This window comes from Bufo gargarizans, chromosome 1, assembly GCF_014858855.1.
Source record: "Bufo gargarizans isolate SCDJY-AF-19 chromosome 1, ASM1485885v1, whole genome shotgun sequence".
Taxonomy (NCBI): domain Eukaryota; kingdom Metazoa; phylum Chordata; class Amphibia; order Anura; family Bufonidae; genus Bufo; species Bufo gargarizans.
This window is the reverse complement of record NC_058080.1, coordinates 326839928-327128285: the sequence shown is the minus strand read 5'-3', so window position 1 is coordinate 327128285 and position 288358 is coordinate 326839928. Positions and strand designations below refer to the sequence as shown.

At 43.9% G+C, this 288358-nt stretch overlaps 1 protein-coding gene across 4 annotated transcripts; it reads left to right on the top strand.

The window, feature by feature from the left end:
• The first annotated feature begins 74274 nt into the window (after positions 1-74274).
• Positions 74275-280046, top strand: MLLT1 (MLLT1 super elongation complex subunit). 4 transcript variants are annotated; one of them, XM_044306040.1, is made up of 13 exons: positions 74275-74504; positions 148679-148735; positions 170084-170264; positions 196787-196869; positions 196957-197100; positions 198946-199089; positions 199205-199753; positions 228240-228327; positions 236966-237074; positions 253904-254003; positions 259455-259526; positions 259618-259689; positions 277856-280046. In XM_044306040.1, exons 1-13 carry the CDS (start codon positions 74493-74495, stop codon positions 277982-277984), a joined length of 1740 nt encoding a protein of 579 aa, XP_044161975.1. In that variant the 5' UTR covers positions 74275-74492; the 3' UTR covers positions 277985-280046. The 4 variants fall into 4 exon arrangements, with proteins under 4 accessions (XP_044161975.1, XP_044161984.1, XP_044161993.1 ...); XM_044306049.1 differs by having other exon boundaries at positions 74276-74504; positions 198961-199089; XM_044306058.1 differs by lacking the exon at positions 148679-148735 and having other exon boundaries at positions 74276-74504.
• Positions 280047-288358: the final 8312 nt, after the last annotated feature.

Genomic DNA, 288358 nt, shown 5'->3' with positions numbered 1-288358 from the left:
ACACATTAGCAATTACATGCTGCAGTGTCTCCGCAACGACCACCAAGTTGCCCACATTCTAACTTATGCTGATTACTGGGTGGCCACACTGCTGGATCCCCGTTATAAGGACAATGTACCATCCTTAATTCTGTCACTGGAGCATAATCGTAAGATGCGCGAGTACAAGCGCACGCTGGTAGACTCGGTGCTGGTGGCATTCCCACCTGACAGCGGGGGCACAGTGGAAGCACAAGGCGAAGGCAGAGGACGAAGACGAGGTCGCCAACGCAACTGGAGCACCTCCAGCACTTCAGAAGGCAGGGTTAGCATTGCCGAAATGTGGAAAAGCTTTGTCAGCACGCTACAAAAACCAGCACCACCAGCTGATATGGAACGTCTTAGCAGGAGGCAGCATTTCACCAACATGTTGGAGCAGTATGTGTGCACACGCCTACACGTACTGACTGATGGGTCTGCCCCCTTCAACTTCTGGGTTTCCAAATTAGGCACATGGCCTAAGCTTGCCCTTTGCGTCTTGGAGCTGCTGGCCTGCCCTGCAGCCAGTGTATTGTCTGAACGTTTGTTTAGCACGGCAGGGGGGGGTCATCACAGACAAGCGCAGCCGCCTATCCACAGCCAATGTGGACAAGCTCACGTTCATTAAAATGAACCAGGCATAGACCCTACAGGACTTGTCCGTACCTTGTGCAGAATAGACATGTATACCGGCACTAACTAACCATTGCTATACTGCAGCGCAATTGCTCATTCTTGTATTTTGGATATTTCACACTCTTTTTGGAGTGTACCCTAATAAAAAAATTAAAAAAAATTAAAACCAAAAACCTGTGTTGGCTACCTCGTCCTCCTCCACCACCGCTTCCAACTACACTGCTACGTCCACCGCCTCCTCAAACTTCTACTCCATATGGAGCTCCACCTCATGAATCAAATTATTATTATTTTTTATTTGTACGTATTTTATTTTATTTTATGCAATTTTACTACTTTCGGGTGAAAGTTCACTACTATTTTTGGGTGAAATTCACCAATTTTTGTGTGTGATGTACCACTGCTATACCTAGTAGACAGGGGATACAAAAAATTATAATAATTTGTCAGTTACATTTTCAGTTGAAATTCACCAATTTTTGGGTGTTGACAGATTAATAAATTTCAATAATTTTTATTTTACATTTTAGGGTGACAATTTTTTTCTCATAGACCCCTTCTCTACCAACTAGACAAGTTAATACATTTCTGTAATTTTTCTGTTACATTCTTGGGTTGAGATTATACAATTTTAGACGTGAATAAACCCCTGCTCTGCATAGGTAACAGGGAATAAAATTTCTGAAATGCTTCTGTAATTGATGCCCGCCACCTCCTTTGATTCAATGCTTAAACTTTAACAAGTTGTACCACATTTGTGCTTCAATAATTTGTCCCACATTTCCGCTTTACTCTTTTGGCCCACATTTGGGCTTCTGCAATTTGTCCCACATTTGCGCCTCAATAGCTTTTCCCACATTTCTGCTCGATCCCCCAAATTTTTTATAAACTTATCTCCCTTAAATTTGGTCTCTCTTTTTCTCACGCTCCCTCTCCGGCGTGGAACCCTGATTCGCCGATAACCGTGATCAACATGGTAGGCTCAGAAAAGAACATTGAAAGTTGATAGAGAAGCTATCGAAATGGATGGTGGATGTCACTGGGGCACCTCTACATACAGTTGCAAGAAAAAGTATGTGAATCCTTTGGAATGATATGGATTTCTGCACAAATTGATCATAAAATGTGGTCTGATCTTCATCTAAGTCACAACAATAGACAATCATAGTCTGCTTAAACTAATAACACACACAAATAAATAAATGTTGCCATGTTTTTATTGAACACACCATGCAAATATTCACAGTGCAGGTGGAAAAAGTATGTGAACCCCTAGACTAATGACCTCTCCAAGAGCTAATTGGAGTGAGGTGTCAGCCAACTGGAGTCCAATCAATGAAATGAGATTGGAGGTGTTGGTTACAGCTGCCCTTCCCTATAAAAAACACACACCAGTTCTGGGTTTGCTTTTCACAAGAAGCATTGCCTGATGTGTATGATGCCTCGCACAAAAGAGCTCTCAGAAGACCTACGATTAAGAATTGTTGACTTGCATAAAGCTGGAAAGGGTTATAAAAGTATCTCCAAAAGCCTTGCTTTTCATCAGTCCAAGGTAAGACAAATTGTCTATAAATGGAGAAAGTTCAGCACTGCTGCTACTCTCCCTATGAGTGGCTGTCCTGTAAAGATGACTGCAAGAGCACAGCGCAGACTGCTCAATGAGGTGAAGAAGAATCCTAGAGTGTCAGCTAAAGACTTACAAAAGTCTCTGGCATATGCTACCATCCCTGTTAGCGAATCTACGATACGTAAAACGCTAAACAAGAATGGATTTCATGAGAGGATACCACAGAGGAAGTCACTGCTGTCCAAAAAAAACATTGCCGCACGTTTACAGTTTGCACAAAAGCACCTGGATGTTCCACAGCAGTACTGGCAAAATATTCTGTGAACAGATGAAACCAAAGTTGAGTTGTTTGGAAGAAAGAGGCACAGCACACCAACATCGAAACCTCACTCCAACTGTGAAATATGGTGGTGGGGGCATCATGGTTTGGGGCTGCTTTGCTGCGTCAGGGCCTGGACGGAATGCTATCAACGAAGGAAAAATGAATTCCCAAGTTTATCACAACATTTTGCAGGAGAACTTAAGGCCATCTGTCCACCAACTGAAGCTCAACAGAAGATAGGTGTTGCAACAGGACAGCAACCCAAAGCATAGAAGTAAATCAACAACAGAATGGCTTAAACAGAAGAAAATACGCCTTCTGGAGTGGCCCAGTCAGAGTCCTGACCTCAACCCGATTGAGATGCTGTGGCATGATCTCAAGAAAGCAATTCACACCAGACATCCCAAGAATATTGCTGAACTGAAACAGTTCTGTAAAGAGGAATGGTCAAGAATTGCTCCTGACCGTTGTGCATGTCTGATCTGCAACTACAGGAAACATTTGGTGGAAGTTATTGCTGCCAAAGTATGTTGAACCAGTTATTAAATCCAAGGGTTCACATACTTTTTCCACCTGCACTGTGAATGTTTACATGGTGTGTTCAATAGAAAACATAGTAACATTTAATTCTTTGTGTGTTATTAGTTTAAGCAGACTGTGATTGTCTATTGTTGTGACTTAGATGAAGATCAGATCACATTTTATGACCAATTTGTGCAGAAATCTATATAATTCCAAAGGGTTCACATACTTTTTCTTGCAACTGTAGGTGACAGGAACATAAATAAATAAAAAATCGCCAATTACATTGTCAGGTGACATTTTTAAAATTTTGCCAGATAGAAACCCCTGCTCTGCATAGTTGACAGGGGATAAAATGTAATACATTTTTCATTAATTAATGCGCACCACATTCTTTCATTCAATGCTTAAACTTTAAAAAGTTGTCCCACTTTTACGCTTTAATAATTTGTCCCATAATTCCGCTCTATAATTTTTAATTTGATAAAATGAATCCTCCCTTGGATGTGGCCTCTCTTTCTCACGCTCTCTCTCCGGCGTGGAACCCTGATTCCCCGCCAACCGTGATCACCATGGTAGGTGCATAAAAGAACATCGAAAGTTGATAGAGCAGATATCAAATTGGACATCACGGGGACGTGCAACGTGGTGGGGCTGTAAGTGTGCACACGCCTACACGAACTGACTGACAGGGGTCAGCCCCTGCAACTTCTGGGTCTCCAAATTGGGCACATGGCCTGAGCTTGCCCTTTACCCCTTGGAAGTTCTGGCCTGCCCTGCAGGGGGTTATCACAGGTTATATTTCCCAATGTTTTGGGGTACCCTGATTTAAAAAAATAAAATAAATTTAAAAGCAAAAAGCAGTGTAGGCTACCTCCTCCTTCACCACCGCTTCCACCTCCACCTCCACATCCACCGACTCCTCAACCTCCTACTCCATATGGACCTCTTACTGGGAACAGGTAAAGAGTGGGGGGGTGCCTGTTCCCCACGGCCAGACCAGGTTTTTGGTGGAGCTGGGCCTTTAAAGAACCCAGCCTGCTGATGATGGGGGTGGGGTGTGTCTTGCTGTGCTGGAGATTTCCACAGACAGAGTCAGTGCTGGTGGAGGAGAGTCTGGGCGCAGCACACATTGAAGGATAGCCTGGGACCTGTGGTGCTACGAGCCGAAGGCTTGAGGGAGACAAAGGCAGGTAGCTTACAAGCCTGCAGAACTGCTGTGGTCTGTCCAAACCAAGGTGACTCAAACCTGCTGTTTATTTTCTATGGAAGGACTTTTGTTTTATGCACTATGTGAATATGCCCCTGTGTGGTCTGCACATTGCCTGTTATGCCTTTGGTGTGAATAAAGTCACGGTGTATCACAAAGACTGTCTGTGATTGCCTCAATACTGCCGCCGCTACCGTAGCCTACCACGAGCACATCCCCACAAAACATATAAGCCATATTAGCTCCCACCAAAATTACCTATAATTCTATGTTCTTAGTTGTAGGACTTGAACATGAATTTGAGTTATCTTACATCAGGTTCTCAACTTCCAAGTGTCTTTTATCACTCTCAAGTAGAACAACTAACTTCTGTATAGGACGCTCCAACTTGAGTGAAGTAGTGAGACGGTTTCCTTTTTTTGTCCAGTTTTGAGTCTCCAATTTGTAACAACACTCTTCTTACTAGTTTTATTTTCATCTTCTTTGACTAACACTGTCACCAACTTGGACATTTCTTCTGGGTGTTTGCCATTTACTTCTTAGCATAAGATTGGCTAAGTACTGTTTTATCCATATATTCCAGAACTGTTCTGATAGATAGTAAACTCTTCGCCATCTACTTTTGGCATATAAATCCTCTTTGGTGAGCTTGCCAGGCGGTGGCTGTATGTAATCAGACTTAAGGTGAAGTAGATGGTTGGGAGTTAAAGGGTCCAAACTTGGATCGTTGATGTTATGAACTGTAAGTGGACGACTATTAACAATAGACATTACTTCAAAAGACAGAAACATGCAATGCGACAATAAACTGCAATATAGAGTACAAAATTGCATAATAATAACAAGTGCTACACTATAAGTGCGAGATACTTGGCAAATCGTTTTGAACAAAATTATTGGAGCCCGTCTGCCGAACGTCAAGGCGATCTGTTAGACGGGTTCCTACGCTAAATTCTACCTGTTAGGTGCCATGACGGCTACCATACACTTCAGGGAGTGTAGGTTCCACATTCCTACATTGAATTCTACCTGTTAGGTGCCATGACGGCTACCATACACTTCAGGGAGTGTAGGTTACACAGCAGGCCCACTCCACAACACCACCGGCACCAAACGGCTACCAAGGACTGCGGTGAGAGTCCACAAACTATCTCACTCCTGGTGCCATGGCTTCAGTGAGTGAGGAGTAGCAGGCCTGACTATGTACTAACACTAATTAAAATCAGCCTATAAGGCAGATAGGGTGGTCAGGAGTGCATGACTGAGGAGGCAGCCACACCTCCAGTACAAACTGCAAAGAAAAACCAAAAAAGGGGATCAGTCAGCACATACCAAACCGCAGGAGCACATTGCTATGGCAAGGAACAACATTGAAAGACAGAAACATGCAATGCGACAATAAACTGCAATATAGAGTACAAAATTGCATAATAATAACAAGTGCTACACTATAGGTGTGAGATACTTGGCAAATCGTTTTGTACAAAATTATTTTAATATATTGTACTCTATATTGCAGTTTATTGTCGCATTGCATGTTTCTGTCTTTCAATGTTGTTCCTTGCCATAGCAATGTGCTCCTGCGGTTTGGTATGTGCTGACTGACCCCCTTTTTTTTTTTTTTTTCTTTCTTTAATAGACATTACTTTATAGCATAGGGTCCTAAGTGAAGCATCATCTATTCTTCCAGCGTTCCTTTTCAACATTGAATTTAACAAATTTCTGACAGTTCTGATTTGTCTTTCCCAAACTCCTCCTGTATTCACATGAAAATCACCCTGTTTCCCTAACAAATACTCAGTTACTTTTTCTTTATCGATCTCCTTTTAGAGCTTTTTACAATTCATTCTTTGCTCCGACAAAATTAGATCCTTGGTCAGATCTAAGCTCTTTGACAGTACCTCTAATGGCTATGAAACATCTCAAGGCGTTGATGAATGCGTCAGTTGACATATCCTCTAACATTACCAGGAGAATTGCTCTGGAGCTCAGACATGTAATTAATAAGTCCATATCTTTTGTACTCCTTGCTGTTCTGTTTGGTGATGAATGGGCCAAAACAATCCATTCCGCTATAAAGAAATGGCGGTGATTGGTTTACAAGATCTGCAGGTAAATCTGCCATTCTTTGTTCTTCGGTAGGTCTACGTGCCTTTCTGCAGACTACTTTGCTATAACTTTGCTTCCTTTCACTATCCTATAACCACCTTCTCTCAAACACCTTTGCGTAAAGCTTCTTCCTTGATGCAAGGATTTGTTGTGGTAGTAATCAATAATCAATCTTGTGAAGGTAGAGTTTTAGGGTAGAATTGCTGGATGCTTCACTATGCTAGGTAACAATGCATTTTCCTGTCTCCCTCCCACCTTCAGTATACCATCCTGCAGAACAAGATTAAGCTTGTATAATGGGTGGTTGTTTGGAAGCCTTTTAGGTTCTTGATTAAGTCTCAACTCTTCACTGTAAAATCTCTGTTGAATGAGTCTTATGACTTGTTTATTTAGCTTTCATTCTTTCTTCTATATTCAAAAATTCCTTCTTTCTGATTCCCTTTGCCAAACATTGAATTCGAGCTACTACATTTATGACCATATTCCATTTGAACATCTGGCTAGTCTTTCAAGTATGTTATCTTGACACTTGGCAGCAGTGCTCAATGTTTGTACAACTTTTACTTCTGGATCACCCATAGACAATTCTGTGTAACCTTTACTAGGTGTGATTTCCTTTTCCCAAAGGAACTCTGGGCCTGTGAACTAATTAAAATATATTATGTTATATGTTATTATATGTTATATTCAGGCCTCTTGACGCAAGATCTGCTGGTTTATTCTTTGTGTCATTGTAAAGCCAATGTTCCGGATTTGTTATTTCTTTAATTTTCTCAACTCTGTTGGCGACAAAGATATGGAATCTTCACGCTTCTTTGTTTATGTATCCTAGGACAACTTGTGAGTCTGTTCAAAAATATTATTCATCTAGTTTTAATTCCAATTCTTCTCTCAAACTTGCTTACTGATGCTGAAACTACGGCTGCTGTCAGTTCAAGTCTTGGCATTGTCTGAATAGTGGTAGGTGCAACTCTGGCCTTTCCCATAACCATGGAACAGTGTATATTTTCTTCTCCTATCACTCTGATGTAGGAGCACTGACCATAACCATAACTACTGGCATCTGAAAAGTGATGAAGTTCTATTTTCTTGTACTTTCCAAAATCATGAGGTACAAAACATCTGGGTATCTGACGCTCTCTAGTTTTGCAGGACTCTTATCCAACTCTCCTACTTGGCCTCAAATTTTCAGGTATGGGCTCACCCCATCCCAACTTCTGTCTGCATTATTCTTGTAGTATTTCTTTTGCTCTGAGGATTACTGGGGCCAAGAATCCCAATGGATCAAATATAGAAGCCACTGCGGAAAGAATGGTATGTCTAGTTGCAACTTTCTCTTCAATAGATACTTCAAAGAAGAACTTGTCATACTCTACATTCCATCCCAATCCAAGTACATTCTAGACTGGAAGATCATCATAATTGAGATCTACATTCTTCATTGATGATGCACGTTCAGAGTCACTGATGGATTCCAGTACTTCTTTGTTGTTTGAGATGAATTTTTGAAGGCGCAAGTTTCCTCTTGCGTATAACTCTTGGATTTCTTTCACTAGTTTGAGTGCAGATTCTGTGGACTCATGAGACCATCATCTACATAAGTTTTTCTTGCGAAAATTTGCTGCTGATGGGCAATCCTTTTCATTCTGATTGGTCAGGTACTTCATACCATAATTGCCGCAACCTGGAGATGATGCTGCTCCAAACAAGTGTACTTTAATTCGGTATTCTGCTGGCCTTGTATCTGTTTCTTCGTCATCCCACCATAGAAACCTCATGAAGTCTCTATCTTCATATGAAACTTCTTTTCAACATCACACATGACTGCTACAGGATACTTTCTGAATCTACAGAGTACTCCAGGCAGAGTGTTTGTAAGGTCTGGTCCTTTTAGTAGATGATCATTCAATACAACACCATCATACTTTGCTGAGCAATCAAATACTACTCTAATCGTATCTGGATTCTTTGAGTGGTAAACACCTTCATGTGGGATGTACCACACTTCGCCTTCTTTAGGTTGGTTATTAACTTTCTCTGCATGACCTTCTTTGAGGATGTCTTCCATGAATTTCAAATAATCATTCTTGAGTTTGGGATCTTTTCCCATAGTTTTCCTCAAACTTTTTAATCTTGCTAGCAAGATTTCTGTTATATGGCAGACGAGGTTGTTCTCTAAAAGGTAAGATGACCTTGTTGATTTTGCTAAATACTTCTATAGTGTGTACGAACTTTATGTATTCATGGGATACACTCTTTTATTTAGAACTTATATCTGCAAAGTTGGATTCAAGGATCTTGATTACTTTCGCTGGACTTAGTTGGTAACTCTTGGACAGATATTCGATGACACAATCCTGTCACCTGTCTCGATCCTGCGATCTGCTGTTTTCCTCCAACAACACCCCATCCTAGATCAGTTTGAACAGCGTAGGGTTCACCCTTTCCTCCTGTGATTAACTTTCGTGGTACCAAAGATTCCAGACAATCGTAGCCTATCAACAGTCCAACACCAAACTTCAGCGGGGACATTTCCTGTGATATCACAGGTTCTCCGATTTATTGGCTGTTTCACAGGTAGTTATCCGATCTCAATCTCGAGGTATATCATCCTTTGTATAAGCTGGAGGTAGATCTATGTGAAGTTTGAATGAAGTCCTTTCATTCTCAGTCCTTTGATCCTTTGACTGTTCACTAATGTGTGTCTCTCCCTGTCATTGTGGTGAGTTTGAGCTTCACTGGTTCTGTAGCAACTTGTCAGTTCTTGATCAATGAAGGTGACATCACTCTGGGCATCCAGATGGTTTTAAGCCAGGGCCTTGGATACCTACTCTTAACAATGGACACAGACATCTATGTGTATCAAAGACATGTGTCTAGAAACACTTCCAGACATTCAGTCTGCTCTAACCAGAAGACTGACCTACTTAATCACAATACACAAGATAACACTCTTGGCCATTGTCTTAGTAAATCTTGGTAAAGCCACAGTGTCTACGTGTAAGCTATGTGACCAAGCCCCTGTTTTGTGAGTGTGTTATCTTTTACTGTATATTGATTAGTTGCTGTAGTTTGTTCCTGCATAATAGGCCGAGCTGTGGCCCTCACTAAAGTTAGTTCTTCTTCACCCTCAATCTAGAGTAACTATACAGCTATCACACTAGCTCTTGTAAGAGCTTCTTCACTTGGATCACTACTGGATGCTGAGAAGACTCCTTAATGATCGGGAAAGGGACACCCTCCAGCGGTAAAAACCTCTCTATGCTCCGGGGTAACCGCAACATTGGTGGCAGCAACGGGATGGTCCTATCTTCCCAGAGGAGGTACTACATCCATGGAGAATCAGTATGAGAAACTGAAACGGCTAACGTTGAAGGATTTGCTGAATTCGTCGAATTGGACCAAAACAACAGCATTGCTAACTCCAAACGACCGAACGGAGAATAGGACGAGATCCAGAGAATCGTACAAATGAGGCTGACACTATATGGGCCGAATCCACCTGTGAAACTGGTAACCCAGCTTCTCAATAAAGCGATAGAGGAGGCAAGGGAGAAAAGAGCTTATTACCTACAGGTACTGACCACACAAAGACCAGAGAGCCCATCGGTACTACAGATTGTGACCCCCAGCGAGCCGAAAAAGGTACAATTTGCAGCATTTAAAGCATACAGAGAGATAGATGGAAATTTGGCCGACTTTGAAAGGCAATGTGGGCTACATTAGGTGCCACCCGAGGAATGGGTTACAATTTTGTAGTGCAAACTGTTGGGAAAGACCAATGAAGCTTCTCGTGCCATCCCAACTGAGGATGTTACAAATTATGCCATGGTAAAGGAAGCGCTGCTGTTCCAGTATGCTGTAACTCCCGAAGCAAAGCATACTGGCGACTGTTTAGGGAGTCCAAACGGAAAGGAGGAGATTCCTACTCAGAGTGGGCCTGTACGCTACACAGGGCGCATCCCATTGGGTACAGGGATGTCAAGCTACTACAGGAGAAGGAGTTTTGAAGATGTCCCTGCTCGAACATTTCATAGGAGCATTACAACAGAGTCTGAAGGAATTGGTTGAGGATCGATGGCCACTCGCCTTACAGGACGCAGCGCACCTGGCAGTGCTGTACGTCCTCATCCCGAGCCGACCATTACAAAACCACCTCCTAGGGCAGAGTTCCATGCTCCAGTCCCTCCAGCCCCGGCCCGCTACTCCAGACCCCCCAGGTTCCAGCAGAACCAGTCCCAAGTACGGTGCCATGGATGCCAACAGATGGGACACATCAGGAGCAACTGCCCCCTGGAACCCCCTAGGTCCAATTGGGGCGACCCTCCAACAAGCCCCATACCTACACCACTGTTTGGACGCTGACGCCGAGGCGGAGGAATACTTAGGGGTCCTATACGAGGCCGACACCATCCAAGCTGCATCTTGCGACACTTGGTCCACAACAATGATCGCATCAGGAAGACTGTCGCTGTCCGAGTAGCAAGAGGAGCTATTTCTCATATCCCCACTGCCTGGGTTCATCTAAACTGGGGAGCTGGATCTGGTACTGTACAAGTGGGAATAATGGACAACCTCCCAGCCGAAGTATTGCTGGGCAACCACCTTGGGCCCCTCATCTCAGCCTATGCTCCTACCGCAGCCGCTAATCCAGTCACTGCCCGTGCTCAAACCTGCACAGCGGAGAACAGCCGACCGGTCTGGGAGACCCAGGTAAGACATACTGACTCCTTGACTAAGACATTAGCCATGCCGACCCTAGCCTGGGATACCCCAGAAAAAATTGGTAGGGAGACTAGGGCTGACCCATCCCTCCAGAAGTATTGCCTTAGGGCGGAGACAGGTCAGCCAGGTTCAGAAGGGGAAAAATATGTATGGGAACAAGACATCCGTCATCCTGGGGCCGCCCCTTCGCAGAGGCTCCAGTTGGTAGTTCCAAGGAAGTAGTGATGGGGGCTTCTCCAAATAGGGCAGGACATTTGGGAATGACTCTCACCTCTCACAGAGTTACCCAGCACTTCTTTTGGCCGGGTGTCTCCACAGATGTGCGACATTATTGCCAGACCTGCAAGGTTTGCCAGCGGGTTGGGAAAAGGGGAGGATCACCCCAAGGCGAAGCTGCTATCCATGCCCATCATAGAAGAGCCCTTCAGCTGGATATCAGTCGACCTGATAGGGCCTCTCAAACGGCCTAGTCCATCCAAAACTATTTATCCTTACCGTGGTGGACTATGCCTCCCGCTATCCCGAAGCTGTTGCCTTATCCAATATTCAGGCAGACACCATTGCCAATGCCTTGGTTGGGATATTCGCTAGGGTTGGTTTTCCTAGGGAGATCCTCTCCAACCAAGGGAGCCAGTTCACAGCTGAACTGACTCACCAATTGTGGAAAGTCTGCCACATCAAGTCCCTACTGAGCTCTCCATACCACCCCCAGACCAACAGCCTCTGTGAGTGTTTCAACGGTACCCTCAAGCAAATGTTGAAAGCGTTTACAGACTAATGCTGTGACTGGGAACGGTTCATGCCTCACCTCCTGTTTGCATACAGAGAGGTGCTGCAGGAATCCACGGGGTTCTCTCCTTTTGAGCTACTGTACAGGCGAAGGGTGCAAGGCCCCCTGTACCTCATTAGGAAGCACTGGGAGGGAACCACCGAACAAGAGGGAGCCCTCATCGTGTAATATGTGGTGCAGCTCCGGGACCGCATGGAACAGCTGGCACGGTTGGTTACGGTATGGTAGGATTGTGGTGCTCGCCAACGAACGTTCCAAGTAGGACAAAAAGTTCTAGAGTTGAAACCGACCAAACATGATAAGCAGCCTGGCAGAGCCCTTACACAGTGGTAGACCAACTCTGCGATACCACATATGTAATCGCCAGTGACAAAGATGAGAGGGTACGTAAAGCCTTCCACATTAATATGCTCAAAGCATATCAAGAAAGACCTGAGGACATAGCTTCCGTCTGCGCCCCAGCCACTGACGATCCAGACAGCTTACCATTACCTTACCGTTACCTGACCTCTTGAGTAGACAGCCCCAGACCAATCCCCTTAGTCAGATAAAGCTAGGGGACCGACTGACGGCCACAAAACCGTCACAGATGCCTACCCCATGTCCCGAGTGGATGAGTTATTGGATCAGATTGCCAGGAGACGATATCTGACCACCATTGACCTCTGTAAGGGGTACTGGCAGATTCCCCTGGCCGAGGAGGATATCCCCAAGTGGGCCTTTGTCACCCCGTTTGGCTAGTACCAATTTAGGGTCATGCTATTTGGTATGAAAAACGCCCCAGCCACGTTCCAACGCTTGATGGATTACAGGATTTCATTTGTGTGTACCTGGATGACATTGCGATCTATAGCGAGTGCTGTGAGGAACACTTGAGGCATGTGGGGGCAGTGCTGGATCAGATTCGGGTGGCTGGCCTGACTGAAACCAGACAAATGTCATATAGGCATGGTGGAGGTCCAGTATTTGGGCCACCAGGTCGGGTGTGGCTGGCAGTGGCCAGAGCCCACCAAGATGAAAGCTGTCGCTAACTGGCCCACACCCCGGCCAAAGACCCAGGTCCTGGCCTTCCTGGGAACAGCAGGGTATTAGAGACTACAGCACCCTAGCTAAGCCCCTGACTGACCTCCCAAAAAATAACCTTCCTAGACATCTCCTGTGGTCTCCCGCCTGTGAAACTGCTTTTCAAGCCTTGAAAGATGCTCCTTTACATGCTCCTGTGCTGGCTGCCCCAGTCACTAACAAAGGTTTTATCGTCCACACAGACTCTTCCATGTTCGGACTGGGGGCAGTTCTAAGCCAAGTGGGAGAGAATGTAGGAGAGCACCCATTCGCTTACATCAGCCGCAAACTATTGCCACGGGAAGTGAGCTATGCTGCAGTTGAAAAGGAGTGTTTGGCTTTGGTGTGGGCACTGAAGAAACTCACCCCCTACTTCAATGGGCAAGAATTCATGTTAGTCACGGACCACAACCCCTTGGTTTCGTTAAACAGGGTGGCCGGAGACAGCGGACGATTATTGAGATGGAGCCTAGCACTACAGCCGTATAACTTTAACATCCAGTACCACCCCAGGAAGCAGAACGGTAACGCTGATAGGCGTTAATCTGTCATTCAGGCAGCCTCCAGTTGACCAGAAAAGGATTAAACTGGGTCTGCTGGAGTGTTCTACAAAGAGGGAGCCATGTAACAGATCTCCCTGTTTTAAAGATTGGTTTTTAGCCAGGGCCTTAAGTACCTACTCTTAACAATGGACACAGACATCTATGTGTATCAAGGACATATGTGTAGACATACTTACAGACATTCAGTCTGCTCTAACCACAAGACTGACCTACTTAATTACAATATACAAGATAACACTCTTGGCCATTGTTTTGGTAAAGACACAGGGCCAGATTTGTCACAAGTCAAAATAATGGAGTGAAAAAGTCACAAATTTATGCGCAATCACTAAAACTGCACAAACATTTGCGACTTTTATTGGCTCTGTGCTATGCTCGCCAGTTCTCTGAAAGTGGTTGTGTTTTCTTATGTAAATGAATCTCTAGGCAGATTTACTATTGCAACAATTGAAAAAAGTCACAAACATTTGCGCAAAATATTACGCAATTTTACTCCAGTGAGGACCATGCTTATGAGACTTTTCAATAGAACATGCAACATTTTTGTAAAGGCTCGCAAATTTTGTAAAGCCGCTTACTGAAGGATAAACTGCTCCCAGTAGCAGACACATCTCTAGAACAACTGTTAAGAGGAGACTGTGTGAATTAGGCCTTCATGGTATAATATCTGCTAGGAAACCACTGCAAGGGAAGGCAACAAGCAGAAGAGACTTGTTTGGGCTAAAGAACACAAGGAATGGACATTAGACCAGTGGAAATCTGTGCTTTGGTCTGATGAGTCCAAATTTGAGATCTTTTGTTCCAACCACAGTGTCTTTGTGCGACGCAGAAAAGGTGAACGAATGGACTCTACATGCTTGGTTCCCACCGTGAAGCATGGATGAGGAGGTGTAATGGTGTGGGGGTGCTTTGCTGGTGACACTGTTGGGGATTTATTCAAAATTGAAGGCATACTTAACCAGCATGGCTACCACAGCATCTTGCAGTGGCATGCTATTCCATCCTTTATTTTTCTGGACCATCATTTATTTTTCAACAGGACAATGACCCCAAACACACCTCCAGGCTGTGTAAGGGCTATTTGACCATGAAGGAGAGTGATGGGGTGCTGCACCAGATGACCTGGCCTCCACAGTCACCGGTCCTGAACCCAATCGAGATGGTTTGGGGTGAGCTGGACTGCAGAGTGAAAGCAAAAGGGCCAACAAGTGCTAAGCATCTCTGTTAACTCCTTCAAGACTGTTGGAAGACCATTTCAGGTGACTACCTCTTGAAGCTCATCAAGAGAATGCCAAGAGTGTGCAAAGCAGTAATCAAAGCAAAAGGTGGCTACTTTGAAGAACCTAGAATATGACATATTTTAAGTTGTTTCACACTTTTTTGTTATGTATATAATTCCACATGTGTTAATTCATAGTTGTGATGCCTTCAGTGTGAATCTACAATTTTCATAGTCATGAAAATTAAGAAAACTCTTTGAATGAGAAGGTGTGTCCAAACATTCGGTCTGTACTGTATGTAAAAGTGATGTAAGTGTAATGATAAATCTAGCCCACAGTGTCTACTTGTAAGCTATGTGACCAAGCCCCTGTTTTGTGAGTGTTATCTTTTACTGTATATTGATTGGTTGCTGTAGTTTGTGTTCCGCATAATAGGCCAAGCTGTGACCATCAATAAAGTTAGTTCTTCTTCACCCTCAATCTAGAATATTGTCTCTTATTGGGGGGAACAACTATACAGCTATCACACTAGCTCTTGTAAGAGCTTCTTCACTTGGATCACTACTGAATGCTGAGAAGACTGTCGAAACCCCTCTACGCTCCGGGGTAACCTAAACTGCTTTCTCCTTCCCTAACTCTGCAAGAGAATACCAATACTTTATTTTCTTCCTCAGTATCTTTAGGTATTGAGGCTTTATCTTTCTTTGGACGTTCTTAATCTAGTGGTGTAGGATGGCGTCCTTTGTAAACGCTCCATGTGGCCTTTTTCTAACATTCCTTAGTAACATGGCCTTTTCTTAGGCATCCGAAACACAGTTGGTTATCCAGTACAAACCTTTTCTTTTCAATTTGGGGACTTCTCCTTCAATTGTTGGCACTTGTGTATGGAGTGGTTCTCTCCACAGAACATACATTTGAAGGTAGTCTGAAGATTTGTCGGTTCTGTCTCTCTCTACTGATCCTAGTAGTGACTTTGGACTTGCTCTTGTAGGTATCTCGACCTTTGGTTGCAAAACTAGTTGTTCTTGCGCATCTTATCTCTCACAGGCCTTTCTTCTAAGGATTTTAAGACCTAAGATGCTGTTATTGGATTACATGCTATTAGTGCTTCCTTATTGATGAACTCGGAGAACTCTTTAAAACTTGGGAAGTCCTTACCTAGATCTAACTGTTCAGTCACATAGCGATTCCATCTAGAAGCCACTTTTTCAGGTAGCTTAGCATCCTGTGGGATGGCATTGCTGCATGCTTGCAGGAAGTCACCAAACTCCAAAAGTATGAAGTGTTCTTTAGGACCTATTTTAGACCAGTTATTCGGTTTCTCTCTAAAGGCTCTTTGTACTAAGAAAGGATGACCATATCTTGCATTACATTTTTCCCAAGCTTGCTTGTAGACTTCTTCGTATTTTCTATAGAAGTTACCTTCAAGAACTTCCTTGGCTTCTCCACCAACATATCTTTGAAGGTAGAATAACTTTGTCAACTGGACTGAAGGAATGATGCTCAATGATCATCTCAAAACTTGCCTTCCACTCTATAAACTTCAGTACATCTCCTGAAAATACAGTAGATTCTGGAACGGGAAGTCTACCTAAGACTGTTCTGTGGTCTTTCTGGAACAATGGTTGTAACATTGTCCTGAGCATTGCTGTGGCATCTAGGAATAGAATCATCCGGTTCTATTTTCTCACTTAGTTCTGAATAAGGTGAGTCCTTTTCTTCTTCTTCTTCTTCTTCCAGTAGAGATAGAGGGTAAATCCACACACCTTTTTCTTAACACTGGACTAGGCCTCTCTTTGTCTTTCTGGGCAGGGATGGAAGGATAATGACTTATTTCCTCACTAAGTGCTGGAGATTTCCTTCCATTATCCTGGGAGTATGTAGGAAAGTAGGAGTCTGCTTCTTCACTTAGTAACGATTTGAACCTATGACTGCTCTGATTCATATCCTCGTTGTGTACTGAGTCTGGCTTCTATGATCTTAACTTCTTTTTGCCTTTCCAGACTTTTCAATTCAGATTCCATCTGACGGCGTTGTGCATCCTTTTCAGTTTCTTTTTCAGCTATCAGTTGGCGCTGTGCCTCTATGGCAGCTTCCATTTCAATTTCTGCTCTCTTGACAGCAAGTTATTCAGCAATTCCTTTGTTTTGGCTGAAGTATTTGAGGACTCTGATATATGTGTGGCACTTCTGCTAGCGAAGGCAGTCACACTTTAGATTGTGGTACCGCCTAAGGATTTAGCATAGTCTCTCATAAAAAGCTTGTTCATTCTACTTTTTGCTTTAACTTCATCAAAATTAGCAGCAGATGAACGTGCTCTCATGAGCTTTACTAAATCTTTAGTAACTGCAGTACGTGTCCATGTTCCTTACAATATCCTGGGAAGGTGTTCTAAACAACCGCAGGTTGACATATGCTGCCAAAAGCTATGATTTAGATTCTTCTACTGTCTCTACCATATCACTCAAGTTCACTTTTATACTTTCTTGCTTTAACTTTTTACGAATGTCTTTAACCACTTAACCCCGCTAGCTGAAACCCCCTTAATGACCAGGCCACTTTTTACACTTCTGCACTACACTCCTTTCACCATTTATTGCTCGGTCATGCAACTTACCACCCAAATGAATTTTACCTCCTTTTCTTCTCACTAATAGAGCTTTCATTTGGTGGTATTTCATTGCTGCTGACATTTTTACTTTTTCTGTTATTAATCCAAATTTAACGTTTTTTTTGCAAAAAAATGAAATTTTTCACTTTTCAGCTGTAAAATTTTGCAAAAAAAACGACATCCATATATAAATTTTTCGCTAAATTTATTGTTCTATATGTCTTTGATAAAAAAAAATGTTTGGGCCCAAAAAAAATGGTTTGGGTAAAAGTTATAGCGTTTACAAACTATGGTACAAAAATGTGAATTTCCGCTTTTTGAAGCAGCTCTGACTTTCTGAGCACCTGTCATGTTTCCTGAGGTTCTACAATGCCCGGACAGTAGAAAACCCCCACAAATGACCCCATTTCGGAAAGAAGACACCCTAAGGTATTCGCTGATGGGCATAGTGAGTTCATAGAACTTTAAATTTTTTGTCACAAGTTAGCGGAAAATGATGATTTTTTTTTTTTTTTTTTCTTACAAAGTCTCATATTCCACTAACTTGTGACAAAAAATAAAAACTTCCATGAACTCACTATGCCCATCACAAAATACCTTTGGGTGTCTTCTTTCCAAAATGGGGTCACTTGTAGCATAGTTATACTGCCCTGGCAATTTAGGGGCCCATATGTGTGAGAAGTAGTTTGCAATCAAAATGTGTAAAAAATGGCTTGCGAAATCCGAAAGGTGCTCTTTGGAATGTGTGCCCCTTTGCCCACCTAGGCTGCAATAAAGTGTCACACATCTGGTACCGCCGTACTCAGGAGAAGTTGGGGAATGTGTTTTGGGGTGTCATTTTACATATACCCATGCTGGGTGAGAGAAATATCTTGGCAAAAGACTTTTCCCATTTTTATTTTTTTTATACAAAGTTGGCCTTTGACCTAGATATTTATCTCACCCAGCATGGGTATATGTAAAATGACACCCCAAAACACATTCCCCAACTTCTCCTGAGTACGGCGATACCACATGTGTGACACTTTTTTTCAGCCTAGGTGGGCAAAGGGGCACACATTCCAAAGAGTACCTTTAGGATTTCACCGGCCATTTTTTACAGATTTTGATTTCAAACTACTTCTCGCACATATGGGCCCCTAAATTGCCAGGGCAGTATAACTACGCCACAAGTGACCCCATTTTGGAAAGCAGACACCCCAAGGTATTCCGTGAGGGGCATGGCGAGTTCCTAGAATTTTTTATTTTTTGTCACAAGTTAGCGGAAAATGATTTTTTTTTTTTCCTTACAAAGTCTCATATTCCACTAACTTGCGACAAAAAATAAAAAATTCTAGGAACTCGCCATGCCCCTCACGGAATACCTTGGGGTGTCTTCTTTCCAAAATGGGGTCACTTCTGGCGCAGTTATACTGCCCTGGCAATTTAGGGGCCCATATGTGCGAGAAGTAGTTTGCAATCAAAATGCGTAAAAAATGGCCTGCGAAATCCGAAAGGTGCTCTTTGGAATGTGTGCCCCTTTGCCCACCTAGGCTGAAAAAAAGTGTCACACATCTGGTATCGCCGTACTCAGAAGAAGTTGGGGGATGTGTTTTGGTGTGTCATTTTACATATACCCATGCTGGGTGAGATAAATATGTAAAATGACACCCCAAAACACATTCCCCAACTTCTCCTGAGTACGGCGATACCACATGTGTGACACTTTTTTGCAGCCTAGATGCGCAAAGGTGCGCAAATTCCTTTTAGGAGGGCATTTTTAGACATTTGGATCCCAGACTTCTTCTCACGCTTTAGAGCCCCTAAAAAGCCAGGCAGTATAAAGACCCCATTTTAGAAAGAAGACACCCCAAGGTATTCAATGAGGGGCCTGGCGAGTTCATAGAAACTTTTTTTTTTTTTGCATAAGTTAGCGGAAATTGATTATTTTTTTGTTTTTTCTCACAAAGTCTCACTTTCCGCTAACTTGGGACATAAATTTACCGTATTTTTCGCCCTATAAGACGCACTTCCCCCCCCCCAAAATTGGGGGGAGAAAGGCAGTGCGTCTTATGTGGCGAATACTTGAGTTTGTATACCGCCGACCGCATGCTGCGCAGCGCGGTGGCGGGTGTATTAGTAGGCATGGATGAGGGAGGAGGGGCCGGCATCCAGCTCTGTAACTACAGCGGGCCCGGTGCAGTCACTGTATTCTGCTACACCGGGCCCGCTCACTGTAGGAGTCCTAACTGCAGGCAATGCTAACAGTAGTCTTTTATGCAGCCTGTACTTACGATACTAACTTTCCGGCAGGCAGCGGGCAGGAGGCTGAACTGGCGGGCGGGCGCTTACAACGTAACTCACTATGTCACGCGCCGGCTCTGCCCACTTTATGAATGAAGAAGGGAGAGACGGCGCATGACATAGTGAGTTACGTTGTAAGCGCCCGCCTGCCAGTTCAGCCTCCTGCCCGCTGCCTGCCGGAAAGTTAGTATCGTAAGTACAGGCTGCATAAAAGACTACTGTTAGCATTGCCTGCAGTTAGGACTCCTACAGTGAGCGGGCCCGGTGTAGCAGAATACAGTGACTGCACCGGGCCCGCTGTAGTTACAGAGCTGGATGCCGGCCCCTCATCCCTATTGGGGGTCATTCTATGGATGGCACTGTTATGGGGGTCTGTGGATGACACATAGCGTAAAATGCTATTTATGTGTCATCAACAGATCCCCCATAACAGTGCCATCCACAGTCCCCAATAACAGTGCCATCCACAGTCCCCAATAACAGTGCCATCCACAGTCCCCAATAACAGTGCCATCCACAGTCCCCAATAACAGTGCCATCCACAGTCCCCAATAACAGTGCCATCCACAGTCCCCAATAACAGTGCCATCCACAGTGCCCCCCATAACCGTGCCATCCACAGATCCCCATAACCGTGCCATCCACAGATCCCCATAACCGTGCCATCCACGGACCCCTATAACTGTGCCATCCACAGACCCCCATAACAATGCCATCCACCAACCCCCCCATAACAGTGCCATCCCCAGATCCCACATAACACCATTAGGCACACCTTTTGGTTCAAATTTTTTCATTTTATTTTTTCCTCCTTAAAAACCTAGGTGCGTCTTATGGGCCGGTGCGTCTTATAGGGCGAAAAATACAGTAAATCTTTCATGGACTCAATATGCCCCTCAACGAATACCTTGGTGTGTCTTCTTTCCAAAATGGGGTAAGTTGTGGGGTGTTTGTACTGCCCTGGCATTTGAGGGTCTCCGCAATCATTACATGTATGGCCAGCATTAGGAGTTTCTGCCATTCTCCTTATATTGAGCATACAGGATAATGAGATATTTTTTTTTTTCCGTTCAGCCTCTGGGCTGAAAGAAAAAAAATGAACGGCACAGATTTCTTCATTCGCATCGATCAATGTGGATGAATAAATCATTTCCGGGATTTTTATAATTATTTTTTTTTATATATACAAAGTGTTTGCCAAAGCATAGGAACACCGCCTTCTCCTCAGCTCATATGCCTTGGCAAACGTATCTTTTACTGCAGAGGAGAAATCCCGTCTTGCAGCGCCGCATACACCGACTTGCGTGTAATCTGACAGCAGCGCAATGCTTCTGTCAGAATGCACATCAGTGTCAGTGCTGCAGCTAGTCGATTGGTTGGTCCACCTGGAAGTTAAAAAAAAAAAAAAAAAAAAGGAAAAACCAGGCCGCAACGCAATAATTTTATTAACTTTGGAACAGAACATATAAACTTTAACTTTTTGAACTGAACATTAACCTTTTTGCTTACTGGTGTTTTTTTTTTTTTTTTTACCTTACCTTTATAGAACAAACCTCTCCTTCCCCATGGGTCAATGTGCAAAGCGCAAATCACCCAAAGATGTGGCGAAGTGCGTTATGCACTTTGTCCCAGGTGAAAGGAGACGTTTGCAGCAGCTCTGTGTGAATGGGCCCTAATAGCCCTGTGTGCCTGTCCTGGTGAGATGTGATCCCTATGCTAGGTGTACCTGTGTGTGGTACTTCCGGAAACACTCCCCTAAGCAGGGTGGTCAGGGCAGTCAGGACAGAAATAGCGGGTGTCACGCCTTATTCCACTCCTGCTACAGACACAACATCTTTTTCGGGGTGATGGTTGGGTTGAGGTACCGGCAACGACATTGGGGAAATGTGGCTCGTGTAGACGGCTAACTACACTGGTGGATGGGGCCACGGAACCTCCTGGGTACAGGAGGTTCTCGATGATCTCTTCCTGAAATTTGAGGAAGGATCGTGTTCTCCCAGCCTTACTGTAGAGAACAAAACTATTATACAGAGCCAATTAAATCAAATATACAGACACCTTCTTATACCAGCGTCTGGTTCTGCGGGAAACTAAATACAGAGACAACATCTGGTCATTGAAGTCCACCCCTCCCATGTGAAGGTTATAGTCGTGGACTGAGAGTGGCTTTTCAATGACACTGGTTGCTCGCTCAATTTGTATTGTCGTGTCTGCGTGAATGGAGGAGAGCATGTAAACGCCACGCTTGTCTCTCCATTTCACCGCGAGCAGTTCTTCGTTACACAAGGCGGGTGGCAACGAGCCGTTGGGGGAAGCCCACGCGACTAGTTCGCGCGGTGCCACAGGCGCCAATCTGTTCTAGAAGCAAATGCCTAAAAAGGGCCACACTTGTGTAGAAATTGTCCACATAAAGATGGTACCCCTTGCTGAATAAGGGTGACACCAAGTCCCAGACTGTCTTCCCACTGCTCCCCAGGTAGTCAGGGCAACCGACCGGCTCCAGGGTCTGATCTTTTCCTTCATAGACACGAAATTTGTGGGTATAGCCTGTGGCCCCTTCACAGAGCTTATACAATTTGACCCCATACCAGGCGCGCTTGCTTGGGATGTATTGTTTGAAGCCAAGGCGCCCGGTAAAATGTATTAGGGACTCGTCTACGCAGATGTTTTGCTCTGGGGTATACAAATCTGCAAATTTCTGGTTGAAATGGTTTATAAGGGGCCGAATTTTGTGGAGCCGGTCAAAAGCTGGGTGGCCTCTGGGACGGGAGGTGGTGTTGTCGCTAAAGTGCAGGAAACGCAGGATGGCCTCAAATCGTGCCCTCGACATAGCAGCAGAGAACATGGGCATGTGATTAATTGGGTTCGCGGACCAATATGACCGCAATTCATGCTTTTTAGTTAGACCCATGTTGAGGAGAAGGCCCAGAAAAAATATTATTTCGGAAACTTGGACTGGTTTCCACCGGAAAGGCTGGGCATAATAGCTTCCCGGGTTAGCGGTTATAAATTGTGTGGCATACCGGTTTGTTTCGGCCACGACTATGTCTAAGAGCTCCGCAGTCAAGAACAGCTCAAAAAATCCCAGGGCCAAACCGATCTGAGCTGTCTCAACCCGAACTCCAGACTGGGCGGTGAAAGGGGGAACTACAGGTGCGGCTGAAGTTGGGGACTGCCAATCAGGGTTTGCCAGCACCTCAGGGATTCTAGGGGGTCTACGGGCCACCGTACCAGCTTCAACTGCCCTTCTGGTGCTCGCCACTTCACCAGGTTGTACGGCAGTGCTGGTACTAGGTCCAGGGAGGGCTGCGCCGCTGGTGTATGCCTCACCACGTAATCCGACAGCGCCAGCCCCACTCTGCTGCCCTTGAAGCGGATCCTGCGCAACCTGTGGTCTAGCGACACGGGGCCGGGTACGCCTGGTGCTATCAGGGACCTCAGCCTCCTCGTCCGAACTTTGGGTCAGAGTGCCACTGCTTTCTACAGGTTCATATTCTGACCCGCTAGATTAGTCAGATGAGGGTTCCCATTCCTCATCCGACTGGGTCAGAAGCCTGTAGGCCTCTTCAGAAGAATACCCCCTGTTTGACATTTGGGCAACTAAAATTAGGGGTATTCCCTGAGACTACCCAAGAAAAAAAGCAAGCCTGTCTCACAAATGGGAGGCTAGCGAAGTACCGGAGGCCGATGTGGTTGATAAAAATATCAAAACTGATTTTTTTTTTTATCGCCGCAGCGCGTGTAAAGTGAATGTGCAGTGATCAAAAAAATAAAAAATGTTGTCACTGCGGAGGGGCGGCTGTGGGCGACCGATCAGGCCTGATCGGGCAAACACTGCGTTTTGGGTGGAGGGCGAACTAAAGTGACACTAATACTATTATAGATCTGACCGTGATCAGTTTTGATCCCTTCCAGATACTATAAAAGTACAAATGCTGATTAGCGATATGCTAATCAGCGAATCAGTGACTGCGGTGGGATGGGTGCTAACTGATCCCTAAACTACCTAACCAAGGGGCCTAAACTATCCCTAAAACCTAACAGTCAATACCACTGATCACTTTTTTCCTTTCATTAGTGATTGACAGGGGCGATCAAAGGGGTGATCAAAGGGTTAATTGGGGTGCAGGGGGTGATCTGGGGCTAAAGTGTGGTGTTGGTGCTGCTCACTGTGAAGCCTGCTCCTCTGATGGATCCAACCGACCAAAAGGATCAGCAGAGGAGCAGGGCAGCCATATAACACATCATATTTACTAATATGATGTATTATCTGGCACTTGATTGGCTTTTTTAAAAATCATCAGCTTGCCAGCCGCGATCATTGGCTGGTAAGCTAATGACGTGACCCCCCTTGACGAAATGCCGGCCCACATTGTGCATGCGCGGGCCGGCTAAGCGCGTCATCTTGCGCCTCGCGAGATGACGCGTATATGCGTCAGTCTGCGCAGCGTTGCCGCCTCCGGACCGCGAATCTGCGTTAGGCGGTCCGGAGGTGGTTAATGTACAATTTCCACTTATCATACATTCTGGCAAACTTTTTTCCTTTCAGCGCTGCTTCTTACTCCAAATTTTCCAGCATCTTTGGGGTCAGTTTTCTGACACGTGATGGACGTCTTACTTCATCTGCTTGGGCTATATTTGTTTAAGGCAAGACTAATGCTGCATCAGACTCTTCTACCTCAGACAGGTTCCCTTGCTCTTCAACTTCTACTCTATATCTATCTTTGCATCCTCTAACAGAGGCATGGTAATACTAGTCTCAGACATTTTACTTTCAATGCTATCACAATCAATACAAATAATAAGATGCCTTTCACTTTAAATGCAATACTGACAAATGCAGTAATAAATTACTTTCACTTTAACCGCTTGCCGTCACACTAACGCCGAAAGGCGTGAGTGTGATGGCTCTCTCGGGTCACACTAACGCCGAAAGGCGTCATCTCGTGAGACCCGAAATTTCCTGTGAACGCGCGCGCATGCATGCGCGTTTACAGCAGCGCGCTGCTCGGGAGTTATACTACAGCCTGCCAGCGATGATCATTCGCTGGCAGGCTGTAGATGTTAAAATAATCGCATCAGAAAGGTATATCAGACGCTCTTTTGTTAACAGCGTCTGATATACCTGCTACCTGGTCCTTTGGTGGTTCCTTTTGCTTGGATCGACCACCAGAGAACACAGGGAGATCTGTAAGTAGCACCACACTACACTACACCCCCCCGTCACTTATTAACCCCTGATCCCCCTATATAGACTCCCTTATCACCCCTCTGTCATTGATCACCCCCCTGTAAGGCTCCATTCAGACGTCCGTATGATCCGCAAAACGCGGACACCAGCAATGTGCTTTCCGCATTTTGCGGATCCGCACATTGACAGAACTATATAGAAAATGCCTTTTCTTGTCCGCAATTGCAGACAAGAATAGGACATGTTCTATATTTTTGCAGAACGGAAGTGCAGATCCGCAATTCCGGATCCGCGCGGGACAAAGTCTGCCCCCGTAGAAATGAATGGGTCCGCAAAGGGGCCCAAATTCCAATAAGTACCTTTTAGGAGGGCATTTTAGACATTTGGATTCCAGACTTCTTCTCACGCTTTAGGGCCCCTAAAATGCCAAGGCAGTATAAATACCCCACAAGTGACCCCATTTTAGAAAGAAGACACCGCAAGGTATTCCGTGAGGGGCATGATTAGTTCATGTAAAATGTTATTTTTTGTCACAAGCAAGTTAGTGGACTATGAGACTTTGTAAGGAAAAAAAAAATTTAAAAATCTTTTTCCGATAACTTGTGCCAAAAAAAAAAAACTTATATGAACTCTCCATTCCCCTCACTGAATACCTTGAGGTGTCTTCTTTCCAAAATGGGGTCACTTGTGGGGTTTTTATACTGCCCTGGCATTTTAGGGGCCCTAAAGCGTGAGAAGTAGTTTGGAATCCAAATGCGTAAAAATACCCTGTGAAATCCTAAAAGTACTCATTGGAATTTGGGCCCCTTTGCGCACCTAGCCTGCAAAAAAGTGTCACACATGTGGTATCGCCGTACTCAGAAGAAGTAGGGCAATGTGCTTTGGGGTGTATTTTTACATATACCCATACTGTGGGTGAGAAATATCTCTGTAAATGACAGCTTTAAAAAAAAAAATTATACAAAGTTGTCAATTTACAGAGATATTTCTCTCACCCAGCATGGGTATATGTAAAAATACACCCCAAAACACATTGCCCTACTTCTTCTGAGTACGGCGATACCACATGTGTGACACTTTTTTGCAGCCTATTCACTGAGGGGCATAGTGAGTCCGTGGGAGATAATTATATTTTTTTTTGCCAGAAGTTAGCAGAAATGGAAACTTAATATATATTTTTTTCTTAGAAAGTGTCATTTTCCACTAACTTCTGAAAAAAAAAATCGTACATGAACTCACCATGCCCCTCCGCAAATACTTTGGGGTGTCTTTCTAAAATGGGGTCATTTGGGGGGCATTTATACTATCCTGGCATTCTAGCCCTCAAGAAACATGACAGGTGCTCAGAAAGTCAGAGCTGCTTCATAATGCAGAAATTCACATTTTTGTACCATAGTTTGTAAACACTATAAATTTTGCGCAAACCAATAAATATACACTTATTATATGTAGCACAATAAATTCTGACACAAACTTGTATAGAAATGTAAAAACACAAAATGCAATCGCACACTGCAGCCAGCACTCTGCCCTGCCTTTATGCTGGATGTTGAATAAGGCATTGGTGTACATTTTGGCCAAAGCGTAATAAGCCACTCACCACGTCAAGGTCGCCTTCATGAGTGGTCCCTAACACTAGTTCCTACCTTTTATGGGCCATGACAGCCACATAAAGTCCAGGGAGCGCAGGTACAGCATGCACGTCAAGCACACTCTGCTTTTAACCCCGTCCGGTGCCATTACAGCTTTCATCGGATCCAGGGATGCAAGTACTCACATGCATGCTGAGCCCACTTTATACTTCTCCTGGAGCCTAATGGCTACTGGTAGGTGCTGTATAAGCAGACTCAGTTTTATACTGACTTTAAAACCAGCCTCCAGGGGGCAGATTAACTGGACAGGTGTGCTTGACTGCTTGGAGATCGCCACGCCTCCAATACGTACTACAAAGAGAAAAATATGGAAAATTTCAGCCCGCACAACCCCTAGCAGGTGCAGATTGCTGTGGCGAAATAGAGATATAAATGTAAAAACACAAAATGCAATCGCACACTGCAGCCAGCACTCTGCCCTGCCTTTATGCTGGATGCTAAATGATAAATATACACTTATTATATGTAGCACAATAAATTCTGACACAAACTTGTATAGAAATGTAATTATATGTGAACAATTTTACCAGAAAAAGTTAAAAATACACATTTTTTGGAGAAAATTGCAGTCTATTTTGATTAATATCAGAAAAACTAAAAATGTCAGCAGCAATCAAATACTACCAAAAGAAAGCTGTATTTGTGAGAAGAAAAGGAGGTAAAATTCATTTGGGTGCCAAGTTTCATGACTGAGCAATAAACCGTTAAAGTTGTGAAGTGCCGATTTGTAAGAAAGGGCCTGGTCACGAGTCTAGGGGGGTATAAACCTGTGGTCCTTAAGTGGTTAAATACTTTAGAGTTCATATACTACAAACTGTCCTTTGTTTTTTACTTTCAAGTCTCTTATTTCTGAACACAAAAAAAGTCTGTTTATGCCAAAGCCTATCTGCAATTATAAGTAATAAAAGGAAAGCTCTGATCTTATTCTGAAGAGCAGGAAGAAATGTCAGTCTTAAAGGAGACGTGTCCTTTCTTGATATGATGCGATGCTCTGTGCAGACTTGCGATGCGCTGGCTTGGATACGCTGCTATCAGGCTTTGGTCCTAGTGGTGGGTAACTAGCTGGCTGCAGTACATGGTCTCTCTCCTGGATCCCGGACAGTTTTGGTCTGTATTTATCTTTATTGCATTCATCTTCCCTATGTCATTTTGTGAGCTGAGGCACTACGCACTTTATATTTATTGACTTTGGGCTGTGATTGATTACCTTTCTTCACAGCTTGGGAGTTTTTATTGCAAGTTATATGTACTATAATGTGACAGACCTGTGGATATCATCCTGTGTGATTTAATGCTGCTTATGTATATGGATTTCTATGTTTTATACAAGTGTATGTCCAATAAAAGATTTTGTATTTCTATATTGCATGCTGTTCTGAGTCTAGCTTTGGGTTAATACTTGCAGTTAGTTTGGACAGCAACAATACCGGGCGTTTATTCGCTTTGCAATTTGGGTGTATAAAGTACATTTGCGGCTTACGTTGCATTACTGTCAGTCAAATTAAACCATTAAATACCACTGTTTACATTTTTGGGCTTCTAATTCCCATTTTTGGGTGTAAAGCACATACATTCAGCAAATCCATCTGTTCCATTGTAGGGGTGACATATCCACCATTTTTTATGTAAAAAAATAACTTGTGCTTCATCTGTGAGAGTGAAATATAATCTCAGTTAAATCCATCTGTTTCATTTAGGGTTAAAAACGCACCCTTTTGACCTGTGCTGCATTTCTGGTATTTAAAGAAATACAGTTAAATCCATCTTTTTCACTGTGTGAGAAACTTTATTTTGGCAATAAAGTACCTTTGCTGCCTGCACTGCATAGCAGACCGGGCAATACGTTTAAAAAACTCATCTGTACCATTGTTGGGTGACATTAACTCATTTTGTCCGTCAAAAAAAACCCGCTCTGCATTGGAACTTAATTTGGTAAAACATCTGTTACTTCGGTGCGTGACCACAAAAAATGAGGAGAGTGTCAACCAAGGGACGTGGCCCTGGTCGTAGTGCTGCTGGTGTTGGTGTAGCTCCTGTTGCAGGGAGAAGACGTGCTCGATCTGTGCCAGCTACATGCCCAAGTAAAACACCTTCCTCAGGTTTGAGTAGGCAAAAGAACCTTCAGCATTATTTGGTAGGCCTGAAAGAGGCTCTACGAATGGTGAGGCCAGAACAAGTACAGGCGATAGTAGATTGGGTGGCTGAGAGTGCCTCCAGTTCCTTCACATTGTCTCCCACCCAGTTCCCTGCTGAAAGATCAGAGTTGGCACCTGCAGCCCATGGCCATCAGTCTTTCAAGTGACCCCCTTGCAAATCAGCCAAGCAGTCTCAGCCCAGAGTCATGCAGCAGTCTCTTCTGCTTTTTGATGACTCTGCTGGCAGGGTTTCCCAGGGCCATCCACATAGACGTGCCCCAGAAGTGGAAGAGATTGAGTGCACTGATGCTTAACCACTTATCTTTCAAGATGAGTACATGGGAGGACCATCGCACCACGTCTCGATGATGACGAAACACAGGTGCCAACTGCTGCTGTTTTCTGCAGTCTGTAGACCGACAAGGAGGGCAGGGGTGAAGACTGGGTGGAAGGTGATGTAGAGGAAAACGAGGTCCTCAACCCCACATGGAATCAAGGTCATGCGAGTGACCTGTGTAGTTCGGAGGAAGAGGCGGTGGTCGCCACCAGCACAGCAAAAGAGAGAGCAGGGTGCCAAAGCGGTGCCCACCGCAGCAAGGGACTGAGCACACCAAGGTCAGCTCCAAGGAGTTGCCTGGCGTGGCAGTTCTTCAGACAATGTGCTGATGACAAGACAGGAGTGGTTTGCATGCTGTGCAATCAGAGCCTAAAGTGAGGCACAAAAGTTCTAAACCTGAGAACAAACTGCATTACCAGGCATCTAAGTGCAAAGCACGAGCCGCAGTGGAGTAGACACCACAAAAACCAAGAAAGGTCTCTGGCTAATCCTGCTTCCTCTTCTGCTGCGGTGTAGGCCTCTTCATCCCGCTCTGGAGTGACAGTGGAACCTGCCACCCAGCAAACAGAGGATGTGGCAGCAACGCCCAGCTTTGTCACCAAGCATCTCCACAGTGTCCCAGCATTCAGCTGTCTATCTCCCAAACACTGGAGCAAGTACCCCCTACCAACCCTAGCCCCGAATGCCAGCATTTCAAAACTCCCGGCCTTTGAAATGCTGTCATTCCGTCTGGTGGACACGGACAGTTTAAAAAATCTGATGGCAGTGGCTGTCCCACAGTACGTTGTGCCCAGCCGCCACTACTTTTCCAGACGAGCCATTCCTTCCCTGCACAACCAAGTGGGGGACAAAATCAGGTGTGCACTGCGCAATGCTATCTGTGGCAAGATCAACATAACTACGGATACGTGGACCAGTAAGCACGGTCAGGGATGTTATATCTCCCTAACAGCACACTGGGTAAATGCAGTGGTAGCTGGGCCTGAGGCGGATAGCAGTTTCATGCATGTTCTTCCACCACCGAGGATTGCAGGGCGTTTCTCTTTGCCTCCTGTTGCTTCCTCCTCCTACTACGCTTCCTCATCCTCTACTGCCTCATCCGGTCACCATAACACCTTCACCACCAACTTCAGCACAGCCTGGGGTAAACAACAGCAGGCAGTTTTAAAACGTACAAACCCCACACCGTGCAGGAGCTGTGGACGGGCCTTGAACAACAGACTGATGAGTGGTTGGTGCCAGTGAGCGCTTTCAGCATTTTCACCCTGCTGCTGCTCGCCTGTGAGCGCTGTAACTTCGGCCTTCCTGCTCACCGCCTCATATGCGACGTTCCTACAAGGTGAAACTCCACCCTGCACATGCTGGCCAGACTATGCAAACATCAGCAGGCAATAGTGGAGTTTCAGCTGCAGCACGCACGGGTGAGTCGCTCGGCAGAGCGGGATTACTTCACCAACAATGAGTTGGCCTCCAATGCGAGACCTGTGTGCCTTGTTGCACTGTTTCAAGTACTCCACCAACATGTCCAGTGCAGATGACACCGTTCTCAGCATTACTATCCCACTTCTATGTCTACTTGAAAAAACGTTTTGGGCGATGACGGAAGAGGGTGTGGCACAGGAGGAGGAGGAGGAAGAGGGAACAAGGGTTTCAGACCAGTCATTCACAAGTGGCTCCAAGGGTGGGTCCCTGCACCAACATACGCCAGGTACACAATTATCTAGCCAGGGCACAGTTCTGGAGGATGATGAGATGGAGGATGAGGAGGAGGAGGAGGAACTTTGTTCACAGCAGGGTGGCAGCCAAAACAGCTCATGGGCATCACTGGGGAGATACAGAAGACACAGACAATGCACCTTTCACAGAGGACAGCTTGTCATTTCCTCTGGGCAGCCTGGCACACATGAGCAATTACATGCTGCAGTGTCTCCGCAACGACAGCTGAGTTGGCCACATTCTAACTTTTGCTGATTACTAGGTGGCCACATTGCTGGATCCCCGTTACAAGGACAACGTACCGTCCTTAATTCCGTCACTGGAGCTTGATCGGAAGATGCGCGAGTACAAGCGCACGCTGGTAGACGCGCCGCTGATGCATTCCTACCTGACAGCGGAGGCATAGTGGAAGCACAAGGCGAAGGCAGAGGAGGAGGAAGAAGTCGCCAACACAGCTGGGGCACCGCTAGCACCTCAGAAGGCAGGGTTAGCCTGGCCGAAATGTGGAAAAGCTTTGTTGGCACACCACAACAACCAGCACCACCAGCATTTTAGCAACATGGTGGAGCAGTATGTGTGCACATGCCTACACGAACTGACTGATGGGTCTGCCCCCTTCAACTTCTGGGTCTCCAAATTGGGCACATGGCCTGAGCTTGCCCTTTATGCTTTGGATGTGCTGGCCTGTGTGCAGCCAGTGTATTGTCTGAATGTCTGTTTATCACGGCAGGTGGTGTTATCACAGAGAAGCGCAGCCACCTGTCCACAGCCAATGTGGACAAGCTCATATTCGTTTAAAATGAACCAGGCATGGATCCCACAGGACTTGTCCGTACCTTGTGCAGAATAGACATGTATACCGGCCTCACCCAGCTATTGTTGTACTCCTGCGCACTTTCTCTTTGCTTTATTTTTTTATATTTCACAATGTTTTGGGGTGTACCCTAATTTAAACAAAAATGGACCTCCACCTCCATATGGACCTCGACCTCCTAGATCAAGATTATTATTATTTTTTTTTTTATGTATTTTATGTTATTTTAAGTCATTTCACTAATTTGTCTGATACATTGTTGGGTGGCATACCCAAATTTTGGGCTGTGATATACCCCTGCTCTACATAGTGGACAGGGAAATACATTTCACTAATTCGTCTGTTACATTGTCGGGTGACAAATGCTCATCTTTTGTGCTAGAAACTACATTGGCGGCCTACACTGCATTTAGGACAGTACGAATGGTGAGGCCAAAATAAGTACAGTCAATAGTAGATTGGGTGTGTGAGGCAGTGACAGTAGTCATCTATGAGGGGAGATATGTGTCACCCAGAATGTTGCAGGAAGCATTCTAAAGTGTCCAGCCTTTGTGAAGTAAAAGCCCTAGTTTAGGTGTCCACTAAGTTAGCTGGTAGACACAGAAAATAGTTAGAATAGCTGGGTGTCACGGCTGTTTAAGGGTAACAAGAGCATACACAGTAAAAAGAGCTACTGACCGGACCCAAACTAGGGAAGAGAAAGGGTGACCCCTGTCAGACCCTCAACACTCTCCCTATGCTGCTAAAGCACATGCCCGGATCCATGTGGTGGAACGAGGCATGCCCGCGTGCCTAAGACTGATGAGCCCTGTAACCCCTACAATAGTGGAAGGGGCACGGCCACCAATGCCCTGCTCAGAATATGGAGGGAACCGTGGCCACCTCAGATCCAGTCAGAAAATCACCAGGTACACAACAATGTCTGCACACTTAGCTGATGGAGCTGCAGCCGCAGAGAAGACGGATCCAAGGGCCGCTGGCAATATCCAGAGTGCTTGCAGCAACAGAACACAGGTCCAGAGAACTAATAGCTTAAGAAGTGAAGATACTCAAGGCAGAGCTACAACTGAAAAGAGAAATATAATCCACGCCCTGCAATAGGAGGAGGGGTGATTTAAAGGCAGGGAAATCAAACGCAGGAGGAACAGCTGAGAGTAAAGACCTCATCACAGGGGCGGAGAGACAGAACAGTGAGAACACCTCCAAACTCTAAGTGACATCATCACAGGGGTGGAGACACAGAGCTGTGAGAACGTCTCAAAGCTCTGGTAGTGACCGTACCCCCCCCCCCCTTCTACGGGTGGACTCCGGACACCCAGGACCCACCTTCCCAGGATTAGCCCTATGAAATGCCCTGATAAGGCGAGTGGCTTTAATGTCCGACATCGGAACCCACATCCTCTCCTCAGGACCATAACCCTTCCAATGAACGAGGTACTGAAGAGAACCGCGGACAATGCGAGAGTCCACAATTCTGGAAACCTCAAATTCCAGATTGCCATCAACCAAAATCGGAGGAGGAGGCAAAGAGGAGGGTACCATGGGCTGGACATATGGTTTTAAGAGAGATCTGTGAAATACATTATGTATCTTCTAAACCCGTGGAAGATCAAGGCGGAAGGCAACAGGATTGATGACTGACAAAATTTTATAAGGCCCAATAAACTTGGGACCCAATTTCCAGGAGGGAACCTTCAGTTTAATATTTCTTGTAGACAACCACACCAGATCACCCACATTCAGGTCCGGACCAGGCACACGTCTCTTATCAGCCACACGCTTATACTTCTCACTCATCTTTCTGAGATTACTCTGAATCTTTTGCCAAATGGTAGACAAAGACGAGGAAAATCTCTCCTCCTCAGGTAAACCAGAAAGAGCCCCTCCCGAGAATGTCCCAAACTGCGGATGGAACCCATATGCACCAAAAAATGGTGACTTATCAGAAGATTCCTGACGACGGTTGTTCAAAGCAAACTCAGCAAGAGGGAGAAATGAACACCAATCCTCCTGGTTCTCTGCCACAAAACAGCGCAAATATGTCTCCAGATTCTGATTGAGGCGCTCAGTCTGACCATTCGACTGCGGGTGAAAAGCAGAAGAGAAGGACAGCCGAACCCCCAGGCGAGAACAGAAAGCCTTCCAGAACCTGGACACAAACTGCGTGCCTCTATCGGAAACAATCTCAGAGGGAATGCCGTGCAATTTAACAATATGATCGACAAAAGCTTGCCCCAACGTTTTAGCATTGGGTAAACCAGGGAAAGGAACGAAATGAGCCATCTTGCTAAAACGGTCCACGACCACCAGGATCACCGACTTCCCCGAGGAACGAGGAAGATCCGTGATAAAGTCCATGGACAGGTGTGTCCAAGGACGGGAAGGTATGGGTAACGGGAGAAGGGAACCTGAAGGTCGTGAACGAGGGACCTTAGCGCGAGCGCACGTCTCACAAGCCGCCACAAAGCCCCCCACAGACTTACGAAGAGCCGGCCACCAAAATCTCCGAGCAATGAGATCTACCGTGGCTCTACTCCCGGGGTGACCAGCAAGACCGTACCATGATGTTCCTTAAAGAGTTTGTGACGTAGCTCAGGAGGCACAAACAACTTCCCGGAGGGACAACGGGCAGGTGCCTCAGACTGGGCAGCCTGGACCTCGGCCTCCAAATCGGAATATAGAGCAGAAACAACTACCCCCTCCGCCAAAATGGGACCCGGGTCCTCGGAGTTTCCTCCTCCCGGAAAACAGCGAGAGAGAGCATCAGCCTTCACATTCTTGATCCCAGGGCGGAAAGTAACAACAAAATTGAATCTGGAGAAGAACAGAGACCATCTGGCCTGTCTCGGATTCATACGCCTGGCCGACTCCAAGTACGCCAGATTCTTATGGTCGGTAAAAACGGTGATAGGGTGCCTGGCCCCCTCCAACCAATGGCGCCATTCCTCGAAAGCCAACTTGATGGCCAACAACTCCCTATCTCCCACATCATAGTTTCTCTCTGCCGGGGAGAGTTTTCTAGAGAAAAAGGCACAAGGTCGCCATTTGGCAGGAGAGGGGCCCTGGGACAAAACTGCACCCACACCCACCTCGGAAGCATCCACCTCAACAATAAAAGGTAAGGAAACATCGGGATGCACCAAGATGGGAGCAGACGCAAAACTCTCTTTAATCTTAGAAAAGGCTGCAAGCGCCTCCTCCGACCAAGAGGAAAAATCCGTCCCCTTTTTTGTCATGTCAGTAAGGGGTTTGACAATAGAGGAATAATTCAAAATGAACTTTCTGTAGTAGTTAGCAAAACCCAGAAAGCGTATCAATGCCTTCTGATTTTCAGGAAGCTCCCACTCCAGCACAGCACGGACCTTCTCTGGATCCATGCGAAAACCAGAAGCAGAGAGGAGAAAACCCAGAAATTGAATCTCCGATACCATAAAAAGACATTTCGCCAGCTTGGCATACAGTTTATTTTCCCGCAGTATCTGCAGGACCTGAAAAGATGATCCTGATGGGTCTGAACATCAGGGGAAAAAATCAAAATATCATCAAGATACACCAATACAAATTTCCCTATTAAATGATAGAAAATACTATTAACAAAATGCTGAAAGACGGCCGGAGCATTCATCAGGCCGAAAGGCATAACGAGATTCTCGAAATGCCCGTTAGGGGCATTAAAGGCCGTTTTCCATTCATCCCCCTCTCTGACCCTGACCAGGTTGTACGCGCCTCTCAGATCCAATTTGGAAAACACCTTGGCCCCAACAATTTGGTTGAAGAGGTCCGGGATCAGAGGAAGGGGATAGGGATCGCGAATCGTGATACGGTTCAGCTCCCTAAAATCTAAGCAAGGTCTCAGAGAGCCATCTTTTTTTTTAACAAAAAAAAAAACCCGCGGCAACAGGCGCCTTTGAGGGACGAATATGCCCCTTCTCGAGACTCTCGGAGATATAGGTTCGCATTGCGAGTCTTTCCGGTTGTGAGAGATTGTAGAGGCGTGCCTTTGGCAGCTTGGCGCCGGGAATGAGGTTAATGGGACAGTCAAACTCCCGGTGAGGAGGTAGCTCCCGAACACCGCTCTCGGAAAACACATCCTAAAAATCTGAGAGAAATGATGGCAGAGTTTTAGTAGACACCTCTGCAAGAGTGGCTGTGAGACAATTCTCTCTACAAAAGTCACTCCACTCATTTATTTGCCTTCCTTGCCAATCAATAGTGGGGTTATGTCTAGTGAGCCAGGGTAGCCCCAAAACTAGAGGAGAAGGCAATCCGTTAAGGACAAAACAAGATATCTCCTCCACATGAGTGTCACCTACAGCTAGCCGGATATTGTGAACAATGCCTTTCAGAGATCTCTGCGAGAGTGGGGCAGAGTCAATAGCAAAAACAGGTATATCCTTTTCTAATGTACAAACCTGAAAACCATGCAAGGCTACAAATTGAGTGTCAATAAGATTGACGGCCGCTCCACTATCGACAAAAATCTCACAAGGAATGACTTTGCTCTCTAGCGCCACCCTGGCAGACAGGAGAAAACGGGAACTGCAGGTCAGAGGAAAAGCATCAATTCCCACATCAACTTTGCCCAAAGTAGCAGATGAAGCAGAACTTGATGATCTACCTCTTGAGGTTTTTCTCTTATTATCGCTCTTAGTACAGTTCAGGAATCTCCTAGACGGACAAACATTTGCCAAATGACCTATGCCCCCACAACAAAAACACACCATATTCTGGGGACCAAATCCTCTTTTATCAGGGGCAAGTTGGCCTAGCTGCATGGGCTCCTCCTCAGAGGGGAGCGAGACAGGATGAGACCCCTGCATATTGAATGAGTCCGCACCATTGCCCCTAGACTGACAATGGCTGGACGGAGAGGTCTTGTTTCTTTCCCTTAGACGCCTGTCAAGGCGTACCGCTAATGACATGGCAGACTCTAAGGACGTTGGTCTCTCATGGAAAGCAAAGACATCTTTCAAACCCTCTGAGAGACCATGACAGAACTGACCTCGGAGTGCAGCATCATTCCAGCCTGAATCAGCTGCCCATCTCCGAAATTCAGAACAATAAAGCTCCGCAGACAGTTTGTTCTGGCATAGAACACGTAAGTTCGATTCTGCCAGAGCAACACGATCCGGGTCATCATATATCTGCCCCAGGGCCACAAAAAATCTTTCCACGGATCGAAGGGAAGGATCCCCTGATGGCAGCGAAAAAGCCCAAGTCTGAGCATTACCCCTGAGCAGGGAGATGACAATCCTCACCCTCTGTTCCTCATTACCAGAGGAGTGGGGACACAAACAAAAATGGAGTTTACATGCCTCTCTGAAGCGAACAAAATTCTCACTGCCCCCGGAGAACGTTTCCGGAAGTGAGACCTTTGGCTCGCAACAGACTCCATGAGCCGGAGCAGAGCCCAATGCTAGTAGCTAAGTCACAGATTGACGGAGATCCGCTACTTCCAAAGAAAGACCCTGCATGCGGTCAACCAGGTCAGAAAGCGGATCCATGTCAACAAGGACGGTTTTGGTGGATTATAATGTCACGGCTGTTTAAGGGTAACAAGAGCATACACAGTAAAAAGAGCTACTGACCGGACCCAAACTAGGGAAGAGAAAGGGTGACCCCTGTCAGACCCTCAACACTCTCCCTATGCTGCTAAAGCACATGCCCGGATCCATGTGGTGGAACGAGGCATGCCCGCGTGCCTAAGACTGATGAGCCCTGTAACCCCTACAATAGTGGAAGGGGCACGGCCACCGATGCCCTGCTCAGAATATGGAGGGAACCGTGGCCACCTCAGATCCAGTCAGAAAATCACCAGGTACACAACAATGTCTGCACACTTAGCTGATGGAGCTGCAGCCGCAGAGAAGACGGATCCAAGTGCGAATGTGCGGGACAGCCGGAGTTTAAGAGGCAGCTGCGGCAGGCGGCGGTGCAGGAGCACAGAGGTGTGATTAGGGTGTGCCCAGGCACACCCGGAACACCCTGTGCGCACGCCTATGGTGCCATGAGAGTTGGTTCTAAAGGTATTCACGTGGAACTTGGGTGGCACCCCTTCCCCTGAATAGCCCATGTAAACTGGGAAAAGGACAGAGAAGGAGGAATGTTACCAGCTGTGGAAAAGTAAAGTTAGGAGGCGTATGAGCTTGATTGCTGGTCTGGACCGGGAGTCAGAGACGGCTTTAATGAAGAGGTACTGAGGCGAGTGGCCTAAAACACAGCTTTATTACCATCCTGTTTGTTTTAATGGAAGGAGGAATAGAGGAAAATTGGAAAAAAATTAAAGAAAATAATGAAAAAAAATCAGAAGTTTTGGTATCAAATGTATTTTTATGTTTTAGGAGGGATAACGAATTATATGAATTAGCAGAGTTAACAAATTATTTATGTATATGAATAATTGTTTGGACGTATTGTTGTTTTCCGGATCTGTATGTTGACCCTCCTTCTTTGACGGTTTATTTAGAGATACCGTGAGGTTGTCAAGGGAAGGTGGGTGGAGGAGGGGGGTAATGTGTAGGCTGTAGGGAAAGTCCAGAGATGGCCAGACTGGGGGCTGGCAAAAAGGTCAGGGCACATGCAGAGCTTAATACCTCAATTTCCCCCAAAAAATAAAAAAGAGGATGAGCCCTTTGGACAAGAGGGTGAGTCTATTATAAAGGGAAATTCTGGATTGAAAACATCTGAAGTGAGTTTCCAGTCTGGGGAGAGTGCCAATAAACAGTTGAGAGTGACGGAGGAAAATGCCTCAACAAAGGAGGAGCAGGTCCCCAGCCTGCAAGATATATTCCAAGAAATAAAAATATATAGTTTGGCAATACAGGATCTCTCTCTCCAGACTGGAAATATTAGGGAGTCTCTGTGGCTCTTCAGGGTGGATGTCCAAAAATATAAAGAAAGGTTGATAGAATTTGAGAAAAGAGCATCTGACTCTGAGGACCTTCTGCAGACAATGGTTGAAGAAAAAAATTCCTTAAAAGCGGAAAATAGGGAATTAAAAAATAGACTACTGGAGTTGGAAAATTGGACTAGAAGGTCTAATCTGAGACGTCTTGGAATCCCTGAGGGCGCGGAGGGGCAGGACCTCTGCGCTTTTATACAATCATGGCTCACAGAACAACTGGGCCAGGACATCTCAGATTATAAAAACTTTGTGGAACGGGCTTATAGGATACCGTCGAAACCTGTACCTAGAATGAGACCGAGACCTATACTTCTTAGTTTGTTATCGATTAGGGATAAGGAGGAGATATTGCGCAGGTGAAGGATAAAAGGGAAACTAGAATATTTGGGCACAATAGTAATGCTATTTTCGGATTATGCAAAAGAGACGATAAAGGAAAGAAGTTGTTTTATTGAGGTGAAAAAAATCTTGCGTTCGAATAATGTGAAATATTTGATGATGTTCCCGGCTTAACTGAGGATTGAATGGGAAAGCAAAAACTGGGTTTTTGATAAAGCAGATGCGGTACAACTATGGATTACAGAAAATATAAGGAGTTGAGGGGTATTTGGGCTGGGGGTTGGCGGGGAGGGGGAAATGCTAAGAGAGAGAACCAGGACTGAAGTTAACCTGGCTCATTTAGAAGGGAACGGGGGCGGGTAAGGTAGTTATTTTGCTGTTCTGCTGTTGAGTGTTTTTTTTTTCCCTGCCTTCTCTCCTCCCTTCCTCTCGGGAGTTCCAGCTATATCAGAAGATCGGGTAGACAAATAAATAGGTCTTTATGAGAATTATTTCTTGGAATATTAAGGGTTTGAGCAGGGGAGTAAAGAGGGTGGCGGTTTTTGATGCAATACATAGATCTCTACCTGCTATAATCTGTCTACAAGAGACACATTTGACAAGCGAAACGATGAACGGGTTGTTTAGACTTTTCACTCAGTTTACTCATCATATGCTAGAGGCGTGAGTATTTTAATACATCGTGATATTAATATTAAAATAGGGAAAACCGTTAAAGATGAGGAGGGCCGATATGTTCTGATTGATTGTTTGTTGGAAGGAAGACCGTGGATAATAGCCAATGTATATATACCGCCACCTTTTAAAATAGATGTCCTATTAAAAATTCATGATTTTGTGCTTAAGGTAGGGGATAAACCACTTTTAGTTATGGGTGATTTTAATAATATTATGGATAGCAAAATAGATAGATGCAGGGTTGGTAATGCTCAAAACCTTTGCACGGGATCCAAACTAAAAAATATCACAGAGGAAATGGGTTGGATTGATATTTGGAGGGAAATGCACCCTAAACTAAAAAAAAATCATGTTTTTCACAGATGCATAGGAGTTTATCATGGATTGATTTAGTTTTTACAAATAATAAAGGTGCGTTGGATATTGAAGGGGTTAAATATGAACAGCGTGGGATTTCGGACCATAATCCAATTATAATAAATATAAAAACACAAAAAAAAATATAAGGAGGATGCACATAAACATAGGGTGGATAAATATAATGGGGATACACGATAAGATTTTAAAAGAGATAGTGGAGTTTTTTTTAGATGAATGATGATTCAGCAGCAATTAATACAATATGGGAGGCTGCGAAGGCCTATATAAGAGGGATTTTTATAAAGTACACGGCAATATATAAGAATGGGATAAGGAAAAAAATTATTTACTTGCAACAAGAGGCGGAAAAATATGAGAAAAAATATATTGAAAATCCTATAGAAAGAAACTATGAGGATTGGACAGAGAAAGTTTCCTAACTGGAAGATGAGCGACTTTTAATGGCGGAGCAACAGAAAGAAGATTACTTGAGGGACAACTATATTTATGCTCATATACCGGGTAAAAAGTTAGCAGCCTTAGTAGCGACTCATACAAAAAAGAAAAACTATATACATTGTTTATTAGATAAATTAGGAAATAAAATCACTGAACAAGCGGTGAAAATAGAATTGCTCCAAGAATGCTTTAAAGATATATATAATAGTAAGATAAAAAGGTATTTTGCGCAAACCCAACAGTTTCTGGAGACAATAACTATCTCTATGTTAACAGCAGATCAAAATGAGAATCTGGACGCCCCCTTGAACGCCTTGGAAGTAGATAAAATACTATCGAGTATCACGAAAAATAAATCTCCAGGAATAGACGGTATTCCATTTGAAGTCTATGCTCAATATAAATAAATATTAATCCGGAAAACAACATTGCTTACCGGTAATTGTTTTTCTCGATACCCATGACGGTACCCCATGCGACCAGGGACCTCCCATCCGGGACAGGAAACCTGAGAAGATAAAAGGTTCACACCCCCACCAAGCACCAGTGATAGTAATAAACAGTACTCCGGAGGTGAATACACGTAAGAAAGAGAGAGAGAGAGAGATCCAATACGGTACATTATATCTCTTTAATACTCAAGAGAGAAACTCTCAGAAACCTATAAGGAAGTAGCGGGCTACTCCGCATATAACCTAATAAAGGGTAACTAAAGCCTATTAGTTTGTTTGTTTTTTTTTCTTTTTTTTAGGGAAGGGAAAATTTTGGGGGTGCCGTCATGGGTATCGAGAAAAACAATTACCGGTAAGCAATGTTGTTTTCCCCTCACCCATGACGGCACCCCATGCGAGATAGACTATTAATGAGAAACTAGGGGGGACAACCGCCTGAAGCACCTTCCTACCAAAGGCGGAATCCGTGTGAAGTTGGAGCCTGTAATGCTTTAAAAAAGTATGCTGAGAGCTCCAAGTTGCTGCTCTACAAATTTGGGCCAGGGAGGCAGCCTTCTCGGCCCAGGACGTAGCTACCGCTCGGGTGGAGTGGGCTCCAAACCCTGAAGGGGGCGAGAGACCCTGCGCTAAATAGGCTTCGGAAATGGCCCTTTTAACCCATCTAGCAATAACTGCCGTGGACACTTTCCGCCCCTTATTCCTACCCCAAAACTGAATAAGGAGGTTTTTTTCCAACCTCCAAGCCGAGGTAGACTCCAAATAAGCAAGCAGACATCTTTTGACGTCCAGGCAATGATACTCCCTTTCTAAACTATTAGAGGGATTAGGGCAAAAGGATGGAAGGACAACATTCTGACTTCTATGGAAGTCCGAAACCACCTTTGGCTGGAAGGACGGGAGAGGCCTAATAATAACTTTGTCGTCCAAGACCTGGGTATAAGGAGGAAAGGCCGAGAAAGCTTGCATCTCTGAGATCCTCCTAGCTGAAGTAATGGCCAGTAAAAAGGACATCTTAAAGGAGAGCATGTCTATGGGTATGTCTGACAAGGGCTCAAAAGGTTTCTGTGACAGGGCCGTCAAGACCGTGTTTAGGTCCCAAGGAGGGGACAAGGGTCTTATTGAAGGGCGGATCCTGGAGGCTGCTGACAGAAACCTTTTAACCCAAGGGTGCAGGGCCAGCTGGGAATCGAAGAAGTAACTCAAGGCTGCCACATGTACTCTTAGGGTGGAAGCCCTAAGCCCCTTATCCAAGCCAGCTTGTAAAAAGTCTAGGACCCTAGAGACATTTGGAGGAGAGAAGGGGTCAGGATTGATCCCTAAAAAGGAGGAAAAGACTTCCCAGATTTTATTATATTTTCTGGCTGTGGTGGCTTTCCTACTTCCCAAAATGGTGGATACTACAGATTGGGACAGACCCCAACCTAACCAAATCTCCCTCTCAGCCTCCATGCTACCAGATGCAAAATTTCTGGATTGGGATGCAGGATCGGGCCTTGATATAATAGATCCTCCCGAGGGGGGCAGAATCCAAGGGGGGGCTATTGCTAGGTCTAGGAGGCAGGAGTACCAGGACCTTTTCGGCCACACTGGGGCCACTAGGGTAATTGTCGCTTTCTCCCTCTGGACTTTTTTCAGGACCTGCGGAATTAGGGAAAAAGGAGGGAAGGCGTAACCCTCCTCCTGAGACCAGTTCTGTGCTAATCCGTCTAAAGCTGTTGGATCGTCCAGACGATTTATGGAGAAGAACCTTTCCACTTTCCTGTTCTTTCTGGAGGCAAATAGGTCGACCGTGGGGAGGCCGAATTTCTGCGTTAACTGGGAGAAGACCTCTGGGTTTAGGCACCAGTCTCCCTGTTTTAGCTGGGTGCGACTCAGAAAATCGGCTACTATGTTCTCTTTCCCCTTTATGTGGACTGCCGACAGGGATAGATGTTTCTGTTCCGCTAACTGAAAGATCTGGTGACAGAGTGTTGCCAGAGAAGGTACCCTTGTTCCGCCTTGATGGTTGATGTATGCCACTGTTGTCAAGTTGTCCGAGTATAGAATTATGTTCCTGAAGGATATGTCCGGAGCTATCGCTTTTAAGGCCATTTCTACTGCTTTTAGTTCTTTGAAGTTCGAGGTGGCTTTCCTGGTATTCAAATCCCACCTCCCTTGCCAACCTTTGTTCTCCGAGTGGGCCCCCCAACCCCACGGGCTGGCGTCCGTTGTTATTACTATCGGATCCTGAAAGGACCATGGTACTCCTGCTGAGAGATTCTCTGTCACAGTCCACCAAAGAAGAGACACTCTCGCCTCTGCGGATAAGTGGAAAATCCGGTCCAACGACTGCTTGCAGCCGTCCCATTGGCGCAGGATGCATGATTGTAGCTTCTTTGTGTGGGCCTGCGCATATAGGACCGCTGGAAAGGTTGCTGTCAGGTGGCCCAGCACCGCCATTGCCCTCCTGAACGAGCAGAGGTAGGATCTGAAAAGATCCCAAACATGCTCCCTGATGGAGAATATCTTGGCGGACGGGAGGAAGGACTTCTACTCGGGAGTCTAAAAGGATGCCTAAAAATACACAATTCTGAGATGGTGTTGGACAAGACGTTTCCCAATTTATTTTCCAGCCCAAGCTCTTTAACAGGGCGCAGGAAACTTCGATGTTTTGAATCAAGCCTTCCTTGGTCTGGGAAATAAACAGGAAGTCGTCTAAATATGGCAGCAACGGAACCCCTGACAACCTTAGAAAGGAGGCTACTTCCGCAATCACTTTTGTGAAGATTCTGGGGGCTTGAGAAACCCCAAAAGGCAGGGCTCTGTATTGCAGGTGCAGACATTCCTCCTGAACCCAGACTGCTGTCCTCAAATATTTTTGGGAGGGCACATGAATTGGCACGTGGTAGTACGCGTCCTCTAAGTCCAGAGTCGCCATCCAACAATCCTTTGATAGGAGATCTATGGCCGACCTTATGGACTCCATGCGAAATTTCTTGTAGCTGAGGAATCTGTTTAATTTCTTCAGGTTTAGGATAACCCGGAAGGAGCCATTGGGTTTTTTCACTAAAAAAAGAGGGGAGTAAAAACCCCTGCCCCTCTCTGCCTGTGGAACCGGGACAACCACCCCTTTTCGCAGAAGCAGCAGGACCTCTGACTCTAAGGTCTGTCTCTTGACTAGATCCTTGGGGTAATCTGTCAGTATGAACGAATCCCGGGGACGGGTCAGAAGCTCCAGCCGGAACCCCTCTCCTATACCTCCCAGGATTCAGCCGTTCTTGGTTATGTTTTTCCAGTGTAATGACCGGTGTCACGCACAGGGAGGAAAACAGGGAAAGCCCTGCCTAAGGGAGAGGGAAAGGTGGTGACCCCTAACTCACCTTGCGGCTGGCACCTGACTGCCCTGACGTTCCTAGACGGGTTCCTCATCCGTGCGGCGATCACGTGCCTAAACCCTGGCTTTCCCTGAAATGAGCCCTAGATAGTGAACGGGCCGGTGGGATCGCTAGTCCTCACCACTGCACTAAGAGGGAAACACCAGGGAGAGGACAGACAAACACAGACAAACACAAACACCCAGGTGGACGACAACAACTGTCCACAAAGGTCCAACAGGGATCCGGAGGGTAGCGTTCTGAATCAACAGTCAGAGAAAGCAGCAACACAGCTCCAGTGGGTCAGGATAGATGTCCAGGCAGGAAGCTCTATCTCTGGCAACCAGAGAAGTGTGAGAGAGGAATATAAGGAGGTTTGGGAGTGCTGGACAAGGAACAGCTGAGGAGAAGGAGCTACGGATCCCTGAGTGAGCCAAAAGGGTTTGCAAAGCAAACCCAGAAAGCTACCATAAGGAAAACAGCCCTATCTTAAATAGAGCGTGCAGCCAACCGCTGCGACTTCCTGACCCCGGGTATAACGGAGTCAGGCGTGGTTCTCGATACCATCGTGACAATGTACCACCAACACCACCACCTCCGTCACCAAGCATCTCAACCATGTCACACGGCAGCGTTTAGCTCTCCACCTCACAAACATTTGAGAGAAAGCGTAAATTCCCACCTAGCCACCCTCGATCCCTGGCCCTGAACGCTAGCATTTCTAAACTACTGGCCTATGAAATGCTGTCATTTAGGCTGGTGGACACAGACAGCTTCAAACAGCTCATGTCGCTTGCTGTCCCACAGTATGTTGTTCCCAGCCGCCACTACTTCTCCAAGAGAGCCGTGCCTTCCCTGCACAACCAAGTATCCGATAAAATCAAGTGTGCACTGCGCAACGCCATCTGTGGCAAAGTCCACCTAACCACAGATACGTGGACCAGTAAGCACGGCCAGGGACGCTATATCTCCCTAACTGCACACTGGGTAAATGTAGTGGCGGCTGGGCCCCAGGCGGAGAGCTGTTTGGCGCACGTCCTTCCGCCACCAAGGATCGCAGGGCAACATTCTTTGCCTCCTGTTGCCACCTCCTCCTACTCAGCTTTCTCCTCCTCTTCTTCCACCTGCTCATCCAGTCAGCCACACACCTTCACCACCAACTTCAGCACAGCCCGGGGTAAACGTCAGCAGGCCATTCTGAAACTCATATGTTTGGGGGACAGGCCCCACACCGCACAGGAGTTGTGGCGGGGTATAGAACAACAGTCCGACGAGTGGTTGCTGCTGGTGAGCCTCAAGCCTGGCCTGGTGGTGTACGATAATGGGCGTAATCTCATTGCAGCTCTGGGAATAGCCGGTTTGACGCACATCCCTTGCCTGGCGCATGTGCTGAATTTGGTGGTGCAGAAGTTCATTCACAACTACCCCGACATGTCAGAGCTGCTGCATAAAGTGCGGGCCGTCTGTTCGCACTTCCGGCGTTCACATCCTGCCGCTGCTCGCCTGTCTGCGCTACAGCGTAACTTCGGCCTTCCCGCTCACCGCCTGATATGCGACGTGCCCACCAGGTGGAACTCGACCTTGCACATGCTGGACAGACTGTGCGAGCAGCAGCAGGCCATAGTGGAGTTTCAGCTGCAGCACGCACGGGTCAGTCGCACTGCGGAACAGCAGCACTTCACCACCAATGACTACGCCTCCATACGAGACCTGTGTGCCCTGTTGCACTGTTTTGAGTACTCCACCAACATGGCCAGTGGCGATGACGCCGTTATCAGCGTTACAATACCACTTCTATGTCTCCTTGAGAAAACACTTAGGGCGATGATGAAAGAGGAGGTGGCCCAGGAGGAGGAGGAGGAAGAGGGGTCATTTTTAGCACTTTCAGGCCAGTCTCTTCGAAGTGACTCAAAGGGAGGTTTTTTGCAACAACAGAGGCAAGGTACAAATGTGGCCAGCCAGGGCCCACTACTGGAGGACGAGGAGGACGAGGATGAAGCATGGTCACAGCGGGGTGGCACCCAACGCAGCTCGGGCCCATCACTGGTGCGTGGCTGGGGGAAACGCAGGACGATGACGATTTGCCTCCCACAGAGGACAGCTTGTCCTTACCTCTGGGCAGCCTGGCACACATGAGCGACTGCATGCTGCAGTGCCTGCGCAACGACAGCAGAGTTGCCCACATTTTAACGTGTACGGACTACTGGGTTGCCACCCTGCTGGATCCACAGTACAAAGACAATGTGCCCACCTTACTTCCTGCACTGGAGCGTGATAGGAAGATGCGCAAGTACAAGCGCACGTTGGTAGACGCGCTACTGAGAGCATTCCCAAATGTCACAGGGGAACAAGTGGAAGCCCAAGGCCAAGGCAGAGGTGGAGCAAGAGGTCACCAAGGCAGCTGGGTCACGGCCAGCTCCTCTGAGCGCAGGGTTAGCATGGTAGAGATGTGGAAAAGTTTTGTCAACACGCCACAGCTAACTGCACCACCACCTGATACGCAACGTGTTAGCAGGAGGCAACATTTCACTAACATGGTGGAACAGTACATGTGCACACCCCTCCACGTACTGACTGATGGTTCGGCCCCATTCAACTTCTGGGTCTCTAAATTGTCCACGTGGCCAGAGCTAGCCTTTTATGCCTTGGAGGTGCTGGCCTGCCCGGCGGCCAGCGTTTTGTCTGAACGTGTATTCAGCACGGCAGGGGGCGTCATTACAGACAAACGCAGCTGCCTGTCTACAGCCAATGTGGACAAGCTGACGTTCATAAAAATGAACCAGGCATGGATCCCACAGGACCTGTCCATCCCTTGTGCAGATTAGACATTAACTACCTCCCCTTAACCATATATTATTGTACTCCAGGGCACTTCCTCATTCAATCCTATTTTTATTTTCATTTTACCATTATATTGCGAGGCAACCCAAAGCTGAATGAACCTCTCCTCTGTCTGGGTGCCGGGGCCTAAATATATGACAATGGACTGTTCCAATGTTGGGTGACGTGAAGCATGATTCTCTGCTATGACATGCAGACTGATTCTCTGCTGACATGAAGCCAGATTCTCTGTTACGGGACCTCTCTCCTCTGCCTGGGTGCCAGGACCTAAATTTATGACAATGGACTGTTACAGTGGTGGGTGACGTGAAGCATGATTCTCTGCTATGATATGAAGACTGATTCTCTGCTGACATGAAGCCAGATTCTGTGTTATGGGACCTCTCTTCTCTGCCTGGGTGCCAAGGCCTAAATTTATGACAATGGACTGTTACAGTGGTGGGTAACGTGAAGCCTGATTCTCTGCTATGACATGAAGACTGATTCTCTGGTGACATGAAGCCAGATTCTTTGTTACGGGACCTCTCTCCTCTGCCTGGGTGCCGGGGCCTAAATATCTGAGAATGGACTGTTCCAGTGGTGGGTGACGTGAAGCCAGATTCTCTGCTATGGGACCTCTCTCCAATTGATATTGGTTAATTTTTATTTATTTATTTTTATTTTAATTAATTTCCCTATCCACATTTGTTTGCAGGGGATTTACCTACATGTTGCTGCCTTTTGCAGCCCTCTAGCCCTTTCCTGGGCTGTTTTACAGCCTTTTTAGTGCCGAAAAGTTCGGGTCCCCATTGACTTCAATGGGGTTCGGGATGAAGTTCGGATCGGGTTCGGATCCCGAACCCGAAAATTTCCGGGAAGTTCGGCTGAACTTCTCGAACCCGAACATCCAGGTGTTCGCTCAACTCTAGTCACCACCTAATAAATCCCTAAACCGAGCCCTGACTACTACCAGTATGAACAGACTTTGATGGTAGGAGTGTTCATACTCAGGAACCTAGAGCTCTCTCTGACGATAAAGGGCCCTGGAAATAGTGTCAGGACAAAATATAATCTGTTCCTTCCCAGCTGAAGTAACAGGAGACTCCATTATGCCTATTACCAAAAGATAGTGGAATACAACAAACAAGAAATAGGGAAAAGACACTTAACTCCCAAGTACACGAGCAAGCAGGAACTCAGAGGAGAACCAAACACCAGCCAGTCTCTTAGATCTTCTGACCCCTGTCACGGGAGAGAAGGTGACGGAATGCATACGGTTGTATTATTCTAACAGGAGTGTGTCACGTACGGTGTACAGGAAACAAGACAAAGCAACATGCATATATGACTGAGTGGATCCAAAGCTAAGGAACCAAAAGGGAGACCCCTGCACAAGACCTGAGACTTTCCCTGGCTGCTCAGCCTATGCAAAGATCCCAGAGGTGGATGGTTGCATATCCACGTACCTCGACTATATAACCCCTGAACACCTTACAATAGTGAGGGGACACGACCACCGGCTCCCTACACCAGACACGGAGGGAGTCAGGGTCACCTGGGATCCAGCAAACAGAAAATAACAGATAAATGTACAGCACTTAACTTTGTAGCAGACTGGGAAACAGGATCAGCATTCACACACACTCCAGGAAGAAGTATAAGCCGCCCAGTAAAGCATTATGGGGAGGAATTTAAAGGGAAGCAATCAGTCCAACTACATGACAGCTGAGAGAGGCTAACGAGATGAGGAACTGAATACCACAACAAAGAAAACTCAAGGAGGAGGTTCTGAAAGGCCTCTGTCAGAGCTTCTCAGCTGTCTGGTTGTGACAGTACCCCTCCCTCTACGAGTGGACTCCGGACACTCAGAACCCACCTTCTCAGGATGGGACCTATGGAAAGCCCTGATGAGACGAGAGGCCTTAATGTCCGTCACTGGGACCCACATCCTCTCCTCAGGACCATAACCCTCCCAATGAACAAGGTACTGAAGAGAACCGCGGACAAGACGAGAATCCACAATCCTAGAGACCTGAAATTCAAGATTCCCATCAACCATAATCTGAGGAGGAGGCAAAGGCGAGGGTACAATGGGTTGAACATAAGGTTTCAATAAGGACTTATGAAAAACATTATGGATCTTCCAAGTCTGAGGAAGATCAAGACGGTAGGCAACAGGATTGATGACAGACAGGATTTTGTAAGGCCCAATAAACCTAGGACCCAACTTCCAGGAGGGAACCTTCAATTTGATATTCTTGGTAGACAACCACACCAGATCACCAACATTCAGGTCCGGACCAAGCACACGTCTCTTATATGCCACACGCTTATATCTCTCACTCATGCTCTTTAGATTATCCTGAATCTTTTGCCAAATAGATGACAAAGACGAGGAGAATCTGTCCTCATCAGGTAAACCAGAAGACCCCTCTCCCGAGAAAGTCCCAAACTGCGGATGAAACCCATATGCACCAAAAAATGGTGACTTATCAGAGGACTCCTGACGACGGTTATTTAAAGCAAACTCAGCAAGGGACAAAAAAGAACACCAATCCTCTTGATTCTCCGCCACAAAACAGGGCAGATATGTCTCCAGATTCTGATTGACGCGCTCTGTCTGGCCATTCGACTGCGGGTGGAAAGCAGAAGAGAATGACAACCGAACCCCCAAGCGAGAACAGAAAGCCTTCCAGAATCTGGAAACAAACTGCATGCCCCTATCAGAGACTATGTCTGAAGGAATACCATGCAATTTGACAATGTGATCAATAAATGCCTGCGCCAGCGTCTTAGCATTGGGCAAACCAGGAAAAGGGATGAAATGCACCATTTTGCTAAAACGGTCCACCACCACCAGAATCACAGTCTTCCCCGAGGAACGAGGCAGTTCCATTATGAAGTCCATGGACAGATGTGTCCAAGGACGGGAAGGAATGGGTAAGGGAAGGAGAGGACCTGATGGCCGTGAATGAGGGACTTTGGCACGAGCGCACGTCTCGCAGGCTGCCACAAAACCCTCAACCGACTTACGAAGCGCAGGCCACCAGAATCTCCGAGCGATGAGATCCAGTGTGGCTCTTGCCCCGGGGTGCCCAGCAAGGACCGTATCGTGGTGTTCCTTAAAAATCTTGTGTCTTAAAGCGAGAGGCACAAACAACCTCCCAGGAGGACAAAGATCAGGAGCCTCTGACTGGGCTGCCTGCACCTCTGTCTCCAATTCAGAAAAAAGAGCAGAAACCACCACACCTTCAGCCAAAATGGGACCCGGGTCTTCAAAATTCCCGCCTCCCGGAAAACAACGTGACAGGGCATCTGCCTTCACATTCTTAACTCCAGGGCGGAACGTGACAACAAAATTAAATCTTGAAAAGAAAAAAGACCATCTGGCCTGTCTCGGGTTCAGACGCTTGGCTGACTCCAAGTAGGCCAGATTTTTATGGTCAGTATACACGGTAATAGGGTGTCTGGCTCCCTCCAGCCAATGGCGCCATTCCTCAAAAGCCAACTTGATGGCCAACAATTTCCTATCTCCCACATCGTAATTTCTCTCTGCGGAGGAGAGTTTTTTCGAGAAAAAGGCACACGGTCGCCATTTGGCAGGAGAGGAACCCTGAGACAAGACCGCACCCACGCCCACCTCAGAAGCATCAACCTCAACTATGAAGGGTAAAGAAATATCAGGTTGCACCAAGATGGAAGCGGAAGCAAAACTCTCCTTGATATTAGAAAAAGCCTTACGCGCCTCTACCGACCAAGAAGAAAATTCTACCCCCTTTCTGGTCATATCAGTGAGTGGTTTAACAATAGAGCAATAATTCAAAATAAACTTCCTGTAATAATTGGCAAAGCCCAAAAAACGCATCAGCGCCTTCTGTTTCTCAGGAAGCTCCCAATCAAGTACAGCGAGGACCTTCTCGGGGTCCATGTGAAAACCAGAAGCGGAGAGAAGAAACCCCAGAAATTGAATTTCTGGAACCGCAAACACACATTTTTCCAGTTTCGCATATAATTTATTCTCCCGCAGAATGAGCAAGACGTAAATGTTCCTTATGAGTCTTGAAATCAGGAGAAAAAATGTAAATGTCATCCAAATACACTAATACAAATTTTCCCATCAAATGATAAAAAATGCTGTTCACGAAATGCTGAAAAACGGCTGGGGCATTCATCAAACCAAAAGGCATAACCAAATTTTCAAAATGGCCCTCAGGGGTATTGAAGGCCGTCTTCTATTCGTCTCCTTCTCTGACCAGGTTGTATGCCCCTCTTAGATCTAATTTGGAAAAGACTTTAGCCCCAACAACCTGGTTAAACAGGTCCGGGATCAGAGGAAGCGGATAAGGGTCACGAATAGTGATACTGTTCAGCTCCCTGAAATCCAGACAAGGTCTTAAAGAACCATCTTTTTTCTTAAAGAAAAAACCAGCGGCCACAGGTGACTTCGAGGGTCGTATGTGTCCTTTTCTCAGACTCTCAGAGATATAAGCACGCATAGCGATCCTTTCATGTTGGGAAAGATTGTATAAACGAGATTTAGGCAGCTTGGCGCCTGGGATGAGATTAATAGGGCAATCATACTCCCTGCGCGGGGGCAAATCCTGAACTCCACTCTCAGAGAAGACATCCGAAAATTCAGAAAGAAAAGATGGTACAGTCTTAGTAGCAACTTCAGAAACAGATGTCGTGAGGCAATTCTCTCTGCAAAAGTCACTCCAACCATTTATTTGCCTCGCTTGCAAATCAATGGTGGGATTATGTTTAGTGAGCCAGGGTAGCCCCAACACTAGAGGAGTAGGCAAACCGCTAAGGACGAAACATGACACATCCTCAACATGAGCATCACTCACAATTAAACGGATATTGTGATTTATGCCCTTTAATGATTTCTGAGAAAGTGGAGCGGAATCAATAGCAAAAACAGGAATATCCTGGAAACCATGAGTTATTGCAAATTGACTATCAATGAGATTGACCGCTGCTCCACTATCCACAAAAATCTCACAAAAAATGCTCTTGCTCTCTAGCGCCACCCTAGCAGGCAGGACAAAACGGGAACTACAAGCAAACGGAAAACCTTCAATTTCCGCCTCAAACCTGCCAATAGTAACAGACGGAACATTTTTAAAAGATTTTTTCCTTTTTGTTTCTTTATTACTCTCAGAGAACTGCCTGAATCTCCTAGAGGGACAAAAATTGGCCAAATGATTTATACCTCCACAACAAAAACAAACCTTTCCATGCGGGCTGAATCTTCTATTGTCAGAAGCAATCAACCCCAGCTGCATGGGCTCCTGCTCAGAAGGGGCTGACAGCGACTGAGACCCCTGCGCACAGAATGCGACCGCTGCACTGTCCTGGGACTGAGTATGACAGGAAGGAAAGATCTCTCCTCTCTCTCTAAGACGCCTGTCAATACGAATGGCCTGAGACATAGCAGAGTCCAAGGAAATAGGCCTTTCATGAAAGACAAATGCATCTTTCAATCCCTCTGAAAGACCATGGCAAAATTGACTTCGGAGTGCAGCATCATTCCAACCAGTATCAGCTGCCCATCTCCGAAATTCTGAGCAGTATATCTCTGCGGATTGTTTACCCTGGCATAATAGACGTAGTCTAGACTCAGCCAGAGCAATACGATCCGGATCATCCTATATCTGACCCAGGGCTAAAAAGAATTCATCCACTGAACAGAGGGGCCTTGCCCCTTCCGGTAGCTAAAAGGCCCAGGACTGAGCGTTACCCCTGAGCAGCGATATAATGATCCCCACCCTCCGTTCCTCATCATCAGAGGAATGGGGAAGAAGGCGAAAATGGAGTTTGCAAGCCTCTCTAAAACGCACAAAATTCTCACTACCCCTGGAAAACGTATCAGGGAGCGAGATCTTAGGCTCAGAACAAACTCCATGAACGCCAGCTGAACCGTTCACTTGAAGCTGAGAAAAAGTCCTGCGGAGATCAGCTACCTCCAATGAAAGACCCTGAAGGCGTTCAGCCAAAAGTGAAACCGGATCCATGCTTAAGACGGTTTTGGTGGCTTATAATGTCACGGACGGTGTACAGGAAACAAGACAAAGCAACATGCATATATGACTCAATGGATCCAAAGCTAAGGAACCAAAAGGAAGACCCCTGCACAAGACCTAGCACTTTCCCTGGCTGCTCAGCCTATGCAAAGATCCCAAAGGTGGATGGTTGCATATCCACGTACCTCGACTATATAACCCCTGAACACCCTACAATAGTGAGGGGACACGACCACCGGCTCCCTACACCAGACACGGAGGGAGTCAGGGTCACCTGGGATCCAGCAAACAGAAAATAACAGATAAATGTGCAGCACTTAACTTTGTAGCAGACTGGGAAACAGGATCAGCATGCACACACACTCCAGGAAGAAGTATAAGCCGCCCAGTAAAGCATTATGGGGAGGAATTTAAAGGGAAGCAATCAGTCCAACTACATGACAGCTGAGAGAGGCTAACGAGATGAGGAACTGAATACCACAACAAAGAAAACTCAAGGAGGAGGTTCTGAAAGGCCTCTGTCAGAGCTTCTCAGCTGTCTGGTTGTGACACTTCTACAAGATCATTAATAAATATATTGAAGAGAATAGGGCCCAATACTGACCCCTGAGGTACTCCACTAGTGACAGTGACCCAATCTGAGTATGTACCGTTAATAACCACCCTCTGTTTTCTATCATTGAGCCAGTTACTTACCAACTTACAGACGTTTTCTCCCAGTCCGAGCATTCTCATTTTATATACTAACCTTTTATTTGGTACAGTGTCAAATGCTTTGGAGAAGTCCAGATACACGACATCCATTGATTCGCCGCTGTCAAGTCTAGAACTTACCTCCTCATAGAAACTGATTAAATTAGTTTGGCATGACCAATTCCTCAGGAAGCCATGCTGATATGGCGTTATTTGCTTATTTCCATTGAGATGCTCTAACATAGCATCCCTCAGAAAACCTTCAAACAGTTTACCCACAACAGATGTTAAACTTACCGGCCTATAGTTTCCAGGCTTTGATTTTGGACCCTTTTTGAATATTGGCACCACATTTGCCATGCGCAAATCCTGTGGGACATTCCATGTCAGTATAGAATCTGCAAATATCAGAAATAAGGGTCTGGCTATGACATTACTTAATTCCCTTAGGATACGGGGGTGTATGCCATCCGGTCCTGGCGATTTGTCTATTTTAATCTTTTCAAGTCGCTGTTGCACTTCTTCCTGGGTCAGACAGGACACTTTTAATGGGGAATTTATTTCAACATTCAGCATTTCATCTGACAGTTTATTTTCCTCAGTGAATAAATTGGAGAAAAAAATATTTAACAGCTTTGCTTTCTCCTCGTCGCTCTCTGCAACTCCCCCCTCATTACTCTTTAAAGGGTCGACACCTTCAGATTTATACTTTTTAACATTTATATAATTGAAGAACATTTTAGGGTTAGTTTTACTCTCTTTGGCAATTAATCTCTCGGTCTCTAGTTTGGCCGCTTTTATTTGTTTTTTACATGTTCTATTTTTTTCCTTATAGTTTTTCAGTGCTTCCGTACTACCCTCCTGTTTTAGTGTTTTATATGCTTTCTTTTTGTCATTTATTGCTTTCTTTACAGTTCTGTTTATCCACATTGGTTTCTTTTTGTTCTTTAACCTTTTATTTTCATATGGTATGTACCTCTCACAATGAGAATTTAGGATGCTTTTAACCACTTCAGCCCCGCTAGGTGAAACCCCCTTCATGACCAGGCCACTTTTTACACTTCGGCACTACACTCCTTTCACCGTTTATCGCTCGGTCATGCAACTTACCACCCAAATGAATTTTACCTCCTTTTCTTCTCACTAATAGAGCTTTCATTTGGTGGTATTTTATTGCTGCTGACATTTTTACTTTTTTTGTTATTAATCAAAATGTAACGATTTTTTTGCAAAAAAATGAAATTTTTCACTTTCAGCTGTGAAATTTTGCAAAAAAAACGACATCCATATATAAATTTTTCGCTAAATTTATAGTTCTACATGTCTTTGATAAAAAAAAAATGTTTGGGCAAAAAAAAAATGGTTTGGGTAAAAGTTATAGCATTTACAAACTATGGTACAAAAATGTGAATTTCCGCTTTTTGAAACGGCTCTGATTTTCTGAGCACCTGTCATGTTTCCTGAGGTTCTACAATGCCCAAACAGTAGAAGAACCCCACAAATGACCCCATTTCGGAAAGTAGACACCCTAAGGTATTCGCTGATGGGCATAGTGAGTTCATAGAACTTTTTATTTTTTGTCACAAGTTAGCGGAAAATGATGATTATTTTTATTTTATTTTTTTTCCTTACAAAGTCTCATATTCCACTAACTTGCGACAAAAAATAAAAAATTCTAGGAACTCACCATGCCCCTCACAGAATACCTTGGGGTGTCTTCTTTCCAAAATGGGGTCACTTGTGGGGTAGTTATACTGCCCTGGCAATTTAGGGGCCCAAATGTGTGAGAAGAACTTTGCAATCAAAATGTGTAAGAAATGACCGGTGAAATCCGAAAGGTGCACTTTGGAATATGCGCCCCTTTGCCCACCTTGGCAGCAAAAAAGTGTCACACATGTGGTATCGCCGTACTCAGGAGAAGTTGGGGAATGTGTTTTGGGGTGTCATTTCACATATAACCATGCTGGGTGAGAGAAATATCTTGGCAAAAGACAACTTTTCCCATTTTTTTATACAAAGTTGGCATTTGACCAAGATATTTTTCTCACCCAGCATGGGTATATGTAAAATGACACCCCAAAACACATTCCCCAACTTCTCCTGAGTACGGCGATACCAGATGTGTCACACTTTTTTGCTGCCAAGGTGGGCAAAGGGGCACATATTCCAAAGTGCACCTTTCAGATTTTGCAGGGCATTTTTTACACATTTTGATTGCAAGGTACTTCTCACACATTTGGGCCCCTAAATTGCCAGGGCAGTATAACTACGCCACAAGTGACCCCATTTTGGAAAGAAGACACCCTAAGGTATTCCGTGAGGGGCACTGCGAGTTCCTAGAATTTTTTATTTTTTGTCACAAGTTAGCGGAAAATGATGATTTTTTTTTTTTTCTCTTTTTTCCTTACAAAGTCTCATATTCCACTAACTTGCGACAAAAAAAAAAAAATTCTAGGAACTCGCCATGCCCCTCACGGAATACCTTGGGGTGTCTTCTTTCCAAAATGGGGTCACTTGTGGCGTAGTTATACTGCCCTGGCAATTTAGGGGCCCATATGTGTGAGAAGTACTTTGCAATCAAAATCTGTAAAAAATGACCGGTGAAATATGAAAGGTGCACTTTGGAATATGCGCCCCTTTGCCCACCTTGGCATCAAAAAAGTGTGACACATCTGGTATCGCCGTACTCAGGAGAAGTTGGGGAATGTGTTTTGGGGTGTCATTTTACATATACCCATGCTGGGTGAGAAAAATATCTTGGTCAAATGCCAACTTTGTATAAAAAAATGGGAAAAGTTGTCTTTTGCCAAGATATTTCTCTCACCCAGCATGGGTATATGTAAAATGACACCCCAAAACACATTCCCCAACTTCTCCTGAGTACGGCGATACCAGATGTGTCACACTTTTCGCTGCCAAGGTGGGCAAAGGGGCACATATTCCAAAGTGCACCTTTCGGATTTTGCAGGCCATTTTTTACACATTTTGATTGCAAAGTACTTCTCACACATATGGGCCCCTAAATTGCCAGGGCAGTATAACTACGCCACAAGTGACCCCATTTTGGAAAGAAGACACCCCAAGGTATTCCGTGAGGGGCACTGCGAGTTCCTAGAATTTATTTTTTTTTGTCACAAGTTAGCGGAAAATGATGATGTTTTTTTTTGGGGGGTTTTTTTCTGACAAAGTCTCATATTCCACTAACTTGCGACAAAAAATAAAAAATTCTAGGAACTCGCCGTGCCCCTCACAGAATACCTTGGGGTGTCTTCTTTCCAAAATGGGGTCACTTGTGGGGTAGTTATACTGCCCTGGCAATTTAGGGGCCCAAATGTGTGAGAAGAACTTTGCAATCAAAATGTGTAAAAAATGGCCTGCAAAATCCGAAAGGTGCACTTTGGAATATGTGCCCCTTTGCCCACCTTGGCATCAAAAAAGTGTCACTTATCTGGTATCGCCGTACTCAGGAGAAGTTGGGGAATGTGTTTTGGGGTGCCATTTTACATATACCCATGCTGGGTGAGAGAAATATGTTGGCAAACGACAACTTTTCCCATTTTTTTATACAAAGTTGGCATTTGACCAAGATATTTTTCTCACCCAGCATAGGTATATGTAAAATGACACCCCAAAACACATTCCCCAACTTCTTCTGAGTACGGCAATACCAGATGTGTCACACTTTTTTGCAGCCTAGATGCGCAAAGGTGCCCAAATTCCTTTTAGGAGGGCATTTTTAGACATTTGGATCCCAGACTTCTTCTCACACTTTAGGGCCCCTAAAAAGCCAGGGCAGTATAAATACCCCACATGTGACCCCACTTTGGAAAGAAGACACCCCAAGGTATCCAATGAGGGGCCTGGCAAGTTCATAGAAATTTTTTTTTTTTCGCATAAGTTAGCGGAAATTGATTTTTTTTTGTTTTTTCTCACAAAGTCTCACTTTCCGCTAACTTAGGACAAAAATTTCAATCTTTCATGGACTCAATATGCCCCTCAGCAAATACCTTGGGGTGTCTTCTTTCCAAAATGGGGTCAGTTGTGGGGTGTTTGTACTGCCCTGGCATTTGAGGGTCTCCGCAATCATTACATGTATGGCCAGCATTAGGAGTTTCTGCTATTCTCCTTATATTGAGCATACAGGTAATGAGATTTTTTTTTCCGTTCAGCCTCTGGGCTGAAAGAAAAAAATGAACGGCACAGATTTCTTCATTCGCATCGATCAATGTGGATGAAAAAATCTCTGCCAAAAAAAAAAAATGGAGGGGAAAGGCGTCTGCCAGGACATAGGAGCTCCGCCCTACATCCATACCCACTTAGCTCGTATGCCCTGGCAAACCAGATTTCTCCATTCGCATCAATCGATGTGGATGAATAAATCATTGCCGGGATTTTTTTTTTTATATATATATATATATATACAAAATGCTTGCCAAAGCATAGGAACGCCGCCTCCTCCTCAGCTCGTATGCTTCGGCAAACGTATCTGTCACTGCAGAGGAGAAAATCCCGTCTTGCAGCGCCGCATACACCGACTTGCGTGTAATCTGACAGCAGCGCAATGCTTCTGTCAGAATGCACATCGGTGCTGCAGCTAGTAGATCGGTTGGTCCACCTGGAAGGTAAAAAGACAAAAAAAAAAAAAAAAAAGAAAAAACCAGGCCACAACGCAATAATTTTATTAACTTTGGAACAGAACATGTAACTTTAACTTTTGGAACTAAACATTAACCTGTTTGCTTACCTGTTTTTTTTTTTTTTGTTTTTTTTTTTGTTTTTTTACCTTTATAGAACAAACCTCTCCTTCCCCATGGGTCAATGTGCAAAGCGCAAATCGCCCAAAGATGTGGCGAAGTGCGTTATGCACTTTGTCCCATGTGAAAGGAGACGTTTGCAGCAGCTGTGAGTGAATGGGCCCTAATAGCCCTGTGTGCCTATCCTGGTGAGATGATCCCTATGCTAATAGTGTACCTGTGAGTGGTACTTCCGGAAACACTCTCCAAAGCATAGGGCAGGGTGGTCGGGACAGTCAGGACAGAAATAGCGGGTGTCACGCCTTATTCCACTCCTGCTACAGACACGACATTTTTTTCGGGGTGGCGGTCGGTTTGAGGTACCAGCAACGACACTGGGGAAGTGTCGCTCGTGTAGACGGCTAACTACACTGGTGGATGGGGCCACGGAACCTCCTGGATACAGGAGGTTCGCGATGATCTCTTCCTGAAATTTGAGGAAGGATCCAGTTCTCCCAGCCTTACTGTAGAGAACAAAACTATTGTACAGAGCCAATTGAATTAAATATACAGACACCTTCTTATACCAGCGTCTGGTGCGTCGGGAAACTAAATACGGAGCCAACATCTGGTCATTGAAGTCGACCCCTCCCATGTGGAGGTTATAGTCGTGGACTGAGAGGGGCTTTTCAATGACACGGGTTGCTCGCTCAATTTGGATTGTCGTGTCTGCGTGAATGGAGGAGAGCATGTAAACGTCACGCTTGTCTCTCCATTTCACCGCGAGCAGTTCTTCGTTACACAGTGCGGCCCTCTGCCCCCTTGCAAGACGGGTGGTAACGAGCCGTTGGGGGAAGCCCGCGCGACTAGTTCGCGCGGTACCACAGGCGCCAATCCGTTCTAGAAACAAATGCCTAAAGAGGGCCACACTTGTGTAAAAATTGTCCACATAAAGATGGTACCCCTTGCCGAATAAGGGTGACACCAAGTCCCAAACTGTCTTCCCACTGCTCCCCAGGTAGTCAGGGCAACCGACCGGCTCCAGGGTCTGATCTTTTCCCTCATAGACCCGAAATTTGTGGGTATAGCCTGTGGCCCTTTCACAGAGCTTATACAATTTGACCCCATACCGGGCGCGCTTGCTTGGGATGTATTGTTTGAAGCCAAGGCGCCCGGTAAAATGTATTAGGGACTCGTCTATGCAGATGTTTTGCTCTGGGGTATAAATATCTGCAAATTTCTGGTTGAAATGGTCTATGAGGGGCCGAATTTTGTGGAGCCGGTCAAAAGCAGGGTGGCCTCTGGGACGAGAGGTGCTGTTGTCACTAAAGTGCAGGAAACACAGGATGGTCTCAAATCGTGTCCTGGACATAGCAGCAGAGAACATGGGCATGTGATGAATCGGGTTCGTGGACCAATATGACCGCAATTCATGTTTTTTTGTCAGGCCCATGTTGAGGAGGAGGCCCAGAAAAGTTTTAATTTCGGAAACTTGGACTGGTTTCCACCGGAAAGACTGGGCATAAGAGCTTCCCGGGTTAGCGGTTATAAATTGTGTGGCATATCTGTTTGTTTCGGCCACAACTAAGTCTAAAAGCTCCGCAGTCAAGAACAGCTCAAAAAATCCCAGGGCCGAACCGATCTGAGCCGTCTCAACCCGAACTCCAGACTGGGCAGTGAAAGGGAAAACTACGGGTGCGGCGGAAGTTGGGGACTGCCAATCAGGGTTTGCCAGCACCTCTGGGATTCTAGGGGCTCTACGGGCACGTCTTTGCGGTGGCTGCGACGGGGTCACTACTGCACGTGCCACCGTACCAGCTTCAACTGCCCTTCTGGTGCTCGCTACTTCACCAGGTTGTACGGCAGTGCTGGTACTAGGTCCAGGAAGGGCTGGGCTGCTGGTGTATGCCTCACCACGTAATCCGACAGCACCAGCCCCACTCTGCTGCTCTTGAAGCGGATCCTGCGCAACCTGCGGTCTAGCGACACGGGGCCGGGTACGCCTGGTGCTATCAGGGACCTCAACCTCCTCGTCCGAACTTTGGGTCAGAGAGCCACTGCTTTCTACAGGTTCGTATTCTGACCCGCTGGATTCATCAGATGAGGGTTCCCACTCCTCATCCGACTGGGTCAGAAGCCTGTAGGCCTCTTCAGAAGAATACCCCCTGTTAGACATGTGGGCAACTAAATTTCGGGGTATTCCCTGAGACTACCCAAGAAAAAAAAAAGCAAGCCTGTCTTACAAAGGGGAGCCTAGCGAAGTACCGGAGGCCGCTGCGGTTGATAAAAAATATCAAAACTGATTTTTTTATCGCCGCAGTGCGTGTAAAGTGAATGTGCAGTGATCAAAAAAAAAAAAATTTTTTGTCACTGCGGTGGGGCGGGCGTGGGCAAACGCACGTGTGGGCGACCGATCAGGCCTGATCGGGCAAACACTGCGTTTTGGGTGGAGGGCGAACTAAAGTGACACTAGTACTATTATAGATCTGACCGTGATCAGTTTTGATCACTTTCAGATACTATAAAAGTACAAATGCTGATTAGCGATACGCTAATCAGCGAATAACGGACTGCGGTGCGGTGGGCTGGGCGCTAACTGATCGCTAACTACCTAACCAAGGGACCTAAACTATACCTAAAACCTAACGGTCAATAACAGTGAAAAAAAAAAAAGTGACAGTTTGCACTGATCACTTTTTTTCCTTTTCACTAGTGATTGACAGGGTGATCAAAGGGTTAATTGGATGCTGGGAGGTGATCTGGGGGCTAAGTGTACTGTAGTGGGTACTCACAGTAATGATGTGCTCCTCTGCTCCTCTCCTGGAACCAACCGACCAAAAGAAGGAGCAGAGGAGCACAGCAGCCATATAACCCCATCATATTTACTAATATGATGGGTTATGTGGCTGCTGATTGGATTTTTTGAAAATCATCAACCTGCCAGCCAATGATCGTGGCCGGCAGGTTGATGACGAAGTTCTTCTTTGAATTTTGCCGGCCCGCGATGCGCATGCGCGGGCCGGCATACCCGGAAATCTCGCGTCTCGCGAGAGGACGCACCGGCGCGTCCACCCAGAACAGCACGACCGCCGCGAAGACGCAATCCTGCGTACGGCGGTCGTGAGGTGGTTAAAGATATCCAATTTTGTGGCTGTATTTTTATTTGTGAGGACTTTATCCCATTTAGTTAGGCCGATGGCCTCTCTTAGTTGGCTAAATTTAGCTTTTTTGAAGCTTGGTATTTTTGTTCCTCCCTGTAGAAATGCTCTTTTGAATGATAATTGGAAGGTTATTACTTTATGGTCACTATTTCCCAGGTGTCCCCCAACCTGCACGTCTGTTGTTCTGTCAGGTCTATTGGTTAATACTAAGTCCAGTATGGCTGTCCCTCTAGTCGGGTCCTGAACCAGTTGGGAGAGGTAATTGTCTTTGGTTATTGCCAAGAACCTGTTTCCTTTATGAGATATACAAGTTTCAGTTTGTTGAAGTCCCCCATAATTACCACCTCATTATGATTTGCCGCCTTGTCTATCTCACTTAGTAGTAGATTTTCTGTGGACTCTGGTATATTAGGTGGTTTATAGTAAACTCCTATTAGTAATTTATTATTGTTTTTAGCTCCATGTATTGCTACCTACAGTGACTCCACATGTTCATGTCCCTCACTTATATCTTCACGGAGTGTGGGCTTTAGACAGGACTGTACATAAAATGCAGACCCCTCCCCCTCTCCGGTTTTGACGATCCTTTCTAAACAGACTGTAACCCTGTACATTAACTGCCCAGTCATAGCTATCATCCAGCCATGTCTCAGTTATTCCCACTATGTCATAGTCCTCCTCACACATCCCTAATTCCAGTTCACCAGTTTTATTAGTCAGGCTTCTGGCATTAGTATACATACATTTGAGAGGTTTATGTATATTTTTTACCCTACACCTTTCCTTCTGAACTGTTCTAGTCCCTCCTTCCATTCCTCCCCCCAGTCCCACTACCTTGCCCCCGGTCTCTATCTGCACTATCTTCCCCTCCTATAATGTAATTCCCCCCCCCCAGTCCCTAGTTTAAACACTCATCCAACCTTCTAGCCATCTTTCTCCCCAGCACAGCTGCCCCTTCCCCATTGAGGTGCAGCCTGTCCCTACGATAGAGCCTGTAGCTGACAGAGAAGTCGGCCCAGTTCTCCAGGAACCCAAACCCCTCCTTCCTACACCAGTTCTTGAGCCACTTGTTAATCTCGCTAATCTCCCGCTGCCTTTCTTGTATGGCCCGTGGTACAGGTAGTATTTTGGAAAATACTACCTTTGAGGTCCTTGCCCTAAGCTTTTGACCTAAATCCCTGAAATCATTTTTAAGGACTCTCCACCTACCCCTAACTTTGTCATTGGTTCCGATATGGACCATGACCGCTGGATCTTCTCCAGCCCCTCCCAGTAATCTGTCAAGCCGATTCGCGATGTGTCAAACTCTAGCACCAGGAAGACAGCACACTGTTCGGCGATCACGTTCTTTGTGACAGATTTCCCTATCTGTTTCCCTAATAATTGAGTCTCCCACTACCAGCATCTGTCTGGCCTGCCCTGCTCTCCTGGTCCCCTGCTTACCAGAGCTGACATTCCCCTGACTGGCAGAGGAAGTGTCCGGCTGCGGCGGTGCCGTCCCTGGACTGACATCCCCCTCATCTGCCAAACGTGCAAACTTGTTGGGGTGTGTCAGATCAGGGCTAGCCTCCCTGGCACTCTTCCCTCTACCCCGCTTTCTGTTACCCAGCTAGCTACCTCACTTTCCCGTCTGTTTCCTCCTCTCTGTCACCCTCCCCCTCATCTACCCCAAAGAGTGCTTGCTCGGTGAGAAGCAAACTCTTTTGCAAATTGTCAATGCCTCTCAGTGTTGCAACTTGCCCGTCTAGAGACTCGATTTGCGATTCCAAACTGGATTTTTGCTCACATCTTGAACAAAGATATACACCCTTGAACGGCAGTTCCAGGACTGCATACATCATGCAAGATGTGCACTGGACTGCGTTGTCAATTGTGCAACACATACTAAATGGGGATTACACCACAAAAGCGAAAAATACAATATAATGTAGTACTAAGAAACTGGCTAATTGCAGTCCCCCACTGAAGTCCCTGAATCTAAAGTCACTTAATCTTAAGTCACACACTTACGCAACCACACTTAATCAACCACGCGTCGCGGTCAAACTCGCGTTATATATCTCCTTATATAAATATAAATGCATCTCACTACACCAGCCTGGTTTGTTTTGCCTCTGGATTCCAAAAAGTTTTTTTCTGCAGAATTTTCTCTGTGCTGAACTTTTGATTTGCAACGCCTATATGAAGATATACCCACTATACGAGACTAGAATTGTCCATTATAGATACTCTACCCAAGCGTATTTCCAATTATTTGAGATACCAGTTTCTACTATATATTTACAAGAATTTCTTTAGGGCTCTATTACATTAACCTCCATAGCTCCATTATGGACAGACTCTATATATTTTGGTTTATTTGACTTTTTCCTGTTAATTTGTTACTTACAGTCAGGTCCATAAATATTGGGACATTGACACAATTCTAACATTTTTGGCTCTATGCACCACCACAATGGATTTGAAAGTCTTCTTTTGATTGTTAACTTTGACACACATACACCTACCTCCTGGAGAGTGTTCTTGATCTGGCCAACTGTTGTGAAGGGTGATTTCTTCACCAGGGAGAGAATTCTTTGGTCATCCACCACAGTTGTTTTCCGTGGTCTTCCGGTGTTGCTGAGCCCACCGATGTGTTTCTTCTTTTTGAGAATGTTCCAAACAGTTGTTTTGGCCACGCCTAATGTTTTTGCTATCTCTCTGATAGGTTTGTTTTTTCAGCCTAATGATGGCTTGATTCACTCACAGTGACAGCTCTTTGGAACTCATCCAAATGCAAATAGCACACTTCAAATGAACTCTGGACCCTTCATCTGCTCATTGTAATTGGGATAATGAGGGAATAACACACACCTGGCCATGGAACATCTGAGAAGCAAATTGTCCCATTACTTTTGGTCCCTTAACAAGTGGGAGGCACATATGCAAACTGTTGTAATTCCTACACCGTTCACCTGATTTGGATGTAAATGCCCTTAAATTAATGCTGACAGTCTGCAGTTAAAGCACATCTAGTTTGTTTCATTTCAAATCCATTGTGGTGGTGTATAGAGACAAAAATTTTAGAATTATGTCGCTGTCCCAATATTTATAGACCTGACTGTATATGTATTGTTTTGAAAATGATCCAAGTGGGACCGAAACGTCACATGTACACATGAAAGTTGCCTTGGATTTGAAAACCAAATAAAAATAAGCACAATACTTCAAACAAATCTCAAGAAGTGCCTACATTTATTTTCTCTACTAAATTCTACAGGGTTGGGACCCCATGACTAGAGCACCCGAATAATAGGACACAGGTGCCACATCCTTCTAAGAGTGTAAATCCAGCCTAAGAAAAGTCACATAATCTGTTTTATAGTCAAGATGGCTTATAATCATAAAAGTTTTGCCATAGGTAGTGGATGAAAAAGTGTTAGTATTATGCGCAATTAGGCAGAAGAGACACCTTGTTGCACCACATTTAAACCTGCCTGGATTCTGAGTCTTGGGGGGGGGGGTTCTTTTTTATATGCAAATTTATGTTGTTTTAAACGGCTTAGAACTAACAAATTTTTAATAGTAGGGGCCGTCTTGAAAGTGATACCTGGTTGTCTAGGTAGTATTTTCCACAGGATACGTTAGTAGGATTTGCCTATGTTTTTTCTTAATGGCAAGTATACTCTGGTGTGAACTGGTAAAGATAAAATTACCATATTTTTCGCCCTATAAGATGCACTTTGTCAGTGCGTCTTATGAGGCAAGCACTAATACTAATTAGTGCGGGAAGCAGTGAATGCAGTGCTCCCTGGGCTCTGTACTCACCGCTTCCTGGTGCTCTGTGACCTCACGCTTTGTGTGTTGTGTCACATCACAGCGTGCGGCAGGAAGAAGAAGAGAGCTGGATCCTAGGAGCAGCATCCAGAGCAGGAGAGGTGCATTGATTTCTATTTTATTGACGTATAGGGGTCTGATCTGAGGTATGGGGGTTATTTATATTTGGGTCTAATCTGAGGTCTTATTAGGGCTTATTGACGTTGGGGGTCTGATTGGAGCTCTGAGCTGATGTCTGATTAACATTGGGGGTCTGATTGCTAGTCTGAGCTCTAATTACATTTTTTGCTTCTTCTCCTCCTCTAAAACCTAGGTGCGTCTTATAGAGCGAAAATTTGATTTACAGGTATATTTCCTGAAGCTCTTTTAGTACAGGACACTAGGCATTCTTGCGTTCCAGTACATCGTTAACTAACTCCTTGGGGTGGACTTTTTCATGGAATCTCCCTTCTAGTTCCTTGAATTAAGGTAAAAAAGTAGAGTTTTCCGTACAGTTCTTAAGGATATGTTTTAACTGGCTGTATCAGATGTTATTTAACCATTTCTTATAATGGTTATTGGTATAGTGAATATAGCTATTGCTAGCAATAGCTGTTTTAAAATAAATTGATGCAATAAAATGTGTCATTGTGTGAGATGTTAACGTCTAAAATAAGCAATTTGTGTTTCATTAAAATCCAACGATAGAGAGATACCCCAATCATCAGGGAGAAAAAAAAGCTCACTGTGAGAAATAGACAACATTTCTTATAACTTTTATTATCTGTGTATGTTTTATACCTCTCGTGTGATCCTATATATTTTCCATTCTGTGATTGTACATGCTGTTCCGTCTGGGCCTGCAGGTGGAATACACACTGCCCTTGGAGGAAATCAGTTTATCGCCTGAATGTAAAAATATAAAAAAAATGGCCCTTTGCAAGTGGCAATGAAGATGGTTCTTGGAAAGGTACACACTCAGACAGCATGGAACCTCACCCAGCAGGGGTCCAGAGGATGAAAAAAATACCTCATAAGCAATAACTCATTTCTGATACAACTTGCGTATTAATAATTGTGATCATTGCATTCTGCGTGATGTGGGCATCGTAGGGGGTCTAAACATCCCATCCCTGACAGTCAGCATTCCCACATAACCAGTATCTCACCTTCTGGGACAACCACATCGGTCATGTGTGGTATCAAAATGGTTAGCCAGATAAAATATATATATTATTAAAACATCTCAGGTCCCGAATATCCATTAATGTGGACGGGAAGCCATGTTTTATTAATATTTCATGTCTACCAGCTGAGTAAGAGAGGTGAAGCATGCACAGGTAATGAGGGCCATTCCAGAAGGCTGGGACAGAATAGGAGGAAGACTCCTCTCAGCAATACCCTCTGCCGAATGGGGATAGACATTAACTATTGGGAACATTTCTTTGACACAATTTGGGTATCCGATCAACATTGGGTTGTGTTCAACTTTCCTCCTGTCCCCAGAAAACCCAGAATGGACTCTGACCGCACAATTCGTTGAGTAAGAACCTTCCTGCTTTTTATCCTTATTTTTATACGGTTTTGTGCACATTTATGTATGTCTTATTTCCTGTAACTTTTTGTAACTAAATAGTGTAGCCTTTTAGTACATTAAGGGTACTTTCACACTTGTGGCAGAGTGATCCAGCAAGCAGATCTGGCAAAACATATGCCAACTGATGGCATTTGTAAGACTGATCGGCATCCTGATCAGTCTTAAAAATGCCTGATCAGGACTTCCGCTTCCGGCGCTGCCATGTGAAGTAGCAGAGCTCGGAGCTCCCTCTTACCGCCGACTCTGCTGATCATTTTGTGCCGTGGGGAGACGTTTAAAACCCCTGAGGGAAGTGAGGTGGACATTGCTTACCAACTCCTGGATGTCGATGGACCGCTATCTCCTGCGGAGCGGTCAGAAATACGCAGGTGCGCACCAGGCAGCCTCTCAGGATGTGGCAAAGATGGCGGACAGCCAGCCACTGCTGTTTTAAGAGGAGAGCCCTCAGAACTCCCAGGGCGCTGTGACTCTACTGTGAAGCCCTGACCCTCTAGATTACAAAAATCTGGCCACAGAAGTGGCGCATTATGCCGGACATCCAAAAGACATTGGAGACTACTATAATGGCCTCTTTTAACTCTCTGAGAGAGGAGGTCAGCCAGACCAGCCTTCAAGTGGGAAACTTGGAAAGAGAGCTGCGCTCTCTCCAGCAACAAGTTGGGGACTCTAACTCAGTTATTCAATCGCAGCAGCATGCTCTGGATTACTTGCGCTCCAAGGTTGATGACCTAGAGAACAGGTCCCGCTGCAATAACCTGAGGGTGGTGGGATTACCTGAATCCATCAAAGGAAGCTCCTGGATTTATGTGAACGAGAACTGCCAGAAGCCCTTGGTTTAAATTTTTTCTGCAGGGTGGAACGCACCCACAGGGTACTACTGCAACGTCTCCTCGCAATGGGGATGGAAGACCGCGCCAAGTTATATTTAAGCTCTTGGACTTTAATGATAAGGTGGCTATGTTTCGCAGCTTCCGCAGGAGGCAGCACCCGATCACCCTTAGAGGCTACAGAATTCTGCTATTTGAGGACTTTTCAACAGATGTTGCGAAAAAACGTAAGGCTTTCAGCCCTATTTGCACCAAGCTTTATCATCAGAACATTCGCTTTCAACTTCTGTTTCCAGCGGTGCTGAAGATTCACTGTGCCCAGGGAAGTACAGTTACTTTTCGATCCCCTTTTGAGGCGGAAAAGGACATCAGCGGGATTCTTGAGTCGGAGCTACGGGACGCTGCCCTTTCTCCTCAGCAGCCTTCACCGAGGATCCATGGATCGTCAGCAGAGAGGCCATTTGCAAAACGGCTCGCTGCTCCAGAAGCAAAAGATGAAGCGGCCAGGACTTAAGTAGGAGGGAACCTGGGGACTACTGCATTAATCTTCGGGATGTGGTGGTAGCATTCTAGCTCGAGTGTGCCTTTTTTCTCATGATGTTTACAGGAGATATATTCTTGTTTATAGTCAGGAATTTTTTTCTAGTCTACATGGGATGGTTAATTTAGCCTCACTAGTTATTACTATTAGGCCTCATGCAAATGACATTGTTTGGGTCCGCATTGGCGGCTTGGATGCGGAAATATAACATGTCCTATTCTTGTCCGCGCTTTGCGGACAAGAATAGGCATTTATATTGCTGTCGCCCGTTCCGTTCCGCAAATTGCGGAAGGCAACACAGGCGGCTTCCGTTTTTTGTGGATCCGTTGTTCGCGGGCCGCAAAAAAAAGAACGGTCGTGTGCATGAGGCCTTAGGCAGTGTATTAAGGAGTTCCGCCATGGCAGAAAAAAGAGAAGTCAACACCCAGATTTAGGGAAGGCATAAGTCATCTAGCCTTAGTGCCTGGCGGGTATCACCTGCAGTATTTACAGGCACTGTTTATGTCAGTTACTTTGTGTATTGTGTCCCCCCGCTTCCTTTCCTACTCACCAGCTGCTCTCTCTGCCCGAGGATCCGTGGTCACTGGAGCTATTATGAAGATCATTTCCTGGAATGTCTAGGGACTGCGCTCACCGCAGAAACATTCCAAAATTTTGCGACAATTGAAACACCTGCAGCCTGACATAGTTCTTCTTCAGGAGACTCATCTTGATGAAAAGGATTTCTTTTGATTAAAGAAGATTTGGGTAGGCTCTGTTTATGGATCCTCGGCCAGAGAGCGCAGGGCAGGAGTGCTTACACTGCTCCACAAGCACTTTTCAGGAACAGTGATCTTGGAATCTCATGATAGTGAGGACAGATGGCATAGGCTGCAGGTTGAATTTGAAGCAACCTCATATAGTATTCACAATGTCTATGCCCCAAATGATAACAACACACTTTTTTATGCTCTTCTAGAGAACAGACTGCACACGGATGGGACTCCTAATAGGATTGTGGGTGGGCGACTTCAACTCAGTTGCCTCTGTTCTGGAAGACCGGAAAAGAGCTGAAGGGGCTAAGGGTTCGCTGAGACTCTCTGACAGGGTCTTACAACCTTTTATGGCCTCCACAGGCCTACATGATACCTGGCGTTCCCTACACCCTGATAATAGGGAATCTACGCACTTTTCCCATGCACACAATGCTTGGTCTCGAATAGATTATCTTTTTGTGTCTTCACATATGTCTTCTAGGGTAGTCTCCTCCGAGATCCATGAGCTACTCATCTCTAATCACTCACCTATTTTGGTGGCTGGAGTACCAGGGGGATAATCCTCGGGGTGCATCAGATGTTTCGATTCACTGGGAAACTGCCAAAGTGGTCTTGAGAGGTCGGATAATCAGTTATGTGAGTAATTTGCGCAAAGTGGTTGCCCAGCAATATCAGGAAGCTAGCACTGCCCTACGAATAGCGTACACTAATTTTCTTCAGGCGGCAATAGACCCAGCATAAGGATATATGGCTGGCAGCTAGAAGTAATTTTGAATTGTTAGTCGTTAGTCAATAGGCGGGAGGACATGTATCGCTCAGAGTACCAGACTGATCTTTTCTGATTTGGGAACAAGTCAGGCAAAATGTTAGTGAATTTGGCCAGGGGTAGAAGGGTTCTCACAGTCATTACGTCATTAAGGGATGAGGGTGGAGTTTCGCATACGAACCCTAAACTAATGAACAAACTGCTAGGAAAGTATTATGAGCGACTCTATCGGGACACTCCAGGGGAGGGTAAATGTTTTTTATCCACGATCAAGCTCCCATCTTTGACGGCGGAACAGCAGGGGATTCTAAGCGCGGAAATATCGGCTGAGGAGATTCTGCACGCTATAAGTTCTTTGCATAATGGGAAAGCGCCAGGCCCTGATGGGTTTTCAGGAGAGTTTTATAAATTATAAGGTGTTATAAGACCATCTCGCCCCCACCCTAGTTGAATACATTAATCACCTCTTACGTACGGGTAATTTTCCTGCAATGTGGCTTACATTAAATTGATACTGAAGCCTAATAAGGATCCGCAGGACCCGGATTACTATCGCCCGATCTCACTCATCAATCAGGATCTTACGATTTTGACCAAGATCTTGGCTGATAGACTGAGCATCCTTATAGGTCCCTCACAAGTAGGCTTTATAAAGGGTAATTCGGGGCAGGCAAATATTAGAAAGGTACTAGCAGCCTTGGATTGAGTTCGGCGCCACCCCCCCAGCCGGACACAGCCCCCATTTTGTTAGCTCTAGATGCGGAAAAAGCTTTTGACTCGCTTTGATGGGACTGGCTGGGGGCGGTGCTGGACAGATTCAGGTTTTTTGGAGATATTTGCACCTTCTTACAGGGGCTTTATGCAAGCCCAGCTGCACGAATCCATACGGGAGGGTTTTTATCCCACATTTTTCCCCTTCAGAGAGGAACCAGACAGGGGTGCCCGCTCTCCCCTCTCCTTCTTGACTTGGCTTTTGAGCCCCTAGCCAGATTCCTAGAGGACTCTGAGCTTTATTCGGAAATCACAGTAGGTAAAAAGGTCAAACTGGCTCTATAAGCCGATTACTTACTGCTCTTTATGTCTAACCCTCAGCAGCATTTGGGCCCTTTGATGGATCTCCTGCACCATTTTGGGTCTTTCTCTGGTTACAAAATAAATTCCTCTAAGAGTGAGGTCCTAGAGTTACACACCACAAATCCCCCTCATCTTTGGATTTCACATGGTTTTTCCCCCACATCCGTAAAACAACATATTACCTATCTGAGGTTGAAGATAGGTAGGCTCCCTGGTTCATAATATCAGTTAAACTACCCACCCATATTGGGAAAATAATATCTGAACGGAAAATATTTGATTCTCTTCCCTTATGCTTTGGAAACCAGAGGGAGGGGTGAAATTCCCGAACATTAGAGGGTACAATCTCTCCTGCCTTTTGAAGCACATTTCTGATTGGGTACACCACACAGACCATTTTTCTAATAGAGAGCTGGAGCAAAATCTAGTGGCCCCATGGAATTTAGTTGCATGCCTCCACTCAAATCTGGCCTCGCTTCCCAGGGACGTCGAAACCTCAATTTTGATAAGAGACACGATGGCAGCCAGGAAGCTGATAAGGAAAACGTTTTGGCCTGTCCCATTCGATCTCTAAGTTAATGCCACTGTGGGAACACCCAAAGTTCCCTCAGGGGAACCAGACAGGACTTTCTGCGCTATGAGTATCCAGAGGGGTTGATAGGGTGGAACATCTGATGCACCTAGAGGAGAAACGATGGTTGACTCCTTTGGAATTCAAGGAAAAGTATGCCTTGCCAGATTCCCATTTCTTATTGATCATGCAGACTTTGGGTTTTTGTAAGCACAGATTGCGAAACTTATCGCGGAGGGAGGCAGTTACAAATTCCTTTGATAATATTCTCAATTACTCTCCTCAAACAGTGTCGCTCTCAAGGTTATACAAGGCACTTTTCAAAATTTTACGAAAGCTAAGTCTTCCACTCTGTTTTGGAAATGGGAACGCATTACAGTGGATGATAAGATCGGGGAAAAAATCTTAGAGGGATGGGGCAAGGTCCGCCAGTGTGTGATAAGCGAAACATGGCGAGAAACATACATTAAAATGATGCACTACTCAATTTATCGAGCCTCTCCCCGATTCCCAGATCGCATCACTCATTGTCCTAGCTGTAACATGCCGGCAACTGACTTTTGTGTGTTGTCCTATATCAAGGAACATTGGTCCTCGGACTTACCAATGGAGCCTCAGGCTTTAGTGTTTCATTACATACGCCTCGAAAAGGACCAGTCCGGCCACCCTACCAAGATCCCGATTATCCTACATTCTATATTGTTGATAGCCAAGCGAGTTCTACTGCAACGATGGCTTGTAAATACCATGCCAGACATTGGTGTGGTGATCTCTGAATTGAAGGTTTTGAAAGGGTGGAGGCAGAAAGACCCAATGAGTGTTCAGCCTCAAAAATTTTCAGCAAATGGCGGACCTTTATCATTGCTCATCTTAACCCCATAGACACCACTGAGTTAGTCAAACCCTTTCAGTACACATCCTGGTATCTCAAATCCTCTTTACAAGGTACTTTGGGTTCTCTAGCAGTGTAGCCCTGCCCAACCTACCCCACTACCCCTTTTTCCTCTTTCCTTCCCCTCCCTCCTATGTTTTTGATAATTGTTCTAATAAAAGTGCAGCCTGACAAGATTTATGAGACTCACGGTCAATTAAATACTGTACCGATTTATTTGCACTTGACTTATTGTCATAGGAGGCTCATTTTTATATGTCTCGTTTTATCTGGACATTGTATTGTCACCTTATTGATTTGCTTTCAATAAAAAGAATAAAAAAATAAAATTTAAAAAAAAGATGCCTGATCAGTCAGAAAAATGCATCGAAATGACGGATTCGTCTTTCCGGTATCATCCGGCAAAACTGATCCGGCATTTATGTTTTTCACCTTTTTTTCGGTCTGCGCATAATACATTCCTATGGATAAAAATGCCGGATTTGGCATTCCGGCAAGTCTTCAGTTTTTTGGGCCGGAGATAAAACCATAGCATGCTGCGGTTTTATCTTTTGCCTGATCAGTCAAAAAGACTGAACTGAAGACATCCTGATGCATCCTGAAAGGATTACTCTCCATTCAGAATGCATGGGGATATCACTGATCAGTTCTTTTCCGGCATTGAGCACTTTTGACGGAACTCAGTGCCGGATAAGAAAAACGCTAATGATGGCCGCTAGCACATCCGCAATATCCATTCCCCATAGCTCTGTGTGCTTTTATTGTGGAAAAAAAAATGATTTGATACATATGCAAATTAACCTGAGGCGAGTCCTGTCCCTGACTCATCTCAGGGACAGAATTCATCTCAGGTTAATTTGCATATGTATCAAATGTTGTTGTTTTTTTACACAATAAAAGCACACAGAGCTATGGGGACTGGATATTGCGGATGTGCTAGCGGCGATCTAGCGACCCATGCCCTCAGCTCTAAGTCTATACACAAAATCCCGGTGACAGGTTCCCTTTAAGTCTTTGAGATAGCTTGGTACAGTAGCGACATACTTTTGGAGATGTAAGTCGAGGAAATTAACCAGATTGTTGGTAGCTGAATTGGTATTGGATACAATTGGTCCCCCGGCGGGAAGGGTTCCTTGCGTCCTAATGTACTTTGGGTAAATGGTAAAAGTAGGGTTTGGCAGGGAATGGTATAATGAGATATTGTTTTTCTACTTTATTGATGATGCCATCAGTAAGTGCCCTTCTCAAAAGCTGTTCTAGATTATAATATTCTATACCCTGAACAACGATCCCCCCACCCTTGTCTGCAAGCCGAATTACAATATTAGTATTTTTACACAGTTTGTCGAGAACTCTTTTCTTCCCATAAAACCGTCTGTGTTTAAACACCATCTGTCCCCAATAAGGGAGAATTTTTGGAAGCTTTTTAATCTAAAAAGGCATGAGACGTGTGATGGTTAGGTGTGTTTCTGAACACACTGCTTGTTAACAAGGACAAGTGCGTTTAATATGTTCTGCTATTATTGCGCCAAAGATATATCATTTATCTATATACCTATATCTATCCTCTATATATAATCTATCTATATATACTATGGCAGCAGCAGCAATTTTAGGCTTTCAACATAAGAGCTGTTAAACAAAAATCGTCCATGAGCCTTCACAGCCGCAATCTACAAGTAAGCACATAGCGGACATACAGAACTAGCATGACAGCCGACACAAAGGCGCCTCACAACTCCACTGTGATATAAGGAACTCACAGGTAAGAAATTACTTCGCGAAAAATGGTGGGCGGAGCGAAAGAGACTGGAATGTAGGGGGAGAACCCTGCAGTCACTATGGAAACCACAGAGTAGCTACTGATTAGTTAGCCCTGATGTCAATCTCGCCACGCCGCCTATCCAGTGGCTTTGTGTTCTCCTTCTTTCTCCACCGTCCTTCCTGACAGGAAGCTCCGCCTGCTGTACCCTTCGGATTGGTCAGATTCGAGGTGGTACATTCCGGTATCCCGGCTGTGGGACCTGCAGGCGGAGTGTTCCATTGAAAGGAGAAGGGTGCTCGGGCCTAAGCCTGGTTTGCAGAGCTTTGCTGGATCTGAGCCTTTCTTTTCACGTTGTGCCAAGCAAGAACAAGTGGTGGTAAGGCGGAGGATGAGGCCGTAGGAACCTTGAAGACTGTGGGAGGAAGAAAGACGACCTGCACGTAGAGACATGGACAGTCAGGTACTGAAAGGTGAAAGTAGGCACTGACCACTGCTTCCCCAGAATGCATGTGTACAGGAACAAAAAGCATGGTGCTTTCGCCTAATTTGTATGTGCTGTGTTATAAAGACTAGAACCAAGAGCAACTTCAGCACAGGGTTCATGGGGACCATAGAGCTTTACTGGATTTCGCACAATGCAGAGAGAACAGTGGCAGGGCACAGTGTATGGCAAGCAGCAGTTAGCTGAGGGGACAACAGGACTGTCTGTACTAAGGCCACCTGCACACCTTGTGTAATACAGTACCAGTAAAGCGGATCAGGTTAGACAAACCCACTTCTCTCTGCTGTGCATATAATGTCCACTATATTTGCACCCTTTGGCAAAACCACATCACATTTGCAAGTAAAACATACGGTTTTTGAGGGGAAACGCACAGAAAGCCCCACAGAAATCTGTGTGGAACTTCTGCTAGTAAACCTATGGGTACCTGCACATGTGCGTGTAACCATGCAAATTTCTGTGCCAAAACCGCGTTAAGCTGCATGTGTTATTTACGGATTTGATGTTTCGCCACAGTTCTCACCCTTCCATTGAAAAGGAGGTACTGCATATGTAATGGATATAATGTGGATTTCTACATCCTCACAAAAAAAAAAAAAGTACATACTGGTACTGTGCTTCATGCTGCGTTTCTTTTTTCTGCATGAGAATCTGCACAGAAAAAAACAATGTGTAATCTGAAACGTGTGCAGCCTTGTGATGACCACATTTTCCAGACCTACTATGGGTGATCTGGGATGCTGTGATTTCCAGCCCTGCTGCGGGTGTGCTGTCCCATACTGACTACAGGACAGTAGAGCCATGGTTGGGCCGGAGCTAACGGCATCATGGATCATGAGCTGTTGTTACTCCGGGCAGGCTGGCCATCACACGGACTGCACACGGTAATTTGAAAGCAGCCTAGGGGAGGATATGGCACGTACTGAGTAGGGTTGCACCAGATATACCACGTATGTTACTGGTTATGTGGTGGTGATAGCTTTACAGGTCCTATATCATCCAGGAGCATTCTTGCTGCAGGAGACATTTCCTGTGTATTGCCTCATGGAGACACTGCTGCATGGAGACACTGCTGCATGCAGCTCGCATAAAAGTCTGTGTAAGGAAAAAGGTAAATCCATCTTCCCTCAGCCGCAGTCAGAGCCAGACCCAGGTGCTACCATCTTGATTGAATTCTGAGCAACTCCTCCCCTCCCTGCTCAACCTGTTCCTTTTTATTTACTCGCATAAGGTGTAAAAAGGGGCTGGCCCAAGACAAGGATACAGGAAGTGATGACATGTCAAAGGACAGGGAGGGGCAATCAATGTGGCTGGAATGCATCCCTGTATAAGGAAGGATGACCACTGGTCCCGATTCAGCCAAAGTACCCTCTGCTAGAGCGCTCTTTGTCATCTGTCTCCCTGTGTCGGATTTAGCCAATCTATAAAAACACACACACACACATCCTCAAATAAAATGTCTGCATAATAAAATTTCCACAACAGGGCTCATTCATACCGGGATTTCCATTTTGTTTCGATACTGGCCTGCGCTTCTGCGCAGTCCAGTATCACAGAACATGAGTGCGCTGCTGTCGGCGCACTCATGTTCCCTCAGAAGCACAGGGGAGAAGGAAGCAGTCCTCCCTTCCCCTGTGCTGCTGCCACCAATGAGGAGAGAGGGGCGGAGGAGGGGTGGGCACACTGCGCCACCAATGATAGGACAACCTTTTTTTTATGGGTTCGGACTTAGTTAAGTTACCAGACTACATAGAGCGGCTCCCAGGGATCTCCCTGCACCTACTATTATTCCTGGGCGCCGCTCCGTTCGCCCGCTGTGCCCCCATTACAGTCTCCTGCTCCGTATGCTAATTCTCTCGGAACGCCCAGGAGAGAAGCCGATGTCTCCTCCCCATCGCTCCGATAGTGGTAATTAGCATACGGAGCAGGAGACTGTAACTGGGGCGAACGGAGCGGCGCCCAGGAATAATAGTAGGTGCAGGGAGATCCCTGGACGCCGCTCTATGTAGCCTGGTAACTTGACTAAGTCTGAACCCAGGAAAGGTAGTCTTTAACTTTCAATACAGGAGGCAGGTGCCGGCAGTATAATCACATTGCCGACACCCTGCCTCTGACAGGGAGCTGCGATCAGAGGCGGTCAACCGGTCAGGTGCGGTACATGAGGGGTTAACTGCCTCTGATATGCTGCCAGTACCTGCCTCCTGTATTCAGGGTTAATTATCATTGGTGGCGCAGCGCCCCCCACCTCAACCCGTCCAGTATAAAAATCATTGGCGCCAGTGGCCACAGAATCCGCTCACCTCCTCCTCATTGGTGGTGCAGTGGCAGCTTCTGATCGGAGCCCCAGCAGTGTAATCCTGGGGCTCCGATCGGTTACCATGGCATCCAGGACGCTACTGAAGCCCTGCCTGCCATAGTCGACTCCCTGCTGCTGTGTGAACAGGGCAGCAGGGAGACTGTAACGTCCTATTCACCCTAATAGAGCTCTATCAGGGTGAATAGGACAAGGGATGAAAAAATCCCAGGTTCTAGTCCCCAAGTTATTAAATAAAGTAAAAAAAAAAACCACCAAAATATTAAGTATCAATTACATATAAAATATATAAACAATAAATAAATAAACATATCACATATCGCCTCGTCCGAAAAGTCAAAACTATTAAAATAGAAAAAAAATCTATGCGGTGAACGCCGAAATAAAAAATAAAAACTATAATTATTATTTTTTTTTAAATGCGGAATGCACGTGCCTTTTTTGGTTTATTTTTTTTCGCGTGGTATCGAATGTATGGAGTATCGCAATAATTTTTTATGGTATCGAATAAAAAAACTCGGTATCGCAACAACTCTAATTGGCACATCCTTCTCCATCATAGAAATTCTTATTCTTGTTCGCAAATACGGACAAGAATAGGGCGTTATATCTTTTTTTGGGGGGGACCACCGAACAGAAGTACAGACAGTACACAGTGTGCTGTCTGCATCTTTTGCAGCCCCATTGAAATGAATGGGTCCGCATCTGATCTGCAAAATTACGAAAAATCTGATTGTGTCAATGGGCCCTTAATGTGATGCACATAGGGGGAGATTTAGGCCTCTTTCACACTTGCGTTGTCCGGATCTGGCGTGTACTCCACTTGCCGGAATTACACGCCGGATCCGGAAGTACGCAAGTGTGCTGAAGGCATTTGAAGACGGATCCGTCTTCAAAATGCTTTCAGTGTTACTATGGCAGCCAGGACGCTATTAAAGTCCTGGTTGCCATAGTAGTAGTGGGGAGCGGGGGAGCGGTACACTTACAGTCCGCGCGGCTCCCAGGGCGCTTCAGAGTGCCCCATGCGATCACGTCATCCATGTGCGTGGGGCGCCCTGACGTCAATCTGGAGTGCCCCGGGAGCCGCACGGACGGTAAGTATGCTGCTCCCCGCTCCCCACTGCACTTTACCATGGCTGCCAGGACTTTAGCCTCTTGGCAGCCATGGTAACCATTCAGAAAAAGCTAAACGTCGGATCCGGCAATGCGCCAAAACGACGTTTATCTTAAGGCCGGATCAATGCCTTTCAATGGGCATTAATTCCGGATCCGGCCTTGCGGCAAGTCTTCAGGATTTTTGGCCAGAGCAAAAAGCGCAGCATGCTGCGGTATTTTCTCCGGCCCAAAAACGTTCCGTTCCGGAACTGAAGACATCCTGAACGGATTTCATTACATTCAGAATGCATTAGGATAAAACTGATCAGGATTCTTCCGGCATAGACAGAACTCTATGCCGGAAGAAAAGAACGCAAGTGTGAAAGAGCCCTTATCAAACTGGTGTAAAGTAGAACAGGCTTAGTTGATCATAGCAACCAATTAGGTTCCACCTTTCGTTTTTCACAACTCCTTTGGAAAAAGAAAGGTGGAATCTGATTGGTTTCTATGGTCAATTGAGCCAATTCTACTTTTACCCACTACACCAGTTTGACAACTCTCCCCTATAGTGTTATTTCTTTAGTACCTCCATGTACCGCACATTAATATTAAGTGACCCCATCATGTACCTCCTCACACTGTGGGCAACATGAGGTTAATGTGAGGTCCTTGATGGGGTTATTTATTAATTTCAGCCACATGGTGGTCCAAATTATTAACACCCTATGCATCACATTAATAGTAACAACATCATGCGCCTCCTCACATAATGGGCAACATAGGGTTATTTACTATTAATATGAGGCACAGGGCGGTCCAGATAGATAAAACTATGCCTCACAGTAAGGGCTCACACACACAACCATATGTATTTTGCGTTTCACAAAATATAAGGATGACATCCGCGTGCATTCCGTATTTTACAGAACAGCTGGCCTCTAATAGAACAGTCCTATCCTTGTCCATAATGCGGACAATAATAGGACATGTTCTATATTTTTTATTTTTTTTCAAAAACGGAAATATGGAAATGGAATGCACATGGAGTAACCTTATTTTTTTTATTTTTTTTTATTTTTTTTGTGGACCCGTTGAAATGAATGTTTCCGCATACCGTTCGCAAAAAAAAAAATAATGGAACGGACACGGAAAGAAAATATGTTCGTGTGCATGAGCCCTAATAGTAAGTAGCACATGTGCCTGAGTGGCTGGCACTTTTGGGGTCATAACCTGCAGCGCAAAAGTGCTAGAAAGAGATTCAGACTGCGTGTGCTGATAGTTCTAGTCCCAGGCTGGGATCACGTGCTGATTAACCACTACAGGACCGCCGCACGCAGGATTGTGTCCTGGCGGCGGCCCTGTTATTCCTCCTGGACGCGTCGAAGCGTCCTCTCGCGAGACGCGAGATTTCCTGTGAACGCGTGCACACAGGTGCACGCGTTCACAGGATCGGCAGGTAAACGAGTGCATCTACAGCCTGCCAGCGGCAATCATTCGCTGGCAGGCTGTAGATGCGTTTTTTTTTTTTTTTTCCCCTAAAAGGAGATGTGCTACTTTACAGAACTGCCTAAGCACCACTACACTACACCCCCCCCCCCCAATCACTTATTAACCCCTGATCACCCCATATTGACTCCGTCATTGATCACCCCCCTGTAAGGCTTCATTCAGACGTCCGTATGTGTTTTACGGATCCGCAAAACACGGACACCGGCAATGTGCTTTCCGCATTTTGCTGATCCGCACATTGCCAGATCTATATAGAAAATGCCTTTTCTTGTCCGCAATTGCGGACAAGAATAGGAAATGTTCTATAGGCTCTACAAAAAACGCAGTGTTCGCTCGATCAGGCCTGATCTTGTGCGCACACTTGCGTTCAGTCCGCCCCACCGCAGTGAACGAAATTTATTTATTTTTTTTGATCACTGCAAAAAGACTGTAAAATCGCTGTGGTGCTATAAAAAGATCACTTTTGAGGGCCATGGTGAGTTCATAGAAGATATTTTTTTTTTGGGGCACAAGTTAGCGGAATTTTATTTATTTATTTATTTATTTATTTATTTATTTTTTTCTTACAAAGTCTCATATTCCAGTAACTTGTGACAAAAAATAAAGTCTCACATGAACTCGCCATACCCCTCACGGAATCCAAATGCGTAAACATTTTTTGACATTTATATTCCAGACTTATTCTCACGCTTTAGGGCCCCTAAAATGCCAGGGCAGTATAAATACCCCACAAATGACCCCATTTCAGAAAGAAGACACCCCAAGGTATTCGCTAAGGGGCATAGTCCATGAAAGATTGAATTTGTTGTCACAAGTTAGCGGAAAGGGAGACTTTGTGAGAAAAAAAAAACAAAAAACAATTTCCGCTAACTTGTGCAAAAAAAAAAACTTCTATGAACTCGCCATGCCCCTCACGGAATACCTTGGGGTGTCTTCTTTCCACAATGGTGTCACATGTGGGGTATTTATACTGTCCTGGCATTTTAGGGGCCCTAAAGCGTGAGAAGAAGTCTGGAATCCAGATGCCTAAAAATGCCCTCCTAAAAGGAAATTGGGCCCTTTGCGCATCTTGGCTGCAATAAAGTGTCACACATGTGGTATCGCCGTACTCAGGAGAAGTAGGGCAATGTCTTTTGGGGTGTCTTTTTACCTATAACCATGCTGGGTGAGAGAAATATCTCTCTATAATGACAACTTTGTATAAAAAAAAAAAAATGAGAAAAGTTGACTTTTAGAGAGATATTTCTCTCACCCAGCATGGGTATAGGTAAAAATACACCCCAAAACACATTGCCCTACCTCTTCTGAGTACGGCAATACCACATGTGACACTTTTTTGCAGCCAAGATGCGCATAGGAGCCCAATTTCCAATGAGTACTTTCAGGCTTTCACAGGGCATTTTTACGAATTTGGATTCCAAACTACTTCTCGCGCTTTAGGGCCCCTAAGATGCCAGGGCAGTATAAATACCCCACAAATAACCCCATTTCGGAAAGAAGACACCCCAAGGTATTCCGTGAGGGTTATGGTTAGTTCATGTAAAATTTTTATTTTTTGTCACAAGTTAGTGGAATATGAGGGTGTGTTTTTTTTTTTTTTTTTTTTTTTTAATACAGTTTATAAGTCTCATATTCCACTAACTTGTGACAAAAAATAAAAACTTCCATGATCTCACTATGCCCATCAGCGAATACATTAGGGTGTCTACTTTCCGAAATGGGGTCATTTTTGGGGTGTTTCTACTGTCTGGGTATTGTAGAACGTCGGAAAACATGACAGGTGCTCAGAAAGTCAGAGCTGCTTCAAAATGCGGAAATTCACATTTTTGCACCATAGTTTGTAAACGCTATAACTTTTACCCAAACCAATAAAAATACACTTATTGCATATTTTTTTTTTTTTTTTTTTATCAGACATGTAGAACAATAAATTTAGAGAGAAATTTATATAGAAATGTAGTTTTAATTGAAAAATTTTGCAACCGAAAGTGAAAAATTACGTTTTTTTGCAAGAATTTCGATTTAATATAAAAAAATTTAAAAAAGTCAGCAGCAATGAAATACCACCAAATTAAAGCTCTATTAGTGAGAAGAAAGTGTTTAGTGTAGTGCAGAATTGTTAAAAGTGGTCTGATCATTAAGGGGGTTTAAGCTAGGGGAGCTGAGCTGGTTAAAGGGGTTATCCGAGATGCTGCACTATCCCATGTGGCCTGCACTTATTTATCGCTTATCCACTATTAGATCGTCTGGAGTCTTTCTGCTGGGACTCCCACTGATCATACCCCCGACAACCCCCCCTGAAATGAACAGAGCGTGCAGTTGGGTATGAGCATTTCTGTGGGAGATTTGGAGATAGCCAAGCACTGTACTCAGCAGGACTTCCATAAAAACAAAGGGAGTGGCCACACACATGTACGACCGGCCGCTCCATTTATTTCTGGGGGGCTCCCATTCTTGTGATCAATGGGGTTCCCAGCGGTAGGAGCAAGAACAGTATACACAGCACAGGTCAAACAGTAGTAATCTGTGGGACACAGTACATAACCAGTCCAAGAACAGTGACAGTAAGAAAAGTAGCAGGAATCTGACAGTATACAAAGTGACAGACACGGGAATGCATTGGAGATTAAGGCCCCCTGCACACGAAGTTGTGCTGCGGCCCGCAAAATGCGGGCCGCAATGAGCGAACACAGTCCGTGGGGCAGCCACAGCGGATTGCGGACCCATTCACTTGAATGGGTCCGCGATCCGGCCGTTCCGCAAAAAGATAGAACATGTTCTATCTTTTTGCGGAACGGAAGTAAGGGACAAAACCCCACGGAAGCACTCCGTAGTGCTTCCATAGGGTTCCGTTCTGTGCTTCCGTTCTGCACCATTCCGCATCTCCGGATTTGCGGACCCGTTCAAGTGAATGTGTCCGCATCCGTGATGCGGAATGCCCACGGAACGGCACCCGTGTATTGCTGATCTGCAAATGCGGTCCGCAATACGGCAACGGGGTGCACACGTTCGTGTGCAGGGGGCCTTAGGCAGACCACAGTAGTGATAAAGCCGTACAACAGCGCTGTATCCAAATAGCGAAGATGCCAAGGATGTATCTAAAATAGTTTGTTTTTAGAACAGAAAAAGTTGAATACGAGGTATTTGTATGGACAGAGTGCTTCTTAGTGCTGCTGCATCGATTCGAATAAACCACCTCGTCCATGGGCACTGCAGGAGTGTTAGTTGTAATGAGCGCCACTTCATTTTTTTTAAAACAAAAAAAAAAGTTCTATATTGGTCTACTTTCACACTGGTGTTTTGCCTCTCCGTTTGGGAGATCCGTTCAGGGCTCACAAGCGCCGGTTTTGCCCTAATGCATTCTGAATGGAAAAGGATCCGCTCAGAACGCATCAGTTTGTCTCCGTTTAATCTCCATTCTGCTCTGGAGGCTGACATCATAAGGCTACTTTCACACTAGCGTTTGTCGGTCCGCTCGTGAGCTCCGTTTGAAGGAGCTCACGAGCGGACCCGAACGCAGCCGTCCAGCCCTGATGCAGTCTGAATGGAGCGGATCCGCTCAGACTGCATCAGTCTGGCGGCGTTCAGCCTCCGCTCCGCACGGACAGGCGGACAGCTGAACGCTGCTTGCAGCGTTCGGGTGTCCGCCTGGCCGTGCGGAGGCGTGCGGATCCGTGCGGATCCGTCCAGACTTACAATGTAAGTCAATGGGGACGGATCCGTTTGAAGATGCCACAATATGGCTCAATCTTCAGGCGGATCCGTCCCCCATTGACTTTACATTGAAAGTCTGGACGGATTCGTACGTGGCTATTTTCACACTTAGCTTTTATATGCTAAAAATAATGCAGACGGATCCGTTCTGAACGGAGCCTTCGTCTGCATTATTATGATCGGATCCGTTCAGAACGGATCCGATCGAACGCTAGTGTGAAAGTAGCCTTACGCTGCCTCTGACACAATAGACTTTCAATGGTGTTAAAGACGGATCAGTCTTGGCTATGTTTAAAGGTAATACAAATGGATCCGTTCTGAACGGATGCAGACGGTTGTATTATCTGAACAGATCCGTCCATGATGGATCCTCACAGAACGCGAGTGTGAAAGTAGCCTAAGGCCTCGTTCACACTTCAGTGTTTGGTCAGTGATTTCCATCAGTGATTTGTGAGCCAAAACCAGAAGAGAAGCCTCAACAGACATAACGTATAAGGGAAAGATCTGCTCCTGTTCTGTGTTTAGAGCCGGACCTGGTTTTGGGTCACGAATCACTGATGGAAATCACTGACCGAACACTGACGTGTGAATGAGGCATAACCCTTTCAAGAATCATTTTTCACCTTCCTGACCCGGCCTAATTTTGCAGATCTGACATTTCACTTTGAAATGCTTTTACTTATTTGAGCAATTTTGGTAAATTGTCCACAAAATAAAAAATTACAGAAAATTTGGAAACATTTGCTATTTTCTAAATTAGAATTTTTCAGATTTTAAGGATAGTGATTTATAGTTATTAACCCATTGAATACTGACATTTTTGAGTTTTTAATTTTTTCTTCCCTGTCTTCACAGGGCCATAACCCTTCCCTTTTTTTTTTTTCCCCGTTCACATAGCTGTATGGGGACTTGTTTTTTGCAGGACAAGTTATACTTTCTAACTGCACCATTTAATATTACATACAATGTAGTTTTTGTGTATTTAATACTGAAAAAAAAAAAATACAAAAACAATACTAAAATAATTATTTTTTTTACATCACCATATTCTGATCCTCATAACTTTTTTTTATGTCTACCAAGATTTTTATTAAACATTTTTGGGGGTAAGTGAAGCAATGAAAAAATGGCCAATTGACCGTCTTGATTTGTATATATATATTTTTTCCATTATATCATTCGCAGTATTATGGGATAAATATTTTTCTGTGAAGTTTTTTGACGCAACGATGCCCATGATGTTTATATATTTTTTAAAAAATTTTTTAAAGCCCCTGTAGGAGGCTACGATATGCATTAGTTAGATTTCTTTTAGCTTAAAGGGGTTCTGCACTTTGTTTTAACTGATGATCTATCCTCTGGATAGATCATCAGCTAATCGGACCCCCGCCGATTAGCTGTTTGAGAAGGCAGCGGTGCTCCAGCAATGTCACGGCCTTCTCACTGTTTACCGCCAGCCCACCGACGTCATGACTAGTTTCAACTAGCGTGGGCGGGGCTAAGCTCCATTCAAGTGAACAGAGCTTAGTCCCGCCCACACTAGTTGATACTAGTCGTGACTGATCAGAAGCTGATGATCTATCCAGAGGAAAGATTATCAGTTAAAACAAAGTGCAGAACCCCTTTAAAGGAGTATCGCCAAAAATGTTTTCTGACAGTTAAAACCAGATAGTAACGCACAACTTTTTTTTTTTTTTTTTTTTTTTTTACTAGCTGTATGCAGATTTATTAATTCTGTTTCCTGAACATGAGTGAGGGTGGCCATCTTGCCTGAGATGTTCTTAACAGCATATAGAAAGGGGGGGGCTTCAAATGGGACATGGTGTGAAAAAAAAAAAAAAAAAACAGTCCAGAAAAATCTGCCTTCCAAAATCCGTATGGCATTCCTTTCCTTCTGCGCCCTGCCGTATGCACGTACAGCAGTTTGCGACCACATATGGGGTGTTTCTGTAAACTACTGAATCGGGGCCATGAATATTGAGGTTTGTTCGGCTGTTTACCCTTGTTTTGTTACCGGGAAAAAAAATATTAAAATGGAAAATCTGCCAAAAAAGTGAAATTTTGAAATTGTGTCTCTATTTACCATTAATTCTTGTGGAACACCTAAAGGGTTAACAACGTTTCTAAAATCAGTTTTGAATACCTTGAGTGGTGTAGTTTCTAGAATGGGGTCATTTTTGGATGGTTTCTATTATGTAAGCCTCACAAAGTGACTTCAGACCTGAACTGGTCCTTTTTAACCCCGCTAGCTGAAACCCCCTTCATGACCAGGCCACTTTTTACACTTCTGCACTACACTACTTTCACCGTTTATTGCTCGGTCATGCAACTTACCACCAAAATTAATTTTACCTCCTTTTCTTCTCACTAATAGAGCTTTCATTTGGTGGTATTTCATTGCTGCTGACATTTTTACTTTTTTTGTTATTAATCGAAATGTAACGTTTTTTTTGGAAAAAAATGACATTTTTCACTTTCAGCTGTAAAATTATGCAAAAAAAAAACAACATCCATATATACATTTTTCGCTAAATTTATTGTTCTAAGTGTCTGATAAAAAAAAAATGGTTTGGTTAAAAGTTATAGTGTTTACAAACTACGGCGAGTTCCTAGAATTTTTTTATTTTTTGTCGCAAGTTAGCGGAAAATGATGTGTGTTTGTAAGGGAAAAAAAAACCAAAACAAAAAAACCCATCATTTTCCGCTAACTTGCGACAAAAAATAAAAAAATTCTAGGAACTCGCCGTGCCACTCACGGAATACCTTGGGGTGTCTTCTTTCCAAAATGGGGTCACTTGTGGCGTAGTTATACTGCCCTGGCAATTTAGGGGCCCAAATGTGTGAGAAGTACTTTGCAATCAAAATGTGTAAAAAATGGCCTGCTAAATCAGAAAGGTGCACTTTGGAATATGTGCCCCTTTGCCCACCTTGGCTGCAAAAAAGTGTGACACATCTGGTATCGCTGTACTCAGGAGAAGTTGGGGAATGTGTTTTGGGGTGTCATTTTACATATACCCATGCTGGGTGAGAGAAATATCTTGGTCAAATGCCAACTTTGTATAAAAAAAAATAAATTGGAAAAGTTGTCTTTTGCCAAGATATTTCTCTCACCCAGCATGGGTATATGTAAAATGACACCCCAAAACACATTCCCCAGCTTCTCCTGAGTACGGCGATACCACATGTGTGACACTTTTTTTGCAGCCTAGATGCGCAAAGGTGCCCAAATCCCTTTTAGGAGGGCATTTTTTAGACATTTGGATCCCAGACTTCTTCTCACGATTTAGGGCCCCTAAAAAGCCAGGGCAGTATAAATACCCCACTTTGGAAAGAAGACACCCCAAGGTATTCAATGAGGGGCCTGGCGAGTTCATAGAATTTTTTTTTTTTTTGGCATAAGTTGGCGGAAATTTTTTTTTTTTTCCCTCACAAAGTCTCACTTTCCGCCAACTTAGGACAAAAATTTAAATCTTTCATGGACTCAATATGCCCCTCAGCGAATACCTTGGGATGTCTTCTTTCCAAAATGGGGTCAGTTGTGGGGTGTTTGTACTGCCCTGGCATTTGAGGGTCTCCGCAATCATTACATGTATGGCCAGCATTAGGAGTTTCTGCTATTTTCCTTATATTGAGCATACGGGTAATGAGATGTTTTTTTCCGTTCAGCCTCTGGGCTGAATGAAGAAATCTGTGCCGTTCATTTTTTTTTCTTTCGCATCGATCAATGTGGATGAAGAAATCTCTGCCAAAAAAAAATAAAAGAGGGGAAAGGCGTCTGCCAGGACATAGGAGCTCCGCCCAACATCCATACCCACTTAGCTCGTATGCCCTGGCAAACCAGATTTCTCCATTCACATCAATCGATGTGGATGAATAAATCATTGCCGGGATTTTTATTTATTTTTATTTTTTTTTATATATACAAAGTGTTTGCCAAAGCATAGGAACGCCGCCTCCTCCTCAGCTCGTATGCCTTGGTAAACGTATCTTTTACTGCAGAGTAGAAATCTCGTCTTGCAGCGCCGCATACACAGACTTGCGTGTAATCTGACAGCAGCGCAATGCTTCTGTCAGAACGCACATCAGTGCTGCAGCTGGTCGATCGGTTGGTCCACCTGGAAGGTTAAAAAAAAAAAAACAGGCCGCAACGCAATAATTTTATTTAACTTTGGAACAGAATATATAAACTTTAACTTTTTGAACTAAACATTTAACCTTTTTGCTTACTGGTGTGTGTGTGTTGTGTGTTTTTACCTTTTATAGAACAAACCTCTCCTTCCCCATGGGTCAATGTGCAAAGCACAAATCGCCCAAAGATGTGGCGAAGTGCGTTAGAGGTTTGCAGCAGCTGTATGTGAATGGGCCCTAATAGCCCTGTGTGCCTGTCCTGGTGAGATGTGATCCCTATGCTAGGTGTACCTGTGTGTGGTACTTCCCGGAAACACTCTCCAAAGCATAGGGCAGGGTGGTCAGGACAGAAATAGCGGGTGTCACGCCTTATTCCACTCCTGCTACAGACGTGACATCTTTTTCGGGGTGACGGTTGGGTTGAGGTACCAGGAACGACATTGGGGAAATGCCGCTCGTGTAGACGGCTAACTACACTGGTGGATGGGGCCACGGAACCTCCTGGGTACAGGAGGCTCTCGAAGATCTCTTCCTGAAATTTGAGGAAGGATCCAGTTCTCCCAGCCTTACTGTAGAGAACAAAACTATTATACAGAGCCAATTGAATTAGGTATACAGACACCTTCTTATACCAGCATCTGGTTCTGCGGGAAACTAAATACGGAGACAACATCTGGTCATTGAAGTCCACCCCTCCCATGTGAAGGTTATAGTCGTGGACTGAGAGGGGCTTTTCAATGACACGGGTTGCTCGCTCAATTTGTATTGTCGTGTCTGCGTGAATGGAGGAGAGCATGTAAACCTCACGCTTGTCTCTCCATTTCACCGCCAGCAGTTCTTCGTTACACAATGCGGCCCTCTGCCCCCTTGCAAGACTGGTGGTAACGAGCCGTTGGGGGAAGCCCGCGCGACTAGTTCGCGCGGTGCCACAGGCGCCAATCCGTTCTAGAAACAAATGCCTAAAGAGGGCCACACTTGTGTAGAAATTGTCCACATAAAGATGGTACCCCTTGCCGAATAAGGGTGACACCAAGTCCCAGACTGTCTTCCCACTGCTCCCCAGGTAGTCAGGGCAACCGACCGGCTCCAGGGTCTGATCTTTTCCCTCATAGATCCGAAATTTGTGGGTATAGCCTGTGGCCCTTTCACAGAGCTTATACAATTTGACCCCATACCGGGCGCGCTTGCTTGGGATGTATTGTTGGAAGCCAAGGCGCCCGGTAAAATGTATCAGGGACTCGTCTACGCAGATGTTTTGCTCTGGGGTATACAAATTTGCAAATTTCAGGTTGAAATGGTCTATGAGGGGCCGAATTTTGTGGAGCCGGTCAAAAGCAGGGTGGCCTCTGGGACGGGAGGCGGTGTTGTCGCTAAAGTGCAGGAAACGCATGATGGCCTCAAAACGTGCCCTTGACATAGCAGAGAACATGGGCATGTGATGAATTGGGTTCGTGGACCAATTTGACCGCAATTCATGCTTTTTAGTTAGACCCATGTTGAGGAGGAGGCCCAGAAAAGTTTTAATTTCGGAAACTTGGACTGGTTTCCACCGGAAAGGCTGGGCATAATAGCTTCCCGGGTTGGTGGTTATAAATTGTATGGCATACCTGTTTGTTTCGGCCACAACTATGTCCAAGAGCTCCACAGTCAAGAACAGCTCAAAAAATCCCAGGGCCGAACCGATCTGAGCTGTCTCAACCCGAACTCCAGACTGGGCGGTGAAAGGGGGAACTACAGGTGCGGCTGAAGTTGGTGACTGCCAATCAGGGTTTGCCAGCACCTCTGGGATTCTAGGGGCTCTACGGGCCCGTCTTTGCGGTGGCTGCGACGGGGTCACTACTGCTCGTGCCACCGTACCAGCTTCAACTGCCCTTCTGGTGCTCGCCACGTCACCAGGTTGTACAGCAGTGCTGGTACTAGGTCCAGGGAGGGCTGCGCTGCTGGTGTATGCCTCACCACGTAATCCGACAGCACCAGCCCCACTCTGCTGCCCTTAAAGCGGATCCTGCGCAACCTGTGGTCTAGCGACATGGAGCCGGGTACGCCTGGTGCTATCAGGGACCTCAGCCTCCTCGTCCGAACTTTGGGTCAGAGAGCCGCTGCTTTCTACAGGTTCGTATTCTGACCCGCTAGATTCATCAGATGAGGGTTCCCATTCCTCATCCGACTGGGTCAGAAGCCTGTAGGCCTCTTCAGAAGAATACCCCCTGTTTGACGTTTGGGCAACTAAATTTAGGGGTATTCCCTGAGACTACCCAAGAAAAAAAAGTAAGCCCGTCTTACAAAGGGGAGGCTAGCGAAGTACCGGAGGCCGCTGCGGTTGATAAAAAAAGATCAAAACTGTTTTTTTTTTTTTTATCGCCGCAGCGCGTGTAAAGTGAATGTGCAGTGATCAAAACAAAAAAAAATTTTGTCACTACGGTTGGGCGGGTGTGGGCGACCGATCAGGCCTGATCGGGCAAACACTGCGTTTTGGGTGGAGGGCGAACTAAAGTGACACTAATACTATTATAGATCTGACCGTGATCAGTTTTGATCACTTCCAGATACTATAAAATTACAAATGCTGATTAGCGATACGCTAATCGGCGAATAAGGGACTGCGGTGCGGTGGGCTGGGCGCTAACTGATCCCTAAACTACCTAACCAAGGGGCCTAAACTATACCTAAAACATAAAAAATCAATACCAGTGAAAAAAAAAAAGTGACAGTTTGCACTGATCACTTTTTTCCTTTCACTAGTGATTGACAGGGGCGAACAAAGGGGTGATCAAAGGGTTAATTGGGGTGCAGGGGGTGATCTGGGGCTAAAGTGTGGTGTTGGTTGGTGCTACTCACTGTGAAGCCTGCTCCTCTGCTGGATCCAACCGACGAAAAGGACCAGCAGAGGAGCAGGGCAGCCATATAACAGATCATATTTACTAATATGATCTGTTATCTGGCACTTGATTGTGTTGTGTGTTTTTTTTTTTTTTTTTTTTTTATCAGCTTGCCAGCCGCGATCATTGGCTGGCAAGCTGATGACTCGACCTCCCCTTGACGAAATGCCGGCCCGAACTGCGCATGCGCGGGCGGGCAAAGCGCGTCATCTCGCGTATATGCGTGACTCTGCGCAGCGCTGCCGCCTCCGGACCGCACATCTGCGTTAGGCGGTCCGGAGGTGGTTAAAAAGTTGTTTTTTTTGACATTTTTCGGAGAAATTTTCAAGATTTACTTCTAAACTTCTAACATAGAAACATAGACTGTGTCGGCAGATAAGAACCATTTGGCCCATGTAGTCTGCCCAAGCCATGTAATGTCCCCCAAAAATAAAATGTCATTCCCAAAATGAGCCTAACATGAAGTACATATTTATTTATTTTTTATAAATAAAAATGAATTGTAAATTTTTATTTATTTTTTTACTCCATTTTACCAGTGTAATTAAGTACAATATGTGACGAAAAAACGATCTCAGAATGGCCTGTATACATCAAAGTGTTTTAAAGTTATCACCACAAAGTGACACTGGTCAGACTTGCAAAAAATTGCCTGGTCCTGAAGGTGAAAATGAGCCCGGTCCTTAAAGGGGTATTATCAACACACCGTTTCATACTTACCTGTTCCCGGAACGCTGTCCACTTCCTGGTTTCGGCAGGGGGCAGGCTCCATCTTAATTGATTTACTATACTATACTGGCCAGAAAGAAATTACCATAGCGCATGCGCCGCCTCGGCGTGCGCTTTCGGGACTGCGGGAGCGGCAGGCCAGGAGAAGCGCTAGCGTGGCCACCACGATTCCTGAGAAGAGTGGTGGCTGTAACCATGGGAGACGGAAGACAACAGTCAGGTAAGTATTTGTTTATTTTCTTCTAAGGGGTGGGAATTGGTTAATTAAATATATTTAGAAAAATGATCACTGTTAAATCATTAACAGATTTAACAGTGATAATTAAGATAATAATACCCCTTTTATGGAGTTAGAGGTTCTGGAAGGTTTTCTTTAACAATTGGGTAACAACCGTACTGTCTTTTAGCTTTACTTTAACTGGCTCAGATTCACGGGCAAAAACAGTTTCTCCTGTAAATCCGACAGCCGGTACATAACAAGGGGTTACCTGATGAGGCTGCAAGAAACTCTGGTCTACTACTGTTTTGGCTGCCCCCGTGTCAACCAGGAATGGTAATGCCTTTTTGTTGCCTATGGATACAGGCACATGACGTTGAGGGCCCTTTTCTTCAGTTTTTGCGAGCAGTGCTGGCACGAGGTTGCCTATTTCCTAGCAGGGACTAGTGGAGGTCTGTTGATCTCCGCTGTCAGGATCCTTGGGCACTTCCCTTTGCTGATGTGGAGCGTGGCAATCTCGTTTCATGTGGCCAGGTTTCCCACAGTTAACACATCTGAAATCTCTACGGGATGTTTGTTGCTGTCTCTGGCCCTGATTGACATATTTGGGTTATTATAAAAAGGAAGGCACTCTTTTATATCTGTTGTTTTTGCTAGATTTAAAATTAAAAAAATAAATAAATTATTATAATTAAAAGATATTATAAAAATTAAAATGGAAAAAGCTGAAATTAACAGGTAGTTTCTCTCTATCCTTGTTCTTAATCTGCAAGAATCTGTGGATCAAGGATGTAGAGCGTATAATTACTATTGCATATACAAACAGAGTATCCTGCTGGGTACATGAAACGTATGCTATGTACATAGAAATGAAGATATGAACATGATACTATAAGATCAAAATGTTCCGCTAATTGTAAATTGCTTCGCAGGAGAAATTTATTGCTAAATACATCCAATCTTTGCGGAAATATAAAAACAATTTATGCAGAGTATAGAATTACACACTGAATACTGTGCGCTGATATAGAGGAGTATAAAAATTTGCGTTGAATTCATATAACTGCCCGTTGAATATGTCGGCATAGAAAAGTTCAATCTTTGCTGGATATAGAAGTGCATGCTGAATACATATGGCTGTCTGCTGAATACATGAAGTGTAGAGGGGAGTTTATATCCACCTATGTTCTAATGGTTAGATGTTATCAGCCAGCTGTATTACAATTGATATAGACTGTTACAGATATTCTTTATGTTGCATAAGTAGCGTTCAGCAGTATCATCTGGTATGATTCATATAGGAAATTCTGTATTCCGCCTGTATGGGATTAATGGCCGCAACACACTGTTGCATATACAGTGTTCCTTTCACTTTTTAGTAAGACAGTTCTCAGCAATATGACGTAGAGGAGGTCGCACAAGAGACGTACACGAACAATACCTCTAACGACTATAGAAGATAACACTGTAATTAATCTTGGCAACATTCCACTTTCACAAGCACAGATTCATCTCCTAAATAAAGGGTTGAAATTTTAACCAACCCAAAAAGTTGATACATTTTCCACCTATATTGGTATAGAGAAATTTATGAAGAAAATAATGCCTAAATAAATACTATATGAAGAACCCAATATTTTCAGGAAATATCAATCAATACGAATGAGCACACAGACCTTAAAGAAAAATCCAAGCAATACCCTAAACAAGAAATAGGACCAGAAATAGCTACATTCCGACTAATCTGATATAAGAAAATTAAAGAGTAAAAACAATATTTGAGAATTTAACAAGACAAGAGAGAGAGAAGCCATCAAACAGCTACAAGCTCAGAATAAGGCTGAATGCACACAGCCGTGTTCTGCGGCCGGGAGCGGTCCGTGGTAACACTGCCTGGATTTCTGTTGAGAGCAGGAGCGCACGGCGTCATTGGTTGCTATGAAGCGCACAGCGTCATAGCAGCCAATGACGCCATGCGCTCCTGCTCTCAACAGGAATCCAGGCCATGTTACCGCAGAACACGGCCGTGTGCATTCGGCCTTACAGGAGGGTGCTATCGTGGTATTGAATTCTGATCAGTATGGCGGTGAATGTAAACGCCAATTGTCTGATCTAGACGCATACAAATTATTAAAAGGCGACCCAACCCTTCAATACCAACATGAGTTGAAGTTATTGTGATAGGGGACTTGACGAGGGAATCCTCCTCAAACATGAATACAAATATATAATTGGAACACCAAAACGACTGCCCGTTTTTTTTATTGCATCCCCAAAATTCATAAAAACTATACTGAACCACCAGGGAGACCCATAATCTCTGGTATTGTCTCAATATCAACATCAAATCTGTCACAATAGATAGATTATTGAAACCTACAGTGAAACAGATTTTGTCCTGCATAAGATACTACAGACATCATATCCACTCTGGAAAAAATTAGAGGTCCAAGATCATTGGATACTCAGAACTATGGACGTAAATTCACTTTATACAATCATTGATCGTAATCAAGGGATTCAGTCGCTGAACAGACAATTACAAATCAATAGCACTCTAAAACGGGGACAGATATGTTTAACCCCATTAAGGCCTAAGCCCTAGTTCACCTTAAGGACTTGCCCATTTTTTGCAAATCTGACCAGTGTCACTTTAAGTGCTCATAACTTTAAAACACTTTGACTTATCCAGGCCATTCTGAGATTGTTTTTTTTTGTCACATATTGTATTCCATGACACTGGTAAAATAAAGTCAATTTTTTTTTTAATTTTTTTGCATAAACAAATACCTAATTTGTCAAAAATTTGGAAAAATTAGCAAATTTTAAAGTTTCAGTTTCTCTACTTCTTTAATACATAGTAATACCCCCCCAAAATTGTGATGACTTTACATTCCCCATATGTCTACTTCATGTTTGAATTATTTTGGGAATATTTTATTTTTTGGGGATGTTACAAGTAGGGATCGACCGATATTAATATTTTTTTTAATTTTTATTTTTTTTAGGCCCGATACAGATAATTTGTGAACTTTCAGGCCGATAGCCGATAATTTATACCGATATTCTGGGAATTTTCATTTTTGAAAAAAAATTAAACTCCTACACAAATCTGCTGAAAATTAATGTTTATTGTTAATGTGTAGTGTGTGTGTGTGTGTGTGTGTGTTTTGGTGTTTTATTATTTTTTAACTTTTTTGTTTTTCTAACTTTTAGCCCCCTTAGGGACTAGAACCCTTGTCCTATTCACCCTGATAGATCTCTATCAGGGTGAATAGGAGCTCTCACTGTCCCTGCTGCTCTGTGCTTTGTGCACACAGCAGCATGGAACTTATCATGGCAGCCAGGGCTTCAATAGCGTCCTGGCTGCCATGGTAACCGATCGGAGCCCCAGGCTTACACTGCTGGGGCTCCTATCGGAGGAGCAGGGGAGAGGGGATCCGCTACACCACCAATGATTAATACAGGGGGGCGCACAGCGCCACCAATGTTTTTAATGTGGGGGTGGGGGGCGCACTGCGCCACCAATGATTAATATACTGGGGGGCTTGGGGGGTGGGCGCACTGCGCCACCAATGAAGTTAAATCTCTCATTTATTCATATACAGGAGGCGGGAGCTGCAGAATGACATAGCCGGCTCCCGACCTCTATGAGCGGTAGCTGCGATCCGCGGCACCTGAGGGGTTAACAGAGGATCGCAGCTATAGCTCATAGAGGTCAGGAGCCGGCTATGTCATTTTGCAGCTCCCGCCTCCTGTTCAATTTGAATGAATGAGAGTGCTCTTCATTGGTGGCACAGTGGCCACAGCCCCTCCCCTTCTCTTGTCCCCTGTCCTCCCATTGGCTGCAGCAGCAGCACAGGGGGAGGGAGACACTGCTCCTTCTCCCCTGTGCTGCTGCTGAGGGAACACGGAGAGCGCTGTCAGCAGCGCGATCTGTGTTCCCAGTATGTTATCGGTATATCGGCAAAATAAATGCCGATACCGATAACAGTCAAAATCCTCAATATCGGCCGATAATATCGGTAAAACCGATAATCGGTCGATCCCTAGTTACAAGGCTTAGAAGTTTAGAAGCAAGTCTTGAAATTTTTCAGAAATTTACAAAAACCCAAATTTTAGGGACCACTACAGGTCTGAAGTCACTTTGCGAGGCTTACATAATAGAAACCGCCCAAAAATGACCCCATTCTATAAACTACACCCCTCAAGGTATTCAAAACTGATTTTGCAAACTTTGTTAATCCTTTAGGTGTTGCACAAGAGTTATTGGCAAATGGGAATGAAATTTGAGAATTACATTTTTTTTTTTTTTTTTTTTTGCCTAATTTTCAATTTTAACCCATTATTTACACTAACAAAGCAAGGGTTAACAGCCAAACAAGACTGTATCTTTATTGCCCTGACTCTGCCGTTTACAGAAATACTTCATATGTGGTCGTAAACTGCTGTACGGGCACACGGCAGGGCGCAGAAGGAAAGGAATGCCATACGGTTTTTGGAAGGCAGATTTTGCTGGACTGTTTTTTTTTTTTTTTGACGCCATGTCCCATTTGAAGCCCCCCTGATGCACCCCTAGAGTAGAAACTCCCAAAAAGTGACCCCATTTTAGAAACTACGGGATAGGGTGGCAGTTTTGTTGGTACTAGTTTAGGGTACATATAATTTTCGGTTGCTCTATATTACACTTTTTGTGCGGCAAGGTAACAAGAAATACCTTTCTTTTTTTTTTTTTTTTTTTTTTTTTTTTTTTTTTTTACAACATTCATCTGACAGGTTAGATCATGTGGTAATTTTATAGAGCAGGTTGTCACGGACGCGGTGATACCTAATATGTATACAATTTTTATTTTATTTATGTAAGTTTTATACAATGACTTCATTTTTAAAACCCAAAATATGTTTGTGTCTCCATAGACTAAGAGACATAGTTTTTTTCAGTTTTTGGGCGATTTATCTTAAGTAGGGTCTCATTTTTTGCGGGATGAGATGACGGTTTGATTGGGGTGCATATGACTTTTTGATCGCTTGCTATTAAACTTTTTGTGACGTAAGATGACAAAAAATTGCTTTTTTTTTACACCATTTTTATTTTTTTACGGTGGTCATCTGAGGGGTTAGGTCATGTGATATTTTTATAGAGCCGGTCAAAACTGACGCGGCGATACCTAATATTTTTATTTATGTAAGTTTTACACAGTGATTTCATTTTTGAAACAAAAAAAATATCATGTTTTAGTGTTTCCATAGTCTAATGGCCATAGTTTTTTCAGTTTTGCGGCAATTATCTTGGGTAAGGTATGATTTTTTTTTTTGTGGGATGAGATGACGGTTTGATTGGTACTATTTTGGCGTACATGCGACTTTTTTTTTTATCACTTTTATTGCCATTTTTGGGAAGTAAGGTGGGCAAAATTTCAATTTTCTTATATTTTTATCACTGTGCGAGGAAAGTAACATGACCGTTTTATAGATCAGGTCGTTATGGACGCGGCGATACCTAATATGTGTAGTGTATTTAATTTTTTTAATTTTTATTCAGTGATTAAATGTTGTTGTTTTTTTTCATAACTTTTTTATTTTTTTTTTATAACCTAGACCCACTTGGTTCTTGAAGATCCAGTGGGTCTGATGTCTGTACTCTATAATAGGGTACTGTATTTTTCCCCAGTCGTCTCCATGACACCACATGCTGAGATCGACTCCCTCCTGATTGGACAGGAAAAACACAGAGAGGTTAAAACCCCCACCCCCTCCTCACATCACCAGTGTTTTTCCTGTCCCATCAGGATAGGAAGCAGAGAGGTGCATGGAGCACGTCTGGGCTCACCTGGATTCTTTCAGATGGCCACAATAGATTTAAGCGACGCCTACTATCACGTCCCAATTCACAGGGCGTCAAGGAAATTCCTAAGGTTCGCGATAGAACTGGAGGGAAATATTCAGCATTTCCAGTTCAAGTGTCTCCCCTTTGGGATCTCGTCTGCCCCAAGGGTTTTCACCAAAATAATGGCGGAAGCCTTGACAACCCTGAGAGAAAAGGCAATTTGTGTGGTCCCCTATCTAGACGACCTACTGGTAGCGGCAGACAACATAGAGACCCTGGAAACCCATCTCAGGTTAGTCCTGGATCATCTCCAGAACCTAGGTTGGCTCATCAATTGGGGGAAATTGGATTTAATCCCGTCCAGACGGAAGGTTTTTTTGGGCATAACTTTAGACACAGTTTCCCAAAGATCCTTTCTTCCACCCCAAAAGATAGTAAAAATTCAAGAAGGAGAAGTTCTGTTCAATAAGACAGGCCATGAAGGTGTTAGGGAGTCTTTCAGCCTGCATCCCAGCAGTAGCCTGGGCACAGTTCCATCTAAGGCCGCTCCAGAAGTTCATTTTAGACAAATGGAACAGATCACAATTAACTCTAGAGTGGAAAATATTTCTAGATGCGGAGACCAAAAAATCACTAAATTGGTGGCTCAGCAAATTCAACCTAGAGAAGGGGATCTTTTGGGCACAAGATCTCCCCCTAGTCATTACGACAGATGCCAGCCTCCACGGTTGGGGAGCGGTCGTCCAGGGAAACTCCTACCAGGGAACATGGGGGAATTATGTGAAACAACAATCCTCGAATTTCAAGGAGCTGAGGGCAGTGTGGGAAGCACTGAAGCGCACAAGTCAGTTGGCGGAAGGTCGTCACGTATTAGTCTACTCGGACAACGCTACAGCCGTGGCCTTCATCCAACACCAGGGAGGCACCACCTACTACAGAGCCTGGCAAACAAAATCTTTTCCTGGGCAGAAGACAATATACAATCTCTTTCAGCGGTTCACCTGAAGGGAGTTTTAAACATTCAGGCCGATTACCTAAGCCGGCACAGTCTAGACCCAGGGGAATGGATGTTAGCACCAGAAACCTTCCACCTGATCACAAAGAAATGGGGCAAGCCGTTGATAGACCTGTTTGCATCCAGGAGAAATCGTCAACTAAACCAATTCTTTTCCCTCAACCCCAGGGATCATCCTCGGGCAGTAGACGCCTTCAACCAGAGCTGGACAACAAAATTCGTCTACGCCTTCCCCCCCCATTTCCGCTTATCCCCAGAGTACTACAGAAGTTCCTAAAAGAAAAATGTACACTAATCCTGATTACCCCCTTCTGGCTCAAGAGAAGCTGGTTCTCTCTTGAAAGCCCTCAGCATGGAAGCTCCTCTCCCTCTACCTCGGAGGCCGGACCTTCTAAGTCAGGGGCCCATCACTCACCCAGACCTAAAAATACTAAAATTAACAGCCTGGATTCTGAGGAATCCAACTTATTAATGTTTGGTTTATCCAAAAAAGTAGTGAACACCTTACTCCTTAGCAGGAAACAGAGTACCAATGACAAGTATCTAAAAATATGGAAGAAATTTGCTGATTGGTCTGGAACCGCCTTCAACCAGTACAGAGCCAACATCTCGCTAATCCTCGATTTTTCTTCAGGAAGGGGTAGATTTAGGTCTATCCCCAATACCCTTAGGGTCCAGGTATCGGCTCTAGGAGCACTCTATAATACCAAGCTAACAGAGCATCCCTGGATATCCAGATTCCTTAAGGCAGCAGATAGGATCAGACCTACAATTAGAAACATGGTGGCACCATGGAACCTCAATACAGTACTAGGGGGCCTAACCTCCGACCCGTTCGAACCTCTGGACTCTACCCACATCAAATGGCTTACCATTAAAAGTATTTTCTTGGTGGCAATAACCTCAGCCAGGAGGGTCTGTGAGCTACAGGCTTGTCCATCCAAGAACCGTTCCTTGCAGTATTCGAGGACAAATTAGTTTTCAAACTAGATCCGACTTTCCTCCCCAAGGTAGTTTCGACATTCCATAGGTCTCAGGACATAGTTCTTCCCTCATTCTGTGACGACCCGAAAAATGATCAGGAAATCACTTACCATACACTAGATGTTTGGAGAGCGGTCTTAAAGTACCTGGAAGCCACCTGTCTTTGGAGAATAGACAAAAATTTGTTTGTCCAATTTTCAGGTCCTAACAAGCGGCGAAAAGTTCAATCTCCAGATGGATTAAGATGGCCATCTCTGAAGCATACAAAGCTCAGGGGAAAGATGTCCCTGCTTCCCTAAAGACTCATTCTACGAGAGGCATGGCCGCCTCCTGGGCGGAAAAAGCTTCAGCCTCCTTACAACAGATTTGCAGAGCAGCAACCTGGAAGAGAGTTCATACCTTCGCTAAGCACTACAGGCTAGACTTAGCCGCTAATAATGACCTAAGATTCGGACGTAAGGTCCTGTCGGCAGCCCCCCCCCCCCCCCTAATGGTATCTTTGATATTATCTCAGCATGTGGTGTCATGGAGACGACTAGGGAAATGAGTATTACACTCACCGGTAATCCGGTTTCCTGGAAGTCTCCATGACACCACATACATCCCACCTTTTTTGTTTTTTCTGCTATTAGCTATTATCCTTTCATCCTGGGGTTCTTCGTTAAAATACACTGGTGATGTGAGGAGGGGGTGGGGGTTTTAACCTCTCTGTGTTTTTCCTGTCCAATCAGGAGGGAGTCGATCTCAGCATGTGGTGTCATGGAGACTTCCAGGAAACCGGATTACCGGTGAATGTAATACTCATTACTTTACACTTTGTCTGAACAGATCTATGCCTTTAGCATGAGGACGGGGCTGAAGGGGGGGCTCTCTCCCTCTCCATCGGGGGGATGCAAAGGTACCGCAGCCCCCCGATGGGAGAGGGAGGGATCTCCCTGACCCTAACAATTAACCTTTTCCAATCAGCGGTCCGTACGCTGACACCCTGGTATGATTATTCAAGGGGAGGCGGGCGGGGGATCGCGATCCCACACTGCCCGCAAACCCCCCCCCGCACCACCCGCCGGCATTAAATCGTGCAGGGAGGGCTGCAAAATAGACATTTTTGGGCATTTTAAAGTTTCTGATCCCCCGCGGTCAGGGATGGAAGACACAGATATAAAAATAAGAACTCAGATATAAAAAGATGCTTAAGTACACCATAGCATGCAGTGTATATATGAATATCCGTGGTACCAATAGATATTTTACACTCAAATATTACACTTAAAGAGGACCTTTCACTACAGCATAAACTAAAAACTAACTAGATCAGTGGGCAGAGCGGCGCCCAGGGGTCCCCCTGCACTTACTAGTATGCCTGGGCGCTGCTCCGTTTGCCCGGTATAGGCTCCGGTGTCTGCGCTCCCTCTGACTGATTTTTTTTGTAGGAGGCGTGTCCCTTGCTGCAGCACTGGCCAATCGCAGCGCACAGCTCATAGCCAGGCTATGAGCTGTGTGCTGCGATTGGCCAGCACTGCAGCAAGGGACACGCCTCCTACAAGAAATCAGTCAGAGGGAGCGCAGACACCGGAGCCTATACCGGGCAAACGGAGCGGCGCCCAGGCATACTAGTAAGTGCAGGGGGACCCCTGGGCGCCGCTCTGCCCACTGATCTAGTTAGTTTTTAGTTTATGCTGTAGTGAAAGGTCCTCTTTAAACATTAAGACGATTATCGCACCCGAAATGCAAAGTAAACGCCGTTGTTATATTTTTCATACTATCTTTTTTTAAATCTTTTATATAATTTTTTACAATATTTCTTTCTCAATATACTTTTTTATTTATTCTTTGTATTTTTTGAGGAGTTTTACAAATTGTGTAAAGGCTTATACTATGTCCTGATCCATTTTCATATATTGAGTTGGACTCTATCAGAATTAAAAGCACCTCCTCCTCATCAGAGTATACAAAGATCCACAATAGTGCATAGTATTACCTCCCACTGATGAAGGAGCAGGAGGCTCCGAAATGCGTCTGTTTTAAACAGTTAATACATGCACGCATAACCAGACTGCATGTTGGATCCATTGCAGAGGATAACTACCTACAACAAATAGAGAATACAGAATTTCCTATATGAATCATACCAGATGATACTGCTGAACGCTAATTATGCAACATAAAGAATATCTGTAACAGTCGATGTCAATTGTGATACAGCTGGCTGATAACATCTAACCAATAGAACATAGGTTAATATAAACTCCCCTCTATACTTCATGTATTCAGCAGACAGCTACAGTTGCAAGAAAAAGTATGTGAACCCTTTGAATGATATGGCTTTCTGCACAAATTGGTCATAAAATGTGATCTGATCTGCTTAAACGAATAACACACAAATAATTAAATGTTACCATGTTTTTATTGAGCACACCATGTAAACATTCACAGTGCAGGTGGAAAAAGTATGTGAACCCCTAGACTAATGACATCTCCAAGAGCTAATTGGAGTGAGGTATCAGCCAACTGGAGTCCAATCAATGAGATGAGATTGGAGGTGTTGGTTACAGATGCCCTGCCCTATAAAAACACACACTAGTTCTGGGTTTGCTGTTCACAAGAAGCATTGCCTGATGTGAATGATGCCTCGCGCAAAAGAGCTCTCAGAAGACCTACGATTAAGAATTGTTGACTTGCATAAAGCTGGAAAGGTTTATAAAAGTATCTCCAAAAGCCTTGCTGTTCATCAGTCCACGGTAAGACAAATTTTCTATAAATAGAGAAAATTCAGCCGTCCTGTAAAGATGACTGCAAGAGCACAGCGCAGACTACTCAATGAGGTGAAGAAAAATCCTAGAGTGTCAGCTAAAGACTTAATAAAGTCTCTGGCATATGCTAACATCCCTGTTAGCGAATCTACGATACGTAAAACACTATACGAGAATAGATTTCATGGGAGAATACCACAGAGGAAGCCACTGCTGTCCAAAAAAAACATTGCTGCACGTTTACAGTTTGCACAAGAGCATCTGGATGTTCCACAGCAATATTGGCAAAATATTCTGTGGACAGTTGAAACCAAAGTTGAGTTGTTTGGAAGAAACACACAACACTATGTGAGGAGAAAGAGGCACACCAACATCAAAACCTCGTCCCAACTGTGAAGTATGGTGGTGGGGGCATCATGGTTTGGGGCTGCTTTGCTGTGTCAGGGCCTGGACGGATTGCTATCATCGAAGGAAAAATGTATTTCCAAGTTTATCAAGACATTTTGCAGGAAAACTTAGAGCCATCTGTCCACCAGCTGAAGCTCAACAGAAGATGGGTGTTGCAACAGGACAACGACCCAAAGCATAGAAGTAAATCCACAACAGAATGGCTTAAACCTAAGAAAATACGCCTTCTGGAGTGGCCCAGACAGTCATGACCTCAACCTGATTGAGATGCTGTGGCATGACCTCAAGAAAGCGATTCACACCAGACATCCCAAGAATATTGCTGAACTGAAACACTTTTTCCACCTGCACTGTGAATGTTTACGCGGTGTGTTCAATAAAAACATGGTAGCATTTAATTATTTGTGTGTTATTAGTTTAAGCAGACTGTGATTGTCTATTGTTGTGACTTAGATGAAGATCAGATCACATTTTATGACCAATTTGTGCAGAAATCCATATCTTTCCAAAGGGTTCACATACTTTTTCTTGCAACTGTATATGTATCCAGCGTGAACTTCTATATCCAGCAAAGATTGAACTTTTCTATGCCAAAGTATTCAACGGGCAGTTATGAATTCAGCTTGAATTTTCTACTCCTCTATTCAGCGGACAGTTACATGTATTCAGTGTGTACTTCTATACTCTGCATAGATTTGTTTTTATATTTCCGCAAAGATTGGATGTATTCAGTGTGTATTTGTGTATTCAGCAACAATCTGATGTGCTCAGCCATTAATGCATAGAATAACCTTTTAATTTTTCTCCTGCGAAGCAATTTACAATTAGCGGAACATACTGTTCTTAGAATATCATGTTCATATCTTTATTCCTATGTACATAGCATTTGTTTCATGTACCCAGCAGGATACTCTGTATATGCAATAGTAATGCATACTGTCTATATCCTTGTTCCACAAATTCTTGCAGATTAAAGGGGTTGTCCGGGTTCAGTGCTGAACCAGGACATACCCTTATTTTCACCCAGGCAACCCTCTTGAGGCTCTGAGCATCTCATGCAGAAGCTTCTGCCCGGCAGTGTGTTCAGTGACGTCAACGGCTCTGATGGGCGGGCTTTAGCGCTGCCTTAGCCGTGTTGCTGGCTAGGGCAGTGCTAAAGCCCGTCCATCAGTGTCGGTGATGTCACCAGGCTTCCTGGCAGCCCCATGGAGAGCCCCAGTACGTCACCGGAACTCCTAAAAATGCTTTTGCACTGCGCGATTTTGCGCAGGCCAAAGGAGAGCATCGGAGCATGAACTGCTCCAATGCTTATGTCAGGGGGCTGCCTGGGTGAAAATGGAGGTATGCCCGGGTTTAGCTCTGATACATCTGGTTAATTTCCACTTTTTGCATTTTATTTTTATAATATCATTTAAGTTAAAAAGTTTTTGCTTGATAAAAAAACAGATATAAATCTGTAACTGCTATCAGCGAGGGTGTCGCCATTTGGATAGTGCACCTGGTTCCTTGATTGTTTGTTGGTGGAGCAGCCTGTATCCGCTATATCACTGATTTACATATTTGACTACACCCCCTGAATTATTTTTCATGTCCAGTTCTAACCCTTTTGCAGCAGCAATCAATTGTGGCAGTGGAGTGACTTGCCATTCAGGTTTACAGGCTTTTTAGCTTGGCTTGCAGTGCAGGTCTCAAGCCTTCCATAAATGCAAATGTCAACAATTTCTCACCCATTGGTCCAGTCTGATCCCAACCCTTGTCAGTCCAAATGGTCCCGCAGTCCAGCTGCATACATCTTTTTCCTTCCTTCCTTCCTTCCTTCCTTCCTCCCCAGACTTTCTTGGAGTCCCCATGGTCTGTCTCAGTCCAATCCCAGTATTTGGGTCTTGCTCACAAGGCACTTTAACACCCTAAAACCTGAATGACGTAGTTTGCAGGCCGGGCTTCCCCTAGGTCCTAATCCTTTTGGTACACCTGTACCCTATGTCCTCCTCCCTCAGACAGTCCTTCTGGTTCACCTAGTCTAGGTCCTCCTCCTTCGGACAGTCCTTCTGATTCACTTAGTCAGGATTTGCGCACAGACCACCTTGGGGACCTATCAGGTCTATAATAACCTCAAAACGTGTGTGTGTCGTTGTCAGTCTCCCCCCCCCCCCCCCCCCATCAGACAAATTATTAGTATATACAATACTATAGTGACTACCTCTCTTCTCCATCCATCAATTTCAACAAGCTACTTTTATCCATATATCAACAACTTCTTCGCATCCACAATGTGTCCTCCTGAATCTTTTCCAGGTTTCTAGGTCAAGATTCCCATACTTCATCCCTGTCTTCTCAAACACTCTGTCCACATTCTTCAGACCCTCTTTACTTGCCCTTCAACTGTACCAGAACAACTATAGAAAGTAACAAAATTCCAGACGTCTGTTTTTTCCCCTCAGTTTCCTAAGAGCTTTCTCACTATATTCGCCTAGTGTATGTTTGCAATTTTCCAAGCGCAGTAAAGAACAAACAAAACGTATACCGTGACTTCTAAAGCCAGACCAAAAACATCGCAATCAAAGTTGCTCATTATCAGTAACTAAACCCAACAATTATAGGTATTTTTAAGGTTCTTTTATTAATATGAACTCTACTGTAAAAAGGACTTTTATACGAACGTTCCTTCAACAATCCCTTGAACCAGACAACCAGTCAAGGAGCCACAGATGTAATGTAATATAAAGTACCTTGCAGCGCTGTCTTTTATATCTGTCTGGTCCAGATTATTCAAGTTGTCAGGAGATCAATTAAGTGTTCCTTAGTCGAGCCCCACGTTGGAAGCCAAGTTTTGTTATGGCAAACCCCCCATCTCTATAATTGTCAGGATCCAAATTGAGATATTCTCATGATAATTCGGAGAGCTGACACAGGCGCATCGCTGAATCATATACACTCTCTACTTTATTCCATACAAGCATGTTTCTTTATCCATGGAAATCGAAACTAATGATTCGGTTGGTTATTCATAAAAGGTAATACTTCCGCTTAATATTTAAAATGATTCTTAATTAAGAAGTTTCTGTGACTCTGAGAAACCAAAACATAACGTTCTTGGATATCAAACTCTGATAAGGGAAGCTGCCTTACCCTGGCCTTGAAGCTAGGATACACAGACACTCCCTCCCCACTCATCCTTGTGACTTGTTTTTCCCTTAAGGCAGTCCACTTGAAGGGGACAGAAAACATTTGTGCAGATTTCCTGAGTTGTCACACAGTCAGCCAGGAGGGTAGTGTCTAAATCAGGAAGTGTGCAGTCAGGTATTGAGGCTGTGAGAACTCCCTCCCTAGGCCTGTCTTGGGAGGAAGGGCCTTTCTCCCACTGTCTTCTTTTTTACAGAGTGATTCAGTAAGGCTTCATTCACATCACCGTTCAGCCTTTCCATTCTCCTGCTCAGTTTAGGAGAAGGCACATAACTGAGCGAAACGGAGCCTAAAGACCCCATAGACTAGAATGGGGTCCGTTATGTTTCTGATCAGAAGATGATTTTGGAGCGGAGACAAAAGTTGTGCATGAAAGACTTTTGTCTCCACTTCACTTCAAAATCATCTTCTGAGCGGAAACATAACGGACCCCATTCTAGTCTATGGGGTCCTAAGGGCTCCTAAATGGAGCAAGAGAACGGAAAGGCTAAACGGTGATGTGAACGAAGCCTAAGGCCTCGTGCACATGACCGTTTTTGTGGTCCACATCCGGGCCGCGTTTTTTGCGGCTTGGGTGCGGACCCATTTACTTCAATGGGGCCGCAAAAGATGCGGACAGCACTATGTGTGCTGTCCGCATCCATTGCACCGTTCCATGGTTTGCAGACCCCAAAAATTGAACTGTCGTGTGCATAAGGCCTAAGTGAGAGGGAAAAAAAACACGAGTGATTCTGATTTCTTTATTCTATCCAAAAAGAGTGATTCACTGGGATCAGGGTGCTGTGCCCTGGAAGAAAGTGCATCAGGAAGCATTTATTATGTTCTATCTGGAAGTAGAAAAGTTACATGTGATGGCATGGTTATTGAAAGGCAGTTCAGGATTTGGAAGGTCTTTCTTTAAATATGTCAGATATAGGATAGGCATTCCTCTCTCTGGATTGAATGTAAACCAACAGATTTTAAAACGCAATAAAAAGCAATGATACAGTGCATATATAATCATGAAACCATGATTAGTTGCTGTGTATGTCCAGATAATAAAAATAATAAATGTATGTAAATCAATATTGAATATTGGAATAATATAATTTGTCATTAATATCACACTTTATTTCACATTATGGGGCCCCCCAAAAAAAGTCAATGTTTTGATGTGCTGCTGTATCCAGTGTTGGTATTTCAGAAGTCTATCAAAACATTATGTACAGTTATATAAATGAATAACCGTGATTAATACACATAAAACACATATCTAAAAATGCTACTTTCTGGTATTATTTTGATAACCTACAGCGTGATTTTCCAAAGTCCTTCCTTATAATGTGGCAGCATAAAAATTAAGCATATAAATGATTTCCAAGGTTATGTCACCAATAATAATACTAAAGATAGATGCAAGTAGTGAGTCGTTTGAGTACAAACTACTCGATATTACTGAGTACAAACGACTCACTACTTGCATCTATCTTTAGTATTAATATTGGTGACATAACCTTGGACAATCATTTATATGCTTGATTTTTATGCTACCACATTGTAAGGAAGAACTTTAGAAAATTGCGCTCTAATTCACCAAAATAATATAAGTCAAATTTTTATATAGGATTTGTAGATATGTGTTTTATGTATATTAATCATGGTTATTCATTTATATACGGATGTAGCAGGGTTAACACACATGCTTTATGAGACATGTTATCTAAACTAAATGCGTTTTAAAGGGAGTCTATCACCACACTTGGACATTAAAGATCGCTTACATAGCGTTCTGTCATAACTTTAGATGAATCAAATGGTACCTTTTGTTGCATTCTTCTGCGGTTCAACTGCGGCAAAAACTGGCTTTAATTCATATGTAAATTAGGGCTTGCAAGAGCCCAGGGGCACCGTCAACTTCTTTGGAGCCCAGGGTGATCATCCTCTTTTGTTAATATCCCAGCCTCTGCCTCTACCCGCCCTTCTTTTGCCTTGCGTCGTCCTCCTCTCCCAGCGAAATCCTGCGCCTACGTTCTGCCTCGCTTGGCTGGGGTATGCGCACTGCGATGCCCACTGTGGGCCCGGCTTGGCTGGAGCATGCGCAGTAGCTACGGTGATGCTGTGCCCACATTGAGCATCGCAGTGCACATACCCCAGCCAAGCGAGGCAGAGCATAGGTGCGGAATTTTGCTGGGAGAGGAGGACGACGCAAGGGAAGAGAAGGGCGGGCAGAGGAAGAGGCTGGGGCGTGGATATTAATAAGAGTGTGATGGGTTATGCCAGAACGCTATGTAAGCGGTCTATAATGTCCAAATGTGGTGACGGACTCAATTTAAGCAATTGCTTTTCAATGGCTTTTGTTTCAAGATAACGTGATGGGTTAAAAAAAAATTGAGTTAAGAGTGTGTGTGTGTGTGTGTGTGTGTGTGTTACCTCTGCCACATCTAACTGTACATAATGTGTTGATAGACTGCTGAAATACCATCATTGGATACAGCAGCACAACAAAACATTGTGAGATGTTTTGGGGGGGCCCCGTAATATGAAATAAGCGTGATATATTATTGGCATAAAAAATTATATTATTCTGTGCTGTCCCAGCATTTATTTCTTCCATTTAAGATAAATTGCTGTATTTGTGTTATCATTTCATTTCCATGTTAAATAATGCTGCCACCCTGTGGTCATTCTTGTTATAGGTTTCCTGAATGCATTATGTAAATCCCATTGCCTTTGCTCTCTGTCTACTCCTCCCTTTCGGTGACATCATAATATCCTGTCTGTGTTCTGTGTCGTCCCCCCCCGCCCTCGCAACAGACTCAAAGCTGGTGAGAGCATTTCATTATGACCTCTATTGTCCTTTTATATGTCTCAAGGTAAACTCAATAAATTTACTAAAGCATTTCCATTGTATCCTCCTCACCTGGATTTTCACATGCAACTGGAACCACAACCTAAGGGATATTGGTGAGTTCAGCGGTCTACCATTGCTTGTACAGAGATTACCGCTCACAACCAGTCAGAGACTTCTCTAATGTACATCTGCGGCAGAATAGACAAAACAAAGCCTAAATCTACAGTCTTTGCATGTCTACTCGCAGTCTGCAAGCAAGCTTAGAGCTGTCCGTCATCTTGCATACACGTGGCTTTAGAAGTACAGTGAGTAAGGTGAAATCCTCTCTTAAACAGACAGTACCGCTTAAACAAGAATAACATGTCCACAAGAGGCTCTGTGGATTTCTTGGTCACTAAACATTCGGAAATTCACCCTGCTCCCAAAAACTCAGATATATAGGAAGTAAAGTCCATTTTCACTGAAGAACAAACTGTACGATCTAAACGTGTTATCGAGCCAACACAAAAGATAAGAGAAAACTTTGAGGCAACCAAAGTAGAGTTCAGTGACCATTTAAATGATTTATGGCAAAGAACTATATAGAAGCTCTTTCACGCTATAACAATGATGCACCAAAGATAATCACATTGTTGAATCGTTTAACGCCTATGTTTGCTATCAGCGACTGTCCGCAAAGTTCATCACCTTGCTGAACGATTCTTATTTTGATGATGCTTCAGAAGAGTAGAGAGAGAGAGAGAAAAAGAGAGAGAGAGAATCTACTCTGAGAGAAGGATACCTTAGTACAAGGCAGAACTCCACATCGCACACTTGCAGGAGGGGAGATCTCTTCGATCAACTTCAACCAAATATGCACACTTGTCTTCCAAAACCTCTTGTTCCAGAAGGTCGGTATTACATGACAAGCTTGTAGAGATCTGGGCAGAAGCAGAGGAAGCTAGTGTAAGAACTTCCTTCGCTAAGAAGGAGGCAGAGGCAGAAGCTCAACAAAAAATTCTCCAAACAGAAAGGGAAGAAGCAGCTACCTTGGCTAAACTGAAGGTCTTCGAGCAAGCATTAGGGAAAGGTACCGACCTAAGACGGTGTTTTATCCCAGGAGAAGTGGAATACCCAGCTGACCGCACTGCCAGATATTGTCACGGATAGTGTTGCAGAAAACTAGAAGACACAATCGAAGATCCGACTGAGGAACAAGAGGGTAAGCCCTGTAACAGCCCTAGCACTCTCCCTGACTGCTCAGCCTATGCAAAAATTGCATACCCTCGTTCCTCGACTGTATGACACCTGAACACCCTATAATAGTGAGGGGACATGACTACCGGCTCCCTACACTAAATACGGAGGGAGTCAGGGTCACCTAGGATCAAGACCACAGGAAAAATAATAATAAATAAATAAAGAAACAGACTTATCTTGTGGATGCTGCAGTAGCAGCTTCTAGCATCAGCACAGTCCAGGAAGTTGTATAAACCGCAAGGTGAGGCAGTATGGGGAGGAGATATATAGGGATGCAATCACTGCTAATAGATGACAGCTGGGAGAGGGAGGAGAGATGTCAAAACAAAAGAAGATCATGCAGGAAGTACTGAAGAACGTCTAGCAGAACTTCTCAAAGATCTGGTGGTGAGAGATATGTGCTAAGGCAATCATCACCTGCTCCTTCTGCTAAATTGCATGTACCAATGCCACTTCTAAATTGCCAACTGGGTGAACCCACAGAGCACCAGATAGTCATCCACCAACAACAAAGTAATTTCTAGCGTTGAGTCAGCTGATTCCCCCCAGAAACTAATGTGCCACATTATTTTGTCCTGATCAATCTCAGCCTTATGTGCCAGAGCCCCTAAATGCCCCAATGACACCACAATGCAATACAGCAACAAGGAATTGGAGATCAGACATGTCGGACTTTGCCAGATACATGATGCGCAGGGAGCTGATAAACATTAGCCTCTCAAAGTATGATGACCATGATGAAAACTACAGAGCTTGGAAATCGACCTTTTAAAGCAGCAATCAGAGATCTTAACCTCACTGCCCAGGAAGAACTTGACTTGCTTGCCAACTGGTTAGGCCCAGAATCTGCAGATTGCGTAAAGACATTAAGAGCAGTTCATGCAGACCACTCAGAGGAAGGTCTTGCTGCAGCATAGGAGAGTCTTGAACAGACCTATGGCAGTTCTGAAGCTATAGAAAGAGCCTTATTCAGGACACCTCAAGCCTTCCCAAAGATAACTGACAAGGACAATCATAAGCTCCAGAATCTGAGCAACCTACTAAAGGAATTTGAATTGGCTAAAATGGACCCACATCTGCCTGGACTGAGTTACCTTGATACTGCCCATGGTGTCAATCCAATTGTGTTGAAACTACCACATGGCATGCAAGAAAAATGACCAGGGCTCCAGATTTAAAAGAGAACACAATGTGTCTTTTCCTTCTTTCTCTTATTTTTCCAGATTCCTCAGTGACCAAGCTTGGAATATTGATCCCAGCTTTGACTTCACAGAATCCAATCTACCTGCTTCATCCTCATGCTAAAGTTATGACAACACAACAAGTAAACTTAGAGACTTAAGGGGAACAGTATCCGTTAGGAAAACAAACTTATTACAACCTCCACTACTAGGAACGACACCCCCGTCCTTAAAGAAAGGGACCCTAATCGCATGTGCCCTATCCACAAAAGACCTAATCCTTTAAAAGAATGTTATGGGCTCAGGGCAAAGACTTTTCAAGAACGCAGAGAGACACTCAAAGAGCTTGGAGTGTGTTACAAGTCTTGTGCTTCGTCAAGTCATATGGCCAAAGACTGTAAAGCTATCATCAGGTGTGCAAAATGCAGCAGTGGCAAGCATGTTACATCAATGCATTCTACTTTGCCCCCAGACAACGCACCATCTCAAACCGCAACCAACGCCATCGCACTTCATGGCGGTGAGCCACATACGATGGTCTCCTCCTCCTCCTGTATGGAAATATGTGACAAGGAGACTGGTTCCAAGTGCTGTGCATAAGTGTGTTTGGTAGTCTACCCAGAAGGGCAATGTGAAAAGGCCACCAGAATGTTATAGATGAACAAAGCATTAGGTTTCTGGCGAAACCTAAATTCTTTGAGATCTTTGGCATAACTGGAGAAGCAACACCATACACCCTAAACACTTATTCTGATCGTGTAGAGACTTATGGCAGAAGAGCCACTGGATACCTTCTCCTCCATTAAAGGGAATGTTCATATACCCTTGCCAATGTTAATTGAATGAGAGCAGATACCTGATGAAAGAGATGAAATTCCTATTCCAGAAGCTGCATGCCATCATTCCGACTGGAGACATCTAGCTAGTGAGATGAATGCTGATGTCCTATTCTTGCTCGGGAGAGACATTCTTAGAGTCCACAAGGTGCGGCAACAATGCAACGGTCCTGACAACGCCCCATATGCACAGAGACTTGACTTAGGCTGGGTGATTGTGGGCAAACTAGGGTTGTTTCAATACAAACATTTTTGATTCAATTTTGATACTTTAAAAAAGTATTGCAATTAGGGATCGACCGATTATCGGTTGTACTGATTTATTATCATCTGCCGGTATTCAGGATTTTGAACGTGATCGGCATCTATTTTGACGATATTCCGATAACTTATCGGGAACACAGATCGCGCTCTCCGTGTTCCCTCAGCAGCACAGGGGAGAAGGAAGCAGCGTCTCCCTCACCCTGTGCTGCCGCTGCCACCAATAAGAGGAGGGGCAGGGCTGTGGCCACTGCACCACCAATGAAGATAACTCTCATTAATTCATATACAGGAGGCGGGAGCTGGCTGCAGAATCACATAGCCGGCTCTCGACCTCTTTCTGCGGTAGTTAACCCCTGCCGCACCTGAGCGGTTAACCGCCGCGGATCGCAGCTAACGCTCATAGAGGCCATGAGCCAGCTATGTGATTCTGCAGCCAGCTCCCGCCTCTTTGTATATGAATTAATAAGAGTGTTATCTACATTGGTGGTGCAGTGCGTGGCGCCCCCCCAAACCCCAGTATTAATCATTGGTGACAGTGGCCACAGGGTCCCCTCTCCCCTCCTCCTCAGTGGAAGTTCCGATCGGAGCCCCAGCAGTGTAAGCCTGGGGCTCTGATCTGTTACCATGGCAGCCAAGACGCTATTGAAGCCCTGGCTGCCATAGTCGGCTCCCTTGCTGCTGTGTGCACAAAGCAGCAGAGACAGTTTGAGGTCCTATTTACCCTGATAGAGATCTATCAGGGTGAATAGGACAAGGGGGCTAATAGTAAAAAAATTATTAATGAAAGAAAGATTTGCAAAAAAAAAAATACACGTTTACAATAAACATTCATTTTCAGCAGATTTGTGTAAGATTTTTCTATTTCTTTCTTTTCTCAAAAATGAAAATTCACAGAATATCGGACAATGTTTTTTTTTCAAAGATGTATCTAAGCACTGGGTTGCACCTCTATCTTTCCGTGCTGTAAGAGCCAGACATCCTGACAACCGGGAACGGGCACTATCCAGATTCATCTCCTTGCAACATACGTAAAAAAACAAGCTTGAAATGAAAAATAATTTTGTGACCTTCATGGGAAAAGATATTTTCACAATGACCATGCACAGCCGCCTCCACCTTTGCAAGAGCATGAAGACTGCTGGTACCTTCTCTCCTTTTTGGAGTATATTGCCCACAGAAACCAAACCAGATGAGTGGTATTCTACTCAAGTGCCAAACATAATGGCTTATCTCTGAACGATGTCCTTCTCACAGGTCCAAACCTGACCAATAATCTGGTAGGAGAACTTATGAGATTCAGAAAGGAGCCAGTTGCCATTACTGCACACATTAAACAAATGTTCCATTGCTTTATCGTATTGCAAGACCACAGAAATTACCTCAAATAGAGAGACAATGACTCCAGCAAGGAAATGATTGAATTCCACATGAAGGTGCATGTGTTCGGTAACAGTCCTTCGCCTGTTATTGCTACATATGGCCTACGTAGGGCTGCCTCTGATAGTGAGTCTAAGTTTGGGGAAGATGCCGAAACTTTGTTGAAAGAGACTTCTAAGTGGATGACTCTCTCAAATCCTTGACCACAGCGGAGGAAGCCATAGATCTGCTCAAAAGGACACAAGGTCTGGAGTTTTTGCTGAACCAGAGTAAAGAATCTCCCACTCAAGACGTCTTCAGTCTCCAAGACCCTCATGAAGGTCCAGAGATTCGCCCTGACTTGGGCTGTCATCGCTTTGAACGCTTCTCCAGATGGTCAAGGTTTGTTCACACCATTGCAAGAGGACCAGTAAAGCAAATGAGATCTGATTGTGGAACCAACTTCATAGGCACCTGCCAAGAATTGCAAATCAAATCTAAGCCAGTTCAAGACTTATTTGGCCAACAATGGTTGTACATGGATCTTTTACCCCCCTCATGCCTCTCATATGGGCGGTTGGTTCATTGGAAAGGATGATGGGCATCACCCGCAAAATATTGGACTGTATGCTTTATGGACTCAAACTTCTCAAGGCTCACCAATGAGAATTTGACCTAGGGTTGAGCAGTAAACCGGTGTCAGCGATATACAAAGGTATTAAACAACTATATGTTGATATCGCTGTTTCCTAATAACTGCAGTATTTTGTGATGTCATAGAAGCAGTCACATGTGCGCAGACAGCTTCTAAATCTGTGTCTGCCCGCCTCTGCATCCTGCATAACAGTACTCCCCGGCTCCTCCTAGCTCCCCATATTCATGTCTCCGCCTGTCTCCGCCTACCGACGTCTGAATAGGATAACAGCAGAGGCGAGCACAACAGCCAGGCAGGAAAAGTCTCCAACTCCCACACACACAGTTTGGCCTGTGAGGAGTGAGAGAGACGAGACCTTAAACATAGAATTAGAACTGGCCCGGGTGTCATACATAAAGGTGCCATGTCTGTCTGTCTTCTGTGGCCTGGTACTTCCTGCCTGCGTGCTGCACACTGATCTATAATAGCAGGTATTAGGGAGTAATGAGTCCTCGTGAGTCCCCGATACATGAACAACATGACCTTATACTGAGGGGGGTTGAAACTTTATGTCTCTTTGTGGCCCCTATACAGTATAATGTGAGCTTGTGCCCCCACAAAGTATGTCACATTGTGGCTGCCCCCATACAGTATAATGTCACATTTTTTTTTTAAATGGGTATTTATCGCGATATATATCGTTATCACGATAAATTTTCTTTATCATTATCGTCTGAATATTTTTGATATCGCCCAACCCTACTTTGACCACCACCTTAGCTGAGGTATCTGCTATCGTCAACGCAAGACCTCTTGTACCTGCATCTATGGACCCAGAACCCCCTGCCATTCTCACTCCAGCGACTCTTCTCACTCAGAAATTTGGATCTGTTCCTAATCCACCTGAAGAGTCTTCTGTTAACCTATATAAGAAACGGTGGGAAAAGGGTACTTACGCTTTCTTCAAAGACGAAGGAAGTAGCAGCAGGTAAAGCCAAACTTACAAATAGGAGATCTTGTTCTCATGAAAGACCAGAAGGTGGAAAGAAATTCCTGGCCCATGGGTCTCATCTCAAAAATCTTCCCCAGTGAAGATGGCAAGCTCCGTAAGGTGGGAGTGACCACAAAACAAGGCAATCCCAAGTCCTACATCTGAGATTGTTCTCCTCTTATTCGTTGAGAAATTATTTCTTTTTAAGAACTTTGTCTTTTCAGTCGTCCATCTCCGGACTATTCCTAGAAAATTCCTGTCCACCTGTCCACCCATTCTAGTTACTGTGTTTTTTTTCTTTTATTGCCTTTTGTCTTTCAGGTTCCAGTTATTTCATTGAACATCATATGGACATTCCTGTTTTACATATAGTGCGAAAACGTAGGATTTCAGACAGGGAGTGTGCTGTCCCAGCATTTATTTCTTCCATTTAATAAAAATAGCTGTTTTTGTGTTTTCAAATCATTACCATGTTAAGTAATGCTGCCACCCTGTGGTAATTCTTGTTATAGGTTTCCTGAATGCATTATGTCAATCCTATAGCCTTTGCTCTCGGTCTACTTCTCCCTTTTCGGTGACATCATATCATATCATATCCTGTCTGTTCTGGTCCTGTGTATTATTTATTAATATATATATATATATATATATATATATATATATATATATATATATATATATATATATATATATATATATATATATAATATATATATATTTCTTCTGCAGCAGACTGGTGGGAGCATTTCATTTCGACCTCTAATGTGCTTTTATATGTCTTTGCTCAAGGTAAACTCAATAAATTACCAAAACATTTCCATTGTATCCTTCTCAGTGTATTTTCACATGCAACTGGTACCACGACCTAAGGGATAATTAGAGTTCAGCTGTCTACCATTGCTTGTACAGAGATTACCACTCGCAACCAGTCAGAGACTTCTCTAACGTACATCTGTGGCAGAATATATTCTATTATGTAATATTGATTTACATACATTTATTCTTTTTTATTATATTGACATACACAGCAACTAATCATGGTCTTATGATTATATATGCATTGTATCATTGTTGTTTTTATTGCGTGCAGAAGTATTTTGATTTAATTAAAATATCTGTTGGTTACATACAATCCAGAGAAAGGAGTGCCTATCATATAGTAGGTGATCCAGTCTATATCCAAAAAAACTAATGTGAGAGCCTCTGGATTTACTGACATCTTTCTTAGTTTTGTCAGACAGTTGACATCTCTCTTGCCACAAATATTCTGCCAGTACTGGATTGTTTGCGGGAGGGATCAAATAAAAATCTCAGACCTAGTACTTTCAAAGTCCAAATCCTGGTGCTTAGTGACCTCTTTGACTTTAAGCTGTGTGAACATCGTAGGGTAAAGTGATTCTTTAGGGAGACAGGCAGGTTAAAGGGGTGGTTGTCCCATCTAGCAGTTTCATAATCGCCTGCTGCGAGCTGCGCTGTTAACTTCCTGGTTTCCGGCTTGTGAGGCTGGGCGGGCTTAGTGAGCTTGATTGAAGGCTTGTCCAAGCTGGGCCGCGCATCGCTGTCTTGAACGTGCACGCTGCCGCACATGCGCCATAGTGACTTCTTCCTGGCCAGTATAGTACAGAGCCGCGCACTTCCTGGCCGAGTATAGTACAGAGCATGCGTGTCTCTGTACTCTAGTCGGCTAGGAAGAAGTCACCTTTGCATGTGTGTGCGTTTGCGGCTCTGTACTATACTGGCCAGGAAGAAGTCACCATGGCGCATGCGTGGCGGCCTGCACGTTCAAGATAGCGATGCCCGGCTGGGGCAAGAAAATGTGTTCTACGCAGGCGTGGCCCACTGATGCGGCAAGCGGTGGCCGTATCTAGTGGATACCAGAAGACAACAGTGGGGTAGGATTGACAGATTTTTTTTTCCAAGATAAGTAGTAGGGATCGACCGAATATCGGTTTGGCCAATATTATCGGCCGATATTCCTGTTTTTGCACATTATCGGTATCTGCATCTAAACTACCGATAATGTTTACGTCGCACGCGCCCGAAGTCTGAGTCCGGCCATGTCTTTCGGCTGCCAGTGCCAACTATCGCTGGAGTACAGGAGAGACTATGCTTGTGGGCGTTCCTGCCTGCTCAAACAGAACTCCGTAGCAGACGCTGACGTCATTAGAGGCGGTCAGTGTAGGGCAGAGGCAAGAACCAGAGTGCCTGCCGACATTACCATGGCACAACTGTATAGACTGTAAAGTAAATACGTGCGGCATAATGGTAGATGCCATAGTAGTTTGTTACCTACAATCTAACATGGTAACATAGTACATAAGGCCGAGAAAAGACATTTGTCCATCCAGTTCGGCCTGTCATCCTGCAAGTTGATCCAGAGGAAGGCAAAAAAAAAAACTGAGGTAGAAGCCAATTTTCCTCACTTTAGGGGAATAAAAAATTCCTTCCCGACTCCAATCAGGCAATCAGAATAACTCCCTGGATCAACGATATCTCTCTAGTAGCTATATCCTGTAATATTATTACACTCCAGAAATACATCCAGGCCCCTCTTGAATTCCTTTATCGTACTCGCCATCACCACCTCCTCAGGCAGAGAGTTCCATAGTCTCACTGCTCTTACCGTAAAAAATCCTCTTCTATGTTTGTGTACAAACCTTCTTTCCTCCAGACGCAGAGGATGTCCCCTCGTCACAGTCAGTCCTGGGAATGAATAGATGATGGGATAGATCTCTGTACTGACCCCTGATATATTTATACATATTAATTAGATCTCCCCTCAGTCGTTTTTTTTTCTAAAGTGAATAACCCTAATTTTGATAGTTGCCCTATTCCAGTTATTACTTTAGTTGCCCTCCTCTGGACCCTCTCCAGCTCTGCTATGTCTGCCTTGTTCACAGGAGCCCAGAACTGTACACAGTACTCCATGTGTGGTCTGACTAATGATTTGTAAAGTGGTAGGACTGTTCTCATCACGGGCATCTATGCCCCTTTTGATGCAACCCATTATCTTATTGGCCTTGGCAGCAGCTGCCTGACACTGGTTTTTGCAGCTTAGTTTGCTGTTTATTAAAATTCCTAGATCTTTTTCCATGTCAGTGTTACCGAGTGTTTTACCATTTAATAAGTACGGGTGACTTGCATTATTCCTTCCCATGTGCATAACTTTACATTTGTCAGTGTTAAACCTTATCTGCCCAAGCCTCCAGTCTATCCAGATCGCTCTGTAGTAGTATACTGTCCTGAGCCAGTTACTTACCCACTTACAGACGTTTTCTCCCAGTCCGAGCATTCTCATTTTATATACTAACTAACCTTTTATGTGGTACAGTGTCAAATGCTTTAGATACACGACATCCATTGATTCGCCGCTGTCAAGTCTAGAACTTACCTCCTCATAGAAACTGATTAAATTAGTTTGACATGACCAATCCCTCACGAAGCCATGCTGATATGGCGTTATTTGCTTATTTCCGTTAAGATGCTCTAACATAGCATCTCTCAGAAAACCTTCAAACTGTTTACCCACAACAGATGTTAAACTTGCCGGCCTATAGTTTCCAGGTTCTGTTTTTGGACCCTTTTTGAATATTGGCACCACATTTGCTATGTGCCAATCCTGTGGGACATTCCCTGTCAATATAGAATCTGCAAATATCAGAAATAAGGGTCTGGCTATGACATTACTTAATTCCCTTAGGATACGGGGGTGTATGCCATCCGGTCCTGGCGATTTGTCTATTTTAATCTTTTTAAGTCGCTGTTGTACTTCTTCCTGGGTCAGACAGGACACTTTTAATGGGGAATTTATTTCAACATTCAGCATTTTATCTGACAGTTTATTGTCCTCAGTGAATACATTGGAGAAAAAAATATTTAACAGCTTTGTTTTCTCCTCGTCGCTCTCTGCGACTCCCCCCTCATTACTCTTTAACGGGCCGACACCTTCAGATTTATACTTTTTAATATTTATATAATTGAAGAACATTTTAGGGTTAGTTTTACTCTTTGTCAATTAATCTCTCTGTCTCTAGTTTGGTCGCTTTTATTTGTTTTTTTTTTTTACATGTTGTTCTATTTTTTTTTTCCATAGTTTTTCAGTGCTTCCGTGCTACCTTCCTGTTTTTAGTGTTTAATATGCTTTCTTTTTGTCATTTATTGCTTTCTTTACAGTTCTGTTTATCCACATTGGTTTCTTTTTGTTCCTTAACCTTTTATTCCCATACGGTATGTACCTCTCACAATGAGATTTTAAGATGCTTTTAAAGATATCCCATTTTGTGGCTGTATTTTTATTTGTGAGGACTTTATCCCATTTAGTTAGGCCTATGGCCTCTCTTAGTTGGCTAAATTTAGCTTTTTTGAATCTTGGTGTTTTTGTTCCTCCCTGTAGAAATGCTCTTTTGAATGATAATTGGAAGGTTATTACTTTGTGGTCACTATTTCCCAGGTGTCCCCCCAACCTGCACATCTGTTCTGTCAGGCCTATTGGTTAATACTAAGTCCAGTATGGCCGTCCCTCTAGTCGGGTCCTGAACCAGTTTGGAGACGTAATTGTCTTTGATTGCCAAGAACCTGTTTCTTTATGAGATATACAAGTTTCAGTTTCCCAGTCTATATCTGGGTAGTTGAAGTCCCCATAATCACCACCTCATTCTGATTTGCCGCCTTGTCAATCTCATTTAGTAGTAGATTTTCTGTGGACTCTGGTATATTAGGTGGTTTATAGTAAACTCCTATTAGTAATTTATTATTGTTTTTAGCGCCATGTATCTCTACCCACAGTGACTCCACATGTTCATGTCCCTCACTTATATCTTCACGAAGTGTGGGCTTTAGACCGGACTTTACATAAAGGCAGACCCCTCCCCCTCTCCGGTTTTGACTATCCTTTCTAAACAGACTGTAACCCTGTACATTAACACATTCAGGACCTTGGACGAGTATACTCGTCCTGGAGCAAGGGTACTTAGCGCACCAGGACGAGTATACTCGTCCTCGCATTAAACTGTCACCATGTCTGCTGTGCCTTTGCAGCCCCCAGATGGATGGGGGGGGACAGAGGGAGGGAGCTCCCCTACTTTCCCTTCCCCGTCTGCTCAGTTGTGGCAGACGGGGAAGGTTCCCATGGCAACAGGACGCCTTCTCAGGCGTCCTGCTGTCCATGGTGCTGAACAGATCTATGCTAAAAGCATAGATCTGTTCAGTGTAAGTAAAATACTGTACAGTACAATATATATTGTTCTGTACTGTATTATACAGACATCAGACCCACTGGATCTTCAAGAACAAAGTGGGTCTGGGTCCAATTTTTTATTTTTATTTTTAAAGTGAAAAAAAAGTAAAGATAATAAAATCACATTTATCGCTGAATAAAAATGTAAAAAATTAAAATACACTACACATATTAGGTATCGCCGCGTCCGTAACGACCTAATCTATAAAACGGTCATTTTACTTTCCCCGCACGGTGAACGCCATAAAAATAAAAAAATAAACTATCAGGAAATTGAAATTTTGCCCACCTTTCTTCCCAAAAAAGGTAATAAAAGTGATCAAAAGAGTCGCATGTACGCCGAAATAGTACCAATCAAGCCGTCGCCTCATCCCGCAAAAAATGAGCCCCTACATGAGACAATGGCCCAAAAAATAAAAAAAACTATTGGACACTAACATGATTATTTATTTATTTTTGTTTCAAAAATATTATTGTGTAAAAAGTATACATATTGGGTATCGCCGCGTCCGTGACAACCTGCTCTATAAAAAATACCACATGATCTAACCTGTCAGATGAATGTTGTAAATAACAAAAAAAAACAACTGTGCCAAAAAAGCTATTTCTTGTTACCTTGCCTCACAAAAAGTGTAATATAGAGCAACCAAAAATCCTATGTACCCTAAACTAGTACCAACAAAACTTCCACCCTAGTTTCTAAAATGGGGTCACTTTTTGGGAGTTTTTACTCTAGGGGTTCATCAGGGGGGTTTCAAAAGGGACATATTGTCAATAAACCATTCCAGCAAAATCTGCCTTCCAAAAACTGTATGAAATTCCTTTCCTTCTGCGCCATGCCGTGTGCCCGTACAGCAGTTTATAACCACATATGGGGTGTTTCTGTAAACTACAGAATCAGGGCCGTAAATAATGAGTTTTGTTTGGCTGTTAACCCTTGCTTTGTGACTGGAAAAAAAATTGTAAAATGGAAAATTTGCCCAAAAATTGAAATTCTGAAATGTCATCTCTATTTGCCAATAGCTCTTGTGGCACACCTAAAGGGTTAACAACGTTTGTAAAATCAGTTTTGAATACCTTGAGGGGTGTAGTTTCTTAGATGGAGTCACTTTTATGGAGTTTCTACTCTAGGGGTGCATCAGGGGGGCTTCAAATGGGACATGGTGTCCCAAAAAAACTGTCTAGCAAAATCTGCCTTTCCAAAACCGTATGGCATTCCTTTCCTTCTGCGCCCTGCTGTGTGCCCGTACAGTGGTTTATGACCACATATGGGGTGTTTCTGTAAACGACAGAATCAGAGCCATAAATATTGAGTCTTGTTTGGCTGTTAACCCTTGCTTTGTAACTGGGAAAAAAAAAAGATTAAAATGGAAAATATGCCAAAAAAGTGAAATTTTTAAATTGTATCTGTATTTTCCATTAATTCTTGTGGAACACCTAAAGGGTTAACACAGTTTGTTAAATCAGTTTTGAATACCTTGAGGGGTGTAGTTTCTAGAATGGTGTCAATTTTGGGTGGTTTCTATTATATAAGCCTCACAAAGTGACTTCAGACCTGAACTGGTCCCTAAAAATTTGGGTTTTTGAAAAGTTCAGAACAATTTCAAGATTTGCTTCCAAACTTCTAAGCCTTGTAACATCCCCAAAATATAAAATATCATTCCCAAAATGATGCAAACATGAAGTAGACATATGGGGAATGTAAAGTAATAAATATGTTTGGAGGAATTACTATGTATTATAGAGGTAGAGAAATTGAAACTTGGAAATTTGCAATTTTTTTTACAAATTTTTGGTAAATTTGGTATTTTTATAAATACTTTTTTTTTTTTTTTTTTTTTTACTTTATTTTCCCAGTGTCATGAAGTACAATATGTGCCGAAAAAAAATCTCAGAATGGCCTGGATAAGTTAAAGCGTTTTAAAGTTATCACCACTTAAAGTGACACTGGTCAGATTTGCAAAAAATGGCCTGGTCCTTAAGGTGTTAACTGCCCAGTCATAGCTATCATCCAGCCATGTCTCAGTTATTCCCACTATGTCATAGTCCTCCTCACACATCACTAATTCCAGTACACCAGTTTTATTAGTCAGGCTTCTGGCATTAGTATACATACATTTTGAGAGGTTTATGTATGTTTTTTACCCTACACCTTTCCTTCTGAACTGTTCTAGTCCCTCCTTCCATACCTCCCCCAGTCCCACTACCTTGCCCCCGGTCTCTATCTACACTATCTTCCTATCCTGTAACATAATTACCCTCCCCCCAGTCCCTAGTTTAAACACTCCTCCAACCTTATAGCCATCTTCTTCCCCAACACAGCTGCCCCTTCCCCATTGAGGTGCAGCCCGTCCCTACGATAGAGCCTGTAGCCGATAGAGAAGTCGGCCCAGTTCTCCAGGAACCCAAACCCCTCCTTCCTACACCAGTTCTTGAGCCACTTGTCAATCTCCCTAATCTCCCGCTGCCTTTCTTGTGTGGCCCGTGGTACAGGTAGTATTTTGGAAAATACTACCTTTTTGAGGTCCTTGCGCTAAGCTTTTGACCTAAATCCCTGAAATCATTTTTAAGGACTCTCCACCTACCCCTAACTTTGTCATTGGTTCCGATATGGACCATGACCGCTGGATCTTCTCCAGCCCCTCCCAGTAATCTGTCAACCCGATCCGCGATGTGTCGAACTCTAGCGCCAGGAAGACAGCACACTGTTCGGCGATCACGGTCTTTGTGACAGATTTCCCGATCTGTTCCCCTAATAATTGAGTCTCCCACTACCAGCACCTGTCTGGCCTGTCCTGCTCTCCTGGGCCCCTGCTTACCGGAGCTGACATTCCCCTGACTGGCAGAGGAAGTGTCTGGCTGCGGCAGTGCCATCCCTGGACTGACATCCCCCTCATCTGCCAAACGTGCAAACTTGTTGGGGTGTGTCAGATCAGGGCTAGCCTCCCTGGCACTCTTCCCTCTACCCCGCTTTCTAACTGTTACCCAGCTAGCCACCTCGCTTTCCTCAGCCTCCTCTGTCACCCTCCCCCTCATCTACCCCAAAGAGTGCTTGCTCGGTGAGAATCAAACTCTTTGGCAAATTGTCAATGCCTCTCAGTGTTACAACTTGCCCATTTAGAGACTCGATTAGCGATTCCAAACGGGTAATTTGCTCACATCTTGAACAAAGATATACACCCTTGAACGGCAGTTCCAGGACTGCATACATCATGCAACACATACTAAATGGGGATTACACCACAAAAGCGAAAAATACAATATAATGTAGTACTAAGAAACTGGCTAATTGCAGTCCCCCACTGAAGTCCCTGAATCTAAAGTCAATTAATCTTAACCCCTTAAGGACACAGGGCGTACAGGTACGCCCTTGTGCCCTGGTACTTAAGGACACAGGGCGTACATGTACGCCCTGTGCATTTTCGATCACTGCCGTGCGGCTGGCAGTGATCGGATCCCGGTGCCTGCTCAAATCATTGAGCAGGCACCTAGGCTAAATGCGCGGGGGGGTCCCGTGACCCCCCCCATGTAGGCGATCGCGGCAAACCGCAGGTCAATTCAAACCTGCGGTTTGCTGCGATTTCTGCAGTTTCTGATCCCCGCGGTCCCTGACCGCGGGGATCAGAAACTTTAGTATTCCTAAAGTGCATCTGTATCCCCCCCCCCTCCTGCACCCCTTAGTGATTTTTGCCCGGTGGGAGGGGTGCAGGAGGCGTGCGGTGCGGTAGGCGGGATCGCGATCCCCCGCCCGCCTCCCATTGCGTAATCGTTGGCGTCTAGTGGGTATACCAGGGTGCCAGCACATTGCTGGCACCCTGGTATAAACGGCTGACATCGTGATGCGATGTCAGCCGTTTAACCCTTTCCATACAGCGGTCCGTACGGACCGCTGTATGGAAAAGGTTAACAGTAAGAGGGAGCTCCCTCCCTCTCCCATCGGGGGGCTGCTGTGCCCCAAGCCCCGTCCTTACCCTTCCCCGTCTGCGCAGTTCTGGCCACTACTGAGCAGACGGGGAAGGTTCCCATGGCAACAGGACGCCTTCTCAGGCGTCCTGCTGTCCATGGTGCTGAACAGATCTGTGCTGAAAGGCATAGATCTGTTCAGACAAAGTGTAAAATACAGTATAGTACTATATATTGTACTGTACTGTATTATGCAGACATCAGACCCACTGGATCTTCAAGAACCAAGTGGGTCTGGGTAAAAAAAAAGTGAAAAATAAAGTAAAAATCAAAAAACACTTATCACTGATTAAAAATGAAAAAAATAAAATTCCCTACACATGTTTGGTATCGCCGCGTCCGTAACGACCTGATCTATAAAACGGTAATGTTACTTTACCCGAACGGTGAACGCCATAAAAATTAAAAATTAAAAACTATGATGAAATTGGAATTTTGCCCACCTTACTTCCCAAAAAAGGTAATAAAAGTGATCAAAAAAGTCGCATCTATGCCAAAATTGTAACAATCAAACCGTTATCTCATCCCGCAAAAATCATACCCTACCCAAGATAATCGCCCAAAAACTGAAAAAGTTATGGCTCTTACACTATGGAAACACTAAAACATGATTTCTTTTGTTTCAAAAATGAAATCATTGTGTAAAACTTACATAAATAAAAAAAAGTATACATATTGGGTATCGCCGCGTCCGTATTCACCGGCTCTATAAAAATATCACATGACCTAACCTCTCAGATGACCACCGTAAAAAAATAAAAATAAAAACTGTGTAAAAAAAAAAAGCCATTTTTTGTCATCTTCCGTCACAAAAAGTGTAATAGCAAGCAATCAAAAAGTCATGTGCACCCCAAAATAGTGCCAATCAAACCGTCATCTCATCCCACAAAAAATGAGACCCTACTTAAGATAATCGCCCAAAAATTTAAAAAACTATGGCTCTTAGACTATGGAGACACTAAAACATTTTTTTTGTTTTAAAAATGAAATTATTGTGTAAAACGTACATAAATAAAAAAAATTGTATACATATTGGGTATCACCGCGTCCGTGACAACCTGCTCTATAAAATTACCACATGATCTAACCTGTCAGATGAATGGTGTAAATAACAAAAAAATAAAAAAAAAGCGTGCCAAAAAAGCAATTTCTTGTTACCTTGCCGCACAAAAAGTGTAATATAGAGCAACCAAAAATCACATGTACCCTAAACTTGTACCAACAAAACTGCCACCCTATCCCGTAGTTTCTAAAATGGGGTCACTTTTTTGGAGTTTCTACTCTAGGGGTGCATCAGGGGGGCTTCAAATGGGACATGGTGTCAAAAAAACCAGTCCAGCAAAATCTGCCTTCCAAAAACCGTATGGCATTCCTTTCCTTCTGCGCCCTGCCGTGTGACCGTACAGCGGTTTACGACCACATATGAGGTGTTTCTGTAAACTACAGAATCAGGGCCAGAAATAATGAGTTTTGTTTGGCTGTTAACCCTTGCTTTGTAACTGGAAAAAAAATATTAAAATGGAAAATCTGCCAAAAAAGTGAAATTTTGAAATTGTATCTCTATTTTCTATTAAATCTTGTGCAACACCTAAAGGGTTAACAAAGTTTGTAAAATCAGTTTTGAATACCTTGAGGGGTGTAGTTTCTTAGATGGGGTCACTTTTATGGAGTTTCTACTCTAGGGGTGCATCAGGGGGCTTCAAATGGGACATGGTGTCAAAAAACCAGTCCAGCAAAATCTGGCTTCCAAAAACCATACGGCGCACCTTTCACTCTACGCCCCGCTGTGTGGCCGTACAGTAGTTTACGGCCACATATGGGGTGTTTCTGTAAACGGCAGAGTCAGGGCAATAAAGATACAGTCTTGTTTGGCTGTTAACCCTTGCTTTGTTAGTGGAAAAAATGGGTTAAAATGGAAAATTAGGCAATAAAATGAAATTCTCAAATTTCATCCCCATTTGCCAATAACTCTTGTGCAACACCTAAAGGGTTAACAAAGTTTGTAAAATCAGTTTTGAATACCTTGAGGGGTGTAGTTTATAGAATGGGGTCATTTTTGGGTGGTTTCTATTATGTAAGCCTCGCAAAGTGACTTCAGAGCTGTAGTGGTCCCTAAAAATTGGGTTTTTGTAAATTTCTGAAAAATTTCAAGATTTGCTTCTAAACTTCTAAGCCTTGTAACATCCCCAAAAAATAAAATATCATTCCCAAAATAATTCAAACATGAAGTAGACATATGGGGAATGTTAAATCATCACAATTTTTGGGGGTATTACTATGTATTACAGAAGTAGAGAAACTGAAAATTTGAATTTTGCTAATTTTTCCCAATTTTGGTAAATTTGACTTTTTTTTTATGCAAAAAAAAATATTTTTTTTAACTTTATTTTACCAGTGTCATGAAGTACAATATGTGACGAAAAAACAATCTCAGAATGGCCTGGATAAGTCAAAGCGTTTTAAAGTTATCAGCACTTAAAGTGACACTGGTCAGATTTTCAAAAAATGGCCTGGTCCTAAGGTGTAAAAAGGCTGTGTCCCTAAGGGGTTAAGTAATCTGAATCACCTTATATACCCTTTAGGCTCATATACTATTATACAGTGTGTTATATGTATTTCATATCTCGACTGTGCTACATCATACACACATTATATAGTATGTAATTGTATTGTAATGTGTGTATGATGTAGTATGAGGTTTGTGTGTGTGTGTGTGTGTGTGTATATATAATACATATATAACACATTGTATATGTATAATGGCATGAGGTATATAACACACAGTATATATTGTGTAGGTATACTATTATCAGGTATATAAGGACGAAGGAGTGTATGCTGTAGTATGAGCAAGGTATGATATATAACACACTGTATATGTGTACTATTATGAGGTGTGTGTGTATATAAGGACTCCTTATATACCTCATTATATTACACATACAGTGTTATATATCATATACCTCGCTCATACTACAATATACACTTCTTAGAGTCCTTATATACCTGATGATAATATACCTACACATAACATATACTGTGTGTTATATACCTCATGCTATAATACATACAGTGTGATATATATCTCTGTCTCTGTCTCCCCTGGTCACTGCCTCTGTCTCCCCTGGTCACTGCCTCTGTCTCCCCTGGTCACTGCCTCTGTCTCCCCTGGTCACTGCCTCTGTCTCCCCTGGTCACTGCCTCTGTCTCCCCTGGTCACTGCCTCTGTCTCCCCTGGTCACTGCCTCTGTCTCCCCTGGTCACTGCCTCTGTCTCCCCTGGTCACTGCCTCTGTCTCCCCTGGTCACTGCCTCTGTCTCCCCTGGTCACTGCCTCTGTCTCCCCTGGTCACTGCCTCTGTCTCCCCTGGTCACTGCCTCTGTCTCTGTCTCCCCTGGTCACTGCCTCTGTCTCTGTCTCCCCTGGTCACTGCCTCTGTCTCTGTCTCCCCTGGTCACTGCCTCTGTCTCTGTCTCCCCTGGTCACTGCCTCTGTCTCTGTCTCCCCTGGTCACTGCCTCTGTCTCTGTCTCCCCTGGTCACTGCCTCTGTCTCTGTCTCCCCTGGTCACTGCCTCTGTCTCTGTCTCCCCTGGTCACTGCCTCTGTCTCTGTCTCCCCTGGTCACTGCCTCTGTCTCTGTCTCCCCTGGTCACTGCCTCTGTCTCTGTCTCCCCTGGTCACTGCCTCTGTCTCTGTCTCCCCTGGTCACTGCCTCTGTCTCTGTCTCCCCTGGTCACTGCCTCTGTCTCTGTCTCCCCTGGTCACTGCTGGGGCAGAACAGGATAGCAGGTACTGTGGTCAGGTCGCATATCAAAGACATGTAGGATAGGCGCTCCCCTACTTTTTTTATTGGCTCTTTGGCCGGCATCTGCACCTGTGGAAAAACACTCAAAAGTACATCATTAACCGGACCAAACAAATTAATAGCCTGGAAAACTGTACCACCAACATAGTCATTGTGTCCAATGTACACGGTCATGAGAATAAGCCCCCTCTCAGAGTGGTCATTATGTCAGTCATCATTCTGACCCTTTTTCACTTAATCCTCTATAGAGCTGACCTTAAAGGATAACTGATATATACACTCACCTAAAGAATTATTAGGAACACCTGTTCTATTTCTCATTAATGCGATTATCTAGTCAACCAATCACATGGCAGTTGCTTCAATGCATGTAGGGTTATGGTCCTGGTCAAGGCAATCTCCTGAACTCCAAACTGAATGTCAGAATGGGAAAGAAAGGTGATTTAAGCAATTTTTAGCATGGCATGGTTGTTGGTGCCAGACGGGCCGGTCTGAGTATTTCACAATCTACTCAGTTACCGGGATTTCCACGCACAACCATTTCTAGGGTTTACAAAGAATGGTGTGAAAATGGAAAAACATCCAGTGTGCGGCAGTCCTGTGGGCGAAAATGCCTTGTGGATGCTAGAGGTCAGAGGAGAATGGGCCGACTGATTCAAGCTGATAGAAGAGCAACGTTTACTGAAATAACCACTCGTTACAATGGAGGTATGCGGCAGTGAGGGCTGAGATGCTGGTTAGAGAGCAGAGCTCTCTCTCTCTCTATCTCTCTCTATCTCTTCCCTTTATATCCCCTCCCATACTGCCTCACTTTGCGGTGTATACTACTTCATGGATTGTGCTCAGTGCTAGAAGTTTGCTAATGCTGGTTTCTCAGATAAGTCTATCCTTTCATTTGTGTTTTCCTGTTGGCTTGATTCTAGGTGACCCTGACTCCCTCCGTATTTATTTAGTGCAGGGAGCCGGTGGTCGTGTCCCCTCACTATTATAGGGTTTTCAGGCGTCACTCAGTCTAGGTACGTGGTGTTAAAGGGGGTATTAATTATTGATATTATGTAAATCTCAATAATATTCATAAATAGGCGTAATCATCTTATGATAACTCCGCCTATTTATGCCTTAATGAGTAACAAATCACTGCTGATTTGCCTTACGCTAATCACCAACTACCCTAACTGCATGCGCCTTACTGACTACCGCTAGTAATCGCACGTTACACAATAGGTACAAATGACACAGTATTTATTAATCCTTACAGAATACACAAGTAATACAGTGCCAACAATATACTACTTCTACTGCGGCGATTCCTTGCAAATATAAACAAATTATTATGTTTATAACTATATATCTATAACAAGTGGATAGATATATATTGTTATAACAGCGCACTACAATATAGATACACACACTAATACAATACACTAACACGGTTCTAACTACACTAACACAGTCTCAAATCCACCCCAAAATCTATCTATAATTAATGACAATACACATTCATACACTTTAACAGCAGCCCACCCAAGCCTGACCATATGCTATCCCTACGGGGTATAACCAGGGGTTATTTTGGACACTGTGCTGCTGGGGTAAGCAGGACAGCCGCAACGGGGGTAGAGACACCGGGGAACAGGGGATATGAACGCAGGGGATATCAGGACCTGGGACAGGGGAAGGTAAGGGTAACCAGAGATACAGAGGGTATACAACAGGGGAAGGTAATTTGGGAGTATGGGGGGCAGTAAGGGTATTGTATGGGGGACAAAGGGGAAATAAGGGGCTAATGGGGGGAAATAAGGGAATAATATGTAGGGTTTAGGGGTAGATAAGGGGATGATATAGGGCAGGGTAGATAGGAGGGTGGTATAGGAAGGTAGATGGGGTATAGGAGGGTGATATGGGGTTAATCATTGGTGGTATAGGAGGGTGATACTTATAGTTTCTTGCTCGTTGTGCAGGGGGGCTCGTTTGTCCAGGGATGATTCTCTTCAGCTGGGCCGGTGGTCCGGACTGCCTCAGCGTAGCGCCGCCGGACTATTTAAGTTCGGCAGCTCTCGCTCCCGAGGTAGCCCGTCCTGCGGTGCGCATGCGCATCCCAGAGCGCGCTTCCAGGCGGAGGATTCCTTTGATCCTCCGCCTGTAGTGCCTCTGCATACCCTGCGGCGTGATGACTATCGCGCCGGAGGTATGCAGATAACAGAGGAGGATAGTTGAATACCAAAAGGCATCGGATCTCTATTGATCCTATGCCTTTTGAGGTCACCAGAGGCTGGACATGATTGTCCAGCCATCTGGTGACCTTCCTCATCCCCTGCAGGGATGCAGGAGGAGGGGGGGGGGGGGGCTCATCTTGTCTTATACGATATGTGTATGGATGCTTGGGGCGCATATATATATTTTTTATTTATTTACAGTATGAAAATTGTAGATTCACACTGAAGGCATCAAAACTATGAATTAACACATGTGGAATTATATACATAACAAAAAAAGTGTGAAACAACAGAAAATATGTCATATTCTAGGTTCTTCAAAGAAGCCACCTTTTGCTTTGATTACTGCTTTGCACATTCTTGGCATTCTCTTGATGAGCTTCAAGAGGTAGTCACTTGAAATGGTTTTCAATTCACAGGTGTGCCCTGTCAGGTTTAATAAGTGGGATTTCTTTCCTTATAAATGGGGTTGGGACCATCAGTTGCGTTGTGGAGAAGTCGGGTGGCTACACAGCTGATAGTCCTACTGAATAGACTGTTAGCTGCTTTTTTCTTGCCCTAATAAAAATTCTAAGTAAAGAAAAACGAGTGGCCATCATTACTTTAAGTAATGAAGGTCAGTCAGTCCAAAAAATTGGGAAAACTTTGAAAGTGTCCCCAAGTGCAGTCACAAAAACCATCAAATGCTACAAAGAAACTGGCTCACATGCGGACCGCCCCAGGAAAGGAAGACCAAGAGTCACCTCTGCTGCGGAGGATAAGTTCATCCGAGTCACCAGCCTCAGAAATCGCAGGTTAACAGCAGCTCAGATTGGAGACCAGGTCAATGCCGCACAGAGTTCTAGCAGCAGACACATCTCTAGAACAACTGTTAAGAGGAGACTGTGTGAATCAGGCCTTCATGGTAGAATATCTGCTAGGAAACAACTGCTAAGGACAGGCAACAAGCAGAAGAGAATTGTTTGGGCTAAAGAACACAAGGAATGGACATTAGACCAGTGGAAATCTGTGCTTTGGTCTGATGAGTCCAAATTTGAGATCTTTGGTTCCAACCACCGTGTCTTTGTGCAACGCAGAAAAGGTGAACGGATGGACTCTACATGCCTGGTTCCCACCGGGAAGCATGGAGGAGGAGGTGTGATGGTGTGGGGGTGCTTTGCTGGTGACACTGTTGGGGATTTATTCAAAATTTGAAGGCATACTGAACCAGCATGGCTACCACAGCATCTTGCAGCGGCATGCTATTCCATCCGGTTTGCGTTTAGTTGAACCATCATTTATTTTTCAACAGGACAATGACCCCAAACACACCTTCAGGCTGTGTAAGGGCTATTTGACCATGAAGGAGAGTGATGGGGTGCTGCGCCAGATGACCTGGCCTCCACAGTCACCGGACCTGAACCCAATCAAGATGGTTTGGGGTGAGCTGGACCGCAGAGTGAAGGCAAAAGGGCCAACAAGTGCTAAGCATCTCTGGGAACTCCCTCAAGACTGTTGGAAGACCATTTCAGGTGACTACCTCTTGAAGCTCATCAAGAGAATGCCAAGAGTGTGCAAAGCAGTAATCAAAGCAAAAGGTGGCTACTTTGAAAAACCTAGAAAATATGACATATTTTCAGTTGTTTCACACTTTTTTGTTATGTATATAATTCCACATGTGTTAATTCATAGTTTTGAAGCCTTCAGTGTGAATCTACAATTTTCAGTCATGAAAATTAAGAAAACTCTTTGAATGAGAAGGTGTGTCCAAACTTTTGGTCTGTACTGTATGTGTGTGTGTATGTGTATGTATGTGTATGTATATATATATATATATATATATATATATATATATATATATATATCTCTCTCTCTCTCTCTACATATATATATATATATATATAACACAGAAAAAACTGCGGCACTCCTTGAAGTAGAAAAATGTGCAATTTATTCACACATGTCAGCAGAGACAACGTTTCGGTTCTCTCCCAGAACCTTTTTCAAGTCAAGTGAACATAAAAAGTGCATATATAAATACATCATCACTTAGTGCCTAATTGATTCAACAACCAATGCAATAGCAGTGCACTCCCCATTGGGGGTAAGCTACAACTCATGTGATCAGTTCCTAAAGTTAACATTGATACCAATCTATCCTAAATACATGTAGGTGAAGTTTTTTAAAAAAACTTATTTCATTGAAATCCTCGTAATTACGTATACGTGCATACAATAAAGTGAACAGTGCAATTAAAATCATGACTGTAATACCTTCTTAAAGAGAGTTATGGAGAGAAATATCGGGAGAGGCGTCTTCTCTTGTATGGAGGCTCGCGCCACTGTTCCGCGTCTGCTACTCCCCACTGCGCATGTGTCAGTCCCTCTTCCCTCGTGACGCCGTACATAACCACCCTGCGTCACATCTGGGCGGAGTCCCACATGATGACGCTTGATCGGCCGCCCCAGCACCATCCCCGCACGCACTGCGTGCGAAACTGAGCTGCGCCAGTCGCACCGAGCCGCATCACTGGTCTGTAACCGCCATCTTACATTAGGGCATTCATCTGGGCAAAATATTACAACTCTGTTTTCCCATAGTTCTTCTCCAAACCTCTAATCCGTTATAGGCAACAGTCCACATAACATTTTAAACAATGCCTACAGACAATTAAGCCACATGTATAACATGAACATGACCATAGCTTCTATTAATTCACTACATACAGTATGCGATACACATCAAATCACAGGGCTGTGAACTTGAGACTAGCTGACCATTTCTCCCGTTACCCTAAATTCAACGTTTAGCCCTTTTGGTTTCAAAGTATCTAGTCGGAAAATCCACTTAAGCTCAATTTTCTTTAATATGTTTAATCGATCCCCTCCTCTTACCAAGGGTTTAACGTGGTCAATGACCATAAATCTCAAGTCACTCTCCCTGTGATTTTTTTCTACAAAATGCTTCGATACAGGCAAATCAGTTCTTTTACTCCTAATGGACTGTCTATGGTTATTCAACCTGGTTTTTAACTCACATGTCGTTTCGCCGACATATAGCCTTTTACAAGGGCACCACAGCACATATATCACCCATGATGAGTCACAGGTGAGATAGTGCCTTATGTTAAAGATCTCTCCCGTGTCTGGATGCGTGAACCCCGATCCTTTCACCATCAGTTTGCAGTTCACACATCCAAGACACGGGAAAGAGCCAGTGCGCCTTGTCTTCAAAAATGTCTGTCTTACTTGTCCTTTTTCAGGTACTCTTGAGTGCACAACCTTATCCCTAATGTTCCCTGCTCTTTTATATGCCATCATAGGTGGATTCTTAAAGGCTGCAATATTTGGGTGTCCACTACTCAATAGCCCCCAGTGGCGCCTCACTATATTTTCAATATTGGGGCTCAACTCGTTATATGATGATATGAATGGCAATCTGTCATTCACTTGTCTTTGTTTGGGGACCAACAGCTCCTCTCTTGAAGCTTCTCTAGCTCTATCCGCATGTTTTTTCACTAGCCTTCTAGGGTAACCCCTATCAACAAAGGCTTGTGCCATCTTATTCATTGCCAAATGCATGTTCTCTTCCTTATCAACTATTTTTCTGTGTTATATTGCTGGTCCTGGATCGAGGGATCACTGCGGGCACCGCTACAGCTTCAGCTGCATATTAAGGAGTGCTGCCTGACCTTTTGTTATGGATCTATATATATATATATATATATATATATATATATATATATATATATATATATATATATATATATATATATATCTATATCTCTCTACATATATATATATATCTCTACATATATATATATCTCTCTACATATATGTGTACATTCATGGATGCTTAGAGCACATCCATAAATATACACATACACACCGGCCAAAAACATTAATCCCATCAATACATATACACAGAGATGTATGTCGCCAAGGGGCCTACATACATCTCTGTGCATATCTACAGATCCCACCTGGACGAGCCCATAGACAAGGGCTAATATATATGTCTATATGTCAAGGCATATATACATTTAAATATGACACTTCCCTCAACACGTGGACATGCAACTTTCTATCACAGAGATCTTTGCATGGGCTGAGCAGTCAGGGAGAGCTATAGGGCTCACCCTTTGTTCCTTAGTTTGGGATCAAGTCAGTAGGATCTTTATTTGTTACTTCTTGTTTTCTGCAACACCATCCGTGACAGTCACTCACTGGACAACACTAGGGGCTCTGACTCCTCTCCTTATTTACCATTTCTAGCTGAACTAGACCCTTCCAGTGGGAGCGGAGACACTCCGCACAAACAGACACATTGTTATACTTTCCGTTTCTCATAGACTTGCATGAGAACTTCAATGATACTCAATGGCGATGACAAGGCAGTATTTCCAGACAAATACAGGTTTGCAGACATTCAAAAGGTCAGACTGTCTGGTTTTGGTGGTAAACAATGTCTGTCTTTTTCCCTCCAAAGCATGCTCTTCTTTCACCCCTTCTACCCTAGGCCTGTTTTCACTTTCCTGCCCAGGCTTATTTTTGCAAATCTGACCTGTCACTTTGTGGTAATAACTTTGGAATGCTTTTAATTATCTAACCGATTCTGAGATTTTCTTGTGACACATTGTTCCTTATGTAAGTGATACATTTTAAGTGAATATTGTATTCCTTTATTTGGGAAAAACATCAAAATTTACTGAAAATTCAGAGAAATTGACGGTTTGTTTTTTGAAATTTTCCACGTTTAAGACAGATAGTAAAACCTAATAAAATAGTTATCAAACCTCATTCCCCATATGTCTACTTTATGTTGGCATCCTGTCAGATGGCTTTGAAATTTAGATGCAAATTTTAGATTTGACAGAAATGATCCCAAACCAGTTTTTTTTTTTTTTTTTTTTTTTTTCCAAGGAACCAATTCAGTTATTAAGTCACTTTTAGGGGGTTTTCATGATATAAATTGAAAATAAATGACCCTATTTTAGAAACTACACTACTCAAGTTATTCAAAACTTATTTATCAAACTTTTGTTTAATTCTTTGGGTGTTTCACAAGAATGAAATGAAAAGGAGATGAATAATCAGAATTTTGCATTTTTTTATTTATTTTTTTTTTGGGCAGATTTTACATTTTCATATGTATTTTCCTGTAACACAACAAGGGTTGACAGCCAAACAAAAGTCAATATCTATTACCCTGATTCTGCAGTTTATAGAAACGCCTCATTCGTGGCCGTGAACTGCTGTATGGGCACACAGCAGGGTGCAAGGAGCAACATATGGATTTTGGAGTGCAGATTTCACTGGAATAATTTTCTGGCACCATGCCACTATTGAAGACACCCTTATGCACCCCTACAGTAAAAAAAAAAAAATCTGAAAAGTGACCGCATTCTGGAAACTTCACCCCTCAAGGAATCTTCGTGATAATCGCCAAATGCAATATGGCGATTTGGCTGACCCTAAAATGCTGCAATTATATATGAAGGGGCCCCGCGCACATAACTGGCTTTGTGTGTAAAGTATTTTACTACTGTCTGAAACAAGCTCTCTCCTATTGATAAAATGGGCAGCCTCTGTACTCACTTTCACTATGAATGCACTGCAGCGAGCAGGCCGGTGTTCTGCCACTTTTCTATACCCGGACAAAAGTCTATACCTGGAAGTGATGTAGCTGCACCGGAAGTCACGTGGACGCGTTGGAATCAGCTGGAGGGGGTATGCGCGCTGCGCTGCGCAAGCGCATTCGGCTAAAGTATGTTAATCTGGCAGAACTCCCCTGCATTTTCCTGCACCTAGCCGTCTTTTTAGCGAGCCGAAGGTAGCAGAAGATTCTGGCCCACTGTGCATGTGCGAAAAAATACATCTTGGCGCAGGCTCAGTAGCGCCAAGTCCAGTTTACAATAAAGGTTAACAAAATACAAATATCTAGACCTCTTCAGCACCTCTTTGACGTTTACTTGACAGTATTTTTATTAAATGGTCACTCAGACCACATTACGTCTAGCTTGAAGTGCTGACTAATATAAAATTTTAAATCTTTATTTCATTTCCTTAAAACTATCTTCCACAATATAGACAAACTGTTTAAAAGTATGCGCGAAAAAGGGCCGAAGGTAGCAGAAAATTCCGGCCCACTGCACATGCGAAAAAAAGACAGCTTGGCACAGTAGCCCTTTATTGTTAACTGATTCTGCGTTACTGCACCTGCGCCAAGCCGTCTTTTTCACGCATGCGAAGTGGGCTGGAATCTTCTGCTACCTTCGGCTCGCTAAAAAAGACTGCTCGGCGCAAGCGCAGTAGGAGCCGAAGGTAGCAGTAAATTCCGGCCCACTGTGCATGCGCAAAGCCGGAATTTTCTGCTACCTTCGGTCATCTTCGCGCATGCGCAGTGGGCCTGTATTTTATGCTACCTTTTGCGCGTTCACGCTATGGGTGAATCCTCTGCGCCTGCGCAGAAAACCCCCCCGGCAGAGCCATTGAGAAGCCGAGGTGATAGACACACTGCCGGAAGTGACGTGGGTAGCAAGAAATTCCGGGTAGCAGAAAATTCCGGAACACCAGCCGTCGCGTGACTCACATCACTTAGTCACGCTCCTGCTTCCTGAATTAAGTGGGAGGAGCGTGACTAAGTGACGTCAGTCACGCGCCGGCTGGCCCGCTCGCTACCGTGCATTCATAGTGAAAGTGAGTACAGAGGCTGTTCATTTTATCAATAGGAGAGAGATTGTTTCAGACAGTAGTAAAATACTTTAGACACAAAGCCAGTTATGTGTGCAGTTTAGGACACATGAGGGGACACACAGGGCCATAAGAGGGACCAGCATAAGATGCTATATGTGAGTCTTATGCTTGACCCCCTCATGGCCCTATCTGTCATAGCACACATACCCCATAACAGTTTCCTCCACAGATCCCCCACCCCCATAACGGTGTCCTCCACAGATCCCGCATATGTCACCACCAGATCTTCGAGAAGTTCTAATAGACGTTCTTCAGTACTTCCTGCATGATCTTCTTTTGTTTTGACATCTCTCCTCCCTCTCCCAGCTGTCATCTATATATCTCCTCCCCATACTGCCTCACCTTGCGGTTTATACAACTTCCTGGCATGTGCTGATGCTAGAAGCTGCTACTGTTGCATCCACAAGATAAGTCTGTTTCTTTATTTCTGTTTTCCTGCGGTCTTGATCCTAGGTGACCCTGACTCCCTCTGTATTTAGTGTAGGGAGACGGTGGTCGTGTCCCCTCACTATTATAGGGTGTTCAGGTCTCATACAGTCGAGGAACGAGGGTATGCAATTATCTACCATAGAGATTTTTGCATAGGCTGAACAGTAAGGGAGAGTGCTAGGGCTGTTACAGGGCTTACCCTCTTGTTGCTTAGTTTTGGATCAAGTCAGTCGGATCTTCATTTGTGTCTAGTTTTCTGCAACACCATCCGTGACGCCATAATATTGTCCTCCGCAGATCATCCCCCATAACAGTGTCCTCCGCAGATCATCCCCCATAACAGTGTCCTCCGCAGATCATCCCCCATAACAGTGTCCTCCGCAGATCATCCCCCATAACAGTGTCCTCCGCAGATCATCCCCCATAACAGTGTCCTCCGCAGATCATCCCCCATAACAGTGTCCTCCGCAGATCATCCCCCATAACAGTGTCCTCCGCAGATCATCCCCCATAACAGTGTCCTCCGCAGATCATCCCCCATAACAGTGTCCTCCGCAGATCATCCCCCATAACAGTGTCCTCCGCAGATCATCCCCCATAACAGTGTCCTCCGCAGATCATGTGGTGAAAGACAGGGTGGGCGTGTGGGGAGGGTGGTGGATGATGGAGTGCTCTGGTGTAGGGGGGGACAGTGGTGGTAGGAAACACTTGGTTGTGAAAAGGAAAAAATAAAAATTCCAGAAAAAGTTGCATTACACCCACATTTTTCACTTTTGCAAGGGGTAACAGGACAAAATGCACCCCACATTTAGTAACCCATTTTCCCCTGAAAATGGCAACACCCCACATGTGCTCAAAAAGGAATGCATGAGCGCATGGCAGGGTTCAAAATGCAAGGAGGGCTATTTAAGGACAGATTTTTGCAGGATTGGCTTTTGGGAGCTATGTCGCATATGAAGACACCTTGAGAATCCCCTAGAGTGAAAACCTCCAGAAAGTGACCCCATTTTGGAAACTACAACCCTCAAGGAATATTTCAATGTGTGTAGTGAGCACTTTGACCCATCAGGCATTTCACAGAATTAGGAAACACTTGGCTGTGAAAAGGAAAAATGCAATAGATTTATTTTTTTTCCAGAAAAAGTTGTATTACACTCACATTTTTCACTTTCGCAAGGGGTAACAGGACAAAATGCACCCCACATTGTTCCCCAATGTGTGTTAGTGTTAGTGTCAATGGTGGTCAGTACAAGGACATCCCCCTGGTCTTTGTACTTAACCGCCAGTATGTGCTCATGGTAGAGTGCATTATTGTCGCCTTTTCGGAGTAGTTGCCCTGGGATCTAGGGAGGCCTGTCTCATTTTTGAGCACTGTGCCACAAGCCACAGTACCTCTGGCTTTTAGGGACATGAATAAGGGGATGCTGGTGTAATACTTATCCAGCAGCGGGTGCAGTAAGTCTGACACTATCTTCCCAGTAACTCATAGGATGAGGGGGGGGGCGCATTCAGGGGGTTGTATCTGGGAATCTTTCCCTCCATGAACCCAGAGTTACTCTCGCACAGTTGAGATGCTCCAGGAGGGGTCTTATTTTATATAGACTGTTAAATTGTGTTTTTTTTTTTTTTTTTTTTTTTTTTTGCACTGTGTTGTTATAATATAGGAATTTAAAAATGGATTCAAATCTTGTACAGGCCATGGCCATATTGTGAATTGGAATGTAGTACAAGACAAGATATCTGAACTCCAATATTGTGGGGATCTGAAACTGCTGCAGATGAGCCAAAGATCACTACAGCTGTTCCAGATTTTCTTTCTTTTTTCTTTCTTCTTCTTTTTCTTCTTCTTTTTTCTTCTTTCCACAAGTCCCAGCCAACAACTAGCAGCACAGTAGGAAACAAGACCTCCTCTGCTAGCAGTCACCAAGCAAGCTGCCTGCAGAGAGGCCCCAACTGTTCTTTTCAGCTGCATAGCGCTGCCATTTGCTGAAGCATTTTTCCAGCCAATCGCAGCGCTAGGAGGGGATACCAGTGTTGGCTGGCCTGACCATCACCTCCGTCCCAGCCACCAGCAGCACCACAGATTGGAATTGTAGAATAGCGCTGCTATTGGCTGGAGCGTTGCTCCAGACAATTGCAGCACTGGGAGGGAACAGCCCCTGCCACCTTTATCCAAGCCCCCTGTAGCATCATACCATTGCCGACACTGCGATTGGCCGATCTTCATTAACCGGCCAATCTCAGCGATTGGGGCTGCAGGGGGGCAGAAAAACTCCTCTAAGCCCTCAGCTAAGATAGCTGCCTAGCGCGGTGAACTGAGTTAACCATAACGTACTATTACGTCAAGGTGCGTGAATGCACTGTCTTCCATGACGTAATAATACGTCATGTGTTGGGAGAGGGTTAAACCCTGTTAGCCCTTTAAGAACCAAGGGACGTATTTGTCCCATTTTTTTTAATTGCCTGTATCATCTGATTAACCACCTCAGTTCCCCTAGCTTAAAAACCCTTAATGACCAGACCACTTTTTACAATTCTGCACTACACTACTTTCACAGTTTATTGCTCGGTCATGCAACTTACCACCCAAATGAATTCTTCTCACTAATGGAGCTTTCATTTGATGGTATTTCATTGCTGCTGACATTTTTACTTTTTTTTGTTATTAACCCCTTAGGGACACAGCCTTTTTACACCTTAGGACCAGGCCATTTTTTGAAAATCTGACCAGTGTCACTTTAAGTGCTGATAACTTTAAAACGCTTTGACTTATCCAGGCCATTCTGAGATTGTTTTTTCGTCACATATTGTACTTCATGACACTGGTAATATAAAGTTAAAAAAATATTTTTTTTTTTTGCATAAAAAAAAGTCAAATTTACCAAAAATTGGGAAAAATTTGCAAATTTCAAAGTTTCAGTTTCTCTACTTCTGTAATACATAGTAATACCCCCAAAAATTCATGTTTGAATTATTTTGGGAATGATATTTTATTTTTTGGGGATGTTACAAGGCTTAGAAGTTTAGAAGCAAATCTTGAAATTTTTCAGAAATTTACAAAAACCCAATTTTTAGGGACGAGTTCAGGTCTGAAGTCACTTTGCGAGGCTTACATAATAGAAACCACCCAAAAATGACCCCATTCTATAAACTACACCCCTCAAGGTATTCAAAACTGATTTTACAAACTTTGTTAACCCTTTAGGTGTTGCACAAGAGTTATTGGCAAATGGGGATGAAATTTGAGAATTTCATTTTATTGCCTAATTTTCCATTTTAACCCATTTTTTCCACTAACAAAGCAAGGGTTAACAGTCAAACAAGACTGTATCTTTATTGCCCTGACTCTGCCGTTTACAGAAACACCCCATATGTGGCCGTAAACTACTGTACGGCCACACAGCGGGGCGTAGAGTGAAAGGTGCGCCGTTTGGTTTTTGGAAGGCATGTTTTGCTGGACAGTTTTATTGACACCATGTCCCATTTGAAGCCCCCTGATGCACCCCTAGAGTAGAAACTCCATAAAAGTGACCCCATCTAAGAAACTACACCCCTCAAGGTATTCAAAACTGATTTTACAAACTTTGTTAACCCTTTAGGTGTTGCACAAGATTTAATAGAAAATAGAGATACAATTTCAAAATTTCACTTTTTGGGCAGATTTTCCATTTTAATATTTTTTTTCCAGTTACAAAGCAAGGGTTAACAGCCAAACAAAACTCATTATTTCTGGCCCTGATTCTGTAGTTTACAGAAACACCCCATATGTGGTTGTAAACTGCTGTACGGGCACACGGCAGGGCGCAGAAGGAAAGGAATGCCATACGGTTTTTAGAAGGCAGATTTTGCTGGACTGGTTTTTTTGACACCATGTCCCATTTGAAGCCCCCCTGATGCACCCCTAGAGTAGAAACTCCAAAAAAGTGACCCCATTTTAGAAACTACGGGATAGGGTGGCAGTTTTGTTGGTACAAGTTTAGGGTACATATGATTTTTGGTTGCTCTATATTACACTTTTTGTGCGGCAAGGTAACAAGAAATTGCTTTTTTGGCACCGTGTTTTTTTTTTTTTTGTTATTTACACCATTCATCTGACAGGTTAGATCATGTGGTAATTTTATAGAGCAGGTTGTCACGGACGCGGTGATACCCAATATGTATACAATTTTTTTTATTTATGTACGTTTTACACAATAATTTCATTTTTAAAACAAAAAAATGTTTTAGTGTCTCCATAGTCTAAGAGCCATAGTTTTTTAAATTTGTGGGCGATTATCTTAAGTAGGGTCTCATTTTTTGTGGGATGAGATGACGGTTTGATTGGCACTATTTTGGGGTGCACATGACTTTTTGATTGCTTGCTATTACACTTTTTGTGACAGAAGATGACAAAAAATGGCTTTTTTTACACCGTTTTTATTTTTATTTTTTTACGGTGGTCATCTGAGGGGTTAGGTCATGTGATATTTTTATAGAGCCGGTGAATACGGATGCGGCGATACCTAATATGTATACTTTTTTTTTATTTATGTAAGTTTTACACAATGATTTCATTTTTGAAACAAAAGAAATCATGTTTTAGTGTTTCCATAGTGTAAGAGCCATAACTTTTTCAGTTTTTGGGCGATTATCTTGGGTAGGGTATGATTTTTGCGGGATGAGAGAACGGTTTGATTGTTACAATTTTGGCATAGATGCGACTTTTTTGATCACTTTTATTACCTTTTTTGGGAAGTAAGGTGGGCAAAATTCCAATTTCATCATAGTTTTTAATTTTTTATTTTTATGGCGTTCACCGTTCGGGTAAAGTAACATTACCGTTTTATAGATCAGGTCGTTACGGACGCGGCGATACCAAACATGTGTAGGGAATTTTATTTTTTTCCTTTTTTATCAGTGATAAATGTGTTTTTAGATTTTTACTTTATTTTTCACATTTTTCACTTTTTTTTTTGACCCAGACCCACTTGGTTCTTGAAGATCCAGTGGGTCTGATGTCTACATAATACAGTACAGTACAATATATAGTACTATACTGTATTTTACACTTTGTCTGAACAGATCTATGCTTTCAGCACAGATCTGTTCAGAACCATGGACAGCAGGACGCCTGAGAAGGCGTCCTGTTGCCATGGGAACCTTCCCCGTCTGCTCAGTAGTGGCCAGAACTGCGCAGACGGGGAAGGGTAAGGACGGGGCTTGGGGGGGCTGCCTGGGAGCTCTCTCCCTCTCCATTCGGGGGACTGCAAAGGCACAGCAGCCCCCCGATGGGAGAGGGAGGGAGCTCCCTCTTACTGTTAACCTTTTCCATACAGCGGTCCGTACGGACCGCTGTATGGAAAGGGTTAAACGGCTGACATCGCATCACCGATGTCAGCCGTTTATACCAGGGTGCCAGCAATGTGCTGGCACCCTGGTATACCCACTAGACGCCAACGATTACGCAATGGGAGGCGGGGGGGGGGGGGATCGCGATCCCGCCTACCGCACCGCCCGCCTCCCGCACCGCCCGCAACCCTCCCTCCCCCTGCACCTCCCACCGTGCTCGAATAACTCAGGGGTGCAGGGGGAGGGATACAGGAAACAATTTTTAATCCTAAAGTTTCTGATCCCCGCGGTCAGGGACCGCGGGGATCAGAAACTGCAGAAATCGCAGCAAACCGCAGGTCTGAATTGACCTGCGGTTTGCCGCGATCGCCGACATGGGGGGGGTCACGGGACCCCCCCGCGCATTTAGCCTAGGTGCCTGCTCAATGATTTGAGCAGGCACCGGGTTCCGATCACTGCCAGCCGCACAGCAGTGATCGAAAATGCACAGGGCGTACATGTACGCCCTGTGTCCTTAAGTACCAGGGCACAAGGGCGTACCTGTACGCCCTGTGTCCTTAAGGGATTAATTGAAATTTGCCGACCTTTTTTTAAAAAAATGACATTTTTTACTTACAGTTGTAAAGTTTTTTTTATTTTTTTTAAAAACGACATCTCTATATACATTTTTCTATAAATTTATTGTTCTACATGTCTGCTAAAAAAAAAAATGTTTGGGGGGGGGAAAAAAAAATGGTTTGGGTAAAAGTTATAGCGTTTACAAACTATGGTACAAAAATGTGAATTTCCGCTTTTTGAAGCAGCTCTGACTTTCTGAGCACCTGTCATGTTTCCTGAGGTTCTACAATGCCCAGACAGTAGAAAACCCCCACAAATAACCCCATTTCGGAAAGTAGACACTCTAAGGTATTCGCTGATGATGCCCATCATCAGTGAGTTCATATACTGCCCTGGCATTTTAGGGGCCCTAATGTGTGAGAAGTAGTTTGAAATCAAAATGTGTAAAAAAATGCCCTGTGAAATCCTAAAGGTGCTCTTTGGAATGTGGGCCCCTTTGCCCACCTAGGCTGCAAAAAAAATGTCACACATGTGGTATTGCCGTACTCAGAAGAAGTTGGCCAATGTGTACTGGGGTGTCATTTTACATATACCCATGCTGGGTGAGATAAATATCTCGGTCAAATGTCAACTTTGTATAAAAAAATGGGAAAAGTTGTCTTTTGCCGAGATATTTCTCTCACCCAGCATGGGTATATGTAAAATGACTGCCCAACTTCTCCTGAGTACGGCGATACCACATGTGTGACATTTTTTTGCAGCCTAGATGGGCAAAGGGGCCCACATTCCGAAGAGCACCTTTAGGATTTCAAAGGGCATTTTTTACACCTTTTGATTTCAAACTACTTCTCACACATTAGGGCCCCTAAAATGCCAGGGCAGTATAACTACCCCACAAGTGACCCCATTTTGGAAAGAAGACACCCCAAGGTATTTCGTGATGGGCATAGTAAGTTCATGGAAGTTTTTATTTTTTTGTCACAAGTTAGTGGAATATGAGACTTTGTAAGAAAAAAAATAATAATCATCATTTTCCACTAACTTGTGAAAAAAAAAAAAAAAAAAAAGGAACTCACCATGCCCTCACGGAATACCTTGGGTGTCTTCTTTCCAAAATGGGGTCACTTGTGGGGTAGTTATACTGCCCTGGCATTTTAGGGGCCCTAATGCGTGAGAAGTAGTTTGAAATCAAAATGTGTAAAAAATGCCCTGTGAAATCCTAAAGGTGCTCTTTGGAATGTGGCCCCCTTTGCCCACTTAGGCTGCAAAAAAGTGTCACACATGTGGTATCGCCGTACTCAAAAGAAGTAGAGAAATGTGTTTTGGGGTGTCTTTTTGCATATACCCATGCTGGGTGAGAGAAATTTCTCAGCAAGACAACTTCTTTTTTTTTTTTTTTTTTATACAAAGTTGGCATTTGACACAGATATTTCTCTCACCCAGCATGGGCATATGTAAAATGACACCCCAGAACACATTGCCCAACTTCTCCTGAGTACGGCGATACCACATGTGACACTTTTTTGCAGCCTAGATGCACAAAGCGGCCGAAATTCCTTTTTAGGGGGGCATTTTTAGACATTTGGATCCCAGACTTCTTCTCACGCTTTAGGGCCCCTAAAATGCCAGGGCAGTGGCAATGGGGACATGTGACCCCATTTTGGAAAGACGACACCCCAAGGTATTCAATGAGGGGCATGGCGAGGTTCATCGAATTTTTTTCTTTGGCACAAGTTAGCAGAAATTGTTTTTTATTTTTTATTTTTTTTCTCACAAAGTCTCCCTTTCCACTAACTTGGGACAAAAATTTCAATCTTTCATGCACTCAATATGCCCCTCAGCGAACACCTTCGGTTGTCTTCTTTCCAAAATGGGGTCATTTGTGGGGTGTTTTTACTGCACTGGCATTTGAGGGTCTCCGCAATCATTATATGTAAGGCCATATATATGAGCATACGGGTAATGAGATCATTTTTTTTTTCCCCGTTCAGCCTCCGGGCTGAAAGAAAAAATGAACAGCACAGATTTCTTCATTCGCATCGATCAATGTGTATGAAAAAATCTCTGCCCAAAAAAAAAAAAAGAGGAGGGGAAGGGCGCCTGCCAGGACATAGGAGCTCCGCCCAACATCCAAATCCACTTAGCTTGTATGCCCTGGCAAACCCGATTTCTCCATTCACATCAATCGATGTGGATTTATAAATCATTTTTTATTATTTTTTTATATACAAAGTGTTTGCCAAAGCATATGAACACCGCCGCCCCTCAGCTCATATGCCTCGGCCAACGTATCTTTTACTGCAGAGGAGAAATCTCGTCTTGCAGCGCTGCATACACAGACTTGTGTAATCTGACAGCAGCGCAATGCTTCTGTCAGAATGCACATCAGTGCTTTAGTCAATCGGTTGGTCCACCTGGAAGGTAAAAAAAAGAAAAAACCAGGCTGCAACGTAATACATTTATTTACTTTATAATAACATTTGAACGGAACATATAAACTTTATTAAACTTTTTGAACAGAACGTTAACTTTTTTGCTTACCAGTGATTTTTATTTTTTTACCTTTTATAGGACAAACCTCTCCTTCCCCATGGGACAATGTGCAAGAGATGTGGCGAAGTACATTATGCACTTTGTCCCAGGTGAAAGGAGAGGTTTGCAGCAGCTCTGTGTGAATGGGCCCTAATAGCCCTGTGTGCCTGTCCTGTGAGATGCAATCCCTATGCTAAGTGTACCTGTGTGTGGTACTTCCGGAAACACTCCCCTAAGCATAGGGCAGGGTAGTCGGGGCAGTTAGGACAGAAATAGCGGGTGTCGCGCCTTATTCCACTCCTGCTACACACACAACATTTTTTTCGGGGTAGTGGTTGGTTTGAGGTACTGGCAACGACACTGGGAAAATGTTGCTCGTGTAGACGGCTCACTACACTGGTAGTTGGGGCCACGGAACCTCCTGGATACAGGAGGTTCTCTATAATCTCTTCCTGAAATTTGAGGAAGGATCTTGTTCTCCCAGCTAGGGCTGAAACGATTATTCAAATAACTTGATTAAATAGAGTAAAAAAATTCATCGATGCAGTTTCCCTGCATCGAGGAATCGTTTACATCACGGAGCGGGAGTGAAATTAAGCGTTTAACTCACCGCTTCCGTGTCCTCCAGAGAGGCAGGACTGAGCCGGCCGGCACAGCAGAGGGAGGAGGAGGGAGTCTCTCCCTCCCCACTGTGCGCGGCTGCCGCTGAAGACCAATGAGGACAGAGTAGGAGGAGGAGGGGAGGGACTGTGGCCACTGCGACACCAGTGAATGTGCCGGCCATATCCCACAGGGTCCCCCCCCCCCCCCCAATCATTGGTGGCAGTGTCAGTTCCGATCGGAGCCCCAGCAGTGTAATGCAGGGGCTCCGATCGGTTACCATGGCAGCCAGGACGCTACTGAAGTCCTGGCTGCCATGGTATGTTAGTGAGCAGAGAGCAGCGCATTATACTCACGTGCGCTGTGGCCGCCGGTCGCTCCTTCTGTCTGTGCGGCGGATTGCTAATGCTTACAGCATTCTGGTGCTCACCACTTCACCATGTTGTACGGCAGTGCTGGTACTAGGTCCAGGATGGGCTGCGCTGCTGGTGTATGCCTCATCACATAATCCGACAGCGCCAGCCTCACTCTGCTGCCCTTGAAGCGGATCCTGCGCAACCTGTGGTCTAGCAACACAGGGCCGGGTACGCCTGGTGGTATCAGGGACCTCAACCTTCTCGTCCGAACTTTGGGTCAGACTGCCACTGCTTTCTACAGGTTAATATTCTGACCCGCTGGATTCATCAGATGAGGGTTCCCATTCCTCATCTGACTGGGTCAGAAGCCTGTAGGCCTCTTCAGAAGAATACCCCTTATTTTCCATTTGGACTACTCCATTTAGGGGGTATTCCCTGAGACTACCCAAGAAAAAAAGCAAGCCTGTCTTACAAATGGGAGGCTAGCGAAGTACCGGAGGCCGCTGCGATTGATAAAAAAAATATCAAAACAGTTGTTTTTTTTATCGCCGCAGCGCTTGTAAAGTGATTGTGCAGTGATAAAAAAATAATAATATTTTGTCACTGCGGCGGGGCGGGCGTGGGTGAACGCACGTGTGCGCGACCGATCAGGCATGATCGGGCAAACACTGTGTTTTGGGTGGAGGGTGATATAAGGTGACACTAATACTATTTTTAGATCTGACTGTTCTGATCACTTACAGATACAACAGTACAAATGCTGATTAGCGATACGCGAATCGGTGACTGCGGTGGGCTGGGCGCTAAACGATCGCTAACTACCTAACCAAGGGGCCTAAACTATCCTAAAACTATCGGTCAATACCAGTGAAAAAAAAGTGACAGTTTACACTGATCACTTTTTTCCCTTTTACTAGGTGATTGACAGGGGCGATCAAGGTATTAATTGGGGTGATGGGGGGGGGGGGGGGGGGTGAACTGGGGCTAAGTGTAGTGTTTGGTGTGTACTCACTGTGATGTCTGCTCCTCTGCTGGAACCAACCGACGAAAAGGACCAGCAGAGGAGCAGAGAAGCCATTTAACACATTTATATTTATAAATATAAATAATGTGTTAGATGGCTTCTGATTCGATATTTATTTATTTATTTTTTAAATCCTCAGCCTGCCAGCGACGATCATTGTCTGGCAGGCTGATGACGAAATTGTGCCTTAACTTTTGCCGACCTGCGATGCGCGGGCCGGCTCTACCCGAGATGGCGCGTCCAGGAGGAATTACAGGGCCGCCGCAATGACGCATTTCTGCGTGCGGCGGTCCTGAGGAGGTTAAGAACTTAAAATACTTTTTTGTATTTTTTTGTTTGTGTCAAAATATAAGTTTTTATCAAATGGATCTAGCTTTTTGCCAGTTATTTCATGAAATGGCTTAGTTACAGCAACTGAAGTATACGAACTTCAGTTGCTGTAACAAAATAATTTTGCGGCTTTTGGCCTTACATTAAAAGTAACCTAAATAGTCACATTTGTCCCGTGTCAAACTCCCCCAAAAATGACACAAGTGTGGAAATGGTTTTATTTATTGTTCAAATACATTCTTAAATGGAAAAAAATATAATTATTTTTATATTGATGACTGTAATCTTATGGTCCTCAAAGGACACACACCTAAAGCACGCACGCACGCACACACACACACACACCCCTAAAGAATTATTAGGAACACAATACTAATATGGTGTTGGACCCCCTTTTGCCTTCAGAACTGCCTTAATTCTATGTGTCATTGATTCAACAAGGTGCTGATAGCATTCTTTAGAAATGTTGGCCCATATTGATAGGATAGCTTCTTGCAGTTGATGGAGATTTGAGGAATGCACATCCAGGGCACGAAGCTTCCGTTCCACCACATCCCAAAGATGCTCTATTGGGTTGAGATCTGGTGACTGTGGGGGCCATTTTAGTACAGTGAACTCATTGTCATGTTCAAGAAACCAATTTGAAATGATTAGAGCCTTGTGACATGGTGCATTATCCTGCTGGAAGTAGCCATCAGAGGATGGGTACATGGTGGTCACGAAGTGATGGACATGGTCAGAAACAATGCTCAGGTAGCCTGTAGCATTTAAACGATTGCCAATTGGCACTAAGGGGCCTAAAGTGTGCCCAGAAAACATCCTCCACACCATTACACCACCACCACCAGCCTGCACAGTGGTAACAAGGCATGATGGATACATGTTCTCATTCTGTTTACACCAAATTCGGACTCTACCATTTGAATGTCTCAACAGAAATCGAGACTCATCAGACCAGGCAACATTTTTCCAGTCTTCAACAGTCCAATTTTGGTGAGCTTGTGCAAATTGTAGTCTTTTTCCTATTTGTAGTGGAGATGAGTGGTACCCGGTGGGGTCTTCTGCTGTTGTAGCCCATCCGCTTCAAGGTTTGTGCGTGTTGTGGCTTCACAAATGCTTTGCTGCATACCTTGGTTGTAACGAGTGGTTATTTCAGTCAACGTTGCTCTTCTATCAGTTTGAATCAGTCGGCCAATTCTCCTCTGACCTCTAGCATCAACGAGGCATTTTTGCCCACAGGACTGCCGCATACTGGATGTTTTTCCCTTTTCACACCATTCTTTGTAAACCCTAGAAATGGTTGTGTGTGAAAATCCCAGTAACTGAGCAGATTGTGAAATACTCAGACCGACCCGTCTGGCACCAACAACCATGCCATGCTAAAAATTTCTTTCCCATTCTGACATTCAGTTTGGAGTTCAGGAGATTGTCTTGACCAGGACCACAGCCCTACATGCACTGAAGCAACTGCCATGTGATTGGTTGACTAGATGTATGTGTGTGTGTATATGTATATATGTGTGTGTGTAAAATATATATATATATATGTGTATATATGTGTATATATATGTATATATATGTATGTATATATAAAATATATATTATCTATACATGAGCCTTTCTCAAGCAAAACCTTTTTGCTTGAGAAAGGCTCATGTAGAGCCGAAACATCGCTTTTTTGCTGCCACCACATGGGTGAATAAACACTACTTGATTTACTGAAGAAACCGTCTGGAGTGCTGTCCGATTTTTTTTTTTTTTTTTTTTTTTTTTTTTTTTTTTTGTCTACTAGTGGGTAAGCTCCAGTTACCGTACTTTGCACCCGCTTTCGTTTTGCTCCAAAGGTGGTGCTGCTAGTATTTTTTTTTTATAATATATATATATATATATATATATATATATATATATATATATATATATATATATATATATATATATATATATATATATATATATAGTACAGACCAAAAGTTTGGACACACCTTCTCATTCAAAGAGTTTTCTTTATATTCATGACTATGAAAATTGTGGATTCACACTGAAGGCATCAAAACGATGAATTACCACATGTGGAATTATATACATAACAAAAAAAGTGTGAAACAACTGAAAATATGTCATATTCTAGGTTCTTCAAAGTAGCCACCTTTTGCTTTGATTACTGCTTTGCACACTCTTGGCATCCTCTTGATGAGCTTCAAGAGGTAGTCCCCTGAAATGGTTTTCACTTCACAGGTGTTCCCTGTCAGGTTTAATAAGTGGGATTTCTTGCCTTATAAATGGGGTTGGGACCATCAGTTGTGTTGTGGAGAAGTCAGGTGGATACACAGCTGATAGTCCTACTGAATAGACTGTTAGAATTTGTATTATGGCAAGAAAAAGCGGCTAAGTAAAGAAAATCGAGTTTAAGAAATGAAGGTCAGCTAGTCCGAAAAATTGGGAGAACTTTGAAAGTGTCCCCAAGTGCAGTCACAAAAACCATCAAGTGCTACAAAGAAACTGGCTCACATGCGGACCGCCCCAGGAAAGGAAGACCAAGAGTCACCTCTGCTGTGGAGGATAAGTTCATCCGAGTCACCAGCCTCAGAAATCGCAGGTTAACAGCAGCTCAGATTAGAGACCAGGTCAATGCCACACAGAGTTCTAGCAGCAGAACAACTGTTAAGAGGAGACTGTGTGAATCAGGCCTTCATGGTAGAATATCTGCTAGGAAACCACTGCTAAGGACAGGCAACAAGCAGAAGATACTTATTTGGGCTAAAGAACACAAGGAATGGACATTAGACCAGTGGAAATCTGTGCTTTGGTCTGATGAGCCCAAATTTGAGATCTTTGGTTCCAACCACTGTGTCTTTGTGCGACGCAGAAAAGGTGAACGGATGGACTCTAGATGCCTGGTTCCCACCGTGAAGCATGGAGGAGGAGGTGTGATGGTGTGGGGGTGCTTTGCTGGTTACACTGTTGGGGATTTATTCAAAATTGAAGGCATACTGAACCAGCATGGCTACCACAGCATCTTGCAGCGGCATGCTATTCCATCCGGTTTGCGTTTAGTTGGACCATCATTTATTTTTCAACAGGACAATGACCCCAATCACACCTTTAGGCTGTGTAAGGGCTATTTGACCACGAAGGAGGGTGATGGGGTGCTGCGCCACAGTCACCGGACCTGAACCCAATCGAGATGGTTTGGGGTGAGCTGGACCGCAGAGTGAAGGCAAAAGGGCCAACAAGTGTTAAGCATCTCTGGGAACTCCTTCAAGACTGTTGGAAGACCATTTCAGGTGACTACCTCTTGAAGCTCATCAAGAAAATGCCAAGTGTGTGCAAAGCACTAATCAAAGCAAAAGGTGGCTACTTTTGAAGAACCTAGAATATGACATATTTTCAGTTGTTTCACACTTTTTTGTTATGTATATAATTCCACATGTGTTAATTCATAGTTTTGATGCCTTCAGTGTGAATCTACAATTTTCAGTCATGAAAATAAAGAAAACTCTTTGAATGAGAAGGTGTGTCCAAACTTTTGGTCTGTACTGTATATATAATTTATTTATGATAACAACAACAAGATCAAACAGTTCAGTGTTTTATTCACACTTTAGGCAAGTGACAAAACAATTAGTCATAATCAAGCAAAAAGTCACCTTGCGGTGTTAGTGGTAATTCACACCATGCGGCAATTCTGCCTCAGAGTCCTTGACCATAGTAGCACCAACCTATTTTCACGCCAAACAGGTATCAAGCCTTCATCCAGACACAAGGCTCCCAGATCCCAACACAGACAGGACAGGCAGGTGGTGCCAAAACCCGTATCTGCACTTAAAATACGGTCCGGTATTTGACCTTACCTGGCTGTAAATCAGCCCAGCAGCACATGGTGGGAGGAAAAGATCTGTTTTCCCAGATAAAACTTTTCAGTGTGTCACATAGACACCCCCCACCCCTTTTTTCACCCCTGAGGGGGGTGAACACGCGCCAGACAGTGTACCCGGGACAGGGCATCCGCGTTTCCCCTGTAACCGGCCTGCCCTGTGTTCCACCGGAAACTTAGTTTTGTAGGGAGAGAAACCATTGTGTGATGTGGGCATTTCTGTCCTTGGCCTGGCTCATCCACTTGGGAGGGGAATGGTCAGTCACCAGGTGAAATTTATTTTCTCCCCAATAAATAATAGTGGAGAGACTCAAGTGCCCACTTGATAGCCAGGCACACTCTCTCCACTCTACTATACCGGGTCTCGGCGGGTGTGAGCTTACGCCTGAGGAAGACAACTGGATGCTCCTCCATGTTGACTTCCTGAGACAGTACAGCACCGAGGCCTACTTTGGAGACATCGCTCTAGACTATAAACTCCCTTTTGAAGTTGGGCGTCACTAAAGCCGGAGACCCGCACAGGGCCGACTTCAAAGTAGACAGATCCTCCACCGCCCGATAATCCCAGCGAACCATCATTGACTTGTGTTCCTTCTAGAGTCCTGTCAAGGACGCGGCTAGAGTCACAAAGTGGGGAACAAACTTCATGTAATAGCCCACTATTCCCAGGAATGACTTTATTTGCCTAGTTGTGACAGGTCAGGGCCAATTCCGTATCTCTATTTTGTTTACTTGGGGTTTGATAACTACGCACCCAATGACATACCTCAGGTACTTAGTCTCTTCTAACCCCTCACACATTTTTTGGGGTTAGTGGTTAGGCCAGCTTTCCGAAAGGAGTCCACTACAACCTGCACTTTGGGTAGGTGACTTTCCCAGTTGGTACTGTGGATGGCAATATCATCCAGGTAAGCCGAAGCGTACCGACAATGTGGGCGAAGCACAATGTCCATTAGTTGCTAAAAAGTGGCAGGGGCGCCATGCAGACCAAAGGGTAAGACCTTAAATTGATACAGTCCCTCAGGCGTGATTAAGCCAGTTTTCTCTTTGGCAGCCTCCGTTAAGGGCACCTGTCTGTATCCTTTCGTGAGGTCCAAAACAGAAAAATTCCAGGCTTGTCCTAACCTCTCGATGAGCTCATCCATCCGGGGCATAGGATACGCATCGAATTTGGAAACCTTGTTAAGTTTTCGAAAGTCATTACAAAACTGCAACGTCCCGTCCGGCTTGGGTATCAATACTATATGACTGGCCAACTCACCTTTTTGACTCCTCAATGAAGTCTAGCTGCAACATTAGCTGCACCTCCTCCGATACGGCCTGTCGCCGAGCCTTGGGTACCTGGTATGGTTTTAATCTGACTTTTGCCTGAGGCTCATTGACAATGTCATGCTGGATTATGGAAGTCCGTCCAGGGAGGTCTGAGAACACATCCGTGTTCCAATTAACAAACTCCCTGGCCTCCTGAGTCTGTTTAGAGGAGAGACTGTCAGCAATTTCTACGGTGGCAGCCGCCTCTCTTGCATCAGACTAGGGACCGGCACCTCTTCTAGAAAACCTGGCCGCGGGCTGTCTTCTGTACAGGTTTCCCTATCTTTCCACGATTTGACTAAATACACATGGTAAACATGCTGGCTTTTGCCGCCCTGGCTGGTGTACCTTTTGTAGTTTAGATCTCCAATTTTCCTGAGTACCTCATAGGGCCCCTGCCACCTAGCCAGGAACTTTATGTTTACAGTCGGCGCCAGAACCGAAACCCGATCACCCAGGTTAAAGATCCGGACCCGAGCCTGCTGATTTTTATATATCCGACTCGCTGAGCTTCCTCCATATGCTCCCTAACAAGAGGCAACACTGTCTCTTATCGATCTTGCATCTGGGTAACGTACTCAATGACACTTTTATGTGGAGTGGGTTGTTGTTCCCACACCACTTGGCCACATCCAAGAGACCACAAGGGTGTCTGCCATATAGCAGTTCGAAGGGCAAGAATCCAGTAGAGGCCTGGGGTACCTCTCACAATGCGAACATGAGATGGGGCAGGAGGAGTTCCCAGTACTTCCCATCTTTAGCCACCACCCTTTTCAACACAGGTTTAACCAAACAATAAAAAATTTCTACCAGACCGTTCCCTCATCACCTTGGACATAAAAGGGGTCGGGCAAGACTCGCAAAACTCTTCCACTTCTTTGATTATGCTGGGCCAGTAAAACCACTGTAGAATACGATCCTGAGTTTTCTGCAGCTCCAGGTGACCCCGAGAACGTGTTGGTGGGCTAGATCTAACACAAGCTTCTGATAAGACTTAGGGGCCACCACTTTTTCAATAGGTTCACCTTGTAGTTGGTTTACCCGATACAACATATCCGGATGAACCACAAAATGGGGAAACACTGACTCTGCCCGAGGTTGTTGTGGTTCACCATCTACTAGTAACACATTTTCCCAGGCACGGGATGGGGTGTGGTCCCGACGTTGGGCGGCACCAATATTATCCCCAGAGACATTGAGGTCTGCCAATTCAGGATCCGGTGGCAAGTCCTCCACGTCTCCCACCATCACATTTAGCGGGGTTGTCTCCCCCTCTTCCACCGAAGTGGCGGTCACCCCGACGGCTGGCCCTTTTTGTTTCAGGTTCCCAGCCACCTCGTGGGTCCATCTACCGGCCACCGTAGTTGGGGACACCGGTGCGGTGGGGTAGTCTTTTAAGTCTCCGTGGAAGCACATCACCCCGACTTTCCGGCCAGTATACTCAGGGGACCGCACCAGGGTAGCACTTTCTAGGGTCACCAGACTCCCTGAGTCCAGCAGAGCCTCGGCCAGAGTTTCTCCTACTTCCACCTGGCACAAATTATCTTGAGACTCTGGGGTACCTGTTGCACACAGCCTCCTGGTGACTGACTGTAGCCATAGTTGGTGTCCAGGTTCAACACGACAGTCAGCCCTTACATGGCCAGGCTCCTGACACTGCCAGCAGACTATCGGAGCCAGGTCTGCCGTGGGTACATCCCGGGCAGGTTTTATTAGCTCAAATCTCCTGGCCTGGGGTGGGGATTTCTGGGGTTTGCCAACCCCCCTCCCGACAGAACCCTCCTTTTTAGATTCCTTGTAGCTTCATAGCGTTCCATCATGTCCACCATTTTGCCTGAAAAATGCAGAAAAATAAAAATCTGTGACGCCAGCCTCATTGCTCATGTCTGCATTCTCCACAAATAGTGGGGTTTCGCTCTCGTAGACAGGATTAGCGGACGCAGTATAAAGGCAACAACAAGTTCTTGGGATCAAACAGTTCATGTTTTATTCACACTTTAGGCAAGTGACAAAACAAGCAGCCATTATCAAACAAAAAGTCAACTTGTGGTGTTGGTGGCAATTCTGCCTCAGAGTCATTCGCCATAGCAGCACTAACCTGTTTTTACGCCAAACAGGTAGCAAGCCTTCATCCAGACACAAGCCTCCCAGATCCCAACACAGAGTCACTGCTTCTGAGCCCAGCTGCATATTTCGCCTTAAGGACCAGGCCATTTTGAGCAAATCTGACATTTCACTTTATGTGGTGATGACTTAAAATGCTTTTACTTGTCTAGGCCATTCTTATATTTTCTCGTCACATGTTGTACTTCATGTCAGTGGTAGAATGGAATAAGTAAAAAATAAAAAATTTTTTTTTTTACCAACAATTTTGAAAAAAAAAATTTAATTTTCCAAACATTCCTCCAAAAATGGTTATTACTTTACATTCCCCATATGTCTACTTTATGTTTGGATCATTTTGTTAATGCCATTTTATTTTTGGGGGACGTTAGAAGGCTTAGAAGTTTAGAATTTTGAGAAAATTTCCAAAACCTACTTTTTAATGACCAGTTCAGGTCTGAAGTCACTTTGTGAGGCTTACATAATAGAAACCACCCAAAAATGACCCCATTTTAGAAACAACACCTTTCAAGGTATTCAAAACTGATTTTACAAACTTTGTTAACCCTTTAAGTGTTCCACAAGAATTAATGGAATATGGAGATGAAATTTCAGAATTTCACTTTTTTTTAGCAGACTTTCTATTGTAAGCCATTTTTTTTCCAGTTACAAAGCAAGGGTTAAAGTGACCTGATTTTGGAAACTAAGGGATAAGGTAGCAGTTTTGTTGGTACTATTTTAGGATACATCTTATTTTTTGGTTGCTCTATATTAAACTTTTTGTGAGGCAAAGTAACAAAAAATAGCTGTTTTGGCACCTTTTTTTTATTTTTTGTTATTTACATTATTCTTCTGACAGGTTAGCTCATGTGGTATTTTTATAGAGCAGGTGGTTACGGATGTGACAATGTAAAAATGTTCTAAAAGCCGCGTATTATTTTATTTTTATTTTATATTTTGGGGGTGACTGTGTTGTGTAGCGCATTACAATACATTGTAAAAAAAAAAATTGTAATGCATTGGAAGCCAGCATTAAACTGACAGTTGTCTAGGAGACCCAGCCTGGGGGCTAGAGCTCATAGGCTTCTGTAGACGGCAAGCCCCAATGACTATGGAGGACATTGGGCTGCCCTCTCAGCCATCGGGTCCCTGGGACAGGGAGGGTGCCACAAAACCCAGAAAATCCCCTGTATGCCATGGTCTACTTTAACTGCAGCATATAAGGGGGTTACTCCGCCGACAATGCCGTTTACAGCGATGTTGGCGGATATAACAGGTTCCTGGCTGTCAGTCCCATCTGGGCCCCTTCATTGATCGAAAGCTTCTACACTGCGCAGACTCGCGCTACTCGCTTTTTGTATATCTCCCAGGCAACCGCGCTGCAGATCTCACAGAGATCCCGCGTGAACACAATAGGCATCTGCTCAAACGGCACAGCTGGCGCAGAGACTAACAGTCGCGCACGGATATGACATCGCAATGCGTCCCGTTGCCAGGGTAATGGACAAAACTTTGCGGACACAGCGAAAGCGGAGCTCCCGGAGCAAGGGTCCATCTGTCCAATAGTTCATGTCATATATATCTCCACCTCCAACAAATTGGGGTAGGGCATATATATGACTATGGTGACATACATCTAGTTTAGGGACTGGGCGTATAATTGACACAAGCTGGTTCCACATATTAATCTAGAGGATATAACAGACATAATTAAAACCAATTTAAAAAATCACTAAGATTATACAAAATACAGAGGACGACTTCAATAAAGTGCTGATATATCTCCTAACTGGGGGATCATCTTATTCAATCCCTGCCACACTGAAATCTAAATTAACATGGTCTTAATTTAGATTTCAGTGTGGCAGGGATTGAATAAGATGATCCCCGAGTTAAGTGATATATAAGCACTTTATTGAAGTCATCCTCTGTGGCATCTGCATGTTCACTGCGCCAGCGCTGCAGTGCAAGCAGACAGTGATCGCGCTCACGCCGCGCGGTATAGGAACGGTGCAGGCACAGTGAAAAAGAAGATGCCAGGGAGGGAGGGAGCCGTAGTTGGGATCGCTCTGCGGCAGGACGCGCACTGCGCATGCGCGAGAAGAGCGCGGTAACTGCTACTGGGAAAAATTTCAATATGGGAAGGAGCGGCATAGGGGCGGGCTTATCCGACGGTTGAGTCAAGAAGGCCGCTGCCCCCGTGACTTCAGCACGACTTCAAAAAGGTGCCAAACACAGTTTTGTAAGTTGATTTTATGAGACCGCACAACGCAGAAAGAAGATATGAATACATCTTTGGGCACACTATGAGAGATACTTTAACCACCTTAGGACCGCCGTACGCAGGATTGCGTCCTGCCGGCGGTCCTGCTCTTCTGGGTGGACGCATATACGCGTCCTCCCGCGAGAGCCGAGATTTCCTGTGAACGCGCGCGCGCACAGGAACGGAAGGTAAGCGAGTGGATCTCCAGCATGCCAGCGGCGATCCGAATTTTTTAACCCCTAACAGGTATATTAGACGCTGTTTTCATAACAGCGTCTAATATACCTCCTACCTGGTCCTCTGGTGGTCCCTTTTGTTAGGATCGACCACCAGAGGACTCAGGTAGGTAAGTACAGTAGCACCAAACACCACACTACACTACACCCCCCCCCCCCCCCCCGTCACTTATTAACCCCTTATAAACCCCTGATCACCCATGATCACCCCATATAAACTCCCTGATCACCCCCCTGTCAGGCTCCGTTCAGACGTCCGTATGATTTTTACGGATACATGGATCGGATCCGCAAAAAGCATACGGACGTCTGAATGGAGCCTTACAGGGGGGTGATCAATGACAGGCGGGTGATCACCCATATACACTCCCTGATCACCCCCTGTCATTGATCACCCCCCTGTCATTGATCACTCCCCTGTAAGGCTCCGTTCAGACGTCCGCATGATTTTTATGAATACATGGATCGGATCCGCAAAACACATGCGGACGTCTGAATGGAGCCTTACAGGGGGTGATCAATGACAGGCGGGTGATCACCCATATACACTCCCTGATCACCCCCCTGTCATTGATAACCCCCCTGTAAGGCTCCATTCAGACGTCCGCATGTGTTTTGTGGATCCGATCCATGTATCCATGGATCCGTAAAAAATCATGCGGATGTCTGAATGGAGCCTTACAGGGGGGGTGATCAGTGACAGGGGGGTGATTACCCTGATCACCCCCTGTCATTGATAACCCACCTGTAAGGCTCCATTCAGACGTCCGCATGCGTTCTGTGGATCCGATCCATGGATCCGTAAAAAATCATGCGGATGTCTGAATGGAGCCTTACAGGGGGGTGATCAATGACAGGGGGGTGATCAGGGAGTCTATATGGGTGATCACCCCCCTGTCATTGATCACCCCCCCCCCCCCCGGTAAGGCTCCATTTAGACATTTTTTTTGGCACAAGTTAGCGGAAATTTTTTGTTTGTTTTTGTTTTTTCTTACAAAGTCTCATAATCTACTAACTTGTGTCAAAAAATAAAATCTCACATGGACGCACCATACCCCTCACGGAATCCAAATGCGTAAACATTTTTAGACATTTATATTCCAGACCTCTTCTCACGCTTTAGGGCCCCTAAAAAGCCAGGGCAGTATAAATACCCCACATGTGACCCCATTTCGGAAAGAAGACACCCCAAGGTATTCCGTGAGGGGCATATTGAGTCCATGAAAGATTGAAATTTTTGTCCTAAGTTAGCGGAAAGTGAGAAAAAAATCAAAAAAAAAATCAATATCCGCTAACTTATGCAAAAAAAATAAAAATTCTAGGAACTCGCCATGCCCCTCATTGAATACCTTGGGGTGTCTTCTTTCCAAAGTGGGGTCACATGTGGGGTATTTATACTGCCCTGGCTTTTTAGGGGCCCGAAAGTGTGAGAAGAAGTCTGGGATCCAAATGTCTAAAAATGCCCTCCTAAAAGGAATTTGGGCCCCTTTGCGCATCTAGGCTGCAAAAAAGTGTCACACATGTGGTATCGCCGTACTCAGCAGAAGTTGGGCAATGTGTTTTGGGGTGTCATTTTACGTATACCCATGCTGGGTGAGAAAAATATCTTGGTCAAATGCCAACTTTGTATAAAAAAATGGGAAAAGTTGTCTTTTGCCAAGATATTTCTTTCACCCAGCATGGGTATATGTAAAATGACCCCCCAAAACACATTGCCCAACTTCTCCTGAGTACGGCGATACCACATGTGTGACACTTTTTTGCAGCCAAGGTGGGCAAAGGGGCACATATTCCAAAGTGCACCTTTCGGATTTCGCAGGCCATTTTTTACACATTTTGATTGCAAGGTACTTCTTACACATTTGGGCCCCTAAATTGCCAGGGCAGTATAACTACGCCACAAGTGACCCCATTTTGGAAAGAAGACACCCCAAGGTATTCCGTGAGGGGCACGGCGAGTATCTAGAATTTTTTATTTTTTGTCACAAGTTAGCGGAAAATGATGATTTTTATTTTTTTTATTTTTTCCTTACAAAGTCTCATATTCCACTAACTTGCGACAAAAAATAAAAAATTCTAGGAACTCGCCATGCCCCTCACGGAATACCTTGGGGTGTCTTCTTTCCAAAATGGGGTCACTTGTGGGGTAGTTATACTGCCCAAACAGTATAACTACCCCACAAGTGACCCCATTTTGGAAAGAAGACACCCCAAGGTATTCTGTGAGGGGCATGGCGAGTTCCTAGAATTTTTTATTTTTTGTCGCAAGTTAGTGGAATATGAGACTTTGTAAGGAAAAAAAAAAAAAAAAGAAATCATCATTTTCCGCTAACTTGTGACAAAAAATAAAAAGTTCTATGAACTCACTATGCCCATCAGCGAATACCTTAGGGTGTCTACTTTCCGAAATGGGGTCATTTGTGGGGTTTTTCTACTGCCTGGGCATTGTAGAACCTCAGGAATCATGACAGGTGCTCAGAAAGTCAGAGCTGTTTCAAAAAGCGGAAATTCACATTTTTGTACCATAGTTTGTAAATGCTATAACTTTTACCCAAACCATTTTTTTATTTTTTTTTCCCAAACATTTTTTTTTTTATCAAAGAAATGTAGAACAATAAATTTGGCGAAAAATTTATATATGGATGTCGTTTTTTTTGCAAAATTTTACAGCTGAAAGTGAAAAATGTCATTTTTTTGCAAAAAAATCGTTACATTTTGATTAATAACAAAGAAAGTAAAAATGTCAGCAGCAATAAAATACCACCAAATGAAAGCTCCATTAGTGAGAAGAAAAGGAGGTAAAATTCATTTGGGTGGTAAGTTGCATGACCGAGCGATAAACGGTGAAAGGAGTGTAGTGCCGAAGTGCAAAAAGTGCTCTGGTCATGAAGGGGGTTTCACCTAGCGGGGCTGAAGTGGTTAAGGTACTGTGATTAGTGTAAATTGTCTTTTCCAGGTGACATGTTCCCTTTAAGGACCAGTTCGGGTCTGAAGTCACTTTGTGGGGCTTACATAGTCGATACCCCCATAAATGACCCCATTGTAGAAACTACACCCCTCAAGGTATTCAAAACTGATTTTACCCTTTATGTGGTCCACAAGAATTAAAGGAAAATGGAGATCAAATTTTTTAATTTCACTTTTCTGGCAGATTTTCCAGTTCTGCAAAAAATGCGCAAGCTTTCTTGAAACACTGCTGGGAAAAACCCCACCCTAAGGCACACGAACGTCTTTTTTTCTTTTCTTGTCTGTTTCTTTTTTTATTTTGTTCTTTGCAGACCGTATGCGGAAGCATTCACTTTAATGGGTCCGCAAAAAAAAGTGAAGTTACTGTGTGCATTCCGTTTCCGTATTTCCATTTGGCAAAAAATAGAACATGTCCTATTATTGTTCGCATTACGGACAAGGATAGTACTGTTCTATTAGGGCCAGCTGTTCTGTTTCCGTTCCACAAAATACGGATGTTATCCGTATTTTTTGCGGATCAGTTTTTTGCGGACCTCAAAACACATACGGTCGTGTGCATGAGCCCTTAGACACAGCGTCATTGCTGATAACATATCTACAGGGCAGAGTCCAGGAGAATGAGCAGAACACTGTCCTGAGACAAGGTCACAGATGTGTCTGAAGAACAGTGCGTTACAAGCCTTGCCACGTCTCAGTTATACACGTGATTTTCAGATATCGGGATAGGGAATCCTTTTTTTTTTTTTTTTTTTTTTTTTTTACTTTTGCTGTAATTTTTTTTTTTAGGCAAATTTCACAAGAGTTTTCTGTCCAAATTAGATTAGTTTGTGTCACGTGACCACAGAGCGGGAGTGAAGCGCTTGCTATAACTCCTGCTCCGTGGTCTCCCGCTGGCCCAAATGCGCTCGGAATACTCACCTTTCCAGCAGGGGGCCTTCGGACACTCCACAGCACGTCCATGGTTCCGCACTGCATTGACGTCCACACGCCGTGACCCGACGCGCTGTGTGACGTCAGACGCAGAGCGGAACGATGGAGTGTCGGTGGCGCCCCTGCTGAAAAGGTAAGAGGGTGAGCTCTGTACACTGTGGCACTGTTTTTTTCCAGGAAGGCCCTGGCTCCGTGTCATTGACATTAAACATTCACATACACACTGAGTTGCAAAGTAGCCGTCCTGTAGATTGGAAATCCAGCTCAAGTAAACAATCACCGCAGAAGGCTTATTAAAGCGCTGCATTACTAACTTACTTATGATGGAAATTTAGACAGCAAATATGGAGCTGTCAGCAGCCGCTGGATAAATAGTCCCGACAAGCATTAATAACAGCGGAGGATGAGCGCGGTTATGAGATGTAAACTGCACTCCTTGATTGTATTTACAGTTCTCTGCCGCCCAGAACCCTTGACCTCACTTCTTGTGGACCCCTGCCAAATGGCATATCTCAGATCTTCAATAACGCAAATCTGGGTACAAGGTAATAACATTACAAACACTTGGAGGGGCAGGAAAAGGACATGCTGACCATTGGGGTGACAGAGTAATGACACTGGGTGACAGGACATTGATACATTAACACTTGGAGGTATAGGACAATCATACACTATGTCTTCAAAGGACATGACAAAGATGTGCTAACACTTGAGGCACAGGACAATGAAATGCTGACACTTGGGGTGACTGAGTAATGATACTTGGGGTGATGGAGTAATGACACAGGGTGACTGATGGCACTGGGTTGGGGGAGAGCTGAAGGCACTGGGGGATAGTGGAGCTGATGGCACTGGGGTAGCAAAGGGTGTTGGGGTCTGATAAGCTTTTATAAAGGAAAACGGTCTATTAATTCATTTTTTCTTATTACAGTACTCGATTAATCGTAAAAAAATAATAATCGTTAGAATACGCAATTACTAAAATAATCGTTTACTGCAGCCCTAGTCCAAATGCATCCCGTTTTGCGAACAGACAGCATCTGGACTGAACCCTAACACATTCATTTTAATTGGTATGTGCACATGAGCATTGTTTTTCACGGACTATCTGTCCATTCAGGAAAAATCTCACCTTGTTCTATCTTCAGTAGTTTTTCATGTATTTAAGTCAATTGATCAATGAAAGACACTGAAATGCACTAAAGCAAACTAAAAGAACACGTGTGGGGAAAAAATGCATTAAAAACTGCACCTGTGCAGAAAAAAATGCCAGAACCTGAAGGCCATGTACACCTTTGGGTGCATTTTTTTATTTTATTATTATTGCAATAATATTTTTCAATTGGTCTTTATTAACCCCTTGCTGCATTTCCATGTGCATGTTTGTGATGTGATTGGGCAGGTGCAGGAGCTGCACCCGCCGATCCGCAGCACGGGCCCAGCTGTTACTGATAGCCGGTCCCCTGCTGCAACTGCCGACATCGCTGTATGCGGCATTGCCAGCAGATTAAGGCCTCCTGGCATGTTGGTGTGCGCCCTGTGGCCTTGCTGCGGCCCGCAATGCACGAACACCGACCGTGGGGCAGCGGATTGCGGACCCATTCACCTTAATGGGTCCGCGATCCGCCCGTTTCGCAAAAAGATAGGACTTTGTTCTGTCTTTTTGCGGAACGGAAGTACGTGAAGAAAACCCACGGAAGCACTCCGTAGTGCTTCCGTAGGGTTCCATTACGTGCTTCCGTTCCACACCATTCTGCATCTCCGGATTTGCAGACCCATTGAAGTGAATGGGTCTGCATCCGTGATGCGGCATGCCCACGGAACGGAGCCTGTGTATTGCGGTTCCGCAATGCGGCAACAGGCAGCACACATTCTTGTGCAGGGGGCCTAACCCTATCACATGCCATGGTCGGCGCTGACCTCGGCATGTGCGGGGTTTACAGAGGGAGGGGGCACCCTCTGATTCCTTCGGCCCCCCATGCTGCGCTGGCAGGGGGCCGATGGTCGCCATGGCAGCCCCGATGCCTTCCACAGGCATTGGAGCCTGCCAGCTACGGAAGCCAAAGAGATCCAGCCTGAGGGCTCGGTCTCCTAGGCAACGGTCTGCGTCTTAGGGTACTTTCACACTAGCGTTTTTTCTTTTCCGGTATTGAATTTCATCACAGGGGCTCAATACTGGAAAAAAAACGGATCAGTTTTATCCTAATGCATTCTGAACGGAGAGCATTCTGTTCCGTATGTATCAGTTCACTCCCTTGCCGGAATGCCGGATCCAGCATTAATTTCCATTGAAATGTATTAGTGTATTAAAATTGCTGCATTGACGGATCCGTTCTTCCGGTCCGCACATGCGCAGACCTTTTTAAATCTGTGAAAAATAAAATAAATACCTGATCCATTTTTCCAGATGACACCGAAGAAACTGATCCGGAATTTCAATGCATTTGTCAGACAGTTCTGCATCCGGATCAGTCTGTTTGAGTTTGAGTCCGGATTGCCGGATCTGTAACGGAACTGCCTGACAGAATTCTCTGCCGCAAGTGTGAAAGTACCTTAAGGCCCCTTTCACACGGGCGTTGCGGGAAAAGGTGCGGGTGCGTTGTGGGAACATGCACGATTTTTCGCGTTTTGCACGTGCGTGAAAAAAATTGGCATGTTTGGTAACCAAACCCGAACTTCTTCACAGAAGTTCGGGCTTGGGATCGGTATTCTGTAGATGGTATTATTTTCCCTTTATAACATGGTTATAAGTGAAAATAATAACATTCTGAATACAGAATGCATAGTACAATAGCGCTGGATGGGTTAAAAAAAATAAAATAAAAATGTAACTCTCCTTAATCCACTTGATCGCGCAGCCCGGCTTCTCTTCTGTTGTCTTTGCTGTGTGCAGGAAAAGGACCTGTGGTGACGTCACTCCGGTCATCACATGGTCCGTCACATGATCTTTTACCATGGTGATGGATCATGTGATGACCGGAGTGACGTCACCACAGGTCCTTTTCCTGCACACAGCAAAGAAGACTACAGAAGAGAAGTCGGGCTGCGTGATCAAGTGGATTAAGGTGAGTTAAATTTATTTTTATTTATTTTTTTAACCCCCTCCAGCGGTTTTGTACTATGCATTCTGTATCCAGAATGCTATTATTTTCCCTTATAACCATGTTATAAGGGAAGATAATAATGATCGGGTCTCCATCCCAATCGTCTCCTAGCAACTGTGCATGAAAACCGCACCGCATCCGCACTTGCTTGCGGATGCTTGCGATTTTCACGAAACCCCATTCATTTCTATAAGGGCCTGCGTTACGTGAAAAACGCACAAAGAGGAGCATGCTGCGATTTTCACGCACGAGTGATGCGTGAAAATCACAGCTCGTGTGCACAGCCCCATAGAAATGAATGGGTCAGGATTCAGTGCGGGTGCAATATGAATGTATTGCACTGAATTGAAACAGGGATCAAACCCTGAAAAGGTAATTTTTCCCAAAATAAAGTTAAAAAAAAAATTGTACACATTTTTTTTAGGCAACTTCACAAAAAGTGTAATGCCAAGCGATCAGTCATATACAAACCAAATCGTACCAATTAAACAGTCATCTCATCCCGCAAAATATGAGAACCTACATAAGACAATCGCCCAAAAAATAAGAAAATTATGACTCAGAATATTGAGACACTAAAACATTATTTTTTGTTTCAAAAATGCGGTTGTGTAAAATGTAAATAAACAAATAAAAAAAGTATACATATTAGGTATCGCCAGGTCCGTAAGAACCTGCTGTATAAAATTCACATAATTTAACCCCTCAGGTGAACAATAAAGTGTGTCAAAAAAGCCATTTTTTTGTCACCTGACATCACAAAAAGTGTAATACCAAGTGATCGAAAAGTCATATGCACCCTAAAATAGTGCCAATTAAACAGTCATCTCGTACTGAAAAAAAATGAGCTCCTTTATATGGAGACAATAAAAAAATCTTTTTTTCCCCCAAAAAATACTTTATTATGTAAAACTGAAACAACCAAAGAAAGTACAGTAGTCATATTTGGTATTGTCGTGTCCGTAACAACCTGCTCTATAAAAATAGCACATTATCTAACCTGTCAGATGAACATTGTAAATGGCAAAAAAAAATAATGGTGCCAAAACAGCTATTTTTTGTTACCTTGCCTCACAGAAAGTGATATATAGAGCAACCAAAAATCATATGTACCCTAAAATAGTGCCAACAAAACTGCCACCTTATCCCGTAGTTTCCAAAATGGGGTCATTTCTTTGGAGTTTCTACTCTAGGGGTGCATCTGGGGGTCTTCAAATGTGAAATGGCAACTTAAATTATCCCAGTGAAATACCCTCCCCAAAAACCATATGGCGTTGCTTTCCTTCTGCGCCCTGCCATGTGCCCGTACAGAAGTTTACAACTACATATGTTTTTTTTTTTCCTGTAAACTACAGAATCAGGGTAATACATATTGGGTTTTGTTTGGCTGGTAACCCTCGATTTGTTACTGGAAAAAAAATGGATTAAAATGGAAAATCTGCCAAAAAAGTGACATTTTGGAATTTCATTCCCTTTTTCCTTTAATTCTCGTGGGACAGCTAAAGGGTTAGCAAAGTTAGTAAAATACGTTTTGAATAGCTTGAGGGGTGTAATTTTTAAAATGTGTGATTTATGGGTGGCTTCTAATATGTAAGCCCCAGAAAGTTACTTCATAACTGAACTGGTCCTGAAAAAATTGGGTTTTGGAAATTTTCTTAAACATTTTAGTATTTGCTTCTAAGCTTTCTAACATCCCCCATAAAAATAGAATGTCACTTTCAAAATGATCCAAACATGAAGTAGACATATGGGGAATGTAAAGTATCTATTATAAAAGTAGAGAAATAAAAATTTTGGGAATTTGCAAATTTTTCCAAAGGTTTGGTAAATCTGGTATTTTTTTAAATAAATTAAAATTAACATTTTTTTACACAATTTTACCACTGTCATGAAGTACAATATGTGACGAGAAAACAATCTCAGAATGGCCTGCATAAGTAAAAGCTTTTTAAAGTCATCACCACATAAGGTGACGCATCAGATTTGCTAAAAAATGGCCTGGTCCTTAAGGTGAAAAAATGGCTTGGTCCCGAAGGGTTAAAAAAAAAAATATGGATTCCTTTTTTCTGTACACCACTGAGATGCTGTAAAAGCAGCCTGTGGATTTTCTTCCTTTTTTGTTATTTGGGGAGCTGACAGGCTCTCTGACATTATAAACACATTATAGCTCAGTTATCTTACAGGTAAGAATGTGGCTTAAATAAGTGTTTGACTTCTTATTAGTAGTTTAGAGATGAGGCTTATTAGATGATCGGCACAAAGTGAAAGTACCAGTCATGCAGTTACAAAAAGAGTTAACCCTTTGTGACAGACTGGCCTAATATTTTTTTATAAAATATGATTTTAAGCCAAAAATGAGTAAAATGCAATCCTAAACAACAATTGCCTCCAAAGGTGTACATAGCCTTTAAGAGATTTGCAGAAAACTGTAAAGCAAACTGAAGAAAAAATAGAATTTTTTTTCCACTGACAAATCCTACAAGTTCTGTATCGCTAGTGTGAAATAATGACTACTTGCGACTAGGGATGAGTGAATCGACTTCGGATGAAACATCCAAAGTCGATTTGCATAATACTTTGTTTGAATATTCAGGGTTATGGAAATAAAATAAAAAATAATAATAAACTACTTGTCCCTCATAACAATCTACTTATCCTGATAAATTTTTTTAAAATCAAAACCATATTTCAATGCACCGCCACGCTTCCTTATGCAGGGAGATGGATGGCTTGCGTTCCTGTCTTTGTGGTGTGAAACGACTCTAAGTTTAGTCCTCAGTCTCGCCAGATGATTCTGTCCAGAATGCACTACATCGCGGCCGGCTCACTATATTGTGGGGCAGGAGGGGGTGTGACGATCCATTGAAGTAAATGGCACTGTAGCCACAGCCGCAGGCGATCGGATGCACGGGATCGCAAGGCACAATTATGCCTAAGGTCCGGTCAAAATGCTGCTTGCATTTTGTTTGGACTGGACCGCAGGCATAATGTTCCTTGCGATCCTGTGCAGCCGAACGCATTGCAGCCGTTGGCACCTTAACCATGCCCAATCACGTCAACAGACCACTACGCCCCCTCCTGCCCCACAATATAATTAGCCGCTCGCAGTGCAGTGCATTCTGGACAGAATCTGGCCGGAACGCACTGCCTGGTGTGAACGAGGCCTTAATGTGATCACAGCTCCCTGTCAGAGGTCGGGTGACGGGAATGTTTCTACAATGTTTGCATTGGTGGGCAGTGCGACCTCCCAATCCCCTCCTCCCCGGTATTAAAATCATTGGTGGGCTGTGCACCCGCCCTCTTGATTTGAAAGGGCCAGGCAGGGCCATCATTGGTGGCAGCGGCAGTTCCGATCGGAGTGTAATGCTGGGGCTCCAATCGGTTACCATGGCAGCCAGGACGCTACTGAAGTCCTTCTGCCATGGTCAGTTACTCAGCAGCATTATACTTATATGCACTGTGGCCGCCCGGCGCTACTTCTTCTTGTAATTCACAGGTCAGCATGGCACATTTTGACTTGTCAAGATTTGCCCACTCTTTACAAAAACACTCCAAATCTGTCAGATTGCGAGGGCATCTCCTGTGCACAGCCCTCTTCAGATCACCCACAGATTTTCAATTGGATTCAGGTCTGGGCTCTGGCTGGGCCATTCCAAAACTGTAATCTTCTTCTAGTGAAGCCATTCCTTTGTTGATTTGGATGTATGCTTTGGGTCGTTGTCATGCTGAACGATGAAGTTTCTTTTCATGTTCAGGAGAAGCCTGAAGGTTTTGTGCCAATATTGACTGATATTTGGAACTGTTCACAATTCCCTTTTAGCTTAAACGGGTATTCCCATCAGCAGTTTTCATACTTACCTGCTGCAAGCGTGACGTTCACTTCCTGGATTTGGCTGGGCGGGCTCAGTCAGCTTGCTTGACGTCTTCTCCCGCCTGGGCCACGCTTGCGCAGAAGACTGAAGATTTTCTCCCAGCCGCACCACGCAATGTCATGAACGTGTATGCCTCCTCGCATGCGCCTTGGTGACTTCTTCCTGGCCTGTATAGTACAGAGCCGGCATGCGCGTTCGCAGCTCTGTACTATATTGGCGAGGAAGAAGTAATCATGGTGCATGTGCGGCGGCGTGCTCGTTCAGGACATTGCCCGGCCGGGAGAAAATCTTCAGTCTTCTGCGCAAGCGCGGCCACAGGATTCGACAGGTAAGAGGTGGCCGTAACCAGGGGAGACTAAAGACAACAATCTGGTAAGAGGGTACTTATTTTCTCAAAAAGGGTGGGAATTGGGTAATAAAATGTATTTACAAAAATGATCACTGTCAAATCATTAACAGATTTAACAGTGATCATTGTGAATGCAATACCTCTTTGACTAAGGCCCCAGATCCAGCTGAAGAAAAACAGCCCCAAAGCATGATGCTGCCACCACCATGCTTCACTGTGGGTATGGTGTTCTTTTGGTGATGTGCATTGTTGTTTTTGCGCCAAACATATCTTTTGGAATTATGGCCAAAAAGTTTAACCTTGGTTTCATCAGACCATAACACCTTTTCCCACATGCTTTTGCGAGACTTCAGATGTGTTTTTGCAAAATGTAGCCTGGCTTGGATGTATTTCGTCGTAAGAAAAGGCTTTCGTCTTGCCACTCTACCCCATAGCCCAGACATGTGAAGAATACGGAGATTCTCTTCTTTTCATAAATTTTGGAGGGACGTCCAGTTCTTAGTAATGTCACTGTTGTGCCATATTTTCTCCACTTGATGATGACTGTCTTCACTGTGTTCCGTGGTAAATCTTATGCCTTGGACATTCTTTTGTACCCTTCTCCTGACTCATACCTTTTAACAATGAGATCCCTCTGATGCTTTGGAAGCTCTCTGTGGACCATGGCTTTTGCTGTGGGCTGCGGCTAAGAAAATTTCAGGAAAGACCAACTAGAGCAGCTGAACTTTATTTGGGGTTAATCAGAGGCACTTTAAATGATGGCAGGTGTATGCTGACTCCTATTTAACAATTTTCAATGTGATTGCTTAATTCTGAACACAGCAACATCCCCAGTTATAAGAGGGTGTGCACACTTATGCAACCACATTATTATTATTATTATTATTATTATTATTATTATTATTATTATTATTATTATTTTTTTTTTTTTATTTCTTCCCTCCCCCTAAAAGATTTCAGTTTGTTTTGCAATTGAGTTGTACAGTTTATAGGTCACATTAAAGGTGGAAAAAGTTCTGAAATTATTTATCTTTGTCTCATTTGTTTTACATCACAGAAACCTGACATTTTAACAGGGTTGTGTAGACTATTTATATCCTGTGTGTGTGTGTGTGTGTGTGTGTGTGTGTGTGTGTGTGTATATAATGATAGATATCTATAGAGAGCGTATCAGTCTCGGCACTCCCAGAGCAGCTTAGTATGTCAGTAGTGAATCAAAAATCAAAGTATTGATGTTTCGAAGCATCATTCAACCCTAGTTTGTTATATGGCGAAAATGGTTGATTGGCTTCTGTCTGTCTTGATCATAATTTTGTGCTAATTATTCTACAGTGCACTGTTCAGGTGAAGCTGGAGCTGGGACACCGCGCTCAACTGAGGAAGAAGCCCACCACTGAGGGATTCACACATGACTGGATGGTGTTTGTTCGTGGCCCTGAGCAATGTGACATACAACATTTTGTAGAGAAGGTTGTGTTTAGGCTGCATGACAGCTTCCCCAGGCCTAAACGAAGTGAGTGACCATTTTTATCTTGAAGTTGCATTAGTGCTTAAGAGCAGTGTTCTATAAATGGTCACTAACTTTTCACACAACTTTTCATAAATCAGTATTACACATAAATATAATTTGTAATATATGTTATCAGAGAAAAATGTGTTCTCCAGTTATGAGCCATTTTCCTCCTTTCCCAAACATTCACTCATAATTCTTCTCACTGATGTTTCTTTTTGCAAGCTCCTGTAGAAGTCTATGGAGTGGGGAGGGGGCGGCACTGTGAGCCGCTGAGTGTGAAGCAAACAGACTTGGACAGGTAGATTTTTAGCACACGCTGAATGCCGTGATGTTAAAACCCCCAAAACCTTGATGGAATAATAATTTTTTTTTTTTTAAATTTAACACACAAATTTTTTCCCTTAAAAGACATGGTAAATTAATTGGTGCCATTTAAAATGCATTTTGTCCCGCAGAAAATAAGCCCTCATATGGCTATGCGAACGGAAAAATAAAAAAGTTATGGCTATTGGAACATGTGGAGGAAAAATCTGAAATTAAAATAGGCTCAGTCCTTAAAGGGCTTCTCCCATCTCAGAAAATGGGGGCATATCGCTAGGATATGCCCCCATTGTCTGATAGGTGTGGGTCCCAGCTGTGGATCAAGAACAGAGCCCCGAAACTGAAGGACGGCACACTGCGCATGCGCAGCCGCCCTCCATTTATTTCTATGGGACTGCCGGAAATAGCGGCTATTTCCGACGGCCTTATAGAAATAAACAGGAGCATGAGCTGCGCATGTGCGGTATGCTCCCATTCACTTCTATGGGAGAGGTGGGGATTAGCGCTTGGTGGTGGACGGACCCCGGGAAATCTGGGGTCCTCCAGCCACAGCGTTCCCTGCTGCGTTCTCGATATAGGTGCAGGTCCCACCGCTTTTGATAGCTGAAGTGACAAATAGTGTTGAACGAACTTGTTTTCACGTTCGGCTTACAAGGTTCGGTTATCTAAGATTTCTGTTATGGATTCCCGCTCCACGGACCATAACTTATGGTCCATGGGAGTGGAATCCATAATGGAATTCTTAGATAACCCGAACCTTGTACGCTGCACATGATGAAAACACAAGTTCGCTCATGCCTAGTGACAAATAAATGGTGAACCTTCCATTTTATTTTTTTTCAAAGTTCCCAGGGGAATTGGACATGTTTGTTCCTTAGCCTGCAAAGAATTACCATCACTGTGGCAGCCTTGGGAGCCTTCAGAAGGCTTGAGGTTGATTCAGCAAATTAATGGTTCTCCCCATCTCATCACGGGGAAAAGACCTCAACATCTAAGGGGTTGAAAGTCTGTGCCCGCTGTTCTCACCAATCTCTGAATTTACCTCTGGTTGCATGGGGGATTTTCTGAGCAGGCACCATCTTTAAAGATGCAAATTAGTATGTCTAACGTCAGCTGGCATAAAAAAGAATTACTTTCTTTTTTGTGAGCAAAGCTAATTTATATACATACTAATAACTTATGACGCTTTTAGTAGATGGAGGGCGTATTTTATTAAATATATCATTCACTTAGGCCCCTTGCAGACCAGCATTCCTCCCGCAGCGAGTCCGCATTGCAGCACCCAGCCTTACCTCCCAGCACTGAAGGCATTCACATAGCATTATATTGATTTATGCTGCTTTGTAACCCTTACAGTTCTGGAATGTGTTGGATAACACTGGCATAATGCTGCCAGGGTTATCCAATACATCCCAGAACTGTAAGAGTCACATAGCACATGACATCAGAGAGACGGATCCGGTATTGCAATGCATTTGTCAGACTTACCGGAAACAAATGATAACAGTTTGCATGTGGATTTCCGGATCTAGCAGGCAGTTTCGGCAATGGAATGCCTGCCGGATTCTTCTAACGCTAGTGTGAAAGTACCCTTAGAAACTCTTTGAAATGTGAAGGGAATATTTTAAAACAATTGCAGTGTAGCTCACAGTATTATCGGCAATTACTGCCTATAATGTCAGCAGTGACTAGTTAAAACTTGCCAGGAAAGGTTAAAGGACCTTTTACGTGTATTGCTTGGAAGAAAGACGAGACAGAGGGGATATGATAGAAACTATTAAATACATAAAGGGAATCAACAAGGTAAAAGAGGAGAAAATATTTAAAAGAAGAAAAACTGCTACAAGAGGACATACTTTTAAACCTTTGCCCCTCTAATTTAAAACTAATGTAAGGAAGTATTACTTTACTGAGAGTAGTGGATGCATGGAATAGCCTTCCTGCAGAAGTGGTAGCTGCAAATACAGTGAAGGAGTTTAAGCATGCATGGGATAGGCATAAGGCCATCCTTCATATAAGATGGGGCCAGGGACTATTCATAGGATTCAGATATATTGGGCAGACTAGATGGGCCAAATGGTTCTTATCTGCCGACACATCCTATGTTTCTGTTATGTATACTGGTGTGTATTGCGCGCATACACCAGTTCCAGCCATTAATTGTATGTTGTATATTGTTGCTACCTTCCTAGCTGTGCTACTACTGCTACCGGAAAACGGCAACTAAATGCTGCCCTCCGACATGTTTTGCCGGAAACCCAGCGTCCTCAGGGAAACCGGGCAGAGTTTGACTCTGGGCCGGGCGAGGGCATCCCTTTTTATTTGCTCTGGGGTGACATCAGAGGTTCGTTACTCCAATAATGGCCTCCGTCTGAATTTATAGTTTGTTATTTGCTACGCCGTCTTCTATAGGACGGTGTTGCGGCAGGCCAAGGGTCAGCCACTTGATGATCGTTGCCTCGTGTTCAGGTGAATGACGTCGACGGAGGAAAATGACAGAAGTCTGAGTATAGTTCAAAACCTTGTCAGGACCCTAAAGTGAAAGTGTCCTGCACCCTTTATTTATACACAGTTCACAGGGTGTAACCCCTCAAAGTAAAACATGATTGGTTTACAGACATTTCAATAATGGCTTTTGAATCCATCTATTGATTGGTTAGTTATTTTTCAAGTTTCACTTTACAAAAATGTGTTAACTAATGGGTTTAGAATTTTAAGCAAGAGAGGCAAAATTACAAGGAGTAGTACAAATGTTATCTTATCTTAACACACACAGTTCACTTCTATAGTTTTCTTTTCAAATGTCAGCAAATTATATCACGTATACAGATGAAATGAAAATCACTTTTATATCCACAGTAAAAGCTGGATAATTTCCTTAACAGACGGCGCAGCGGCAAGCCTCCTTGTTTCTCCTCCCCTTGTCCACTCCTCTTATCTCTAGTCATTCCAATGTAGTGCGCTGCTAGGTTCTTGCGATAGTGTTCTCACTTCGTGCATGCGCAAGAACTTTGATATCGTTCTTATCAGTATCTCTTTACTGCGCATGTTCGTCTGGTTGGATCTCATGCCTGCGCTAGAACTTAGTATGAATCTTCGCTTACAGGTGAAACTCGAAAAATTTGAATATCGTGCAAAGTTAATTAATTTTTTTAGAAATGCAACTTAAAAGGTAAAACTAACATATGAGAGACTCATTACATGCAAAGTGAGATATTTCAAGCCTTTATTTGCTATAATTTGGATGATTATGGTTTACAGTTTATGAAACCCCAAAGTCACAATTTGGACGTACCCTTTGCTCAGGGGGTATGGATTAATTAGCTGACCAGAGTGTGATACTTTGAGCCTAGAATATTGAACCTTTTCAAAACATTTCTCCTTTCCTTCTTTCTCTCTCTCTCTCTCTCTCTCTCTCTCTCTTTCTTCTTTCTTTCTCTCTCTCTCTCTCTTTCTCTTTTCTTCTTTCTTTCCTCTCTTTCTCTCTCTTCTCTCTCTTTCTCTTCTCTTTCTCTCTCTTTTTCTCTCTCTTTCTCTCTTTTCTTCTTTCTTTCTTCTCTCTTTCTCTCTCTTTCTCTTCTCTCTCTTCTTTTTCTCTTCTTTTCTCTTCTTTTTTCTTTCTTTCTTTTCTTTTCTTTCTCTCTCTTTCTTTTCTCTCTCTTCTTTTTTCTCTCTCTTTCTTTTTCTCTTCTTTCTTTTCTCTTCTCTTCTTTCTCTCTTTCTTTCTTTCTTCTCTTCTTCTTTCTTTCTTCTTCTCTTCTTTCTTTTCTTTCTTTCTTTCTTTCTTTCTTTCTTTCTTCTTTTTCTTTCTCTTTTCTTCTTTCTTTTTCTTTCTCTCTTTCTTTCTTTCTTTCTCTCTTTCTTCTTTCTTTTCTCTCTTTCTTTCTTTCTTCTCTCTTTCTTTCTTTCTTTCTCTCTTTCTTCTTTCTCTCTTTCTTTCTTTCTCTCTTTCTTTCTCTCTCTTTCTTTCTCTCTCTTTCTTTCTCTCTCTTTCTTTCTCTCTCTTTCTTTCTCTCTTTCTTTCTCTCTTCTTTCTCTCTCTCTCTTTCTCTCTCTCTCTTTCTCTCTCTCTTTCTCTCTCTCTTTCTCTCTCTCTCTCTTTCTCTCTCTCTCTTTCTTTTTTTCTCTCTCTCTCTCTCTCTCTCTCTCTCTCTCTCTCTCTCTCTCTCTCTCTCTCTCTCTCTCTCTCTCTCATCATTGTTGGATGGGTGTGTGCATTGATGAGGAGCGTGATGTCATAATACTACCCAGAATTCACTTTTGCTACTGATGTAGTATTAACTGCTCATAGCTAGGTGGCACTGTTGTATAAGCATCATACATTTAAGGGTTAACTCATAGATGCCTGATATTTTCAATACTACACACCTCTGACATCTGGAGTCCTTGTCTTAGAGCCGAAGGAAAAACTTTGATAGATGAATGTATTCTTTGAGGAACATCTAGACAATTTTCACGCTGTGGAATTCATGTTCAGATAAGAAATACAAATTTAGCTACATATGTTTAAAAGGCTAAACTATGACTGGAAGTGTGTGCTGTAGTTGTGCATACTCCCCTTTTTTAATTCTGAATTGCTCATGTTTGGCTGTCTCCTTATTTGCCTGAAATTAATTGCAAAATATTTAGGTTTGTTAGAATTAAAGGGAGTCTGTCACCTACCTCATCGGTTTCGAACAGGTGACATTGTTCAGTGGGGCACAAAGACATGACACAGATGTTATTTGTGGTTAGTTCTTCTGATGCTTCAAAACTTTTTGGGCAATTTGATCATATGCTAATGAGCGGTCGCAAGTGCCCAGGGGCGGAGAGTTTTCTGAAAGTGCCTAAGTTCCTCCGCCTCACTCGCGCCTAACTCCGCCCCTTAGTAAGCTCAGACCAGCTCCTGTGGTCAGAGGCACAGAGTTATGCAGTGCGCATGCTCCAATTTCACACCAGTAACTGGTGCATGCGCACTCCATATGCCTATCCCTCTGCCCGCAGTGGGCAGAACACTGTGCATGCCCGGGACCGGCAGTGATGCGCGAACAGCCTATAAGGGAATTATGATGTCGCAGAGCCACAGGGCTGGCTTGAGCTTACTGAGGCACGGAGTTGGGCGCGAGTGAGGCGGAGGAACTTAGGCATGTTCAGAAAACTCTCCGCCCCTGGGCACTTGTGACCGCTCATTAGCATATGATAAAACCTTTTTGGGCAATTTGAAGTATCAGAAGAACTAAACACAAATAACATCTGTGTCATGTCTTTGTGCCCTACTGAACAATGTCACCTGTTTGAAACCGGTCAGGTAGGTGACAGACTCCCTTTAAGGATGAGCAAATTCATCCTGCCATTTTGGAATTGATCCAAAGTTTCTAAACAGATTTTAATTCCGACAAACCCAGAGTTTGACATACCAGAGAGAAACTCCCAACATAATATTTAAAGGGTCTGTCTCATCATGGACAATGGGGCATATCGCTAGGATATGCCCCCATTGTCTTATAGGTGCGGGTCCTAGCGGTGAGAACGGAGCCCTGCAAGTGAATGAGGGCGAACTGCGCTGCGCAGCCACCCTCCATTCATTTTCTATGGGGCCGGCGAAAAAAGCTGAGCGCTGGTTGGCCCCATAGAAATGAATGGGAGTGGGGGCTGCGCATGCACGGTACGCTCCCATTCACTTCTATGGGGAGCCAGCTTGGTGGTGACCGGACCGGAGTCCTCCAGCCACCACCTTGCGGGGCTCTGTTCTTGATATAGGTGCGGGTCCCAGCAGGGACCCACACCTAGAAGACAATGGGGGCATATCCTAGCGATATGCCCCCATTGTCTATGATGAGACAACCCCTTTAACTGAAAGTGAGGAAGAAATACCAAGTGTCTAATAGCAAGACAACACATATATATGGCCCAAAAACCAACAGTAGCATACTGTAAGAGTCATTCTCTTCCTTTCCTCTCTAGTATTTCCTGAAAAAAACATAATCAGTTTGTTTGAGACTGATCTTTTTGTACTGGATTTGAACTTTTTTTAAAAAAACATTTGGCGAATTGGACCCAAAACTAATTTCAACAAATTCACTCATCTCTGGTTAGAATAGATTTCCTCTATTTAGGATAAATTTCTTCCGCTAGAAGTACTGTCTTCTTTTAGGGTGCCATTATCTGAAAATATATTTGTTTTGTACATCTGGGGCAAAGTACTCATTTAACCACCTCAGCCCCCCTAGCTGAAACACCCTTAATGACCAGGCCACTTTTTACACTTCTGCACTACACTACTTTCACAGTTTATTGCTCGGTCATGCAACTTACCACCCAAATGAATTTTACCTCCTTTTCTTCTCACTAATAGAGCTTTCATTTGGTGGTATTTCATTGCTGCTGACATTTTTACTTTTTTTGTTATTAATCGAAATGTAACGATTTTTTTTTGCAAAAAAAATGAAATTTTTCACTTTCAGATAAAAATAATGTTTGGGTAAAAAAAAAAATGGTTTGGGTAAAAGTTATAGCGTTTACAAACTATGGTACAAAAATGTGAATTTCAATCTTTGTGAAGCAGCTCTGACTTTCTGAGCACCTGTCATGTTTCCTGAGGTTCTACAATGCCCAGACAGTAGAAAACCCCCGCAAATGACCCCATTTCGGAAAGTAGACACCCTAAGGTATTCACTGATGGGCATAGTGAGTTCATAGAACTTTAGATTTTTTGTCACAAGTTAGCGGAAAATTATGATTTTTTTTCTTTTTTTTTTTTCTTACTAACTCTCATATTCCACTAACTTGTGACAAAAAATAAAAACTTCCATGAACTCACTATGCCCATCATGAAATACCTTGGGGTGTCTTCTTTCCAAAATGGCGTCACTTCTGGGGTAGTTATACTGCCCTGGCATTTTAGGGGCCCAAATGCGTGAGAAGTAGTTTGAAATCAAAATCTGTAAAAAATGGCCTGTGAAATCCGAAAGGTGCTCTTTGGAACGTGGGCCCCTTTGCGCCCCTAGGCTGCAGAAAAGTGTCACACATGTGGTATCGCCGTACTCGGGAGAAGTTGGGGAATGTGTTTTTGTGGTGTCATTTTACATATACCTATGCTGGGTGAGATGAATATCTCAGCAAAAGTCAACTTTTCCCATTCTTTTATACAAAGATGGCATTTGACAGATATTTCTCTCACCCAGCATGGGTATATGTAAAATGACACCCCAAAACACATTCCCCAACTTCTCCTGAGTACGGCGATACCAGATGTATGACACTTTTTTGCAACCTAGGGGCGCAAAGGGGCCCAAATACCTTTTTAGGAGGGCATTTTTAGACATTTGGATCCCAGACTTCTTCTCACGCTTTAGGGCCCCTAAAAAGCCAGGGCAGTATAAATACCCCACATGTGACCCCATTTTGGAAAGAAGACACCCCAAGGTATTCAATGAGGGGCATGCTGAGTTTATATAGAAAAAAAAATTTGGGGCACAAGTTAGCGGAAATTGTTTTTTCTTTTTGTTTTTTCTCTTAAAATCTCCCTTTCCGCTAACTTGAAACCAAAATTTCAATCTTTCATGGACTCAAAATGCCCCTCAGCGAATACCTTGGGGTGTCTTCTTTCCAAAATGGTGTTATTTGTGGGGTGTTTGTACTGCCCTGGCATTTGAGGGTCTCTGCATTCATTACATGTATGGCCAGCATTAGGAGTTTCTGCTATTCTCCTTATATTGAGCATGCGGGTAATGAGATTTTTTATTTTTTTTTTCCGTTCAGCCTCTGGGCACAGATTTCTTCATTCGCATCGATCAATGTGGATGAAAAAATCTCTGCCCAAAAAAAAAAAAGGGGGGGAAAGGCGTCTGCCAGGACATAGGATCTCCGCCCAACATCCATACCCACATAGCTCGTATGCCCTGGCAAACACGATTTCTCCATTCACATCAATCGATGTGGATGAATAAATCATTGCCGGGATTTATTTATTTTTTATATACAAAGTGTTTGCTAAAGCATATGAACACCGCCACCTCCTCAGCTCATATGCCTCGGCAAACGTATCTTTTACTGCAGAGGAGAAATCTCGTCTTGCAGCGCCGCATACACCGACTTGGGTGTAATCTGACAGCAGCGCAATGCTTCTGTCAGAATGCACATCAGTGCTGCAGCTAGTCGACCGGTTGGTTCACCTGGAAGGTCAAAAAAAACAAAACAAAAAAGAAAAAACCAAGCCGCAACGCAATAAATTTTATTAACTTTTTAATAACTTTAGAACAGAACATATAAACTTTATTTAACTCTTGAAACTGAGCGTTAACTTTTTTGCTTACTGGTGTTTTTTTTTTTTTTGTTTGTTTTTTTACCTTTTATAGGACAAACCTCTCCTTCCCCATGGGACAATGTGCAAAGCGCAAATCGCCCAAAGATGTGGCGAAGTGCATTATGCACTTTGTCCCAGGTGAAAGGAGAGGTTTGCAGCAGCTGTGTGTGTGTGTGAATGGGCCCTAATAGCCCTGTGTGCCTGTCCTGGTGAGATGTGATCTCTATGCTAAGTGTACCTGTGTGTGGTACTTCTGTAAACACTCTCCAAAGCATAGGGCAGGGTGGTCAGGGCAGTCAGGACAGAAATAGCAGGTGTCACGCCTTATTCCACTCCTGCTACAGACACAACATCTTTTCCGGGGTGACGGTTGGGTTGAGGTACGAGGAACGACACTGGGGAAATGTCGCTCGTGTAGACGGCTAACTACACTGGTGGAAGGGCCCACGGAACCTCCTCGGTACAGGAGGTTCTCGATGATCTCTTCCTGAAATTTGAGGAAGGATCGTGTTCTCCCAGCCTTACTGTAGAGAACAAAACTATTATACAGAGCCAATTGAATTAAATATACAGACACCTTCTTATACCAGCGTCTGGTGCGTGGGGAAACTAAATACAGAGACAACATCTGGTCATTGAAGTCCACCCCTCCCATGAGCAAATTATAGTCGTGGACACAGAGGGGATTTTCAATGACTCTGGTTGCTCGCTCAATTTGGATTGTCGTGTCTGCGTGAATGGAGGAGAGCATGTAAACGTCACGCTTGTCTCTCCATTTCAACGCAGTTCGTTACACAAGGCAGTCCTCTCCCCCCTTGCAAGACGGGTAGTAACAAGCCGTTGGGGGAAGCCCGCGCGACTAGTTTGCGCGGTGCCACAGCAGCAAATCTGTTCTAGAAACAAATCCCTGAAGAGGGCCACACTTGTGTAGAAATTGTCCACATAACGATGGTACCCCTTGCCAAATAAGGGTGACACCAAGTCCCAGACTGTCTTCCCACTGCTCCCCAGGTAGTCAGGGCAACCGACCGGCTCCAGGGTCTGATCTTTTCCCTCAATAAGTGACTGTGGTGCGGTGGGCTGAGCGCTAAACGATCGCTAAACTACCTAACCAAGCTGCCTAAACTTTCCCCAAAACCTAACAGTCAATACCAGTGGAAAAAAAAGTGACAGTTTACACTGATCACTTTTTTCACTTTCACTAGTGATTGACAGGGGTAAGAAGGGGTGATCAAGGGGTTAATTGGGGTGCAGGGGGGTGATCTGGGGCTAAGTGTAGTGTTTGGTGCTACTCACTGTGATGCCTGCTCCTCTGCTGAGACCAACCGACGAAAAGGACCAGCAGAGGAGCAGGGAAGCCATTTAACACATCATATTTACTAATATGATGTGTTAGGACTCACACCTGCGTTCTTGTCTTCCGGCATAGAGTTCCGTCGTCAGGGCTCTATGCCGGAAGAATCCTGATCAGTTTTATCCTAATGCATTCTGAATGGAGTGAAATCCGTTCAGGATGCATCAGGGTGTCTTCAGTTCCGGAACGGAACATTTTTTGGCCGGAGAAAATACCGCAGCATACTGCGCTTTTTGCTCCGGACAAAAATCCTGAAGACTGGCCGGATCCGGAATTTAATGCCCATTGAAAGGCATTGATCCGGATCCGGCCTTAAGCTAAACGTTGTTTCGGCGCATTGCCGGATCCGACGTTTAGCTTTTTTAGAGTGGTTACCACGCTAAAGTCCTGGCAGCCATGGTAAAGTGTAGCGGGGAGCGGGGGAGCAGCATACTTGCCGTCCGTGCGGCTCCCGGGGCGCTCCAGAGTGACGTCAGGGCGCCCCACGCACATGGATGACGTGCTCGCATTGCACGTCATCCATGCGAATGGGGCGCTCTGACGTCACTCTGGAGCGCCCTGGGAGCCGCGCGGACTGTAAGTATACCGCTCCCCCGCTTCCCCACTCCTACTATGGAAACCAGGACTTTAATAGCGTCCTGGGTGCCATAGTAACACTGAAAGCATTTTGAAGACGGATCCGTCTTCCAATGCTTTCAGTACACTTGCGTTTTTCCGGATCCGGCGTGTAATTCCGGCAAGTGGAGTACACGCCGGATCCGGACAATGCAAGTGTGAAAGAGGCCTTAACTGGCTTCTGATTTGAGGTTTTAAAAATCGCCAGCCTGCCAGCAATGATCATTGGCTGGCAGGTTGGTGACGTGACCCCCCTCTAACTTTTGCCGGCCCGCAGCGGGCCGGCTAAGCGCGTCATCTCGCGAGATGACGCGTATATGCGTGACTGTGCGCAGTGCTGCCTCCTCCGGACCGCGATCCTGCGTTAGGCAGTTAAAAAAAAAAAAGCTCTGTCCAATCAAAGCGCAGAGCGTCACAGGGAGAGAAAAAAAACTCTCCTTCTCCCTGGCTGTGATGTTCTTTGCTTTGATTGGACAGCGCTACAGCCACGGAGAAGGAACTCTCATTGAGAAATAAGGGCATTCTCCTCCCCATTGCTCTGATGCTAGCAATTAGCATACAGAGCTGGAGAATATACCGGGGGCCACAGCGGGCGAACGGAGTGGCGCTCAGGAATGATAGTAAGTTCAGTGAGATCCCGGGGCGCCGCGCTACATGTCCTGATGGTTAGTTTACAGTGTTTGGACCCATGAAAGGTCCTCTTTAACCTTTAATACAGGAGGCGGGTGCCGGCAGCAGATACACATAGCCGTCACCCTGGCTCTGACAGCGGCAGTTAACCCTTCGGGTGCGGCACCTGAGGCGTTAACTGTCGCTGATCTTCTGCTGGCACCCGCCTCCTGTAATAAAGGTTAATTATCATTGGTGGTGGCGCAGTTCTCCCGCTAAACTCCCCCAGTATTAAAATCATTGTGTGGCAGTGGCCACAGGGTCCCCTCCCCTTCTTATTGGTGGCAGTGGTAGTTGTGATCAGAGCCCCGGCAGTGTGATCCGGCTCCGATCGGTTGCCATGGCAACCAGGGTGCTACTGAAGCCCTGGCTGCCATGGTAACCTCCCTGCTGGCTGCTGTGTGTACTATGCACAGGGCAGCAGGCAGAGTGCAAAGTCCTATTCACCCTAATAGAGCTCTATCAGGGTGAATAGCACAAGGGATTAAAAGATTCCAGTTCCTAGCCCCTAAAGGGGGGAAATGGTTATTAAATAAAAAGTTAATAAAAAAAAAAATCCCACTAAAATATGAAGTATAAAAAATCGCCCCTTTTCCCAATTTTACATATAAAATATATAAACAATACATAAACATATCGCATATCACCACATCCAAAAAGTCCAAACTATTAAAATATTTAAAAAAATCTCCTATGCGTTGAACGCCGGAAAAGGAAAAAAAAGGATATAAAAACTGCGCGATTCGCAAATTTTTTCAAATGCAAAATGCATGTGGCTTTTTTGTTTTTATTTTTTTCACATGGTATTGAGTATTGCAATACTTTATTGTATCGAAACCGAATCAAAATTTTGGTATCGCAATAACCCTACTTCACACATTCTTGCTCCTTTTGTTTTGGTCGATCACACAGAATCTCAATAAAACACATTTAAAGGGATTATCCAACCCCTATAATGCCCCCCAAGGCACCCACATTGTTCCTGATGCCCACACCAATTCCCCCCTTCCCCTTTCATTGCATGTTTTTATCCGCGTGATGGGGAGAGGCAGAGCCAGCCGTGCGGAGAATCGGGGGTGCCGGAGAGCGGGGTAAGTATAACCTACATGAGATGCCCGGGCATTTTGGGGGCTATTATATGGGTTGGATAACCCCTTTTTAGGTTTGTGGGTGTAACATGAATAAGATGTGGAAAAGTTCAAGGGGTATGAATACTCTTTCAAGGCAATATATGCTGGCTATATGAGGGCTTATTTTGATTTTTGTTTTAAAGTTTTTTTGTTTGTTTTTTCAGGATTAGAAAAACATACCTTCTTTTTTTCAAAAACATAATCACCTTGTCACAGCTCCTTGTCAGTGGGGAGAGCAGGAATACAGCACACAACCTGGACAGGGGTGGTGCTGTTTTTGGAAGGTCATGTTTTCCTCATCCTGGACAACCCCTTTAATGGCACCGTATTATTTATTTGAGAAAAAAAAAAATGGGAAAAAATGAAATTGTCTGTCTTTATTATATTTTTTTATTTTTTGGGGAGGGTTGTTTTTACAGCATTCACTGCTCACTAAAAATGACATGGCAACTTAATTATGTCTACAGAGTTGTTTGAGGGCTTTTTTTATATTTTTTTCAGGATGAGCAGTAGTTTTTATTGGTACCATTATTGAGGTACATGTGACTTGATCACTTTTTTTAATTTTTTTTTTTTTTTAGGAGGGGTGGGGGCAAGGTAATAAATCAGCCATTTTTATTTTTAATTTTTTTTTATTCTGTTACCGTTCATCCTGCATAATTAAGTTTTATATTTTAGTAGCTTGGGCATTTTTAGATGCATGGCTACCAGTTACCATATTTTTCAGACTATAAGACACACCTGAGTATAGGACACACTCAAGTTTTAGGCAACAAAAAGTAAAAACCTTTTACACTGAGATGATAGTTAAATGAGTGTTCATAAGAATGCTTGCTTGCAGTATATATAAATTACTATTCCAGTGCATTGTATGTCATCGAACTCATTGGATCTTCAAGAACCAAGATGGACTTTTGCTTACATTTGCTTTTTCCCATATCTGCTCGATTGGATAAAAATAAAAAATAAATACTCCAAGTCCTTTGTACCCCAAAATAGTACAAATAAAAACTACAGCCCGTCCCGCAAAAAATAAGCCCTCAGACAGCTACTCTGGCAGAAAAATAAACATATCATGGATATTAGTATTTGGCAGTGCAAAATACAATTTATTTTAATTTAAAAAAAAAGTGACTTTATGATGCAAAAGTTTTTTTAAATGGGGAAAAGAAACTATAGAAATTTGGTATCGCCATAATCGTATTGACCCACAGAATAAAGTTCTCATATCACATGGAGAACCCCACAAAAAAATTTAAAACACTGACCGAATTGTAATTTTTGCCTGCTTCGCCTCCAAAAAAATTAAATAAAAAGTCATATGTACCCCAAAATGGTGCCAATAAAACCTATAGCTTGTCCTACAGGAAACCAAGCCCTTGCTTGATTTGGGGCTTAAGCAACATTTGATTGGGAAAAATGTGATGACAGCTAAAGTGTTTTTAAATTCTTTCTTTAAAATGCTTGTTGGGTCAATGCACATGCTGCAGTCCTCGATAAATTATTCAAGGGGTATATTTTACAAAATGGGGTTACTTTTTGGGAGTTTCCACTGTAGATGTTACTCATGGTCTCTTCAAGTACAACATGTTACCCGAAAATCTTCCCTCCAAAAACAGTATTGCACTCCTCTTCTGAGCCCTGCCATGCGCCCATACAGTATTTTTTGACCATATATGGGATGTTTCTGTAAACTTTAGAATCAGGGTATTATTGAGGTTTGTTTTGCTGTTAACCTTTGGTGTGGTACAGTAAAAATTGTTGCAGATAGACTAGTGGTTTTCCCTATAGTATGCAAACACGGACACCACTGATAGATTGCAGGGTGGTCATAACCATGGAAACAAGCAGTGTATAATATGATGGAAAAATGAATCCAGCCAGCAAAGGAAGCAATATGGATAATAACAATACATTAGTAAGTGGCTTATATTAACTTTCTCTACATAATAGGGTTGCATCTGGTATTGAAGTCTTGGTACTTTTTCAGTACTTTAATACTGCGCTATTGTGCAGTCTAGTTTCAGTCACTAAAGCGCAGCGCATGCTGAGTTTCTCTCCCCCTGAGAACTCATTGCATCCACGCGGTGCTGGAAGCTGATAAGCTAAATGACCTTTGATATTATCTCCATGTGAACAATAGCATCCAGTTATTACTGATCACAGACATAATCAAATGTCCTTTAACTTTTCAGCATCCAGGAAGATCTTGCTGCAGGAGGTTTACCACACTTTTAATATGTATGTGGCTCATGCTGTGTACTTTTAATAATGTGAGGCACATGGTGTTATTACATTAGTACCTCCATGTGCCTCATATTAATAGCAAGAGACCTCATATAATGGGCAACATGGGGATTGTGTCACTTATTAAGATTTACATGAAGTTTTAAAATTGATAACATCAGGTGCCTCCCATTAACCCTTTAATGCATAATGCCGTACGTGTACAGCATGATGCACAGGGAATTGTATGGAGCAGGCTGCTGCAGTAAGCCAGCTCCATACGTGTTGGTGCTGGCTATATTATACAGCAGGCACCCAGCCACAAAGAGGGGGAACAGCAATCACACTTATTGCTAAGCTGTACATGAGGCAGAGCTCAGCAGGGAGAGTGCCAAAATCCTATTCACCCTAATAGATCTGAGTCAAGGATTCAAAAGAATTAAAAAAAACTAAAAAAAACACTAAAATATTAAAAGTTTAAATCACCATCTTTTCCCAATGTTATATATACAAAATATAAACAATAAAAAAATTAAAATATCAGGTATCACCGCATCCAAAAATGTCTGAACTACTAAAATATTAAATGTTCCTGCATAGACTAACAATAGAACACGCAGTTGGTCTTTTTTTTGGTCACCTTGTCCCCTCAAAAAAGTATAACAATGATCAGAAAGTTGTATGTACCCCAAAAATGGTATCAATAAACTACAGTTTGTCCAACAAAAAAAAGCCCTCCTAAAGCTCTGTAAGCCAAAATAAAAGCAATGTTAATAACAAAAACTATACAAGTTTGGTATTGCCATCATTGTATTGAGCCAGCAACACTAGGTGGGTATTCTTCGAGATGGCCGGCGGGTCTCCATAGTTTCAAACAGTAGAGACCTGCTGTTATTGACCATGATCATGACATCTAAAGGCTGTAATGACATTGGTCAAGTGTGATTACAGCATCTAAACACTAAGCACGCTTTTCCCGGTTATTACCAGCATCCACCTGCAGTCAATGGGGATGCCGGCAATTGACTTTTAATATGCTGGGTCTCTCTGAAGACCGTGTTACAGCTGTAAGGCTACTTTCACACTAGCGTTCGGGTTTCCGTTCGTGAGCTCCGTTTGAAGGAGCTCACGAGCGGACCCGAACGCAGCCGTCCAGCCCTGATGCAGTCTGAATGGAGGCGGATCCGCTCAGACTGCATCAGTCTGGTGGCGTTCAGCCTCCGCTCCGCTCGCCTCCGCACGGACAGGCGGACAGCTGAACGCTGCTTGCCGCGTTGGGGTGTCCGCCTGGCCGTTCGGAGGCGTGCGGATCCGTCCAGACTTTCAATGTAAGTCAATGGGGACGGATCCGTTTGAAGATGCCACAATGTGGCTCAATCTTCAAGCGGATCCGTCCCCCATTGACTTTACATTGAAAGTCTGGACGGATCCGTACTAGGCTATTTTCACACTTAGCTTTTTTTTGCTAAAATAATGCAGACGGATCCGTACTGAACGGAGCCTCCGTCTGCATTATTATGATCGGATCCGTTCAGAACGGATCCGATCGAACGCTAGCCGAACGCTAGTGTGAAAGTAGCCTAATTCTTATGTTGGCTAGCAGATGGCTGACCAACACAAGAGATGAGCAATTGAAAATTGAAGAAAAAAATAAATTACATAAAATAGTACATAAAAAAAGTAAAAAAATACTCCCGTAGCAAAAAACCCCACATAAATAACAAAATATATAAATATCATGGACATCACTGCGTCTGAAACTTTTCCAATACGGTGAATGGTGTAATGGAAAAAAGTAGCAAAATGTCTGTTTTGCAATTTTTTCATTGCTTCTCTTACCCCAAAAAATGTATAAAATGTGATCAAAAAGTCACACACTCCAAAATGGTATCAATAAGAACTACAGATCGTCCTGCAAAAAATGAGCCCCCACACAACTCAGTAGACGTAACAATAAAAAAGAAAAACGGGGGTGAACATATGGTAATGTAAAAAAGTTTTAATTTATTTTTACAGTGTTTAGACATGAGAAACCTATACATACCGGTATGTGGTATCGTTGTAATCGTACGGACCCAGAGAATGAAGGGCACAGGTCAGTTTTGCCACAAAGGGAACGCCGTAGGGAGAAAACCTATAAAATGGTTGAGGAACTGCGTTTTATTTTTAATTTTTTCCTAATTCCACCCCATTTGGAATTTTATTTCCAGCTTTCCACTACATTGTATGCCATGGTGGCATTAACCACTTCAGCCCCGCTAGGTGAAACCCCCTTCATGACCAGAGCACTTTTTACACTTCATTTGGTGGTATTTTATTGCTGCTGACATTTTTACTTTTTTTGTTATTAATCAAAATGTAACGATTTTTTTGCAAAAGAAGTGACATTTTTCACTTTCAGCTGTAAAATTTTGCAAAAAAAACGACATCCATATATAAATTTTTCGCCAAATTTATTGTTCTACATGTCTTTGATAAGAAAAAAAATGTTTGGGCAAAAAAAAAAATGGTTTGGGTAAAAGTTATAGCATTTACAAACTATGGTACAAAAATGTGAATTTCCGCTTTTTGAAACAGCTCTGACTTTCTGAGCACCTGTCATGATTCCTGAGGTTCTACAATGCCCAAACAGTAGAAAACCCCCACAAATGACCCCATTTCGGAAAGTAGACACCCTAAGGTATTCGCTGATGGGCAAAGTGAGTTCATAGAACTTTTTATTTTTTGTCACAAGTTAGCGGAAAATGATGATGATTTTATTTTTTTTATTTTTTCTTACAAAGTCTCATATTCCACTAACTTGCGATAAAAAATTCTAGGAACTCACCATGCCCCTCACAGAATACCTTGGGGTGTCTTCTTTCCAAAATGGGGTCACTTGTGGGGTAGTTATACTGCCCTGGCAATTTAGGGGCCCAAATGTGTGAGAAGAACTTTGCAATCAAAATCTGTAAAAAATGACCGGTGAAATCCAAAAGGTGCACTTTGGAATATGTGCCCCTTTGCCCACCTTGGCAGAAAAAAAGTGTGACACATCTGGTATCGCCGTACTCAGGAGAAGTTGGGCAATGTGTTTTGGGGTGTCATTTTACATATACCCATGCTGGGTGAGAAAAATATCTTGGTCAAATGCCAACTTTGTATAAAAAAATGGGAACAGTTGTCTTTTGCCAAGATATTTCTCTCACCCAGCATGGGTATATGTAAAATGACACCCCAAAACACATTCCCCAACTTCTCCTGAGTACGGCGATACCAGATGTGTCACACTTTTTTTCTGCCAAGGTGGGCAAAGGGGCACATATTCCAAAGTGCACCTTTTGGATTTCACCGGTCATTTTTTACAGATTTTGATTGCAAAGTTCTTCTCACACATTTGGGCCCCTAAATTGCCAGGGCAGTATAACTACGCCACAAGTGACCCCATTTTGGAAAGACACCCCAAGGTATTCCGTGAGGGGCATGGCGAGTTCCTAGAATTTTTTATTTTTTGTCGCAAGTTAGTGGAATATGAGACTTTTGTAAGGAAAGAAGAAAAAAAAAGAAAAATCATCATTTTCCGCTAACTTGTGACATAAAATAAAAAATTCTAGGAACTCGCCGTGCCCCTCACGGAATACCTTGGGGTGTCTTCTTTCCAAAATGGGGTCACTTGTGGCGTAGTTATACTGCCCTGGCAATTTAGGGGCCCAAATGTGTAAGAAGTACCTTGCAATCAAAATGTGTAAAAAATGGCCTGCGAAATCCGAAAGGTGCACTTTGGAATATGTGCCCCTTTGCCCACCTTGGCTGCAAAAAAGTGTCACACATGTGGTATCGCCGTACTCGGGAGAAGTTGGGCAATGTGTTTTGGGGGGTCATTTTACATATACCCATGCTGGGTGAGAGAAATATCTTGGCAAAAGACAACTGTTCCCATTTTTTTATACAAAGTTGGCATTTGACCAAGATATTTTTCTCACCCAGCATGGGTATATGTAAAATGACACCCCAAAACACATTCCCCAACTTCTCCTGAGTACGGCGATACCACATGTGTGACACTTTTTTGCAGCCTAGATGCGCAAAGGGGCCCAAATTCCTTTTAGGAGGGCATTTTTAGACATTTGGATCCCAGACTTCTTCTCACACTTTCGGGCCCCTAAAAAGCCAGGGCAGTATAAATACCCCACATGTGACCCCACTTTGGAAAGAAGACACCCCAAGGTATTCAATGAGGGGCATAGCGAGTTCTTAGAATTTTTTATTTTTTTGCATAAGTTAGCGGATATTGATTTATTTTTTTTTTTTCTCACAAAGTCTCACTTTCCGCTAACTTAGGACAAAAATTTCAATCTCAATATGCCCCTCACGGAATACCTTGGGGTGTCTTCTTTCCGAAATGGGGTCACATGTGGGGTATTTATACTGCCCTGGCTTTTTAGGGGCCCTAAAGCGTGAGAAGAAGTCTGGAATATAAATGTCTAAAAATGTTTACGCATTTGGATTCCGTGAGGGGTATGGTGCGTCCATGTGAGATTTTATTTTTTGACACAAGTTAGTAGAATATGAGACTTTGGCTCCATTCAGACGTCCGTATAATTTTTACGGATCCATGGATCGGATCCACAAAACACATGCGGACGTCTGAATGGAGCCTTACAGGGGGGTTATCAATGACAGGGGGTGATCAGGGTGATCACCCCCCCCCTGTCACTGATCACCCCCCCTGTAAGGCTCCATTCAGACATCCGCATGATTTTTTACGGATCCATGGATCGGATCCACAAAACACATGCGGACGTCTGAATGGAGCCTTACAGGGGGGGTTATCAATGACAGGGGGTGATCAGGGTGATCACCCCCCTGTCACTGATCACCCCCCCTGTAAGGCTCCATTCAGACATCCGCATGATTTTTTACGGATCCATGGATCGGATCCACAAAACACATGCGGACGTCTGAATGGAGCCTTACAGGGGGGTTATCAATGACAGGGGGTGATCAGGGTGATCACCCCCCTGTCACTGATCACCCCCCCCCCTGTAAGGCTCCATTCAGACATCCGCATGATTATTTACGGATCCATGGATACATGGATCGGATCCACAAAACACATGCGGATGTCTGAATGGAGCCTTACAGGGGGGTTATCAATGACAGGGGGTGATCAGGGTGATCACCCCCGTGTCACTGATCACCCCCCCCCCCCCCCCCCTGTAAGGCTCCATTGAGACATCCGCATGATTTTTTACGGATCCATGGATCCATGGATCGGATCCACAAAACACATGCGGACGTCTGAATGGAGCCTTACAGGGGGGTTATCAATGACAGGGGGTGATCAGGGTGATCACCCCCCTGTCACTGATCACCCCCCCTGTAAGGCTCCATTCAGACATCCGCATGATTTTTACGGATCCATGGATAGGATCCACAAAACACATGCGGACGTCTGAATGGAGCCTTACAGGGGGGTGATCAATGACGGGGGGTGATCAGGGAGTGTATATGGGTGATCACCCGCCTGTCATTGATCACCCCCCTGTAAGGCTCCATTCAGACATCCGTATGCTTTTTGCGGATCCGATCCATGTATCCGTGGATCCGTAAAAATCATACGGACGTCTGAACGGAGCCTGACAGGGGGGTGATCAATGACAGGGCGGTGATCAATGACAGGGGGGTGATCAAGGAGTTTATATGGGGTGATCATGGGTTTATAAGGGGTTAATAAGTGACGGGGGGGGGGGGGGGGGGGTTAGTGTAGTGTGGTGTTTGGTGCGACTGTACTGAGCTACCTGAGTCCTCTGGTGGTCGATCCTAACAAAAGGGACCACCAGAGGACCAGGTAGGAGGTATATTAGACGCTGTTATGAAAACGGCGTCTAATATACCTGTTAGGGGTTAAAAAATTCGGATCTCCAGCCTGCCAGCGAGCGATCGCCGCTGGCAGGCTGGCGATCCACTCGCTTACCTTCCGTTCCTGTGAGCGCGCGCGCCTGTGTGCGTGCGTTCACAGGAAATCTCGGCTCTCGCGGGAGGACGCGTATATGCGTCCACCCAGAAGAGCCGGACCGCTGGCAGGACGCAATCCTGCGTACGGCGGTCCTGAGGTGGTTAAAGTACAACTTGTCCTGCAAAAAAACAAGCCATTATATGGATATTTGAACGGAAAAATAAAACAAGTTAAGCCTCCAGGAAGATGAGGAAGAAAAATGAAAACAGAAAAAAGAAAAAGAAAATTCTTGATTTTTTTTTTTTAAATTGCTTCTGTAATTCTATGCGTTATAAAATTCCCAAAAAATAAAATGGCATTTAAAGAGTGATCATTTTAAATTTAGATGGATCCAGCGCCTTGAATTAAAACATAACTTTTGTTCAGGTCAGATTAAAAACTCCATAGTGTCCCTTCCAAGGGGCTGGATCCCTCTAAATTTGAAATTAAAGCTGTTCTTCACACCAGATCTCATCCGTGCAGCCCTTTTTTTGCTACTTAGGGCTCGTTCACATGACCGTATGGCTTTGAGTGTTTTGCGGTCCGTTTTTAACAGATCCTTTTTTTTTTTTTTTTGGTTTTAGTAGGGTTTCCAGTTCCATTTTTCCGTATGGCATATACAGTATACAGTAATTATATAGAACATCAATAGATGGTTCAGCAAAAACGGAATAGATATGGATACAGAGTATTTTTATTTATTTTTTTATTTATTTTTTGGCGGACCCATATGTTTTGAAACTATTCCATATCAGTAATGCATAATATGAATAGACCAGGCAGAGTGCTGGGGTACAAGACACCAGAAACATTTGCTAAATCGCGCAGTGCAAAGGCATTTTTAGGAGTTCGTGACATATCGGGGCTCTCTATGGGGCTGCCAGGAAGCCCAGTGAAGTCACCGACACTGATGGGCGGGTTTTAGCGCTGCCCTAGCCAGGAAAATGGCTAGGGCAGTGCTAACGCCCGCCCATCAGAGCCGGTGACGTCACTGAACACACTGCCAGGCGGAAGCATCCTGCCACTATAAACCAGTATGTTTCCCATAACCATTTATATTTAACCGTTTCAGGACCTTCCCATATTTCACCTTAAGGACCAGGCTATTTTTTGGAAATTTGGCATGTCTCTATGTGGTAATATCTTCGGAACACTTTTACTTATCCAAGCCATTCTGAGGTTGTTTTCTCGTGACACATTGTACTTCGTGATAGTGGTAAATTTCATTCAATATTTTTCATCTTTATAAAAAAATAAATATAAATTTACCAAAAAAGGAAAAATTCGCTAATTTAAATTTCTCTGCTTATAAAACAGATAGTTATGCCTCATAAAATAGTTATTACGTTACATTTCCCGTATGTCTACTTTATTATTGGATCATTTTGTGAATGCCATTTTATTTTTGGCGACTTTAGTAGGCTTATAAGTTTAGAAGCAAATTTTAAAATTTTCTGAAAATTTCCAAAACCCACTTTTTTTTAAGGATAAAGTAACTGTTAGGGCTCATGCACACAAACATATTTTCTTTCCGTGTCCGTTCCGTTTTTTGTTTCTTTTTGCGGACTGTATGCAGAACTATTTACTTCAATGTGTCCGCAGAAAAAAACAGAAGTTACTCCGTGTGTATTCCATTTCCGTTCCGCAAAAAAATAGAACATGACCTATTAGGTTTCATTTACACGTCCGCAAATGTTTTGCGGTCCGCAAGTTGCAGACCGTACATGCCAGGCACTTAATAGAAATGCCTTTTCTTGTCTGTGTCTGCAGACAAGAATAGGACAGGTTCTATTTTTTTGCGAAATGGAAGTGCGGATGCGGACAGTACACTGTGTGATGTCCGCATATTTTCCGGCTGCACTGAAAATGAATAGGACCTATTCTTGCGGACGTGGGAATGGACCCTTATTGTCCGCGTTACGGACAACAATAGTACAGCTCTATGAAGGGCCCACTGTTCTGTTCTGCAAAGTACGGAATGCACGCAGATGTCATCCGTGTTTTTTGCGGACCGCAAAATGCATACGGTTGTGTGCATGAGCTCTTAGGCTTACATAATAGAAACCACCCATAAATGGCTCTATTTTAGAAACTACACCCCTCAAGGTATTCAAAACTGATTTTTCAAATGTTGTTAATCCTTAGGTGTTCCACAAGAATTAAAGGAAAAAAGTAGATGAAATTTCAAAATTTCACTTTTTTGGGCAGATTTTCCATTTTTTCCCCATGGTTTTCCAGTAACAAAGCAAGGGTTAACAGCCAAACAAAACTCAATATTTATTACTGTGATTCTGTAGTTTACAGAAACACCCCATTTGTGATCGTAAACTGCTGTACGGGCACACGGCAGGGCACAGAAGAAAAGGAGCGCCGTATGGTTTTTGGAAGGCAGATTTCACTGGGATAAATTTTATGTTGCCATGTCACATTTGCACCCCTAGAGTAGAAACTCCAAAAAAGTGACCCCATTTTGGAAACTATGCAATAAGGTGGCAGTTATGTTGGTACTATTTTAGGGTACATATGATTTTTGGTTTCTCTATATGAAACTTTGTCAGGCAAGGTAACAAAAAATAGCTGTTTTGGCACAGTTTTTATTTTGTTTTTCAGTGTTCATCTGACAAGTTAGATTATGTGCTATTTTTATAGAGCAGGTTGTTACAGACGCGACAATACCAAATGTGACTACATTTTTGGGTTGTTTCAGTTTTACATAATAAAGCATTTAAAAAAATTATATATTTGTGTCTCGATATTCTGAAAGCCATAGTTTATTTTAATTATTCTTATGTAGGGGCTCATTTTTTATTTTTTTTGGGGATGAGATGATTGATTGGTACTATTATAGGGTGCGTATGACTTTTTGATCGCTTGGTATTACACTTACACTGGTATTACACTTCTTATGTAAGGTGACAAAAAAACCTTTTGACAGTTTTTTTTATACAGTGTTCATCTGAGGGGTTAGGTCATGTGATATTTTTATACAGCAGGTTGTTACAGACATGGCAATGCCTAATGTATGTACTTTTTTTTTTATTAAAGGGGTTGCCCGAGTTATATTTTTGTTCTTTGTATGTTACTAACTAATCCAATTAACAACTTTACCATGCACTTACTGCATCTGTAGTTTGCTCCTTTATCAGATTTCATGACCTGTGATGTCAGCTTCTCTCCCTGCTCTGATTTTTTTTGTGCACAAGCCTGAGAGCAGATATGAGTCTGTACACAAAACGTTACTGTGCTGGCCACGCTCCCCTGCACTGGCTGAGCTTCTGCTCTCTGCCCTGTCTCTCCTTCCCACTGGATACTTCAGGAAAGATTAACCCCTTCAGGAGCACAGACACAGGGCTTAAGGCTTTACTGAGTAGCTGCAGGCAGTGAGGAGACAAATGCTGGGCACAGAAGCTGACAAAGGAGTTCTGCAGAGCATTGCACAAGAACAGGTAGGGAGAAGATCCTGTGTGTATCAGCAGTGTCATTGTACAGCTGGGACTTATTGTTGCAGGTAAGGCTACTTTCACACTAGCGTTCGGCTGTCCGCTCGTGAGCTCCGTTTGAAGGGGCTCACGAGCGGACCCGAACGCTTCCGTCCAGCCCTGATGCAGTCTGAATGGATGCGGATCCGCTCAGACTGCATCAGTCTGGCGGCGTTCAGCCTCCGCTCAGCAGGCGGACACCTGAACGCTGCTTGCAGCGTTCGAGTGTCCGCCTGGCCGTGCGAAGGGGTGCGGATCCGTCCAGACTTACAATGTAAGTCAATGGGCACGGATCCGTTTGAAGATGCCACAATATGGCTCAATCTTCACTCGGATCCGTTCCCCATTGACTTTACATTTGAAAGTCTGGACGGATCCGTCTGAGGCTATTTTCACACTTAGCTTTTATATGCCAATATAATGCAGACGGATCCGTTCTGAACGGAGCCTCCGTCTGCATTATTATGATCGGATCCGTTCAGAACGGATCCGATCGAACGCTAGTGTGAAAGTAGCCTAAACAAAGGCCCCCGACGAGAACCAGGGACATGAGCAAATAGATTTTATTAATTTTTTTATAACCTAAAACTTGCTTGGCTTAGTTATATATTGCTGCCCATCTGATTTAGGCCCCATGCACACAGCCGTGTTTAACAGCCGTGTGCGGGCCGTGGAACCGCGGCCTGGATCCCTCCTGAGAGCAGGAGCGCACGGCGTCACTGGTTGCTATGACGCCGTTCTCCCTGCTGCCGCCGCAATACAGTAATACACTGGTATGATCTATACCAGTGTATTACTGTACTGTGCCGGCAGCAGGGAGCGCACGGCGTCATAGCAACCAGTGACGCCGTGCGCTCCTGCTCTCAGGAGGGATCCAGGCCGCGGTTCCACGGCCCGCACACGGCTATGAAACACGGCCGTGTGCATGGGGCCTTACAGTGATAGATAGATATATTATACATTTTTTATTTTATTTTTTTAAACTCTGACAACCGTTTTACACAATAAAAGCATTTTTGCCCGATTTGTTTTATGTAGGGACTCATTCTTTGTGGGATGAGGTGAATATTTGGTACTATTTTGGGGGGCATACTCCTTTTTGATTGCTTGGGGTTGCACTTTTTGTGATGTAAGGTGACCCAAAAAAAATAATTTTTGTTTTAGCAGTTTTTATTTTATTTTTTTTCTACGGCGTTTAGGTGAGGGGGTGGAGCATGTGATATTTTTATTGAGCCTGACGCGACAATACCCAATATAAAAAAAAGTATCTTCTTTTTTTATTACAATTTTTGTGTGTTTTTTTTTATTTTTTGTCTATGAAAACCACTTTTTTTCCCACTCTGTGTGACTTCAACTTCTGGGGTCTGATCCCCTATGCAATGCTTTAATTTATTGCCTGCCAGCTTTTATGCTGACAGCATGCCTGTGAGACAGAGCCTAAGGGGCTGGTTCTCACGGGCTTCCGTAAAAGGCAAGCCCTGATGCCTATGGAAGGCATCGGGCTGCCTTCTCTGCCATTGGGTCACTGCAGCGCGTGGACCCGATGGGGAAGCGGAGGGAACTTGTATGCTTTAACCACAGTATTCCAAGGGTTAATACGCCGATTTTAGTGTTTTCACTGATGCCAGCGTATGCAGCAGGGGCCCAGCTGTCAATGACTGCTGGGTCCGTGCCGCTGATCAGTGAGGCGCAGCTCTTGCACAGCCCGATCAGCCCGCCGTGAGTCCTCTAGGGGTTTAAATAAACATTCTTGAGGGCAGTGAAGAGAGAAATCGTATCAAATGCACAGGGGAGCACCGCGGTTATGTCAGTTGGCGTTAAGGATCCATCTTATTTTGGGCTTTCAGAACTGGGCTTTTTTTTTTTTTTTTTTTTATTAACTCTGTTTGAAGAGCAATAACTAGCACTTAGGGTCCATTCACACGTCCTCAAAATGCATCCAGATCCGTTCTGCTATTTTGCAGAATGGGTTCTGACCCATTCATTTTAAAGGGTGCTGTCCGCATCCGCACTTCCGTTCCACAGCCCTGCAAAAAAAATAGAACATGTCCTATTCTTGTTCGCAGACACAGACAAGAAAAGGCATTTCTATTAAAGTGCCGGACATGTGCGGTCCGCAAAATGCAGAACGCACATGGCTGGTGTCCGAGTTTTGCGGCTCCACAATCTGCGGACCGCAAAACACTTGCGGACGTGTGAATGGACCCTTACCTGTGACAGACAGATAAATCAGTGCTAAAGGGTTAAACCTGTCCTGGTCACTAATGAAATGTTGTGGTATTTGCATCAGGACACTGATCCGCATGCTTGTAGTTAATCGCAATATGACCAGAAGCTTTTGAAAAGGTCCATGCACTGCTCCATGCGTGCAGGAGTTAATGAAATAAAAAGCTTATGTTTACTTTGCCACTTATTATAGTAGTCGTGTTGATCATGTAATGTTTTCTGATTCTCTTTCCTTTGGTAGTATGTAAGGAACCGCCATATAAAGTGGAAGAATCTGGATATGCTGGCTTTATTTTACCTATTGAAGTGTATTTTAAAAACAAGGTAAAATGTGTATCTCTAGAGTTTCATTCTCATTGTAGGTTTGACTTTGGAACCTGTTACTAATGTATTATTGTACTTGTTCTGCAGGAAGAACCAAAAAAAGTATGTTTTACATATGATTTGTTTCTGAATCTTGAGGGAAATCCACCAGTAAACCATTTACGCTGTGAGAAATTGACTTTCAACAATCCTACCAAGGAGTTTCTCAGGAAGTTGGTGAAAGCTGGAGGGGTGAGCACATATAGTTAAAATGGCTGTGTGCTGTATTACGAAGGTGTAAACACTAGTGAAGTTGTGTTTCGTGTGAAGAGGCCTTGGTCATATTGAGCCAGACTAAAAAACCCTTTTATGAAACACACATATTCACCCCCATATTAATTTGAATGTAGTCTTTTATGTCTGTCAGGGCTCCAGATGGCAACAAGACTATTGTAGTCTAGTCGCCATTTGCGCCTAGACCCTCGGCTGCTCTTCCGCTTTCACACAGGAGTTAAACTGACATGGCACGCACTGCTGTCAGTGTGTGCCATGTTCTTCTCAGCAGTACAGGGAAGGAGCAGGCAGTTTCTCCCCCCTATACCGCTGCTGCCACCAATGGGCTGATTGCAGGGAGAAGGAGGGGAGGGGCTGTGGCCGCTGTGCCACCAATTAATATAGTTTATGCCTGAATATAAACACAGGCTGCGCTGCGGGTGCCGGCCTTATCCCATACCCGGCACCCAGCCGTCTATGACTGCGCGCTGCGATCCGCTGCTATTAACCCCTCAGGTGCGGCGGATCGCAACGTGCAGTCATAGAAGCTGGGTGCCGGGTATGGTATATGGCCGGCACCTGCAGCCTGCATTTGTATTCAGGCATAAAATATATTCATTGGTGGCACAGTGCACTGCAACCCCCGAACCCCAGTATTATAAAGTACTGTATAATCATTGGTGGCTCAGTGCGACACCCCCCTCCCTTCCCCCTCAACCCAAGTATTATAAAGTATAATCATTGGTGGTGCAGTGTGCCCCCATTCCCCCCCCCCCAGTATTATAACTATTATAATCATTGGTGGCAGTGGCCACAGGGTCCCCTCTCGCCTCCTCATTGGTGGTGCAGTGGCAGCTTCTGATCTGAGCCCCAGCAGTGTAATCCTGGGGCTCTGATCGGTTACCATGGCAGCTAGGATGCTACTGAAGCCCTGGCTGCCATAGTCAGCTCCCTGCTGTTGTGTGAACAGAGCACAGGGCAGCAGGGAGAGTGTGAAGTCCTATTCACCCTGATGGATCTCTATTAGGGTGAATAGGACAAGGGATCAAAAGATCCCAGGTTCTAGACCCTAAGGTGGGAAATAGTTATTAAATAAAAAGGTAAAAAATAAATAAATTATTAAGTTTAAATCACCCCCTTTCCCAATTTTACATATAAAATATATAAACAATAAATAAATATTACATATCGCCACACCCAAAAAAGTGCGAACTATTAAAATATTGAAAAATATTTCCTTTGGGGTGAACACCGAAACAGGGGGAAAAAAAACATGCAACTTCCCATTTTTTTAGTTACCTTGTCGCGACAAAAATTGGGATCGGACTGTTCTATTATGGTCCAGACGTTCCATAAAATGTGGAATGCATGTGGCTTTTATGGTGGTTTATTTTTTTTCCACGTGGTATTGAGTATCGCAATACTTTTTTATGGTATCGACATAGAGTAAAAATTTTGGTATCATGACAACCCTAGGTAAGACTTTATTTTACCTTATTTATTTTATTATACCATAATTATATGTATTTTAAATACGGCGACAATTTTTCAGGTTAGGAGCCAATGGCTCCTTGATATTATTATTATTATTTTTTATTTTTTTTTAGTCTGGAGCCCTGTCTGTAAAAGCCTGTAGGGTAATATAAATTGCTAAGTTTAATTATTGCATCCTTAAATCTAAAAACAACAGCTATGTCCAAGTATTCATGCAAAATAGACCTACCAGAGTCTTTATTATACCTGTATTTCACCAGAAATGTAAAAATAAATTGAGTATGTTCTAAAAAAATTCTATTACCTAGAAACATATTATTTCATACACAGGAGTTTAATTTTCAGGTAATGGTCATGCCAGAAGGAGCAGAGACTTTATCAAGACCAAGCCCTGACTATCCCATGTTGCCAACAATCCCCCTCTCTGCATTTTCAGACCCAAAGAAGGCCAAACCATCATCATATGGATCAAAGGTTAGTCTTTCACAATACACAGCAAACTGAAAAAAAATAAAAAAAAGACAAAATAACAATGTTAATTAATGATACAAAGTATGCGGTTTTCTACACTGCTTATAACATTTTGCAGGATGGCAATAAAGAAAGTAGCAAAACATCAAAACCCCACAAAGTTACAAAAGAGCACAGGGAGCGAATGAGGAAAGACTCGGAAAGCAAAAGTAAAGAAAGTGATATTGGCAAACAAGTTAAGGAGTCCTCTTCTTCCAGAAAACCAGCAGAGAACAAACCTCCCAAGGAAGACAAAGCACCTATTAAAGTAGCCTTTAAGGAACAAAAATTAGCGTTAAAAGATCCTAAGACGGAATATATGTCTCCGAAAGGTGGTCCTTCGGAGCCCAAACCTTCAAGCAAAAGACCACCAAATATAGACTCTCCTAAATCCACTAGCAAGAAGCTGAAAAAAGGCAACTCCAAAGCACTTGCAGCTTCTGGAACTTCCCCTCGGGGTCCTCCTAACCCAAGTAACACTGTCGCCACCAACTCGTCCTTTACAGAAAAGAAAATGGTTAAGGAGAAACCAGGGAACAAAACTGATCGGAGCAAACCAGATACTGATGTGAAGAAGTCAGTAGAAGATGACGGTTCGAACTCTGATGAGCGGTCATCAAAATCAGAGGTATTTCTGTCCTATATTTCTTTCCTGAATGAGATGTTACATTAACAGTCTTTTAATTAGGTTTTTTTTTTCAGTGAAAACATTCAGTGATGATAAAATATGTAAAGGTCTGAGCTGAACTCAAAAGTATTTACACAGTGTATTAGCTAAACTGTCCTTCAGTCCTTCTGCTCACAGCAGAGCCATATACAGTAGGCTGTACAGAGGCACACAGTGTCTTTGTGGCTCCTTACCACAAGGCTGTAGTTATGTGGTACCATATGATTTTCCTTATGATACCATATTACAAGATGGCCTTCCCTAGCATCATTGATTGCAGAGTATGATATCTTCACAATGGGGTATCCAGTGGAGCATGACAGAATTTTTCCTGTTAGTCTTAGGCTACTTTCACACTTGGAGCAGGATGGATCCGACAGGCTGTTCACCCTGTCGGATCCATCCTTCCGCTATTTCGCCGTGCTGCCGGACCGCCGCTCCGTCCCCTTTGACTATAATGGGGACGGGGACGGATCTCCGGCGCATCACGGCAGTGCACGGCGAAAGGCCGCCGGACTAAAAGTCCTGCATGTCTGACTTTTTAGTCCGGCGGCCTCTCACCGCGAACTGCCATACTGCGCCGGAGCTACGCCCTGTCCCTATTATACTCAATGAGGACGGAGCGGCGGCATGGCGAAACAGCAGAAGGTCGGATCCGACAGGGTGAACAGCCTGTTGGATCCGTCCTGCCGCAAGTGTGAAAGTACCCTTGCCAAATCCAACAGAAAAAGACTCCCATGTAAAAACAGAGGCATGGAATTTTTATACTACAGTTTTTCCACGCATGCACTATCTGTGTGCGTGCTGCAGAGCACAAATCAGTAGTGTGCTCAGTAGCAGCTGCACATTCTTTTTTTCATCTATTTCATTTTATGTTTCCGTGTGTCGTAAAAAAAATATCAACAGTATCCCGCCCCTTTAACCGTGACCTCCACAGTGGCCGTCCGTTTAAGAGACTGTATGACTGAATATTTGAGGACCTGCGAACAGCTAAAACCTGTGATCAGTTGTTATGGCAACCTGAAGTAGGACCTGTGAGCTTCAATTAGCTAATAAAGGACATGTGTCCGTGTTATTGGCGGTTCAGATTTAAGTGAAAGACTAGCTGGCTTCTATTGGCTAATGTAGGTAATTTTTGGGGAACATCTCAGGAACGGTAAGTCCTAGAGAGCTCAGACCGGTCTAAACCTTCCCGGGCACCTGATGTACCTGTGTGCCAAATTTGGTGAAGATCGTTCCAGTCCTTTGGTCGCACATAAAGAATGTCCAGGCAGACGTCTAGACAGACAAACTCATTTTTATATATATGAGAGTAGCAGAATGACCCGGCTTCGCACAGGTATATTTAATCTATTTAATTTTATATTTCCGTGTGTCATAAAAAAAAAGATATCAACAGTTTTCCCCATAACGGTGACCTCTACATTGCCCGCCCCTTTAACATTGACCTCCACAGTGGCCGCCTCTTTTTAACATTGACCTCCACAATGCTGGCCCCTTTAACAGTGACCAACCATTTAACAGTGACCTCCATACTGCCTGCCCTGTCTCTTTAACGGTGAGCTCCACAGCGCCCAGCCATTTAATAGTGGCCCCTGCCCCCCATGCATTTAGCAGTGTAGTTGTGACATCATATGAATAAATATTAAAGGACCTGCGAACTGCTAAAACCTGTGATCAGTTATGGCAACATTGAGTAGGACCTACGAGTTCTATTGGCTAATAAGGGATGTGACCATGTAAGTGTCAGTTTGTATTTAAGTGAAAGGCTTGCTGGCTTCTATTGGCTAATGTAGGTAATTTTTGGGGGGGAATATATCAGGAACGGTAAGTCCTAGATAGCTCAGACCCGGTCTAAAACCTTCCCGGACACCTGATGTACCTGTGTGCCAAATTTGGTGAAGATCGTTCCAGTCCTTTGGTCGTGCATAAAGAATATCCAGGCAGACATCTAGACAGAAAGAAACTATATATATATATATATATATATATATATATATATATATATATATATATATATATATATATATATATATATATATATATAGTGTGTGTATGTGTATATATATATATAATGTGTGTGTGTATGTGTGTATATATATATATATATTTCTCTTATACCTATATATAATGTTATATATAGTGGGATGCGAAAGTTTGGGCAACCTTGTTAATCGTCATGATTTTTCCCCTCCCCCACGACAGCACCACTGAGAGATGGCTCCGCCTCCATGGACAGGAAACCTGTAGCATAAAAAGGTGGAGCCACTCTCCCACCTCAGTGAGGTTTCCTGTCCCTGGAGCAGGAGACGTGTAGCTGTTCTTTTATACAGGGACCCATGCTTTGGAAATCCTAGGAAAGCCTAGAGAGCCATGGGTCACGCCAGCCTTACCGGGTATGCCACCTGAGGGACGGGGGTTGGTCCGGGCCAGCTGCCGATCCTAGGCCTGAAGACACCGGTCCCTCAAAGGAGAGGCCCGGATGTTGCCACGATGCAGGGCGGCAGGGGGAAACGTGCCAGAGGGCGGCCATCCCTGACGTGCACCCAGGGAGGACTGCGGGCGAATGCCAGTGCAGTGGAGCACGTCGGAGCGCCAAACCGGAAGTCGCAGGAATGGGTTTCAGTTAAGACGTGCGTTCCACTGACGACTTCCGGTTCAGGCCAGAAATATAATGTGCCTTATGCGTTCCAGCACCCGGAACACAGTCTGAGGAGAACGCGGAGGCGGCTGTGCTCTCATTTGGGGCTTTAGACGGCCAGGTTTTTTTCCACAGTCTTTCTTTTCAGAGGACAGTGAGAGAAGATTGCTGCATCTAGAGGCGCTCCCAGGGAACATGTGGAACTCTCAGAGGAGAGGTGCTGTTCCCTGTGGCATATTGATTTCTTTTTTCCTCTATACCTCCAGGGATATCATGGAGGAGGAGAAAAGACCAGAGGAAACGGAATCAGAAAAGCAGCCGGTATAGGAGATGCTTCTGATGGGGTAAGACACAGAGCTTTTATGAAATCACTGATGTGTCCCCTTGTTTCTATTATTGGTTTGTAGATGGCAGCTAAGAAAGCCACATCCAAGAAAAAGAATAAGGAATGCGCATTGTGTGGATGCCCCTTGTCCACTTCCTATAGCAAAAAGTTATGCCAGGATTGTATTGAGAAGACCCTGGCGGAGGAATCCCCTAATTTTATGAGGGGCATTAGAAGTCTCATTAAGGCAGAGGTTAAGGAGTCCCTTAAAACATCAAAGAGATCGGTAGACAGAACGGAGTCAGAGCCAGAGTCTATTAGCGAGGATGATAGGGACGACAGGTCAGAGGATTCATCCTTCGCGGAGGAAGAACAAGAGAAAAAGTTCCTGTTTCCAGTGTCCGGTACGGAAAAGTTGTTAAAGACAATTAGAGCTACGTTAGAGCTGGAGGACGTCAGGGAAGATAGGTCCGTGGCTGACGCAGTCTTTGAGGGACTACGTGAAAAAAAGAGAAGATGTTTTCCCTTACATAAGATTGTATCGGCCCTGATAGAAAGGGAGTGGAAGAAGCCTGACGAGAAGGCCTTCGTTAGTAAAAATTTGAAAATAAAATACCCCTTTGAGGAGGAGGCTACTACTTCATGGGATAAGGCACCAAAATTGGATGTGGCCATTTCTAAAGTGTCTAGAAGATATTCATTGCCGTTCGACGATATGGGATTTTTGAAGGACCCTCTGAACAAAAAGATAGACTCTTGCCTCAGGAATACTTGGGAAGCATCTACTGCCTCCTAGACTCAATATAGCAGCAACTGTTACAGCTAGATCCTTAGCCTTATGGCTAGAAAGGTTAGAAGGTCAGTTAAGGGATAAGTGCCCTAGAGATCAGATCTTAAATTCTCTGCCGACCTTACAGAAAGCCGTGGATTTTCTGGCAGATGCCTCTGTGGAGGCAGTTCGACTAGCAGTCAGGGACAGTTCTTATTCGCAGTTTAGACCTTACAGACGTCCCTTTCAGAATGTCCCCAGATCTCAGGGAAGAAGACAGCCGGGAGATAGAGATCAGTTTCCCAGGCCCAGGGGGTCAGGAGGTAGAGGTTTCACGTTTGGAGGTTCCTCCTCCTCTCAGAAGGACAAACTTTTAAAAAAATGACGCCAGACTACAGGTAGGAGGGAGACTAAGGTTCTTTCCCTCTGCCTGGAGAGAGGTCGCAGGAGAGTGGGTAACCAACATTGTAACAGAGGGCTTAAGGCTGCAGCTCCAGAGTCATTGTCCTCAGAGGTTCGTGGTGACAAAAGAATCCAGAAAGTTGTCAGAGGAGGTAGATCAACTGTTAGGGAAAAGTGTGTTGGTTCCGGTACCAAAGGCAGAACAGGGAGTGGGGTTCTACTCTACTCTGTTCTTGGTCAAAAAGCCGGACGGATCCTACCGATTATAAATTTGAAACATTTGAACAAATACCTAGTGATAAAAAAGTTCAAGATGGAGACCATAAAATCTGCGACTCATTTAGTTTTTCAGGGTTGCTTCATGGCGGTGGTGGATTTAAAAGATGCATATCTACATATCCCGATGCATCCTCTTTTTCAGAAATTCCTAAGGGTAGCGTTTACAGAGGGCAACGGTATCAGACACCATCAGTTTCAGGCTATGCCCTGCGGCCTATCTACAGCTCCGAGAACCTTTACCAAGGTGATGGCGGAGGTAGCGTCCTTCATTCGAAAGGAGGATATCTTGTTCCTACCTTATCTAGACCAGTGTTTCCCAACCATTGTGCCTCCAGCTGTTGCAAAACTACAACTCCCAGCATGCCTGGACAGCCTTTGGCTGTGCGGGTATGCTGGGAGTTGTAGTTTTGCAACAGCTGGAGGCACACTGGTTGGGAAACACTGATCTAGACGACCTCTTGATTATTGCAAAATCGCAGGAAACATGTCAAAAATCGGTCCAAACAGTGATTCGGAACCTGGAGCATCTGGGTTGGATGATGAATTAAAAAAAAATCCAGGTTGGAACCCAGCACAAGCCAGATATTTCTGGGACTTCGGTTGGACTCTGTGCGACAAGACTTTTCTTCCAGCGGAGAAGATAGTAAAAATCCAGAACGAAGCCCGGAGGGCCCAGGAGAACCCGAGGATGTCAGTCCGAAAGGCAATGTCATTGCTAGGGTTAATGACTGCCTGTATTCCAGCAGTCCGCTGGGCTCAATTTCATTTGAGAATATTACAGTGGGAAATTTTGAATTGGACTAAACAAAAAGAGATGACCTTAGACTCTCAGATATGTCTGAGCCAAAGGACTCTGATCTCCCTCAGTTGGTGGTTGGAGGTAGGAAACTTAGACCAGGATATCCCGTGGAATTACTCCAATCCAGTAGTAATCACTACAGACGCCAGCCCTTGGGGATGGGGTGCACATTTCCGAGGTCAGTTGAGGCAGGGAATCTGGTCCCCGTTGCAGAGACAGTTCTCGTGCAACAGGAAAGAATTGAGGGCAGTATTGTTGGCTTTACGGACAGCCCTTCCAGAACTCCAGCACCAGCATGTCAGAGTAATGTCGGACAACAGAACAGTAGTATCGTACCTGAACCGCCAGGGAGGTACCAGATTCCCATCTTTAATGAGGGAGGCAGAGATGATATTCTCGGAGTTCGAGGAGAAATTAACCCACATATCTGCTCTACACATAAGGGGGAAAGAAAATGTCCAGGCCGACTTCCTAAGCCGTCACCGTTTAAAGCAGGGGGAGTGGTCCCTAGACCCGTCTATATTTGCAAAAATTGTGGATCTATGGGGTGTACCGGAAATAGATCTATTTGCCACCAGGGAGAACAGGCAGGTAGGAAGATTTTGCTCCCTCAGTCCCTTCGAATCCCCATATGGGGTGGATGCCTTCCTCCTGGAATGGAAATTCCATCTGGGATATGCCTTTCCTCCTCTTCAGCTCCTACCCAGAGTTCTCAGAAAGATAAGGGAAGAAAGGTCAGACATGATAGTCATCGCCCCCTTTTGGCCAAGGAGAGCCTGGTTCTCTCTTCTCAGATCCATGTCGATAGCGGAACCGTGGGTTCTTCCCGACATTCCGAACCTCCTGAGGCAGGGTCCAGTAATGCATCCAGAAATAGGATCCTTACATCTTACGGCATGGAGATTGAGAGGGTGCACCTGATTAGGAAAGGCTTCTCGGAAGCCCTGACCTCCACCATTCTTAGTAGCAGATAGAAGGTGACTAATACTATTTATGCAAGAATATGGAAGAGATTCCTTTCCTTTTCAGGTCTCTCAGGCTTAAGTGGTAGAAGCCTGGCCATGGTTCCCTGGATAGTCAGGTTCTTCAAGGCAGTTGATAGGGTTGCACCTGTTAGGGCCCCCAGGTTTCCCTCCTGGGACTTAAACTTAGTCTTAAAAGCTTTGACCAGTCCCCCCTTTGAGCCTATTGGGGAGTGTTCTATTAAAAATCTTACATTGAAGTTGGTTATGTTAATAGCATTAACTTCAGCACGTAGAGTTAGCGAGCTTCAGGCACTGTCTATCAACTCCCTGTTTGTCCATACGTGAGGATAGAGTAATTCTTAGACCAGATCCAAAGTTCATCCCCAAGGTACCTTCTAAGACTAACAGGTTGCAGGAAATCGTCTTGCCAGTCTTTTTTCCAGACCCAAAATCTGAGGAAGAAGATAGATGGCACTAATTGGATGGAAGAAGGTGCCTGATCCAGTACCTGGAGAGATCAAAGGATTGGAGAAAATCCTCTTCCTTTTTAGTGTTATACGCTGGGGCTCGAAAAGGTAATACTGCCTCCAAAAGTACCATCGCTAGGTGGATACGAGAGCTTATTTCCCTAGCCTACTCTTGTTCTGTTCTTTCTCCTCCACTGTCCTTGAAGGCTCACTCTACTAGGGCAATGTCTACCTCCTGGGCAGAGAGGTCTAACGTCTCTATTGACCAGATCTGCAGGGCGGCCATGTGGGCTTCTCCCTCTACCTTCTAAAGGCACTATAGACTTCAGCTCGACTCTATTTCTGACCTCCTTTTTGGTACTAAGGTGTTAGAAGTGGTCACCCTCCCTTGAATTCTACGTAATCTCTCTCAGTGGTCCTTTCGTGGGGGAGGGGAAAAATGATGATTACACTTACCAGTAATCAGATTTTCCTGACCCCACGACAACACCCGTCTAATTCCCTCCCTAAGGTGGTGGTTGGTGGAAAAATTCACGTGGTGTGATGACAAAAAATAAAATAAGAATACTTATATATTGTGTTAACCTAAAGGGGAGTCCCTCTCTCATGCTCTGTAAACCCACTGAGGTGGGAGAGTGGCTCCACCTTTTTATGCTACAGGTTTCCTGTCCATGGAGGCGGAGCCATCTCTCAGTGGTGCTGTCGTGGGGTCAGGAAAATCTGATTACCGGTAAGTGTAATCATCATTTTCCTGTAAAAATCGTTGGTGGTTACGATATAAAATGCCAGTTAAATATATCATACAGGAGACACACACAGTGATATTTGAGAAGTGAAATGAAGTTTATTGGATTTACAGAAAGTGTGCTAAAATTGTTTAAACAAAATTAGGCAGGTGCATAAATTTGGGCACTGTTGTAATTTTATTGATTCCAAAACCTTTTAGAACTAATTATTGGAACTCAAATTGGCTTGGTAAGCTCAGTGACCCCTGACCTACATACACAGGTGAATCCAATTATGAGAGAGTATTTAAGGGGGTCAATTGTAAGTTTCCCTCCTCTTTTAATTTTCTCTGAAGAGTAGCAACATGGGGGTCTCAAAACAACTCTCAAATGACCTGAAGACAAAGATTGTTCACCATCATGGCTTAGGGGAAGGATACAGAAAGCTGTCTCAGAGATTTTAGCTGCCTGTTTCCACAGTTAGGAACATATTGAGGAAATGGAAGACCACAGGCTCAGTTCAAGTTAAGGCTCGAAGTAACAGACCAAGTAAAATCTCGGCTAGACAGAAGCGTTGAATGGTGAGAACAGTCAGAGTCAACCCACAGACCAGCACCAAAGACCTACAACATCATCTTGCTGCAGATGGAGTCACTGTGCATCGTTCAACCATTCGGCGCACTTTACACAAGGAGATGCTGTATGCGAGAGTGATGCAGAGGAAGACTTTTCTCCGCCCACAGCACAAAAAGTGCCGCTTGAGGTGGGCTAAAGCACATTTGGACAAGCCAGCTTAATTTTGGAATAAGGTGCTGTGGACTGATGAAACTACAATTGAGTTATTTGGCCATAACAAGGGGCGTTATGCATGGAGGAAAAAGAACACAGCATTCCAAGAAAAAACACCTGCTACCTACAGTAAAATATGGTGGTGGTTCCATCATGCTGTGGGGCTGTGTGGCCAGTGCAGGGACTGGGAATCTTGTCAAAGTTAAGGGATGCATGGATTCTACTCAGTATCGGATTCTGGAGACCAATGTCCAGGAATCAGTGACAAAGCTGAAGCTGCGCCGGGGCTGGATCTTTCAACAAGACAACGACCCTAAACACTGCTCAAAATCCACTAAGGCATTTATGCAGAGGAACAAGTACAATGTTCTGGAATGGTCATCTCAGTCCCCAGACCTGAATATAATTGAAAATCTGTGGTGTGACTTTAAGAGAGCTGTCCATGCTCGGAAGCCATCAAACCTGAATGAACTAAAGATGTTTTGTAAAGAGGAATGGTCCAAAATACCTTCAACCGGAATCCAGACTCTCATTGGAACCTACAGGAAGCGTTTAGAGGCTGTAATTTCTGCAAATGGTGGATCTACTAAATATTGATTTAATTTCTCTTTTGTGGTGCCCAAATTTATGCACCTGCCTAATTTTGTTTAAACAATTATAGCACACTTTCTGTAAATCCAATAAACTTCATTTCACTTCTCAAATATCACTGTGTGTGTCTCCTATATGATATATTCAACTGACATTTCTTATCGTAACAACCAACGATTTATACAGTAAAATCATGACGATTAACAAGGTTGCCCAAACTTTGGCATTTTCGCATTTGTGTGTGTGTGTGTGTGTGTGTGTGTATATATATATATATATATATATATATATATATATATATATATATATATATATATATATATATATATATATATATGGACTGCACTCCAAATTGTGATGACAATCCAAGCTGTTTTATTCACCCATAGTATGGCAAATCTTGCGACGTGTCAGCTCATACGAGCCTTCCTCAAGCATAGAGATAGTGAAAGTGAAGACTTATAAAGCATTTACAAAAACGTGTCTCTCCCATCAGGGTGTGGTTACAATTAATTTAAATTACAGACACATGATACAAATATAAGGTGCATATTTCCAAAGTGACTAGCGTCATACGTTCCATAATAATAGGATACAATCCCCTTTATATAGAACAAGACATATACAAAACATGATTCCAATTAGAATAATAAAATAGTGACAACATATTGGATAAGGATCATAGAAATGAAAACAAGGAAAGCCATGGAGCCCACATATACCGTCATGTTCCATGAGCGTCTTATCTCCTCAGTGCGCATGCCCAGAATGACATCATCGTGTGAGTCACAATTTGACGATCGTGCGCATGTGTTCTGCAAGGTTTTCACTTGTTAACGCCATTTTACTTAAGGGAGAATTGCCCGTTCACATTCATCACATAGATGATAACTAGACATATTTACTCAAAGCAGTGACTGTAAAACGGAACAAATCGAAAGTATATAGTGAACAGCAGTAGGGATCTCCTACAGGAGCCAGTATCAGGACCGGGACCCCAACCTCTCGGAAGGGATACCGGTCCATGGGGCCGTATATGTCGGAGGGGGACATCTCCATGAACCCCGCCGACAACCGTAGCCCATTTACTGGTAGAAAAAGCGGTCATAGAGGGGTTATCCCTCACCATTACAGTAACATAATCGCACTATGGATTGATTTACATGTCTGGAATAGCGCATAGAAGAGAGGACGCTGTAGTCGGTACTTGGCTGCATCTCTTCCAACAGGTTTAAAGTTCAGGGATCCACATCCAATACTGTGAAGATTAAAAAAAAATTCTAAAAAGGCAAAAAGAAATGGATACGTTAAGTTCCGAATTTACATTCTGTTGCATTTGTAGTTACGCATAATTCTTTTACAAATCTCCTGCACTATAATATGTGTAGGGGAAAAGCATCACATACATGCAAGGGAAGCAGGAGCGTGCAACAGATCAACAGGCACCTACCTAAACTCAGCATTTAAACCCCTAGGGTGCAAGCTATCCAAATCATATATCCATCGCAACTCTCTCTTTTTCAGGATTGCTAAACGGTCCCCACCTCTTCTGGGGAGCGCCACATGATCCACAATCCAGCATCTTAGATCCCGCTCAGTGTGCCCAAGGGATCCAAAATGTCTGGAAACTGGTAGATCAACACGTTTTTTTCTTATTGAATTCCTATGGTTGTTCAATCTCGGTTTTAATTCTGTGGACGTTTCACCAATATATATCAAGTTGCAAGGGCATGCCAACACATAAATTACATATGATGATGCGCAATTCAAGTGAAATTTGATGGAATATTCCTTATGTGTGGAGGGATGTATAAAGGACCTGGATTTGCATATATAGCGGCAATTGACGCAATTGAGACAAGGATAACATCCAAGTCCCAAGTGCGACAATGTTCGCTGTACGCTGATTTTCTTGGGGCCAACATCCGCTTTAACTAGATGATCTTTGATGTTTTTACTTTTCCGATATGATAGAAGGGGAGGAGACTTAAATGCTTGTCCTTGAGGATACGTCCCATCTCCACACTGCACTCGGAGTATGTGGACATGAAAGGTATCCTCCGGATCCTTTTAGAAGCAGTTGATGTCTTTTTGCATTATCACGTAAAATCCAATTTTTTGGGGCATCTAGTAATCCATGGGGATACCCCCGCTCCCTAAATTTACCTGCCATCATTTCCAACGTACTCGTTAGCTCGTTCTGATCCGATACAATGCGTTTTGCACGCAGGAATTGAGTGTGGGAGGTGTTTGACTAAACTACGGGGGTGATTGCTTTCATACCGCAGAATTGTATTCCTGTCAGTTGACTTGACATAAAGGCCTGTGTTAATCGAACCATCGACCAGTCTAACATTAGTATCCAAAAAGGACAGTTGTGTCTTGAAATAAGTCACAGTATATTGAATATCAGAGTCAATGCTATTCAAATATGTATGGAACTCAACCAATTGTGGTTCTGTGCCTGACCACAGGAGGAAGACGTCATCTATGTACCGCCACCACCCAACAACATGTTGAAAGTGGTGGGATACATAGATGAAGTCCTCCTCCATGTGCTGCATGTAGATATTTGCGTACGTTGGGGCCACATTGGACCGCAACGCCACGTTTTTGACTAAAAAAGGTATCTTGAAACAGAAAATAATTTCCAAAATTAATTTCAACAGGACATTAATAAAATGCTTTGCATGTTGTGTTATGGACGAGTCATCCAAATATTTATTGACAGCGGAAATGCCCTTCTCGTGTCCTATTGACGTGTACAAAGCTACAACGTCAAAGGACACGAGAGTGACAGTCCGCAAGCCAGTAGTATCCACCGCTCTCAGTTGTTGCAAAAAATGTCCTGTGTCCTGAATATATGATTTTCCAGCTGTCGAGAACTCTCGTAGTATCCTATCTAGGAACATAGCAATTCTACTGAAGACAGAGTCAGTGCCAGAAACGATGGGGCGACCGGGGGGGTCCACAAGGGTTTTGTGGACTTTGGGCAGTATGTATAAGACTGGAGTAATGGGAGATGTCACAGTCAAATATTCCCTTAGCCCTTCATCAATGATGCCCCTGGCCACCGCATCGGACAGAATATTTTTGATAGTATTCATAATATGAAATTTAGGATCATTCCGTAATACTCCATACACATCCGTATCATTGAGTTGGCATTCAATTTCTTTTACATAATTACACGTATCAAGAACAACCACTCCACCGCCTTTGTCCGCGGGTTTAATGGTTAATCGAGTGTTATTCCTGAGCTGAGATAGTGCCTCAATTTCTGCAGTTGTCAGATTGGGTTTATTTAATCTAGCTGTATCCCCGAAAGAGGATTTGACATCCCTTTTAACTGCAGATATAAAGGCCTCTATAGCAGGCTCATCTACATATGGAAAAAAGGTACTTTTATTAATTAGACCCAGTTTCTTGAGTGAAAATTCACTAGAGCATGTCAGTGTATCACCAATATGATCCTTAGAAAATACTTTCAACTTAATAGAACGAAAAAAGTCATTAAGATCCATTTCTAGATCAAACCAGTTTACCTTAGTGTTAGGGCAAAATGTGAGCCCTTTGGAGAGGACACTCTCTTGAGCTGGAGTCAATTCAACTGAAGATAGATTGAAAACTATTGTCTTTTTCTCTGGGATGATGCTTTCGTCGATTGTAATCTGGTCCTGTTGTGTCGCTGTTTTCCCTTCTTCGTCTGTATCTGCGGCCTCCTCTCCTGGTTCTTGTTCCTTTCTTTTCTTTATATCCAGACTGTCCCTAAAAAAGATGATTTATCCTCATCTAAGGGTGGCTGCATGGCTCTTCACCTTTTCTTGTCACGGTTGAAACCCATAGATGGTGAATCAGATTGCCACGTATATATGTCGCCTCGTTTGTAGTCGTCTGCATCACGCACCCATTTATTCCTTTTCCCTTTCTCCAATTCCATCTGCAGCTTACTTAGTTGGTCTTTAATCTCATCTTTATATTGCGTAATTTCATCAACAGATAGCTGTGCCACTAATGCCCGATCCACATCCGACAATTCGTCCATCAGTGAAGTAACTTCCAATTGTAGAAACTCAATATTAAGTAAAATATAGTCCAATGAATATCTGTTTGACAATACTTCAAAACGTTTACAAAACAAATCATTATTGGGAAAGAGGTTTGGGCGTAAGTTTGAGCGCATTCCTCTTGGGATCTTTTTCTCTTTAAAGTATTGGCCCAGTGTGGCATTTTAGTGTATATATATATTTTTTTTATATACTTTAAGTGTATATTTGTATAGACCGGATCTCCGCTCTCTAGGACTTGCCGTTCCTGAGATATTCCCCAAAAAATGACCTGCATTAACCAATAGAAGCCAGCAAGCCTTTCATTTAAATCTGAACTGCCATTTACATGGTCACTATTATTATTGGTTATTAGCCAATATAAGCTCGCAGGTCCTACTCCAGGTTTCCATAACAACTTAAATATTCAGTCATATGACGTGTGAGTACACAACTACACCGCTACATGCATGGGGGGAAGGGGCCACTATTATACGGATGGCCGCTGTGGAGTTCAATGTTAAAGGGGCGGTCACTATTAAAGGGACGGGCACTGTGGAGGTCACTGTTAAAGGGGCAGGCACTGTGAAGGTCACTGTTAAAGGGGCAGGCACTGTGAAGGTCACTGTTAAAGGGGCAGGCACTGAGAAGGTCACTGTTAAAGGGGCAGGTACTATGGAAGTCACTGTTAAAGGGGCGGGCCCTGTGGTGGTCACTGTTAAAGGTGCGGTCACTATTAAACAGGCAGTGTGGAGGTCATTGTAAAGGGACAAGCACTGTGGAAGTCACTGTTAAAGCGGCGGGCACTGTGGAGGTTATTGTTAAATGGGCAGGTACTGTTTTTGTCACTGTTATTGGGGAAATACACACTGTCACATGTCCCTTATCAGCCAACAGAAGCTTGCAGATCCTTAGTCTCTACATACAATTTTACTCCAGGTTTCCATGACAACCCAGCCATTTTTCTTCACTGCTGCAGGTCAGCTTTAAAAGGGCAGGGTGCTATGGATGACACTGTTAAGGGAGCGGGGTGCTGTCTAAACCACGCCCCGATCTGGTTAGGCCATGCCCCTCCCATTCCGCAGCTGACAGAGATTGAAAAAATGAAGGTAAAAATCTACTTCTGTCAGCTGCAGGGTTGGGAGGGAGGGTGACTTTCTCCCTGCAGCTGACGCTCAGACAGCACAGTGCTGCTGTCTGAGAGTGAGCTGTTCAACAGAACATCCCTGTGTCCGTCCAGGCCCTGCACCAGACGTATGACAGGGAGTCTGAAAGACGGACTGTCTGGCCTAAAACCGGACCTCTGGCCACCCTAGGGGCAGGCTGCTGTGGAGTTCACAGTTAACGGAACGGTACGCTATGGAAGACAATATTAAGGGGCAGATTGCTGTAGAGGCCACTGTTAAGGGGACGGGGGGTTTTGTGGAAATCGCTGTTAAGGAGATGGGGTACTGTGGAGGTCACTGTTAAGGGGGTGGGCTGCTGTCAAGGTCACACATAAGGGGGCTGGTGCTGTGGAGGTCTCTGTTAAGGGGGCAGAAAACTGTGGTGGTCACAGTTAATGAGACTGTCCGCTATGGAGGTCAGTGTTTAGGGGCGGGGTGCTGTAGAGGTCACTGTTAAGGGGGCGGGGTTATTGTAGAAATCACTGTTAACAAGACTGGGTACTGTGGAGGTCACTAATAAAGGGGCGGCCACTGTGGAGGTCACTGTTCCTTTAACAGTGACCTCCACAGTGGCCGCTGTGCATGTTACTGTTAAGGGGGCAGGCCGCTGTGGCGATCACTGTTAAAGGGGCGGGTACTGTAGATGTCACTATTATAGTGGATACTGTCTATCTTTTAACGACACACAAACATTAAATAAATATTTTAATTTATATACACATTGGCGAGCAAAATTCGAGAATAATTTTTGATTTTTTTCCAGATATATTATAATCTACATTGATAATCATTTGATGGATTTTTTTTAAAGGGGTACCCCATGCCATTAGAACAGTGTTTTCCAAAATAACCAAAGTATATCAACATAAAACCTTTTATTTTTCAAAAAACCTGATCATAATTCTAGAACAGCAATGACTGTAGCAGAGAAAGATTCTAACTAAATTTTCTGAAGGGTACACCAGTCACCAATCAGTAGAAGTGCACAGGCCCTTGCTTTGAATGACTTTAGCACCTCTGTGGCCACAGGACAGAACTAGTCTCTCACACTGCTCTGGTGGTATTTTGCTTCACTCTTCTTCTAGTCTCTTCAACCGTTCTGACTGTAGTGGGTTTCTTGACCATAACTTTGTCACCAAGATTTTCCTGAGGTTTTCTATTGGGTTTTGATCAGGACTCTGGGCTGGCCATTTCATTGTTTCAATGTTTTCAGTTTCAAGGAACTGCTTTACCCGTTTTGCTGTGTGACAGGGGACATTGTCCTGCATGAAAATGCCTGTTACCGCCATAAAAGTCCTGTTTCCTTCATGCTTCAGAGAGGAGTCCAGCCACGCTCACTGTGAAGGAACCCAGCACCGCCCGCATCCTCCGAATATCCTCCTTGCTCCCCGATGTCACAAAGCTAGAGTGCGTAGTTTTGCGATGTGCGAGCTAGCGCATGCGCAGTTCGTTCCCCGAGGCTGATTACAGCACAAGGAAGGACCACTATGCCGACACTGCTCATACGCTAGCTCGCGCATCGTGGGATTATGGTGCTTTAGCTTTGTGATGTCGGGGAGCAAGGAGGAGTTTCGGAGGATGCGGGGCGGTGCTGGGCTCCTTCACAGTGGATATGGCTGGGCTCTGGAAACGTTACTTGCCTCATTTACATATATATATAAAATCGTTGTTGTTTTTTTTACACAATAAAAGCACACAGAGCTATGGGGACTGGATATTGCGGATGTGCAAGCGGCCCTGTAGCAGCCCATGTCCTCAGCTCTATACCCAAAATCCAGGTGACAGGTACCCTCTAAATTTGCTTTCATCACTAAAATGAACTCTGGACCACTTCTTCTCTGTCCACACAACATACTCCTCCGCAAAGGTTAGTCTAGCCTTTTGATTCTTTCTGCTAATGAGAGGTTTGGTCAATGCAGAGTGGGCTTTCAGTCCAAATGCTCTTAAACGTCAAAACACTGTATGACGAGACAGATCCTTACCCTGTTCAGTGCTGAACTGGCGAGCAATTCCAGCTGCAGTTGAAACGATTACCCATGGAGATTCTCTGCATTATCCTGTTCTCTTGCATTTGTCTTTCGGGGGTGACCAGCCTTCTTGGGGGACTTGAATGAGTTGTAAAGATGCAATATTCTATAAATCACAGACTTGGAACGACTAATTTCTCTTGCTATGGCTGATGGGGTCACCCCTTTTGGCCTTCATCTGGACAACCTGCTGCCAGAGGGTTTCAGTCACTTTGGAACGGCACACCATTTTGGCAAAGTCAATGAAAACTGGAAAGTTAGGCTGCCAGTTAAATAGTGTTTTTCAGATCATTAAGGAAATTGGCACCATTTGCCAGATTGGGGTCCATTCACACCAATTAGGGTCCATTCACACGTCCGCAATTTCGTTCTGCACTTTGCAGAACGGAATTGCGGACCCATTAATTTCTATGGGGCAGCACGATGTGCTACCCGGATACAGAATTGCGGACCAGCACTTCCAGGTCTGCAATTCCGTTCCCGAAAAAAAAAAATAGAACATGTCCTATTCTTGTCCGCAACTGCGGACAAGAATAGGCATATTCAATTAGTGCCGGTGATGTGCTGTCCGCAAAATGCCGAACGCACATTGCCGTGTCCGTGTTTTGCGGATCCGCAAAACTTGTTACGAACTTATGAATGGACCCTAACTTTCAGGTATCTGAAAGTGTTCTCTAATTTTGATCATTAATTTTAATTTTTAAATTATCTCATTAAAATTTTTATTCTGTGCTTTAGAATAAATACAATTCATGAAATCTTACAATACTGCTATTTTACTCATGTTAGGACATATTCACATAGGACTACACTAAGACCTTGACATTTCGGAAATTGTGTAGTGTTTTCTAATTTTGATTGCCACTGTATAAATTTCAGTTAGTGTGAGTTTGCGTGCGTGCTTGCATTTTGCAGAGTATTGTAGTGAATTTTTATACTACAGTTTTTGCACACACGCACAATCTGTGTGCGTGCATGCTGCATAGCACAGATTAGAGGTGTGCTCAGTAGCATCTGCACATTTTTGAGATTTTTTTTTTTCAGTTAGAGTTTAGGATTTTGCACGAATGCACCATCTGCATGCATGCATTTTGCAACCACTGAGCATCCATTACTGATTGCGTTTGCACTGCAAGTTTTTTGTTTGCAGAACATACTTTTTTTGTACAGAAGACTTTTTTTTTCTTCCAAATTTAACGCTTTCATGACCAAGGGTCCAGGTCAAAATTTACAGATCTGACATGCGTCACTTTATGTGGTAATAGCTTTGGAACACTTTTACTTATCCACGCCATTCTGAGATTGTCTTCTCGTGACACATTGTACTTCATGATAGTCATATATTTGAGTCAATATATTTCACCTTTATTTATGAAAAAATCCCAAATTTACCAAAAATTTGGAAAAATTTGCAATTTTCAAAATTTCAGTTTCTCTGCTTCTAAAACAGTCATACCTAATAAAATATTTATTACTTAACATTCCCCATATGTCTACTTTATGTTGGCATCATTTTGTAAATGTCATTTTTTTTTTTTTTTTAGGACGTTAGAAGTTTAGAAGCAATTCTTAAAATTTTTAAGAAAATTTCCAACACCCATTTTTTAAGGGCCAGTTCAGGTCTGAAGTCACTTTGTGGGGCTTACATAGTGGAAACCCCCATAAATGACCCCATTGTAGAAACAACACCCCTCAAGTTACTCAAAACTGATTTTACAAACTTTGTTAACCCTTTAGGCGTTCCACAAGAATTAAAGGAAAATGGAGATGAAATTTCAAAATTTCACTTTTTTGGCAGATTTTCCATTTTATAATTTTTTTTTCTTTAACACATTGAGAGTTAACAGCCAAACAAAACTCAATATTTATTACCCTGATTCCGTGGTTTACATAAACACCCCGCATGTGGTTGTAAACTGCTGTACGGGCACACGGCAGGGCGCAGAAGGAAAGGAATGCCATACGGTTTTTGGAAGGCAGATTGTGCTGGATTGGTTTTCTGAGCGCCATATGTTTTTTATTTTTCTGCCGATCGTCTTGTGCAGGGGCTAGTTTTTTGTAGAAAGAGTTGAGGTTTTTATTGGTACCATTTTTGGGTACATAGGATTTTTCGATCATTCATTATTACACTTTATAGGGCAAGGTGACCCAAAAATTGTCTGTTTTGGAACAGTTTTCATTCATTTATTTATTTTTACAGCGTTCATCTGAGGAGTTAGGTCATGTGATAGTTTTATAGAGCAGATCGTTACGGACGTGGCAATACCTAATATGTATACTTTTTCTTATTTATTTAAGTTTTGCACTATAGCATTTCTGAAACCCCAAAAATGATGTTTTAGTGTCTCTATAGTCTGAGAGCCATAGCTTTTTTGTCTTAAATACTATTTTGGGGGTCATAAGCCTTTTTGATCGCTTGCTGTTGCACTTTTTGTGATGTAAGGTGACAAAAATAGCTTTGGCACTGTTTTTTTATTTTATTTTTATGGTGTTTATCGGACGGGGTCTATCATGTGATATATTTATAGAGACTGTCGTTACGGACGCGGTGACAACTAATGTGTGTATTTTATTTTTTCATTTTTTTTATAGGAAAAGGCAATTTCTTTTTTTATTTACATTTTTATTTATTTATTTTTACTTTTATTATTATCACGTTTTTTTTTTTTTTTTAATCAGTTCCCTCTTGGATCTTGAAGATCCAGTGGGGCTGATAGTTGTACTATACTTTGCAATGCTCTTGCATTCCAAAGTATAATACTTCCAGATGTCCTGTAGGTGGCAGCACTGGACGCCTTTGCCATGGCAACCATCGGGTGCTGCAATCACAGTGCTGCAGCCCCGTTGGTTGAGAGAGGTTACAGGAGAGTGTCAGCATAGAGCTGACACTCTCTGCTGATGGCGGCGGCTCCATTACTGAGCCGCCGATATCACACATAGCAGGGGGATCGGGGGCAGCGCTGGAAAGGGGGGGGGGGGTCGGGGGTACTGCCCACAATATTGACGGAGGCTGGGGCAGGAGGGGCGGCTACAAAATGAATGCATGGGGCGGGAGGGGGCGGACCGCATCAGGGCAGCTAGATGAGCTGCAGGCGGACACAAGGGGGGGCACAGCCACAGATCGGGGAAGGGGGTGTATTACGAGGACCCTACCTGATTTCATGCTCTGATCTGCAGAGCGCCGTTCAGAGCATGAAACCGGCATTTGTTCACTGCCGCGATCCGATTGGTTAGTCTGCAGACTAACCAATCGGATCGATTGCTGGCAAGGGGCCACTCTGATTGGTCCCTTGCCGGCATTACTGCACTGTATGCTGTCTGTGACAGCATACAGGGCAGGGGCAGAAGCTTTAATCCAAGAGCTTTGCAGCGCTTGGATTAAAGAGCTGCCAGAACGTATATATACGTGGTAGCTGCACGTGGTATGTGCAGCTATCACGTGTATATATACAGATTGTGGTCGGGAAGGGGTTAATTTCACATTTATTACAAGCCCCTTCACGTGTGAAAACACTACATACACATTCCTCACACTAAATAAAGGTTTACACATTTCACACTGAACAAAAATATAAATGCAACACTTTTGGTTTTTCTCCCATTTTGCCTGAGTTGATCTCAAAGATCTGAAGCATTTTCTACATACACAAGACTCATTACTCTCAAATATTGTTCACAAATCAGTCTAAATCTGTGTTTAGTGAGCACTTCTCCTTTGCCGAGATAATCCATCCCACCTCACAGGTGTGGCATATCAAGGTGCTGATTAGACAGCATGAATATTGCACAGGTGTGCCTTAGACTTGCACAATAAAAGTCCACTCTGAAATGTGCAGTTTTATCACACAGCACAATGTCACAGATGTTGCAACATTTTAGGGAGTGTGCAGTTGGCATGCTGACTGCAGGATTGTCTACCAGATCTTTTGTGTATGTAGAAAATGTTTCAGATCTTTGAGTTCAGCTCATGCAAAATGGGAGCAAAACCGAAAGTGTTGTATTTATATTTTTGTTCAGTGTAAAAATGGCCCGTCCATCCCATCGAGTATACTCAGCTGAAGAGTCATACACCATCCCTGCCTCCGATACGGAGTCCGCTAGTGAGGGAGAAGAGGATGCCACTTTCCTCTACTCATTTACCCCCCTCATCATCATCCGCTGATGAGGGACCCTCTTGAAGGCGCCCCAGAGTAGCAAAGGAGGCAGCCCCCCCAGAGTTAGTCCACATAGACCCCACCCCCTGAAGAATATCGGCCCCAATTTCCAGAGTTTGTGGGCAACTCAGATTGTGCGGTCTTCACTGAGCTAGATTTTTGTCAAAATCTTATTCTCTGAAGATCTTGTGAATTTAACGGTGGCCCAAACCAATTTATACTCCCAAAAATGTATTGATCAGAACTCTACTTTGCCATACGCTAGACCCCAAGGTTGGACCCCAGTGCATGCAGCAGAGATGACATTTTGGGGACTCGTGCTGCATATGGGCAAAAAAACATTATGCAATATTGGAGTTTGGACATTTACTACCAGACTCCAATTTAAATCGATTTGATTCAATTCAGAAAATCCTTCACTACAATGACAATGCACAGTGCTCATGCCAAAACGACCGAACATTTGACAGTCTGTTCAAAGTTAGGCCTGTCATTGACCACTTCAGCACAAAGTTTTGTGAGGTGTACAACCCCGGTAAGGCTACTTTCACACTAGTGTTCGGGGCTCCGCTTGTGAGTTCCGTTTGAAGGCTCTCACAAGCGGCCCCGAATGGATCTGTACTGGCCTAATGCATTCTGAGTGGATGCGGATCCTCTCAGAATGCATCAGTCTGGCTCCGTTTGTCCTCCGCTCCGCTCAGCAGACGGACACCTGAACGCTGCTTGCAGCTTTCGGATGTCCGTCTGGCCGTGCGGAGGCAAACGGATCCGTCCAGACTTACAATGTAAGTCAATGGGGACGGATCAGTTTGAAGTTGACACAATATGGCTCAATTTTCAAACGTATCTGTCCCCCATTGACTTTTAATGTAAAGTCAAAACGGATCCATTTGCATTTTCTTTTTCATGGTAATGCAAACGGATCCGTTCTGAACGTATTTGAGTGTTTGCATTATAGGTGCGGATCCGTCTGTGCAGATACCAGACGGATCCGCACCTAAACGCAGGTGTGAAAGTAACATAGTACATAAGGCCGAAAAAAGACATTTGTCCATCCAGTTCGGCCTGTCATCCTGCAAGTTGATCCAGAGGAAGGCAAAAAAATACTGTGAGGTAGAAGCCAATTTTCCTCACTTTAGGGGAATAAAAATTCCTTCCCGACTCCAATCAGGCAATCAGAATAAATCCCTGGATCAACGATCTCTCTCTAGTAGCTATAGCCTGTAATATTATTACGCTCCAGAAATACATCCAGGCCCCTCTTGAATTCCTTTATTGTACTCGCCATCACCACCTCCTCAGGCAGAGAGTTCCATAGTCTCACTGCTCTTACCGTAAAGAATCCGCTTCTATGTTTGTGTACAAACCTTCTTTCCTCCAGACGCAGAGGATGTCCCCTCGTCACAGTCACCGTCCTGGGAATGAATAGATGATGGGATAGATCTCTGTACTGTCCCCTGATATATTTATACATAGTAATTAGATCTCCTCTCAGTCGTCTTTTTTTTCTAAAGTGAATAACCCTAATTTTGATAATCTTTCAGGGTACTGTAGTTGCCCCATTCCAGTTATTACTTTAGTTGCCCTCCTATGGACCCTCTCCAGCTCTGCTATGTCTGCCTTGTTCACAGGAGCACAGAACTGTACACAGTACTCCATGTGTGGTCTGACTAATGATTTGTAAAGTGGTAGGACTATGTTCTCATCACGGGCATCTATGCCCCTTTTGATGCAACCCATTATCTTATTGGCCTTGGCAGCAGCTGCCTGACACTGGTTTTTGCAGCTTAGTTTGCTGTTTATTAAAATTCCTAGATCCTTTTCCATGTCAGTGTTACCGAGTGTTTTACCATTTAATAAGTACGGGTGACTTGCATTATTCCTTCTCATGTGCATAACTTTACATTTGTCAGTGTTAAACCTCATCTGCCACTTTTCTGCCCAAGCCTCCAATCTATCCAGATCGCTCTGTAGTAGTATACTGTCCTCTTCAGTGTTAATTGCTTTACACAGTTTAGTGTCATCTGCGAAAATTGATATTTTACTATGCAAGCCTTCTACAGTAGCCTAAGAATGTATGTGTAGCTGAGTCCCTATCACTGTTCAAAGGGAGGATTAGATTCCGCCAGTACCTGCCTAGCAAACGGGCAAGGTATGGCATAAAGTTATGCAAACTTAGTGAGAGTAGCGGGTACATCCACAAGTTCCGCGTTTATGAACAGAAAGATTCCCGGATAGAACCCCCAGAATGCCCCCCCATTCTAGGCGTTAGTGGGAAGATTGTGTGGGACTTATACCAGCATACCCCTGTTCAGGTCCCTAACTGCCGAGGTACTGTGGCTTGTGGCACAGTGCGCAAAAATCAGAGAGGCCTCTAGATCCCTGGTAGGGCAACCACTGAGAATGGGTGAAAATAGTGCTCTCCTCCATGATATCATGCTGGTGGTTAAGGACAAGACTGACGTCCTTGTACTGGACAACATTCACACTAATGCCAGCAACCCTGCTCCTGTACAAGGTACCACTACCACTGTCCTGTATCCTGGACTACAACAGGCACAGGGGAGGGGTGGATCTTTCAGATCAACCTTTGAAGCCCTACAGTGCCACATGAAAAACGAAAGTGTGGTACAAAAAGCTGGCCATGCACATTGTATATTCTGCAGGCCAAAGAGGAACTTTCCTTCAGTTCCAAGAGGTGGTTATGGAGCCCCTAATTTTTCAAACCCAGTACTTCAGTAGGTTACGGTGCCCGTGTTGTACCAGGGCAACATTTTCCAGGTCAAGTCCCCCAGACAATAAGGAAGGGGAGGACCCAAAAAAGATGCAGGGTGTGTTCCAAAAGGAGGATAAAGAAATACACTATTAACTACTGTGAAACCTGCCCTGTGCATGCAGGAGTGTTTCAGAATCTACCACTCATCCATGGAGTATTAATTTCATTTAATCCTTTATGCTCCCTGTAATATTTCCACTTTATATCTCCGATTTAGTCCACCTTACTTTCATATCCACTTTCCAACAACCACTGTGAGACACCTGAAAAGTACCCCTTCCACCACTTAAATTGTTTGTACGGGAGTGCTCTTTCTGAAATGAGGTCACTTCTTGGGGTTTTTCAGGAACTTATTTAATGTGACATGGCAGCTAAAATCCATCTCTGCCAATTTTGGCTTGTCAGCGAAATCCATATTTTGCAGTTTGCCTGCTGTGCGCCCATACAGCAGGCTACTGGCACATATAGGGTGTTTCCTGAATAGGGGGAAAATTGGGAACACATCCTGGGGTGTGTTTTTTTCTTCTCATTTTTCCCCTTGTGGGAAAAAAATTGGGGTCTGCCAGTAATTTTTTCATTTTTACAAATGTGTGCTTTGAAATGCTTTCACAAGTGTTTCTGTCTTCTGTAAAAACACCTGTTTGCTGAATAGTACCCTTTCCACCACTTAAAATGTTAGTAAGGGGGGTGCTCTTTCCGAAATGGGGTCACTTCTTGGGGGGTTTTTCATTTCTGGGGACCTCAGGAATTTATTTAATGCGACATGGCAGCTAAAATCCATGTCTGTTTTTTCAGGCCTGCAAAAAACATATTTTGCACTTTGCCTCTAGAGCCCTGCTTTGCGCCGGTACTGCAGGCTACAAGCACATATGGGGTGTTTGCAAAAGGTGGAGAAAATGGGGAACATATACTGTGGTGCATTTTTTTCCTTTAACCCTTTGTGAAAGTGAAAAATTAGGGTCTGCTAGTAATTATCAATTTTTACAAATGTGTGCTTTAAAATGCTTTCACCAGTGTTTGTCTTCTGTGAGCCACCTGTTTGATGAAAAGTACCCTTTCTACCACTTAAAATGTTCGTCTCGGGGTGCTCTTTCCAAAATTGGGTCACTTTTTGGGAGTTTCCATTTATTTGATGCGACATACGTCTGCCAATTCATGTCTGCAAAATCCATATTTAGCTGTTTGACTCTAGAGCCCTGCCATGCGTCTATACTTAATTTTGTGAGCATATATGGGGTGTTGGCGTATTCAGGGAGGGAAATGGGGAATTGGGTGCATTCTGTCCTGTTACCCTTGTGAAAGTGAAAAATGTGTGTGTAAAGCAACTTTTTCTGGAAAACATTGTAATTTTTCTTTTTCACAGCCAAGCGTTTCCTAATTCTGTGAAACGCCTGATGGGTCAAATGCTCACTACACACCTTGAAATATTCCTTGAGGGGTGTAGTTTCCAGAATGGTGTCACTTTTTGGGGGTTTCCACTGTAGGGGACCTCAGGGTGTCTTCATATGCGACATAGCTCCCAATTACCATTCCAGCTAAATATGCGCTTGAAAAGCCATAAGTTGCTTCATTACTAAACTGTTTCTGATAAAATTGGGGTTTGGAAATGTTCAAAAAAAATTAAATTTCATTTTTAAAATGATCCAAAGATGAAGTGGACATATGGGGAATGTAAAGTAGTAATTTTTTGGAGGTATTACTATATATTATAAAAGTACAAAAATATACATTTTTGGGATATTTTTTTAGAAATGAAATTTTTTGATTCTATTTTACCACTGTCATGAAGTACAATATGTGAGAAGAAAACAATCTCGGAATGGCCTGGATAAGTAAAAGCGGTTTGAAGTTATTACCACATAAAGTGACACGTTTCAGATTTGCTAAAAATGGCCTGGGCAGAAAGGTGAAAAATAGACCGGTCCTTAAGGGGTTAATGATGATCTGTTTGACTTCCATTGAGAGTTCCTTTGACCGCATGTTGTGGGTTCACAGTAACAGCTTCCAAATGCAAAAGCCACACCCGGAATCAACTCCAGACATTTTACCTGCTTAAAGGTGTATTCCCATCACATACAATGGTGGCATATCGCTAGACTATGCCCCCATTGTCTGATAGGTGTGGGTCCCACCTCTGGAACCCACACCTACAAGGAGAAAGGAGCGGGAAGAGTGGTGGCTGGAGGACCCCGGGGTCCGTCCACCACCAATTGTTGCTCCCACACCACGTCTATGGGGCAGATGGAAATAGCCGAGCCATTTTCGGCGGGCCCCATTGAAATAAATGGAGGGTGCCTGCGCATGTGCAGTGCACCCTCCATTAATTTCCCCGATCAGTTCTCGTGTTAGGTGTGGGTCCCAGAGGTGGGACTCGCAGCTATCAGACAATGGGGGCATATTCTAGTGATATGCCCCATTGTATGTGATGGAAATACCCCTTTAATTTATCATAGATTAGTGAGGGAGTAGCCCATGCAACCCATTAACCGCCTCCGGACCGCCTAACGCAGGATCGCGGTCCGGAGGCGGCAGTCCCAGGCAGAGTCACGCATATATGCATCATCTCGCGAGACGCGAGATGACTCGCTTAGCCGGCCCGCGCATGCGCATCGCGGTCCAGCAAAAGTTCGAGGGGGGTCACGTCATCAGCTTGCCAGCCAATGTTCGTGGCTGGCAAGCTGAATATTTTAAAAGAAAACGAATCAGAAGCCAGATAACACATTAAATTTGTAAATATAATGTGTTAAATGGCTTCCCTGCTGAGACCAACCGACGAAAAGGACCAGCAGAGGAGCAGGCATCACAGTGAGTAGCACCAAACACCGCACATAGCCCCAGATCACCCCCCTGCACCCCAATTAACCCCTTGATCACCCCTTCTTGCCCCTGTCAATCACCTAGTGAAAGGAAAAAAGTGATCATTTTTTTCACTGGTATTGACTGTTAGGTTTTAGGGATGGTTTAGGCCCCTTGGTTAGGTAGTTTAGCAATTGTTTAGCGCCCACCGCACCGCAGTCACTTATTCACTGATTAGCGTATCGCTAATCAGCATTTGTACTTTTATAGTATCTGTAAGTGATCAAAACTAATCACAGTCAGATCTATAATGGTATTAGTGTCACCTTAGCTCGCCCTCCACCCAAAACGCAGTGTTTGCCCGATCAGGCCTGATAGGTCACCCACACGTGCGTTCACCCACGCCTGCCCCGCCGCAGTGACAAAAAATATATTTTTTTTGATCACTGCACAATCACTTTACAAGCGCTGCGGCGATAAAAATCAGTTTTGATATTTTTTATCAAGCGCAGCGGCCTCCGGTACTTTGCTAGCCTCCCATTTGTAAGACAGGCTTGCTTTTTTTTTCTTGGGTAGTCTCAGGGAATACCCCTAAATTTAATAGCCCAAATGTCAAACAGGGGATATTCTTCTGAAGAGGCCTACATATACCCATGCTGGGTGAGATAAATATCTTGGTCAAATGCCAACTTTGTAAAAAAAAAAATGGGAAACGTTGTCTTTTGCCTGAGATATTTCTCTCACCCAGCATGAGTATATGTAAAATGACACCCCAAAACACATTCCCCAACTTCTCCTGAGTACGGCGATACCACATGTGTGACACTTTTTTGCAGCCTAGGTGGGCAAATGGGCCCACATTCCAAAGAGCACCTTTCGGATTTCACAGGGCATTTTTTACAGATTTTGATTTCAAACTACTTTGCATGCATTTGGGCCCCTAAAATGCCAGGGCAGTATAACTACCCTACAAGTGGCTCCATTTTGGAAAGAAGACACCCCAAGGTTCTATGCCCATCAGCATATACCTTAGGGTGTCTACTTTCCGAAATGGGGTCATTTGTGGGGTTTTCTACTGTCTGCGCATTGTTAGAACCTCAGGAAACATGACAGGTGCTCAGAAAGTCAGAGCTGCTTCAAAAGGCAGAAATTCACATTTTTGTACCATAGTTTGTAAACGCTATAACTTTTACCCAAACCATTTTTTTTTTTATCAAGAGACATGTAGAACAATACATTTAGTGAAAAATGTATATATGGATGTCGTTTAAAAAAAAAAAAAATTACAACTGAAAGTGAAAAATGTCATTTTTTGGCAAAAATTTCGATTTAATAACAAAAAAAGTAAAAATGTCAGCTGCAATGAAATACCACCAAATGAAAGCTCTATAAGGCTACTTTCACACTAGCGTTCGATCGGATCCGTTCTGAACGGATCCGATCATATTAATGCAGACGGAGGCTCCGTTCAGAACGGATCCGTCTGCATTATATTGGCAAAAAAAAGCTAAGTGTGAAATTAGCCTGAGCGGATCCGTCCAGACTTTTACATTGAAAGTCAATGGGGGACGGATCCGCTTGAAGATTAAGCCATATTGTGGCATCTTCAAACGGATCCGTCCCCATTGACTTACATTGTAAGTCTGGACGGATCCGCACGGCCAGGCGGACACCTGAACGCTGCAAGCAGTGTTCAGGTGTCCGCCTGCTGAGCGGAGCGGAGGCTGAACGCCGCCAGACTGATGCAGTCTGAGCGGATCCGCATCCATTCAGACTGCATCAGGGCTGGACGGAAGCGTTCGGCTCCGCTCGTGAGCCCCTTCAAACGGAGCTCACGAGCGGACAGCCGAACGCTAGTGTGAAAGTAGCCTTAGTGAGAAGAAAAGGAGGTAAAATTCATTTGGGTGGTAAGTTGCATGACCGAGCAATAAACTGTGAAAGTAGTGTAGTGCAGAAGTGTAAAAAGTGGCCTGGTCATTAAGGGGGTTTCAACTGTAATTACTAGACCTTTCTTCCAATTAGGATGTAACTACCCTGAAATAAAGCTGATAGTCTGCACTTTAAGCCCATATTGTTTATATAACTGTATCCTGAATATGTTTTGGTAAACTGCTAAAATGCCAAAACTTGTCACTGTCCAGATATTTCTGGACCTAACTGTATATATATATATGTGTGTGTGTGTGACTGTCTGTTTACCATAGGCCAGTGACGTCACGTGGCCTAGACACAACTCAGCCCGATTCTGAAGAACATCGGCAAGGTCCAAGGTGTCAGACCCACACTGATCAGATGCTGATGACCAGGATAGGTCATCAGTTACAAGCAAACAGAAAACCCATTTAATGCAAGACACTTACTAATGTATTGTGATCGCCTATATTGGCTCCTTTGCTGGCTTGATTCATTTTTCAATCACAATATACACTACTCGTTTCAAGGAAAACTGTCATAGCGGCAGCACAGATATGAAGTGGCCGGGACGGGAGCTGCTGCTCATGCGTGCCTATGTCCGCTCCCATTGACTTTTTCTGATAATGTGAAAGCACGGCCACCGCTGCTAGATTGCAGGCTGTTCGTAACCCATGGAAACGAGCAGTGTATAATGTGATGGAAAACTGAATCAAGTCAGAACATTTTAACAGTCTGAGCTGTTGCTTACTTCATCTCTACGTTTGCCTGTGAATATTTTCATTTTGTGATTTTTTTTTTTATATATTTTTTTTCCAGTCTGTTCCATCAAGTCCATCAAACAGCAGCTCAAGTTCAGACTCCAGCTCAGAGTCAGACTTTGAACCTTCACAAAACCACACCCAAGGTATGCTCCTTTTGTTCGAGGAAACCTATCACCTATTGGCTTTGTCTAAATCCTGGTTATATGCAGTAATCTTGTAGCTATTCGTGACTTAGTAAAAGCTTGCTTTACTTAACCATTTCTGATGCAGACTCTTTCTTATGTACAGAGTGTAGCCTGCTTTTTGGGGTACTGTGATGCCACAGGGCAGCTGTGTTGTACTTGTCCAATAGCTGTGCATTTGCACCCACCTGTCTGCAAACCTATGCTATCAAAAGTTTACCCCTAATGTAGCTACTGACATATTAGACGTCATATGGTTTGAACAGTAACAATAATTTTTATACAGTATCTTTCATAGTTTTTGCATAGCAATCAGTGGGATATTGCAGTGTAGGAACTCTGTTTAAGGCCTCATGCACACTACCTTTGTTTGGGTCCACATCTGAGCCGCATTCACTTGGCCCCTCAAAACAAAAAAAACAAAAAAATGTGCCTGCGTCTTATATTCCACAGTAACTGTGTTTGTCTACTGGCCCATGGCCCCTCACCACTATTTCAGCGTTCTAGGTATTTCTGGGGCTCAAGTGCTCCACTACTCTTTTAGCAGAGGGTAAAGAGTGGTGGGAGGGCTGCTTTCACCACTCATCTCTCTAGGTTGGGAGCAGCTGTCAAGTCAGGAATCATAGCCGGTGAAAGTAGGTGTGCTTTCTTGATGATCACCCCTGTACCCCGGAGCAAAGGGTGGCCCCATGGTGTTTGTATGTAAGAAAGTCAACACGTCCAGATAAAAAAATAAATTAAAAAAACTGTCTCCAGAACTCCGGCAGTCTGTTCGAGCAGTGGAATAGACTGCTGAAGTTCACTGTATCCGGTATAGCCGGATACCACCATGCACTACCGGATCCCCATTCACTGAAATGGGATCCAGCAGAAATCCATCTGCTTGCCGGCATACAGGTCCTTCTCAAAAAATTAGCATATTGTGATAAAGTTCATTATTTTCTGTAATGTACTGATAAACATTAGACTTTCATATATTTTAGATGCATTACACACCAACTGAAGTAGTTCAAGCCTTTTATTGTTTTAATATTGATGATTTTGCCATACAGCTCATGAAAACCCAAATTTCCTATCTCAAAAAATTATCATATTTAATCCGACCAATAAAAGAAAAGTGTTTTTAATACAAAAAAAGTCAACCTTCAAATAATTATGTTCAGTTATGCACTCAATACTTGGTCGGGAATCCTTTTGCAGAAATGACTGCTTCAATGCGGTGTGGCATGGAGGCAATCAGCCTGTGGCACTGCTGGGGTGTTATGGAGGCCCAGGATGCTTCGATAGCGGCCTTAAGCTCATACAGAGTGTTGGGTCTTGCGTCTCTCAACTTTCTCTTCCCAATATCCCACAGACTCTCTATGGGGTTCAGGTCAGGAGAGTTGGCAGGCCAATTGAGCACAGTAATACCATGGTCTGTAAACCATTTACCAGTGGTTTTGGCACTGTGAGCAGGTGCCAGGTCGTGCTGAAAAATGAAATCTTCATCTCCATAAAGCTTTTCAGCAGATGGAAACATGAAGTGCTCCAAAATCTCCTGATAGCTAGCTGCATTGACCCTGCCCTTGATAAAACACAGTGGACCAACACCAGCAGCCCAGACCATCACTGACTGTGGGTACTTGACACTGGACTTCAGACATTTTGGCATTTCCCTCTCCCCAGTCTTCCTCCAGACTCTGGCACCTTGATTTCCGAATGACATGCAAAATTTGCTTTCATCTGAAAAAAGTACTTTGGACCACTGAGCAACAGTCCAGTGCTGCTTCTCTGTAGCCCAGGTCAGGCGCTTCTGCCGCTGTTTCTGGGGAATGCGGCACCTGTAGCCCATTTCCTGCACACGCCTGTACACGGTGGCTCTGGATGTTTCTACTCCAGACTCAGTCCACTGCTTCCACAGGTCCCCCAAGGTCTGGAATCGGTCCTTCTCCACAATCTTCCTCAGGGTCCGGTCACCTCTTCTCGTTGTGCAGCGTTTTCTGCCACACGTTTTCCTTCCCACAGACTTCCCACTGAGGTGCCTTGATACAGCACTCTGGGAACAGCCTATTCGTTCAGAAATTTCTTTCTGTTTCTTACCCTCTTTCTTGAGGGTGTCAATGATGGCCTTCTGGACAGCAGTCAGGTCGGCAGTCTTACCCATGATTGCGGTTTTGAGTAATGAACCAGACTGGGAGTTTTTAAAAGCCTCAGGAATCTTTTTCAGGTGTTTAGAGTTAATTAGTTGATTCAGATGATTAGGTTAATAGCTCGTTTAGAGAACCTTTTCATGATATGCTAATTTTTTGAGATAGGAATTTTGGGTTTTCATGAGCTGTATGCCAAAATCATCAATATTAAAACAATAAAAGGCTTGAACTACTTCAGTTGGTGTGTAATGAATCTAAAATATATGAAAGTCTAATGTTTATCAGTACATTACAGAAAATAATGAACTTTATTACAATATGCTAATTTTTTGAGAAGGACCTGTATATGCCGGATACAGTGACTGGAGTGCTGGAGCTCACAACTAGTGTTGAGCAAAACGAAATTCGGATGCTTCGTTAACCACTTTCCGTCCGCCCATAGGATATAAACGTCCTATGGGTGTATCTCTATTTCTGAATAGACGTTTTAAAACGTCCGTTCAGAAACTGCAGCTGCACGCTAATCGTGCAGCTGCTGATCGGGTTGCCCGCTGTCAGTGACAGCAGGGCAACCCAGAGAGAAGGCAGGGACAGTGCCCAGGTGTCCCTGCCTTTTAGATCGCTGCATGCCCATGTGCTTCCTGTTCCAGCCCGGTGGGCATGTGACCGCCGGGACCGGAGAGTGCAGGAGCTGTGTGAGGTCTTTCACAGACCTCGATCAGCCCTGCACTAAGGCTGTACAGCGCTGTATTGCGCTGTACAGCCTCTCTGGGGGGTGCATTTCTCCTGTAACTGGGGCTACTATGTCAGCCACAGTTACAGGAGAAATCAACAGTGAAAAAAAAAAAGAAAAAGTGAAGTAAATGTCCCCCAGAGGTCTTGTATGACCTTATGGGGGACGAAAAGTGTAAAATAAAAAAATAAGTAAAGGGTTGAAAAAAAATAAAAATAAAAAAAAATAATTCACATGTAAAAAAAAAAAAAGTCCCCAAGTAAGGAATAAAACGTGAATCTTAAGCAGAGTAAAAGATTCTGCGGAGAAGGAGGGGAGACACAAAATCTTAGTATATTCCATAGTTTCTGTTCATCGAGCCATTTGGCAAATTTTATGATGCAATTGCTTTTTTTTCTAAAAATGAGACCCAATAAAATGGACAAAAAAATAAAATATATCATATGTACCCAAAAATAGTACTAATAAAACTGGCACCTTATCACCTAGTTTCCAAAATGGGGTCACTTCTTGGGAGTTTCTACTGTAAGGGTGCATCAGGGGGCTTCAAATGGAACATGGCATCTAAAAACCATGTGGAGTTCCTTTTCTTCTGCGCCCTGCCGTGTGCCCATACAGCAGTTTATGACCACATGTGGGGTGTTTCTGTAAACCGCAGAATCTGGGTAATAAATATTGAGTTTTGTTTGGCTGTTAGCCATCGATATGTTAAAGAATTTTTTTTATTAAAATGGAAAATCTGCCCAAAAAGTTAAATTTAAAAATTTGATCTCCATTTTTCTTTAATTCTTGTGGAACGCCTAAAGGGTTAACAAAGTTTGTAAAATCGGTTTTGAATATCTTGAGGGGTGTAGTTTGTACAATGGGGTCATTTATGGGGGTATCCACTATGTAAGCCCCACAAAGTGACTTCAGACCTGAACTGGTCCTTAACCATTTCAACCCCGCTAGCTCAAACCCCCTTCATGACCAGGCCACTTTTTACACTTCGGCACTACACTACTTTCACAGTTTATCGCTCAGTCATGCAACTTACCACCCAAATGAATTTTACCTCCTTTTCTTGTCACTAATAGAGCTTTCATTTGGTGGTATTTCATTGCTGCTGACATTTTAACTTTTTTTGTTATTAATCAAAATGTAACGATTTTTTTGCAAACAAATGACATTTTTCACTTTCAGCTGTAAAATTTTGCAAAAAAAAAAACGACATCCATATATAAATTTTTCGCTAAATTTATTGTTCTACATGTCTTTGATAAAAATAAAAAAAAATGTTTGGGCAAAAAAAAAATGGTTTGGGTAAAAGTTATAGCGTTTACAAACACTATTGTACAAAAATGTGAATTTCCGCTTTTTGAAGCAGCTCTGACTTTCTGAGCACCTGTCATGTTTCCTGAGGTTCTACAATGCCCAGACAGTAGAAAACCCCCACAAATGACCCCATTTCGGAAAGTAGACACCCTAAGGTATTCGCTGATGGGCATAGTGAGTTCATAGAACTTTTTATTTTTTGTCACAAGTTACCGGAAAATGATGATTTTTTTTTTTTTTTTTTCTTACAAAGTCTCATATTCCACTAACTTGTGACAAAAAATTAAAAATTCTAGGAACTCGCCGTGCCCCTCACGGAATACCTTGGGGTGTCTTCTTTCCAAGATGGGGTCACTTGTGGCGTAGTTATACTGCCCTGGCAATTTAGGGGCCCAAATGTGTGAGAAGTACCTTGCAATCAAAATGTGTAAAAAATGGCCTGCGAAATCCGAAAGGTGCACTTTGGAATATGTGCCCCTTTGCCCACCTTGGCTGCAAAAAAGTGTGACACATCTGGTATTGCCGTACTCAGGAGAAGTTGGGGAATGTGTTTTGGGGTGTAATTTTACATATACCCATGCTGGGTGAGAGTAATATCTTGGCAAAAGACAACTTTTCCCATTTTTTTATACAAAGTTGGCATTTGACCAAGATATGTGTCTCACCCAGCATGGGTATATGTAAAATGACACCCCAAAACACATTCCCCAACTTCTCCTGAGTACGGCGATACCAGATGTGTGACACTTTTTTGCAGCCTAGATGCGCAAAGGTGCCCAAATTCCTTTTAGGAGGGCATTTTTAGACATTTGGATCCCAGACTTCTTCTCACACTTTCGGGCCCCTAAAATGCCAGGGCAGTATAAATACCCCACATGTGACCCCACTTTGGAAAGAAGACACCCCAAGGTATTCAATGAGGGGCCTGGCGAGTTCATAGAATTTTTATTTTTTTTGCATAATTTAGCGGAAATTGATTTTTTTTTTTTTTTTTTTCCCTCACAAAGTCTCACTTTCCGCTAACTTAGGACAAAAATTTCAATCTTTCATGGACTCAATATGCCCCTCACGGAATACCTTGGGGTGTCTTCTTTCCGAAATGGGGTCACATGTGGGGTATTTATACTGCCCTGGCTTTTTAGGAGCCCTAAAGCGTGAGAAGAAGTCTGGAATATAAATGTCTATAAAAATGTTTACGCATTTAGATTCCGTGAGGGGTATGGTGAGTTCATGTGAGATTTTATTTTTTGACACAAGTTAGTGGAATATGAGACTTAGTAAGAAAAACAAACAAAAAAAATATATACAGTGGATGAAATAATTATTTGACCCCTCACTGATTTTGTAAGTTTGTCCAATGACAAAGAAATGAAAAGTCTCAGAACAGTATCATTTCAATGGTAGGTTTATTGTAACAGTGGCAGATAGCACATCAAAAGGAAAATCGAAAAAATAACTTTAAATAAAAGATAGCAACTGATTTGCATTTCATTGAGTGAAATAAGTATTTTGAACCCTCTAACAAAAAAAGACTTAATACTTGGTGGAAAAACCCTTGTTTGCAAGCACAGAGGTCAAACGTTTCTTGTAATTGATGACCAAGTTTGCGCACATTTTAGGAGGAATGTTGGTCCACTCCTCTTTGCAGATCATCTCTAAATCCCTAAGGTTTCGAGGCTGTCTCTGTGCAACTCTGAGCTTGAGCTCCCTCCATAGGTTTTCGATTGGATTAAGGTCCGGAGACTGACTAGGCCACTCCATGACCTTAATGTGCTTCTTCTTGAGCCACTCCTTTGTTGCCTTTGCTGTATGTTTTGGGTCATTGTCGTGCTGGAACACCCATCCACGACCCATTTTCAGTTTCCTGGCAGAGGGAAGGAGGTTGTCGCTCAGGATTTCACGATACATGGCTCCGTCCATTTTCCCGTTTATGCGAATAAGTTGTCCTGTGCCCTTAGCAGAAAAGCACCCCCAAAGCAAAATGTTTCCACCCCCATGCTTGACGGTGGGGACGGTGTTTTGGGGGTCATAGGCAGCATTTTTCTTCCTCCAAACACAGCGAGTTGAGTTAATGCCAAAGAGCTCTATTTTGGTCTCATCAGACCACAGCACCTTCTCCCAGTCACTCTCTGAATCATTCAGGTGTTCATTGGCAAACTTCAGACGGGCCTGCACATGTGCCTTCCTGAGCAGGGGGACCTTGCGAGCCCTGCAGGATTTTAATCCATTGCGGTGTAATGTGTTTCCGATGGTTTTCTTGGTGACTGTGGTCCCTGCTAATTTGAGGTCATTAACTAACTCCTCCCGTGTAGTTCTAGGATGCTTTTTCACCTTTCTCAGAACCATTGACACCCCACGAGGTGAGATCTTGCGTGGAGCCCCAGAGCGAGGTCGATTGATGGTCATTTTGTGCTCCTTCCATTTTCGAACAATCGCACCAACAGTTGTCACCTTCTCTCCCAGCTTCTTGCTAATGGTTTTGTAGCCCATTCCAGCCTTGTGCAGGTCTACAATTTTGTCTCTGACATCCTTGGACAGCTCTTTGGTCTTTCCCATGTTGGAGAGTTTGGAGTCTGCTTGATTGATTGATTGATTCTGTGGACAGGTGTCTTTTATACAGGTGACTAGTTAAGACAGGTGTCCTTAATGAGGGTGACTAATTGAGTAGAAGTGTCTAACCACTCTGTGGGAGCCAGAACTCTTAATGGTTGGTAGGGGTTCAAATACTTATTTCACTCAATGAAATGCAAATCAGTTGCTATCTTTTATTTAAAGTTATTTTTTCGATTTTCCTTTTGATGTGCTATCTGCCACTGTTACAATAAACCTACCATTGAAATGATACTGTTCTGAGACTTTTCATTTCTTTGTCATTGGACAAACTTACAAAATCAGTGAGGGGTCAAATAATTATTTCCGCCACTGTATTTCCACTAACTTGGGCCAAAAAAATGTCTGAATGGAGCCTTACAGGGGGGGTGATCAATGACAAGGGGGGTGATCAATGACAGGGGGGTGATCACCCATATAGACTCCCTGATCACCCCCCTGTCATTGATCACCCCCCTGGTAAGGCTCCATTCAGACGTCCGTATGATTTTTACGGATCCATGGATACATGGATCGGATCCGCAAAACACATGCGGACGTCTGAATGGAGCCTTACAGGGGGGTGATCAATGACAGGGGGTGATCAGGGAGTGTATATGGGTGATCACCCCCCTGTCATTGATCACCCCCCTGTAAGGCTCCATTCAGACGTCCGTATGATTTTTACGGATACATGGATCGGATCCGCGAAACACATGCGGACGTCTGAATGGAGCCTTACAGGGGGGTGATCAATGACAGGGGGTGATCAGGGAGTGTATATGGGTGATCACCCGCCTGTCATTGATCACCCCCCTGTAAGGCTCCATTCAGACGTCCGCATGTGTTTTGCGGATCCGATCCATGGATCCGTAAAAATCATACGGACGTCTGAATGGAGCCTTTCAGGGGGGTGATCAATGACAGGGGGTGATCAATGACCGGGGGTAATCAGGGAATCTATATGGGTGATCACCCGCCTGTCATTGATCACCTCCCTGTAAGGCTCCATTCAGACGTCCATATGTGTTTTGCGGATCCGATCCATGTATCCGTTTATCAGTAAAAATCATACGGACGTCTGAACGGAGCATGACAGGGGGGGTGATCAATGACAGGGGGGGTGATCAGGGAGTCTATATGGGGTGATCATGGGTTCATAAGGGGTTAATAAGTGACGGGGGGGGGGGGGGTGTAGTGTAGTGTTTGGTGCTACTTTACACATCTAACTTCCGAAGTTATTCAAAAAAGTATTTGTGAATAACTAACTTGGGCTCATCGGAGCCCATACATTCTAATACCATAAGGAGACTGATCTCCGTACGTATTATTCTGAAGTTTAGAACAAAGCAACTTCGAATGAAGCATCCGAAGCTTGCTTCGCTCAACACACATGAGAACGTGGCCTTACATGTATATTTTGAATGACATGACAGCAGTTACTTAGGGCCTTGATGTAATTACCCATAGACTGTAGAATTGTTTTTCCTGTAAAGCAGTATATAAAAGCCTCCTCCTTTATCCAGGGAATGTCACTGTATATGTTCAGTAGACAGGATTTTCTCTAAACACACTGGATGTAGCTGTTAGGTTATTCTAGGAGAACCATAGGTTGAGGACCACTTCTTAATGGCATGCTGCACTGGGGAGGTTTACAGTCTTTCCACACGATTTGCCTCACGAGCCATAAAATAAAGCCAGATGTAAATTTCTATTTTATAAGGAGCAACTGCGTGAATCTGAAAAGCAAGTCACATCCTTTCTTTTGAAAGAGCTGCATATGTAAATCTTGAAAATGTACTAATATCATTTTATTTTATTTTTTGCTTTCTAGGTCCTTTGAGGTCTATGGTGGAAGGCCTTCAGTCAGAAGAGTCAGATGATGACAGTTCAGGTGGCGATGAGGCAGCTGTCAAGAATAAAACCGCAGGTTGTGATTCTCGGTAAGCAGTAAAAAGCAAAAATGACAGTAACTTATAAGCGCAAAGAATATGCATCAAGGTATCTATTTTTGAAGTATGATGGTCCAGGTCAGTGATGGTGAACCTTTTAGAGGGCGAGTGTCCAAACTGCATTCCAAAACCCACTTATTTATCACAAAGTGCCAACACTGCAATTTAACCTGAATATTACAGTCCAATATAGTATATCTTTCATGTACTTTATCATTGCCTGCATTTAATTCAGCAGTAGCCCGCTCAAAGCGACCAGTAACAAAGCTTTTTTCTGCAAGGAACTTTGTTATTGGTTGTTTCAGGCAACAGCAGCATCACTGCGCTGCCTGTGCCATTCATAGAGCCCCCTGGGCTAATGAATGGCAGGAAAAGTCTGAGGCATATTGATGCACCATATAGACTGTTTCCAGGGCACACGTGCCCACAGAGAGGGCTCAGAGTGCCCCTCTCGCACATGTGCCATAGGTTCGCCATCACTGGGCTAGGTTTATAGCTGTGCCTGTTAAAGGGGTTGTCTCACTTAAGCAAATGTCATTTATCATGTAGACAAAATTAAATACAAGACTCTTACTAATGTATTGTGATTGTCCATATTGCTTCCTTTGCTGGCTGGATTAATTTATACACTGCTTATTTCCATGGTTATAACCACCCTACAATCCAGCTGTGGTGGCTGTGCTTGTGCACTGTAGGAAAAGGCGCTGACCTCTCTGGTGGCCGAGACCGCAGGAGTGTGCATAGCCCGCTTCTCTTTCCTGTAGTTTGCAAGCACGGCCACCACAGCTGGATTAAAGGGTGGTTGTAACCATGGAAACGAGAAGTGTATTATGCGATGGAAAACCGAATCAAGCCAGCAAAGGAGGCAATGCAGGGCTCCAGATGGCGACCAAAATGGTCGCCAATGCAACTTAGAATTTACAAATGCAACTTTTTAGTCTTGTCGCCATTTGCGACTAGACCCACCGCCGCAGCTCTGCAGTTGAATACAGCAGCGGACATAGGAGCTGATAGTTCTCTGCCCCGCCGCCGATGTTCTTCTCAGCAGCGCAGTGGAGAAGGAGTCTCTCCCTCTCCCCTGTGCCGCTGCCGACACCGCCAATAGGAAGAGAGATGGGAGGAGGAGGGGAGGGGCTGTGGCCACTGTGCCACCAATGAAGATAATTGACCTGTTAGTACAAATACAGGAGGCGGGTGCCGGAATCAAATAGCCCGGGACACGACTTCTGACAGGGAGCTGCGCTCAGCGACAGTTGAGTTTAACCCTTCAGGTGCAGGACCTGAGGGGTTAACTGCAGCGGATCGCAGCTTCCTGTCATAGAGGTCGGGTGCCGGCTATTTGATTCCGGCACCCGCCTCCTGTATTTGTATTAACAGATCAGTCATCTTGATTGGTGGCGCAGTGCGCCCCCCCCCCCCAACACCCCCAGTATAATAAACATTTGTGGCACAGTGCGCATTGCAAGAATGAATCCATCTCTCCACTTGTCATGCGGACAGACTGATCCGTCTTGTATCTTTTTACACATTTTCACCGGTCTGCGCATGCCGGTGTTTTGAATGCCGGATCTGGCACTAATGCATTCCTATGGGGAAAAATGCCGGATCCTGCATTCAGGCAAGTCTTCAGTTTTTTAGGCCGGAGATAAAAACCGTAACATGCTATGGTTTTCTCTTTTGTCTGATCAGTCAAAAAGACTGAACTGAAGACCTCCTGATGCATCCTGAACGGATTACTCTCCATTCAGAATGCATTAGGATAAAACTGATCAGTTATTTTCCGGTATTGAGCCCCTAGGACGGAACTCAGTGCCGGAAAAGAAAAACGCTAGTGTGAAAGTACCCTAAAATATTAAATTTAAATACCCCCTTTCCCAATTTTACATATAAAATATATAAACAATAAATATATTACATAGCGCTGCGTCTTTTTTTAGCGTGGTATTGAGTATCGCAATACTTTTTTATTGTGACGAAAGCGAATCAAAATTTTGGTATCTAAACAACCCTACGCCGATCTGATCGGCGTAGCGTTGTCATGATACCAAAATTTTGATTTGGTTTCGATTTGGCGACAAAAAATTTCATTTGGTTCCTAAATTTTTCAGTTCAGGAGCCAATGGCTACTAGGTATTTATTTAGTCTGGAGCACTGCAATATGGACAATCACAATACATTAGTAAGTGCCTTATATTAAGTTTCTCTACATGATAATTGCCATTTGCTGAAATGAGACAACCCCTTTAAGGTCAAGTGTACAACTGACCATTTAGATGTTGGATGAACTCATCTAGCCACACAGACTGTATCTGTATCTATATAAACATTGTTTATGTAGCCAGAACAAAAGATAGTTAATAGTTTTTTTCTCATTCCAAGAGCCATAACTTTTTTTTCCCATCAATGTAGTCGTATGAAGGCTTGTTTTTGCGAGACAAGTTGTAGTTTTTAATGGCATACTTTGTTACATTTAAAGGTTATGGCCTTTTTTGAATAATTTTATTTATTTGTTATTATTTTTTATTATTTTTTTTATAATGTATACAAAAGGAGCCCCTATATAAGTCAATAACGCCCAAAAAAGGGGAAAAAAATGGCTTTTCAAAAATGCTTGTATTGTGTAAAACTGAAATAAAATAAAAAAAATTAGGTGTCACGATGTCCGTAACAACCTGCTCTATAAAAAATAACGCCGTAAAAAAAAAAAAAAAAACACTTTTTTTTAAAAAATCACTTTACATCACAAAAGTGTAATAATAAGCGGTCAAAAAGTCATAGGTGCCCCAAAATGGTACCAATCAAACGCGTCTTCTCATCCCGCAAAAAAATGAGAAAATTGACACACAAACTAGATATTTTTTTTTTCCCTCAAAAATGCTTTTATTGTGTAAAACTGAAAAAAAAAATAAAAAATTTAGGTGTCTCCATGTCCATAACAATATTGTACATTGTAAAAGATAAAAACTGTGCCAGAACAGCCATTGTTTGGTTAGCTTGCCTCACAAAAAGCGTGGTAGATATATAGCGAATTGGAGTAACTTGGAACTGAACCTGAGTTTTTTTTTTTTTTTTTTTTTTTTTTTACAGTAGAAATTAATTTTTGAAGTCAAGACTTCACGAAGTAATACCTTTTGGCTTAGGCTTCTTTCACACTTGCGTTGTCCGGATCCGGCGTGTACTCCACTTGCCGGAATTACACGCCGCTCCACTTGCCGGAATTACACGCCGGATCCGGAAAAACGCAAGTGTACTGAAAGCATTTGAAGACTGATCCGTCTTCAAAATGCTTTCAGTGTTACTATGGCACCCAGGACGCTATTAAAGTCCTGGTTGCCATAGTAGTAGTGGGGAGCGGTATACTTACAGTCCGTGCAGCTCCCGGGGCGCTCCAGAGTGACGTCAGAGCGCCCCATGCGCATGGATCATGTGATCCATGCGATCACGTCATCCATGCGCTTGGGGCGCCCTGACGTCACTCTGGAGCGCCCCGGGAGCCGCACGGATGGCAAGTATGCTGCTCCCCACTACACTTTACCATGGCTGCCAGGACTTTAGCGTCCCGGCAGCCATGGTAACCATTGAGAAAAAGCTAAACGTCGCATCCGGCAATGCGCTGAAACGGCGTTTAGCTTAAGGCCGGATCCGGATCAATGCCTTTCAATGGGCATTCATTCTGGATCCGGCCTTGCGGCAAGTGTTCCGGATTTTTGGCCGGAGCAAAAAGCGCAGCATGCTGCGCTATTTGCTGCGGCCAAAAAACGTTCCGTTCCGGAACGGAAGGCATCCTGATGCATCCTGAAGGACGGACTGTCCATTCAGAATGCATTAGGATAATCCTGATCAATATTCTTCCGGCATAGAGCCCCGACGACGGAACTCTGCCAGAAGAAAAGAACGCAGATGTGAAAGAGCCCTTATCTGAGCAATACATTCTAATACTGTGCGAATCGACTTTTGATGTTTTGGCAGTACTTTCCATTAATATGCTTGGATACAGTACTCTGTGAGCAACCAGCTTCTTTAACTGTGACCTTTTGTGGATTATCTGCCTTGTCTTCTGGACAACCGTTAAGTCAGCAGTCTTCCCATGATGGGGAGTTTACTGAACCAGACTGGAGGGACAATTTAGAGGCTTAGGAAACCTTTCAGGTTTCGTTTGTTGATTAGCTGATTAGAGTGTGACACCATGAGTCTACAATATTGATTATTTTTATTTAGTTTTTTTTTAAATTTTTCTAATTTACTAATACTTAAATTTATTGAGAAGCACCTGTATACCAAAGAAAACTACAAGTCGTCCTGCAAAAAGCAAGACCTCGCACAGATCCATAGAAATAAAAATAAAAAAGTTATGGGTCTTGGAATGCGGCAATGAAAAAAAATTACATATTTATTTTTAAAGGGATTTTATTGTGTAGAAGCAGTAATACGTGAAAAAAAATCTGTGTCACTGTAATCGTACTGACCCGTAGAATAAAGTTACTTATGCCATAATGTAAAAAATCTGCGATATTGATGTTTTTCCCACCCACCCGAGAAATCGTTAAAGGGGTTGTCTCACTTCAGCAAATTACATTTGTCATGTCGAGAAAAGTTAATACAAGGCACTTACTAATGTATTGTGATTGTCCAGATTGCCTCATTTGCTCCCTGGATTCATTTTTCCATCATATTATACACTGCTCATTTCCATAGTTATGACCACCCTGCAATCCATTAATGATGGTCGTGCTTGTACAGTATAGGAAAAAGCATTGGCCTCTTTGGTGGCTGGGACTATGGGAGTGCGCATAGTCCAGCACTTTTTCCTGTAGTGTGTAAGAACGACCACCACTGCTGGATTGCAGGGTGGTCATAACTCCTGGAAATGAGCAGTGTATAATGTGATGGAAAAATTAATCCAGCCAGCAAAGGAGGCAATATGGAGAATCACAATACATTAGTAAGTGCCTTGGATGAACTTTATAAATGTCATTATAAAATGACATTTACTAAAGAGATACAACTCCTTTTAATGAAACTTAAAGTGGCTCTGTCAGCAGGATCAATCCTATTAGAGCAGGCATATAGCCTGGTAGGGTTGATCCAGGTGGATGGGAAAAACTTCAATATCTCAGTTTTTACGTTGTGGCGTAAGTAACTTTATTCTCTGGGTGAGTACGATTACAGTGACACTTCTATGTTGTTTTTTTTGCATATTACTACTTCTACACAATAAAATCCCTTTCTTTAAAAAAAAAAATTTTTTTTTCATTGCTGCATCCAAAGACCCACAACTTTATTTATTTTTCTTTCTATGGATCTGTGTGAGGTCTTGCTTTTTGCCGGATGACTTGTAGTTTTCTTTGGCATAAAGGTGCTCTTAATAAATGTAAGTATTAGTAAATTTGAATAATTGTAAAAAAAAGTTCAATATTGTAGACTCATGGTGTCACACTCTGAAAGGTTTCCTAAGCCTTTAAAGGGAACCTGTCACCAGGATTTTGGGTATAGAGCTGAGGACATGGTTTGCTAGATGGCCACTAGCACCTCTTCAATATCCAGTCCCCATAGCTCTGTGTGCTTTTATTGTGTAAAAAAATTGATTTGATACATATGCAAATTAACATAAAAGAGTCATATCTTACTTGTGTGACCAGAGAAGAGTCATATTTTCAAGCTCTGACTCATCTCAGGTTAATTTGCATATGCATCAAATCGGTTTTTAAACACAATAAAAGCACTCAGAGCTATGGGGACTGGGTATTGCGGATGTGCTAGTGACCATCTAGCAACCCATGTCCTCAGCGCTATACCCAAAATCCTGGTGACAGGTTCCCTTTAAATAGTCCCTCTGGTTCAGTAGGCTACACAATTCTGGGAATACTGCTCACTTAACAGTTTTCCAGAATAGGGTTGTTGCGATACTAAAATTTAGATACCATAAAAAAGTATTGCGATACTCAATACCATTCGATCTACCATTCGATAGATTTTTTTAAATACAGTCCTGATCAAAAGTTTCCGACCACTTGAAAAATGGCAAAAAAACATATTTTACATTGTTTGATCTTAATAAGGTTCCAAGTATAGCTTCAACATGCAACAAGAAGAAATGAGAGTGAGACAAAACATTTTTTGAGCATTCAATTAATTGAAAATAACAAACTGAAACAGGCTGTTTTTCAGCTGATCCAAATTTTATGACCACGTGCCTTTTAAAAGGCCAAATCTGTGCAAAGATGTGGATTCATTGTCATTTTCTGTCAGGTAGTCACACGTTGTGATGGCAAAGGCAAAAAAACTCTCCCTTTTTGAACGTGGTCGGGTTGTTGAACGTGAGGGTTATGGAACACAAAAGTCAAGTGGAAGACACAAAAAAATGTCATCAGCACTGAGCCGGAGGATCCAATTGGCTGTCTGTCAAGACACTGGACGATCCTCAACCAACATTACCCTTACTGGTGCTGACTGCAGACGGCATCTGAGACTGAAGGGCTTCAAAAACAAAAAACGTCTTCAAAGGCCTCGTCTCCTTGAACGCCACAGAACTGCTCGTTTGGACTTTGCAAGAGAGAGCACCAAACATAGGACATTCAAAGGTGGAAGAAAGTTTTATTCTCTGATGAGAAAAAATTTAACCTTGATGGTCCTGATTGTTTCCAATGTTACTGGCATGACAAGCAGATCCCACCTGGGATGTTTTCTACGCTCAACAGTGGAGGGGTCGCCATAATGGTCTGGGGTGCTTTTTCCTTCAGTGGAACAATGGAGCTTCAGGAAGTGCAGGGGCGTCAAACGGCCGCTGGCTATGTCCAGATGTTGCAGAGAGATTTCCTCATGACTGAGGGCCCTCGTCTGTGTGGTAACGACTGGGTTTTTCAACAGGACAACGCTACAGTACACAATGCCCGCAGGACAAGGGACTTCTTCCAGGAGAATAACATCACTCTTTTGGCCCATCCTGCGTGTTCCCCTGATCTAAATCCAATTGAGAACATTTGGGGATGGATGGCAAGTGAAGTTTACAAAAATGGACAACAGTTCCAGACAATAGATGGCCTTCGTGTGGCTGTCTTCACCACTTGAAGAAATGTTCCTATTCACCTCATGGAAACACTTGCATCAAGCATGCCGAAACAAATTTTTGAAGTGATAAACAATTTCATTAAATTGAATGCTCAAAAAATGTTTTGTCTCGCTCCCATTTCTTCTTGATGCATGTTGAAGCTCTACTTGGAACCTTGTTAAGATCCAGCCATGCTAAATATGTTTGTTTGTTTTTTTTGCCATTTTTCAAGTGGTCTTATACTCTTGATCAGGACTGTATTTTAATAGTTTGGACTTTTCAGACGTGTCGATATGTGATATGTATATTTTTTATATATTTGATATGTAAAATTGGGAAAGGGGGTGATTTATACTAGGGATCGACCGATATAGATTTTTTTAGGGCCGATACAGATAATCTGAACTTTCAGGTCGATAGCTGATAATTTATTCCGATATTCTGTGAATTTTCATTTTTGCTAAAAAAAATTAAAATAATCCTACAAAAATCTGTTTTTTTATTATAATTTTTGAAAATAATTTTTTTTACTATTAGCCCCCTTAGGGACTGGAATCCTTGTCCTATTCACCCTAATAGATCTCTGTCACGGTGAATAGGACCTCACACTGTCCCTGCTGCTCTGTGCATAGTGCACACAGCAGCAAGGGAGCAGACTGTGGCAGCCAGTGCTTCAATAGCGTCCTGGCTGCCATGGTAACCGATCGGAACTTCCACTGAGGAGGAGGGGAGAGGGGACCCTGCAGCCACTGCCACCAATGATTAATACTGGGGGGCTTGGGTAGGGGGGTGCACTGCACCACCAATGATTCATACTGGGACTTGGGGGGGCGCACTGCTCTCATTAACTCATAATGCTCTCATTAATTCATATACAGGAGGAGGAAGCTGGCTGCAGAATCGCATAGCTGGCTCCCGACCTCTCTGAGCGGTAGCTGCGATCCGCGGCAGTTAACCCCTCAGTGGCCACAGCCCCACCCCTCCTCTTGTCCTCCCTCCTCTAATTGGCGGCAGCAGCACAGGGGGTAGGGAGACACTGCTTCCTTCTTCCCTGTGCTGCTGAGGGAACACAGAGCACTGTCAGCAGCGTGATCCTTGTTCCCAATACGTTATCGGTATATCGGCAAAATAGATGCCGATAATGTTCAAAATCCTGAATATCGGCCGATTAATATCGGTAAAACCGATAATCGGTCGATCCCTAATTTATACTTAATAATTTGGTGAGGTTTTTTAAACTTTTTTCTTTTTACTTTTTATTTAATAACTATTAGCCCCCTTAGGGGCTAGAACCTGGGATCTTTTTATCCCTTATCCCAGTGATAGCTAACCTTGGCACTCCAGCTATGGTGAAACTACGACTCCCAGCATGCTCCATTTATTTCTATACAGTTCTGAGAGCAGAAATCTTGGGAGTTGTATGGAGTGCCAAGGTTAGCCATCACTGTCTTATCCTATTCACCCTAATAGAGATCTGTTAGGATGAATAGGACCTCACACTCTTGTACACACAGCAGCAGGGAGCTTACCGTGGCAGCTAGGGCTTCAGTAGCGTCCTGGCTGCCATGGTAACCGATCGGAGCCCCAGGATTGCACTGCTGGGGCTCCGATCAGAAGCTGCCACAGCACCAATGAGGAGGAGAGGACCCTGTGGCCACTGCCACCGATGATTTTAATGGTGGGGGGAAGGGGGGGCACTGCGCCACCAATGGTAAATAACCTTTAATACAAGAGGCGGGTGCCAGCATCAGAATCACATAGCTGGGAGCTGCTATCAGTGGCAGTTAACCCCTTAGGTGCCGCACCTGAGGGGTTAACTGCCGCTGATCGCAGCTCCCAGCTATGCGATTCTGCTGCTGGCACCCGTCTCCTGTATTAAAGGTTAACTTTCGTTGGTGGCGCAGTGCGCCTGCCCCTCCTCTGCCCCTCTCTTTTCTTATTGGCAGCAGCAGCGGCACAGGAGAACACGGCAGCAGCGCGCTTCATGTTCTCTGATGCTAGGCTGAGCGTTTTTCGCTGATGTTTGTAAACCTTTAGTTTTTTTCATCAAGCGCATCAAAACGCATTGCACCCACGCAGAAAAAAAACTGAACAACTGAACGCAATCGCAGACAAAACTGACTGAACTTACTCCGTATCCTCTGTGTGAAAGAGGCCTAAAGCCTCCAATTCGGGATGGCCAGCCCCCTTTATCACCTTTTTATATTGTAGATAACGCTTCCCCATTCTAGCATGTCCCTGTTTCCAAATGAATTCTCTAGTGAGAATATCCTTCATAAAAAAAATCTGGAGTTACCAATGGACTGTTCCGAAAAAGCTATAAAGCTTGTGGGAGCAAAACATTTTTTTAACAGACTTATTTTTGCCTCCACCTTCTTAGAAATAATAATAATAAATAATGTTTTAATTTTTATATATATATATATATATATATATATATATATATATATATATATATTATAAATAATTTGTTATACACATACCTTGCTACCTGGAAAGAAATCTTGCGGAGGTCTCAGCTCTCTAGGAAGTATCGTTCCCGAGATATTCCCAAAAAATGACCGCCCCTTTAACGGTGGCCGCCCCTTTAATGGTGAACTCTACGGCGACCACCCCTTTAATAGTGGCCCCTGCCCCCCATGCATGTAGCAGTGTAGTTGTGCCGTCATACGTCATGTGACTGAATATTTCAGGACCTGCGAACTGCTAAAACCTGTGATTAGTTGTTATGGCAACCTGAAGTAGGACCTGCAAGCTTCTATTGGCTGAAAAGGGACATGTGACTGTGTGTGTATGGCAGTTAGGATTTAAGTGAAAGGCTGGCATGCTTGTATTGGCTAATGCAGGTCATTTTTTGGGAATATCTCAGAAACGGTACGTCCTGGGGAGCTGTGACCCTCCCTCCCCCCCACAAGATTTCTTTCCAGGTAGCAAGGGATGTGTATACTAAGTTTAGTTGAAATTAATGGTTGCGTTTTCGAGTTTTCACGTAAAATACGCGCACACACACACACGTCCTTTTTTTTATTTTTATGTACAGCCAGGTCCATAAATATTGGGACATCGACACAATTCTAACATTTTTGGCTCTATAAACCACCACAATGGATTTTAAATGAAACAAACAAGATGTGCTTTAACTGCAGACTATCGGCTTTAATTTGAGGGTATTTACATCCAAATCAGGTGAACGGTGTAGGAATTACAACCGTTTGCATATGTGCCTCCCACTTGCCAAGGAACCAAAAGTAATGGGACATAATAATAATCATAAATCAAACTTTCACTTTTTAATACTTGGTAGCAAATCCTTTACTGTCAATTACAGCCTGAAGTCTGGAACGCATAGACATCACAAGACGATGGGTTTTATCCCTGGCGATGCTCTGCCAGGCCTCTACTGCAACGGTCTTCAGTTCCTGCTTGTTCTTGGGGCATTTTTCCTTCAGTTTTGTCTTCAGCAAGTGAAATGCATGCTCAATCAGATTCAGGTCAGGTGATTGACTTGGCCATTGCATAACATTCCACTTCTTTCCTTTAAACTCTTTGGTTTCTTTTGCAGTATGCTTTGGGTCATTGTCCATCAGCACTGTGAAGCGCCATCCAATGAGTTCTGAAGCATTTGGCTGAATATGAGCAGATAATATTGCCCGAAACACTTTAGAATTCATCCTGCTGCTTTAGTCAGCAGTCACATCATCAATAAATACAAGAGAACCAGTTCCATTAGCAGCCATACATGCCCACACCATGATACTACCACCACCATGCTTCACTGATGAGTTGGTATGCTTAGTATCTTGAGCAGTTCCTTTCCTTGTCCATACTCTTCTCTTCCCATCACTCTGGTACAAGTTGATCTTGGTCTCATCTGTCCATAGGATGTTGTTCCAGAACTGAAGGCTTTTTTAGATGTCGCTTGGCAAACTCTAATCTGGCCTTCCTATTTTTGAGGCTCACCAATGGTTTACATCTTGTGGTGAACCCTCTGTATTCACTCTGAAGTCTTCTCTTGATTGTTGACTTTGACACACATATACCTACCTCCTGGAAAGTGTTCTTGAGCAGGCCAACTGTTGCGGAGGGTGTTTTCTTTACCAGGGAAAGAATTCTTCGGTCATCCACCACAGTTGTTTTCCGTGGTCTTCCGGGTCTTTTGGTGTTGCTGAGCTCACCGGTGCGTTCCTTTTTTTTTTTTAAAGAGGACCTTTCACTCGTATACAAACTAAAAACTAACTCTATCTGTGGACAGAGCGGCGCCCAGGGGTCCCCCTGCACTTACTAGTATGTCTGGGCGCCGCTCCGTTCGCCCGGTATGGGCTCCGGTGTCTGCAGCTCCGTCTGTTTTTTTGTAGGAGGCGTGTCCCTTGCTGCAGTGCTGGCCAATCGCAGCGCGCAGCTCATAGCCAGTCTGTGAGCTGTGTGCTGCGATTGGCCAGCACTGCAGCAAGGGACACTCCTCCTACAAAAAATCAGTCCAATACAACAGACGGAGCTGAGACACCGGAGCCTATACCGGGCGAACGGAGCGGGCCCAGGCATACTAGTAAGTGCAGGGGGACCCCTGGGCGCCTCTCTGCCCACAGATAGTGCAGGTCCTCTTTAACTACCTCAGGACCGCCGTACGCAGGATTACGTCCTGCCGGCGGCCCTGCTCTTCTGGGTGGACGCATATACGAGTCCTCCCGCGAGAGCCGAGATTTCCTGTGAACGCGCGCGCGCTCACAGGAACGGAAGGTAAGCGAGTGGATCTCCAGCCTGCCAGCGAGCGAGCGATTTTTTTTTTTTATATATATTTTTTTTTTTATATATTTTTTTTTTATATATATTTTTTTTTTAACCCCTAACAGGTATATTAGACGCTGTTTTGATAACAGCGTCTAATATACCTGCTACCTGGTCCTCTGGTGGTCCCTTTTGTTTGGATCGACCACCAGAGGACTCGGGCAGCTCACTAAAGTAGCACCAAACACCACTACACCCCCCCCCCCCCCCGGTCACTTATTAACCCTTTATGAACCACTGATCACCCCATACAGACTCCCTGATCACCCCCTTGTCATTGATCACCCCCCTGTAAGGCTCCATTCAGACGTCCGCATGTGTTTTGCGCATCCGATCCATGGATCCGTAAAAATCATTCGGACGTCTGAATGGAGCCTTACAGGGGGGTGATCAATGACAGGGGGGTGATCACCTATATACACTCCCTGATCACCCCCTGTCATTGATCACCCCCCTGTAAGGCTCCATTCAGACGTCCGTATGATTTTTACGGATACATGCGGACGTCTGAATGGAGCCTTACAGGGGGGTAATCGATGACAGAGGGGTGATCACCCATATACACTCCCTGATCACCCCCCTGTCATTGATCACCCCCCTGTAAGGCTCCATTCAGACGTCCGCATGTGTTTTGCGGATCCGATCCATGGATCCGTAAAAATCATATGGACGTCTGAATGGAGCCTTACCAGGGGGGTGATCAATGACAGGGGGGTGATCAGGGAGTCTATATGGGTGATCACCCCCCTGTCATTGATCACCCCCCTGTAAGGCTCCATTCAGACATTTTATTTGGCCCAAGTTAGCGGAAATATATATATATATATTTTTTTTTTGTTTGTTTTTTCTTACAAAGTCTCATATTCCACTAACTTGTGTCAAAAAATAAAATCTCACATGAACTCACCATACCCCTCACGAAATCCAAATGCATAACATTTTTTAGACATTTATATTCCAGACTTCTTCTCACGCTTTAGGGCCCCTAAAAAGCCAGGGCAGTATAAATACCCCACATGTGACCCCATTTCGGAAAGAAGACACCCCAAGGTATTCGCTGAGGGGCATATTGAGTCCATGAAAGATAAAAACATTCCCCAACTTCTCCTGAGTACGGCGATACCAGATGTGTGACACTTTTTTGCAGCCAAGGTGGGCAAAGGGGCACATATTCCAAAGTGCACCTTTCGGATTTCACCGGTCATTTTTTACACATTTTGATTGCAAGGTACTTCTTACACATTTGGGCCCCTAAATTGCCAGGGCAGTATAACTACCCCACAAGTGACCCCATTTTGGAAAGAAGACACCCCAAGGTATTCCGTGAGGGGCATGGCGAGTTCCTAGAATTTTTTTATTTTTTTTTGTCGCAAGTTAGTGAAATATGAGACTTTGTAAGAAAAAAAATAAAAATAAAAAAAATCATCATTTTCCGCTAACTTGTGACAAAAAATAAAAAGTTCTATGAACTCACTATGCCCATCAGCGAATACCTTAGGGTGTCTACTTTCCGAAATGGGGTCATTTGTGGGGGTTTTCTACTGTCTGGGCATTTTAGAACCTCAGGAAACATGACAGGTGCTCAGAAAGTCAGAGCTGCTTCAAAAAGCGGAAATTCACATTTTTGTACCATAGTTTGTAAATGCTATAACTTTTACGCAAACCATTTTTTTTTTTTTTGCCCAAACATTTTTTTTTTATCAAAGACATGTAGAACAATAAATTTAGCGAAAAAATCATTAAATTTCGATTAATAACAAAAAAAGTTAAAATGTCAGCAGCAATGAAATACCACCAAATGAAAGCTCTATTAGTGAGAAGAAAAGGAGGTAAAATTCATTTGGGTGGTAAGTTGTATGACCGAGCAATAAACGGTGAAAGTAGTGTAGTGCAGAAGTGTAAAAAGTGGCCTGGTCATTAAGGGGGTTTTAGCTAGCGGGGTTGAAGTGGTTAAGAATCTTCCAAACAGTTGTTTTGGCCACGCCTAATGTTTTGGCTATCTCTCTGATGGGTTTGTTGTGTTTTTTCAGCCAGCTCTTTGGATCTCATCTTGAGAGTTGACAGCAACAGATTCCAAATGCAAATAGCACACTTGATATGAACTCTGGACCTTTTATCTGCTCATTGTAATTGGGATAATGGAGGAATAACGCACACCTGGCCATGGAACAGCTGAGAAGCCAATTGTCCCATTACTTTTGGTCCCTTAAGTGGGAGGCACATTTGACAACTGTTGTAATTCCTACACTGTTCACCTGATTTGGATGTAAATGCCCTCAAATTAAAGCTGACAGTCTGCAGTTAATGCACATCTTGTTCGTTTCGTCTCTTTCCCAATATTTATGGACCTGACTGTATATAGATTTGCTAGTCCCTCAAGGGACTATAACACTTTGTACTGCTGATGTGGTACAGTGTATTGTACTGTGAGAGGAATACTGACGGGCACTATCAGGCAGTGCCTTTGGCGATCTCATTTGCGACAGTACTGATGCCGGAGAGAGGGAGCTCTTTCCTTCAAAACTGCTTAGATGCCATGGGAGCTATTGACCTTGGCCTCTAAGGGGTTAAATGGGCCGGATCTGACGATCTGGGCCCTCAGAGCAGGAACCCAGCTGTTATGTGAGAAGCAAGCTCCTACTCTATTCTGCACAGGAGCCCGTAAAAAGGTTGCAGCTGGCCTAAAGCCATTGGTGGTCACTATTGGTTTTAAAGAGGTGGTGCCATGTTATCATGTATCCACAGAAGAATGAGGAGGTGGCTAAGGGTACATGCACACGTTCAGGATTCATGTGCGGAGCATCCACACTGAAATCCGCAGGTGTTCGCAGGCAAATCTGTGCAGTCAATCCGCATCAATTTGTGCAGATTTGCATGCGAATTTGGTGCGGATTTTCCGCATGCAGATTTTACTAAGTGAATGAAGAAAATCCGGTTAAATTTTTTTTTACATGCTGCGGATTTTAAAATTCTCAGACTAAAATGTACATGACCTACAGTGCGGATTTTCCGCGCGCAATCCTGATCGTGTGCATTTAACCTTAGTGTTCCTAGTCTCCTACTGCTGAGAGGTCAGTGGAGGAGGCTATAATGCACCTTTTTGTCTCAAAATTAGAGGTTTTTTTTTGTTTTGTTTTTGAATAAAGGGAAAATTGCTGATCTCCTGGGACACAGTTTTGATTGTAAATGATACAGAATAGAATCACAAGAGAGGAGAAAATTTAAGGGGTTGTGCCAAGTGTTCAAGTTATCCACTATCCACAGGATAGGGAATAACTAACTGAACAAAGAGATTCTGACTGCTGGGCAGTGGCGTAACTATCAGGGAAGCAGGGGAAGCAGCTGCTTCGGGGCCCGAGCTCAGAAGGGGCCCAGGAGCAGTCACTGTACTTCGTCACCCTGGGCCCCTGTCAGAGCAGCGGACTTCTCCTGCATCAGGTCCAGAGTCCTGCACTTGCACCTCTGTCACTGACCTGACATCAGTGACATTGCTCCGCCACTCCCCTCCTTAGTTATTATGATGGACAGTGACCAGCAACAGGATGGCTCGATGTGGGCGGAGCTATAATAGCCCCAACCCTTTTCTACCTGCGATTCCTGCTGCCTGAACGTGACATGCAGTACAGTAGGAAAGCTGGGTGAATTAGGTCATGAAATGTCGTCCAGCTTCTCTGCTATCCTGCATGGCTTTAGAGTAAGGGGGAGAGGCACAGCAGGAAAGCTGGGTGTCTATATATGTATATTGTATATGTGTGCATTCATGTATGTAGTAACTGTGTGCATGAGTGAACCCATGTATGTGGAGAGTGTGTGTGTATGAGTGTGTCCATGGCTGCGGAGAGTGTGTGTATGAGTGTGGCTGTGGAGAGTGCGTGTATGACTGCGTCCGTGGCTGTGGAGAGTGCGTGTATGACTGCGTCCGTGGCTGTGGAGAGTGCGTGTATGACTGCGTCCGTGGCTGTGGAGAGTGCGTGTATGACTGCGTCCGTGGCTGTGGAGAGTGCGTGTATGACTGCGTCCGTGGCTGTGGAGAGTGCGTGTATGACTGCGTCCGTGGCTGCTGTAGTATGAAAGGTACAGAGGCTAAAATACTTGTGGATATGTAAAGGTAAATCAGACATAGGTTTTAAAGGGGTTGAGTTGAATATAAACTGTCAGCAACTGTAAATGTTAAAAAAACAGTCATGCTAAAAATGACAGTAAATACAGTAAATAAAGTCACAAAATAGCCATATAAGAGGGGTTTGCACAGGAGGAGGCGGTTTGTGAAGAAGTGTGTGTGTGGGGGGGCGCCCCGTACAACAATTTGCTGGGGAGCCCAGTCAGTTCTAGCTACGCCTCTGCTTTGCTGGGACACCCACTGTTCCCTAGAACTGGGGTCCAATCCACCGTCCTGATAGAGCAGCAGGCCGTACATGCTCCCTGCCACTCCATTCATTCTCTATATAACTGTCGCTGATAGCTAAGTACAGCTCTTGGTTTCCCCTCATCCATGACAGCACCCTGCGACTAGGACCTTCCACCAGCACAGCAAACCTGTGAAGATGAAATGTTTCACACCCCCACCACAGCTCTGTTCAGGTTACCTCTCCTCCGAAGATGATGTCCTGGGGAGCCCTTGGAATCCAGACCTTTACTCCATTACTCGCATACTCACAGTAATGGCGCATTCACAAGGTTATCATGTTTGGGAGATGTGCAGCAATGTTAATATGCCGGTGCATTCATCTGTAGAGGGACACTCCCTCACAGATGTAAAGTTTGTTGGAATGAGTAAATCAATTAGTACGAATCAATTCGCTCATCTCGAACACAGAACCTTAGACTGCTTTGCATGTAACAAAACTTTTGCAAGACTTATTTTGAGAATTGTATTATTGTCTAGTACTCATTAAACAGTGACAGATTCTGCGGATTGCACTGTTCAACCATTACATCTTAGTCTGCTATCATATTTTAAGTAAAGTGATACTGGTTTGTTTCACAGGGTGAGTCTGAGTGACAGCGATAGTGACAGTAGTGACGACTCGTGTGCTCCTAGCCGTGGTGGTACCCCTATACAGAAGATGCCTCCATCGAACAGCAAGGTAACGAGCCACTTTTTTATGACTTTCTTCCAGAACCGATATCTGCAATAGCATTTTCCAGTAGCTAATAAGACTTTTAGGACATTTTCCACAATTAACAATTGGGTTGAGTCACAAATTGAAAGTCACATAGTTAATTTCAGACACTTCAATCAGTATTAAGCTGCCCATACATTTTAGTCCGGTGACAATCACACCCAGCCCCTCATACATGTGAAAGTTCGTATGAGAAGTCTGAATGGAGAGAGCCACCTCCTGGTGGTGGTTTATCTCCAGAGAACATGCATATTTGATGGTTTGCTGCTCCTGGCGAAATTGGAGGCTTCGGCTGGATGCATCTGCTATGCGTGGCCATTTTAAGTGCATTGCCACACAAATCAGTTTTATGCAAGTGCAAAGGCATAGTCATACTTGTTAGATCAGCAAATACAGAAAGAAGGTATAAAAAGCTCAGACCGGGAAAATAAACCTCTTAACTATGTTTGTGATTGTTACTGGTAGCTATTGCTGCAAACATTATGGGGGGAATTTATCAAACTGGTGTAAAGTAAAACTGGCTTAGTTGCCTATAGCAACCAATCAGATTCCACCTTTCATTTTTCACAGCCCCTTTGGAAAAATAAAGGTGGAATCAGATTGGTTGCAATGGGCAACTAAGCCAGTTTTACTTTACACCAGTTTGAGAAATCCCCCCCCATAATGTTTGCAGCAATAGCTACCAGTAACAATCACAAACATAGTTAAGAGGTTTATTTTCCCGGTCTGAGCTTTTTATACCTTCTTTCTGTGTTTGCTGATCCAACAATCTTCCATACATAGTTTGAGGGCAAAAAACACTTGCCCATTCTGTTTGTGACTTGGGCTCCTTTCACATCTGTGCTTTTGCCTTCAATAGCAGAAAAAAACTGCTTCTGTTTTTTCCCCATTCATTGTCAATAGGGACAAAACTGAACTGAATGAAACGGAATGCACCAAAATGCAAGCAGCATTTTTCTGTCCGCAATGTGGTGCGGAGCAAGACGGATCCGTAAGTCAATGGGGACGGATCCGTTTTCTTTAACACAATAGAAAACTGATCCATCCCCCATTGACTTTCGATGGAGTTTGACTGATCCGTCATGGCTATTTTAATGATAATACAACTGGATCCGTTCATAACGGATGCTGACGGTTGTACAGTATTATTGTGACTGAAGTGTTTTTGCTGATCCATGACGGTACCAGCAAAAACGCTGGTGTGAAAGTAGTGATAGTGTATACACGTGAAGGACTCGCCTGAAAGGGACTATAGGCATGGTGACTATAATACTTGTAAACTATAACTATTATGTATGTGGTTCTGATTGACAGGAACTTGTCCCATTGGTCTGAATACTTGTCATGGTGTTCTTTCTTGTAGAAATGACTTCACTATTTCCTAGAAATTTACTTTTGGGGCAGTTCTATGGTACAATATGGGGGATTTGTCTGGATTGTGATAGAATGGTAAATTCTCTGAAACCCCAAACAGATTACAGAAGAATCTTTATGCCCATCAAATTATGTGAATTGAGGGGCTAGGTTTAAATCCACGGATCACGGGCACTGGTTTGTATTGGGGTGCAGCATATTATAATTTTGCCTCATAACCTCATGTGTATCAATCTAGGATGTTGTTAAAGTAAATGGTATGATTACTAGTAATGATCAAGAAACAAGTTTATTGATGGCTGAGGTAGATTTCCTTCAGTATGATCTTCTTCTAGAACAGTAACCATAAGAATCCTCATTAACCACTTCAACCCCGCTAGCTGAAACCCCCTTCATGACCAGGCCACTTTTTACACTTCTGCACTACACTACTTTCACCGTTTATCGCTCGGTCATGCAACTTACCACCCAAATGAATTTTACCTCCTTTTCTTCTCACTAATGGAGCTTTCATTTGGTGGTATTTCATTGCTGCTGACATTTTTACTTTTTTTGTTATTAATCAAAATGTAACGATTTTTTTGCAAAAAAATGACATTTTTCACTTTCAGCTGTAAGATTTTGCAAAAAAAACAACATCCATATATACATTTTTCGCTAAATTGATTGTTCTACGTGTCTTTGATAAAAAAAAAATGTTTGGGCAAAAAAAAATAATGGTTTGGGTAAAAGTTATAGCGTTTACAAACTATGGTACAAAAATGTGAATTTCCACTTTTTGAAGCAGCTCTGACTTTCTGAGCACCTGTCATGTTTCCTGAGGTTCTACAATGCCCAGACAGTAGAAAACCCCCACAAATGACCCCATTTCAGAAAGTAGGCACCCTAAGGTATTCGCTGATGGGCATAGTGAGTTCATAGAACTTTTTATTTTTTGTCACAAGTTAGCGGAAAATGATGATTTTTATTTTATTTTATTTTTTTCTTACAAAGTCTCATATTCCACTAACTTGCGACAAAAAATAAAAGATTCTAGGAACTCGCTATGCCCCTCACAGAATACCTTGGGGTGTCTTCTTTCCAAAATGGGGTCACTTGTGGGGTAGTTATACTGCCCTGGCAATTTAGGGGCCCAAATGTGTGAGAAGTACCTTGCAATCAAAATGTGTAAAAAATGCCCTGCGAAATCCGAAAGGTGCACTTTGGAATATGTGCCCCTTTGCCCACCTTGGCTGCAAAAAAGTGTCACACATCTGGTATTGCCGTACTCGGGAGAAGTTGGGGAATGTGTTTTGGGGTGTTATTTTGCATATAACCATGCTGGGTGAGAGAAATATCTTGGCAAAAGACAACTTTTCCAAAAAAATTTATACAAAGTTGGCATTTGACCAAGATATTTTTCTCCATTCAGACGTCCTTATGATTTTTACGGATCCGTGGATCCATGGATCGGATCTGCAAAACACATGCGGACGTCTGAATGGAGCCTTACAGGGGGGTGATCAATAACGGGGTGATCAGGGAGTGTATATGGGTGATCCCCCCCTGTCATTGATCACCCCCCTGGTAAGGCTCCATTCAGACGTCCGTATGATTTTTACGGATACATGGATCGGATCCGCAAAACACATGCCGACGTCTGAATGGAGCCTTACAGGGGGGTGATCAATGACAGGGGGTGATCAGGGAGTGCATATGGGATGATCACCCCCCTGTAAGGCTCCATTCAGACGTCCGCTTGTGTTTTGCGGATCCGATCCATGGATCCGTAAAAATCATACGGACGTCTGAATGGAGCCTTACAGGGGGGTGATCAATGACAGGGGGTGATCAGGGAATCTATATGGGTGATCACCCGCCTGCCATTGATCACCCCCCTATAAGGCTCCATTCAGACGTCCGTATGTGTTTTGCGGATCCGATCCATGTATCTGTGGATCCGTAAAAATCATACGGACGTCTGAACGGAGCCTGACAGGGGGGGTGATCAATGACGGGGGGGGGGGGGGGTGATCAGGGGTTTATAAGGGGTTAATAAGTGACGGGGGGGGGGGGGGTGTAGTGTAGTGTGGTGTTTGGTGCGACTTTACTGACCTACCTGTGTCCTCTGGTGGTCGATCCTAACAAAAGGGACCACCAGAGGACCAGGTAGTAGGTATATTAGACGCTGTTATCAAAACAGTGTCTAATATACCTGTTAGGGGTTAAAAAAAATCACATCTCCAGCCTGCCAGCGAGCGATCGCCGCTGGCAGGCTGGAGATCCACTCGCTTACCTTCTGTTCCTGTGAGCGCGCGCACGTTCACAGGAAATCTCGGCTATCGCGAGATGACACGCCGATGCGTCCAGGAGGAATAAATCAACCACCTCCCGGACGCATCGGCGCGTTAGGCGGTCGGGAGGTGGTTAATGAGCATACAGATTTTTGGCAGCACACTCATCCCAATGTTAGTATGGATCAGGCAGGCGGTTCGCCTGCCGGACAAGCCTAACGCAAGTGTGACAGAAGCCTTAGGCCTCTTTCACACAAACGATACGGATTGTGTCAGGGTGTGTTCCGTGAAACTTGCCCCATTTTGCAAGCAAGTTCAGTCTGTGATTGCGTTCAGTTGTTCAGTTTTTTCTGTGCACACACAATCCATTTTGATGCATTTTTCACACACTTGGGGAAAAAAAACTGAAGGTTTACAAACAACATCTCCTAGCAACCATCAGTGAAAAATGCGTTGCTCCCAGACTGCATTCGGATTACATCCGGATGTAATGCATTTTTCACTGAAGTCCCATTCACTTCTATGGGGCTGCGTGAAAGTTGCAGAATGTAGAACATGCTTCAATTCTCATGCAACGCAATGCTGAGGCATGAAAAAAAGACTCATTGAAATGAATGGTTCAGGATTCAGTGCGGTGCGTTCACTTCACACATCCAGGGCTCCAGATGGCGACCAAAACGGTCGCCAATGCGCCTTAAAATTTGTAGACTAAAAAGTCTTGTCGCCATTTGCGACTGTACTGCCGCGATCCTGCGCAGCCCAAGTTCTCTTCAGTAGCACAGTCAGTGGAGAAGGAAGGAGTCCCTCCCTCTCCACTGTGACGCGGCCGCCACTACCACCAATGGGGAAATAGCAGGGAGGAGGAGGGGAGGAGCTGTCGCCACTGCGCCACCAATGAATGTAAAACATAAGTATAGGCAGCGGTATCACAGACCCGGCACCCGGCCTCAATAACAGGGCATGACGCGGCAATTAACCCCTCAGGTGCCACAGATCGCATGCCCTGTTTTTGAGGCCGGGTGCCGGGTTTGTGATACCGCTGCAGACAATTGTATAAAGGAGTTAGAGGACCTTTCATGGGTCCAAAGAATATGAACTTTGCTCTGAGCTCTGCGCTGTGATTGGACAGCGCTGCTGTCGGGGAGAAGGACAGACACTGGCGTCCCCTCCTCCTTGCTCTGAATGTTGAAAATACCGGGGGCCACAGCGGGTGAACGGATTGGCGCCCAGGGCTAATAGTAAGTGCACTTAAATCCCTGGGCGCCGCTCTATGCAGCATGCTACTAAGTTCATATTCTTTGGTTCATATTCTTAAGATTTATACGGATTCTGTTTTGTGAGTACAACTAAGGTCCTGGTCAAATTTGTGCTATAACGTTCCTCCATATCCTTACAACAGTGGCCATATTGCTGTGTCCAGGTTCCTTTTGTTTTTATAGCAAGAATAGCACTGTTACTGCAGTTTCGCTGTCAAAAGTGAAGGAAATTTTGAATGACCCCAAACAGGATACTAAATACAAATGTGAATTTATCCTAATAAGTTATTCATATAAATATGGCATTTCTGTACACATCAGTGTTCTTATGTTATTAATGTACATTATGATCTTCAGTATTTCGGGGACTAAAACAAAATAAAAATTGGTTTTTAGCATGAAGCACTTTCTATCATTTGTGTTGATTACCCAGTGTAACCCGCCAAACAGTCTCCAGCTTTTTTTTTACCTGCCACTTCAGCTTTGTTTGTATTTTTACTTACTGTACATAGACCACTGGCCGTAGAAGTCCTGAGACTTGCAGCAAGTCTGACAAAATGTTGAAGAAAGGCGTTTATGATAAGGTGAGCTGAGCAATCCAGTTTATAATGTCTTTGGTATTTAAAATTGTGATGGAACTAGTAGTCTTAAATGCTTCATTGTTCACTGTTTTAGGCATACACAGATGAACTAGTTGAACTGCACAGAAGACTGATGGCTCTTCGAGAGAGAAACGTCCTACAACAGGTGAGTCCATGTACAGAATGATTGTGTTCTCTTGACCTATTATGTCAGTCTGAAAAAAATAGATCCCAGTCAGCATTCCCACTTGCATGAAATTTGTTCTCTGCTGCTTTAAGGTAGCCTGCTTCTGCCTAAAGCCTCATTCACACGTCAGTGTTCAGTCAGTGATTCCCATCAGTGATTGTGAGCCAAAACCAGGATTGGAACCTCCACAGACATCAGGTATAAGGGAAAGATCTGCACCAGTTCTGTGTTTAGAGCCGCACCTGGTTTAGGCTCACAATCACTGATGGAAATCACTGACCAAACACTGACGTGTGAATGAGGCATAAAGGTGCCTTCACACGCTGCAGATTTTAACTAAAAATCAATCCCATTCATTTGAATGGGGCAACAAGCACATGGGTTTCTGCAAGCCATACTAAGGTGAATGGAACAGATTTTCAGTCGCATAATTTTCTGTCACAAAATATGCCACGTGTAAAGGCACCCTAAGGCTACTTTCACACCTGCGTTCAGGTGTCCGCTCGTGAGCTCTGTTTGAAGGGGCTCACAAGCGGCCCTGAACGCAGCCGCCTGGCCCTAATGCATTCTCAGTGGAGGCGGATCCACTGAGAATGCATCCGTCTGCCAGCGCTCAGCCTCCGCTCCGCTCAGTGAGCGGACACCTGAACGCTGCAAGCAGCGTTCGGGTGTCCGCCTGGCCGTGCGGAGGCGAGTGGATCCGTTCCGACTTATAATGGAAGTCAATGGGGACGGATCCGCTTGAAGATGAAACCATATGGCTCAATCTTCAAGCGGATCCGTCCCCCATTGACTTTCAATGTAAAGTCTGAACGGATCCGCTCAGGCTACTTTCACACTTAGGAAATTTTTCTAAGTTATAATGCAGACGGATCCGTTCTGAACGGAGCCACCGTCTGCATTAATATGAGCGGATCCGTTCAGAACTGATCCGATCGAACGCTAGTGTGAAAGTAGCCTAAGGCTGATATTGCGCAATTAGGTTTTGATCAGGTTTTCAGATGCAGTTTTGAAGTTAAAACCAGGTGTGGAGTCAAAAAGAAGATAAGTAGAATCTGCTCTTGTTGTTCTCTCCCTTTGCAGTCAACACCTGGCTTTTGTTTCTAAATTGTATCTGAAAGCTTGATCAAAACCTGATCTTGTAGGGTCAGCCTTAGGCCTCTTTCACACTTGCGTTGTCCGGATCCGGCGTGTACTCCACTTGCCGGAATTACACGCCGGATCCGGAAAAACGTGAGTGAGCTGAAAGCATTTGAAGACGTATCTGTCTTCAAAATGCTTTCAGTGTTACTATGGCAGCCAGGACGCTATTAAAGTCCTGGTTGCCATAGTAGTAGTGGGGAGCGGTATACTTACAGTCCGTGCGACTCCCGGGGCGCTCCAGAATGACGTCAGAGCGCCCCATGCGCATGGATGACGTGCCATGCGATCACGTGATCCATGCGCTTGGGGCGCCCCGGGAGCCGCACGGACGGTAAGTATGCTGCTCCCCCGCTCCCCACTACACTTTACCATGGCTGCCAGGACTTTAGCGTCCCGGCAGCCATGGTAACCATTCAGAAAAAGCTAAAGGTCGGATCCGGCAATGTGCCGAAACGACGTTTAGCTTAAGGCCGGATCCGGATCAATGCCTTTCAATGGGCATTAATTCCGGATCCGGCCTTGCGGCAAGTCTTCAGGACTTTTGGCCGGAGCAAAAGCGCAGCATGCTGCGGTATTTTCTCCGGCCAAAAAACATTCCGGTCCTGAACTGAAGACATCCTGATGCATCCTGAACGGATTTCTCTCCATTCAGAATGCATTAGGATAATCCTGATCAGGATTCTTCCGGCATAGAGCCCCGACGACGGAACTCTATGCCGGAAGAAAAGAACGCAGGTGTGAAAGAGCCCTTAGGCCGCCTGCACACGACTGTATCCTTGTTGTGGTCTGCAAATTGCGGATATATAGATTCGGTCTGTGTGCATCCTGCAATTCTCAAAGGACCTACTGTAAAAAAAGTAAAAGAATAGTACAGGTTCTATAATTTGCAGCCCAGCCGCACTGATGTAGACAGCACACTAAAGACATTGGGTCCACGTACAATCCACGAAAAATCCAGATTGGACACAGACCAAAATACAGTCATGAGGCCTTAGGACTCATGCACACTACTACTTCGGTCAACATCTAATCCACATTATTTGTGGATCGACTATTTTCAGCGGCCCCATAGAAATAAATGGAGGGCAGCTGTGCATGCACGGTGCACCCTCCTTCACTTTGCTGGCTGTGTTTTATGGTACATTCACACGACCGTATAATTCTATCCGCTTCGGATCCGCATCCGTTCCGCATTATGCAGAATAGATGCGGATCCATTCATCCTATGGGTGAATAAAATGTGCATACAACATGCAGTGTTTCCGCATTTCTAGTTCGCAAAAATATCAAGCTTGTACTACTATTGTCCGCACAGATTGGTCCGCAGCCCCATTCAAGTTAATGGATCCATAAATTGCGGATGACATACGGAACGGTTTCAGTTTCCGTATTTCCTTGACAACGATGACAACGTTTTTCTTTTCTCTCTCACTTTTTTTTTTTTTACGTTTTTTGCAGACAGTAAAAAAGGAAGACATATATGGAACACAAATAGAAGTCATTCGTCCGCTAAATGCGGACACACGGTTCCGTTATTTGCGGACCGCAAAACGGAAAGTATTACACACTGTCGTGTGAATGTGCCCTAAGAGAGAGGTGCAGGTCCCAGAGTTGGAACCCACACTTATCAGACAATGAGAGCATATCCTAGCCTATTGTCTGAGATGGGAAAACAGTCTTAAAGATTAGTCTGCAGAATGGCGAGGGTTTGGATAGCTTCTACTAAATCTTACAACAGAATCGCTTTTGTCAGGATTCACTAGTTGACCACAGGCTAATAAATAATTAACCCCTTAATGTAAAATCATATACATGTACGTTATTTGTGTTAATAGAATGTATATGTGGAACTCACCAGCTGAACCCACTCCATATATGACTGGCAGTGACCAGGATCAGAGATCATTCTGATCCCGGTCATTTAACCCTTCAGATGCTGCAACGTTATAGGGAAAGGGTTCCCTCAGTCCAATCGAAGCTCCTGAAGCAAACTTGCAGGGCTCCATTCAGTTGCTATGGCGAAATATTAATATAAAAAAAAAATATATATATTGTTTTTGCTGAGTTTCCTATACGGTCACTTTCATTCTCTGGGACCGTACGATTACGGCAATACCACATATGTATACTTTTCTCACATTTTAATACTGAAAAAAACATTTTAACAAATGTTTTTTCCTCACCATATTTTAACCCATATAACTTTTTTTTTTAGTGTTGTGCACAGAACTGTGTGTGGGCTCATTTTTTGCGGGGCGATCTTTACTTTTCATTAATGCCATTTTGGAGTGTGTAACACTTTTTGATCACTTTTTGTATTTAATTTTTTGTGGGAGGATAAACTACCAAAAATCAGCCATATCAGAAAAATATTTTTCTACTTTAATAGTATAGGTATTTTCACACACTGTGATACCCATTATGTGTTTTTAATTGTTTACATTTTTTTTATTTACATTTTGGGAAAGCAGGGCGATTTATTTTTATTTTTTATTTTTAATATTAAAGAGGACCTTTCACTTGTATAAACTATGTGAACTGAGTATGCTGCCATATAGAGCAGCGCCCGGGGATCTCACTGCACTTACTATTATCCCCGGGCGCCGCTCCGTTCTCCCATTATAGGCTCCGGTACCTTCGCTCCTTAAGTTATAGTAGGTGGTGTCTGCCCTTGTCCTGTGGGCGTCTCCTTCTCCTAGGCTGCCTGGGGATAATAGTAAGTGCAGTGAGATCCCCGGGCGCCGCTCTATATGGCAGCATACTCAGTTCACATAGTTTATACAAGTGAAAGGTCCTCTTTAAGTATTTTATAGTTCCCAAAAAATAACAAGCAGTCATTACATTGCTTCTTGCATACACGCCAATGCATTAGAATTGGAGTGTATGAAAAGGAGCTCCATAGGAACTAATGCGCGACAGTTTCGGTTCATTCTATAGGACTGAAGCTGCTGCACAATACTTCCAACTCCCTGATCTGCTTTTGGGTTTTAGTACATCCAGATTCCGTGGTCAATTTTGACCGTGGCATCTGAAAGGTTAAAAGTCTGCAACACACACATTAGGTATGAAACTGCAGGCACCCAGCGGCTATGGTGCCCGCTGCTCAGACGAGCAGCGGGGCTGTGTTTAAAGTTCCGGCCAGCACCGTACATGTACGGCACTGGTCAGGAAGGGGCTAAAACATAAAACTGTTTATCGTGCATGGTGAACTCTCTAAAGAGGACCTGTCACCACAAAATGCAGTGCAATCTGCAGGCAGCATGTAATAGAGCAGATTAGTGTGTATTTTTGTTGAAAGAAATTCAGTGAAATTAGTAATTCTATTTACTTTATACATTTATTCTGCCAGATATACATGTATAAATTACAAGTTTTATTGAATGTTAACCCACAAAAATATATATCCATCAAGTAAGGGCTCTTTCACATCTGCGTTCTTTTCTTCCGGCATAGAGTTCCGTCGTCGGGGCTCTATGCCAGAAGAATCCTGATCAGGCATATCCCCATGCATTCTGAATGGAGAGAAATCCGTTCAGGATGCATCAGGATGTCTTCAGTTCCGGACCGGAAAGTTTTTTGGCCGGAGAAAATACCGCAGCATGCTGCGCTTTTGCTCCGGCCAAAAGTCCTGAAGACTTGCCGCAAGGCCGGATCCGGAATTAATGCCCATTGAAAGGCATTGATCCGGATCCGGCCTTAAGCTAAACGTCGTTTCGGTGCATTGCCTGGACCCGACCTTTAGCTTTTTCTGAATGGTTACCATGGCTCCCGGGACGCTAAAGTCCTGGCAGCCATGGTAAAGTGTAGTGGGGAGCGGGGGAGCAGTATACTTACCGTCCGTGCGGCTCCCGGGGCGCTCCAGAGTGACGTGATCGCACATGGATGACTAGCATCCTGGGTGCCATAGTAACACTGAACGCATTTTGAAGACGGATCCGTCTTCAAATGCTTTCAGTTCACTTGCGTTTTTCCGGATCCGGCATGTAATTCCGGCAAGTGGAGTACACGCCGGATCCGGACAACGCAAGTGTGAAAGAGGCCTAAGCTTGCAGATTGCATTGTGGTGATAGCTCCTCTTTAACGGAAATAAATCAAAATGGCCCATTTGCTGCTTTTCAGCCATGTTGCCTCCTGAATCAAATGGCCAAGAGATCATATGTACATATGTATATGTTATCAATAATAACCACAGCTCACCCTGCAAAAATGGGACAGTGACCATCTGTCTGCTTTTGGTTCCCCATATGCAGAAGTTTGTGCTAAACTGTTTTAGCACCCAGGTTCATTTGAGCTGCCCCACTGTAGTTTGTCGGTCCACCCTTGCGCACCTAGTCAAAGTTTGCCTCTCGCATCAATGGCACGTACACAGTTTCCACTTTCGCCACATCAGCACACCAACAGTTCACAAACTGTGCAGTTACAGAAATAAGGCCATACTTGGCCCAAAAGCAGATAATTACCCCATTTTGCAACTCGGATAAATCACCCATTTTACCCATGACCGCATGAGGGATATATGTGCAGAGAGCCTATCGCACATCTTATATACCCACCAAACCAGCTCACGAGACGTGACTTCTTTGATGAGCTATGCACTTCTAACGTAAAAAGTAGAAAGTCGACTGTGTTATTTTTATTTTAGTTTTTTTTTAATATATATTCCACACTGTGCGTTCTCAAACCCGTGGTGGAATACATTGACAGGACCTCTACCTTGCGCTCAGGAGTCCTCCCCATTATGTTCACACCTCAAGTCCTATTAACTTATAACAGCCGCGACACAGCAGGGGAATGAATGACAGGCAATATACATATATTACTTGGCAGCAGCAGTACTCAGCACCTAATAACACTTAGGGAACCTGATATATTCCCTTTTAATATAGATTATGGCATGGTAAATAAAAAAAAATATAGCACAAATTTTTCCAAAGTATGTTTGATTTTTTTTTTTAAATCAAATCGTTTTTTTTTTTGTTTTTTAATGCAAAGTAGAAAACATATAAAGCAATAACCCCCCCCCAATGCAGTGTCCGCTTTTCCTTTAGCAAGTTCTATATTTGATTCCTATCAACAATTAACCACTCCATCCTCAGCTGCTTTCTCAAATGATCATCTATGGGCATTCCTAGTTCTCTGATCTAGGCTGACTATTCCCATGGTGTCTACCAACCATGATCTCGTCAAGTCCTGGGAGGCTAAACCAGATCTTACTATCCAATTCCCCCGTTGTTTCTGGAATTTTTTAAGTGCTACTCTTTTCAGGCAGATTCCCCTTTCCAACCAAACCAGATGGTTTACAGCCCCTATCAATTCTTGTTTGTTTGGGCCAATCGATTGAATACAAAATTTTGCCACCAGTTTCCTTGAACAGTACAGAGTTTTCGCTGTTGCTAACCTACACCCTGTGTTACTGCTAGATCCTGAGTGTGGCCCAGAACACCAACCACTGGTTTCCTAGGAACTGCAATATTTTACGTGGTATCTAACATATTGAACACTTCCGACCAGTAGGTACCCAATTCTCTTCAGGACCGCGTCATATGTATAAGATCTGCCTCTTCCTCTGTACAGCGAGGGCAGTTAGTGCTTGTTCAGATTCCCATCCTATTTAGCATTAGGGGCGTTCTATACACTCTATGCAACAGGAATAATTGTGTTAGACACTGGGTTTCAGTGTATTTTCTAGGATGGCTTGCCACTGATCAGAAGTTAAAAATCCCACATTCTTTTCCCATTTTCCTGTTAGACCAGCTATTGGATTCCCCAGACTTCTCTCCAAAAGGACCCCATAGGCAAACGAGATGAGTTTATAGGAGGCCGATGCGTGCACCACCTGATCCAACTAAGCTGTAGTAGCAATAGATGTAGAGACTTCCTTCTCTTGATATTGCATAGCATATCTCAGTTGTAAATAAATAGGCATACAAAACTGACCGATTGGAGTTGCTGAAAGGTCTTAGCAAGCTGCAGCTTATTCAGTTTAATTCTAGATACTACTTTTCTCCATACTAAGTCTCTAAAAGCCCCATCTATCCTCCTAAAGAAGTGTCGGGGGACCCAAACGGGAACATTGTGCAGAATATACAGCCGTTGTGGCATTATTATCATCTCGATCAGGTTCGCTCTACCTAGCATAGAAATCGGTGGCTTACACCACGCCTCAATTTTATGTTTTATCCTATCCAAAAGGGGTATCAAGTTGAGTTCAATATAGTTCTTAACATCACTCGTGACCCACACTCCCAAAAATGTAAATTTGGTCACTCATAAAATGGGGATATTCACCAGGCTAGATGGGACCTCCCGATGGATCATAGGCAGCAGCGCCGACTTAAACCAATTAATGGACAACCCCGAGAATGGCCCCAAAATTATTTATAATTCTCACTATTGGGGACAACCCATTACCTTATTAACAAACAATAAAAGATCCTCAGCATACAAAGCCACCCCTGAATCTCCTGGGAACCCCCTCAAAATGGACGCCAATGGTTCTATTGCCACTGAAAAGCAATGGAGATAATGGTCACCCCTGCCTAGTACTCCCCTCTAATTTAAAGCTATTTGACATTTCGTTAATTAACTTTAATCCTAGCAGTGGGAGCAGCATGCAGAAGTCGGACCCAGGCTATGAAAGATGATGCAAATCCCTTTTTTATTTTTTAAGGACAGCCCAGCCCAAGTATCTCCATTATACGTTATCAAAAGCCTTAGCGGCGTCCAATGATAGCACTGCCTTATCAGCTAGATGACCCTGGAGATTTAAAAATACTCTTCTCAGATTGATGGCGGTGGACTTTGCCGGCATAAATCCAGACTGATCCAGGTGCACTACCGACTTGACTACTTGGGACAACCGCATCGCCAATACTTTTGCCAATATCTTGACAGCTGACTTAAGGAGAGAGACAGGCCGGTATGACTTGGATGGTTTATTATCCTTCTCCGGTTACCCCCATCTATGTGGCTTCATACATAGATGGGTTAACCTACCCACTTCATAAACTTGTTCATATACCTCCAACAGGTTATATAGCATATCTTCCTAAAATTCCTTGTACATTTCCATAGGCAACCCATCAGGACTGAGAGCTTTCTCGTTTGGCATTGCGCTCACCGCCTGTTGTAGTTCTTCTAAAGTAAGGGGAGCATCTAGCCTGTCCCTCTCCTCCGCAGATAAAGCCGGCAGTCCATCCCCATCCAGGAAACCCTCCAGATCCTGTTCCGTGTATGTAAATTTACTTTTATATAAAGCTTCATAAAATCCCTTAAAAAAATCTCCAATATCCCACGTGTATCATCTATAGTCCTGCCCTCTGTAGTTTGTAGGCACGACATGTATGTAGATCCCTGTGGAGCTTTAGCGATCATCGCCAGTATATGCCCTGCCTTCTCGCCCTCCTCATAGTATTATAAAAAAAAAAAATTCTCTCAAAGACTGCTTACTAGCAGCCTGTTCCAAGATGAGGGCGTTGAGAGACTCCTGTGCAGCTTTCCAAGCACTCAGTGTGACCCCAGAGGGATCCACAACATATGCAGCCTCCTTACTAGTCATTTGATTCTGCATCTCCTCTCCCAGTGCGCGTCTTAATAATATTTATACTTTTGCTCAATATACTTCTTAAGAATCCCTTCATTGACTCCCATACTATACCCACACAGGTGGTTCCCTCATTAAACTGATAAAACTCCCTCAGTTGTTTCCTGACATCATTAAGATCTATTACTTTTAACCAGAATGGGTTCAGGCGCCACATTCTGGGGCTCCCACTGCCAGCGCCTCTCAGTTGTAAAGTAACCTTCAACGGAGAATGGTCCGACAATGTCCTACAATGGAACCGAGACCCAGCAACCATGGGTGTAACGTATTGTCTTTACCAAGTGCAAGACCAATTGTAGATGATGAGGTATATGTTGCGGACGCACAAGAGTATTCCTTTGCCAAGGGATTTTTAAGTCGCCATATATCGGAAAGACCAAGTTTTTATTAGTCTACCAAATGGAGTTGTTGTATGGGCAGGGAGCGGATCTCGTACAGGAGATTTTGTCAAATGCTATATTGGAGTATGAGTTAACCACTTCAACCCCGCTAGCTGAAACCCCCTTAATGACCAGGCCACTTTTTACACTTCTGCACTACACTACTTTCACCATTTATTGCTCGGTCATGCAACTTACCACCCAAATGAATTTTACCTCCTTTTCTTCTCACTAATAGAGCTTTCATTTGGTGGTATTTCATTGCTGCTGACATTTTTACTTTTTTTTGTTATTAATCAAAATTTAACGATTTTTTTGCAAAAAAAATGTCATTTTTCACTTTCAGTTGTAAAATTTTGCACAAAAAAAACGACATCCATATATAAATGTTTCGCTAAATTTATTGTTCTACATGTCTTTGATTTAAAAAAAATGTTTGGGTCAAAAAAAAATGGTTTGGGTAAAAGTTATAGCATTTACAAACTATGGTACAAAAATGTGAATTTCCGCTTTTTGAAGCAGCTCTGACTTTCTGAGCACCTGTCATGTTTCCTGAGGTTCTACAATGCCCAGACAGTAGAAAACCCCAACAAATGACCGCATTTCGGAAAGTAGACACCCTAAGGTATTCACTGATGGGCATAGTGAGTTCATAGAACTTTTTATTTTTTGTCACAAGTAAGCGGAAAATGATGATTTTTTTTATTTTATTTTTCTTGGTCTCATATTCCACTAACTTGTGACAAAAAATAAAAACTTCCATGAACTCACTATGCCCATCACAAAATACCTTGAGGTGTCTTCTTTCCAAAATGGGGTCACTTGTGGGGTAGTTATACTGCCCTGGCATTCTAGGGGCCCAGATGTGTGAGAAGAAGTTTGCAATCAAAATCTGTAAAAAAAAAAAAAAAAAAAAAAAAAAATGACCGGTGAAATCCGAAAAATGCACTTTGGAATGTGTGCCCCTTTGCCCACCTAGGCTGCAAAAAAGTGTCACACATCTGGTATCGCCGTACTCAGGAGAAGTTGGGGAATGTGTTTTGGGGTGTCATTTTACATATACCTATGCTGGGTGAGAGAAATATCGTATGATTCATCGTCCGTATGTTTTTTACGGATCCACGGATACATGGATCGGATGAGCAAAACACATACGGATGTCTGAATGGAGCCTTACAGGGGGGTGATCAATGACAGGGAAGTGATCAGGAAGTCTATATGCGTGATCACCCCCTTGTCATTGATCACCCCCCTGTAAGGCTCCATTCAGACGTCCGTATGTGTTTTGCGGATCCGATCCATGTATCCGTGGATCCGTAAAAATAATACGGACGTCTGAATGGAGCCTTACAGGGGAGTGATCAATGATAGGGGGGTGATCAATGATAGGGGGGTGATCAGGAAGTCTATATGCGTGATCACCCCCCTGTCATTGATCACCCCCCTGTAAGGCTCCATTCAGACGTCCGTACGTGTTTTGCGGATCCGATCCATGGATCCGTAAAAATCATACGGACGTCGAATGGAGCCTTACAGGGGGGTGATCAATGACGGGGGGGGGGGGGGTGATCAGGGAGTGTATATCAAGTGATCAGGGGTTCATAAGGGGTTAATAAGTGACAGGGGGGGGGTGTAGTGTAGTGGTGTTTGGTGCTACTTTGCACAGCTATCTGTGTCCTCTGGTGGTCGATCCAAGCAAAAGGGACCACCAGAGGACCAGGTAGCAGGTATATTAGACGCTGTTATCAAAACAGCGTCTAATATACCTGTTAGGGGTTAAAAAAATCACATCTCCAGCCTGCCAGCGAACGATCGCCGCTGGCAGGCTGGAGATCCATTCTCTTACCTTCCGTTCCTGTGAACGCGCGCGCCTGTGTGCGCGCGTTCACAGGAAATCTCGCGTCTCGCGAGATGACGCGTATATGCGTCGCTGAGCGCACAGCTGCCACCTCCGGACCGCAGATCTGCGTTAGGTGGTCCGGAGGTAGTTAAAATCTCCCAAAATCAATAAGTGTAAGTGTGGGCAGTCTTCTGTAAACTGCAGGGCTGTGCTCAGTTTAGAGCTCAAAGGGCGGTGGTATATATAGCACTATTAGAACACATTCTACATTAAGTAATAAGCACCGCACCACCACATATCATCCCTCTTTGATAGGAGTGAAAGGTACTTTTTTATGGATAAGCAGGCTCAACCCCCTGGAATACTGAATGAACCGAAGGATACTCCCAGCTCATACACGTTTTATGAAGCCATTGTAGTGTCAGATGTCATGTGTGTTTTTTGTTGGCCAACCAGCGATGGCGGTAGCTTCCTAAAAAATGTAATTAGGGCAAAACGTTTAGTGACATCACAGACCCCCCGGACATTCCACGATATAATGTCTACGGTCCCCATATTACATTAAAGAAAATGATAAAACATTCCCAGATGACCATATTCGCCACCACTCTCCTGAAATAAATCCTGCCCAGTGGAATCTTCCAGTAACTAGTTGAGGACACTGCATAGAGGTAACCCTCCCCTCCCCCTCCCCGCTATAATAACTCTTACGACTCTCATTGGAGAGTTGGGGCTGAATATTGGCACCCAGCCCAAGAACACGGCAAACAAAAACAACTTTTGTAACACATACTCCGCTTCCATTTCACTCTCCTCCCGGACTATTCTTGCATACGTAACATTCAGGCATCCTATCCTAAAATAGTGCAAAACCATATAACATGCATTTTACTGTATTTCCCTCCCTATAAAAACTCTAAATAATTGTACTGAAAAGTCAATGTCCCGGATATCCTAACCGCACTCTGAGCTAAAGACACAGTCCCCCTGAAATATTCATCGCCAGAGGTAGTGGTACTTCTGACAGTAGAGTTAGTCCCACTCATTCTCCTGATGTCTCGGGGTCATCCAGAAGGAGACTCAAAATCCGTCAGTGGGTCTGTGGACTCCAGCCATTGCACCACAGCATTAGGCATATCAAAGGCGTGAATCACTCCTTCCGCCATGACCCTCAGGTTAGATGGATATAACATTGAATATGGTAGCTGGCGCTCCCTCAGTCGAGGTTTCAGTTCCACAAACTTTGCTCTTTTCCATTGCACCTCCACTGAGAAATCAGGGAAGATGTAGACTTGCCATCTATTAACAAATCCGTGTGATCCCTTGCTTTACGCAGAATGGTGTCTCTATCTTTGAAATGCAGCAACTTAATCAGAATTGGTCTTGGAGGGGCCCCCTGGTGGTGGGGATCGGAAGGGCACCCTGTGAGCTCTTTCAATAGCAAACATATTAGACAGAGTCTTTTCCAAACTTTGCAGTCAGCCACTGCTCAAAAAAAGACCACAGCATTTGCTCCCTCTGCTTTCTCCGGTATGCCCACAAGGTGCAGATTATTCCTGCGAAAGAATATATATAGTCCAGCAGGGGTACCCTGTTCATAAATTAAATAACTAAGTTTAATAGAAAGTTTAAGAATTTACATATACACAGACACTAACAGTTCTATGCAGTTAATCCACGCAAAGGCCAGAGTATGAGTAAAGACCTACAGTAAAGGTATATAGAGCGGGAGGCTGGGGAAGAGTATCCCTAGCACTGATTCCCTAAACTGGTCCTCTGCCCAGGGACGTCTCCTGGTGGTGGGGGCGCCCTGTCCACGTGCCTAACCTCCAGCTCCTAACTATCCCTGGTGAGGTGAATGATGGAGTGTGAGGAAATGCGTGGTAACTGAATGGAAATCTAGCACAGATAGAAAGGATTAGTTACAGAGGTGTCCACTGCATACAACCCTCGTGGCGTAACCAGGAGGTACAGGGCGCACCTAGAGGATAAAAATTTACCAATAAACGCACAATTGAATATTAAATTAGGATAAATGACCTACAAGCCCCGACGCGTTTCACCCATAACAGAGGGTTCATCAGGGGGTTGCGTATAGTAGGTATGTAGAGATCCTGGGATCCTTGCCAGTGGTTATGGCCGCCCCAGTTCAATGATACGTGCGTACATACATAGCAGGAATAAACAATCCTTAATGACCCACCAGACCCAAAATGGTTAGACGATTGCCATACAGTGGTTTACATACGGTTTAGTGACGGCACGGTTAGTGGACTCGTCTGCCTATGTACACACTGAAAAAATAGACATACAGGACCCACGTTAGTACAGATGAGATAACCAAGGGTGAATGCCCATAACGCTGGGTATTATATGTGAATAGGTACCTGAGGTTGGCAATAAACGATTGCGAATAGATCATACCTGAGGAAGCTCCTAACTGGGAGCATATGTCTGCCTGGCTGAAGTGCACCATAAAGGATATAGGTGCCCAAGTTAATCACCCAGGATGCCGGGCTCACCACCCAGAAGATACCTAGAAGATAGATGTACCTACACATAAACTCAGGACTAAGGGCCAAATATAGATAATAAAACGATATTGTCTAATACTCACATGGTGTGGTCAGTAGTGTAGAAGTTTGGGTCTGAGGTGGTAAGCCTCGGTTTAGCCCTCCCTTTAACATCCCCTCCGCCCAATCGCAGGTGAAGGCACTTACATGATTAGGGTATGACCATATTCAAACGAGCGTGTGCTGACAGGTGATCTTGACCGGCGGACGCATGGAGGAACTACTACAGACCGTCCTGCGTAGTTTGTGTTCTGGCCTGCGTGTATGCTTGGGCCGCACGCCGATATGCGTGTCAGCGTGGAACGCACGCCGGAAGTGACGTGCATGCAGTAGCTAACAACCGGAAGTGCGGTATGTGCGTGTCAGCTTGACACGCACCCCGCAGCTGCTGCCTCCCAAAGGGTGATGCGCCGGGACTAAGCTGTCCTGATGGATGGAGGCGGTGGGCAGCGCATATAGTGATGGTCAAGCAGTGCTCTATAAAGATAATGAAAGGTCTAAAGGTCCGGTTGGGCCAGGTCACAAATGAAATACTGACCATACAGTCACGAATAATGGGCGTGTTTAGGGGACATATAAGGATAGGGGCATAAGGAGATACCGTGCCAGGGAGGATGAACATAGGATTATTCCTGCGAAGCCTGTTTTCTAAATCGTCAGCTTTGCTTAGCAGATAAGAAACATCATGGGCCACTTTTCCTAGATATTTTCTTAAAGGAGGTGCCTTATCTTCCAAGCAGCTCACCCGATCTTCCACTTCTTTAATTCTCTCAGAGACCTTCCTTAGATAATTTCTGAGGAAGGACATACAGTCCTGATCAAAAGTTTAAGACCACTTGAAAAATGGCAAAAAAAAATCATATTTTACGTTATTGGATCTTAGCAAGGTTCCAAGTAGAGCTTCAACATGCAACAAGAAGAAATGAGAGTGAGGCAAAACATTTTTTGAGCATTCAATTAATTTAAAATGACAATTAAACTAAAACGGGCTGTTTTTCAGCTGATCCAAATTTTAGGACCACATGCCTTTTTAAAAGGCCAAATTTGTGCAAAGATTTGGATTTGTCATTTTCTGTCAGGTAGTCCACACGTTGTGATGGCAATGCAAAAAAAAAACTCTCCCTTTTTGAACGTGGTCGGGTTGTTGAACTGCATATGCAGGGTCTCTCACAGCGCGCCATCTCTGCTTAGGTGGGATGCATAAGAAATTTCTTAAAGAGGACCTTTCACCTAAAAAAAAAAATTAAACTAAGACCATAGCTTTACTTACATGCCCCCATGAAGTCTTGATCGTTTTTTCTTTTTTCAAACTGTGCCCCCGTTTGTCCGCTATGCCCCCCGGAATTATTCCCGCCGTCTATGCTAATGAGCCAGCCTCAAATGGGCTGGCTTTAAAAGTTCTCCTCGGCGTGCCTTCTACCTTCTCCCTGGCACGGAGCGCATCCAATCAGCGCGCTCCGCTCTTAGCCAGGGAGAAGACGCTCCAGTTCTCGCGAGACTTCAGAGAACTGGAGCGATTTCGTCTATCCGGCTAAGAGCGGAGCGCGCTGATTGGATGCGCTCCGTGCCAGGGAGAAGAGAGAAGGCACGCCGAGGAGAACTTTTAAAGCCAGCCCATTTGAGGCTGGCTCATTAGCATAGACGGCGGGAATTATTCCGGGGGGCATAGCGGACAAACGGGGGCACAGTTTGAAAAAAGAAAAAACGATCAAGACTTCATGGGGGCATGTAAGTAAAGCTATGGTCTTAGTTTAAATTTTTTTTTTAGGTGAAAGGTCCTCTTTAAATGATCCTGAGGGTTATGGAACAAAAAAGTCAAGTGGAAGACACAAAAAAATGTCATCAGCACTGAGCCTGAGGATCCAATTGGCTGTCCGTCAAGCCGCTGGACGATCCTCGACCCAAATTAAGGCCCTTACTGGTGCTGACTGCAGCCCCATAACCATCAGACTGCATCGGAGACTGAAGGGCTTTAAAAACAAACGTCTTCAAAGACCTCGTCTCCTTGAACGCCACAGAACTGCTCGTTTGGACTTTGCAAGAGAGCACCAAACATGGGACATTCAAAGGTGGAAGAATGTTTTATTCTCTGATGAGAAAAAATGTAACCTTGATGGTCCTGATGGTTTCCAACGTAACTGACATGACAAACAGATCCCACCTGAGATGTTTTCTACGTGCCACAGTGGAGGGCGCACCATAATGGTCTGGGGTGCTTTTTCCTTCAGTGGAACAATGGAGCTTCAGGAAGTGTAGGGGCGTCAAACGGACGCTGGCTATGTCCAGATGTTGCATAGAGCATTCCTCATGACTGAGGGCCCTCGTCTGTGTGATAACGACTGGGTTTTTCAACAGTACAACGCTACAGTACACAATGCCCGCAGGACAAGGGACATCTTCCAGGAGAATAACATGACTCTTTTGGCCCATCCTGCGTGTTCCCCTGATCTAAATCCAATTGAGAACCTTTGGGGATGGATGGCAAGGGAAGTCTACAAAAATGGACAACAGTTCCAGACAGTAGATGGCCTTCGTGCGGCCGTCTACCCCACTTGGAGAAATGTTTCCACTCACCTCATGGAAACGCTTGCATCAAGCATGCCGAAACGAATTTTTGAAGTGATAAACAATAACAGCAGAGCTACGCATTACTGAGTTCATGTTTGGAAGTTGGATTTCTGTTTTAGGAGGGTTTAGTTTTTGTTTTGTTTTTTAGGTGTGGTCCTAAACTTTTGATCAGCTGAAAAACAGCCTGTTTCAGTTTATTCGTTGTTTTCATTAAATTGAATGCTCAAAAAATGTTTTCTCCCATTTCTTCTTGTTGCTTGTTGAAGCTCTACTTAGAACCTTGTTAAGGCTACTTTCACACTAGCGTTGTTTGAATCCGGCGTTCAATTCCGACACCGGAACTGCCCGTCGGATCCGAAAAAACGTGTGAAAACTGATTACATTTGAATCCTGATCAGGCTTTCGATCACAATGGGAAAAATGCATTGGAAAAAACGGATCCGCCATTTATGGACTTTAACTTTTTTTTCCTATTTTTCGGGTTTAACATGCAAAAGCCGGATCCGTTTTGACTGAACACACGGCGCCGAATCCGGCATTAATGCAAGCCAATGGGAAAAAAGCCTGATCAGGCGTTCAGTCAAAGTGTTCAGGATTTTTGGCCGGAGGTAAAAATACTGCAGGCTACGTTTTTCTGAAATGCCTGATCAGTCAAAAAGACTGAACAGAAGACATCCTGATGCATCCTGAGGGACGGACTCTCCATTCAGAATGCATTAGGATAAAACTGATCAGTTCTTTTCCGGATTTGAGCCCCTAGGACGGAACTCAGCGCCGGAAAAGAAAAACGCTAGTGTGAAAGTAGCCTAAGATCCAGCCATGCTAAATATGATTTTTTTTTTTGCCATTTTTCAAGCCTTAAACTTTTGATCAGGACTGTTTATCTTGCAAGCTCCCCATCTTAAGTATTGAGGGAAATAAGTGCAGTGCTGCAGTTGGTGACCGCTTTAAAGAAATCAGTGATGGTAGGCTCGGTCATTTCTTGTGCAGGTCCTGCACTGCCGTCTCCACCAGCGTCCGCCATGTTTATTGCGTCCTCTCCAACGGCCCCCTGGCCCTCTTTATCCTCAGAGCTATTTATACTGGTGTCTCCCCTCTAGCTCATTAGGGGCACTTGTGGGATCCAGTCTTGTGAACTGCTCCAGGCGCGCCTCCGCTGCTCTCCCCCCGCTCCAGCGCCATCTTTTGCCCGCACTGCAGGCCTCTTCTCCTTCCCCTTCTTCTTACTTTGGCGCGTCATGGTGGTATTGCCTTGCCTGCCCAGCCTCCTGTAAGTAATATCGCCCTTCTGGGGACTTGTGTGGCTCAGTACTGGACGGATCCAGGAGGATTTTCGAGAGACTCCTCCAGGAGAATGAGCTTCAGCGTCCTCACATGCCGACCCAGGCCACGCCCCCGTCATAAAGAATTGATTTAAAGTGCACCTAGCTTTTTGTAATCAATAATACAATGCATGCATCTGAGGAATAACAATTTATCTGGCCATTATATCACTATCTGGCATTTTGTTTAGAAATGTTATCCTCTTCATGCTAGATCTTTAGTTCTGCCATCCACTGCAGACAGAAATCAGGAGAATCTGCATCATAACTCACTCAGAAGCAGATCATGGAGAATATTACAGAGAAGTGACCTGTAGGATTCTGAATAAAGCACTTGGGCTGAGACATAAACTATCTTTGGTTGTTTGTGCCTCTCCTGATCTGAGTCCCTGCTCACTCCCCTTGCCTCCTCCTTAGACTTGTATTAACATGTGTAATCTGATTCTTCAGTGGGAAACAGAAGAAAATCATATTTCTCTGATAAAATATATTGTACAGTTTCTTATGGTCGGTTGTAGTACTGATTTGATGAAAGTGACCATTTAAACAGTTGATTTAATTTTTTTATGACACTTGTAATTTATAAATGTGAATATTTTAAGCATGCTTGCATGTCAGTGGGACAGTTTCATACAGTTACATGATGGTAAGCACTATTATCTCCTATGTTTAAAATAAATTAACTCAATTGGTCTTTTTTTGCTGCTGTTTCGAAGATTGTCAACCTCATAGAAGAGACCGGCCACTTCAATGTCACAAACACGACTTTTGACTTTGACCTCTTCTCACTGGATGAGACAACAGTCCGTAAGCTGCAGAGTTATCTGGAAGCTGGAGCCACATGACCCGCCAAGTTATTGCTGAAGAAAGGAGAGAGAAGTGCATTGTGGGGCAGTTATCTCTAAACACACTCCTTCCTTGAACTTTGAACATGGCCACTGTAAGGCACCTTTGGCACTGGCCAAATGCTCTTAGCAAAAGATCTTTTTAACCCAGGTTGTTCCTATAAGGAAGTTATTGCTCCTGATTTTAATACACTGAGTGAATCCAGTATTTTAACATCTTTTGGGTGTGCAACAAGTGTGTTTCTCTCAAAATACAGATATGAACAGCACTGGTTGCAGCTTTGAACAACACAAAGGTAGCACTGGCATCTGAATAGACAGTAATTTATATTTTAACACATACACACTCTGTTTCTAGGCATATTCACTTTATTTACAGCTGTATCCATCAAACCTAGTCTGTGTTTTGAGTGTGTTAAACCATTTGTGCTAAACCACTAGGAGCTCGTGCAAAAGATGTGGAATCATCTAGAAGTCCATGTTGTGAATAATCTATGGAGGAGCTCCCCTTTCTTTCTCTTTCCTATCGACATTTTATGTTTTTAGTTCCATAAAAATGATGGGGGAATGAATACTGTATTTATGATGTGTGTTGAGAGACTGAGCACTGGCCTCAGAAACTTTACGGAACGTTGAATCTGTAAGCTGTATATTATATATATATATTATATATATGTATGTATTTTATGTTAAGGGTGGAATGAGGATTTTTTTTTATTGTTTCCTGCTTTTGCATCATCTTTTCTTTTAATGATTTGTATTTTTTGAGCATGGAATGGAAAACTTACCAGTTACAAATATACCGAGGGTGTAAACATCATTACATCTGGGATATTGGAATGGCTTTTTGGAGAACCTAAGTTTTGTGAATGTCATGCACAGGTACAAGTGTCTTCGGTAGGACGATGAGTATTTATATAGGACACTGCTGACCACCGGACAGCTTCAATATAAGGCTTGTGGGTGCAGGCTGGAAAAAAATAACCCGTAAGAATCATGGACATCCAACCCTAGCTACTTAGGAAATGCAGAATATCTGGCAAAAAATCTACTTGAGGTAGAATGCAACATCTAATAATAACTGGAGGTCTCTAGTAATTTATGTTCTGATCAGACCCTGATCTGTACTAATCACTACAAAGTTTTTTTTTTCATTATTTTTTATTTTTTATATATATATATTTAAAAAATTTTTATTGCCAAAGTCCTTTTCCACAAGCTACCCATTCTGGACCAGCATTGGCCCCTCTTAGGACCAAACCTAACATTTGATGTGCATGAAGTGGTTAAACCCACTTTTTGGATACTTTGTATTGTATTATCTGCATTGCCACATCATTGATAAAGATGCCGGACTAGTACTAGCTTTCACTCTTCCATGTTTTTTGTTTTTTTTTATTCTGAAATAAGTAACACTACAGCAGATCTTGTTTTTTCCATTGTTCTAGAATAGTCTCCACTGGGAGCTCAGTACTGCATTGACATTCTTTGTATGTCCATTATATTTGTTAGGACAGATGTTTTAGAGTTTGGGGTCTTCCACACAGTATTTGATTCCCTCCATTTCATATCAGTATTTGTTCTTACAAATGAATTTCATATCTCCATTGGCAACATGGAATAAAATGTATATTATCTTTGGAAAAGGGGATTTTAATAGCCTTAAAGGTATTAAATGCCATTAAATAAGGAGAAGGGGAGGTAAAGCATTCATGGGACAGCTTTGTGTCAACCACATTGATATCAGACTTCTCATGTCAGTTTCCAGTTTGAGATTGGGTGACATGAGTCTCTCGCAAGATATTTTTTAACTAATTTTGCATTTTAATGGTTCACGAGTTATGGACACATTTAAAAGTAATCTATGAGCTCAACTATCAGACTGTTTGTCTGCAAAGTATTTATTAATGTATCAAGCAAAGTGAATGGGTTTAAACCAAGCTCAGTGGTTGTAAACTGTAATGCTAATGATGCATAAATAATTTGGTCTTGTATTATTTTTATTTTAATATTGGAAATCTTTCAAGAGTTTTTATAGGAAAAAATAAAGATGGAGAAAATCTGTCGCATCAAGTTCTTTCTACTTCATTAAGCAAATGTACTTTGTTTGGGCTATGTATGTAAACCCCTTCCCGACCGCAATCTGTATATATACGTGATAGCTGCACATATCCCGTACAGCTACCACGTGTATATATACGTTCTGGCAGCTCTTTAATCCAAGCGCTGCAAAGCTGATGGGGCCTCCCAACTCTGGAGAAGGATTAGCATTTGGATTTCAACATGTACAATCCATTTGTTCTTGGGAAAAGAAGCCACCACAAGAGGAGTCTGGCAAAGAATGCCTCCTCACCCCATTTAGGACACATGCACTCTCAGCCAAGGAGGTATGTTTTCAGAGGGGCTTAAGCTGTTTGGCCAGCTTAATCCTCACTTACCTGTGGTCAAATTGCAATATCAAACACAATTATGAAAAATGTGCAACATTCTCTTAAGCCATTTTTACATGGGAGTATTTTGGTCAGTACAAATAAGTACACATTTTTTCCATTCATTATGATGACCAATGATACTGCCTTGTTAAAGCAGAATTATGGGCAAAAATCCTGGTCCAACTGCATGTTTGATCACGCGACCTAACAGTATCATAAGGACTTATGTATTGCAAAAATTATTGTGTGCAATATTTGACATAAAGGCTATACCGTTTTGTTGGCAATTTTTTTCTTTATTATTGTATTATGCTAATTTTGAGATAAAAATTATATATTTTTAAATGATCTTTATTAAAGAAGTTTGTAAAGCTCCATCCGGCCCCATTCACTATCATGAGGACCAGCAGAGATCTGACTGCCTGCCGGATTACAGCTGCTAGTGTGCAACTAGCCTAAGTGTTTGACATTTTAGTAATATATAGGGAAGGTTTATTGGATGACGGTACAAAGTGAAAGTACATTTACACACCTATAAAAACAGTTAACACTTTGTGAAATCGGCTCAATATTTTTAATAAAGACCAACTGAAAAAATTATTTCCATTACGCCCCATGACAGCACCTGTGAGAGATCCTCCTCCCTCCGGACAGGAAACAGGAACTTCCCAGATCTTTAAATTGGTCCCGTGCCTTCTACCTTCAGTTCTTTCCTGTTTCCTGTCCAGGGACAGGAGGATTTCTTTCCAGGTCTATTCCTTGGCTGCAGGACCTCTAGGGTTAAGACCGAAACCTAGTGGAGGTACCTGTCGGCGTAAGTCTCCACTAGGAGCCGCTGAGAAGCCCGGCGTCTGGTCCCTTCTTCGGAGCCATGGGGGGATACCTGGGCTGCCTCGTGTCCCTGCCTGCCGGCGAAGTTACGGCATGAGGGGGGAGGTGCGTCTTCCCCTCTCATTGAGGCTGGCTGTGTGGACGTGCGCGTCGCACCGGAAGTGACGCGTGCGTTCCATCGGCCGGAAGGGGAGGAGCCTAACATGGGGGCGCTGCGCGGCCCATTTGAAAAAGGGAACGCCGGCCAGCCGGCGTGGTGGTGAGTGGCAGCAGGAGCGATCGGGACGCAGGCGGCAGCTACAGCCCTCAATTGGCCCCCCTTTACGCAGCATTATGATGCAGGAAGTAGGGGATGCACAACAGCGCACCGACGGACAGGAGCAGCTTTTGGAACCAAGCATGGTACTCCTGGGGGTAAGAGGGGTTAACCCCCACCATCTCCCTTTGGGGAGTTTGTTTTTATGGTCAGGTTAAGCTGATGGGTTGTTTTATTAAATGCAGGCTAAAGAGCACCCAAAGAAAGCTTCCCACAAAAGAGCTAAGGAGTGCGGAATTTGCAAGAGGAAGTTGGATCCATCTTACTCCAAGACATGTTGTCAACCATGTCTGGATAAGTTAGTGGCCGAGGAGTCGCCATCTTTATTACAGAGTATCCAGAATTTAGTAAAAAATGAAGTCCGTTCGTCAGTAGAGGAGCTTAAAAAATCCCTGCCTAGCTCATCCAGGCATAGGAGGCCCCAGGTGGTAGCGGAGGATACGGTGGACTCTGGGTCTGAGGAAGGCGCTATTGCAGACTCGGATTCCTCTTCTGAGGATTTGACAGGGAAGCCGTTGTTTAGAGTAGAAGATACGGACCTGTTATTGAAGGCGGTTAGATCCACGATGGAGCTTGAGGAGGAAAAGGAGTCCAGGTCTAGACCAGAGCTAATGTTTGAGAGCCTAAAGCCTAAAAAGTCTAGGGTTTTCCCCATTCAGGACTGTATCAAGGATCTGATTAAACGTGAATGGGAGAAGCCCGATAAAAAATTCTTTATCCCTAGAGCGGTCAAGAGAAAGTACCCCTTCGATGATCAGGAAGTGTCAGCTTGGCAGGAGGTACCGAGGGTAGACGCTCCCGTAGCCAAGATAAATAAGAAGTCAGCTCTCCCATTTGAGGATCTAGGGTCCCTTAAAGATCCCATGGACAAAAGGGCTGATGCTTACCTAAGGAAGAACTGGGAAGCTTCCACTTCTGCCTTTAAGCCAAATATAGCGACTACCTCGGTGGCTAGGTCATTAAAGCTCTGGTTGGAGGAATTAGAGTCTCATATAGAGAATAAGACTCCTAGGGATCAGCTGCTGCAGGCGATACCAACTATGTCCAGTGCAGTGGACTTTATCTCTGATGCCTCCGCTGACGCATTGAGGCTTTCCGCTAGGGCGGCTGCACTCTCCAATTCGGCCAGAAGGTCGTTATGGTTGAAAGGGTGGAAGGGCGATGTAGCTTCAAAATCTAAACTTTGTGCCTTACCTTGCCAAGGGGGCTTTCTATTCGGATCAGCCTTAGATGACATTTTAGATAAGGCATCCGATAGGAAAAAAGGTTTTCCAGCACCGTCCTTTCCTAAACAGGGGAAGCCTTTTCGGAGTAATGAAAGAAGGAAGGCTTTTGGGGATCAAAAGAAAAGGAGGGAGTGGAGATCTGATAAATCAAAAAGTGTGCTGTTTAAATCCAGACCTCAAGCCTCAAGTTCCACTCAACAATGACGCCAGACCCCAAGTGGGCGGTCGTCTTTCTTTATTTTTTCCAGCCTGGCGAAATATTACCGCAAGCGCTTGGGTAAAGGATATTATAAAGGAAGGCTATCGCCTAGACTTCAAGAGACTACCGCCCAGGACTTTCGAAGTTACTTCATTGAACCAAAATTCTCCAAAACAGGTGGCGCTTTTGGAGGAAATAAACAGCCTCCGGGAAAAGGCAGTCCTTGTTCCAGTCCCAGAGGACGAACAAGGAGAGGGATTTTATTCAACCCTATTTCTGGTCCCCAAGCCCAACGGAACGTTCAGACTGATTATAAATTTGAAGGGTCTCAACCAGTATCTGTCCTATCAGAAATTCAGGATGGAGTCCATCTCCTCCACGGTCCTCCATCTGTTCCCCAACTGTGTGATGGCCTCAATAGACATAAAAGATGCCTACTACCACGTGCCCATCCATCCCTTGTCCCAAAGATACCTGAGGGTGGCAGTGAAGATAGGGGAGTCAATTGTTCATTTACAGTTCAGAGCTCTTCCTTTCGGGGTATCACAGGCGCCGAGGCTCTTCACGAAGCTGATGGCGGAGGTAATGGCAGAAGTAAGGAGGTCGGACATCATTATAGTCTCATACCTGGACGACCTTCTCTTGGTAGGGCAGTCCCCAGAGCAGCTGGAATCTCACATACAGAAGGTCCTGGGGATCCTGACGAGCCTGGGCTGGCTAATAAATTGGGACAAATCATCCCTGATTCCAACATCCAGATGTGTTTTCCTAGGCATCCTGTTAGACTCTCAGACTCAGAAATCTTATCTTCCAGCAGTCAAGAAGGAGGGGATTCAGCAAAAGATCAGGTCCTTCAGCAAGATCAAAGAAGTCCCCCTAAGAAAAGCGATGTCTATTCTGGGTCTGATGACGGCCTGTATTCCAGCAGTGAGGTGGGCCCAATTCAGGTCCAGAATACTGCAATGGCTCATTCTGTCCAAATGGGATGGGAGGTCGCTATCCCTAGATCACAAGATTGTGGTCCCGGGGTCAGTAACCCGATCCCTAGCTTGGTGGCTAAAGGCTTCGAACCTCGATCAGGGGGTAGAGTGGGTGAGACACGACCCATTAATAATAACTACCGATGCAAGCCCTTGGGGATGGGGGGCCCATTCAGTTTTGGGGTTTTTCCAAGGTCCTTGGTCAAAAGACCAGGGTGCTCAGTCCCAAAATGCCAGGGAGTTAAGAGCGGTCCTGTGCGCACTAGAGAAGAGTCTCCCCTTTTTGTCTCAAAAACATGTCAGGATCCTATCAGACAACGCCTCGGTGGTGGCTTATATAAACAAACAAGGGGGGACAAGATCCTATCAACTAATGGAGCTGGCATCCAGGATTTTCTCGTTAATGCAGGGGAAAGCTCTGTCTCTCTCGGCCGTTCATCTGAAAGGCTCAGAGAATCTCCAGGCGGACTTTCTCAGCAGACACAGATTCAGTCAGGCAAATTGGTGTCTGAATCAAGAAGTGTTTCACCAGATACAGGCCCTATGGGGATCTCCTACGATAGATCTATTCGCCTCGGGGGAAAACAAAAAGTGCAAAAAGTTCTTTTCTCTCAGCAGGGAGGATCAGTCGATAGGCACAGATGCGCTCTCACAGACGTGGGGGAAGGGACTAGTCTATGCGTTTCCCCCCATCAGCCTATTGCCCAGAGTGATCCAGAAGATCAGGGGAGAGCAGGCGACTGTGATTCTAATAGCACCTTTTTGGCCCAGAAGAGTCTGGTTTGCTTGGTTGAGGAGACTATCGATAGCAGATCCCTGGGTGCTTCCAGAAAGACAGGACCTATTATATCAGGGCCCTCTACATCATCCGGAAGTCAAGAATCTCCATCTGACAGCTTGGATTTTGAGAGGTCTTTCTTCAGGTCTAGGGGCCTATCAGAGCAGGTCATCGGGACTCTCCTAGCTAGTAGGAAAAAAGTCACCTCCGATATCTATCTGAGGGTATGGAAAACCTTCCTTCGGTTTGCAGGTCCAGGCTTAGACTTGAACTCGCCCAACATCCCGTTAATTTTGAACTTTTTGCAGGAAGGCCTGAACAAAAGACTTAAACCCAGCACTCTCAAGGTGCAGGTCTCGGCACTGAGTGTCCTGTTTGACTTTCGTTTGGCCTCTCATCCTTGGGTCAAAAGGTTCATTAGGGGGTCTTCTAGACTTTGTCCTGTAGTTAGATCTAAGTCAGCCCCATGGGACCTTAACCTGGTTCTTTCTGCTCTAACCAAAGCTCCGTTCGAGCCTCTGGGGGACATCTCCTTAAAGATGCTGTCCTATAAGACTGTATTTTTAGTGGCCATTACATCTGCCAGGCGTGTTGGAGAGCTGTCCTCTTTGTCCTCTTCCCCTCCATATACCCAGATTCTGGAGGATAGGATTGTTCTCAGACCAGACCCTGCGTTCCTGCCCAAAGTAGTGTCGGTGTTTCATAGGTCTCAGGAGATAGTTCTCCCTTCCTTTTGTCAGGACCCAAAGAATGAAGGAGAGAAATCCTTTCATACTTTAGATGTTAGGAGGAGTGTCTGTGAGTATTTAGAATCTACAAAGGACTTTAGAAAGACCCCGCAGCTCTTTGTTCAATTTCAGGGTCAGAACAGGGGCTCCAAGGTTACAAGCCGTACCTTAGCCAGATGGATCAAAAGAGCGATAGGTTTGGCTTATTCACTATCAGATTGTCAGGTCCCTTCAGATTTTTCAGCCCATTCCACCAGGGCAGTAGCCTCTTCCTGGGCAGAAAAAGGGTGCGCTACCATAGAACAGATCTGTAGGGCTGCAACGTGGAGTTCCCCCTCTACGTTTTACAAACACTACAGGTTGGACCTTTCATCTGTGCAGGATATGTCCTTTGGGAGAAAGGTGCTGCAGGCTGCAGTCCCTCCCTAAGAGTTATCTAGTCTAGTCTCTCACAGGTGCTGTCATGGGGCGTAATGGAAATACTTCAATTACTCTTACCGGTAATATGTTTTCCATGAGCCCATGACAGCACCTACATAATTCCCCCCCTAAAAAAAAAAAAAAAAAAAATATATAAAAAAAAAAAAAAATATGTATATATATATCTATATATATATCATTTTTTTATATATAGAGAATAATGGGAAAAAAGAGAAGTCTACTCTTTAGTTTGGTGCCAAAGAAGAGATATGCCTGGCATATATTTGGCGCAGAGTTTTTGTCTATTATGTTTTCTCGCCTATGTTGTTAGTTCTCACTATATATAGGTGTGTTGCTGGTCCCAGGAATCTTGTCAAATACTGAAGGTAGAAGGCACGGGACCAATTTAAAGATCTGGGAAGTTCCTGTTTCCTGTCCGGAGGGAGGAGGATCTCTCACAGGTGCTGTCATGGGCTCATGGAAAACATATTACCGGTAAGAGTAATTGAAGTATTTTTAGCCCAAAATGAGTGAAATGTAATCATAATTTAAAAAAATAATCCCCCAAAGGTGTACATACTGTAGCCTTTAAGGCTCCATTTAGACGAAAGAGTTGAAACTAGACTGTGACAGCGTATGGGCCCCGTTGTAAGCAGAGGGATCACTCATACTTCAGCTTATTGACATGGACCATGAGTCTATGAAATATGACCCATATTAATCATATTCCATCAAACTTTGCCTGTTTATCGTATCTTAACTGCATCTAATCTTTCCCCACACTTAAAGGATGATTTGATAGGATAAATTGAATTAATATACAGTGGCATGAAAAAAGTTTGGGCACCCCTAGTCAAAATTACTGTTGCAGTTAGGCAAGTTGAAGATAAAATTATCTCCAAAAAGCATAAAGTTAAAGATTAAAATGTGTTGGTGTGTTTCAAGTCTCGCTTTTTACGATTATCTATCTTAAAGGGACACTGACAGGCCCAATTAGCATATTTAGCTATATATATATATATATATATATATATATATATATATATATATATATATATATATATATTCTTCTAATGTGTATTAAAAACATATAAGTTTAACCCCTGTCCACCTTATAAATACAGAAAAATCATGTTTGAAGACCTGATGTAACCGCTCTTCTTTCTGCCCAAGGGGCGGCGTTTCAGCTCCATATGGGCGCCGCAACCGCCGTTTTCAAGCTCCGCCCAGCTCATCAATATTCACTTTGCTGGGAGGCTTCTGCTGTCCCTGACGTTCCGAGATCTCTCTATTGGGCATGCGCGGGATCTCAAAAACGTCGGGGACAGCAGAAGCTGCCCAGCGAAATGAATATTGATGAGCTGGGCGGCGCTTAAAAAACAGCGGTTGGGGCGCGTGTGCGCCCATGTGGAGCTGAAACACCGCCCCTTGGGCAGAAAGAAGAGCGATTACATCAGGTTTTCAAACATGATTTTTCTGTATTTATAAGGTGGACAGGGGTTATACTTTTATGTTTTTAATATACATTAGAAGACCCATAATTATTCATACCCCAGGCAAATGTTGACTTAGTTACTTTTTTTTCAACCAGCAATTAATTTTTTGACAGGAAATTTACATAGGTGTCTCCCAAAAGATAATAAGACGATGTACAAGAAGCATTATTGTGGAAAAAAAAAAAACATTTCTCAGCTTTTATTTACATTTCAGCAAAAAGTGTCCAGTCCAAAATTATTCATACCCTTCTCAATAATCAATAGAAAAGCCTTTATTGGCTATTACAGCAATCAAACGCTTCCTATAATTGCAGACCAGCTTTTTGCATGTCTCCACAGGTATTTTTGCCCATTCATCTTTAGCAATGAGCTCCAAATGTTTCAGGTTGGAGGGTCTTTTTGCCATCACCCTGATCTTTTAGCTCCCTCCACAAATTCTCAATTGGATTCAAGTCTGGACTATGGCTGGGCCACTCCAAAACTTTAATGTTGTTGTCTGCTAACCATTTCTTCACCACTTTTGCTGTGTGTTTTAGGTCATTGTCATGCTGAAATGTCCACTGATGCCCAAGGTTAAGTTTCTCTGCAGACTGCCTGATTGTTGTCGTTGAGAATCCTCATGTATTGCTCTTTTTTCATAGTGCCGTTTACTGTGATTAGGTTCCCTGGTCCTTTGGCTGAAAAACACACCTAAAGCATTAGGTTCCCACCACCATGTTTGAGAGTGAGGATGGTGTTCTTTGGATTGAAGGCTTCTCCTTTTTTACGCCAAATGAAGGAAACATCATTGTGACCAAACAGTTAAATTTTTGTTTAATCTGACCATAACACAGAAAACCAGAAGTCTTCTTCTTTGTCCAGATGAGCTTTTGCAAAGGCCAAGCGAGCTTTTGTGTGCCTTATCTGGAGAAGTGGCGTCCAGATTCACCAGGATGGCCTTGGTGGTAATCCTTGGATTCTTTTTCACC

Bases quoted from the DNA above. Each gene is read 5' to 3' on its own strand.
- MLLT1 (XM_044306040.1), top strand. The intron at 197,101-198,945 runs GTGAGCACATAT...TTTCATACACAG, and splicing joins AGTTGGTGAAAGCTGGAGGG to GAGTTTAATTTTCAGGTAAT. The intron at 228,328-236,965 runs GTATGCTCCTTT...TTTGCTTTCTAG, and splicing joins TTCACAAAACCACACCCAAG to GTCCTTTGAGGTCTATGGTG.